General features: G+C 44.9%; 44 protein-coding genes, 4 long non-coding RNA genes, 1 other non-coding gene and 2 pseudogenes across 68 annotated transcripts in view; 31 read left to right on the forward strand and 20 right to left on the reverse strand.

Moving 5' to 3' along the window:
* LOC117839881 (transcription initiation factor TFIID subunit 12-like) overlaps window positions 1-2,994 on the reverse strand; it is a 4,212-nt pseudogene extending 1,218 nt beyond the window's left edge.
* A 5,943-nt stretch (window positions 2,995-8,937) lies between these two features.
* Window positions 8,938-9,268, forward strand: LOC140221482 (uncharacterized). Its single transcript, XR_011897285.1, has 3 exons — window positions 8,938-8,981; window positions 9,073-9,108; window positions 9,183-9,268. It is a non-coding gene; the product is annotated as an uncharacterized lncRNA (long non-coding RNA).
* A 96-nt stretch (window positions 9,269-9,364) lies between these two features.
* LOC117836551 (protein LEAD-SENSITIVE 1) lies at window positions 9,365-10,560 on the reverse strand. Its single transcript, XM_034716005.2, has 2 exons — window positions 10,258-10,560; window positions 9,365-10,164 (listed from the first exon to the last, which is right to left on the reverse strand). The coding sequence occupies exons 1-2, from the start codon at window positions 10,355-10,357 to the stop codon at window positions 9,479-9,481; spliced, it is 786 nt and encodes a 261-aa protein (XP_034571896.1). The 5' UTR covers window positions 10,358-10,560; the 3' UTR covers window positions 9,365-9,478.
* A 30-nt stretch (window positions 10,561-10,590) lies between these two features.
* On the reverse strand, window positions 10,591-11,320 carry LOC117838609 (nuclear pore complex protein NUP98A-like; the record flags this gene model as incomplete). Its single annotated transcript, XM_072291012.1, has 1 exon — window positions 10,591-11,320. A coding segment is annotated over one exon (480 nt), but the record flags the coding sequence as incomplete, so codon positions are not given.
* On the reverse strand, window positions 11,319-12,779 carry LOC117836552 (nuclear pore complex protein NUP98A). Its single transcript, XM_034716006.2, has 5 exons — window positions 12,373-12,779; window positions 12,193-12,262; window positions 12,023-12,083; window positions 11,514-11,652; window positions 11,319-11,369 (listed from the first exon to the last, which is right to left on the reverse strand). The coding sequence occupies exons 1-5, from the start codon at window positions 12,655-12,657 to the stop codon at window positions 11,325-11,327; spliced, it is 600 nt and encodes a 199-aa protein (XP_034571897.1). The 5' UTR covers window positions 12,658-12,779; the 3' UTR covers window positions 11,319-11,324.
* A 3,548-nt stretch (window positions 12,780-16,327) lies between these two features.
* On the forward strand, window positions 16,328-17,331 carry LOC140221438 (uncharacterized). Its single transcript, XR_011897219.1, has 3 exons — window positions 16,328-16,743; window positions 16,905-16,995; window positions 17,105-17,331. It is a non-coding gene; the product is annotated as an uncharacterized lncRNA (long non-coding RNA).
* Window positions 17,332-24,347: 7,016 nt separating this feature from the next.
* Window positions 24,348-30,638, forward strand: LOC117837776 (uncharacterized). Of its 2 annotated transcripts, XM_034717536.2 has the most exons (7): window positions 24,351-24,636; window positions 25,061-26,986; window positions 27,065-27,122; window positions 27,488-27,636; window positions 28,000-28,086; window positions 29,625-29,753; window positions 30,327-30,638. In XM_034717536.2, the coding sequence occupies exons 1-7, from the start codon at window positions 24,559-24,561 to the stop codon at window positions 30,408-30,410; spliced, it is 2,511 nt and encodes an 836-aa protein (XP_034573427.1). In that variant the 5' UTR covers window positions 24,351-24,558; the 3' UTR covers window positions 30,411-30,638. The 2 variants fall into 2 exon arrangements, with proteins under 2 accessions (XP_034573428.1, XP_034573427.1); XM_034717537.2 differs by lacking the exons at window positions 29,625-29,753; window positions 30,327-30,638 and adding an exon at window positions 28,677-29,409 and having other exon boundaries at window positions 24,348-24,636.
* A 314-nt stretch (window positions 30,639-30,952) lies between these two features.
* On the forward strand, window positions 30,953-35,295 carry LOC117838615 (uncharacterized). Its single transcript, XR_011897011.1, has 2 exons — window positions 30,953-31,420; window positions 34,825-35,295. It is a non-coding gene; the product is annotated as an uncharacterized lncRNA (long non-coding RNA).
* LOC140221275 (uncharacterized) lies at window positions 32,789-35,295 on the forward strand (annotated as a pseudogene).
* Window positions 35,296-51,105: 15,810 nt separating this feature from the next.
* On the forward strand, window positions 51,106-56,201 carry LOC117836173 (uncharacterized). 11 transcript variants are annotated; one of them, XR_004636030.2, is made up of 6 exons: window positions 51,106-51,265; window positions 51,651-53,826; window positions 53,905-53,959; window positions 54,680-54,785; window positions 54,924-55,117; window positions 55,803-56,201. It is a non-coding gene; the product is annotated as an uncharacterized lncRNA (long non-coding RNA). The 11 variants fall into 11 exon arrangements; XR_004636027.2 differs by having other exon boundaries at window positions 54,969-55,117; XR_004636029.2 differs by having other exon boundaries at window positions 51,651-53,438; window positions 53,888-53,959; window positions 54,969-55,117.
* A 1,186-nt stretch (window positions 56,202-57,387) lies between these two features.
* Window positions 57,388-58,545, reverse strand: LOC117836172 (NDR1/HIN1-like protein 13). The gene is made up of 2 exons (XM_034715551.2): window positions 58,252-58,545; window positions 57,388-58,146 (listed from the first exon to the last, which is right to left on the reverse strand). The coding sequence occupies exon 2, from the start codon at window positions 58,129-58,131 to the stop codon at window positions 57,505-57,507; it is 627 nt and encodes a 208-aa protein (XP_034571442.1). The 5' UTR covers window positions 58,132-58,146; window positions 58,252-58,545; the 3' UTR covers window positions 57,388-57,504.
* TRNAH-GUG (transfer RNA histidin (anticodon GUG)) lies at window positions 58,495-58,566 on the forward strand. Its single transcript has one exon. It is a non-coding gene; the product is annotated as a tRNA-His (tRNA).
* A 126-nt stretch (window positions 58,567-58,692) lies between these two features.
* On the reverse strand, window positions 58,693-62,249 carry LOC117836171 (rab GTPase-activating protein 22). The gene is made up of 11 exons (XM_034715550.2): window positions 62,049-62,249; window positions 61,871-61,966; window positions 61,675-61,778; window positions 61,329-61,576; window positions 61,121-61,243; window positions 60,935-61,023; window positions 60,748-60,853; window positions 60,550-60,647; window positions 59,461-59,721; window positions 59,110-59,193; window positions 58,693-59,013 (listed from the first exon to the last, which is right to left on the reverse strand). Exons 1-11 carry the CDS (start codon window positions 62,145-62,147, stop codon window positions 58,993-58,995), a joined length of 1,329 nt encoding a protein of 442 aa, XP_034571441.1. The 5' UTR covers window positions 62,148-62,249; the 3' UTR covers window positions 58,693-58,992.
* Window positions 62,250-63,298: 1,049 nt separating this feature from the next.
* LOC117836170 (ABC transporter G family member 48) lies at window positions 63,299-71,611 on the reverse strand. Its single transcript, XM_034715549.2, has 19 exons — window positions 71,182-71,611; window positions 70,988-71,108; window positions 69,471-69,553; window positions 68,933-69,017; window positions 68,540-68,830; window positions 68,365-68,455; window positions 67,373-68,273; window positions 67,104-67,264; window positions 66,904-67,007; window positions 66,669-66,834; window positions 66,394-66,575; window positions 65,967-66,299; window positions 65,520-65,810; window positions 65,332-65,415; window positions 65,093-65,226; window positions 64,638-64,865; window positions 64,364-64,535; window positions 63,883-64,137; window positions 63,299-63,806 (listed from the first exon to the last, which is right to left on the reverse strand). Exons 1-19 carry the CDS (start codon window positions 71,559-71,561, stop codon window positions 63,537-63,539), a joined length of 4,332 nt encoding a protein of 1,443 aa, XP_034571440.1. The 5' UTR covers window positions 71,562-71,611; the 3' UTR covers window positions 63,299-63,536.
* Window positions 71,612-76,020: 4,409 nt separating this feature from the next.
* Window positions 76,021-78,856, forward strand: LOC117839260 (glutathione S-transferase T1). Its single transcript, XM_034719558.2, has 7 exons — window positions 76,021-76,276; window positions 76,340-76,413; window positions 76,589-76,649; window positions 76,928-76,981; window positions 77,718-77,797; window positions 78,210-78,415; window positions 78,489-78,856. The coding sequence occupies exons 1-7, from the start codon at window positions 76,209-76,211 to the stop codon at window positions 78,696-78,698; spliced, it is 753 nt and encodes a 250-aa protein (XP_034575449.1). The 5' UTR covers window positions 76,021-76,208; the 3' UTR covers window positions 78,699-78,856.
* On the reverse strand, window positions 78,835-83,689 carry LOC117839257 (uncharacterized). 3 transcript variants are annotated; one of them, XM_034719552.2, is made up of 11 exons: window positions 83,292-83,689; window positions 82,972-83,064; window positions 82,541-82,861; window positions 81,906-82,456; window positions 81,488-81,576; window positions 81,193-81,296; window positions 80,989-81,088; window positions 80,842-80,917; window positions 80,644-80,758; window positions 80,044-80,575; window positions 78,835-79,497 (listed from the first exon to the last, which is right to left on the reverse strand). In XM_034719552.2, the coding sequence occupies exons 1-11, from the start codon at window positions 83,566-83,568 to the stop codon at window positions 79,002-79,004; spliced, it is 2,754 nt and encodes a 917-aa protein (XP_034575443.1). In that variant the 5' UTR covers window positions 83,569-83,689; the 3' UTR covers window positions 78,835-79,001. The 3 variants fall into 3 exon arrangements, with proteins under 3 accessions (XP_034575443.1, XP_034575444.1, XP_034575442.1); XM_034719553.2 differs by having other exon boundaries at window positions 82,550-82,861; window positions 83,292-83,688; XM_034719551.2 differs by having other exon boundaries at window positions 81,906-82,861; window positions 83,292-83,688.
* A 428-nt stretch (window positions 83,690-84,117) lies between these two features.
* LOC140220048 (uncharacterized) lies at window positions 84,118-85,620 on the forward strand. The gene has a single exon (XM_072290929.1). It carries the CDS (start codon window positions 84,118-84,120, stop codon window positions 85,618-85,620), a length of 1,503 nt encoding a protein of 500 aa, XP_072147030.1.
* A 473-nt stretch (window positions 85,621-86,093) lies between these two features.
* Window positions 86,094-88,171, forward strand: LOC117839259 (uncharacterized). Its single transcript, XM_034719556.2, has 6 exons — window positions 86,094-86,441; window positions 86,569-86,683; window positions 86,768-86,849; window positions 87,464-87,515; window positions 87,629-87,683; window positions 87,767-88,171. The coding sequence occupies exons 1-6, from the start codon at window positions 86,094-86,096 to the stop codon at window positions 87,940-87,942; spliced, it is 828 nt and encodes a 275-aa protein (XP_034575447.2). The 3' UTR covers window positions 87,943-88,171.
* Window positions 87,821-91,499, reverse strand: LOC117839258 (pentatricopeptide repeat-containing protein At5g52850, chloroplastic). The gene is made up of 2 exons (XM_034719554.2): window positions 88,623-91,499; window positions 87,821-87,955 (listed from the first exon to the last, which is right to left on the reverse strand). Exon 1 carries the CDS (start codon window positions 91,218-91,220, stop codon window positions 89,100-89,102), a length of 2,121 nt encoding a protein of 706 aa, XP_034575445.1. The 5' UTR covers window positions 91,221-91,499; the 3' UTR covers window positions 87,821-87,955; window positions 88,623-89,099.
* Window positions 91,500-93,276: 1,777 nt separating this feature from the next.
* Window positions 93,277-97,498, forward strand: LOC117837268 (rhodanese-like domain-containing protein 8, chloroplastic). The gene is made up of 8 exons (XM_034716859.2): window positions 93,277-93,655; window positions 93,917-93,970; window positions 94,296-94,445; window positions 96,081-96,255; window positions 96,366-96,454; window positions 96,532-96,629; window positions 96,756-97,037; window positions 97,118-97,498. The coding sequence occupies exons 1-8, from the start codon at window positions 93,287-93,289 to the stop codon at window positions 97,296-97,298; spliced, it is 1,398 nt and encodes a 465-aa protein (XP_034572750.1). The 5' UTR covers window positions 93,277-93,286; the 3' UTR covers window positions 97,299-97,498.
* A 276-nt stretch (window positions 97,499-97,774) lies between these two features.
* LOC117837266 (COP1-interacting protein 7) lies at window positions 97,775-106,821 on the reverse strand. Its single transcript, XM_034716856.2, has 13 exons — window positions 106,437-106,821; window positions 105,695-105,874; window positions 105,454-105,574; window positions 105,331-105,370; window positions 104,695-104,747; window positions 104,540-104,601; window positions 103,992-104,144; window positions 102,853-103,064; window positions 101,060-102,555; window positions 99,172-100,089; window positions 98,584-98,941; window positions 98,345-98,398; window positions 97,775-98,139 (listed from the first exon to the last, which is right to left on the reverse strand). The coding sequence occupies exons 1-13, from the start codon at window positions 106,493-106,495 to the stop codon at window positions 98,078-98,080; spliced, it is 3,768 nt and encodes a 1,255-aa protein (XP_034572747.1). The 5' UTR covers window positions 106,496-106,821; the 3' UTR covers window positions 97,775-98,077.
* Window positions 106,822-108,424: 1,603 nt separating this feature from the next.
* LOC117837269 (uncharacterized) lies at window positions 108,425-109,143 on the forward strand. The gene is made up of 2 exons (XM_034716860.2): window positions 108,425-108,831; window positions 108,907-109,143. The coding sequence occupies exons 1-2, from the start codon at window positions 108,660-108,662 to the stop codon at window positions 109,047-109,049; spliced, it is 315 nt and encodes a 104-aa protein (XP_034572751.1). The 5' UTR covers window positions 108,425-108,659; the 3' UTR covers window positions 109,050-109,143.
* A 50-nt stretch (window positions 109,144-109,193) lies between these two features.
* LOC117837267 (transcriptional corepressor LEUNIG_HOMOLOG) lies at window positions 109,194-114,985 on the reverse strand. Its single transcript, XM_034716858.2, has 15 exons — window positions 114,778-114,985; window positions 114,498-114,711; window positions 114,205-114,422; window positions 114,087-114,135; window positions 113,890-113,995; window positions 113,198-113,247; window positions 112,921-113,121; window positions 112,384-112,740; window positions 112,168-112,300; window positions 111,819-111,928; window positions 111,276-111,425; window positions 110,206-110,361; window positions 109,982-110,110; window positions 109,696-109,893; window positions 109,194-109,619 (listed from the first exon to the last, which is right to left on the reverse strand). Exons 1-15 carry the CDS (start codon window positions 114,807-114,809, stop codon window positions 109,476-109,478), a joined length of 2,247 nt encoding a protein of 748 aa, XP_034572749.1. The 5' UTR covers window positions 114,810-114,985; the 3' UTR covers window positions 109,194-109,475.
* A 6,072-nt stretch (window positions 114,986-121,057) lies between these two features.
* LOC117839924 (membrane protein PM19L) lies at window positions 121,058-122,124 on the reverse strand. Its single transcript, XM_034720359.2, has one exon. The coding sequence runs from the start codon at window positions 121,746-121,748 to the stop codon at window positions 121,236-121,238; it is 513 nt and encodes a 170-aa protein (XP_034576250.1). The 5' UTR covers window positions 121,749-122,124; the 3' UTR covers window positions 121,058-121,235.
* A 1,414-nt stretch (window positions 122,125-123,538) lies between these two features.
* LOC117836891 (myosin-6) lies at window positions 123,539-138,889 on the forward strand. Its single transcript, XM_034716412.2, has 38 exons — window positions 123,539-124,622; window positions 124,888-125,016; window positions 125,142-125,285; window positions 125,920-126,065; window positions 126,154-126,310; window positions 126,550-126,608; window positions 126,721-126,880; window positions 127,356-127,505; window positions 127,590-127,726; window positions 127,816-127,962; window positions 128,078-128,179; window positions 128,863-128,920; window positions 129,030-129,131; window positions 129,651-129,688; window positions 129,782-129,908; window positions 131,112-131,279; window positions 131,352-131,483; window positions 132,046-132,155; window positions 132,232-132,292; window positions 132,563-132,740; window positions 132,852-133,057; window positions 133,380-133,499; window positions 133,733-133,831; window positions 134,394-134,603; window positions 134,697-134,836; window positions 134,920-135,028; window positions 135,175-135,210; window positions 135,291-135,347; window positions 135,439-135,609; window positions 135,699-135,848; window positions 136,434-136,607; window positions 137,281-137,385; window positions 137,464-137,534; window positions 137,621-137,720; window positions 137,995-138,051; window positions 138,146-138,202; window positions 138,291-138,466; window positions 138,529-138,889. Exons 1-38 carry the CDS (start codon window positions 124,620-124,622, stop codon window positions 138,641-138,643), a joined length of 4,461 nt encoding a protein of 1,486 aa, XP_034572303.1. The 5' UTR covers window positions 123,539-124,619; the 3' UTR covers window positions 138,644-138,889.
* A 3,061-nt stretch (window positions 138,890-141,950) lies between these two features.
* On the forward strand, window positions 141,951-144,144 carry LOC117839195 (anthocyanin 5-aromatic acyltransferase). The gene has a single exon (XM_072291114.1). It carries the CDS (start codon window positions 142,113-142,115, stop codon window positions 143,514-143,516), a length of 1,404 nt encoding a protein of 467 aa, XP_072147215.1. The 5' UTR covers window positions 141,951-142,112; the 3' UTR covers window positions 143,517-144,144.
* Window positions 144,145-144,246: 102 nt separating this feature from the next.
* On the reverse strand, window positions 144,247-146,748 carry LOC117839192 (uncharacterized). Its single transcript, XM_034719469.2, has 5 exons — window positions 146,420-146,748; window positions 145,330-146,343; window positions 145,035-145,178; window positions 144,849-144,968; window positions 144,247-144,763 (listed from the first exon to the last, which is right to left on the reverse strand). Exons 1-5 carry the CDS (start codon window positions 146,522-146,524, stop codon window positions 144,443-144,445), a joined length of 1,704 nt encoding a protein of 567 aa, XP_034575360.1. The 5' UTR covers window positions 146,525-146,748; the 3' UTR covers window positions 144,247-144,442.
* Window positions 146,749-148,607: 1,859 nt separating this feature from the next.
* On the forward strand, window positions 148,608-152,124 carry LOC117839198 (OVARIAN TUMOR DOMAIN-containing deubiquitinating enzyme 12). 2 transcript variants are annotated; one of them, XM_034719474.2, is made up of 11 exons: window positions 148,608-149,066; window positions 149,216-149,630; window positions 149,720-149,883; window positions 149,963-150,036; window positions 150,302-150,356; window positions 150,458-150,532; window positions 150,704-150,777; window positions 150,873-150,921; window positions 151,445-151,529; window positions 151,620-151,679; window positions 151,755-152,124. In XM_034719474.2, the coding sequence occupies exons 2-11, from the start codon at window positions 149,276-149,278 to the stop codon at window positions 151,799-151,801; spliced, it is 1,038 nt and encodes a 345-aa protein (XP_034575365.1). In that variant the 5' UTR covers window positions 148,608-149,066; window positions 149,216-149,275; the 3' UTR covers window positions 151,802-152,124. The 2 variants fall into 2 exon arrangements, with proteins under 2 accessions (XP_034575365.1, XP_034575366.1); XM_034719475.2 differs by lacking the exon at window positions 148,608-149,066 and having other exon boundaries at window positions 149,136-149,630.
* Window positions 152,125-152,516: 392 nt separating this feature from the next.
* LOC117839191 (ruBisCO large subunit-binding protein subunit alpha) lies at window positions 152,517-155,813 on the forward strand. Its single transcript, XM_034719468.2, has 7 exons — window positions 152,517-152,821; window positions 153,289-153,410; window positions 153,518-153,725; window positions 153,816-153,961; window positions 154,074-154,380; window positions 154,799-155,250; window positions 155,339-155,813. The coding sequence occupies exons 1-7, from the start codon at window positions 152,590-152,592 to the stop codon at window positions 155,630-155,632; spliced, it is 1,761 nt and encodes a 586-aa protein (XP_034575359.1). The 5' UTR covers window positions 152,517-152,589; the 3' UTR covers window positions 155,633-155,813.
* A 613-nt stretch (window positions 155,814-156,426) lies between these two features.
* LOC117839193 (RNA polymerase sigma factor sigF, chloroplastic) lies at window positions 156,427-159,458 on the forward strand. The gene is made up of 9 exons (XM_034719470.2): window positions 156,427-156,754; window positions 156,840-156,985; window positions 157,146-157,258; window positions 157,396-157,551; window positions 157,659-157,938; window positions 158,066-158,296; window positions 158,487-158,627; window positions 158,700-158,897; window positions 159,005-159,458. The coding sequence occupies exons 1-9, from the start codon at window positions 156,646-156,648 to the stop codon at window positions 159,290-159,292; spliced, it is 1,662 nt and encodes a 553-aa protein (XP_034575361.1). The 5' UTR covers window positions 156,427-156,645; the 3' UTR covers window positions 159,293-159,458.
* Window positions 159,459-160,935: 1,477 nt separating this feature from the next.
* LOC117839190 (ABC transporter G family member 3) lies at window positions 160,936-165,494 on the forward strand. The gene is made up of 11 exons (XM_034719467.2): window positions 160,936-161,525; window positions 161,596-161,675; window positions 161,902-162,188; window positions 162,406-162,577; window positions 163,027-163,140; window positions 163,262-163,390; window positions 163,838-164,029; window positions 164,106-164,192; window positions 164,453-164,725; window positions 164,821-164,928; window positions 165,005-165,494. The coding sequence occupies exons 1-11, from the start codon at window positions 161,069-161,071 to the stop codon at window positions 165,272-165,274; spliced, it is 2,169 nt and encodes a 722-aa protein (XP_034575358.1). The 5' UTR covers window positions 160,936-161,068; the 3' UTR covers window positions 165,275-165,494.
* A 266-nt stretch (window positions 165,495-165,760) lies between these two features.
* LOC117839194 (uncharacterized) lies at window positions 165,761-170,981 on the forward strand. The gene is made up of 6 exons (XM_034719471.2): window positions 165,761-166,136; window positions 166,225-166,705; window positions 166,813-167,050; window positions 167,143-167,233; window positions 169,907-169,978; window positions 170,212-170,981. Exons 1-6 carry the CDS (start codon window positions 165,870-165,872, stop codon window positions 170,464-170,466), a joined length of 1,404 nt encoding a protein of 467 aa, XP_034575362.1. The 5' UTR covers window positions 165,761-165,869; the 3' UTR covers window positions 170,467-170,981.
* A 1,102-nt stretch (window positions 170,982-172,083) lies between these two features.
* On the forward strand, window positions 172,084-175,515 carry LOC117839196 (GDSL esterase/lipase EXL3). Its single transcript, XM_034719473.2, has 3 exons — window positions 172,084-172,509; window positions 174,400-174,530; window positions 174,656-175,515. Exons 1-3 carry the CDS (start codon window positions 172,248-172,250, stop codon window positions 175,340-175,342), a joined length of 1,080 nt encoding a protein of 359 aa, XP_034575364.1. The 5' UTR covers window positions 172,084-172,247; the 3' UTR covers window positions 175,343-175,515.
* A 4,973-nt stretch (window positions 175,516-180,488) lies between these two features.
* LOC117836393 (protein DETOXIFICATION 56) lies at window positions 180,489-182,385 on the forward strand. Its single transcript, XM_034715803.2, has one exon. It carries the CDS (start codon window positions 180,744-180,746, stop codon window positions 182,247-182,249), a length of 1,506 nt encoding a protein of 501 aa, XP_034571694.1. The 5' UTR covers window positions 180,489-180,743; the 3' UTR covers window positions 182,250-182,385.
* A 1,654-nt stretch (window positions 182,386-184,039) lies between these two features.
* Window positions 184,040-186,209, forward strand: LOC117840225 (uncharacterized). Its single transcript, XM_034720692.2, has 7 exons — window positions 184,040-184,231; window positions 184,342-184,398; window positions 184,751-184,876; window positions 185,245-185,320; window positions 185,456-185,548; window positions 185,639-185,752; window positions 185,849-186,209. Exons 1-7 carry the CDS (start codon window positions 184,101-184,103, stop codon window positions 185,900-185,902), a joined length of 651 nt encoding a protein of 216 aa, XP_034576583.1. The 5' UTR covers window positions 184,040-184,100; the 3' UTR covers window positions 185,903-186,209.
* Window positions 186,210-186,364: 155 nt separating this feature from the next.
* Window positions 186,365-189,206, forward strand: LOC117840223 (protein PSK SIMULATOR 1). Its single transcript, XM_034720690.2, has one exon. The coding sequence runs from the start codon at window positions 187,623-187,625 to the stop codon at window positions 189,060-189,062; it is 1,440 nt and encodes a 479-aa protein (XP_034576581.1). The 5' UTR covers window positions 186,365-187,622; the 3' UTR covers window positions 189,063-189,206.
* A 964-nt stretch (window positions 189,207-190,170) lies between these two features.
* On the reverse strand, window positions 190,171-194,968 carry LOC117840222 (uncharacterized). The gene is made up of 10 exons (XM_034720688.2): window positions 194,523-194,968; window positions 194,216-194,321; window positions 194,016-194,076; window positions 193,638-193,933; window positions 193,107-193,246; window positions 192,748-192,822; window positions 192,549-192,639; window positions 191,727-191,930; window positions 191,026-191,070; window positions 190,171-190,730 (listed from the first exon to the last, which is right to left on the reverse strand). The coding sequence occupies exons 1-10, from the start codon at window positions 194,754-194,756 to the stop codon at window positions 190,645-190,647; spliced, it is 1,338 nt and encodes a 445-aa protein (XP_034576579.1). The 5' UTR covers window positions 194,757-194,968; the 3' UTR covers window positions 190,171-190,644.
* A 246-nt stretch (window positions 194,969-195,214) lies between these two features.
* On the reverse strand, window positions 195,215-200,833 carry LOC117840224 (pseudouridine-5'-phosphate glycosidase). The gene is made up of 12 exons (XM_034720691.2): window positions 200,677-200,833; window positions 200,445-200,555; window positions 200,075-200,157; window positions 199,751-199,810; window positions 199,553-199,613; window positions 199,109-199,215; window positions 198,356-198,433; window positions 197,342-197,387; window positions 196,085-196,205; window positions 195,929-196,014; window positions 195,583-195,666; window positions 195,215-195,499 (listed from the first exon to the last, which is right to left on the reverse strand). The coding sequence occupies exons 1-12, from the start codon at window positions 200,762-200,764 to the stop codon at window positions 195,477-195,479; spliced, it is 948 nt and encodes a 315-aa protein (XP_034576582.1). The 5' UTR covers window positions 200,765-200,833; the 3' UTR covers window positions 195,215-195,476.
* Window positions 200,834-201,021: 188 nt separating this feature from the next.
* LOC117840226 (uncharacterized) lies at window positions 201,022-201,831 on the forward strand. Its single transcript, XM_034720694.2, has one exon. It carries the CDS (start codon window positions 201,213-201,215, stop codon window positions 201,657-201,659), a length of 447 nt encoding a protein of 148 aa, XP_034576585.1. The 5' UTR covers window positions 201,022-201,212; the 3' UTR covers window positions 201,660-201,831.
* A 3,921-nt stretch (window positions 201,832-205,752) lies between these two features.
* LOC117840896 (protein EXPORTIN 1A) lies at window positions 205,753-215,777 on the forward strand. Its single transcript, XM_034721433.2, has 32 exons — window positions 205,753-206,062; window positions 206,402-206,518; window positions 207,576-207,668; window positions 207,768-207,839; window positions 207,988-208,095; window positions 208,184-208,266; window positions 208,423-208,561; window positions 208,653-208,721; window positions 208,911-208,988; window positions 209,084-209,143; window positions 209,254-209,298; window positions 209,543-209,650; window positions 209,759-209,854; window positions 210,111-210,314; window positions 210,432-210,491; window positions 210,710-210,820; window positions 210,957-211,054; window positions 211,134-211,242; window positions 211,455-211,520; window positions 211,695-211,793; window positions 211,883-211,963; window positions 212,062-212,151; window positions 212,464-212,549; window positions 212,856-212,936; window positions 213,338-213,520; window positions 213,807-213,873; window positions 213,962-214,072; window positions 214,175-214,282; window positions 214,361-214,498; window positions 214,582-214,713; window positions 214,790-214,894; window positions 215,173-215,777. The coding sequence occupies exons 1-32, from the start codon at window positions 205,967-205,969 to the stop codon at window positions 215,293-215,295; spliced, it is 3,216 nt and encodes a 1,071-aa protein (XP_034577324.1). The 5' UTR covers window positions 205,753-205,966; the 3' UTR covers window positions 215,296-215,777.
* A 675-nt stretch (window positions 215,778-216,452) lies between these two features.
* On the reverse strand, window positions 216,453-218,036 carry LOC117840901 (probable cytokinin riboside 5'-monophosphate phosphoribohydrolase LOGL5). Its single transcript, XM_034721441.2, has 3 exons — window positions 217,523-218,036; window positions 217,062-217,290; window positions 216,453-217,001 (listed from the first exon to the last, which is right to left on the reverse strand). The coding sequence occupies exons 1-3, from the start codon at window positions 217,652-217,654 to the stop codon at window positions 216,670-216,672; spliced, it is 693 nt and encodes a 230-aa protein (XP_034577332.1). The 5' UTR covers window positions 217,655-218,036; the 3' UTR covers window positions 216,453-216,669.
* Window positions 218,037-222,564: 4,528 nt separating this feature from the next.
* On the forward strand, window positions 222,565-224,424 carry LOC117840899 (uncharacterized). 4 transcript variants are annotated; one of them, XR_004637111.2, is made up of 4 exons: window positions 222,567-222,847; window positions 222,918-223,048; window positions 223,126-223,194; window positions 223,944-224,424. XR_004637111.2 is itself a non-coding variant. In XM_034721439.2 (3 exons), exons 1-2 carry the CDS (start codon window positions 222,708-222,710, stop codon window positions 223,045-223,047), a joined length of 270 nt encoding a protein of 89 aa, XP_034577330.1. In that variant the 5' UTR covers window positions 222,565-222,707; the 3' UTR covers window position 223,048; window positions 223,944-224,424. The 4 variants fall into 4 exon arrangements, 3 of the variants coding, with proteins under 3 accessions (XP_034577330.1, XP_034577329.1, XP_034577328.1); XM_034721439.2 differs by lacking the exon at window positions 223,126-223,194 and having other exon boundaries at window positions 222,565-222,847; XM_034721437.2 differs by lacking the exon at window positions 223,944-224,424 and having other exon boundaries at window positions 222,568-222,847; window positions 223,126-223,245.
* LOC140220082 (probable carbohydrate esterase At4g34215) lies at window positions 223,089-227,609 on the forward strand. The gene is made up of 4 exons (XM_072291202.1): window positions 223,089-223,176; window positions 225,771-226,547; window positions 226,640-226,826; window positions 227,302-227,609. Exons 2-4 carry the CDS (start codon window positions 225,960-225,962, stop codon window positions 227,373-227,375), a joined length of 849 nt encoding a protein of 282 aa, XP_072147303.1. The 5' UTR covers window positions 223,089-223,176; window positions 225,771-225,959; the 3' UTR covers window positions 227,376-227,609.
* On the reverse strand, window positions 224,258-225,312 carry LOC117840898 (probable carbohydrate esterase At4g34215). The gene is made up of 2 exons (XM_034721435.2): window positions 224,713-225,312; window positions 224,258-224,629 (listed from the first exon to the last, which is right to left on the reverse strand). Exons 1-2 carry the CDS (start codon window positions 225,310-225,312, stop codon window positions 224,435-224,437), a joined length of 795 nt encoding a protein of 264 aa, XP_034577326.1. The 3' UTR covers window positions 224,258-224,434.
* A 374-nt stretch (window positions 227,610-227,983) lies between the features above and the next one.
* On the forward strand, window positions 227,984-233,725 carry LOC117840897 (PGR5-like protein 1A, chloroplastic). 2 transcript variants are annotated; one of them, XM_072291201.1, is made up of 9 exons: window positions 227,984-228,451; window positions 228,554-228,654; window positions 228,789-228,845; window positions 228,961-229,037; window positions 229,181-229,229; window positions 229,951-230,061; window positions 230,140-230,237; window positions 230,337-230,416; window positions 233,389-233,725. In XM_072291201.1, exons 1-8 carry the CDS (start codon window positions 228,085-228,087, stop codon window positions 230,401-230,403), a joined length of 927 nt encoding a protein of 308 aa, XP_072147302.1. In that variant the 5' UTR covers window positions 227,984-228,084; the 3' UTR covers window positions 230,404-230,416; window positions 233,389-233,725. The 2 variants fall into 2 exon arrangements, with proteins under 2 accessions (XP_072147302.1, XP_034577325.1); XM_034721434.2 differs by lacking the exon at window positions 233,389-233,725 and adding an exon at window positions 230,862-231,161 and having other exon boundaries at window positions 227,987-228,451.
* A 1,141-nt stretch (window positions 233,726-234,866) lies between these two features.
* On the forward strand, window positions 234,867-238,078 carry LOC117836510 (gibberellin 20 oxidase 1-D). Of its 2 annotated transcripts, none has more exons than XM_034715952.2 (3): window positions 234,867-235,401; window positions 235,481-235,551; window positions 236,744-238,078. In XM_034715952.2, the coding sequence occupies exon 3, from the start codon at window positions 236,749-236,751 to the stop codon at window positions 237,868-237,870; it is 1,122 nt and encodes a 373-aa protein (XP_034571843.1). In that variant the 5' UTR covers window positions 234,867-235,401; window positions 235,481-235,551; window positions 236,744-236,748; the 3' UTR covers window positions 237,871-238,078. The 2 variants fall into 2 exon arrangements, with proteins under 2 accessions (XP_034571843.1, XP_034571844.1); XM_034715953.2 differs by having other exon boundaries at window positions 234,867-235,372.
* An 8,890-nt stretch (window positions 238,079-246,968) lies between these two features.
* LOC117838225 (ribosome-binding factor PSRP1, chloroplastic) lies at window positions 246,969-248,399 on the reverse strand. Its single transcript, XM_034718171.2, has 2 exons — window positions 247,932-248,399; window positions 246,969-247,773 (listed from the first exon to the last, which is right to left on the reverse strand). Exons 1-2 carry the CDS (start codon window positions 248,166-248,168, stop codon window positions 247,108-247,110), a joined length of 903 nt encoding a protein of 300 aa, XP_034574062.1. The 5' UTR covers window positions 248,169-248,399; the 3' UTR covers window positions 246,969-247,107.
* Window positions 248,400-248,555: 156 nt separating this feature from the next.
* On the reverse strand, window positions 248,556-254,669 carry LOC117838224 (sucrose nonfermenting 4-like protein). Its single transcript, XM_034718169.2, has 13 exons — window positions 254,044-254,669; window positions 253,464-253,551; window positions 252,786-252,971; window positions 252,250-252,384; window positions 252,099-252,158; window positions 251,232-251,321; window positions 250,419-250,544; window positions 250,015-250,159; window positions 249,753-249,926; window positions 249,493-249,556; window positions 249,334-249,403; window positions 249,066-249,183; window positions 248,556-248,995 (listed from the first exon to the last, which is right to left on the reverse strand). The coding sequence occupies exons 1-13, from the start codon at window positions 254,175-254,177 to the stop codon at window positions 248,901-248,903; spliced, it is 1,485 nt and encodes a 494-aa protein (XP_034574060.1). The 5' UTR covers window positions 254,178-254,669; the 3' UTR covers window positions 248,556-248,900.
* Window positions 254,670-255,305: 636 nt separating this feature from the next.
* LOC117836840 (acyl carrier protein 2, chloroplastic) lies at window positions 255,306-257,738 on the forward strand. The gene is made up of 4 exons (XM_034716355.2): window positions 255,306-255,664; window positions 255,784-255,894; window positions 256,931-257,053; window positions 257,317-257,738. The coding sequence occupies exons 1-4, from the start codon at window positions 255,590-255,592 to the stop codon at window positions 257,443-257,445; spliced, it is 438 nt and encodes a 145-aa protein (XP_034572246.1). The 5' UTR covers window positions 255,306-255,589; the 3' UTR covers window positions 257,446-257,738.
* A 207-nt stretch (window positions 257,739-257,945) lies between these two features.
* On the reverse strand, window positions 257,946-264,664 carry LOC117836833 (ATP-dependent DNA helicase 2 subunit KU80). Its single transcript, XM_034716349.2, has 12 exons — window positions 264,376-264,664; window positions 263,689-263,781; window positions 263,515-263,566; window positions 262,785-262,916; window positions 261,941-262,335; window positions 261,488-261,774; window positions 259,977-260,172; window positions 259,687-259,890; window positions 259,090-259,257; window positions 258,678-259,007; window positions 258,367-258,497; window positions 257,946-258,275 (listed from the first exon to the last, which is right to left on the reverse strand). The coding sequence occupies exons 1-12, from the start codon at window positions 264,388-264,390 to the stop codon at window positions 258,215-258,217; spliced, it is 2,064 nt and encodes a 687-aa protein (XP_034572240.1). The 5' UTR covers window positions 264,391-264,664; the 3' UTR covers window positions 257,946-258,214.
* Window positions 264,665-264,768: 104 nt separating this feature from the next.
* LOC117836839 (uncharacterized) overlaps window positions 264,769-265,735 on the forward strand; it is a 2,044-nt gene continuing 1,077 nt past the window's right edge. Inside the window, exons 1-2 of the mRNA XM_034716354.2 lie at window positions 264,769-264,924; window positions 265,045-265,158. Of these exons, the coding sequence (XP_034572245.1) occupies window positions 264,872-264,924; window positions 265,045-265,158 (167 nt within the window). The 5' untranslated portion in view covers window positions 264,769-264,871. The remainder of the gene's footprint in view (window positions 264,925-265,044; window positions 265,159-265,735) is intronic.

Here is a 265,735-nt window from a genome sequence, read left to right on the forward strand (position 1 = left end):
AACATTGAAAGAAAAATGAAGATTAAGGAGCCCTTAAGCCCTGGAATGACTAAGGAGTTTTAGCATTTCAAGGAAAACTACACAGAAATATTTAGTCACTAAAAGATAAAACAAAACTAAGTTGATAATACCAAGGAAGCTGGGCATCAAAATAAATATGAATACATAGGCCAAGAAAGACAAATATCTTGAAATCAATGCACGCACCCTTAGGATGCTGGATGCATAAGATAACAGAATTTAGAAAAATGTGAGTGAGCACTTATAGTTTCAACCAAAAATAGATGTACCCCCAACTTGCTTGAGATTGAAAGGCTTTGTTGGTTTCTTCATGTTGTTGAAAATATAATACACTTCCAAAAGAAATCTTTGTTTATTATTCTTCTTGTTTAAAAGAAAATACATTTCCAAAAGTAAGCTTTGTTTAGGGGGAAAAAATCCTAAAGCAGAGCGTTGAATAACTTACAGACTCAACAAAATCTTCAGCGATGTCCATAAGAACATCTTCAACTTCAGGATCCAGCTTTTCGTTAGGATCAATCTGTCAAGTACCAACAAATGTCTATTGTTCACTATTCGCAACATTAAGATGATGAAGCAGGATATGCTGCGATAAAGTATCCTTTAAGTTTGCTCCTGTAACCATATAAATTTGAATTGTCATCTCCACATTACCAAATAAACATGCCTATTGGCTCTACTTATGAGTTTTATAGAAGGATAATTGAACTACCAAAGTGTTGGTTGCCACAACTTCGACAACAGAGCTAGCAAAAGATGGACTTGCAAGATGAATTGAGGAAAACCAGAGAGATGTAGTGGACCCTGTTACATAATTGCCATGACTTCCACAGGCACTTTACAGACCTAGCAAAACATGGATATGCGAAATAAATTGAGAGAACCCAGAGACCCACTGGACCTTACTACATGAACCTAGGTGCAAACTGATCACATGGTCGAGATTTAAGAGAGAAGAAGAGGAAAAATGCAGGACCATGTCCTTTTCAAACAACATTGAAGAAAAAGAAACATACCTGTGCAACTAATTCATGTATGCTTCTCTTGTTGAGTAGTCGAGTGCCAGTTTCACTAACATTTGCATCAGTTGCAGCTGTATCCACAGATTGCAAAACAGTAGCTTTTGCTATAGCAGGCGAATCAGGCTTCTGTGTCATTGTCACTGGAGTACGAGCAGCTTGCTGCTGAGAATGCTGTTGCTGATTTTTGGGTGTTGTATTCTGTTGAGTTTGTTGCGAGGAACTTTGCTGCTGTTGCTTTTGCTGCTGCTGCTGCAAAAGCTGATTGTGTGGTAGTTGCTGCTGCTGTGCTGAAATTACATTCTGTTGATGTGGAGTCACAGGTGCAGATTGTTGTGGTCTTGGTTGTGGAACTTGTGGCCTTTGTTGCGGTCTAAATGTTGATGAATTTTGTGGAGTTTGCTGTAACGCAGGGGAAGGAGAAGGAGAACTCACAGACATCGGCCTCATTAAAGCATGGGAGGGGGTTCTCTGCAGGAAAATAATTTTATCAAGCAGAGGTTGTGACATGAATTGGGATGAATAATGAGAGCATTCCCTTGTACATGGGACGGCAGAATAGAACTTAACCAAAAGGAACTAAGGTGCTAGTACCACTTAGGTGATACAATTAGATGAAAACAATTGCAACAAACCAAAGTCAGGTGACACATTTGTAGATTGATAACTGATAAATCCAAATTTGAAGTGAACTTCAATGGCATCCCATGACAAATAAATTGAATATGCAATTTATGCCTACATTAACTTGGATACTAAAAAATGTAACTTTTATATGACTAGAATTTAGATATATGATGGTGCATCCCATATAACTTAAACAGAATGATGAATTACCTAGAAGTACATTATTCATTGCTTTTAAACTGGAAAGGTTTCTTACCTGTGATCCGGGCATTTGGCTTCCAGATGGAATTGGAGTTGTTGATGGTGGAAGGCCAGGTCTTGGCTGCTGCGGACCAGATATTATTCCTGATCGCATCTGGGATGTGCTAAGGGATCCAACCATCCCAATATTTTGAATTCCAGGGGAAGGCTGCCTAAACTGGAGGCCATCAATAATAAGAAATCTTCAGTAAAGTCAAAAGCACAGGCAAAGGATGCAATCTACTGACAATGGAAAAGCACCAGATATTGCAGGCAGGACAAATTATAACGCAACGACGACGACAACAACAACAATAGCCTTTCAGTCCCAAGCAAGTTGGGGTAGGCTAGAGTTGAAACCCAACAAGAGTTACAAATCAAGGTTCAGGCACATGAACAGCACTAAAGCAACTCTTATCTAATCCCCACAAGTCATGGGTACTAGTGAGAGGAAACCACCAAAGCTAATAGCCTAACACTTACTAGCCATGGTTTTCCTAGAGCAAAACTACATTTCAACAATCTGTGCATAAATAGTAGCATAAAAATGAAATCGACTGGGAATGCAAACCTGTGAAGATGGCGGTGGGGGCAGGTCAAGGCCACGATGCATCGATCCAAACTGGTGGGCAAGGGAAGGCGGCGGCACGAACCCGGTGTAACCAGCGGGCGTCTGTGCGGGACACGGCGCAGGCACCCCAATAACAACCCCTCCCCTTGGCACAGGGGGTGCCAAGGAGGAAGAGGACAGAACGGAAGCCGAGGAGGAGGCAGCAGCTGTGGCAGCAGAGGAGGCTGAGGACATCGTGATTGGCGAGGCCAGGTGGGTGTAAGGAGGCCTCATTCGCGGCGGCGGCGGCCGCGCAGCAGCGGGGCTGGGAACAGGGGCCTCTAGAGTTTGAGCGGGGTTTGCTGCAGTACCCGGGTTCGGGGTATGGGTGGTGATGGTGGAGTCGGAAGAGGGTGCTGCAGAGGTGGCGGAAGTCGGTGGGTTAGGTGGTGGCGCTGGAGAGGGAGCAGAAGCTGAGGTCGAGGGCGGCGGCGCCGCTGCCGCTGCCTCCGGTTGCGAGGGCAGAGGTGCGTCCATGCTGTTCAGTGAATTGCCTGGAATGAGGATATGTGGTATTGAAAGTCGATGAAAATAAAAATACTATGTACATGCTAATAGTAATAAAAATTTAACATCATGTGGCAGCTTGAATATTCAACATGTATTTGACCATGGTATTAAATCAACAAATCAAGTCTTGTATCTTAGCTATTACCAGACAGTATAGCAATATATTAGTTATACATATTAACAGGGACAACCAGTAAGGTACTTCAACATCCAAATGGATCACAATGTCACATTGAGTAGTGTCGCATTTTCTCCTATGCTAGTTGTACCAAAATTAAGTTAAGGGAACTAACAGATATGTGCATACAATGCTAGAGTCAAAATCTTAAACCAATATTACTGAAGACCTTTGGTAACTTAGCAATAAATGGCATGTTACAGAACCAATATTCTAATCAATAACGCCATAACAGATTGCAGATTGCTGCTACCTGCTAGGGCCCTGATGAACAGCTACTTTGCCACAAGACCATCAGAGCCTGTTATGGCGTAATTGATTAGAATATTACATCAGGGAGTTCATTTCTTAAAAATTAAGTCTTGTGTCTTACCTATTACCGTACAGTATAGGGCTGGTTATAGTGATAACCATGTCTCACATATTCATACACTGGCGACTAAAGAAACAAACACGGAGACAGAGTTGACGTCAAGAAAAATTCACAGCTGCTGCTGCCGCGGTTTCCTGTATGGCCGGGAAATAAATTCAGCAAAAAACTACACGCACACGAGGCCTACCAGAAGGGTTCAAGTTGATGTTGTGTGCACTCTAAAGTTCATACCAGATAAGACTTTGGCTTGCGCGGCGACACATACAGTCCGCAAGCCAACGCGTCAGGGACAACCTCGACTATTTCGACTACTCGTCTCGATTAGAAAATTAGTCGGAGTAGACTTCACACCATCAACAGCTAGTCAGAATCGACTCCGACTAGTCGGCTTCACCAACAATCATTGGGGCTTCATCAACGACAACCTCAACTACTCGTCTCGACTAGAAAACCAGTTGATGACAATCTATTTCGACTACTCATCTCGACTACTTGGCGGACGAGCACTGCCACCCTGACATCCGGCTGCATCAAGTCGCCGACGGCTACGTCGACTCCGTCTCGACTAAAAACTAGTCGAGGGATAATCAATAACTAGTCGGAATTGAACCCGACTAGTCGGCTTCATCAAAACAACCGCCGCGATTTCATCGACGACCGCCACAGTTTCGTCGATAATCATCCACGAATCGAGCTAAGTCACTTTTCTAATTATTTTCCGGCTTATTTTCCGCATGCGCGTAACACGCGCTCTACTCGTCAGAAACTCTTGCACACAATACGCGCTCTACTCGCCGGAGGGCAGCAAACTCTTGCGCACAACACGCGCTATACTTGCCGGAGGGCGGCAAACTCCTGCGTGCAATCGCGCGCTCTTTTTATCGCAGTGCTGACTACTCATTTTTGTCTTGCCTTAAGGTCACTACTCTTCTCGAGCAGAACACGCCTTAACTCGTGAAAGCCTCGGGTGCACCTGTGACGCCAAATGCTAGCACACATACACGAGACCAAGCTCTCAGTTGTGCACACAGCAGTGCCCATACACGTACACGAGACAAAGCTCTCACACATGCAACAGCTACGGCTAAACGGGGACTGAGAGCCTAAAACGTAACAGGCTAACTACTCAGGAAGAGTATGACTGAAACAAGAGCATGACACACAATATTTATATTTATCAATGAATAAATTTCAGCAGCTTCAATATCCTACAAAAATGCTACATAATATATGCATCTTTTCTTTCAGATCAAGCTTCGGCGACGATGCTCCAGGACGCTAAGTATATCTCCAAAAGCACAGACTAGTTCTTGAACTCAGGGGCTAAGCACCAATCACTACTTGGAGTATCTCCAAAACAGCTCGGCTACCTTCCAAGCTCGGGGGCTGAACGCCGCAAAACTACCCGACATGGCTCCTACAGCTCACTTGGCGCATAAGTTCGGGGGCTTGACGCCACAAGACTACTCGGATGATGACTTGAGTGAAGATCCAAGATCATTGAGTTGATTATTCAATCCATTTAAGGCTCAGGGGCTAATAAACTACACCCAAAACTTTTTTAAGCTAAAAGAAGAAAATTAAAGATTTTGACCCTCAGCCTAATTCTACGAATCAACCTAAGGCTTGGGGGCTACTCCATATGAAGTGCGACTTTCGCCGCCCTCCATATATGAAGACTACAATATCAAGATGATCAAGGCTTTGAGCGCATCATAGCCTCATGGTAGCTTCGAGAAACTTTGAAGATTCAACCAAGCTAAAGTACTCAAAGAACACCAGAACTACTCGACGAGGATCTTAAAACTACTCGAAGACTGCTGCATTCGACTATGAAGCGTTCGGGGGCTTGTCGGGGATAGATCCCTAGTACCCATAAGGAAGGAAGAAGTCGGACTCCTACTAGGATTCCCCTGTAATCCGACTAGGACTAGTCCCGTATACTCCTACTAGGACTACTCCTTGTAATCCGACTAGTACTCTTGCCTCCTGAAGTATATAAAGGAGAGCAAGGGTACCTAGATCGGCAGGCACAACATGAGGGCAAATCCTCATACCTCAACACCCAAGCGCAGGGCGCAATATACAACACCCAAACAAGATGTAGGGATGCTACTCTAGTGGCCTGAACCTGTATAAATCCGTATCTTGTGTCCTCGCTTTTACCTTCCGGTTCCAGATCCGACGATCCCCATCGACAAATAGACTACCTCGGGTACCCCTTTGGTAGGCTGCCGGTATAAAACACCGACAGTTACTACTACAACATATCTTACTACTACAACATATCTAGAGGGGTTTTTTTTAGTAGTGTATCAGATCTACACAAAAATCAACCTAAACATGAGTGATGAGGACATCCCTTCCAATGATACAACCACGCCTACTACGCAGCAAGGACCAATGACAAGAGCCCATGCACGAGAGCTAAATTATCATGTTAACTCATTCCTCGCTGTCCATAAACCCTCATCTCAGAATTGGATGCTACTAAGTCATTGTGATGATTTTATTATTATTAGGAATGATGGAGAGGAGCCTAATGGATCAACCAATCAGTTTGGGCATCAAGATCACACAATAAGAAAGCACAAGATCGGACATCAAGTTCAGACTTCAAGTTCGTACAGCCAGGCAACATCAAATTGACATGGTAATATTTCTCAACTCCGGATGTTGTTTGAGGCATATGAGTACTCATTGGAAAGATCTTAAAGTTCACTTTCAGATGGATCCAACCTTATGACGAAATTCCACCGGAGCTGAGCAGAATTGACAAAGAGATGTTCGGCCTTCCAGTCTTGGGCTGAAACCCTTATATCTCGTGCAGCCCACTAGGGGCCCTTTCCAGCTTAGGGTTTACACCCTCCCACGCCTCCTTGTTGTTTCCCATGTATAAATACATCTAGCAGCCACCAGGATGAACTTGGGTTTTGTTTAGATGCAAGTTTAGCTACTGCTACTTCCTAGTGAACGCGTGTGTCGACTAGACCACCCGATTTGCTTGATTCAAGACCCCAACTCGTGATTCAGGTTTCATTTGGTTCAGATCCGTGGGTTTATTTGCTTGTTCATCTTGTTCTTGCTTGTTCTCGATTGCTAGCAGGTTCAAGGGTGTTCTTGGCCCGGCAAGAACAGCCAACGTCGGAATCGGTGTACCTGTTGCTAAGGCGCAGCATACTGTGATTGTTGTAGTCGGACAGCCAACGTTGATTCCACCCCCAAATCGAAGTTACCCCTCCTCTCATCGAAAGATTGGGAACAACCCCTGCCATATCAATGAGTCCTAACCATCAGGCCCAAAAGTGTGGAGCATGCATGCTTAGTAGCAGCAACAGCAGAATATGCAAATCATGAGAACAACCTCAACTACGGACAGCCCAAAAGCACCACTGCAATTCCTAGATCTAGGACCTGTAATCCCCCACAAATCGCACGAGCACCGCAATCTAAGCAGCAGAACCTATCAGATCTACACAAAATTCAACCTAAGCATGAGTCCTAACCATCGAGATCCGGGACCTAGAATCCCCCACAAATCGCACGACCACAATCTAAGAAGCAGAACGAACCTATCAGATCTACACAAAATCCAATCTAAGCATGAGCCTTGCCGTGTTCTTGGAGAGCTCGGCAGCCGGGTTCGCATATGATTCGTCCTACTTCTTGGAGAGCTCGGACCACCGCCACCGGTCGTGTAGGAGACCGGGATTGGCGTGGGTGATGCGTGGAGGCGGCCGTGGACGAGGGGTGGGGTGGGGTGGTGTGGGCGAGGCAAAGGCGTGGCGGCGGGGGAAAGGAGGTCAGGGCTGGGAGAAGATCAGAAGATGAGGGGGGAGACGGGAGTCTAGGGGCGTGTTTGTTTCAGCTTCTCTGTGAATTGATTTCCAAGAAGCTTGTGGCGCTGCCTCAAGAATCACTAGTAGGAGAAGCAAAGCGTTTGGTGTTGTCGATTTTTTTCACAAAGCCTCTCCCGATGCTTCAGCCTCGTCCCCAACACCGACAATTTTCCACATGTGGTGCTTCAGCGAGGGAGTTGGGGGGTGCGCCGACGACGCCGGAGCTAGGGGCCGCGCGAGGGAGCGGCAGCCGGATCTGGGGGGCGCGCGAGGGAGCTGGGGGCCGCATGAGGGAGCGGTGTCTGGAGTGGGGAGCGACGGCCGGAGCTGAGGGCCGCTTGAGGGAGCAGCGGTTGAAGCTGGGGGCGCGCGAGGGAGCTGGGGGCTGGAGCTGGGGCCGAAGGCGGGTTGCGGGAGGGAGGGGAGGGGTGCGGAATCGTGGGATTTTCGCCGAAGCAACAGGAGGGACGATTCTCTCGCGCAGTTATTTCGCTCGCTGGTGGGGGAATCGATTCGCATGGAATCGAACCAGAATCATAGCGTTTGTGTGGTTTGCTCGATTAAAATGACTAGAATCGCCCATAGAATCCTATCCAAACACGCCCTAGGGCGCTAGGCGGTGCGGCCGTGTGAGGGGGGAGAAGAAGAAGATGAGGGGAGGGAGGGGAAGAGAAGGAGACGACGATTCGGGAGTCGGGGGATTCGGGAGAGGAAGCTGCGGCGGAGGGCGGACTGGGAGTCGCGCTAGGGTTTGGTGGCCGTCTGGGGCCGGCTGAATATTAATGTTATTTTGGTGGGTTTGGGCCAGTCGAATTACTCAGGATTGGTACTTGATGCATGAGGAACAGTTATTTTTAGCCTGCTATGCATAGAGAAGACTAACAATTACACTCTTTTGCAGTGCGATCCATATTTCAATCGAGTTGGTTGCAATCATCCTAGATGCGAACTTGCTTATCCTACACCAGTATGTGAATAGAAATGCAAGGTGCATAACCAAGTTTGGGATGAAAAGAAGCATTTCAGTGTCAATGCGTACAGAATAAATTCTGATCCAGATGACATAATGTCAGAGGTCTACCTAAATGGTTTCGTAGAAGTTGGTTTCACAGTTTATGCGGTAATGTCCAGTTTCTTATCTTAAGTTTTCCTTACATTGTACCGATGTTCTCAACAGATTTTTTTTTAGCAGTAGTTACCGAGGACTATGGGGGGTATTACTTTGGAAGGACAAACACAAAATACTAAATCTTAGAAAGGCTGTCTAAATAAAAGCTGAGGAAGAACGGGACAAAAGCAGAGCCAGGGAAAGAGTACGAACCAAACAAACGAATCAAGTATAGACAGTACTGTGATTTGAGATCATTTTTAGTCTTTGAAAATATATCATCGATCGAAAAAGTGGCTCGGATTCACTTCTGTTTTTCGGATTTGACAATGCAAAAATCTCTCAGGACTTCACCCACTACAAATCTGGAGTATACAAGCACGTTACCGGTGGCATGATGGGCGGCCATGCCGTCAAGTTGATTGGATGGGGAATGATTCTGGAGAAGATTACTGGGTATGCTGTTGGATCACCATATTATTATGTGCATTGTCAAACAATGAGGCCAGCCCCTAAGTTGTTTTGTTTCATCCTCTCTGCTTTTCAGCTTCTTGCAAATCAGTGGAACAGAGGCTGGGGTGATGTAAGTTTCTGGCTTATCAAAATGACTCTTTGAAATGCAGTATCATGTGTTGAGCAATCGGTAATGCTTTGCAGGATGGCTACTTCAAGATCATACGAGGCGTCAACGAATGTGGCATCGAAGAGGATGTGCTGCTGGAATGCCATCGAGAAAGAACATGGTTAGAAACTACGGCGGCTCCTTTGGAACAGCTGTAGTTTGATTTGTATTTTTATAGCTGATGAAATTGGTAAACTAGCCTTGATGGCAACTCATATGTAGTTGTGAATCCAACATCAATTGATATAATGTAGCACATCATACTGAATAACAAGGCTGTGTAATTGATCGACAAACAGACATAATAAGAAGCCTGCTGAATAATTTGACATTACAGTGGATGGTTTCTCAGCGAGCAGGCTGCCTCCTCCGTAGCAGCAGGAGTGGTCAGCGCAACGAGTGTCTGGACAGGGACCTTGATCACATCCCGGCGAACGCCCATGTCCGAGACATACCGGCCGGCGCAGTACATGCCGGTGGTGACAATGGCGAGGCCGGGGGCGCTGGTGGTGAGGAAACGCAGCGGCGACAAGGCGACGGCGCTGAAGGCGGCGGTGAGGGATGCGAGCTGGCCGCTGCGGCCAACGCTGAAGGCGGTTTCGACGAGCAGCCCCGTCTTGCAGTAGATGGCGAAGTCCTCACAGTTGTTCTTGAAGAGGGAGTAGGCGCCGAAGCCCTTGTCGAGGAGGTAGCGGGCGCGGTGGACGACGACGTGGCCGGGGTCGGAGGCGGCCAGGGTGCAGGTCCCTCCGCGCGCCTTGGCGAGGAACAAGGCCGGCGAGACGGCGTAGTGGAAGAGGTAGAGGCCGCCGCCGTGCAAGAAGCAGTCGAGGCAGGACATGACGACTCCGTCGTCAGGCCTGACCAGGTGGCCACATCGCTGGCACTGGCCCCCTGCCGCCGCCGACGACGAGGCGGAGGAGCTGAAGAGGAAGGAATCCAAGAAGGTGCCCGTGCCAATCTCGTGGCCGGCAGCTCTGGTGAAATGGATGACCATCTCGTCCCCAACATAGATCCCTGGTGGTGGAGGATTGGCCGCCGGAACACCGTCAGATCCCTCAAGCAGCAGCAGCAGAGGCGGTTTGAAGGAAAGGAGGCAGGCATGATTACCGTGGTGGGCGTAGAGGTAGGCGGCCCGCCATGAGTAGATGTGATCCCCGGCGGCGAGGTCCTCCCGATCCACGCGTTTGGACAGCAACCCCGCCGCCATCGAAACTCTGAGCTGAATCTGAATGCAAGCAATCTGATTGTGACTGGCCAAAGAAAGCAATCTGAATCTGAATGCAACCCAAAGAAAGCAATCGCTTGCGTGCTCTTGCTTAGCGGCGAAGGCGGAATCACTGATGGGTGCCAAGCAAGGTAAAGGGGTCAACCCGGCCAAGACCCACCCCCAAGGAAGGGCCTCAAGTTTGGTTTTCCCTCTCAATTCCAACTGAAGATTACTTTGCATTCGTTTTTGAATTCATGTAAAAAAAATTGAAAGCGTTTTTCCCTTTTTAGGGGGGAATTGGCAAGCATTCTTGTTTTTTTCATCAGGGTAAAGCATTCTACAGCACCGACAGCATGAACAAAAAACAAGCATAACAAAACCCCATGCACAGCGTGCAAGTTTGTTCCTACACCTCCAAACGTTACAAAAATAGTAACCAGAAAATCATTTCATCGTCCATCTATCCAAAGCATCAGGAGGATTTCACCAGAGCCCGTAGGCGCTGAAGTGCTTCACCCTGAACTTCCACTCTCCCTTGGCTGCGTCAAAGGACACGAACTCCGCGCCCTGCTCCTCCGCCTTCATCATCAGCATGTCCCTGTACCTCTCCACCCGCGGGCCCGCTCGGTACTGCTCCCTGGTCTTCTTGTTCATGCATTTGATGTTCAGAAGAGTCACCTCCGCAGCCTTGTTCAGCCCCTCACCCAAGCCCCTCACGTCTGTCTCCCCCAGGAACTTGATGCTGCCATAGCCATGGCGCCCCACAACAAAGTCTTTCACCCGACTGCAGTAGCCTGGCTCACCAGCAGCAAGCTCCTCCAGACTAGGCTCCGTGAAGTAATCTTCCCGCGGGAGCTTAGGCAACAGCCTCTCAACTGAAGTACCCTTCCCATTCCCATGATGACTGGGTTCATGCTGCTGGCCATTTTCCACCAGATAACTGCTGCTTGGTGACTTGACAGTCTTATCAGCCAATGGACAATGTTCTAGTCGGAAGAGGCTTCTCAGCAACCTGCAAACCACCAAAATGTTGCAATCACACAAACTCATAGCACCCTTAGTACCAAACATTCCCAATGCACAACAACCATCTTGCTACTGTAGCTTCCATCCGCTCTACAAAAACAATTATAAAAGCTGGGGGGCGGTGACTAACCGGCAGACTTGATATTCCATATTGAACTGAAGGAGAAGATCCGCCATTCCCAATGGACATCTGAGGCATTGCTGGAAGTGTCCCAAATGGATTTGAAACAGGAGCAGGCTGCATGACCATATTGGACTGGCTAGGAGATCTGTTTCAAAATGCAACAGGATACACTGAGTTAAAATAAATAATGTATTACGTCAGGCGAAAAACAGTAATTTGTGTTGCGGAAACTCATTTGCAAATTCTGAGGGTAATTATGTCCAAGTTAAAACCATGTTCCTAGACTACAGATAAAATAACAATATAGCAGTTCCAAGTAATCACATATAAGCTAGTTGCTCAAAGAACCATTCAAGAACTTTTCTTCTTTGCCTACGCCGTCCATCTCCACATTAGACTGATCGCAACATAATTCCTTCCCCTTCTTGTATGTAATAAGTGTTTTCAACCATCAAGACGAAATTATTAAAAAAGGAAAAAGATCATGCACATTGAGAAGTAGCAAAAGATCATACTGTTGTCCAATGAGGGCCTGATTAGCAGTGTTGGAAAAACCAGGGAAACCACCTGTAGAAGCTGCAGTATCCATGAAGGCATGCATTTCCGCAAAATTAAGAAGCCAAGATTGGTTTTTGAAGATATGGATTATAAACAGAAGTGAACAATTTGCATACAAAATACTGACCTGGTTGAGTTGGAGGTTGGAAGGAGAATGTGTTTGGCGTTTGAACAGGGGCAGATGTCTGAAATGTTGGCTTGATAAGAAGCAAAAATGAACTTGTTAGACATTAAAAAGAACTAAATATGATAAAAAAATTATATAGTCAATAATATGGAAAAAGAAAAAAAATCAAGAGATGCTCACCGTTGAAAAAGGTGAAGGTCCGCTGCCAAACAGACTGCCAGGTGGTGTGCTAAATAGGTTTCCAGAGGAGAAAGCTGGTGTACTTGATGGTTGTGCAAATGTTGGGGCAGGTTGAAATAGTGGGGCCGATTGCGTGTTAGCCAATGACGAGACGGTGCCGAATGGATTTGGATTATTCGTAGTTGATGTGCCAAACAACGTTGATGAAGCAAAAGGAGTGGTATTTGCAAACAAAGATGGTGAGCTACTTGCTTGAAATGGGGAAACACCTGTCTGTCCGAACATTGTGGTACTAGTGGACGATGTGAATGGGCTCGAACTTGCAACTGTACTGTTAAACGAGTTGAATGGTGAAGCACTAGTTGAAACAGGCTTAGGAGAAAATGGATTGTTTGTTGGAATTGTACTTGGGGGTAGACTGGTTAAATACATTGCTTGTTGGAGAAATACATTGCTTAGTTGATTCTTCTTGGAAGAAAACAAACCACAACTTTGTACCAAAGAAAAGGGAAGAGTTGAAATCATCAGATTACTAAGGGTATTGTATGATATTAAGAGCCGGAAACAGAACAATAGCCAATTGAGGGAATCAAGAGAATTGGTTTTCTTGCTTTTGTCTATTTATGATGCAACTCTTAGTGAAACAGATTTGGAGATACTTCATCTCATGAATGAGATAGAATCAACTGAGTGCAGAACCATTACTGAAGAGGACCACCTGTGGGGATCTGCAGCTCTGAAATTCAGAGAAGAACTGAAACTTGATGTTTCAAAATCAGATACACAGAACATAGAGAATGCAGAAATTACTGAAAGAAGAAGGGCACTCTTTCGGGAGAACATACCCGTTCATTCCAAGCTCTGTGCAAAGACAGCTTTGCTATATTGCTATAAAAGGTCTTCAAGGGCTTCTGCTTTCTCCCTGGAACAACTTCAACTGGAGAACTTTACTGATAGCTTCGAGGTAATTTTGTAAAATAATAGTGTCAAATGAACTTTGGGCGTCATTCTAGATTTTGTGCTTTCACAATAATGTTATTTGAATCTGGTTCATTTGCCTTCCTCAATCTAATTCTGGTTGGCAGGAAACGTCTCAAAGAATGGATGCAGTTCAGATTTATGATCCCATTTCATACCCTTCTTATTGGTTACATTGAGCCTGCCGAATTTGCTCGATTAGGGCTGCTTGCAATAACACTTGTTAGTATAGCATCTCCTGATCAAGAATTGAGGATGTTGGGCTATGAATGCCTAGGAGCATTTAAAAAATCCCTTGAGGTACATGCTATTTCATTAACCTCGAAATTTTACATGTTGTCTTGATTGGTTTATTTGCTTATTAATTATTCCTATCTGCTTGTGTTAGATTTTGCATGTGACAAATTAGCTTCACGCAGTGAACATATTATTGTCTAATCTACATGCTTGTATCTGTATGTTTCAAATTCTAGCATTCGTAATAACGGTCACATGCTTGCATCAGTATTGTTAAAATTCCATTCAGACTTTACATTTTCTTTGTTGGTTAATGTTGTTCACATGTAATTGCTTTTATGCTTATTTGATTTGTATGATGTCAAAACATTTATTCTTATTAACATTCTAGGAGCAGTTTGAGTGCAAAGGGCACTTGTATAGTATTTTGTATCTGTTATCCTTACATGAAAAATATATTTAAAGCTATTTTCATATATTTACGGACTTCTCAGAGAAGCAAGGAAACGTGGCAGCTTCAACTCCTTTTGACATATCTTCAAAATGGAATATCCGAACAGTGGCAGAGGATACCTTCTATTATTACTGTTTTTGCTGCAGAAGCATCTTTGACGCTACTGGATAGCTCACATGCTCAATTCACTGCCATTAGCAATTTTTTAACGCATTCCACCTCGGCCAGTCTACAGGTGACTCTTCTTTTATTTATTTGCATATATGAACTATCTTGGAGTGTGTATTGAACAGTATGGTATTTTAGTATATGATTTTTTTCTTTCTTTTTGCAGAGCATTCTTTTATTTCCAACCTTGTTGTAGAGTAATTTAGTTCATTTTAAAGCTGAACGTTTGTGGATGCTTCAGTTACTATCTGCTGGATCAAACCTAGCTGATGATGCCAAAATATACAAGAGAGGAAGAGTCTTATAGGTTGCTCTTGCGTTCTGTTCTTCACCTGTTTCAGATTCTGAATCGAAGGTTTTAGTCCTTAAGGTAAATTCTGTAGTTTTTTAGTGCATTTGAATTTGAGTTCCTGGGATCTAGTATCTGCATAGATATTCGAACATATATGTCCATTTGATATGCTTGCTTTGCATTGTAGATGTTGAAGAGGTGTGTCAAGCTGCCAGTTCTAGCTCATCATCTAGCGAAAGAGTCTGGCCTTCTGTTGTGGTTATCCTCTGTTATTTCAATTGAAGGATCCGATGGTGCTGAAAGCTCCTGTTCTAGAGTAACTGAGTTAACGTTGGAGGTAAAATACTGGTAATAAATTATTTTCTGCTCTACTGCAAGCCCCTTCAGAAAAGGGGGGGGGGATAAAACACATGATCTGTCATCTTTTTGCATGAGTCTTCACTGCAACTGGCAATCCTTAATTGTTCCATGAAAGTTCTGTTGATGAACATGAGGATTATACTATCATTTTATTTATGCAGAACACTGCTTTAGTACTGTTTGATATATCATATAGGATATATTGATCTGTTATTTTGGTAAATTTTCTGCATTTAGTCAAACTCACTATGCTATTGTTATATAAACACCCTTGTGGGTAATTCATCATATTAGAGTTGGAACAGATGGAATATTAGCAACCTCCTTATTAATTGGTTTATGGACGTTAATCTTTTTTTACCAAATTTATGGATTCATCATTTCAGCTCCATATTAGGTTTCTTTTTTGTTTGTTATGCTTTTGTCTTTTGAGACAGTTAGCTACGCTGCAATCAAACTATTCTAGTAAAATTCTGAGCAGTTTTGATATAGCAAACAGTTGCTGAAACCCACATTTTCTTTGATTATTCTTTTTATGAAGGGATAGGTTTGGCACAACTGTGTTATTGTTGTCAATTGTTGTGTTTTTCATCTGAATGCTAGAATTACCTTGGATAAAAATGATCGAGTCACTTGTTCTTGTGTATGGCTTTTCTGCAACATCATGACTTCCTAGGTGTGTCATAAATCTTCCATCTGTTGTCAGACATCTTATTGTGGTCCGGAGACATTACTTGTGTATAAATTAAGTTTTTCTAGCTTTGAAGGTATTTGGTTTGGGGCAGATTTGCGAAGCAATTTTAAAATCATTAATCTGTAACTTGATTTGCTTTCTTTAGGTAGTCAATGATTTGATATCATCAAGACTAATTACAGATTGGCTCCAAGAATCTGCCCTTGAGCAACTCTCTGGTGATATCAGCAGACCTTTGTGTCCTTCTAATTAACAATGCTAAATTATTGAAAGGAAATGTTCCCTTATTGACTTCAGTGTTTAGTGTGATTACATCAACAATGAGGTTGTTTATGAAAAGGAAGATATACTAACTGCATTTTATCTTGTCCCTCCATGGTGTATTTAATCTGTGCCAAGCTACCGTTGGCAGCTCAAGAAGTGCAGAGCATAAGTTTACAATGGAACTTGGTATCGATGCCATTCTTATGAATGGTCCTATGCCAATTTTATCTGAAATGGTAGTTTATTCATGTACTGCCTGTAATCACTAGCCACTAAAAGCACATTTTTAGCAATGTTAATTTATTTTGATTATCTAAAATTGTGTAATCCTTATGTTCCTTTTTTGTAATATTGATCTGCTTGAAATTTCGTGGATTTATAATTATTTGTATACATATCATGAATGTTTAAGTTTTATATAGATAATGATTAGCATCATGAAAAATGTAATCTTATCTATGCGTACAAATTACCGAGCAGTTGTTTTTCTGCCCAAGGATATATGGAATGTTATGTAAATCTTTATTTTGTTTGACAGGATAAGTCAAGAATATAATGGTTGTTTCTTGGGCAACTTCAAACATCTTCTGGTTGTACTCTAACCAAAGGTCTATGTTGGAAATATCCTCAAAAGAGTCAAGCTTTTGCGCTTATTAGTGGCTTCTGTAATACTTGGGAGGATATCCAGCATCTCTCATGGAAAGAGTGGAGATCTTGCACGGAGCACCAGCAGTCTTGGAACTCTTCATTCTTTCTTGAACGATGCGTATGAAAGGGTTGAAACGGTAGAAAGTTGCAGTGCGAATGATACGCTACCTGTCATTATATTATACCTTCAAGACCATGTGCAAAAGAACAGTGATTCTTTGCCATCAGTTGTGATGGCTCTTTGCTTGTTGCTTCTTGACAGATCCAGTAAGCAAGGTACACTTCTGACTTTGCTGCATTCTAATGCTGATCATAAAGAGATTGGATGAACCTAAATTAGTCTATAAACTGTAGGTTGTCTTTGTGCTTTTGTTGTCTCCTTGCTGGAGTAACGAGGCATCTCATTCAATTTTTTTCCTTTTACCTTGTTGAAGCAGTGAACAAGCACCTGGCCGACAACCATGGAAAGATTGAAATGCTTTGCTCAAAGATACGGTGTCCTGCTGAATCTAATCCTTCATGGAGATGGTATGGGCTCTGAATGTAGACTGTTCAATTTTTATACGCTTCTCTGATGATGACACAAGCGCTGGACGTCTGTATGTTGCAGAATTTTTTAATGTTTATTCATCTTCAGGCATTACTATCAACCCTGGAAGGATCCTGCTGCGCCGCGAGATGGAGCGCTTGGAAGAGGAGCAGGCGTGCCGAAGCCTCCTGATCCTATTTTCTAATGCCTTCAGTGCCTCCCTGCCGGAATTTTCGGTACTGTCACTAGATGATGTTGAAAAATCTAGCCTGTTCCAGTGGGAAAGGGAGTCCATGGTTAAGCAGAAACATTGCGATTAGTTTGCTGAGGCAGTAATTTGACAAGTCATAGAACTGTTGGTGTGTAAAGGAATGCTTGGTCCTCAGTTGGATCAAGTAGAGCTCCGTGCACAGTTGGATCCACAGATGCCTCAATTAAAAAAAAATGTGGCCACAAGTTTAGTTGCTTCAGGCATGCGTTTTTTTTCTTTTGCCCAGGGGAATAGTGCACGAGGGGAATAGTGCTCGGGCCAGCCCAGCACGACGATAGTGCCGGGCCTGGGCCGCATTCCCGGCACGCTGGGCCAGCACGGCCCGGCACGATTTTTGGGCCGGCACGATGCCGGCCCGACACCCCCGCGCCCCTCGCCTCCCGACCGTTGATCTCCCTCGTCCCGTCGCCTCCCGACCGTTGGATCGAGCCGTTGGGGAGGGGGTATATAAGCCCCGACGCGCCGGTCGCCCACTCGCCCCGCAAACCCTAGCTCATTTCTTCCCCTCCGCCCGCCGCTCTCTCGCTCTGGTCTCTCAGATCTGGATCTCGCTCTCCTCGTCCTCTCCGCTCTCGCTCTCCTCTGGCTCTCCGCCTCCCGCACGCCTCGCCGGCTCGCCGGTCGCCGCCTCTGGCTCTCCTCCTCTCCGCCTCCGCTCTCTCGTCTCCTCCCTCGCCGGCGACCGCTGGCCCCCCTCGCCTCCCGACCGTTGTGGTGTTGTCTGTTGGTGTTCTACTGATTCGTTCTTGTTTCATCTTCTTCCTCCCCCAACCCCCTCCTCCTCTCGCCGGCGTCGGCCGCCTACCGGCGCCGCTAGCCCCCCTCGCCTCCCAACCGTTGTCTGTTGGTGTTCTTCTACTGATTCGTTGGTGTTCTTCTTCCCCCAACCCCCACCTCCTCTCGCTCCTCCCTGGCTCCGGTGTTCAGATCCGTTGTTAGTTCACCTAGCCGTGCGCTCTGGTGATCCGGATTCGTTGGTAAGCCGTTGCGTTGTTGTCTTCTTCCCCCACCTCTCGCTCTCGCCCACTCCTCTATCCACTGTCCTGTTGCCTCCTCTCGCTCCTCCCTGGCTCTGTGCTCCAGATCCGTTGTTCGTTGACCATCGCCGTGCACTCTGGTGCTCCGGATTCGTTGGTAAGCCGTTGCGTTGTTGTCTGCTGGTGTTCTTCTACTAATTTGTTGGTGTTCCTCTCGACCACTCCTGACTCGTTCTTGTTCCCTGTGTTTGAGGTTGATCCGTTGAGGGACCAGAGCGTTGGCGATGGACGGCGGCGACGATTTCCAGGAGCACACCATCAACGACGAGCTTCGGATGATGGGCCAGCGAGGTGATGATGAGAGTGACATGGAGGCAGAGCGGGACGAGCTCTTCGGTCGTAGCGCTGTCGATCCAATCGACATAGCTGCGACTGAAGCACCACCTGCTGGTCAAGAAGCACCTGATGCTGATCCAGACATGGTGAGCAGTGGCACCAAGAGGTCCCGTTCCACCACCTCTGAGTGCTGGAAGGACTTTGAAAAGATCTTCCAGGACATCAATGGGAAGAAGGTAAGGGTCTCTGCCAAGTGTAATCATTGTGGCATTATATATGCTGCAAGATCTTCCATTGGCACTGGCCATCTCAAGAGGCATGTTGAGAAATGCCCAAACAGGAGGGCTAAGGTTCGTAATTCCCAGTCTCTGATCCATTTCAACCCTGACGGTTCTGTCCGTCAATGGGATTACTCTGCTGAGGTAGCTCGTACTCAATTATGTCGTTTGATTGCTAGACTAGATCTTCCTCTGTGTTTCGGTGCATCTCCTGCTTTTGAAGAGTATATTAAACTTGCTCATAATCCTAGGTTTTCTGCTGTTTCTACGCAATCAACCACTAGAGATATGTGCAAGTACTTTACTGATTGCCGTGCTAAGCTTATTGAATCATTTGTTGTCGTTTCATCTGTGTCTATCACTTCTGATATCTGGTCTGGTAATGCTAAGGAAGATTACCTTAGTGTGGTTGCTCATTATGTTAATGCTGATTGGCAATTAGAGAAGAGGTTAATTGGTTTAAGGCTTATTGATGAATCTCACTCTGGCCAGAACATTTCTGATCGTGTGACTAGTGTGCTAGAGGAGTATGGTTTGATTTCAAAGGTGTTTTCTGTTACTTTGGATAATACCTCTGCTAATACTACTGCTATGGAGAAACTTAGTCCTAAATTAGCTGCTTATGTTGGAACATTGTTCTTACATCAGCATTGTGCTTGTCATATCATCAATCTCATGGTTAAATCTGCCATTAGTCTGATTGAGCCATATCTAGATGCATTTAGATCTGCAATATCTTTCATCAATGCTTCTAACCAGCGCATTGCTGCATTTAAGAGATTTTGTCTAGCTGTGAATGTTCGTCCTAGAAAGTTTGGTTTGGACATGGAGGTAAGGTGGAACTCCACTTATCTCATGCTCAAGCACTCCCTTACAGACAGACATTTAATGTTTTCATTGAGACTAACTATCCTAGGGGTGAAAGAGATCCTTTACTGTTGACAGAGGATCATTGGACTGTTGCACAGAGTATGTTATCCTTCTTTGAACTCTTTGATAATTGTACTGTTGCACTATCTGGTGTTTATTATCCTACCTCTCCACTTATGTTGCATCAGCTCATTTTGATTGCTAAGCATCTTAGACATTATGAAAATGATGAATTGCTTAGGCATGTTGTTGTTCCTATGAAAGATTACTATCTTAAGTACTGGAGAGACATTCCTATGCTTTATTCTGTTGCATTCATATTGGACCCTAGAGCTAAATTGAAAGGTTTTCAAAATGTGCTCAGGTTGTTATCTAGTCTTACTGGTACTGATTATTCTGCTTACTTCACTGATGTTAGAGCTGAACTGTCTACTGCATTTAAACTGTATGATGACAAGTTTGGTGCAGTAAAATTGCAAACTCCTCCACCTCCATCCACTTCTGGTAAGAAAACTAGTGCTTGGGATGACATTTTTTCCACTAGTTCAGATTGTGGTGTATCTGCCTTTGGAATTAATGATCTCCCTGGTACTTCTTTCTCCACCCCTCCTCCCTCTTTGCCTCTTGCTTTGTCTAGAAGGTCATCTGCAAGTGCTTTGCTGCAAGCAGCAAGCACTTCTGCAACTGCCAGTGGTATGGCTATTGGCAATGAACTCTCTACCTACTTGGACAGTGACACTGTCACCCATTTTGATGATAACTTCAGCATCTTATCTTGGTGGCATGAGCATAAAAGAACTTATCCTGTTCTGTCCATCTTAGCTAGAGATGTTCTTTCTGTTCCTGTTTCCACAGTTTCATCAGAATCTGTTTTCAGCACTACTGGCAGGATCATTGAGGAGAGGCGGCGTCGATTGAAACCGGAGACGGTCGAGATGCTTTCTTGTGTCAAGGATTGGGAGGCTGCAGAAGCAAGACTTCAGAACTTAATAGAGGATGAAGAACTTGAGGAGAGTTTTGCTAATTTGTACCTAGATGTCGATGAGAATTTAGAAGTGTAACACTGGCCTGTAATAACTTAAGTTTTAGAACTATTATTTGATTGAGCTGGGCTGTACTCTTTTTTCCTATCCAGGGTTTTTTCTCACGAGGTGTGAGTTTTACCTGGATAGGTTTTTAATGAGGCAGCCATTGCACCAGCTCAAACTTAAAATTTATAATCTCTTGTCTCTCTGTGATGTTGATCTGTGATGTGTTGATTTGTGAATTGTGATTTGTGAAGTTTGATAAGATCATTTTATTCTGTTGAAGTTAAAAGCTGATGTTCTTTTATATATGACTTGTGTAATGTGTATGTTGTGTTAGCAAGTATGAGTGGTCGTGAGACCTTAGTGCCTGGCCCGGCACTAGCACGTTAGTGCCTACCGTGCCACCGTGCCGGCCCGGCCCTAAAAAAAGGTCGTAGTGCCGGGCCTGGGCTGCCTGTTGGGCACGACAGCACGGCACGACAGAGGGGTCGGGCCATTTCGTGCCGGGCCTTTTCGTGCTAGGGCCGGGCTAGGGCCAGGCAGCCCATATGGAAATCTATAGAGCCAACCTACTTTTGTGGGTTTGGATCGGAGGGATGGGTTGGACCCAGTCTTTTTGTTTGGTTGAAGAGGTTGAGAGGGTTGGAATGGATGTCCTTTTAACACTGTTAGTTGTGGGCCCCACCTGTCAGCTGCGGGGCTCACCTGTCATCCTCCTCTCTCTGTTTTTTTTCTTCCCGCATCTATCTTCTTCTTCCCCGGCCACGGCTCCTCACTGGCCCGTTCCTCCCCTCGCCAGCACCCCGTTCCTCCCCGGCCGCTCTCTCCTCCCTGTCGCCCTCCTCTCGGCGGGTCGAGCTCCCCTGACTGGCTCCCGCTCTGTCCTCCCCGGCACCGCTCCTCACCGGCCCCACACCTCCCTAGCCCTGGCTCCTCCCGTGCCCCTGCCTCGCCGTGCCGGCCAGCGAGCCCCTGCCGTGCCGCTCCTCGCCAGCCCGCGCTCGTCGGCCCACGCTCCTCCCCACCAGCGAGGCCCCGCCGTGCCACTAGCAAGCCCCCGCACGCTGGCCTGCGCCCCGCCGCCAAGCACGCCTGCGCCTCCCACCGCGCCCACCAGCAAGCCTCCGCCGTTGGCCTGCGCCCCGCCGCCACGCCCGCCTGCGCCCCCACCGCGCCTGCTTCTCCCCGATGGTGTCAAAGCCGAGCGACTGGGTTGGAATGGTCCGCTCGTTTTGAGAGGATTATTCCAACCCGCATCTATGTGGCATATTCCCTACATGGGTCGAATCCAACCCACCTCACTTTCAACCAGACGCGGGACGAGGGGGTCCGACCCGTTCCAACCCACTAACCAAACACATGGTAACTTACCACACATGCTGCATCTTTTAGTTGGTGTGACAGTCTTAGCTTTTTGTATGACTAGAATATGAAACTATATTATTTTTGAAAGAAATATAATAGTGTATTGTACTAATTATAACACAGAACTGGCCATCAAAAGATGTCATGGAACTGAACAAACCTCAAAAAAATACGTACAGGACCGAAGCTCTGTCGATACTTACAGGCAACGTTGTTACTCCATCCAAATGTTAATCATCCAAATGTTAATCCTCAAGAAAACCGATGAACGAAAAAGGAGCCCTTTAAGAAGATATTGAAATATAAATGTTGCTTAAATTGCCATAAATGGGATGAACCAAATTAAGAAGCCATCGTCGATCACCCTGCAGTGCAGGGTGCATGCGCTCGGTGATGTGACCGGAGATGTTGCTGTGACGGATGCGCTCGCATGGTCACGGTAGGAGCCGCAGCATCACCACTGCCCACACCGCCGTGGTCATCATCATGGCCAGGAAGTACACCACGACCCGTGCCGCCGACGCCACCCACCCGTCGTCACCCGCCACAAGGTACGCGGCCTCGGGGCAGCAGCGACAGCGTCCATAGCGCCAAAAGAACGGTGGAGCTAGAGCAGAAAGGAGAGGAGCCTTTCTAAGATTTAGCATTTTGTATTTGTCCTTTCAAAGTAATTCACCCCATAGTAACTATTGCTAAACAAAATTTGTTGAGAACATTGGTACAATGCACGGAAAACTTGAGACAAGAAACTAGACATTACCTCATAAATTGTGAGAGCAACTTCTACACGGACATTTAGGTAGACCTCTGACATTATGTCATCTGGATCAAAATTTATTGGGTACGTATTGACGCTGAAAGGTTTCTTTTCATCCCAAACTTGATTATGCACCTTGCATTTCTTTTCACGTACTGGTGTAGGATAAGCAGGTTCGCATCCAGGACGATTGCAAACGACCCAATCGAAATATGGATCGCACTGCAAAAGAGGGTAACTGTTGGTCTTCTCTGTGTATAGCAGCTAAAAGTAGCTAAAAGTAACTGTTCCTCATGCATCAAGAGATCCTGCAACAAGTGCCAGCCCTAAATAACTCGGCTGGCCCAAGCCTACCAAAACAACATCAAGGGTACATTTGGTTGGGCTGTGGTTTTTGAAAAAATTGCTGTGAGCTGTGGGCTGTGAAAAAGCAGCTGTAAGAAAGCAGCCGTGGGAAAAGCAGAAAGCCATTTGGTTAGAGCAACTGTAAAACTGTAAGCTGTGTAAGAAAATACTTGTAACACCTAAAGATACGTAGGTGTGTTTATATGCAAATTGCTTGTAACAAAATAATATTTACTGATTCGGATGTAAATGACTATTTTAGAATGTACATTATGCTGAGCTAGTCCAAATAATAATTCCCATTTTATTTAACCTTGGCCCGTTCATCTCTTTCTCCCTCTTTCTGCAGTATTTACTTATTAACATCGGCCCTGTTTGTATACGCTTCTCCTAGCCACGCTTAGATTATAATCTAAGCGAAGATTTTCTCGCTTCTCGCTTTTCGCTTCTCGTAGTTCAAATTTCTGAAGCGACTTACCACATAAGTGAGAATCGGTGGAAATAAGCAAAGCGTTTGGCGGGATTCTCACTTATTTCCACCGATAAGCCGCTTATAAGCGGAAACAAACAGGGCCATCGTATATTTACTTTACATGTGCGGTAACACTTGAATTGCAATCATCATCACACGAACGAATTCGCTGCTAATATGAACAGCAACAGGACAATCAAGAAGAAGAAAAATAAGTAACACCAGGTGAAATGCTCCGTTGATCAGGCTTAAAAGACAGTAATAATTCGCAGCGATGAACTGTTTCTTCTTGAGTGAATGGATTAGCACCAGTTGCTCAGGCCATGGACGTCGAAGTGCACAGCGACGTCGTCCTTGCCGCTCCCGGCCTGCAGGGCGCTTTGCTGGCTCGCGGCGGCCTGGAAGGCGGCGTCAAAGTCTACCAGTCCCCCAAACCCTAGCGGACTCCAGTCCACCCTCCGCCGCAGCTTCCTCTCCCGAATCCCCCGACTCCCGAATCGTCGTCTCCTTCAGTCCTCCCGGCCGCCGCTTCCCCTCCCTCCCCTCATCTTCTTCTTCGCCCCCCCCCCCCCCCCCCCCCCCCCCCGGCCGCACCGCCTAGCGCCCTAGACTCCCCCCTCGTCTTCTGATCCTCTCCCGGCCCTCACCTCCCTTCCCCCGCCGCCACGCCTTCGCCTCGCCCACGCCACCCCACCCCACCCCTCGTCCACGGCCGCCTCCACGCATCACCCACGCCGCCGCCACGCCAATCCCAGCCTCCTACACGACCGGTGGCGGCGGTCCGAGCTCTCCAAGAAGCAGGACGAATCATATGCGAACCCGGCGGCCGAGCTCTCCAAGAATACGGCGGTGTCGGCGCCGACATGGGCGCCCTATCGGCGTCGACTTCGTCGGTGAACTGGCTAGTCGAGGACGACATCCTCCTCAAGAACGCTGTCGAGGTAACCCCCCGCCTCCACACCTTGTACCCCCAATCTCAGTTTTCGGACTCCATACTGTTCGTCTCGAGGTCAATGTTTGGCATTGCGTAGGAGTGAACCAACAGCTTAATCTAATCAAAATGGTTGCTTTCCTAATTCATACATCATGTTGTCTCAAACAGTCAAACTTTCACTTATTTGCCTTGCAGCTATATTTTATTCTTAGCAAATTTTCCCTCAAAATATATTCTGAGCAATTCTTGTTGTTTTATCTTTAGTAGCATACTGACCTTGTAATCCTAAAAACTGGGCTTGTAATTCTGTGAAGCCGATTCTGTATACCAAACCTCAGTGTAGAAAGCTTCTCCAACAGTTGGATCTACATGACTTTACTGCTAATGCTCTATTTTGTGCAAGTGCTAACTGGTCTTTGTGATACTTGCAGACTGGTGCCTCATTGGAGTCCTTAGCAAAAGGAGCTGTATGTTTTTCCCGTAAATTCACACTTCAAGAAATACAGGATCGATGGAATTCATTGCTATATGACCCAGAGGTCTCAACACAAGCTTCTTTCCGGATGGCTGAGTATGAAAATGAACTCTCCACATCTGACCCAGCCAAGGCACATAAACTTTTCAATTCAAAAGCAAAGGATTTTTCGTTTCAGAAACGGAAAATTGACAATGTGAAGAACCTATATTATGCAATGAGAAAGAGAGTATGCAACGATCCATGCAACACTGCAGACCTTGGATTTCTTGTTGCCCCCTGTTCATGTGTAGCAAATGGTAGTGAGTGTGTCTGTGGAGGCTTACCTAATAATATTGAGCTAGGGCTGAGTTCAGTGAGCCGCTATGGGCAAGTGGGTGCAAGCTACAATGGTGGACATACATATCCTGGAATGAATGGGCATTCTTTTCACACAAAGCATGCTGAGAGCATGGTAAGAGATGGGGATGACACCAATAACGTTGCGTATGGCTACTCAGATGTAGGTCAAATGTATGAGCATCATGCCTACACTGCCAATAATCATGGGAGTGGTGGCAGGAATAATGTTTCTCTAAAGAGTATCACGGATTTTCAGGATTCTATGCAGTTCCAGCGATTGGACAGCAATCAATGTGGTAATGGAGTGGTAGACTCCAAGGCATTGTTGATCCCTAACCATTTCAGTGGAAATGTGCAGGAACCTATCCCACTCCAAGTGATTGGTCAACCTGAGGGTTCTGAGGCACCTGGTGGTGCAATTTGGAGCGGGGTTCAGCGAAGAGGCACGCTCACTCTTGCTGATGATAAGAATGTAAAGTTAGAAAACAGGGACCCTCACCCATTTGAAGCAAATTTAGATGGTGGGATTTGCACATCTGGTTTAGAACACGAGGCAGATTTCATGGACTTCCCATTTTTCAGTAATAGTGAAGAATTTGATATCCTGAATGGTGAAAACTTTTTGAATTCTCCGAGCGAGGGAAACCAGGAGGATTTAGATGATCCTGCCTTCAAGGTTGTTCCTGGGGTTAGATCAACCATGCAAAGTCTGGCGCATTCCAATGAAGCCAATACGTCATGTGATCAAGTAGATCCTGGCCATGTGGAAAGTAATGTAGACGTTTCTGGTATAATGTTGGTTCCTACTTCATTAGTCGTGCCATGTCCTGGCGTGTATGTTGAGTGCAAATTGAACACAGAAGATCCTGAAATCCCTTGCAATGATGATGTTGCTACACCTCCTGAGTATCCTCTTGAATGCTGTACCTTGGGCCAGAAATCGGAGAACACTATCTATCCAGTCTCCCCTGCAACCAGCCCTGCATCGAATGCTGAACATTCCAAAGCAAATGACTTGGCCCTGATAAAGGTGGAGGATATGGCAAATGCCCAACCTTTACAAACAGTGAAGATTGACCCATCCACTTCAGAACAAAAAGAAGATTCAGTGGCACATGATAAAGGTGGTGTCCTAGGAGCTAAGCTGTTAGAAGGTCCTTCAACAACTGGAGGCCTTTTGACTACTGCTAATATTGTCACAAATGATGCAAACACATGCATGCTAGCTCTGCCCTCGTTCAGCGCTGCTGGATTTGGCGAAGGATCTCCTTGTAGTTTAGGACAACACGAGAATTTTATTAACTCTCATGGCTTGACTGTACAAAATTCAGTTCAAGCTCCTGATCAGATGCAACACAGCTCATTTGATGGTCAACCAGAATTAGGTGATGAGGCTGCTCTACAGAACTGTATGCCATCAAATGCACTATCGGATTTGGGTATTCAAGACCCTATTTCAACAGTGCCAACACCAGCTCAAGCAGAAGAATGCCCTGACAATGAAAACGATGTTCCAAATTACTATGATATAGAAGCTTTGGTAGCTATCTTTTAGCCCAGCTACTAGGATCTCTTTACCATGAAATTGCTGACTAGTCATGTACCGTGTTCATTGCAGATTCTTGACCAGGATCTCATCCCGTGGGATCAGGACTCTGATTTGATGCATCCTGAAGGTAAATGTGTATGCGTTACACAATTTGCTTGCTGTTCAAGATACTGTATAGAGATGCTCACTTTTTTGTTTTTAGTTAGCATCGGTGTTCTGTGATGACAGACTTGGCTTAAGAAGTATTGTGCTGTTGAGTGTAGAGTCATTAAAGGCAAAATTATCCATTTACATCAATTGGTTGACTGAGGGTTTAAGAAATGATCTAATTCATAGGCTCTAAACATATGAAGAATTAATAATCTAGGTGAAATCACTGTGAACCGTACCGCTAATTGTCTTCTTAGGATATGTAGCCGGTATGTCGTAAAAACTATGTACAATGGAAGATAATATGTTCTTATTTTCTTCTTTTTTTGTTGATTTCTTCAGTTACCAGATTTCATCACCCGGAAAGCAGGAAGGCATTGATAAGATTAGAACAGGGTGCTCGGTCTTATATGAACAGAGCTATCATGTCACATGGTGCCTTTGCAGTTATCTATGGATTGCACTTGAAATACTACATAAAGGATCCTGAGGTCAGCATCTTTTTTAGCTAAATCGGTTATAGGATGTGAGGGGGGATAACTACGTGTACAATTTTGATATCTATACCTTGTGGTGGACAGTTTCAGTGGTATCGCATTAACATCCAGTCACTCAGAGATACAGATGCATATGATTTTTGTTTCTAGAACTTGAGATATATCTGTCAATTTCTGAATAACACAAGGGTCACCATTTTGTTTCCATTTTGGAATTTTGTATTCTGATCCGAGAGTGATCCTGATTAGGAGCCGTGAGATTCAACTGTCTTGCTTTTGTGCATTTCTGGAGTATGCAGTGAATATTTGTGTAATATCTTGCTACCATCTTCTAATTTTTTTTCTTTGCTCATGCAGGTTACTCTTGGAAGAGAGACAGAAGATGTTAAAGTTGACATTGATTTGGGAAAAGAAGGGAGGGCAAATAAAATATCTCGCCGACAGGTAATTCCTTGAAAGTTTCAGTGTGCGTTAAGAAATGTCACTTATATTTCCTTATGAAATGGCTAATGCTCAATTATAGTGAACTTAACTGCATTAATGTTTTTTAAAAGATGACAAACATATATGCCCTGTAGTATGAGAGGTTAAATTTATTATCTCTTGTTTTTCACTTGCACACATCATTTGCATTGTCCTAACTGTGCTGTGTTGAAGGCAAAAGATTATTTTAGTACCTCAGTGGGTCTTTATCTGATCTGCAGCCACAGTTGGTCTATGCCGCCTTCATGGCTTTGATAGACGTTGTACTACTACATGTGTCTTGTTGCTCCGATGCTTTCCAAGCACATTTTGGCATGCAGGCTGTTAGGTTTGCTTTGAATTAGCAAGCCAATGCTTGCTGGAAATGCTTCCAGTCAATGAATTGTGTTTCAGCTAGGTTCCATTTTGTTAATATAATGAATTTGTGTTTCAGTTGGGGAATTTGAAGCATTAACACTGTTGTTTGATGTTTTGAATGCGTACTAGTGTATTTTTTTCCAGCTGTGTAAATTGACCACAAGTTTGTTTTGGAAATTGTCATGGTTTTAAAGGTGTCGCCTAGGCGACGCCAAGGCATCCAGGCGCTCAAATGATTCTGGGTGTCCCCGTCGCCTAGTAAAAAACAGCAAGAGACAGGGAGGAGGAAGAATCGAAGGGAAATCAAACAAAAAGGCCCAGCAGCTGCCGCTGCTCCATCCCCGCTAGCTCCGGCGCCGGCGTCTGATGCAGAACCCACTCCAGTCAGCTGCTGCACGGTCGATCTGAGAGGGTGCAGGCGCACAACTTCGTGGGGGTGCAGAGAAGCGATACTGAAGATGGTTGGAGGAGCTGTGGGCAGCAGGGGTGCAAGGAGAAACAGAGGGAGAGGGGGAAGCGAGCGGCGGTGCAAGGAGAAAGAGGGAGAAGCGAGCGGCGCGCGGAGAATTGACGAGCGGTGCACGGCACTTTGCCGACCGAACAGGGAAGGGGAGAAGGGTCGGGGAGTCTTATCCACAAGCCAGGGGAGGATTTTATGGGCTGTCTGGTGGGCTGGGCCGGCCTCTTGCATCCCCTTCCCCCTTCTCCTTTTTTTTTTCTTTTTCTTCCCCCTTCCTCCTGCTGTCTTGCTGTTTCTCTGATTTGTAAGGCATCGCCTTGCTCGCCTTGTTAGGGCCTAGGCGTCGCCTAGGCGGTTAGAATGTGGTCCAACGCCTCGCCTTACCGCCTTAAGAACTATGGAAATTGGAATTGCTGAAAGTGTGGCACTGGATGGTCATAATACCATTTGCAATAACTTTTGCATCACATCTTTTGATCATGTCATTCTGAACCATTTTCAAAAGCAATTAATTTTGTGGTCCCCCTTTAGTTTCATCCTGCTGACTGCATTACATACTATTCCCCTTTAGTATGCACACTGCCCTAAAAGATGATAATTCCTTGTTTTACTAATTCAGTTTCTTCAGTACACTTTTCGCACCATTATATTTAATATATGTATGTATTGGTCTGACAATCAGGCTGTTATCAAGATGGATGAAGCTGGGTCTTTTCATATCAAGAACATTGGGAAATGTCCAATCTTTGTTAATAGCAAGGAAATACCAAGCTGCAAACGCATCAACTTAAGCTCTGACTCATTAATTGAGGTACCAATACTTTCTCTTTCTATGATTTTAATTAAAACCTTCATATGTTCTTTTTTTACATTCTTTGTGTCCTTGATGTCTAGTCTTGGACTGTGCTAGCGTATATGCTTCCTACTAATATGAAACTATGAAAGGCAGAGAACCTGCCATGGTCCTAAAAAAATTGAAACCTTCACATTTTAATACATTTGTGACTTGGTGATTTATCAATTGACCTTTTTTTGGTAAGTATTCCGACCCTGTCATATCCTTTTGTGATATAACTATTAGAGTGCTGCACACCTGCATAGTAATCCTTATTCAAAAGCTATTCCTATTGATCACTGTATAATTTATAATTTTACTGATAAGACGTAACTAAAACTTTACTTCTTGCCATTCTGTTATTATGGACTTTATGTAGCATTTAAAAATAACATGACTCAATGTGGTAGGCATTTTATAAGCACATGTGTAACAATTGCTTTCCCTATTAACTGCTGTGCTAGGTTGCTGTCCTTGATTTTTGGTGGGAAAATGTATTTCATTAAGTATCCCATGCCATACTTATTTAGCTTCTGATTTTTGTTGCAGGTAAAGGATATGAGGTTTATTTTCCATGTAAACCAGGATGCTGTGAGACAGTACATCGATCGTGACCTGAAGCCAGAACGCTAATTTCGTTTCGTTTGCACGCTGCGAGTGCATTAACTAGGATAGTAGCAGTAAATGTTGTTCATTTAGGATGTTCTCCATGTGACCATGTAAGTTAGTCTCACTTGTGTCCAACCTGGGTCAGTTGTCTGTAAATGGTTGTAGTTTCATGCGTTTTTTGTCGTTCTGTGCTGTTGGACGAGCGAGCTCAAATCCTTCATGCCCTGCACCGTTTCTCGCAGTTTGTGCTTACACTCCCAGGCATAATTTCATTCGGAAACTGGCTCCCAAGATTGTGGTTGGTGCCAACCACTGCAACCGTGAAAAGAATCAAAAGAGGGGAAGATTTTTGTGTAGAACAAGAGTTAGCACATGCACTTGTGCAAGAAACCGTTGGATTATTGCATCAAAATACCTCTGATTCAGTTCTTGACGGTGGGTTTGCGTGTTGGCCAGGTGGGAAGCAATGTGCGTGCCACACAACCCAAAACAAAGCCTTGAGATGGAATGTGTGGGTGGGTCGTGGGCATTTCCTCAGCTGGGTGGGCGCCTCCAGTCTTGTGGGCTAGATCAATAGGTCCACTTCGAGTATACGATCCTGGGCTGGCGGTGATTCGCGCAAAAAGAAGTGAGAGGAGAGAAAAAAGATTTTCCCAATTTACCCCCTCCAGTTATCCATCCGACACCGCCGCAGCGGCAGACGGAGTGAAGCCGTCCCTCCCTGCCCCCTTCCGTGCCTGTACACGCTCCGCTTCCCATGGCGCTCGCCACCTTCAGGTCCAGAGGAGCCCCGCCGCCACCTCCTCCAGGAGCCCCTTCCTGCTCTCCTCCTCTCCGGTACCGCCGGTGAGGGTCCCGAGGAGGCCGCCCGCCACCTTCAGGTGCAACTACTACTACGGCGACGGCGGCGGGTTCCGCAAGAACTACGACCACATCCCCAAGCAGTTCCGCGAGGAGAATCTCAAGGATGGTCGTGAGTGCTCTCTCGCTTCCAGCCAGCTCTCCCCACCGCCCGTGATGTCTATTCCTACATGGTAGTTATCTATTTTCACATCTTCGTTCAACTTTAGTGACTAGTATCGCTGTTTTCGAGCCTATAGCATACGTTTTTATAGCTGAACACGCGTCCAGAAGCAATTTTCACGTCTTCTGTCCATCCTCACATTTTTTATCCCGGTGGCCGGTATTCCTGTTTTCGGGCTTCCACGACATATAACATAGATTTTCATGGTCGAAAACGCGTCTGGAGGCCATTTTCACCTGTTCAGTCCAACCCCTACATTCTCGTCCTCAGTGGCCGATGCGGCGTTTTCGGACTCCCATGACCTATTTCACACGTTTTCATGGTAAAAAACACGTCCGAAGGCCATTTCACTTGTTTGGTCTATCCCCTACATTTTCGTCATCGGTGGCCAATGTGGCCATTTTCGGGTTCCTGTGACCTATAGCACACGTTTTCATGGCCGAAAACGCGTTCGAATGTTATTTTCACATCTTTGGTCCATTCTTACATTTTCGTCATTGGTGACCGGTACGGTCATTTTCGGGCTCCTGTGACCTATAGCACACGTTTTCATGGCCGAAAACGCGTCCGAAGGTCATTTTCACATCTTTGGTCCATCCTTACATTTTCGACCCCGGTGGTCGATGTCGTTGTTTTTGACTCCCGTGACCTTATAACACAGGTTATCATGGCCGAAAACGCGTCCGGAGATCATTTTCACTTGTTCGGTCTAGCCCCTACATTTTCGTCCTCAGTGGCCGGTGTGGCAGTTTTCGGGCTCCCGTGACCTATAGCACACGTTTTCATGGTCGAAAACGCGTCTGGAGGCCATTTTCACCTGTTCGGTCCAACCCCTACATTTTCGTCCTCAGTGGCCGGTGCGGCCATTTTCGGACTCCCATGACCTATTTCACATGTTTTCATGGCAAAAAACACGTCCGGAGGCCATTTTCACTTGTTTGGTCTATCCCCCTACATTTTCATCATCAGTGGCTGGTGTGGCCGTTTTCGGGCTCCTGTGACCTATAGCACATGTTTTCAAGGCCGAAAACGCGTCCGAAGGTCATTTTCACATCTTTGGTCCATCCTTACATTTTCGACCCCGGTGGCCGATGTCGTTATTTTCGGGCTCCCGTGACCTATAACACAGGTTATCATGGCCGAAAACGCGTCCGGAGGTCATTTTCACTTGTTCGGTCCAGCCCCTACATTTTCGTCCTCAATGGCCAGTGTGGCAGTTTTCGGGCTCCCGTGACCTATAGCACACATTTTCATGGTCGAAAACGTGTCTGGATGCCATTTTCACATTTTCGGTCCATTCCCCACGTTTTCGACTCCAGTGGCCGTTGTCCACATGCTTCCATGCCTTCGAGTTAGCAGGGTGACGCATTTTGCCATCATGGACCAATTCTTCCTTGTGCCATCGCATTTGTGATGATGTGCTCTCTATCATATATAATCTTTGTAGCCGAGGAATAGCATTGTCGTCTACTGTTTGATGTTTGATCAGTCTGAAGTTGGCTTTTACTTTTAAATTGCAATGTCCAACTTTTTAACCATTGTTGTTGCAGGATATATTGTGCCATATACTTTCCCTTCTGCCACTATCAGATGCTGCCCGTGCTGCCTGTGTCTCATAGATGTCTACGCTCTTGGAGATGCTTCCCTAATCTCACATTTAATCGGAAAACTTTTGGCTTGAAATTGAATGAGGGTACATCATATGCAAGGGCGAAGAAACTACTTGACAGAATTGACCACATTATTCAAAACCACTAAAGCATTGGGGTGAAGAGACTTAAGCTTGACGTTCGCTGTTGCGCCGAAGTCATCACGGCTGGCCATCTTGACATTTGGCTCCAAGCTACCATTAGATCTGGAATTTTAGATATTTCTGTGGAGCTTCCTCAACATCTCATGCTAGACTACAACCCCGCATGTTCACTTTTATCTTGTGCTGCAAGCTCACTTCAGTCTATCTCCCTCTTCTCTTGTGCTTTTCACCGGACATTAAGAATTGGTTGTTTGAAAAGCTTGAAAAGCGTGTGTCTGAACCTTGTCCACACTACTGGGGAGGAAATACGATGCCTTTTCTCCAGTGCAATTTCATTGGAATATATTGACCTTACCAATTGCAATGAGACCACTTTCTTGAGCATACCTTCTCATCTGCAGGAGCTTAGTATTCTGAAGGTGTATATGTGCACAAGGCTACAAACTATAGAAATTTATGCTCCAAATCTTACCACTTTCTTGTTCAGTGGCCCACCCATGGAAATATTAATCAGCAACTCATCGCGACTGAGGTCTGGTTTGGTTTCTTTGCTTATTTTTAGCACATGTGTTTAGATACTAATTAAGAGTATTAATCGTAGACTATTTACAAAACCATTACATAAGTGGAGGCTAAACAGCGAGACGAATCTATTAAGCCTAATTAGTCCATGATTTGACAATGTGTTGCTACAGAAAATATTTGCTAATGATGGATTAATTAGGCTTAATAGATTCGTCTCGCCGTTTAGCCTCCACTTATGTAATGAGTTTTGAAAATAGTCTATGTTTAATACTCCTAATTAGTATCTAAACATTCGATGTGACACGTGCTAAAAATAAGTAAAAGTAACCAAACGGGTCCTGAAATACATGACTATGCATGGTGTATATTACTCTGGCATGATCCAATATGCTCATATCAAACTCCAATCCATCGCGTCGAAACTTCAAACCCTTACCTTGTCATCATCAAAAGAGGTCTCTGAATCTAAATTGTTAACTTATTCCATGTATACAATACAACTTGGAATATTTATTGTTTTCTTGAACAACTTGAAGCATCTATTAACCTTGGCATATCTTTCTTCGGACTTTCAATACGCTAGTGTTGCCTGGCAAATTCCTCCACCTCAAGGGCTTGAAGATTTATTTTTGTGGCACTGGATTCGAAAGCTACGGTTATTTTTCTTTGGTTTCTTTTCTTGAAACTTGTCCAACCTTGGAAACTTTCTTCTTGTCGGTAAGTACGTTAATTTCTTAGAGACGTACATGCTACAAAATTAACTTTGAGTATCTCAGTACATCTTCTACATAATCATTTGGCTAAGTTTGTCTTTCATATGATACTTATTTGGCCATGACATAAGCTTATATTTCTCATGAGTTGAGAACTACTCATGCTTAGTATTCTGTAGACATTATTATTTATTAGGTGCCATGGATGATATTCATTACCATGCCAAACACACAACCTTTTACTTGTTCTAGGACTTAAATCTCCTTCTGTGCAGGGCAACTTGTTGGTGACATTTTCATTCTGTAATTCTTTTATTCTGCTAGCTAATAGATCTGCAATGAATATTTATCGTAATGTCCGTGTACTTTAAAGCATTTGGTCATTGGAGGATAGTGGCATCAATATTGATTTTGTGCGGACAGGAGCATATGATCTTGCACGACAGGACACAATACCTCAAGATTTCAATGCAGATTCATTACATATTAGGAGGATTCCAGAATTCCACCATGCCAGCCTCAAGAAAGTATCAATCAATCAATTCTTCTCCTCAAAGAGCTTGATTGAGCTAACATGTCAAATTGTTGAGAATACCTCATCACTACGATACCTTGTGCTCGATACAACCAGCAGTTTTTACCCTAGAAGCACATGTAAAGGAATGTATATGCATGCTATCAGAAAAGCCCGCTGTGCTGTTGAGGCTGTCGAAAGATATATTGTGGGGAAAGTTCCCTCAAGTGTTAAATTTAAGGTTTTGGAGCCCTGCAGCCAGTGCCATGTTGCCAATCTTTAGGTTCTTCTAGCTACGTTGTGCATGCTGTGTTCGATGTTAAATTTTGAGGGATTGTTTGTGGACCCTATCTATTCGATTTGTTCGAATTTATTAGTTTGATGTATTTTTTTTCTACACCAGCTTGTCAATCTACTTGCTATCTGTGGTGTTATAAAATTATAATCTGGTCTCCCTCATGATTCTGTCATCTGTCATTTTTAAATTTCAAATTGGTGGAACTGAACTCTGCAAGCAGAAGCTAGACATCCTTAATACAATCTGAAATTTAAAATGGCAGATGACACTTGACTCGTACTTAATGAATAAAATGTGGTTAAGTTTGCAAGACGACTGACCTTTTTGTAAGATGACTGAACCGAAGGCATGTAGTATTTGTTCTGTTGTCGACAGATAATGCTATCTGAATGCATATGTGAGCGCAGTTTCTAGTTTTCAGAGTGCGCATTTGCAAGCTGCAGGTTTTCCGGATTCAGAAAACACTGTAGGAAATGTGACAGGTGTGTGTGGATGGATTTGGTCATCATTGCTGGGTGCCTTTGTGGCACTGTGCTAGTGTACTACTTGTCATTTTGGATAGCTTAGGGTGCGATTGGTTTCCTTCTCTGCCGAGCCTGGCTCGCACCACTCATTCAGGCTCCCGTCGACCAAGCTCGCTAGATGCAACCTCCTTTTGATTGGTTGATGTTTGCATGCAGCCTGGCTCACGTGGGAAGTTGATTGGTTGTCTGCTCCGCTGCGTTTTTTTGCCCGCGTGCTGCATCCATGCATCCGCCGCTGCATCTCAGGAGCCTGGCTCTGGAGATATGAAGGATTTGGTCGCATCATGGGAGCCAGACTCCAGACGTCCTTTTACATCCTGTGAGCCAGGCCCAGCAAGCAGCGCAGACAACCAATCGTATGGAGGTCGCACGGGGAGAGCTCACCCTAACATTTCATTTTGGATAGTGATACCGTACATATGGGCTGCCAGTTGGCGGCGGCTTTCATCCGGAGCCGTTAAGTGGTGTCAGATCGAACGGCTGTGGCGGCCTCCACCGACCTACCTGTATTATCTGTATAAAAGGGAGGGAAACGAAACAAACCCCCCAAACCCAAAGCACCCCCTCCACTTCGAAAATCGAAAGCAGAGGCTAACCAATCCTCAAAATCCACCCCGTCCGGCCCCAAATTCGATCAATACCTCCGTGTGAGCTGCCGGGGTTGGGCGGCGACGGGGGGCTGCCGTGGAATGAGGACGGCGAGGAGTTTGACGCTGACGAGGAGGAGGAGGATCATCCCGTCCCCATCCGCAACCTCGACGCCCTTGCGTCCGTCATCGACCGCCCCGACGACTTCCCAAACCGCTACCACGTCTGCGTCGTCGGGGTCCTCTTCCGCGACACGCCGATGATGCTGAAGCGCCTGAAGGAGGCCGCCGCGGCGGACATCGGGATTTCGTTCGTGGGAAACTTGGACCGCCTCCGGCAGGCCGGCGACCTCCACGACGGCCTCACTCGCCTCTCCGAGTCCCTCCGGAGCCTCCGCGCCACGCTGGGCACCGACGGCGCCATCGACTGGCCCGTGGTCCGCCGCGCCCTCGAGGACGAAACGCCTCTGCTCGCCGGGCTCTGCAAGGCGCAGCCGGAGAGCCTCCGCGACCGCGTCCTCCCACTCCTCGAACGCGTGAAGGCCATACTCCACGCGCTCCCTGACGGGCGCGCCGCCGACCTCGACAACGCGAGCGGCGATGCGGACGCCCGCCCAACTACTCCGCCGCGCTCGTCACCAACGCCGCCGACCTCGGCAACGCGAGCGGCGATGCGGACGCCCGCCCCAACTACTCCGCCGCGCTCGTCACCAACGCCGCCGACCTCGACAACGCAATCGGCATTCGGCAATGCGGACGCCCACCCCAACTACTCCGCCGTGCTCGTGACCAACGCCGCCGACCTCGGCAACGCGAGCAGCGATGCGGACGCCCGCCCCAACTACTCCGCCGCGCTCGTCACCAACGCCGCCGACCTCGGCAACGCGAGCGGCGATGCCGACGCCCGCCCCAACTCCGCCGCCGCGCTCGTCACCAACGCCGCCGACCTCGACAACGCAAGCGGCGATGCCGACGCCCGCCCCAACTCCGCCGCCGCGCTCGTCACCAACGCCGCCGACCTCGACAACGCGATCGGCGATGCGGACGCCTGCCCCAACTACTCCGCCGCGCTCGTGACCAAGGTCGCTCAGCTCCTGGAAGATATGGAGGCGCTTGTGCTTGGAGGCGTGCTCCTCAAGTACCCGGGCCCCGGAGCCGCCACCTTCCTTGCCATGGAAAAGGAGGGCGCCCAGGAGCAGGCTGCGGAGCAGCAGCAGCGGCACGTTGTCTGCATCGAGGGGCGGCAATACCTCACCACTATCCTCGAGGAACCGCACCGCTACTTCCTGCAATCCGACTTCTCCATCGTCAAGTTTCAGATGGCTGACGCACAGACCATGTTCAGAGACATTGTGAAGGCAGTCAAGGAAGACGGGTGGTGGGTCGGAAACACGGACCGGCTCGAGCAGGTTTCCAAGCTCCATCGTAACCTATGTGGCATTTCTCAATCTCTCGAGTACGTGACAATGATGCTGAAGAATGAAGAGATGGACTGGTGGGAGCTTGACAACATCAGGAGGACCACACGGAAGCTCCCCCCTCTATGCGAGCTCCAGCCAGACAACCTCAGCGCCTGCATCCTTTCACTCGTCCCACGGATTGAGACAATACTTAAAGCGCTCCCCGACAAGCCTGACAATGTAGAAGATGAACCAGAATACCCAGCTGACCTCTTCGCCACTCTCATCCCTCAAGTGGCACAGTTGGAGGAAGACATTGAGGGCCTCTGAGGCATTGTCGTCCAGTACCTTGATGCAGAGGTGCTGCCGGCGTCACCCCCACCGCAACCCCACACACACTACTAGTTGATCCTATTGACAAAATCATGCTTACTGTCCAGTTTCAGAATACACTGTTATAATTTTACTGTCCGGTTTCAGAATACACACTAGCAGATCCTATTGACAAAATCATTCTTACTGTCCATTTTCAGAATACACTGTTATGCTTTACCTATCGGCCATCACTGTCCAGAGTCAGTGCAGCCAGATTTTTTGTTTGTTGGTAATACAACTTCTCGGCATGTAGGAACTTCCTTTGTTGTTTCCTTTAACAGGTGGAATGGCAGCAATTCACTTCGTGTTTAATGCGTGATTGTCTGATGAAATGCTTGTGAGGAGACTTAAGAACTGCTAGAACACTGAACGCTCCTGATAATTCAAGGTCACCCACAGGTCTCAGAGTTAAAACCTGAATCATGGATCTCAAATTATCAGGAAAGCATAAAAGAAAACCTGAATCATGAATCTCGGTCTGTAAATTATGGATTTATGAACCTCGGTTTGATGGTTACAGAATTGAGTTTCGAAGCACATGATTTAGATTGGCCACAAAGCACAGGACACAATATAGATCAAGAAGTGCCAACCCGTAACAAGTTGGGAAAAACATGTTGCATATCAGATTGCATCCTTCCAAAGTTACAATTCCACTATTATTTTTTCTTTATCAACAAAGGTATCACTATACATAATATTGTGTCACTCACTGGAATGATATCTCTGAAGCTGAAATTTCGCAGCAGTCTGACTAAATATTTAGGCCCCGTTTGGTAGAGCTTCAGCTTCTCATAAAACGGCTTCGGCTTCGGCTTTTTCGGTGGAGTGGCTTTTTTAGTGAAGCTGAAGCCGTTTTGCAAAACATTTGGTAAAACGGCTTCTCAATGGCAATATATGTAATTTTATGATCACTTAATGCTTGGAGAGGGAGGAGAAGCCGGTGAAGCCACTTTTTTCGGCTTCTCCTCTCTAGTGTAAGCCGTTTTGCGGCTTCTCCCCGGCTTTGGTGGTGAAGCCGTTTTGAAATTGACCCTTTGGTAGGGCTTCACCAAAAGCCGGTGGAGAAGCACTTTGAGAAGCCCTACCAAACGGGGCCTTACTAATCACGACTGATGAAATATGTCAATGTGCAGGAGGCTAGTACCAGTAGTGTCGAAGCTTATGAATGGAAAGATGGCGCAGAAATCCCCTCTCTTGCCTATCTTCCTGACCCTGCCTGACTTTAGTTCAACAGTGAAGATTCCGTCATTTGTGTTTATGAAAATGGAACCAGCACCTTCTGCAAAGCCAACTATATCAAGCTTGGTTGAGGGATCACCAATGGCAATGGAGTTCATCATATCAAGCTTGATAACACTGCCCTGCGCTCATTCCCCAATGCCGTCAGGGCCAATCCGCCACGACCATAGGTGCAGGCTGTATCCCTTCACACCGGCGGTTCCCAGCCCTCCGTCCTCAGCCGTCACGAGGACCATGTTTCCTCCATGGAGGGGCGGTGGTTTGATCACCGAAAGGACACGCCCAACCAAGTCGTACTTGAGGATTCTTTGTCCTTCCTCAAGGGTGAAATAAAGTTTATATACCGTTGTCAATGTGCTCAGTGATTTCATCAGATACTGCAAAGTCCCATATGTTATTTATTCCCAGACAATGCCATCAAACCAGGGATGCTTCTTCACAGCTTCAGCACCACTGGTTCCGGGCTCGCACTTTCCTCTACCGCAAGTAGCTGTCGAGATGACATAGAAGAAATTAAGAAGTGCTAGTGTATGAAATCCGAATAAGCTAAAAATAAATGGATTGCAAATTTGCAATTGTGGGGATTGGATATAACCTTGGTTATGAGGTCAATAACTTCCACGCTGAATGTCGATGGAATAACAAGGTTGGCCTTTGGCAACTTTTGTAACAGGTTCCAGCATGGTCAAAGGTTGTCTCACGAATGCGAAGTGGAAGATTGGTTGCTCACCTCTTGCTTGGTCACGTTGATGCCGGGGACAGGAACTTCAACTTTGGTTGTCATGCATTCATATTGGTAGATCATGCGCCCTTCGTCATCTTCCGTCTCAATTTCACCAACATCGCCATCGCATGTGGCATCCTCCTCCTGTGGCCTTCTCTACCTCAGGTCTCGCTTCATTTTGCAAAAAGTTCAGAGGCAAGAAAGGTAAGGTACTGAACATTTGGTCTCTGTGTTCTGTCAGACGTGGAAACCAAAGAGTTCTGTTCTCTGTACCTTTTACTGACTTTGGTATTAAAGAGCTGGTGAGAGCACAAGATAGATGATTTTTTGGGTGACACCGTACTGATCAGGACCTCCAGATTTGGGGAAAAGCTTTCTGATAGTAGGAGGAGGTGTGGAAAGATTCCTGGTATTACTTTGTTTTTGAAAACTGATTCCTGGTACTACTTGGGTTCTCAAAGGCACAAGTTAACACGTTGAAGGCTGGACACCTTCCTCGAACACGGGACGATCCCGGCTGATGAACATGCTTCTCGTGCACTGAGATTAATGCGGGTGTTTGTTATTTTGGTTTCCGAAAACACAGAGATAGTTAGTGGTATTTTTTTTAGAAAGGGCTTCCACTCAGATGCTGTTTTTAGTCACCCTGTAGTCCTTTTACCAAACCTTAATGGTCAGCATGTGTTAGTGCTCATTCATGCGAATGGTATAATAGTTCTGATTAAAATGCTGAAACCTAAATTTCAATACTGGACTCATTCGGATGCTCACGGAAGGATTTAAAGGTCCCATGCATGTAAGCAGAACTAAATAAACACTATATGGTCAGCATGTGTTAGTGCTCATTCATGCAAATGGTATAATAGTTCTGATTAAAATGCTGAAACTTAAATTTGAATACTGGACTCATTCGAATGCTCACCGAAAGATTTAAAGGTCCCATGCATGTAAGCAGAACGAAATAAAGCAAGAGTAGCAATAAACATGGAGAAATAAAGACTATCTTATGAATACAATTTTGGGACTATCAGACCTTAAGTCTCCCTCTTCCTGCTATACTAATACAAAGACTCATGTATCTGCTGCACGCAGTTGTTTCGTTTAAACAAGAACTATGAATAAAAAGATCTTTTTGCAACCAAATACTGGAAGTGAAACTGAACCAAATTCACAAGTAGGTGGAAAGTGATTTCCACAAAAATATTAGAGGATGATTTGACAGACTTACATTCACAGATGGAGGTGCTCTACCCTTGAGGATCGCAAGCTTTCTCTGGTATGAACTGCCATGCGCCTTGCAACAAAAATTCAAAAGTGGTAAGATGCCTTTAATTACCAAAACGAAATTATCAGGTATACTTAGGTGTTAAACTCTTGGAATAGATATGGTCATAATTCACAATAAGCAGGTGCAACACACATGAACTACCTACCAAATATTTTGTTGAGTCCCAGTTGAAGAACCTAGTAAAAAACAATGGCTCATAGATTTTGGTGTTTCTCGTGAAAGTTTTTTCATAAGGAAATCAAGAACAAGAAATTTCTGGCAGTTACAGTGAGAAAGAAAGTAAGAAACGAAATAAAAGAAATCATGATTCCTCAATTGGCAAAAATAGTATGCAGTATATTGATAGCATGTTTATTAACAGAACTAATGACTGGCTGAATAGCATTTAACACGTGAAGGCAGTGTTCAACAGTAGCTGTAAATTTGCAAACAAATGGAGTTCTTCATTTATAGGTACTTCAAATTTCCCCAAATCCTTTATATATAGAATAGATGCACGTGCTCATACATTTCAGTACAGATACTTTATACTTTGCTCAACTATCAAATATATGATCCACTGAAAATGCTTATATATTCTATTGTACACGAAAAGGCTAGCAAATCATAAGAAAATAAGAAAGCTTCACTCCAGAATCAACAAAAGGTACGCTTGATGACATGAATCAGTCAGCAAGGCCAAAGATTAATCAGGCTTACCTGCTGGTCACAGAAACGTTTGCAGGCAGCCGTACTAAGAGAAGTGTGTAACCTTTCTGAAATGCAAATGCTGGCATATCGTCCTTGCCCTCATATTGCTAAAAGTTTGTTGATCCAAGAACTAAAATAGAAGCCTTGATAGTGGCTTCACTATCAAGTGGTAGTACCATTTAATAATCTGCAAAAATGAAAAGATGAAACTTTCAGGTGACATGACAGTGTAAGCAACTTGCAAAGAACCCAAGATTGCATCTTGGCGAAATAGTGATTGTGAAACCAGTAGAAAAACTCCACATTAACAGGACATACTTATTGATATTTGACAGCTAGATATTCAAATTGTGTCAGCTCTCAGTCCCACAAGTGCTTGTGATTCTTTCCTCCACATGCTCTAAGCAGCTATCAGTGCATATATTCCAAGAACAATAACTTAATAGGGATCGAGGAGCGAGAAGAATCCATCTTTACACACTGAAATTTCAGAAAACTATTTATTTTTAGACAATCATGCATTACTATTTGTTGACGCCTTTTCTGGCCAACACACGAATGCGCTAGATCACGCGGGTCGCGAACGGACCAAATAGCAGAGATGTTGCGCAGGCCGGTCAGACCGGTTTCCTAGGGTTTAGCTCAAGTCGGTCGTTCTAGGGGGTAAGAACCACACTTACGTGGTGGAGGATGGCTAGGTTTACGAGTAAACCAGCAAAGAGATAACTAACGCACTTACGTGGCGAAGAACGACTAATTTACGAGCAAACTAGTATAGAGGTTGGAAAAGTTTTAGGGTTGAGAAGATAAAAGTAAATTGTATATTGATTCGATTGGGATGCCCTCAATCGGCCATGACCCTTTATATTTATAGGGTAGGGAGGTCTTGCCCCAGTAGGAGTCAAATATTACATAAATCCCGTGTCAAAATACAACTTCTAACTTGGATTTGGCTGGTCAGACCGGTCAAACTGCCCATCCAAACCGGTCAGACCGGTCAGCCCGGGGCTGAATCTTGTCGAAGCCATAACTCTCTCATCCAGACTTCAAATGAGATGATCCACATATACATTTCGATCGCCTCGATGAGCTCTACGTAATGGTGAAGTCCAATCTGCATTTTGAGCACTTTTGTTCAGACCGGTCTGACCGGTTTGGTGACCGGTTTGGTTTGCCAGATCGGCTGCAGGACCAATAACCGGTCAGATCGCTTCAGTAGGCTGGTCAAACTGGATGGCTCTATCATATCAGCCATGTCTGCTACTTTTGGTGTCGTTCCAGGTGCTGATTCGTCCTTTTTAGCACAATTACGTCCAAAGCATCCAAAACGACCCTTTTGACCTGCACAATTCATATTCAAGCTAAACTTGCAAAATATCAAGAGTTAGAGCCAAGCAATTCTGATCTTAACCTCACATATCTCGGGTCGTGCCACTGTTGGGCGTCAACACTATTTATATGGAAACCCATCATTACAAATACTATACATCTCATGTGTCATGTTTTCTGAGCTTATGTGCCTTTGAAATAGTTTCCCCTGTGATCACTGAATTTAAGAACAGTAATGTAATTTAGGGGACAAAGAAGGAACAGATGTGCCATAGCAAGAATCCGTGCAATGTTGATAACTAGGGTGGAACATTCAGATAATGAGGGAATATGGACAACGTGGTGGAGTCTTTCAAATGAAAAATCATTTTTTTCCCAAAGGTAAATATACCACTTCACAAGTCGCCATTCGTATAGAGAGATATAGAACATGTTGTGCTGCCATACCCTGCTTCAGATACAGTCGGTCATGATGCTATGCACTTTTTGCACAAAGACATCCTTCTACTCCTAGTGTGGTGTTTATCAAACTTTGGAAACTGGATGGTTAACGTTAACGTCTATTGATGTTACAGCAACTGGGATGTTTTTCTTTACTGCTGCTAGCTATCTCCACTCCAAAATCTGAAGAATATATATGCTTGAGAAGGCCGGTGAAGAGACTGGTAGGCCACAAAGAGACGTGGCTGATCCACAGTGGGTATGCCTGTGTTAATATATCTTGTAAATTGCACACACCATATAACAACTTATAAGTAATGATACATTATTTGCTGCCGGTTTAAAATGACCAGCTGTTATGCCTATTTCTGCTATATTGCTTGATCAAATTTGTTTGTTTTTGCTTGCTGATCAGTAAGCTTATAAGTTCATTTTATGAAAGTATAAGCTGAGAAGCAAGACACAAGCCAATCACAGATACATAAAATAAAACAAGTTGTACAAACAACCAACACATTATTAAATAATAACGATAGACTGGCACCCACTATTTACATGAAAGGATTAACCATCCAAGAGGCGAGAGAGCGCTAAAAAGGGCACATTATTGTAATTCTACCTACCATCTAAGCTGCTACGACTTTGTTCCTGTAGCTCCTTGCTTCCCATAGGCGCAAACAAGGCAGACCCAGAAGGCAAGGATGGCAGCAATGAGGATGCTTTGAAGGCAAGCCCAGGTGATGAGCACCCACGACTGGTCATTAAATAACATCGAGAAGCTAGAGGTCAAGGCAACAGCAAGGACAATCCCCTTGTAACCGACATTGAAGAGAGTTTCCCGCGCTGCTAAGGGTGCCTCCGGCAAGAAGAGGGTGATGTAACCCGTCGCCAAAAAGACCACTGCTGGGTAGACACCGGCCAACATGATAACGGGCAGCCACCGTGGGAAGTCGCTCCAGAAGGATTTGCTATACACGATGTTGGCTGCTCATGCTGAACTGAAGATGAAAACAGGTGGCATGCAGACAACCATTATCCACTGAGCACCGGGAGACATGTTTAGCTATTTGTTCCTTTCCCCAATCATTAATGCTGATGATGCTGGTGACGCTATTACCCACTGAAAAGCACCGGGTATGTTCTTGTCCATCTTCAACTTCAATTCCTGACCGGTGGTTATGTTGTTGTCCATCTCCAACTTCAATTCCTGACCAGTGGTTATGTTGTTACCCATCTTCAACTTTAATTCCTGACCGGTGGACATGATTCCAGTTAGCAAGTGCCTCTCTCGTCAGCACAAAGCAACTCTTGAAAAATAAGATGTGATGTCCTAAAAAATAGAAGCATTTCCTATCACAAGTCTTCCAAAAAAAACCATAAAGACTATCGTAACCAAAACTGCTACACTCTTCCCTTTCTGAAAGATGTTGTCCGTCACCAAACAAGAACACTACAACCGTCTCATCAGCGGTGGTAAATCCTCCACCACGATCCCGACCTCGCCCAGCTGGCTGCCCTCGGCGACCCATCCCGACCTCGCCCAGCCGCCTCTGCTCTCAGCCACCCAACATCTAGAGCTCTTCACCACCACCACCCAACACTAGGTCAGCCGTTGCCGGTGCCCCGTACCGGAACCCTAACCCTAACTCTAACCTCAGGCTTACCTCTGCTAGAACATGGTAGGGGAGGAGGATGCACCTTATGTGTTGGCCGACATGTTTTCTTCAGACCGGTAGGCTGTATATTTATTTGGTATGTCATTTGGAGCAGCTTATTGCCATATCTTTCTCCGGTATGCATGAGATTATTTTTGGGACTCGTCAATAACTTACTTCTCCTTGATCCACATCTCCAGGAAGCCACTAGAATTTAGAAATCCAACCACTAGATCTGAATACTTACTTTGCTTCCCCTTGTAATGTATCCCCCCCGGTTATTACTCTAAGCCTGGTCTGATTGGGTTAAGAAAGCGCTGGTATGCTATATGATGCATGATTCCTGATATGCAATGTTTGCTTTGATACTCTGATGACCCAATGATTGGGTTAAGCTGCGGCAGCTGCTGCTTGTGCTCTTTTGCTTTTACTTGTGCTTGTGCTGCTCCTGCTGCTGCGGCAGCTACTGCTTGTGCTTCTGCTTGACGCCTGCTCTTATTAAAGATGGGGGTTGATTAAAATTTTACCTATTAATGAAACTTTAATTAAGCCGAGAGCTTGTCATGATCTATTGAATGAGCACATATTTAGGCCCTGTTTGGTTTGAGTTGCTTATGCATAAGCAACTAAAAATAAGCAACTTATTTGCTTATGAAACCAATCAGTTGCTTATTTGCTTATGAAACCAATCACCCTTGCTTATTGGGTTGCTTATGGGGCTGCTTATTTTTAGCCCATAAGCAACCCTTGTGTTGCTTATGAGGACTAAAAGGTGGTCTTTACCCCCTGCCCTCATTTATAGCTGGGTGACTCCCCCTTTCTCTCTCCCCCCATCCCCACTCTCTCTCCCCCACCGATCCCCTTTCTCTCTCGGTCTCTCCCCCAGATCTCTCTCCCCTGCGTCCCGTGTGCCATCCCTGGCGGCGGCGCCCCTGCGCCATCCCCCCGCCGCCGCATGCCGCTCCCCCCGGATCCCGGCCGTCGGAAGCCCCTGAACTCGCCGCCGCCGGTGAAGCCCCTGCCACGTCGCCCTAGAAGGTGAGCCCGCCGATGTCCCACGGCTCCTCGAGCCTTCCCAGCACTACCTTGCCCCTGAGCCCCGGGAGCACATCCGCCTCATCCCCCGCGGCTGCAGCCGCCGCGACGACCCGCAGCACGCGCCGGAGCCGCCTAGCCGGCCGCGGGAGCCGGAGGAGGGAGGATGAGGGGAGTAGCCGCCTGGAGGTGGGGGATAGGGCTTCTGGTAGCGGTGGGGGATGGGCTTCCAGCGGCGGCAGGGCTTCCGGCGGCCATCGTGCTCGGGGCCATCAAGACAAGGAGGAGGGAGGGGCCCCGCGAGGCCGCGCGCGGGGAGGCGTGAGGTGCCGAAGGCCATGAATTTGGAGCTCTGCCATGGAGGAGTGGGACTGTGGGAGGAGGAAAAAGGGCAGGGGCAGCAATAATTAGGGGCAAGTACGTCAATGTCCACCTCATTCAATGCTGTTTAGCCCAAGCAACCAAACAGCTAGGACTAAAAATAAGCAACTCCAAATAAGCAACTTTTAGCTACTTATAATAAGCAACTCAAACCAAACAGGACCTTAGACACTTCTTATTCTTATGATGGTCAATCTTAGCACATTGATGCACTGTCTTGTTTTATTATATTCAGATGCTTAACCCCTACGTTGTGATCCAGGTCATCGAGAACTCCATCCTGACTGCAGCAGCTGCACTTCCTGTTTTCTTGGCATTGGCGCCACTGGCTGTATGGGTTATGACGAGGTCTGTGGATAGGTAACCTGTTCGCTTCAGCTTATTCAGTCGGCTTATCAGCCACCAAACAGTATTTTTCTCTCACAACAAATCAGCCGTTTCAGCTTTTCAGCCGGCTTATAAGCTGAAGCGAACAGGCCCAGGACTCTTCGGCTTCTGCGCCAAGCATCCCTTTGGGCTGCAGTCATGAACAGCGTGACATGGGTTCTGTTCGCTTTCATAGCTGCCAAGTGGGTTGAGTGCATGGAACTGGTCTTGGCATACCCCATCCTTCTCACCCTAAATTTCACCTACCTGCTTATGGTGTACGGTTACCGCAAGAACCTGTGGATGGTATACAACAACCTCTATGTGTACATTAGTGTTTTATTCTGCCACTATGTCTTCCCTAACGTATCTTTCTCTTTTATATTTTGATTGAAGGCTGCAATTCTGAGCTTGCTGGTTCTACCTTGTCTGGGCTATGTGTTCTACGCCATAAAGTTCGAATCATTCCTACCAATGTCTTGAGAAACCATACTAGGAATTGTTGGCCTCCTCGTCCTTTTGTTTTCACATGGCTGCTTCATGGATGACATTATGGCAAGTACCTTCTGGATCCCGCATTCCTGCTTATCACGCTGCCTTGATTGAATTGTAGCATTGTCCTATACCTTCAATTGAATGAATTGTACATTGCGGTAAAATATTGAATGAATTGTCCTATACCTTCGAGCAACAGTACATTGTGGTAAAATATTTGTCCTATACCTTCAATTGAATGAATTGTAGCATTGTCAACAAATGACTTCAAATTTAAATTGCAGTACTCTACTTTGCTTGGATTCATCAATGCCATAATAGAGTTTATGCTTCTGATCCACAAGGCAATACTTGACAAGTTTTTAGGAGGCAACAACGGTAAGGAATTTCTTGCAAACATAGCCTGTTTGGACTAAAGCAATGATATCTGTTTGTTGTTCTTTCAGTATATGTTAGTTCTTCGGAGGCTATGTTTGCTTTAGTCCAAACAGATATCATTGCTTTAGTCCAAACAGGCTATGTTTGCAAGAAATTCCTTACCGTTGTTGCCTCCTAAAAACTTGTCAAGTATTGCCTTGTGGATCAGAAGCATAAACTCTATTATGGCATTGATGAATCCAAGCAAAGTAGAGTACTGCAATTTAAATTTGAAGTCATTTGTTGACAATGCTACAATTCATTCAATTGAAGGTATAGGACAAATATTTTACCACAATGTACTGTTGCTCGAAGGTATAGGACAATTCATTCAATATTTTACCGCAATGTACAATTCATTCAATTGAAGGTATAGGACAATGCTACAATTCAATCAAGGCAGCGTGATAAGCAGGAATGCGGGATCCAGAAGGTACTTGCCATAATGTCATCCATGAAGCAGCCATGTGAAAACAAAAGGACGAGGAGGCCAACAATTCCTAGTATGGTTTCTCAAGACATTGGTAGGAATGATTCGAACTTTATGGCGTAGAACACATAGCCCAGACAAGGTAGAACCAGCAAGCTCAGAATTGCAGCCTTCAATCAAAATATAAAAGAGAAAGATACGTTAGGGAAGACATAGTGGCAGAATAAAACACTAATGTACACATAGAGGTTGTTGTATACCATCCACAGGTTCTTGCGGTAACCGTACACCATAAGCAGGTAGGTGAAATTTAGGGTGAGAAGGATGGGGTATGCCAAGACCAGTTCCATGCACTCAACCCACTTGGCAGCTATGAAAGCGAACAGAACCCATGTCACGCTGTTCATGACTGCAGCCCAAAGGGATGCTTGGCGCAGAAGCCGAAGAGTCCTGGGCCTGTTCGCTTCAGCTTATAAGCCGGCTGAAAAGCTGAAACGGCTGATTTGTTGTGAGAGGAAAATACTGTTTGGTGGCTGATAAGCCGACTGAATAAGCTGAAGCGAACAGGTTACCTATCCACAGACCTCGTCATAACCCATACAGCCAGTGGCGCCAATGCCAAGAAAACAGGAAGTGCAGCTGCTGCAGTCAGGATGGAGTTCTCGATGACCTGGATCACAACGTAGGGGTTAAGCATCTGAATATAATAAAACAAGACAGTGCATCAATGTGCTAAGATTGACCATCATAAGAATAAGAAGTGTCTAAGGTCCTGTTTGGTTTGAGTTGCTTATTATAAGTAGCTAAAAGTTGCTTATTTGGAGTTGCTTATTTTTAGTCCTAGCTGTTTGGTTGCTTGGGCTAAACAGCATTGAATGAGGTGGACATTGACGTACTTGCCCCTAATTATTGCTGCCCCTGCCCTTTTTCCTCCTCCCACAGTCCCACTCCTCCATGGCAGAGCTCCAAATTCATGGCCTTCGGCACCTCACGCCTCCCCGCGCGCGGCCTCGCGGGGCCCCTCCCTCCTCCTTGTCTTGATGGCCCCGAGCACGATGGCCGCCGGAAGCCCCGCCGCCGCTGGAAGCCCATCCCCCACCGCTACCAGAAGCCCTATCCCCCACCTCCAGGCGGCTACTCCCCTCATCCTCCCTCCTCCGGCTCCCGCGGCCGGCTAGGCGGCTCCGGCGCGTGCTGCGGGTCGTCGCGGCGGCTGCAGCCGCGGGGGATGAGGCGGATGTGCTCCCGGGGCTCAGGGGCAAGGTAGTGCTGGGAAGGCTCGAGGAGCCGTGGGACATCGGCGGGCTCACCTTCCAGGGCGACGTGGCAGGGGCTTCACCGGCGGCGGCGAGTTCAGGGGCTTCCGACGGCCGGGATCCGGGGGGAGCGGCATGCGGCGGCGGGGGGATGGCGCAGGGGCGCCGCCGCCAGGGATGGCACACGGGACGCAGGGGAGAGAGATCTGGGGGAGAGACCGAGAGAGAAAGGGGATCGGTGGGGGAGAGAGAGTGGGGATGGGGGGAGAGAGAAAGGGGGAGTCACCCAGCTATAAATGAGGGCAGGGGGTAAAGACCACCTTTTAGTCCTCATAAGCAACACAAGGGTTGCTTATGGGCTAAAAATAAGCAGCCCCATAAGCAACCCAATAAGCAAGGGTGATTGGTTTCATAAGCAAATAAGCAACTGATTGGTTTCATAAGCAAATAAGTTGCTTATTTTTAGTTGCTTATGCATAAGCAACTCAAACCAAACAGGGCCTAAATATGTGCTCATTCAATAGATCATGACAAGCTCTCGGCTTAATTAAAGTTTCATTAATAGGTAAAATTTTAATCAACCCCCATCTTTAATAAGAGCAGGCGTCAAGCAGAAGCACAAGCAGTAGCTGCCGCAGCAGCAGGAGCAGCACAAGCACAAGTAAAAGCAAAAGAGCACAAGCAGCAGCTGCCGCAGCTTAACCCAATCATTGGGTCATCAGAGTATCAAAGCAAACATTGCATATCAGGAATCATGCATCATATAGCATACCAGCGCTTTCTTAACCCAATCAGACCAGGCTTAGAGTAATAACCGGGGGGGATACATTACAAGGGGAAGCAAAGTAAGTATTCAGATCTAGTGGTTGGATTTCTAAATTCTAGTGGCTTCCTGGAGATGTGGATCAAGGAGAAGTAAGTTATTGACGAGTCCCAAAAATAATCTCATGCATACTGAAGAAAGATATGGCAATAAGCTGCTCCAAATGACATACCAAATAAATATACAGCCTACCGCTCTGAAGAAAACATCGCAATTATTAGTGCAACTGCAAGATTAGATGGGAAAAGATGAAGAGTTTTCTTTTTATGAAGCAGCAGACAAGACAAAATGTCGACGGAAACATTAACTGGACCAAGACAAAAGCCCAACCAACAGTCCTGCCCATCATCGATTGTAGCCCATGAGAGGTACTATTGGGTCAAAACCAGCCCAACCAACAATCCTTTTGCCTTCCGGGCCATCTCTCTTCTTGCCTCTCCTCCATAAATAGGGATCCCTTTAGCCTTCCGATCCATCCTGTTTCGACTCGCGACTCGCCCCAACTCTCCGCCGTAGCACCACCGCCTCCGCCTCCTGATCTGGTGATCCCCTTCCTCGATTCTCCTCGACGCGGCGAGTCGGCCAACACATAAGGTCCGTCCTCCTCCGCTACCATGTTCTAGCAGAGCGCGTCCAACACATAAGGTGCGTCCTCCTCCCCTACCATGTTGTAGCAGAGGTAAGCCAGGGTTAGAGTTGGGGTTAGGGTTCCGGTGCGGGGCACCGGCAACGGCTGACCCAGCGTTGGGTGGTGGTGGTGAAGAGCTGTAGATGTTGGGTGGCTGAGAGCAGAGGCGGCTGGGCGAGGTCGGGATCGTGGTGGAGGATTTACCACCGCCGACGAGAGGGCTGTAGCGTTCTTGTTGGTGATGGAAAACATCTTCAGAAAGTTTTGGTTACGATAGTCTTTATGGTTTTGTTTGGAAGACCATTCTTATGTGATAGTAACTGATATTAGACTATGCTTCTATTTTTTCAGGACATATCTCATCTTATTTTTGAAGAGTTGCTTTGTGCCGACGAGAGAGGCACCTGCTAACTGGAATCATGTCCACCGGTCAGGAATTGAAGTTGAAGATGGACAACAACATAACCACCGGTCAGGAATTGAAGTTGAAGATGGACAACAGCATACCCCGTGCTTTTCAGTGGGTAATAGCGTCATCAGCGTCGTCAGCATTGACGATTGGGGAAAGGAACAAGAAGATGAACATGTCTCCTGGTGCTGAGTGGATAACGGTTGTCTGCATGCCACCTGTTTTCATCTTCGGTTCAGCATGTTTAGCCAACATCGTGTTTAGCAAATCCTTCTGGAGCGGCATCCCATGGTGGCTGCCCGTTATCATGTTGGCCAGCGTCTACCAAGCAGTGGTCTTTTTGGCGACGGGGCACATCACCCTCTTCTTGCCGGAGGCACCCTTCGCAGCACGGGAAGCTCTCTTCAATGTCGGTTACAAGGGGATTGGCCTTGCTGTTGCCTTGACCTCTTGCTTCTCGGTGTTATTTAATGACCAGCCGTGGGTGCTCATCACCTGGGCTTGCCTTCAAAGCGCCCTCATTGCTGCCATCCTTGCCTTCTGGGTCTGCCTTGTTCGCGCCTATGGGAAGCAAGGAGCTACGGGAACAAAATCGTAGCGGCTTAGATGGTAGGTAGAATTACAATAATGCACCCTTTTTGGCGCCCTCTCGCTTCTTGGATGGTTAATCCTTTCCTGTAAACAGTGGGTGCCAGTCTATCGTTATTATTTAATAATGTGTTGTTTGCTTGTACAACTTGTTTTATGTATCTGTGATTGGCTTGTGTCTTGCTTCTCAGCTTATACTTTCATAAAACGAACTTATAAGCTTACTGATCAGCAAGCAAAAACAAACAAATTTGATCAAGCAATACAGCAGAAATAGGCATAACAGCTGGTCATTTTAAACCGGCAGCAAATAGTGTATCTGGTAGATTTGTTAGTTGTTAGTTGTTACTTTTCAGTACCGGTAGATTTTAGTGGAATTGATAGCAGAGGGAAGTTACTTCGGAGCTTAGATAGTACTTGGGATGTTGAAGATTGCTGCTGTGGAAGCGTGGTCCTGGGATAATGGCATGTGAGTATGTGTAACAAGTTGATGACCTTTGAGAGCCATTTGTGCTAGGAGAGCAATCAGCAATGTCAGGTCCAACCATCCAAGTGCAAGGATGCAAATCCTGGTAGGGCTTGAACCTGTGTTATTTTATAATCTGGCTCAATTTGGTTATTGAAAATTGCAGCCTGTGCTTATTCGTATTTTCATACGACTTCATTGATTTGGGAAGGGAGTTAGCTTCAGATAAGTTGAGATTGAGAGAAGGACTGCAGAATTGGATGTACTATTGGGTCTAAGTTTCTCATATAATAGTTGGAAATTAAGGTGACAAGATTACTGCAGGGCTGAGGGAATATTTTTAATTTAAATTTAGAATTCTCTTTAAGTTTTGTTTCCATTAATTTAGGATTTTCCTGAATAGAAACTCCTATTTCTCTTAGTTGTGAAGTTGATCTTCAGAGTCCAGACCAATGTTTGGAAGATGTAAAAACAATTTTTTTAGTGGTTGCCTTATCTTTATACAAACAACTTCCCTGCAAGAACTGATTGAGAAGTTAAAGATGCCATCCCCTGCTGTGTTGATGAAGATTGCTATTGCTTACTTAAATGATTCCTCTATATCACTGGAGGACCACTACCATGCACTGCAGGAGCTTTTAGTTCTCGTTGAGTGCATCGCTCAACAATGCTAATGGTAAGTATGTGCTTGTTTGCTAATATAGGCGAATGCTCTAAACCTCATCCTTAGCAAGCCAACCCATGTATGAGCATGTAGTTACAGATGCAGATGTCCCTTTTCTTTACTTTTGTCCATAACGGAGAATATGTGCAGGTCGTTATTTACTTGTAATTGATTCATGTTTAGATGATCCATGTACCTGTTACATAGTTAATTGTTTTGAAGGTTAGAAGTATGTTTTGCAGTGTTTTTATGTTTGTTTATTATAGTATATGTAAATGCAAACTTGGATGACTTCCTTTTCTTGATTCAAGAACTTAACTATGTCAGCATGGGTGCTGGGTAAAACCTGTCTGTCAGCATGGGTGCTAGGAAAGCCAGTCAGAACTATGTTTTATTCATGGTGATTTTTTCTTATTCAGTTCTACATATCCTTACAGCTTCTGTTCTTGCTTTATTAACAGTATGCCCATTTCGGTAGGTGGATGTCGCAACGTTGTCGTCTCACATGATGGAACACACAACAATTTGGTCAGGTGAACATGGCTATATATTTGCCTTGCTTTTAAACAAAATATCACTCAATGCACAACAATTTGGTCAGGTGAAGGTAGCGCTAGGATACTGATTGCCAACATTGATGACCTGACCCATCCGAGATCATTTTTTGCTTCTGTTCTTTTATTCAGAAACTTTTTTGCTAATAATATTCAGAAGATGCTTGTGATATTCATCTTAGTACTTGAGCCGCCTATAGTCGAGTACATTCTAATCATGCTGTGTGGTGAAACTCCAGTTTGCCAGCCTGAAACTTGAAGCGATCATCCTCAAAACAACAATATATAGTGCACTATTTATTCTTCACTTATCTGGTTGGGATACAAGCATTTTTTCTGCCATTAATATTATATGATGCCATGTCAACATACTAGGTGAATTCAACCTATCTCTATCGTTTAATCCTGAATTAGCAAAGATGCATTCTTAGGGACTACTATTCAGTGGCGGCTTTGACATGCATGGGTAAACTGCATGAGCTATCTTTTTTTGGCTACCTATTGCTAGAATATGAATGCAGAACAATTATTCTATCTGCAGGTCATGCTCTAATTCAGTTCAACGAAACACATGAGTCTATGATTACACCTTTTTTAACTGCAGTTATGATAGCTTCAAAGGGACAGAGATTGTATATTGCATTTTTCAATTTATAACCATCTTGATAAAAAGAAACTCACTATACTTCATCTTTGTAGATTAAATTCTAGGTGTCTTGTCAACCTGGTTGATTCCTCAGTACTACCAACTGAGGAAGATGCTGGGTCGCATTGAAAGGGAGTCCACGCGCTACTCCTGCAAGAAGTGAGTTCCTTTATCCATTGCTCCAATGCAATTCTTTGCTATGAATACACTAGCCTCTGGCGTTATACTGATCCTGAGGCACTCTTCCTGCACCCTTCTTTCCAAAATTTATTCTGTTGCCAATTGCATCTTCTCAAGATCAATGGATGGTCATACTGTCTGGCATCTGGATTCTTAATCCAGGATTGACTGCTTCAATGCGGGTGCTCTTTGGACACTGCCTGGGGCTTTGCATATTTGGCAGCGCACTGTTGGCTCTTGGGTACAACTTCTTCACGATGTGGATCTCCACCTTCGAGACATTCTAGCAGAAGAGGGACGCAACAGTTCAGGTACCGCTGCTGTTAACCATGCCTTCCAACAAAATTGAGTAAGATGGTATGTAGGGCACAATCAATGGAATCTGCACCTAGACCATGATAGCATTCCAACTTTAATTTAGAGGCTTTGCAGAAACTTCCTTTGCCATCAGCAATCATCTCCGGTTGTCGGACAATTAATAGCTCCTTGCTAAAGACTTCCTTTTCATGCTAGAAGAAATTGGAAATTTTAAGTTGTCTCTTATTGGAAATAAATACAGGAAAGTCACAATAAGCTCATCGATTATTTTTTGTTTAACCAATGCCTCTGGGTGATTTCATTGGCATTGTATGAAAGCAACGATCTATAATAAACTTGTCTTTAATTGGTGGAAGAAATGCTTTAGTGTCATGTGCCTCAAACCATGTTAACATGCCGGTTTTTAAGATCAGTTAGGTTAGTGTCATTATGTATCACATACTGACACATTCTGAAGTTAATTTGCTAGCTTAAAAGAAAATGTTGGGCGGAATGTTACACTTGGCAGGAAGCATGTTCTAGGTTTGGAATTTTGTGTCTAAACTTGCACTTCTATTTTTCAGTTGAAATTCAGAGGGTGTTAAGGGGACCATGAACTTTGAACTAGAAAATAATCTTGTACTTTTTTCAAGCCCTTTCCTGTGCTTAGTGTCTCATGAAGTGTTTTTTCTTGTATAGGATGGTTCAGTTTCAGATGTCATTGGCCTTAGAGGCCATTTAAAGCAAGTCTGAGTGATGCCCTCTCAAATTTGCGTGTATGCAATATTTGTCCTTTGCTGGCTGTAGTGTGCAAATAAAAAACTGATGGAAATAAGACGACAGGCTGAACGAGCATGTTCCAAATGCGAAATGCTATACAAATCAAGAAAAGGTTTTGCCCTTGCATGGGTTCATATTGAATTTACCAGACCATTTTTATATTGAATAAGTCAAATACTTTTAGTAGATTGATCGTGGCCAGATCCCAACTTACAGACTAGATTTACTTGACCATGTACGTTGATGGCAGTGCATCTTAGATTGCCTCGTATATTGTATTATTTTGAAGGTGAATCTTAAAGGTTTGTAGTTCACAAAGGTCATATCTCTAAACAACCTTAGGTGTTGATGGTAGATTTTTAATCATGGGCTTCTAAGGAGGTGCTCAGTAAAGTGAATTACAAGTTGTACTTGCAAGACATTTGACAATAATACAAAGTGAAGGTTACCATAACACTACTTAATCGGAACTATAATGCACATAAGATATTTCTTTCATATATATTAGCTAGAAAATACATTTTCCATTTGTCTCAAAAAGAATGTGAATTGTATTGTATTTTTTTGGACTGAGGGACCAGAATCGTTGGATTTTGAAACCCGTAGCAATGCATGGGCACGGGCACGAAATCGTTGGATTTTTGGCGAGATGTTCCGACGTGCTGACCTCAATAAAACTGTGGGTATCTTCTAACATAGGCATTTGTACACATTTTATATTTTAGAAAGGCTAATTGATTCATTCTATTATGAATAAATAGCGAGTTGGATTGCGGAAAGAGATCTACATCGATTTCTTTAGGAATCGAGGATCTTTTAACAATTCCCTTTAAAGAATGATTAGGGGTGTTTGGATATCTCGGACTAAACTTTAGTCCCTGTCACATTGGATGTTTACACACTAATTAATAGTATTAAATATAATCTAATGATAAAACTAATTGTATAAATGAGGGTTAATTCGCGAGACGAATCTATTAAGCCTAATTAGTGGGCTAATCATGGACTAATTAGGCTTAATAGATTCGTCTCGTGAATTAGCCTCAATTAGCTTTATAACTAGTTCACATTTAATCCAATTAGGCTAATCATGGACTAATTAAGCTTAATAGATTCGTCTCGTGAATTAGCCTCAATTAGCTTTATAACCAGTTCACATTTAATCCTTCTAATTGGTATCAAATATCCCATGCGATTTGAAATAAAATTAGTCCAAGACACTATTCCATGCGATTTGAAATAAAATTAGTCCAAGACACTATTCGGCACGAACACTAGCTGCTGCACGTACAGTGCTACACATAGGCACAAGCTTTAGTGCTTTACTGCACATGCACCGAACGCGCCCATTGCAGTCGGTCCTTGGTCAGTCTACACACTCATCGGGTTGTTATTCTTTTTAACCGTGCGTATTATTGACTTGTTTTGGCGCGGTGGTAGGTCATTATTAATTAACATGCTGGCTGAAGGTTTGCAGCGTGCCCAATTGTATGTGAATGAAACAAGAGGCCGATAAACATCATTAGTTTACTGTGAGAGAATCAAGAAATCTCATAATAATATTTCCACAGCATATAATATAATTGTGATTTCGTGTATTCTTGATGAGGGGAAAAGCCGATCACAAGTATCTGTCGCAGGCGGCCCCGACGGAGTCCGGCAGCAGGTCGCCGTCGGCGGCGACGACCAGGTCGCAGCTGACGTGCATCCTCTGGCTGCCGGAGTGGAAGGCGTTGGTGACCCTGAAGCGGATGGCGGTGGTGAGCTGCAGGCGCAGCGGGACGCGGCCGGCCCGGACGGCGGCGGAGAAGGTGGGCCATGAGGCGTCGGTGGTGTCGGGGCCTCGGACGTCGAGGCGGCCCGTGATGGAGGTGGTGGTCTTGTTGGGCTGGTACCAGCCGGCGGCGAAGGCCGGGCCGGAGGCGACGAGCGCGTCGTAGAAGTGGACGGAGGCGTGCATTGCGTCGTAGTAGATGCCGATGTGGCGGTTGGGGTTGCGGTCCGTGACGTTGAAGGCGAGGCTGGCGCCGGCGGGGCTGGAGTCCGGGTCGAGGCCGCCGGCAACGGAGAAGGAGGCGATGTTGAAGCGCGGGCGGTGCGGGCGCAGGCCGAGCCAGAGGACGAAGAGGACGACGCCGGCGACGAGGAGGAGGCCCAGGAGGAGGGAGCAGAGGGTGTTGGCGAGGGCGGCGGCGCAGCTGTCCCGGGTGCGGCGGGCGCGGCTGCCGCCTCCTCCTCCTTGGTGCATGCTAATAATAACCAGCTGCTAGCCAGCCGATTGAATTGATGGAGTATTAACCAGCTGTTAGCACGCGGGTGACAGTTAATTAACCAAGGGCGAGAGGATACTTGAAGGAAGGAAGCTCACTCATGGCGGCATTCCCTTCCCCTGACGGCGCGGCGCGGTTTCCTCTTTCGGCAAGCTTGGAATCGCCCCAAAGCACGGCAATGCAAGCAAGTTCCATCCCATGGCCATGGCATCCATCGCTGCTGGCCTCGGCTGGGCGTGGCCGGCAACCACCAACACAAGCACGCCGTATTCCTGATAGATTGAGAATCAAGGACCAAAGCATTCTATAACAAAGGTCACGAAAGAGAATACATCACCAAAGTGGCTGTAGTTTAGTGGTGAGAATTCCACGTTGTGGCCGTGGAGACCTGGGCTCGAATCCCAGCAGCCACATCATGTGTTTTTTTTATCTCTATCCTAAGTTCCATGTGTGCCGGACCCATTTGGAGTCAACTTTTTTTTTGGCAACATGTGCAGTCACTATTAGAAAAATATTCAACGCCGGGCTAGTAGAGAATATAAGGGGCAAAATAATGTATTTTTTACAATTCATTACCACAAGTCAACAATTTTCGTCTGTTCGTTCGAGTGTGGGCAAGTAATACATTTCAACTTCCATCGTTGAACAGAATACTAACCTACAGTGGACGATTACCTTATTCTGTCTTCATTCACTCGATACATGGAAGGAAGCCGGGAACAATCATGGGGTCAATACTCTTTACACATAACAACTACCACTCTCTTGCTCTTTACAACCCCCGGCCTGTGGTTGTGGGCTTGTGGCAAGTCCCATATACAGCCTCTCACCACCTGATGTTAGGTTTTCTTTCCCTGCAACTGACGAAGAGAACAAATGTTGCGTAAGATTAGAAGCCAACTAGCTGTGCACATCTGCGGCTGAAAAACAAGAAATTTTTTTCCACAGCTAATTACCTTTTTGAGGTACTTCTTGTGAAGCTTCAGTGCAACAGCACAAGCCCTTTGTGCATCCAAGTCCCCGTTAATATTGTTCAATATCTGAGTTACACAAAAAAAAAAAGAAAGCAAGAGTTACATGATGCTAAATCCACATACAAAACTTTAAATGTTTTCTCCTTTTTTCAGGTCTGGGAACAATTCCCTTGCAATGTCCAGTGTTCCCCTTTTCCTGCTCATATGAGTCTTTGCATATGTCATTCTACTCCTTCACAGTGTGAAATAGTGATGCAGCCTTATGTGTTTCTTTTGTAAAGCAAGAACGGAAAAGAGAGATTCTAAGGAAAGGAATGGCTTGATCCAGCTTACCCTGATAACGTCATCGATCCCTCGAGCTTCTTGCAGCAGCTTTGGACCGTTCTCTTTCAGAACACTAGCAACCAGGAAAACCGAAATAGGGACAGGTCCATCACCATCATTTGCCCCATTCTTCATATTCTCCCTCTCGTACTTGCCAAACTGACGTATTGATTTTACCTTTGGTTTAAATCCTTCAATTTTGTGGGTTGCCACCCCAGCTTCGTCATAAGTAGAGAAGATGTCAGGATCGTATTCTAGAGCCCACATCATCTGCAGATAGGATGTGGAATAATATGGCCATTAGTCATCGACCAATTTATTCACAAGCCACGTACTAAATATGGTTGGCTAACTTCCTAAGGTCACTGAACAGTTACCAATGGTAGACCACAACACACTTTTTGAAAACAATTAGATGGTAAGTACATTGCGCACTCCACGGTTCTTCACAATTATCAAAGTTTTGGCTTCTTTTCTTTTGGTGCAGAAAAGCCAGAGTTAAATGCAACTGAAGATAGAACATATATCTTTGTTTTTTTGGACAAAGTGTGCTGGCCTGCAGGATGCACCAGACTCAGCACGGATCCATGTGGATTGATAATTTAACCAAAGTTCAGATAGTGTTTTTAGTGCCACCATGTATTCTAGTCCCTAATCCCCAACTAGATAGTGTTCAGAACTGTTGTTGATTGATCTTGCATTAAAATTCTTACATTTTACATGCTGTAAGAAATTCTAAGATAATTTTGAGAGAAAAACGAGAGATGACTAGTAACCACCACCAGCTGTGGTCACATAATTTTCTGAAGTAGGCATTTTAAAACCTCACACCATGCATTTTGCGAGTGGACACATTGTGTAAAATGAAAGAAGCCATCCACCATGTTGGATGGCATCAGTGACCAAACTTATTCTCGATATATTTGTAGAGGAGAAGTAGTAAATAACAGAGCAAAAGACTATGACAAGGAAAAAGTTCCATTCCTTGACAATTTGAGGCCTAAATAAAATCCAATGGTCCTAGTTTAAATATTGTACTTCATACGGGTAGATCAATTGTTTTTTATTTAAAACCACATGTCAAGATGTAACATTTACCTCCCAAAGGTACAAGGAGTCCCCAAATGACAGTTCTCGCCGGAACAGTACCATGAACATGCGAAATGCAAAGAGATAGTCACCCCCACCAAGTGTTTCTGTGTTCAGGAGTCAACATGAACCAGTTACAGAATGCAAAACCAGCAAATGGTGACACGGGTTGAATGTCTCACAGCTCTACAAGTCTCTGTTCAGTACCTAGGTGGTCATGTAACTTTGGGTCGAGCACCTGAATAATAGAAGCAAGATGTTGAAGCTGGTTTTCCACTCCAACAGACTGCTGTGTGCATCTGAAATTCCCTCGCTTGAAAATTTCAAGCAGACGGCGATTAAAAGAGATGAAAGAATCATGTCAACCAAAAACTGATGGAGAAGCAGTATGTACCAGCCTACGCATCAACCTCTCAAAGCACCAAAATGCATCTGCTTCATCATTGAGCAGTACTATCATGGGTGAACATAAATCACTCATTCCTAATCAAGATGAGGAAAAGAAAAAAAAAACAGAAACTTATGTAAGATACCGTGGAGACAATAAACAAAAGCTACTGTCAAAGAGCGAGGTACCCACCTTGACAATAACCAACTTCTTTGTCAATCCATGCATAGACAGCTAGAATATCCCACAACTTTGAAAGATTTTCTTTGTTCTCATAAAATACCATGGAGCGGTCAGTGCGTAGAACATCAAGGCCTATGATGCAGCTTCATTAGGAAAGAAGAAAGCAATGGAACAATGGCAGGCAAGAGTATTGAAAGAATCGCAGGTTAGGCCTTACCAATCTGATGCAGCGTAAGTTTCCATTCAATGATTTTCTTATCCATGACACGGTTCGGGGAGTCGCTGACCTCAGCTCCACTGCTGCTGGTGGAAGTAGCTTGTGTGTCCGAAGCAGCCTCGAGTAAAACCAATGGATCCTTAATAGGGACTCCATCCTCAGTGATGATTGGGGCGGTGACAATTTTACCACTGCCAACGTGAGAATCCATCTCTCTGCATTCTTCCTTCCATCTAGCATACTGCATCCTGGGATAGTTGTTGTTTACGGCAGCATTCAGTTCATCAAATTCCGCAGGGAACGTCAAAAGGGGAAGTACTAGTTCACAGTATGAGAGAGTGGTCACCTTCTCCTGTGCCTAATCTGTTCCCGCTCATCGAAGGTGCTCTCGGGGTCATAGCAGCCAAGCAAGAACTCCCAAACCTCTCCCCTGATGGCAGGGTGGACACCCTAGGAAAGCAAGCAGATACAGAGACGGTTGAGGTCCAGATGAATTTATTATATTGGGTATGAGCAAGGAACATCCTAGCAGCGTAGCGTACCCCTCTCTGTATGCGGCTTAGAACCGAAGCGATATCCAGGCAGCCTTCACGCGTGAACGCAGCGTGCCATTTCCGAACGCTCAGTGTCTTGCCGACCTGAAACCAAAGCAGCTGGGGCTTGGATCTCGAACCAATCGGGGACGGGGAGGAAAGAATTAAGAAGTATGAGCTCACTCACCTTGATCTTGAACCTGGTGCTGGGGACGTTTTGGCTGCAATCGGGGCGGACCTGGTAGAAGGAATCCGCGGCCTGCCCGCTGCTCCCCCATCTCATCATGTGACCCGACTCCCCTTCCTCTTAGCAGCAGATCGATCCTCCCAAGTACGGGTGAGCAGATCAAGAAGAGCACAGGGCGACGAGAGCTGAGCTGGATCCGGGGGGGGGGGGGGGGGGGGGGGGGGGGGGGGGGGAGGAGGAAGAGTGGAAGACGACCAGCGGAGCAGCGGTGGTTGATTAGTTGGCTGGGTTAGAGAGGAGCCCCAACTGCAGCAAGTCCAACCCCCTTTTTCCTTTTTGTTTTATTTTTTTATTTAAAAGTTGGTTCAGAATTACTTATAAAAAGAGAAAATTAGAATTGGTTCAGAGTTCCCCAGGTCACAATTGAAATTGGAAATCTTTGGGAGGAAATCCATATACATTCACCGCAATCTAGACACTGAGGATGAGACCAAGTGGCGCTGGACAGAAAATGAAAAATACTTAAAAGTGCATAGCTCATCCAGTTCCACGGCCGGACAAAGAAAATCAACGTCACCCCGATATGGAAGGCGAAAGCAGAGCCGAAATGCAGCTACTACATAGGAAAATTCTAATGGCAGGTAATTTGGCAAAAAGGGGTTGGCCAAATGATCCGATCTACAAGCTATGCAACGTGTAACCAGAGATGTCGACACATTTATGCAAGGAACTGCACATACACCGCTACGGTGTGGAACCGTTGGGCTACATGGTTTGATCTACATCACGTGCCGCAGCGAATGGGACATCCTCAATTCACAAACTGGTGCAAGTGAGGTAGGATACTGATTGGGATGCAGAACCGACCGCTCTTCGATGGGTTTGTCATCTATTTTTGTTGGAATGTCTGGAAAGAACGAAACAGAAGAAATTTTAATCAGGGTAGTAAGCTTTTTGAGGATGTGGCATTCCTTATTAGGGAAGATTTCCAGCAGTATCAGTTGTCATCAACCAACACCTCCACCCAAACGTTTAGTTCTTGCGCAGGGAGTTGTTAGCTGTAATCGTGCAGTGGTGGTTCTTTTGGTTTGTTTTTTTCTCCTATACAGTTGGGCGCCCTTTGGCGCCACCGGTTGTAATTCCTTTTAAAACTTTTCTTTCTCTTCTTTCTAATAAAAATTCAGCAAAGTTTTTGCTGTCTGTTCAAAAAAATTGGAAAATTGGGCATCTTTCGTTAGAAATTATATATATATATATATATATATATTTCAATTTACATATAGTCCCTTCCGAAGCAGGGATAGCTACTGCAGTAAAATCCTACACGGCTTTCCACTTACGATAACTATACACAAGTACAAAAGCTTGGGACTGCATATTGGCTTCAACTATGAATTAAGAGAAGAGATTGAGATGATGTCTACAGTCTACTGCCTGCCTGTAGATATGATGGAATCTGGTAGTTTACCGGACTCCGGAGCTAATTAATTAACGTTTCTGGAAGTTGAAGAACTTGATGGAATAACCAAAGACGAAGAAGAAGGCGATGATGTAGGCGAAATGGACGAGCACGACATAGCCTAGGAAGTCATGCCGGATGCCGAGATTATCCTTCAAAAACTCATTCACCGCCACGGGCGCCCCTCCGGGAACTGAAATCGAACGACCATTCTCGCCAAACTGTGATGCCACGACACCGTAGATGGTCCAGGAGACTGGGTTGGCCCAATAGTACCACCTCCACCAAATTGGTATTGCCTGCAATGCAGCAATTAATATGATGGCGTCATTATTAATAAGGTCACAGATAGTCAGATTGCATTGCTTTGCTCACCGGTCTGACGACGAGGAATCCAGCAAAGAGGTTCCATAGGGGTAGCGCAAACGTGATGAGGATGTTTGCCAGCAATGCAGAGGGAGTGCATGCCACCAGCATCATACCGAACGTCGTGAAGTAGTTGAAGCTCGCAGTGATGAAGAACAGGAAATAGAAGAATTTATCAGCTTTCCAATCATATCCAATCATCGCATATATCAGGACCGTGTACAGAATCCCCTGAAAGATGTTGTAGATGACCTCCACACATGCCTGCCAAAATTTCTCTAATTATATACTACTAGTATATAAGGAAACTGAGAAAACATCATAGCTCAAATAATGAGAAATTTTAACAAATTAAGCTCATAATTTCAAAGAATAAATATGAACAAGTAGTATATCATTATAAATATACTACATGGACAAGTAATATATTAATTTCAAATGGGCTCAAACATTAATTTATATTAATACCAACAAGGTTAAGGATTATTACCTGCGCAAACGCGTAGGATAATGGAGAGTACATCCCCGCTGCCTTTTCGCGATAGAAAACTGCTCGCTCAATTGACACAACAGGCTGAACAGTGATGCAATTGGAAGCCCCAAGAAAGAAGGTAGCAGCATACGTGGCTCCAAGTAGGTTGTATAAATCTTGTTGTGAATCTCTGTAAAAAAATATATAAGCATTATTAGTGCCACCACAGAAGCTAATATAGAATTATTTAAACAATTTTTGTTTCAACTACAGCATCGAAGAAGGGTCATACATGTTCTTTCCTTTTTGCCAAAATACTGTACCAAATGCAAGGCCAAAGAGCAGTGTCATCAGATAGCGCATGGCATTGTAGGGTGGATTCTTCCAGTAAGAACGATATTGCTTCCAGAAGTTTGCAACAAATTGACCATAGAAATTCTGCGAATATTTTGTAGGAAATGACAGATCCTGGTAGTCTGGTGAGGGAATGCTCAACTCCTTGATTAGTTCTTGGTTTTTCCTGATCATAGTTATGAAGTAAGTGTGAAGAGTCAAATATTGCATTAATCATAGTTTTAATTCCTCAATGTACAAGAATTGTGAAACCATGCTACCCAAGAAAATAGACAACAGGATGAATGTGACAGCTGCTGCCATTTTTCACTCTCCGCTTTCAGGGATTTTTTTTCTTCGAAAAAACAAGGATTTGTACGTAGAACAAGTCAGTGATAAGGTGAGGCTAGTTACCTATAAAGCACAGAGTTAGCATAAATTTCAGCAAAATTCATGTTCAGGCGAGCCTCAGATAGAGGAGAGCTAACTTCCAGCACCCACGTCGCAGGATTATATCCTTGCGTGATCTTTGGTACACCTGGAATCGCCTGCAGGAAATGAGATTATTCACTTGTCATATGTGTTAGCAAGTTACGGAATCAACTAAACCTTTGTCATCCCCAAACTGAAACACATAAGAAAAGAGGACTGACCTCAAAATACTCGACTAGTTTGTGAGAGTGGCGACCAAGTTCACCAGCATAAATAACCTGCCCTCCTCGTTTCAAAAGCAGAAGCTGGAAAAGAAACCAATTGCCTTGCATTGTGAGCAAAAAAAAATAAAAATAAAAAAACAGTTTTGAGATTGGGGGGGTTATAGCTAGAGAGATGAGCTGAGAACCTCATCAAAAGACTCAAATATGTCAATGCTGGGCTGATGGATTGTGCAAACCACAGTACGCCCCGTGTTAACTGTATTTCTCACTGTACGCATGACAATTGCTGCAGCTCGAGCGTCAAGACCAGAAGTTGGCTCGTCCATGAAGATGATTGAAGGGTTTGCTACCAGCTCCACGGCAATCGTCAGCCTTTTTCTTTGTTCAGTTGATAACCCACTCACTCCAGGGAGACCCACCAGCGCGTTGCGCAACACATCAAGCTCTACAAGGGCCATCACTTCCTCCACAAACATCTAACAGTGCAATATATAAGTCAGAAACGAACGATTAGTTGCTGTTTATTTTCAAGTAAGTACTCCCTCTGTTCTGATTTACATGACGCTGGTTAGCTCAAATTTGAGCTAGGCAACGTCAAATAAAAAAAGAACGGAACGAACTGCTGCTAGTACCTTTTTCGTAACGTCGTCAACATCTGAGGGAAGGCGCAGCCACGCAGAGTAGGCTATGGATTCATACACGGTAACATTCGGGGAATGGATATCAGTCTGTTCGCAATAGCCACTGATCCGGGCAAAAGTTTCTTGTTTTTTGGGGTAACCGGACAGGGTAACATCTCCTTCAACAGCTCCGCTAGTTTTCCTTCCTGCCAGGACATCCATCAAAGTGGTCTTTCCAGCTCCACTCACACCAACTAATGCTGTCAGAACCCCTGGCCTGAAACTACCACTGATATCGGAGAGCAGCTGTAGACGGCTTTCTGTGAATCCTTGTTCCTTCATTTCCTGAAAAAAACAAGATAAGGAACTTGTGTCATGAATCATATGATGATGATGTGTGTGCATGAGAACTCATCAGGAAGAACGTAGCTAGGCTTACTGCAGGCATGTCCACATAATAGTTTATATGGTTAAAGCAAAGTGAAAGAGGCTGGAAAGGCAAAGTGACGCGTGACTCTGCTGCTCTCTCTGTTACTCCTGCATCTTTGTTTCTTCCTTGTTCTACCATTTCACTTTCATTGTCTTCACCTTCTGAAACTTGTGCATTGGAGCCACTACTTGCTGGACGGAACAAAACATATCAAGTGATGTAAGTCCCCCTCACCAAAGTGTCCACAGTAAGTAAATACAAGAAGAAAAAACAATAGTGCTTACGACTCAAGTATGTCAGGGCCCAAAGGTAGAGGGCGTTGAACAAAATAATGAATCCTATAAGGGCTCCGATGGAAAGCCAAAATCCCCATTCTCCGGTAAACAACCCTTTGGATTTAAGAATAGCTTTGCCTACTGTTGGTGCGTCAATAGTCGTGTCATTGTTTGGCTGTATTAAAATGGATGTCGTTAATTCAAAATCACAACCACCACCTTTACTAGAAGAAGAAAAACTTACAATAGCCCATCTACTGGCAAGGAACTCATTGATAGATATTGCATTTTGGCTATACATCATAGGAGATGCCCAGTAACCCCAGATCCACCATGGTTTGATGTCATCTGTCCATATATCATATTCAGGAATCAAAAGGTTTTACTTCCATCCAATTGAATGAAAAGATGTAAATGAATTTTATTACACGGCAGCATACTTACTTCTACGGATGACAAATCCTCCAAAGATGAAAATCATAAGCAGCACGAACATTCCAAAAGTATTGGCCACGACCATTGTTTTCAAAATTGCTCCAAGAAATCGGAACAAAGCCATTGCCATTTGATGTGTGGCAAAGAAAGCTATAAACTGACGAAAGAACCTATATATTTCCGACACACAGATGAACTCATCATGAAGCTGCTACATGATATGATCAAATGACGAAATCCGAATGGTGAAAGTTGGTACAAGCTAGGATTATGCATACCTTCCTGCAGCAGGTGCAAAGCCCATCACATAGTACGTGAGAACAACCCATACTGCTGCTTCCACGAGCGAGACAGGGACCTTCAAGATTATGTTTGCCAGCCCAAAGGTCCACGCAGGGAAGAACAAGAAATCCCTATGCTTGTAGAAAACTGGAAGCTTCTTTATGGTCAATTGTAGCTCAGCGAACCCATTGAACATGACCGTTATCAAACTGAAAGTCAGAGCCCCAAAGAACTTGGTGCCATCAGAAATCTGGCCATGCGGCATCTTTGTTCTGAGGAACACAGTCATGGACATGAGCGCAAGGATGATCAACTGGGTGACCTTGAAAATGTAGATGAAGGAGTTGCGCTTCATCAGCAGCTGCTCTCTCGACATCACCGCCTTGAACGATTCCCAGCTGGAAAGCCCATACTTTCTGGTGGTCAGCGCAGCAGGATGGGTTTTGGACTTGTCGAAAGGAGTTTGCAGCTCCTTGTGCATCAGCTGGCCTACATGGGAAGACCTGAAACGTTCTGCAAACTCTGCTACGGATACATAACGATACTGATCCTGATCAAGGTACCAGTATTGCTGCTGGTCTTTCTTGGAGGTGACCTCTTGAAGAAAGTCGGCGACACCTTTCCTTTCAGGGCAGCGGAAGCCAGCAGACTCAAAGAACTCCAAGATGTTCTCCCGTGGCCCATGGTACACTATGTATCCTTCTGATAGTAGGATTATGTCATCAAAAAGATTGTAGGTCTCTGGTGGTGGCTGGAGCAGAGAGATCATGACAGTCTCGTTCATCACATGGACCAGCTGACTCATAAACTTTACGATCTGGAATGTGCTCGAGCTATCCAGACCAGTGGATATTTCGTCCATAAACAAAGCCATTGCCGGTCCCGTTAGCATCTCCCCTACACACAAGGGAAAAAGAAATAGACAGATAATCCTGGTGGGTTAATTTGCATAGAAAATGAATTGGCCTGGTATGATTTGTATCCATACCGGTTGTCACACGTTTCTTTTGCCCACCAGAAATTCCTCTGATCATCTCATCGCCGATGGTGATATCAGCACAGATGTCCAGCCCAAGCACCTGATGAGAAGACAAGTTTTTGGTAAACGCAATCCTGAAGTTTTTTGACCATCTATCAGTAAACTCGATCAGAACCTCACTCACCTTGAGAGTGACGTCTGTTACAATATTAGTCTCCTGTCCTTGTACTGCAGTAGCTTTCATGAAAGCGTCGATCTCAGGGTCTGGCTTAATGCCTGCGTCCCGCTCCCTTCTCGCAAGTTCTGCGAGCATCTCATATCTGGCACCGATGCCTAGGCACCTCCTGGAGAAATCCAACGTCTCTCTTACAGTCATCTCTGCATTGTGGAGATCATACTGACCAACATATGCGCTCGTCCTCTCAGGATAGAACTCTGAAAGTGGATGGCCACAATATGTGATGCTGCCAGAGACCTGGTTTTGCAATAGAACGACACAGCAGCATGTGACATATATAAACGGATATAGGCGAAACTGACAGAATGGCACAAGGTGATGGATGGATCCATGCTAAACCTTGAGATTTTTGTCAAGCTTTCCCGTGAGTGCTCGCATGAACGTGCTCTTTCCTGAGGATGGAGGCCCAAGAAGAAGCGTCATCCTGAAAACAGATAGCTCAGTAGTTGCTTTCATTTATTTCTAGTGGTTTTTTACAGTGCTCAATACTATCAGGTAGTAGTATAGAGTAGGGCAAGCGGGAGCATATATGATGCAAAGAAACAAAACTCATAGCTGGAATTTCTTCTAGCTAGGAAGATTGATTGGCACATACGTACTTCTGACTGAAACAGAGTACGTGAAAGTATGATATATAGAAAAAGGAAGAAAATTAAAACACCTTATTATTTGACTTCATCATAAAAGGGTAAAAAAAAGTAACGTATTCCTCTTAAGAAAATGATGCTGCTAGTGCTAGCTAGACCAACTACTTTCGGTTAGCTGAAGGAGAGGACACGGAAAGCATCAGATGATCAGGTTGAGTTGGGTTGAAAGATCCAGGGAGCAGTTGGATTTGGATGGCGACACAGCACTAAGCAAATAGGTGCATGTGTACCTGGATGGCTTAAGGACACCATTGACATTCTTAAGTATGGTGATGTTCCTCTTGTTTGAAGAACCAAACCGTCCAATGAGGCCCTGCAATGCAGCATATATCGGTGAGTTGCGTGCTCTGTTAGCTCAGATCATACACAGCAACAAGTCATATTGATTGAAGTTGAAAGGAGACAGCTTCTAGAACATGCTAAACTAACTGCGGTCAACATTCTTTCTCGGAACGAAAAATAAAGAAAGAAAAGGAAAGCAGTTGCCGGCCTCTCTTCATAATTACGGTACCATATCATCACAGATGCTGATGTGTCACTATATTTAATGTGCATAAAACTGGATGGGTTGTTAAATATTGAAAATTGAACTATGGACAGGCTATAATAAGTAGAGTTTGTTTGCAACTGATAGAGGTTTTCTTTTTAGCAGCCTTTTATAAAAATTTAAACAGGGCATGTATATACTTAGGTTACTTCCTCTATCCCCAAATATAAGCATTTTTAGATTTTTTTTCAGAAGTCAAAGGTTTTAAACTTTGACCGTTAATAGCGAAAAAAATTATAAAGGTTGCCAACGTATAAATGATGTTTCTAGATTAACCATGAAACAAACTAGCATAATATGCAATTCTTTCTATTTCAAGTAATTTATTTTTATAGATATCATCGGTTAAAGTAACGTATCGAAGATCGTGTCAATGTCCTAGAATGCTTAAACACAAGGAAAATAATTTGGTTAGTCATTTTTTGTGCTAAAAGGGATTTTATCAAGCCGTTGCCGTCTCAGACTTGATTGGTGCTGGTACGATATATGGAGGTCGTACTCCCCGTTGAATATAATTGAAAGCAAAACAGGGGCACAGAACATGTGCAGGCGAGCGATCATCCATGCCTATTTCAAGGGAACTAGTCGGTCAATTTGAATCGGTTGTCTTTTCAACTTTAATTTTGTGTGCCTTTTGCCATCTCTCAAATAAACAATTGTTCTTGCTTGCTTGACTAGTAGCTAGTACGTAGGTAATTTCTTAACCACATACGATTACTACTACTTTCTAGCGTGCGCGCTGATGATGTCATAAACAACCTAAATATTTTTTTTGAAAAAAATAGAAATACGTGCACGTGCCGTGCCTAAAGTCAGGTTAACGGTACGGGCCTGTGCACGTGGCATGCATGCCCCAACAGAATGAAGCTTGCATATATGCATGGAGGCACGTCATAATCACAGTGCATGCTATCTATCTATACCTATGTACTGTATCTATCTATCTATCTATCTATCTACATGCAGATTATTAGTTAATTTGATTGATTAAATAGTGAATGAAGTTGATGAATACTCCCTCCATTCTTAAATATACGACTTTTTACTTCCAACTTTGACCATGAGTTAGTTAACTAAAATAAATATAACTTGTAAGTTTATTTATTTGCAAAATAATTTGTAGGAAAGATGAATAGGAAAACAAATAAAAATGAAAAAAGTTAATGGTGTCAAGAACGGAGGGAGTAATTAACAATGAACCTGGAGAAAATTGGTGGCGGCGTTCGAGAGCGTGGGGAGTTCGCGGCCGGCGGCGACGACGTCCGCCTCCACCGTCAGCTGCTCGTAGCGGACCTCGATGGTCGGGAGCTCGATGCCCACCCTGCAATGAATGGTCATCAGCCGGCGATCGATATATGGCATATCGAGCTAGAAATCGATGCATGATTACATACATGTCGATGCGATCCCTGAGCCGGCGCAGGAATCGCTCGCTGTCGTCCTGGAAGAGGCGCTCCAAGAGGGCGCGGCCCCCGTCGCCGCCGGCGAGCTTCTGGATGTCGACGACCTCGACGCCGCCGCCGCCTTCTTGTTGGTCGAGCGCCCTCCTGAGGATGCCCTGCCGCATGCGGTCGTAGGTGGGCAGCTTCTCGAGCGCCGCCCAGCGCAGGTTCTCCTCGTCGTCGACGCGGTGGTCGTGCTCCGACTGCGCCCGCCCGAAGGGGTCCTCTGTCTCCATCTGCCGGAACGACTGCGAGATGGAGGAGCCCCAGCTGAGGCTCCGGCGGCTCGACGACGCCAGCGCTGGCGCCGCATGCTGCTGATGCTCGGCCATCACGAGACTTGGATGATGATCGAGTTAGCTAGCAGCCATGAGCTAGCTGTATGTTTGAGCATGTATGTGTGTATATATAGTGTTTAGGATGGAGAGAAGCACATACACACTGTGCATATATGGGCCGGGTATGAATTGTATTGCTGCAGCCGGCCTGCTCCGCTCCGCGGGAATTAATAATCGATTGTTGGAAAGAAGAAAATCCGATGGATATGATATCATGATATGGTGGACGTACGACGTATGCATCCACCACTCATTCTAATTATGTATATGTATATGCAGCACAGCGCACATGTACAGCATGTGGCCGGACTGATGTCAGCAGATGCGTCGCCGAACCATTCCATAATGTACTGTACTAGCTAGGACTCCATTGCTTTGTTGACCAAATTAAAGATCTGGTCCATCGGCCAAACTAAAATTCATCTTGCTTCAAGGTTGCTTGCCGCTGACTCCAAGTAATCCCAGAATGCAGTTAGATTTTTTTCAAAGTCAAACTTTTTCATTTTTGAGCGAAATAATCATGAAGACTAAAAATAATGTTATTAGATTTATTGTGAAGCCAACTATTATAATATGTAATCTTTTTTATTTGAAGTAAATTATTTTTAGAGATATTGTTGATCAAAGTTGAAAAGTTTGGCTTTGGAAAAACCTAAACGTAGCTATATTTTGGGACGGAGGGGTAACATTTTCTCTGTTGCAAATTAAAAGGTCTATTTAATTTTACGATTCCAAACAATTAACTAGCTTTAATTTGTGCTGGATCGGAGCCAGTAATATATACAATCAAAGCGACATATAACATGTTTATTTATTTGTGGGAAGAAGTTAATTAAAGAGTTGCTTGGTTCGTGCGAGATTCATATATATCACAAGCATGCATGATGAATGTGATGGTCGTTTTTCACTAAATATTGTACAGGTCTATCTATACTATAATGTGTACAACTTTGAACGACGACGTTTTATTTCCATGTGTAGACCGACCGCATCAAACTGATGCATAGACATACGAAAAACCGGGAAATTAAAGCTGCGACCGGCCCGGTGGAAGTCCAAGCTAGCTGTGTTGATTGGATTTTTTTAAAAAGAAAAAAAAAGCACAAATGCATGCTGTTTTCATGAATGATAGGGTTAGCTGTGCATGGAGCATGCATATATATTAAGTAATTAATTAATTAGGTAGGTTTTGAATTGACCGTGGAATGAATCGGAACATTATATTATACGTCAGGGCTGGGCTGGGCGGCGACGGCTGCGCAGCCGGCGGCCAAGCCAAGCTAGTGTTGTTATACATTTTGCTGGGTCTTGCATCAGCTGAATCCTATATATCTATCATTCTGTTCATCCATATCTCTGCCTGCGTACGTAGTCCATGATGATTCCGATCAATCCGGCCATCGGAAAATTCAACCACCACATGCGTATGCTGCAGTACCAGGTAGTAGCCTAACATGTATAATGGTCGGTGTTAGAAAATTAATTTCATAGGTACCTAAATATACACTAGTATCTATCTAGATATATAATAAAATCTATAAATATAAAATATGAAAATGACCTACAACTTAGAATGAATTGCCCATGAGATGTCATATATATATGTACATCGAATCGAATCGAATCGAAGAATTATAAATTAGGGAGTTGTATGCGCCATAAACATGTGCACACATGTGTTCGCGTGCGATATTATAGGCATTTATGGATACATATATGACAAATTACATGTATATATATAAATCATATTGAAGGACTGAATAAAACTTGTCAAATCCATCAACGGTAGGAGATGACATTATCCATGACGCAAATGAGAGCACCTAACCTATAAGCTAATATCTTAAACTAATTAATTAATTAATGATCCGAGCATCATGCAATCGCCATATGAACCCCGGCCCATGCATATATCACAAGATCACCTAACCCACCGTCTCATAAGAACTGCAATTTCAACATTTGAAAAAAAATAATCTCATAAAAAATTGCAATCTTAGAAATTAGACCACAAGCCGTGCCCGCTTAATTACCTTACATACCTAGTCAAGTGCCCAAAACATATTTGCCAGCCTTAATTATTATCCTGCGTGTTGTGATTTATGCCAGAAAAAAGAAAGCCATAAATTGATGGATTTGACTAATTAATAAGGGTACTTGACAATAATACTAATATGTTGAAAAATACCATAGACTAGCTATATAGAAATATATTAAATTAAATATATCATAAGTATACAAATTTGGTGGAAACGACTACTTGGCAGGCGGGTATGACATGTATGCCATGTTAGCAGCTAACGTGTCCACAACGGCGAACCCAAGTGTTTCTAGGAGTCTGGGCAATTTATTTAGCTGAGCAAGGAATTAGACCTCTCACCATATATATGCACGTGGTACTTGATGATTGGTCCAATGGACATGAGAACTAAAGATCTCGGGCGGGCGCCTAGGGTTGCTGAGCCCTGGGTCCGCCACTTGTGTCCATAAATAAATGTGTGGTATTGTTGCAGATAGCTCCTAGTTTAGTTTAATGTGTCACTATTAGCGATTCGTCCACATCACTTATGGAACTTAGGTGGGCATGTTCCAACACAAGTAGCTTGTTTTGTTGTTGCCGCAGCACTATCAAACCCTAGACGCTCAAAATCCAACATCTGGAATTGATGCCTGAGCTAGGCAGGTCTCTCAACAACTTGAAACAAACAAACTTGAAACAAACAAGTCCAAGGAATCTTAACACCCGACATCCAAAATCTACTTACAGCCCACCACGTACACATAGCACCTCTCTATTTTTATCCTTGCTTCGAGGAAAAGATCGTAGGTGCTATGTTTGGAATGGTAAGGATTATAAGTTAGCCCTTGTCCTTAAACTTTCAAAATGGTACCACCGCACCACAACCACAAATGGGTTATATGGGTGAAAGAAAACGGTACTCGTATAGCCTAATAAGACAGGAAGGGAGTGAATTAGTTAACTTAAAAACTTAATTAAACCTATGACTTCCACTAATTACATGAAAAAAACTAGTTCATACTATTTAGATGTGCATCTAAGCCAGGTTGATCACTTCCCACGCCCACAAAGAGTTTGTACCATAAAGCTAATCTTAGGAAGAACTACTCTAAAAACGTAAAGGCACTTAAATGGCAAGTATGAAATGCGGAAACGTGAAGGAATGGTTTATAAAAGATGCAAACTCAGCACAAAGATTTATCACGTGGTATCAATATAAGCAATGTTACCCCTAGTCCGGAGCTCCACCAAGAATATGCTCTCGGTCAAGGTCTTAGGCTTGACATAGGGGCTCTTGCTAAAACGGATGAGAAGCTTACCACAAAGATAAGGCTCACCATTCCCTCTCTTCTGGTCATCTTACTGCCGACTCCACTATGGAGCTTCTCCATGAAGTAATTAAGGGGTCTCTCTCCTCCCTCGAACATGGTCGTCCTCGCAGCTCCAAACCAAGTTGGAGGATCGAAAACTTGTTGGTGAGCTACCAAGGTCCGCGAAAGTGTCGGCACACCAAACTTAAAAGATTGGTTCACTCCAAGAACCACACAGGGGGTAGAGACACCTAACTCTCTATCACTTTAGGCATAATCTAGCACTAATAATCACTATATAAGCTTGTGCTAATTGCCTAAGATGATCAATCTTAGCACTTTAGTGGCATGAATGTTTTCTTGATGTGTCTTGTATTCAGCACACTACAATCACTTCAAAGGATGAATAGAGGAGTTATAAATAGCTTAATAATTCAAAAGAGTCGTTGCTTCAACGGTTAGTAAAAGCCAGTGAGTATTGATCCCATGGTCACTTTGGATAGGCATTGGATCGTCATCCGGTCCACATAAATGCTCTTTATGCCTCCTTCACAATCCAACACAATCCTAATTAATATTACTTCAAAAGCAAATAGTATTTTAGTTCGTCCTTATTGAGCCAAATTCTTAAAATAGTTAGGCCAAATCATTAGGCCCTTTTACCACCTCTAGGTGTATACTTTTTGACACAGCCATTGTAGTCTCCGTACCAATTTGTCCAACACTTTATCTGATGTTGTCGGGGATAGATCCCCAATAACCACAAGGAAGGAAGAAGACGGATTACTACGAGAATTCCCTATACTCCTACTATTAGGACTCATACATTGTAATCCTAATATGACTCATATCCTGTAATCCTATTAGGACTCATATCCTGTAATCCTACTAGGACTCATATCTTGTAATCCTACTAGGACTTTGACCTTGTAACCGATTAGTAATCATGTCTCCTAGAGTATATAGGACTCATGCCTATAATTCTACTGGGACTCATACCCTGTAATCCTACTAGAACTCATATCCTGTACTATAATCCTACTAGGACTTTAACCTTGTAACCGATTAGTAATCCTGCGTCCTAGAGTATATAAAGGAAGGCAGGGTCCTAAATCTCCAACCAGGATACCCCTCAGGAGATTTTGCCTATTTCGTTTGCGGAGTTAATCCGAGACGTTAATCTGGGCCCTGCAGCCTCTTTCCTTTCTGCGGCTGCGCTTTTGCCCTCTTCCGCGTTCTCCACCAAGCAAGCAGCAGCAGCAGGAGAAGAGCAGATCAGCAAGAGCCGGAGAAGCCTCCCCTAGCTTCGCTATGCAGCCCATCAAGGTGTACGCCGACCGGCGGTCGCAGCCCTCCCGAGCCGTCATCATCTTCTGCAGGTATTCCGTTCTGTTTCCCTAGTCATCCGGCCGCCGATTCTTGATGTCCACCACCGGTTGCAGGGTGAATCAGATCGATTTCGAGGAGGTCACGGTGGATTTGTTCAAGTCCCAGCACCTCACCCCACAATTCAGAAGTACCATCCTCAGACCAGTCCTGATTTTCTTCATTTTCTGTTTTTGAGATGGGGAGTTGCGAGAATGTTGCAATTATTCCAACTTCTCAAATTGAGCGGGAATTCTATGCGATAATAATGTTTCATATTAGCAGTTCTGCTCGATGTACGCTGATTGCTTCTTTTGTCTCTCCAGAAATAAACCCACTGGGGCAAGTGCCTGCAATTGTTGATGGAAGATTCAAACTATTTGAGAGGTATTGTTTACCTTCTACGTATTGTTTACGAGCTGATGTATTTTTATTCTTACAAGCGCGAATAGGAACTGGGGAGGTATCTGATACCTAAAAGAAAATGTTCTGGACTTCCCAATAAAGTTATTTAATTACTTTATGATATAACTAGGATTGCCTGGTTACATTACTATTTCATTACATGTAATTGTTTTTGACATGCTTAAACTATGCTACTAGTAGTATCAGTATGATACATCTATACTTGATCTTTCATGACAAAACTTGTCCTTTTGTGGCAGTCATGCTATTTTGAGGTATCTTGCGTCCGTGTTCCCTGGAGTTGCAGATCACTGGTGCGTTACATTTAGTAGTGACACTCAATTAGTGCTGCTTATTTTTATTTTTTATAAAGTGCTCCTTTGTTTGTTGATTGGTGTTGTGTTGCATACTAGTAATGACACCATTTAATTATGACTATTGTGTGCCACAAGTTCTTTAGTCTTTGTTGGAGTCTTTCAACCGTCAGATTGTTCAAATTGAAATGCGAGTACATTCTATTGGATTTTCCATCGAATAGCTCCGGTTTACTTCTATGCCACTGAATCGTGCCTTTTGTTTCTTATATCCCATCAGCACCATTAGAGCTATGTTAGTTGCTGTAAAAAGATACTTTTGCCCCTGCATATGGGTTCTTGAATCTGCTCGTGCTGCTTTTTGGTGTGCAGCTCTTGCATCCGCTGCTGCAGCTTCTAGTTAGGCCTGGTGGTGCATGCACTGCCAATGCAGTTCACAAGTCCAAATGAAACCGAAATAACATATACAAGAATCATGTCCAAAAAAGCAGATGAGAGCAAATTTTCACATACAAGTAACATGTCCATCTCCCAAATGAGAGCAAATTTACACATCCAAGTAGCATTTCCACCTCCCAAATGAGACTGAGATAACACATTGAAGTATTTTGAGAGTCAGTATTTTGAGAAATTCATTGGAGCTTGATTAACGCTTATTGACGGTGATGGCGTATGAGGATTAAGGAATAAAACATGCTATTCAGTGACTGTTTGATTTCGTTTTCTTTTCATATAGGTATCCAGCTGACTTGTTCACCCGAGCTAAAATTGAGTCAATCTTGGATTGGCATCACTCAAATTTGCGTCGTGGTGCAGGTGAGAGCCAAGGTTACTCTTACTCATGGGGCTGGTTCTACCAGGCTCTTGTGGAGTTATCATTTACCATGTAGGATGCTTGCTTTGCATCCAATCATAGTTCATCATAAAATCGTCCCATAACTTTGATAGGATGATTCAATTCCTTATTTTTGTACCAGCCTTGTGCTTATAACTTTATAAGAGACGAAATGATGATGGAACAACCCACTCTGTTCCACAAGCTGAACAAGTGGTTTATGTTTAGAGTTGGCACCTTAGCTGTGTTCACTAGAGATTATGCCAATTGAGTTTATCTTTTGATGAAAATTGGTACTGCTTCAAAACAGTAATGAGCATCTACAGTTCCAGTAGCCACATGATCACATAAATTTGTCTCAAACTGAGCCCTTTTGATTGTTTGTACTTGCAGCAACACTTGTAATGCACACAGCATTGGCTCCCTTTCTTGGTCTTACGACAAGTCCTGATGCTGTGAAGCAAGCAGAGAAACTTCTATCGCAGTCACTGGAAAGGATTGAATCAGTGTGGCTGAAAGGTGGTGCAAAGTTCTTGCTAGGTAGTCCCCAGCCATCGATTGCAGATCTGAGCCTTGTTTGTGAGATAATGCAATTGGAGGTAAGTGTGTTTCCTGTAGCTATCTAGAGTGCTGTTGTGAGATTGTGCTTAACTGCAATATGTGGCTTTGCAGATCCTTGGCGATGACGTGCGTGACCGATTTCTGGGAGCTCATGAGAAGATCCTCGTCTGGATGGATAACGTGAAGAAAGCCACGAGTCCTCATTTTGAGGAAGTCCATGAGCTCCTCTTCCAAGTGAAGGCACGCATGCTAAGCAAGGCTGCAGCAGCAAACCAGACTTCTGAGCCAAGCACAAAGCACAAAATTGCATCAAAGCTCTGACCGACTGCACCAAAAGAAATAAGAAACTGTTGCAAGTATGAAACAAGCGTCGGCAAGAGTCTATGACTCTATGTTGCCCATGATGAAAATAAAACGAAACTGGACTTGTATGAAATTGGTTATTTACGCTGAACAATGATTGAAAGGACTTTCCTCAATGTCTGAATCATTATTTACTGTGCACAACATGGTCATGCTTTCATGTACCCCAAATTTATTCAAAGGGAATTACAATTGTTCTTCCTCATCCAGCGGCACAGCTCCTACCGCTCCACTATTCTTGGTAAAGAGATGACACAGCTTCTAGTCCGTCTTGAATCTATGCGAAAACTTCTCTAGGCCCTCCTTGCAGTCTTCCATTACCCTCTTCGACTTGTCACCCATGGTTGAACCAAATGTGTATACACTATCCTGCACTTCTGCTGATACCTTGTTTGCCTTCGAAGCAGCAGCAGTCCCAAACTCAGTACACCAGTGCCTTGCATCTGCCGCTTGCTGCTTTAGGCTTGCAATAAAGGACCTCACGTGTTGCATCACTCTCTCCAGTGCACCATGAGACCGCACTTTCATCTCAGCAGACATTGACTTTAGCTTCTCCAGCAAAGATTCTGCCCGGTTGATAGCTTCATCAACTGGATGTTCTTTGCCAGCGTTAGCCCATGTGACTCCAGCTGAAGCATCCTCCTCAAGTCCTTCTTCAACAACAACTTTGATTCCTTGACGTTCCCATTGGTTCCGGGCCTCCTCAAGGGCCCGTGCGTGCTCCCGAGCTTTTTTCGCTTCCTCTTCCGCCCAAGCCCTGGTTAAAGAGGGTGTGTCAATTGATATGGATTACTGATATATATAACATCAGAAGAGCATTGTGGCAGCCTATTAGCTATCATGCAGTATGAAAATGCAGACCATGATACAGATGGCCATCCTGCAATTAAGGAGTTATCTTGCATACAAAAGCTAGAAATCTTTAATAAGATAGTTCTCGTATGAACTTTAGACCGTGAGTATTTTTTTAAGTTCCAAAATCAGGCATATCTAAGAGTATAGCAATCACCAGCAGAATTTTATAATATTCTTAGTAATTTATGTGATATCCAGGATGTTGCAAGTCCCCAGATGAAAGTTGAGCATCCAAACTCAAATTATTAGCGATCAGGAGTTGAACATTAAATACATGATGTCCAGAATAACAAAAACTTTATATCAGCGCTCAGCAAGATAAGAAACCAGTAAACCACCTTGTCTGCACTAGAATGCAGAGACAATATAGAACCTAAAGAAGGGTTGGGGTTCAGGGTCGAAAAACAAATTTAGTGTAGAGGAAATCTCAAGTGTCAAGAATTCTTGCCTGGCCATAGATAATGCCTTCCTCTCCACTTCAAGCTCATATTGAAGTTGCACAACAGCCAAGTTTTCATTCTCTATTTCCTTTTGGAGTTTTTCAATCCTACTCTTCTCAAATGAGATCTCCACCTTCTTGCTCAGTACACTCTGCAGCTGTTCCTCTACTTCACTCCTCAACTTTGATAGAACTTCCATTTCAGATTCAATAGCAGCTCTGCCCCTGAACAGAATGTTCTTTTCCTCTTCTCTTTCTGCTCTCAATCTATCAAGTTCAATCCTTGCTTCTTCAGCTAATCTTTCAAGGGTCTCTACCTTTTCTCTTTCCTTTTTAAGATCCATTTCAAAACTTGCATTAAGATCTTTCTCAACTTGAGCAACCAATGCAGCATGTGCATTTACAGCTGCTTCAGCTATTTTCTCAGCCTCAATACGAGCAACCTCCTCCAGAACCACCTCAGCGGAATCACCAGTTGAAATTGCTAGGGCAGCTTGTCCTTTTGTGACAGGTTTGCCCGGTTGGAAAAGTCTTGTAAAACCTTCAAGAGAAGAGGTTTAGAAATGACCCTGAATCTACAGAGGAACATCAATTATATAAAGAGCTTACCAAAGGCAAGAGCTGTAATGCTCTGGTCTCCAGCACCCAAGTCAGCTACCAAAGCAGGCCAGGCAGCTGTGTGTATCTTATCAATGTCTATATAACCAGATGCTTTGAACAACGACTGAGAGAGAGAGCATTAACGTAAGCATAGGCAGCTGGTTTCAAGAGAGGATTATGAATGATAAGATATTTTTCATTTCTTACATTTCTGTCAACTTCAGGTAGTTGCCTCTTATCCAGGGCCATTTTCCAACTCACAAGGTCTTGACGTGACAGAGGACTGCAAGGAAGATTAGGGGTTTGATTAGAGCAAACGAGAGAGCGACCAGCATGCAACTGAATGACCATCACCTCTCGGGACAAAACAAGTTATGATTATCCTGAAGATCTTCTAGAGTATTCATATCAGATCTCGAAAGCTTGCTAGAAATCAATCCAGCTTCTGCTAAGCCTACATGTATATTGAAATCAATAAGAATGACATAACATTCCACAATGATGATTCACAAATCAAACTATGTGATTTTTTCCTGACAAAATACTTCCATGCCTCACCTTGTATAAAAGGAAAATCAGGATCTTCAGGTGTCACATCATCAAATGCAAGTTCAGTGACATTATCAATATACATTGCTGGATACACTTTTGAGAAAGTGGCCCTGTTTGGAATCCAGAAGAATACACTGGTTAGTGGAATAATCACCTATGAGAGCAGAAAATCTAACAGCAAGAATCTTAAATAGATCAAGAAAGTGAAGGCATCTGGTTTAATAGGACAAAAGAAAAATGGAAACATACTGCATATCTCCCTGCTTGGGAGGCTAATTGATGCAAAAGGAAAGATATGCACCTTGAAAGGCAATTGCTTGCAACTACCAGCCATCGAGCATACTCACGTCGGGTACACAGGTCACCAGCGCCAATACTGGGTTCAATCACCTTAAAAGAGGGTAAATTATCAGGCAAAGAGTTCCATAAAATTCTTAACATGGGCAGTCTCACAAACAACTCCATTCTGCAGTTTACATCATGCAAATGAGATGATGCAACATATAAGGTAATACTTATCCACAATGGCAACAGAAGTCCAGGTTAAGGTCCAAGCCTCGGCACAACAAACAATATTGGTTCAGTGCTAAATAGAGGGTTTTTTCCGTATCCTCAGAGCACCCCAAGTTTACCGACATAGTAAAGAAATAATTTGCCATTCAGAGATGAAAACTGATATAACAAGAATCTTCATCAAACGGTGGACTCATGAAATGTACCTTTAGAATTTGCAGTGCAGCTACTGCATTTTCCTGGGTTGGGTCAACAGAAGCTGGAACCACAATTTGCCCAGCAGGCCCCTTTGAAGCAGTGGATACTAGAGACGGAGCAGGAACTCCAGCAGAAGAAAAAGATTGCTCAGCAGGTGTGGCCTTGAATTGTTTGTTTTGGTTTTCTAATTCACTTTCCCTTCTATATAGATCCTTTGCTAAAATTTCCTCCCCGTCTCCTGGCTCGCTACTCCCCATGCGTAAATCATCCGAGCCAGGTGGAAGCATTCCATCGGCACTTACATGTTCCATATAATCAGGCAATATGGATGGATAAGCTTCATCTTTGTTATGAATTTCTGGATTCTGCTCGATGCCTTTGTCGTCTGGCTGAGATGCAACCACAGCGGCACCGCTAGAGATTTCTTGGATGGGCACAGCATCATCTGAATCTAGAACCATCACATCTGAAGTCAAAGTTTCATCCAGATGCTGGTTTTCTGGCAAAGTGATTTTGGGATCTGATGTTGCTTCTAGATTAGGAATTCCCTCCGAGAGGCCTGCATCATCAAGTTTTGTAGATGATACATAAGCATCCTGAGCATATTCAGCTGAGATGGGCAAAGGAGGAGGTGATGTCGGACTTTGAGTACCATCTGAAGCAACGAGATTGTCAAACTGATGCGCTTCTTCACCGACAATGTGGCTGCCATTAGTAGCATGCTCAGTGTTTTGCAGTGGGAGCTCCATTTCACATTCAGCTGGCTCCCCCGTTATCTCGTTTGATTCTAGAGGCGTCAGTAACTCATCTGTACCATTTCCCTTGTCGAGGCCTTCGTTGTCATCCTTGCAATCAGTTGGTAAGGAAGCCTGGGCACCTTCCCTGATAGAATTGTCATCGCGGGAATCATAATCCGAGTAAGATTCCGTGGTAGCGCTATCCGAAGACAAGTTTTGCATTTTCCCTGCATAGAGAACCGAAAGACAGCAACTGGGAACTTGCCTTGTTGGAGATGGAATGGAAAAGCACATGGCATTGCATGATAGGAGCTAGGTAAGAGAATGAGATGCGTACCCGCTGCGGAGTTGGTGCTGCTTCTGATGGAGACTGCAGCAAAGGTAAGACCAGCAAGGAAGAAAAAGGCAGCAAGCCCAGGTCCTAGAAGCCCTGTGAAGGAGCTACCATCCAAGTGTCATTACCAGCATTCTCGCAGGAACAGTAACTTGAAATTCGATTGATTCGTGTGCGTGTGCTGCCTAGATGGGATGGGATATTGGGATTGGTGCTCGTGATTAGCTATAGCTAGGGTCCGTCGGTGACTGATCATCAATAAAGTGTGTGGAGAGGAGCAGATGGATCATCAGTAGTAAGAAGATGAATGGAGTGAGTCTAACCTCCTGCTTTCCCGAACCCTAAAGGAGATTGGTCGCCGCCGTCGCCGTCCGCGCCGTCGGAGGACCAGCCAGCGAAGGAGTTGGGCGAGGGCGAGCCGGGAGACGCTCGGACGGGACGGAGGCGCGGGGGCGGGAGGAGGAGGAGGATACGAGGTGGGGGTGGGGCAGGGGCAGGGCGGCGGAGGAGGCGGAGCTGGAGGCAGCAGGCCATCTTGGCCGGGTAGGCAGCCACAGCGGGCATCTTGCTCGATCCTGTGGATGGGTCCAGGGAAGGCATGGCAGCTAGGTGCTGCTGCTGCTGCTTGGGCTCCTTTCCTCGGCTCAGCTGCCTCGCCGTCGCCGGAGCAGGAGGTGGACTGGAGATAGAGAGATAGGGAGGGTGAGGCGGTGAGCTAAGCTGAGCACCCCACCAAACATACCTTTTCTGATGAGGAGGGAGGGGATGAGAATTGATGAAGAAGGTCCAGCCCATTTCACTTTCGGCCCAGCTACGCATCTCACTCACTTCTAGGCCCAGCTACGTTAATAAGGCAGCTTGGTTGTTGGTGCATGGCCCCCGGTTTGGCCGCTCGCCCGCTGGCTCGCATCTCTCTCGTTCCTCCTCCCTCCCTCCTGCCATCAAGAACAGAACATCGAATCAGAACGCAATCCAGTTCATCAGATCGAGGAGACGAGGACGCATTGGCAACATGCATGCAGATACTTGAAGCAGCAGGACGGCGGGGAGAAGGTGATCGTGCATGCATCCCCAGCTCGCTAAGCCAATTGCTGTTCTGAATGGAATCTTCATCAGAACAAAAAATAAAAAGAGGGCAATTCTGAATGAATGAATTATTCATCTCCTCCTCCTCCTCAGCTAGCAACAATGGCCGCAGCAGCGCACTGGCGACGCCACCGATGGACGGCCCTGCGGTCCCTGCTCCTCGTGGCTCTGCTCCACCGCCTCCACTGCCTGGCCTTCCTCGCCGCCTCGTCGCCCGTGTGGCTGCTCGCCGCCTTCCTCCTCGGCGTCGTCCTCGTCCACAGCGAGCCCAACGTCCCGCTAGCGGCAGCATCAGAGGATGAAGACCGCCACCTCTACAAGAAGATCCGCCACCTCTCCTCCGCCGGCTCCTCCTCCGCGGAGGACGACAGCGCAGACGACGGGTCCTCGGCCACCAGCTCGGAGGACCATCTCGTCGGCGGCGAGAAAGAGGAGGAGGAGGAGGTGGTCAAGGCGGCCGTGGCCTGGACGGCGGACGACGAGCACAGCATCCAGAGCATCGGCTCGCTGGAGCTGGAGAGGGACGCCAGGCTGGAGAAGCTCATGTCCAGGCGCAGCATCCACCGGAACCTCATCGACCTCGACGTCCACATCCCCGCCGTGCTGACCAAGAACCCCTTCGACCTCCACCATCATCATCATCATTGCGACGACACCGGCTCGGCCCCTTCGTTCCTGCTCGGCCAGCACAGCAACCCCTTCGATTTCCCCGAGATGCAGATGAGACGGCACGAGAGTTTCACTGCCGGCGCCGCCGCCAGGCCATCGCGCTTCAGGCCCTACTTTGTCGCCGACGTGCCGGAGGGAGGAGGCGGGGACGCAACCGGCAGAGACAACTCCAACTCCTCCTCGAGCACGTCGTCCTCGGCGGCCAGCGACCACCACCTGCAGGCTCAACAACAAGCCGCAGCAGTCAAAGTAGAAGACGAAGCACCGGCAGCACCGCCGCCGGAAGCAGCAGCGACGTCGCCGCGCAAGTGGGGCGAGAACGGGATGGTGGCGGCGGTAGACGTCGAGCTCATCAGCGACTCCTCTGACGACGACATGTCGCTGCCGGGTGATGGTGCCGCCGCCGGCAGCCTGAGCAACCCCCCGGATGAGGACGAGGAGGACTCCTTCGAGGTAGAGAGCATCACGCAGCAAGTAGCTGCTGCAGGTAACCCCCATGCGAGTGCCGTGGAGATGTCGTCGTCGGTGCCGTCTCCGTCTCCGTCAGTGCTAAGGCGGCACGCGACCATCAGCAGCAAGGAGTGGGTGGCACCCACTACGCTGGCGTCGGTGGAGGAGAACGAGAGGAGGGAGAGGGAGCACCACATCTTGGGCCCTGTTCCAGTGGTCATTGACGACTCCCCCGCCACCGTCACCAGAGATGGATCAGCTGCAGGCGCAGTGGTCGCAGCAGCGGCGGCAGCAAAACCACCACCGCCAGCAGCAGCACCGCCGCCGCCAGCAGCGCCATCACCGTCACCGTCACCACCAGCACCATCAGCAGCACCAGCACCGAAGCCGAGCAGCAAGTCTAAGGCCACCTCCAAGAAGGCTGTCTTCGGCTTCTTCCGAAAATAATGATGCTTTTCTTTTCCTTTATTGATTGATTGACAGTCTCTCAAGCTTGTACTGTACACAGACAAGAGCAGTTTAAAGCCAGCCCAAGAAACAAATTAATTATAAATAGCAAACGATTCTCAAAAAGAAAGCAATCCACGATTCAGATTCTTACGACTAAGCAGTTAGTTGGATTTCCTCTTTATCAATGAAATAGGCACATTCTTGTGCTGCTTTCATTCAAAAAAAAAGCAGTTAGTTGGATTACATCCAAAGAAAGCAATCCCTTACTTCACATAGTAGGCAATGGATGGTGCAATGGACATCACGTTCCATTCATTCCATGCCACACTCAGGAGTCCATCTTATTCTTAAACCACCAACCAAGCAAATCTGTCCAGCTGAAAGCTCTACATCACATATCTAGCACCCCTTCAGGCGACCTCTTTCATCAAGCCAGCCCGCCCCTTCCCTTTGCTCACACACCCAACACCATGAACTCCACCTTGGCATCTATCTCCTTCCAATCCCCCTGTTTCAAGCTTCAACCAGCTTCTCAACTGCGCCTCTGGCCTCCTCGACAACAGGAGACAAGCGGCGCTCACACAAGGAAACAAGGACTTCCCCTAAAGCCTCTACACGCAGTACTAGGAGCAGACAGAAACCGCAGACTCAAAAATGCTAACCTCAGAGGTTCCACCTTACCATCTTCGCCCCTGTCAGATGTTGTTCAGGAGTTTTACTCCTCCCTCAATGAAAAGAACAGCAAAAGGCTGGATAAGTTGATTGCACCTGATTGCATCGTCGAGGATACCGCATATTATAAGCCACTGGATGTCAAGGTCATTTTCTCATCTGCTTCAGCATTTCACAGTCCGATTACCTCTGCATGTTAGATTGGAGCATAAGCTATTAGGGCCAGGTTCCTATACTTAAGTTCACAAAAAGAAAAAAAAATATCACATGCAGTGTACCCGTATCTACTTCAAAAGACTGATGGAATCCATGGGAGAGAACGTCAAATTTGCCATCGATGAGGTTTGTCAAGGTGCAGAGCACACCGCTGCAGTAATGTGGCACCTTGGTAAGATTCTCCATTGGGAATCCAAATTACAAAGTGATGGGAAAATCTGATAGGGTAATGATTTCGCCATATTGCTTATTACAGAATGGAATGGATACATTATCCCCTTTACCAAGGGCTGCAGCTTCTACATAGGTTCTGAAAATGGAGCAGTGCTTCTTATCAGGTCCTACTCTCCCCCCCTCTCTCTCTGTCTCTCTCTTTCATTTTGTACCATTTGCATGAAGCAAGTGGCTTTATTATTCTTTTTTAAAAGGCAAAATTTGCCACAGGACTCTGAACTTTGCTGGTGTTTGCTATTTCACACCGAACATTCAATAATTGTCTAGGAACCATACAAACCAATCATTAGAATAATAGTTCTGTGATTTCAGTGAGAGAACTCTGTAGACGACACCCATGCCCTTGCAATACTATGGAGCGCGCAAAAGCTGAAGCCACTTTACAATCCTCCTGTATACACGCAAATCAATGACATCATTTCATCCTGTGACAAATACTATGATCCAGCTAGGGAAAAAAAAACATGCTACCTAAAATGAAGGGCAAAATAGTCTATTCACTATCTCACATAAAATCAAAGGAAATGTTATTCTAATGGTCGCGGTGTATTGTGGCAAAGATCCATAAATTCGTAATAGTATGTAGCCAATTATTGAAAGTTCGGTGTGAAATAGCTACTGCCAACAAAGTTCAATATGGTGTGACAAATTTTGCCTTTAGAAAAAATAAGCATGCTTCCCTTTACCTGAGATATCAATGATTTCACATACACTGCAGGAAAGTTCACATCTTTGATGAGTCACCACTGAAACCAGGAAAGTGGGCATTGGTAGGGCACACTAATGAGTCTCGTGTTTTTACTGTTGTATGCTGTATCATTCCGATTGAACGAAGCCATAGCTTGCACTAATCATCTCCCATGAAAAATTCCAATGCCTGCAGGAAATACTCAATATTGTCACCAGCTTACTCAACATGTTCCCCAAAATAGCTGAAGGTATGTGCTTCATAAGATCAACAAAGGTTCGGTATAAACTGTTATTACCTAAAATCTAGCTAAGCATGCCAGTATGCCCGCAGGTTTCCTCAAGGATCCAGAAGCAGTAGTTCAACCTTTCGTAAAGCTCTACAAATTTTATGTGGAGCCTTTTATCCTCCCTTTTCTAGCATACTACACCCACTTTTGGACATATGTGGCTCGAGGATTGACTGTGGTGCTCCATATCTTGTATAACTTATTTAAAAGGCTCATATAAAGAGCTAAAGTGACTGAAATTCAGAAAAATAAATTTGCAAAGAATCATCTATATTAGTATAGTATTAGCAGTAACATCAGGAACGAGTGGAGAAGCAACCAGCCCATGAGAACCAGCTGTACTATGGGAAGAATTAATGACCCAGAACTTTTTCATATGATGCTATTCTGGTTATCATATCCATGTCTCTGTGAAACAGAAATTGGCAAAAATTCACTTTTGAAGGAAATGACTACCAGCATAAAGATGCAGATATTTACATGAAATGGTTGCAAGGAATACAGAGTATTTACTTTTGCTACATCAGTTTTATTAAAAACATCGAGAAAAATGTATCCTGAAAGTGCCACCTGTAAATCTCCCAATGGTTGATTGTCAGTTCTATTGGTACATAATATATGCCAGTTTTGTGATAAAGGAGACAATGGACTACATTAGGCAGTACAGTACTACAGTTCACAAGTTTACAGGAAAGATCAAACAAAAAAAAATCAAACCACGTTTCTGTATTACAGCTTCAAATAGTAAAAAGATATGGTACTAACTTTCTATCTCTAGTATTATGTATCATAATTTGAGCTTGAAAATTGACTGCATTGAGCAGAATAGTTTTTCTTTTGTGACAAGAAGCAACTATTCAGAGCATCTGCTATCTGAGTATGTTAGCACAGGATGCTTACCAGAATTGAAATAAGCGCTGTTGTACAAGACAATTGATTAATTTCTGCTGGTTAACTGAGTAAGTGAAGGTGGTGGATGCCATGTATTGTATGTAGTTTCTGTGCAATTAAATCTCTATAAAATCTTGAAGGTGGGAAGTGTCTCCACACGAACAAATAAGCAGACTCTGAATTAACCTTCTTTTCATCACAAGCTTGATACGGAGTCGTTTTTCTTATATTGAAGAAATTTCCCAGAAATAATACTTCCGTTTTCTTGGGAATACATAATAACAAGAACCCAAGCTCGGTGTACAGAAATGGATTGGCAGCCCATAGCTTGGATACCTGCACCCCTCATCATCCCGCAAACCTGTCTGCTCATTGTGATCTTGTATCCGAGGAGCACCATGATGCCTGAAATACATATTCCGTATTACTGAATCTGATGGATCCAACTCCAGTGCCTTGTTTGCGATATATTTGCCAACCACCGGATCATTGTGGAGCTTGTAAAATGCCAGCTGGGTCCTGTAAATTGACAAAATCTAGCTGAACTGGCATTGCCTCGATGGTGTGTGCCACCTCTGCAAGACGGCCTGCTTGTCTTAGCATATCTAGAAACCATGTGCAGTGGCTCTTTTGTGGGGGAACACCGAACAGATTCATCATAGAGTAGAAATGTTTGATTCCAGTGTCAACTAAGCCACCATGACTGCAGGCGGAAAGCACAACTGAGAAAGTGACCCCATCAGGCTGAGCTCCAGTCAAAATCATGTCTTCAAAAGCCGACAAAGCTTCAGCGTAACAGCCATTAGATGCCAGCCCGGATATAATAGCATTCCAGGACACAACACTGGGTTCCCTGATTGACCGGAAAGCACTCTTAGCATCCTCCAAACACTTGCACCTGCTGTACATGTCAATAAGGCTGTTGGAGACAGATACCTCATCACTCAATCCCAATTTGACGGCGCAGCTGTGCAGCTGCTTCCCAGCCTCTATGGATGCCAAGGTTGCAGCAGCGGAAAGGAAGCAAGCTAGGCTGAAACCGTCAATATCAACCTCCTCGTGGAACATATGAAGTATCATCTCGAGGGCCCTGTGGTGAAGCCCCATCTGATTCAGCCCTTTGGCTAGGCTAGTGTATGTGAATCTGTCCCTCACGAAAGACATTGTGGTAGCCACATTCCACGCATCGTCCATTCTAGCAGACCTTGCATATACATTGACCAACGAGTTCCCAACAGTCGCGTCCAATGACTCAAAGCTGGTCTTAAGCACATAGGCATGGATTTTTGCAGCGAGTAGACATGCATGTGCGGAGGTTGAGCCTTTCAGAAGAGTGGACAGGGTGAAGGAGTTGGGCTGCACCCCGGTAGCCCGCATGCGAGCAAATGCTGCAAAAGCCTCTTGGTCCCTGCCATGGCGCACGAGTCCAGCGATGAATATAGTCCAGGACACCACGTTGGGTGTGTCGACGGCACGGAAAGCATGCAGCAGGTCGAGGAAACGTGTGGAGGACTTGCTGTAGAAATCCAGGAGCGCGTTGCAAGCAGAGGTGTCGTGCTCCAGATGAAACTTGAAGAGGCGGGCATGGAGCAGCCGCCCAATGTGCAGCGAGTGGGCCGCGGCGCAGGCAGCGATGAGCGCTGCATAGGTGAAGGCGTTGGGTGGCACCGCGGCGCGTTCCATGTCACGGAACGCCCGCAAAGCATGCTGGAGCTGGCCACCCCGCGAGTAGGCGGTGATGATGGCCGTCCAGAGCACGACGTCGGTCTCGGGCGTGGCGTGGAGCACGGTGCGCGCGGAGGCCATGGCACCGCAGGCGGCGTACATGTGGAGGAGCGCGGTCTTGAGGACGAGACTGAGGTGGGGACCCCAGCAGCCCCAGCGGAGGAGCTGGGCGTGGAGCTGGGTGCCGTAGCGGCGCAGGCGCGTGGAGGTGCAGGCGGCGAGCAGCTTGGAGAAGGTGTGCTGGGTGGGCGCGCAGAGCGGGAGCATGCGCGGGTAGAGCGCGAGCGCCCGGTGGCGGTCCCCGGCGCGGAGGAGGGCGGAGATCATGGCGGTGTAGGACACGGCGTCCGGGTGCAGCATTTCGTCGAACACCCTGGTGGCGCTGGCCATGTCGTCGCAGTCGGAGTAGAAGGTGAGGAGGGAGCATGCGAGGACGGGGTTGAAGGCGGCCAGGCCACGACGGCAGGCTTGGGCGTGTATCTGGTAGGCCAGGCGGCGGTCGCGGCAGCGGAGCAGTGCGGCATAGGCGAGCTGGTCGGAGGTGGCGACGGCGGGGTGGGCTCGGAGGACGCGGCGGAAGACGGTGAGTGCGGCGTCGTGGCGGCCGGAGCGCGCGTGGTCAGCAACGGCGGCGGCCCAGGAGGAGGCGGAGCGCTGGTGGCGGAAGACGGCCATGGCTGCCATGCGCGACTCCTGGCTTGGGGGTGGCGGCTGCTTGGTTTTTTTGGATTTGCATGCGGTGATGATTGCCAAGAACAGAACCACAGCATATCTTTCCTTCCTTTCCCAATCATCACCACCACTACCATCATCATCATCATCTGAAGCAGCAAAGCAGCCGTGGTATGTAATGTAAGTATGAATGAATCGAGAATTATCCATCTGTTTCTGAATCCTCCCGAGGAGCTCAATCTTCACCACCCCAGCGATGCATACAACAGCGTGTGGAAGCTTAAAGGATTGTGAAACATTTTCCTGCCAACGGAGTTACAGAATGCAAACCGCAAACACTAAGCCTATAAACACCCTTTGCCAATCTTTCAGAGAGCACTCTTGATCTATATTAATCAAAAATTGTTACTAATTAATATTACCGCACAAAATCACGCTCAAGAGCAAACATGAAAAGGAACAAGATACCAGCAGTCAGCTGACCTTCCTCCGATCCTCATCGGAGTTGCAAATTAAAGAATAATATGACGCAACTAGCATAGCATAATATGACGCAAACACAGGAGTTGCAAAGAATTTGGGATATAAAAGAGACTCAGGGGCATCGACAAGGGGGATGAGCAACAAGGTGAACCACAAGCATTTCTCACCGTGTACCAAACTACAAGACCACAAGCAGCTCTCACGTGCCCTTAGATTCATAATTAAAAATATTTCCCTTCATTTCAAACTACAAGACCTAATTTTAACTTAACATGGTCTTAAAAGATCATACTTCTATTGCTAATTCCCTTGTAATATGTTGTTCTTAGCAACAAGGTTTCATCATTAGAAAGTATTTCTAAATATAGATCCGACGTAACTACTTTAATCTGTAGCATAAACTTTTATAGTGTTGGACTAATAATTGTTAAAGATTACCATGTTTGAATCTTGAAATGTGGCATGCCTTTTATTTTAATAAGGTGGAGGGAGTATTATTTATGGTTATAGTTTTGTTTTTAACAAAATTATACTATATAAGAGGAATTATATGTCGAAAAGCATAACTGTTGACGGAAAAGCATAACTGTTGGCACGTTAACAACACATTTCAGTGTTATTTTAGTGATATTATTGGATTAATTCTTACACTAACACATCACTTGGTATCTAAAATAACTCCATACTTACATGCGTATTGTATTTTGAATTATATTACAAATTGATAGGAAATATGATATAAATATATAGTTTTTGCATGAGTTTGATTTGGACCTGGACATTGAATGGTGCAAGGAACCCACACGAAAGAGGGAAGGACACGAAGGCCATAGGACATGCTGGGTTGATCGGCCTAGAGCCCATTGACATATCAACCTAGCCCATTATACCCTCTAAATACGTCCACACTTGATTGACCTTCATTCCAAAAGAATTTGACACGAAGGTCACAGAACATGGTGGGGCTGATCAGCCTAGAGCCCTTTGACCTATCGGTCTAGCTCATTATGCCCTCTAAATACGTCCACACTTGATCGACCTTCATTCAAAAAGAGTACGGCGGCAAAACATTTGATGTTTTGGCAAATTAATCTCATGGTTAAGCGAAAGAAAAACAGATCAACTTGAAAAGATTTATTCGCTTCAGCTTATTCAGTCGGCTTATCAACCACCAAACAGTATTTTCCTCTCACAACAAATCAGCCGTTTCAACTTTTCAGCCGGCTTATAAGCTGAAGCGAACAGGCCATTACATTTTCATATGAAAGTCGGCAAGACCTAAATCAATTGGCCATGACGTATTTCCTTTTCTCGCAAAATGCCCTCTAAATACGTCCACACTTGATCGACCTTCGTTCCAAAAGAGTAAGTGGCAAAACATTTGACGTTTTGGCAAATTAATCTTGTGGTTAAGCGAAAGAAAAACAAATCAACTTGAAAAGATTTACATCTTCATATGAAAGTCGGCAAGACCTAAATTAATTGGCCATGACGTATTTTCTTTTCTCGACTTTGCATCTTTCGTCCCATGGCATCTTCAGACAATTTATGAAGAGAGGGGTGGAAAGATTTTCATTGAGGCTCTGAAAGTTACCGACGAGTATCATCAGAACGAAACTTTATATACTTATTTCCGAAACTATAAAATCTAATGAAACTGGACTTGAGGCTAGAGACCGTCTTGCAAATAAATACTACAACCAGCCTATAAAACTAGCAAAATAAAACTCTCCATTACCATTCCTTGTTTCATTCGTTAACACGAACCTATTTCGGCCAATCTAAACTGCGAAATGGAACTCTCCGGTGGGAGCGGAATTTTGCTTCTGTGGGGATACCGATATCGCCGTTCTCAGGATAGCGTGAAAGCCATGGCGTCCGCCGTCCACCACCTCCTCGCGCTCCTCCTCCGACCTCTCCCTCCCCCGGCTTGCCATCCCCGCCACTCCTTCTCGCCACGCCCTGCCCGCCTCCATTCCTTCTTCCCGGCTCCCGGTTGCCGCCTCGGCACACATGCCGTTGCGCTTGCAGAGCCAGACTTGGTGCCCCCGGATGAGGAGGAGGACGACGACGACGCCCGGTTCGTCGTGGTGACCTTCTACAAATTCGTGCCCCTCGAGGATCCCCGCGCCGAGGTCGCCAGCCACCTCCACTTCCTCCAGGTTCTCTTCCTTCCTGCTTTGCCTCCGTCTCATACTACTGTGTGCCTGTGTCTGTGTCTGTTCTCCACCCAATTTGCCGCACTGCGAAATGAACTCGTCATATTGATTTTGACGCCAGCTCCATTCTGGATTTTTAGAACCACATTGCCACATGTCTCCTCTAGTTCTTTTCAATTTTGTATCTTTGGTCATCCGAAAGACTGAAACGATGTAATTTTCCATATACTCATGCGTTGCGTTATTCTTCGTCTTATGTATCAGGGACGCGATATACATGGTCGCATTTACTTGAATGAGCAGGGAATCAATGCTCAGGTAACACAAGCTTCTGCTTCCCCGAGTATTTCTCATGATTCCAGTTATGCGGGCATGGACGCCTAACCTATGTTCTCAGCAAATGCCTTTGCATCCTGTCTACTCTTTTTTCAAACAACTGTAGGCACAAGCAATTTTCCACTTGGGACAATATTGAAGTAACACTTATTATATGATGTGGAAATTTAGAAAGTAGCTTGCTAACTGTTTTAAGTGGTTATATTAATGCATGTGAATGCGCTAGGTCCTATATTTACATGATCTAAAAATGCCGCAGCGGTGATATTTTTTCTAAGTTTTATTCTAAATTTTTCTATTGCCGCAGTACAGTGGTCCACGCAAAGATGCAGTGGCATATGCAGACTGGGTTAAAAAAGATCATCGGTTTTGTGATATGCTTGTTCAAACCTCGCCAGCTTTAACTGGGCATGCCTTTCCTCGACTGAAACTGCGGTACAAGCCATCACTTGTTCAGGTAAGCAAGCCCTGTTTTCTGTTGCAAAGGAAATACAAGGTTCTGTAGCATCGTATTGGCTCCACGGGTAGCTTACATAATCAAGGGTCAAGGAAATAAAGTTTGAGCAAATGTGTGTGCTTCAGTAGGAGAAATTGTTAGCTGACTGTTTCAGGGTTCAATCCCCGAGCTTGTATGTCTAAAGCTTAGTTACTTCGTTACAGACCCAAAAGATTATACGTTGACGACAAACTTCCACAGTTGTGCCCCTATCTCCTCTCTCTCGTCATCTCGTGTTGCTACTGTTTCACTGATGAGGAATTACCTTGGATACCTTAGGGCCTGTTTGTTTGAGCTGCAGCTTTTGGCTTTTGGTTCTGAAAAGCCAACAATAGCTTTTAGAAGATGTTTTTAGCTTTCTGGGCTCAGCTGAGCTTTTCATATAAACTCAGCTTTTCTAGTTTTCTGGCTTTCCGGAAGATTGGTTTTTCACGCTGAGAAGCTGCCTAGAAGTTCAAACAAACAGGCCGTTACTGATTTATGTTGGAACTAGCCTGAGCTGTTCCTTCTTCTGATGTATCCCTAACTTGCTTTCTGATGGAACTGGCTGAAGGCCTTCCGTCTAGAAAACAAATTTATGGGTCACAAAATTACCTCTTAGTTCAGTATTGACCAGCAATGTACAGTTTGTTCATTGAATGTTAGTTCAGACAAGAAATTTGGTGCCTGTACAAGTTTACATGCTAGCAGTTGTTAGGTGACAACTGCTCCCGCTCTTTTGTAGATCTGGAGTTGAAAGTGCAGCGTTATATGCTAAACACGTGAAAGAGCAGCATTTCAGTATTTGGAGCTTTCCATGCCATCATTGTCATCTTTAGCCGATATTTGAGCTACCTACCTTCAGCTTCACCGCTCCCTCTAGGCTGCACACTTGGTGATTGGTTCTTTTAGCCAAGAGTTTCCAATCAAGCTGCATTGCTTGTGGTAGTTGTTGTAGGTTCGTCCTGAGGAGTTCCAGGCCAGTTGAGACTTTGAGAGGCCCTTGAGTAGGGAAATAGTGTCATTTGCAGATGTCAGCCAGGGGCGCATTTCAACCCTTGAAGAGGCCTTAAGGTTCTTCTCGTAGTTTATTCATTTCTGAGGACAAAGCAGGCTTATTATTGGTACCACTTTGGAGGGGATCAGCTTCAGGTTAGGTGCTTCTCCTGCGTGCCATCCACCGTCACTGTTGAGCTGAGGGGCTATCTCCGATTGTTCGCTATCCTAGCCGTGTCTTGCTCGTCATGGTTTTTCCCTTGCCAGGCTGTGGCTCACTTTGCTATTGCTACTCTTCTCTGTCAAGCTTTGTGCAACGGTGATCCTCTCCTCCTCATCAGGACTTTATTTAGTTCAACGTGTCAGAGGGTTGAGTGCTTGGTTTTATCCTTCTGTTGTTCATGCCGTGTTTGATCCACAGTTGTGCTGGCTGTGTTGCTAGTGGGCATTTTGCTTTCAGCCTGGGGTTTGAGTTGTGGGTTCTTCTCGAAGTCTCCATTTAGATCTGGGGTTGTATCTCTTTTTCCCTTTGTTTTCTGCTACCCTATTAATATAAATCGGCAGTTTCCTTGTCTAGTATTATTTTGTCCCAAGACATCTTATTTCAAACGATATTTCCAGTTAGAAGGAGGGAGTTTGCATCTTCCATTGCTGGACCCTAGCATGCGCGCGACGCCATTGACTCCATCAAAGTGGAAGGAAAGACTTAAAGCTAAGGCATGCCTTGATGTGCCCTCAAGTGAAACGCCTGGAGATACATCTGGGAGGAGGCTTCTGCTGCTTGATGTCAGAAATGGTGAAGTACTTTTACACTGCACATAGATACAAGCACTTGGGTTCGGGATCAATACTCGCACCTTATTCCTTCTTTGAATGGCAAATCAGTGTGTTCTTATCTTGGATCAGGCTATGAATGGGATGTTGGGCATTTTGAAGGTGCTGAGCGCCCTAACGTGGACTGCTTCAGAAGCACTTCCTTTGGGCTCTCCGAAGAGGTAACACGTACTGCCCTGGCTCTGATGGATCGTCTGTTTGCGACTGTTGGTTAAACATAGTACTTGGTGGTGTACAGATGTCGGATCCTCTGAATGGCCTAGACAAAGAGAAGACGGATATACTGATGTACTGCACCGGCGGGATAAGATGCGACGTATATTCAACAATTCTCAGGTAATATTATGCTGAACATGAGCGTGTCTGTAATATGCGTGTGTTCTTGAGGACGACGTACAGTTAGAGCTTGATGATCAACTCCGACAGCCGACAGGGCTATCTGCTGATTATATTGTTGTGCAGGAAGAAGGGCTTTCGGAATCTGTACACACTGGAGGGAGGAGTGTCCAACTATCTCAAGGCGGAGGGGCCTGCCGGGTGGGTGGGGAATCTGTTCGTCTTCGATGGCCGGCTATCGCTGCCGCCGGCGACGTTCAGGCGGCAACTATCTCAAGAGGAAGAAGCTGCTGGTGCTGCTGCTGTTGAGAAGGAGAGGTGGGTGGGGCGCTGCTACTCGTGCGGATCGGAGGTGGTGGAGCTGCGCCACCGCAACTGCGCCAACATCGACTGCAACCGCCTTTACCTGTGCGTCAAGTTATCGTCTCCATCTCATCTCTCGTCTCTCCCATCATCTCTGACTGAGCAATGCCAATGCATGCGTGCAGTTGCTGCGGCTGGTGTGCGGAGGAGCTGGCCGGCTGCTGCTGCTCCGACTGCAAGGCCGCCCCTCGGCTGCGGCCGCTCCTGCCGGGCCACCAGAGATATTTGAAATGGCATGTCTACCGTGATGGATTGCTGACGGCCCACGGAGAGGACGACGATGCTGCTGATCGAGGGTTTTATTAGTTGATTGATTGAATTGAACACAACACATGCATGATGAACATGAACCAGGTGGGTGGGTATTCAGATTTCAGGCTGACAGTTTGTCCACACCACACCACACCACACAGATGGATCCATCTACCTATGATGAATGTAAATATTTGTGTGGAAATGAAATGAAATGAAATGAAACGCCATATATAAAATGGAGTGATGCATCATGTCCCGAACCTCCAACAATGCAATAACAAAACAATTATATCGCAAGTTAAAGTGTTATATTAAAGGTGTGTCGATGTCCTAAATGAATTACATTTGGAATTAAAGGGAGTAATCGACCGCAAGCATCATAAAACAAAATTATTAATAAAGTGCACCTAGATCCTTAAAAAAATTTCAAGGTCCAGTTAGCACCTGTCTCCTTAAAATTTTTAGGAGGTCCACATTAGACCTAGAATAATCTCAATAGTGAACCATTTGTACTTGGGATTTTGGAATCAATAAATCTGCTGACAGGCTGTATTATATTCCTTCCACAACCATACAAGAACTGTAGTACAGCTGGAGTATCAGCACACAAAACAAAACAAATAGTTTGGGTACGAAACAAGGGAATGTACAACAAACCAATCATCCATCCATCATACATGAACTTCACATACGCTGTTTACAGACGATGACGCCATATAGTATGTACGTATACATATATATACTAGAAAGAAAACCAAAGCTGTTCCAAACTCATCCCAAGAAGTATGTACTGTACTGTGCTATTCCTCCCAATTGCCGTTGATCCATGTTCACAGTACAATCACCTTGTGCTTGCTGCGGAATGGTGACAGCAGGGAAAACGACCGAGAAGCTGCAGCAGCAAACAAGCATAGTGAGTATTTCACAAACAAGTTCTGGAAATAAATTCAGATAGTGCTCCCGCTTGAGCATTGGGACCAAGAAAAGGAGTTTTCGCTTCACAAAATAGTATTTTACTGGTGACAATATTCAATTAATGCATATGAATATGAAAATACATTCAAAAGACAAATTGTGCTTGTGCTATTAATAGTAACCTTTAGAAGAAGCACTAGAATCCTCTTGTGAAATAAGATTCTTCAGCATCGACCCTGAAATATTAAACACGGCAATGTGGTGAGCATTCTTGACAAAAGCATGGGCATATTTAAGCGCTGAAAGATATTTTCTACTGTTCCCTCTTCTTAAACAATATTAGCAGAATCCCCTTGGTATATAATGGTCTTATGCAAACAACATTATTTAATAAGTCAACTATTTGGGACGGACTACATACCCTCTCCCGCTGGGGCATCATCAACTGAAGACGCGTCGGAATCCATTGCACCCTCACTCAAGGCTGATGCCTGGCTTTTCCTGCCAAATTTCAAAAGTTTCCTGAAGCCTTTTGGCTCTTTGCTTCGAGGTTTTTCATTTACCTCATTGCCCTCAACTGAAACTGAGTACACAGGCTCAGGTACTCGAGCCTTAATGCTATCCACATGCACAAGCGATCCAGATTCTTGCACAGGTAATTGACTGTAGTCAGAAGCATTCTCCAGGGATGTCACCCTAGCAAAAGGGGCCTGGTAGGGTTTCTCCATGGCAGCCAAGGTTGGCCTCTCAGGTTCATCTTTTCGACACTCAGTCACCACCTAGTCACAACAGGCATTCTTTTAAAACTCTAGCTTATGGGATCCGTAATCAAATAATAATTCCATCATAAAAGGATGCATTCAAGTTAATAGTAAAGGAGCAAATTTGGCCATTGAATTGAAGACCGCATACATACCAAATCAGAAATACTATGCAGAGAAATGATGAGACAGATCACGACGAACAAAGGCTTGAATGAGAACTGAAAAGAACAGCATAAAGACCATACCTCATATGAGTTCCCCTGGTCATCAGGTCCATTGGTGACAGGGCTCTCAGCGTCCGGAAGAATAAGTGGAGAAGGTGGACCCCTGATGGCAGCATACTCCAATTCTGGGCTGGGCTTCTCTGTCCTGTCATCACTAGAAGTTTCCTTTGCTGCATTTCTTCCAGAATGTGGAATGACTAGAGGTGTTGAAACCACCTCATTTTCAAGCATCACAACGGTCTTCTCAACCACCAAACTATCATCACTGCTGTTCATCCTTGAGATGTTACCATCAGTTTTCTTTACACCAGCAGTTTCTGTTGTAGGAGCTTTAGCTCCATGTGAAACCTCTTTCTTTTCTTTGGCAGCTACTGCATTTTTCACAACAGCAGGAGCTTGTGGGGATTTTACTTTCAGTTCTGGTAGTGTTGCTGATTTACTCTGGTCAAGTTGCATTATAGCTGAAATTTTCTTTGTCTGGGTATCCTGTGGCATGCTTCTTCTCCGTGGGTGGTCCACACTTGCTGACTTGGAATTCGAAGGATGGTCAGTCAAACCGTTGTTTTTAGGTTCAGCAAGCTTTTTCAATCGCTCACTGGATGATTCAGCTCTCCCACCTTTCTCCTTCTTCACATCTGTCAACGATGAGGTTGACTTACTAACTGCATTTGTATTATCATTTAGTTTGCTTGCTTTTACTGTTTTTCGGGGATCAGTCCCTGTGGTAGTTTTGGCAGGAAGTTTTCTGAGAGGTGAAGAGGATGCAGGTTCTGCATCGCTGAACTTTGAGCTCTTGTAGGTACTGGGAGAAACCTTGGGAGAAGGTTTCACTTTTGGCTGCTGTGGTGCAGTTGACGCACTGGAAGTGCTACTTCTTGCAGCAATTCTCTTTTGCCTCTCCAGCTTAAGCCTTTCTAGCCGTTTGATCTGTTCCTCTTCCTGGAAATGCAAAAATTCACCAATTCAATGTTGCAAAGTATTAGAAATCTAGCAGCAGCAACCAAAGTTGTCCGGTTATACTAATTTATCAATAAATAAACCTCCATTATAAGAAAAGACAGGACAACAAGGATCACTACCCCAATTCGAGTTATTCTTCATGTTAAATCACTTGTATTTGTATGCCTAAACAGCGGTTTAGCCCGTTTAAACACTGCACAGTGGCCAGTTGTCCCCAATTAAACATCTGTTTATCCCGATTAAACAGACATTTTTCCTCAATAACATCGTTGGAGGCTGACCCAGCTGCAAGTTGCACCACCTGCTGGTTTTGGTAAGAACCTGTAAGGCTGTAAGCACTTGGTAAGAGCTTGCGTGTGAGTGCCTTCAAATTTCCCACTTTTTTACATCCTAGTAGTTGGTAGGCACACATAATCTTGCTGTATTTTTTTTGTTGTTTTCTGCTAACAATGGCAGGTGAGCAAGGTGTATTTTTTTTGTTGTTTTCTGCTAACAATGGCAGGTGAGCAAGGTGAGGAAGATGAACCTCTCACACCAAAGACACAAGCAACCAGGGATTACTTGGCACGCTTACTGAATGAACACACACTGAACATCACAGCAGCGGTGAATGAGACCAGAGAGGCCTTGAACAACAACACCACCGAAAGGTTGGGACACTAAAGCGGTGCATCATGATAGGTCAGACTGGAGGGCAGAGGCAGTATTTAGACATTCTGGTTGTTTTAAAAATAAAGCTCACAATCATATTTCGCATCAAAACTACAGGATTCTTGACAAGCTAATAAGAGAACATCGTATGTGAAAATGTAAACTGTGTAAAACACTAACTAGGTCAAAAGGACAAATGCTGAGGGGCAAGGAGCATCATACATTGTTATGCAGAAGCATGTACGATAGAATTCGCAGAAAAGGATCGATGGGTATAAAAAAATCAATGCACCAATACCTGCTCTTTCTTTGCCTTTTGAAGATCCGCTTTATATGCTCGCAAGTTTTGTGCACGTTTCTGTGCATCAGTCATTGGGCCTTTTGATGATGATAATCGCCTCACTAAAGCATCTTTCCTTCGTTTATCCAAACTCTCCTGTGAACTTCTTAGCCGCTTATCTTTCTCTGGCTTTACTTCATCCACATTGCTCAATGCTGCCTCTTCCACAGGTGCATCTACAACCATGGCAGCAGGTTGGCTCTGCATCTGACTGTTATAATCCAGTGCCGGATCATATCCAAATGAAATGTCTTCACATCCACGCTCTGGCATCAACTCATCTGGCTCATAGAAAAGCTGATCACCAGCTTTAGCATCTGATACCTTTTGAACAGTTGAGGGAAGCTCAACATCTATGTCAATTGCAGTACGGCTTTCTGGTCCAAGATTATCCTCTGAGGTGAACCTAAGAGGTATCATAAAGGACTCATCTGCCATGCTGTGCGCATTTTTTTCCACCAGGGTGGGGTTCTTGTACTGTGCTTCTGCAAGAGGGTCCAAAGAACTCCCTCTGTGCATTGACTTTTCCTGTCCATAAATCATGAAGTCATCACTTGCACCTCTTCTGTATCTCCCATCTCCAGCTTCAATCTCCTTTATGCAATCACTAGCAACACCACTACCTTCCCCCGACATCATAAGTTCATCACCAGACAGCATCTGCTGTGGCCTAATCCTCCCATTTTCTATATTGAAACCTACTGTACTACGTTCATTGGCACCAGCAGAATCTCGCTCTGCCAAGAGAATAGAATCATCAATGCCTGTGCTCTCCTTCCTCCTTGCTGGGGGTGGTTCTTTTTCACTGGCGAATAGGTCGGTATCATTATCTCTTGTCTTCTCATCAGATCTTAGCAGGAAACTCTGGAAGACATTCCAGTTCCCTGGGTCTCCATCTTGCCCATACGACATTTCATCCTTATTATATTCATCTGCAGACTCAAGAATGATCTTTCTAGCATCTTTCTTCTTTGAAATTGAGCTCTTATTCTTTTTCTTTCTAGACTTGGTGTTCAGATCATCGCTGTCCTCAGATGCTACATCTGAACCTGTTTGTGATTCACTGTCTGATGATCCATGCCTTTTTGATGTTACATTTATGTTTCGTATGACAACCACACTGGGCTTCTTCTTGCCTGTCCTTTTATCCTTTTTATGGGACCTGTGACCATAAGAAGTCTCCCTCTCTGAACCGCTCTGGTCACTTCCATCATCTGAAGTTTCTGAGTCCTTGCTATCTGAGGAGTGTTTCTTTGATGCTCTCCTTTCTGAGTGGTGGTGCCTAGTATCGTCCATTGAGGGGTAGGGGGAAGGGTAATATGGGTTCATTCCAGGATAGTAAGGCATGCCTTGCATAGAGTAAGGCGGATGCATTGCCCACGGTGGATATGCTGACTGATATGGACCATGGAAGAACTCATGGGGTGCTCCAGAGTGCTGAGATGTCCTCTGATCTGTCAAGCAACACAAGTTATTGCTGAGATCCAAGGACATTTTTATTCAGTCATTAATGGGAAAACAACTCTAAAATCAAGCATGGGACAAATAGCTTCAAGGAGTTGAATCAACAGTTGTGCAAATAATGAATGAATAGGAAATCCAGCATCCATCAAAAGAAAATGTTCCTGGATAGTAATTATCCAAACTCATGGAAAAATAAGTTGCTATGAGCTTTTTAGAATGTAAGTTGGTCATTGCACCAAACAGCATGAGTCTATTAGCTTGGAGGGTGTTAAGACATCAAAATATACCTGCTTTAGAAGCATCTTCTCCATTTGCATCTCCATTGGAAACAGACATGGTTTCCATAGTTTGCTTCATGTTGTCCCCCATAAACATAATGCCAGAAGGATTAAAGGGAGCAAATTCCGAGCGTGCAGACATTGCTTCAGGTTCAACTTCAATCCATTGTCCGGTTTCATGCTTTTGCTTCCACAACCCAATGAAATGTGTACATGCCTTCCTATTTGTTGAAAGTACACCAAAGCGGTTAGCATGAAAGGATTTAATGTTAACGCTGTGAAAATTTGCTTTCAGGCAACTGTTTGTAACTTAGTCAAGGAGGTCAAACAGCAGTAAGTTTATGCGCTTGTATGGGCGTGAGTCCTAGGTACCCAATCTATTAATTTGTAGTTTCATGTCCCTGAACTTGCGAAGTGGTTCACTAGAGGTCCAAACCTCCCTAAGTCACTAATTACTGTTGATCCACCTGTTTGCCATCTCCATGCCATCCAGGTCACCCTAATTTTGCCAACCCATCATTCATATCACAACTAGCCCCCACATGACAGCCAATAAACAAACAAAGATTCTGATGGTACCCACGGCAGAGAGATGAGGGAGAGATGACCCACACCACTGACTTGTGGGTGCAGCATTTAGTGTCCAAGATGGCACATAGTCAGCATGCCATGTAAACGATCAGGTATCAACTGAGAAGGTTTGGACCTCGGGCAAAACACAAACACTTAAAAACTTTAGGTGCATGGAACTCAAATTAATAGTTCAGGACCCCAGATAATGCCCCATAACAAGTTTAGGGACTGCAGTGCACTTTACTCAGTCTATGAAAGAACCATCCACAGCATGGCTCAACAATGATATGTGATCAACTGATAAAGCCATATAGTTGAAGCTATTTGCATATTGCAACAACTTCCGATATTTGGATTCTCTCAACAATTTCAACATTTGGAAAATAGCCTCCTGGCTCCCACATTATACTGTCGCCAGAGTAGAATCCAAGAAAACAGCACATAGATATGCTACAGAGTCAGGTGCAGATAAATTAGCAGTCCTATCGTCATGAGACAGATGTACAGGATACTCAAAATGAGATATCCAACCTATCAGGCAAATTATTTATTAGACATAAGAAGGCTATACTTACATCAAGCGAGAAGCACCAAAACGCTCTGCAAATGTGATCAAATACACCAAGTTGTCAATATCAAACCCTGCTGCTACAGCACGTGCAAAGGCCATAGCCTGCTCTTTACGCAAGACTGTTTTGCGAGTCTCCAACACTCTGAGCAATTGAGCTCTACAAAATACGAAGTGTGTAATAAGATGATTGTATTAACAGCATCCTGTAACGCGGTTAAATTCAGCATGCAAAAAAAAAGATGAACGCTCCAGAAACAAAAACAACTCATCCAAAAATTAAACAGATCCCGGCCATATACACTGGTGTGTCTCCCTTATCTAAGAAAAAAATAAGCATAGTAAAAGAATCAAATGATGATGATGCTAGAAGTATATACATTTCTTCATTAAATGGAGCATATGTTACTCAACAAATGAAGATTAGTTCTATTTTAAACATTATGTATTATCCATGAAGATTCCATTTCAAAAAAAAAGTTTTGTTGCCATACATGAAAAACCTTAAAGTACCACATTACAGAAAACAGAAAGGGATGTTTTAGACATAAGTACTTTGAATTCTCCTCCTGAGTAGCACCGTTATTCTGCACTGGTAGAGTTGGCTGTGTGCCAGCCTGCCAACAATATGGAATCTCAGAATTAGATAACACATTTATACCCTGACTCTTTTGCAGAAAGAAAAGGCGAGTTTATCCATACAACTTTACCTTATATGGAACAAGCGCCATATCTGCATCAGGATCGAAAATTGTCTTACTACCTGTAAGCAGATGGATCAAGGACATTCAGCAACAAGGCAAGAAAAAAAAATACAAGAGCCATCTCCAAATCAAGTTGCAGCTCATATCCATCCTTATTGAAACATGTAACTAATTTTTAAAGCAGAAGAGAACGATCTCTTCTTAAAAATGCACAACGCGATAATTAGCCCCCATCTCAAAATGTACAGCTTCCAGTGAGCTAGCTAAAACTAAAACAATTAATTTCACAATTGATAAGCACTACTGAAGGTTGCTCATGCATAAACCAATATATATGTTGGCATTTTCCTTGTGCAGCCTAGTGTATTGAAAATTAAAGCTATCTATCTGTACCAAATTCAACATATGTGCCTGATGCTACATCTCAATTTGCAGCAAACCCTAATAACGAATAAATTCTAAAAGTACATCCTGCATTGCAATTTGCCAAGTTTTTGTTCAAGGAAATACAAAAAGTATTTTTTTCTCAGTAATAAGTAAGCATTGCTGAGTACTTAGGTGATAAAACAAAGAGCTTCAAGATATGCTGTTTTTTCTACGGATCATGATGAAAGAAACAAGAAATGCACATCGGTGTTTGACCTTCCATGCAATCCACCGATTTCCCATTATGGTCTTCCACCTAACAAAGTGCAAATAAGAACATCTCATCTTTCTGATATTACTATGTTAATCACAAGTTATCCAGCACAGATGTCTACTTACAGATCTCAAACCAAGGCTGTCGTTGCCCTGGACAGCAATGGCATCCTCAATCTGCAATATCTCAGACTCTATTGTTGTGACCCGCTCCAGGACCTCCGGTGTACTCACAAAACGAACAAACCTGCCAAGGCCAACCATGCAAATCACCACCCCGATAATCTAAACAAAAAGATGCAAATCGCCACCCCTGACGCTGTGAAATGCAATTGGGTGGCAAGATGAAGAGAAACCGAGCACCAACCTCTCCACTGTGCCCCTGGTAAACCATGGCGCATCAATCTCTGGACCCGGCTCAAGTGTGATTGAATAGCCTCCCTTGGCAATCTGCTCTTGTGCAACCTTAAGATGCGCGACGAATGGGTTCAGCAAACCAGAGGCTATCTTCTCCTTCCATCCATTTGCCACCACAACTAAGTCACACCTACAAAAGATGGGGAGAAGAGAGAAATAAACTATTATGATGTGCTTGCTACTGCACCACAATGGCAGAAGCATTGGCCATTACAAACGATGGTAAGCCCCCCTGTCTGTTTCAGTTGGGATTGTGAATTATAGCTTTTACAATCGCAAGCTGAAACAAACAAACAAGCAGCCTTTCATATACAAATAGGACCTAGGTTGTGTCCCTAGTATCCGATCAGAAAACAATTTAGAGCATGAGCACATCAGATCTATAGCACCGCAGTTATGCGCGCCACACACAGCATTGAGATAGTGAAGCCTACATATGAGGCAAAGGCGAAAGCTTTTGCCATTTCACGGAGAAATAACCATCGGCGGCTTCCAGGTGGAACAAAGATGGCGGCTTTGCCATATATATGCCAGAGCATCCAGAGGTCGCCCCATTTTTGGCAACACGCCACACAACAGAGGACCGACACGGTATTAACCAGTCAGACGACACAAAAAAGAAGAGCAAGCAGTTCTTGAGATGAAACCGAGAAATATCGCTGCGAGTTTCTTGAGCAGATCCGGTAGCTCACCTGGTGCGGGTCGGGGTGAGCTGGAACACCGCCGATTCAAGCCGCGTCTCCGGCCTCATTGCAGAACAGTTGTAGTCGATCCCCCTTGGGTATCAGATCTTGCAGGAATGGATCAGAAGACTAAGGGGATGCTAGAGTGCAAGGAAGATTACTGATTTTGGAGGAGGAAAATGCTGAGAATTACGATAGAAAACGAAAGGGAACCGAAGAACATGAGCAATTAAAGAATCAAAGAAGAGATAAATAGCAATCGGGAAAATAAATAATGAAATATGGGGAGGCAGAGAAAGAGGTAGAGAGTGTGGGTGGTTGTTGAGTGCAGTGCAGACTGCAGACATACAACCAGACAAGGGTGGAGAGAGCTCTGCTGCTGCTGCTGCTTGCTTTTGCTTTTATTTATATTATGCCACACGAAATAAAAAGTTCATAATTTTCCAAAAAAAAATAAAACGTTCATGTCACGGGGGTTACTACTCTCCCATTTTGGCTAGCAAGGCTGAATAGGCTGATGAATAGATTGTTGAAGAGGAAAACAAGAGAGATTCTTTAGTTTGAAAAAAAACTAGAGAGATTCATTATTTATATAACAGAAGATTGTACATAAACACAAGCAGAAATTGGCATGAACAAGTAGAAAGGTGGAAAAGAGGATACGTCAGCCTTTTTCGCTTAGTTGGTGGCTGCAGCAGATTAGACGAGAGAGGGGCACGCAGCAGATTCGTTTCTAAGGGATCATGACGTCTCAATTTCATTTGGAAAGTGAAAGCTGTGCTTGTAACTTCGAATCATCTTTATATTTTTTTTCCAAAAAAATTGAGAGCAAATATATATAAAACGCACAAACCTACCACCGTGCATCATATCAAAATGGGACTGTCTACACAGTAGTATATCAATATAAATTGACTTAATTTTTAATAATAATTGTGTGGGTGTGTGCATGTAGCAGCACAATTAGGGAAAGCTTATTAGAAAAACTGAGGTCCATGGTGTTTCGTTTGTTGTGCTGCCAACATCACAGTCTGTGACATACACAAGGCCATCTTGATTAGGTCGGCCTTTTTTGTCATCTAGAGTATTGTGTAGGGACATTCCTGGTTGTTTTGTTTTGTACCTAGAAAGCAGAGAACAAAAGGAAACATAAACTAAATAACCTTACATTTATATATCAAGTAATTACCAGAATACTCCCGACAATTTGGAACATTTTAACTTTTTTGTTAGATTTATCTAGATATAGTGTATCTATGAATCTAGAAAAGTTATAGTGACATACGATTTGGAACGGAGGGAGCAGATGCACATTAATTAAGAAGCCTACGGCTACTATGCATTATGCTTTGTACTAATTAATTAGTTCCGATCCAGTGACTGTGTGTAACTACGCCTGCAATATACGTACATTTTTAAGTATGCTATGAATATGTATCTGGGATGGATGATGAGGTGGTTGACAAATATTAGGTTGGTAGGTACTTAGTCTATTCTATATATGCGCATCTCTTTTGATTGATTGAGGGAGTACGTAGTACCTGCTGCATCCATCATCTCCTCCCAACCTCCTCATCGATCAAGCTGTTATAGTCGCAGTTTGTTGTTTAAGTGACATTACCATATACCATAATCCGGTCATCATTATGTCTCCCCTCCAATGCATGAAAATACATGTAAATTGTAATAGTGTAGAATGATGCAGCTGCATACTCCCTCCGTCCTAATTTTGGCTTTTCTAAATATATTGATTTTGTTATATTAGAAAAGACAAGACGTCCTGCTGCAATTTGCAATGGATGCTATCGTCAATGTGTAGCAATAACAAGCTAGTACTGGTGGCCAGCAGTTTTGTACATACACAGCCGAGCACGGTCTTCCTTATATGAAATAATTTTTTTTTAAAAAAATAGACACACACACGAGAAGCACAAGCACACCCGAGGGTGCAGCTCCACCGTTGCCGTCCCGTCTGTTTTAGTTTGTGGCTGCATGCATAACATGCCGTACAGTTATTATTTTCTTTTTAGTTTGTGGCTGCATGCATCGAGTCTGCATGTATATAAAGCAGGGGAGATGGATGCCATAGGGCGTCGTCCTTCTCCTCCTCCGATCTTGTCAACGTCGTCATCTCTCTCTCTCTCTCTCCGCGCGCGTACCTGCAAGAAGCAAGTGCGTGAGGCCGCGTGGAGAGAGAAGAGAAGAGAATAAGCTAGCATCAGATCGTCGGAGATGGCGACCAAGACACCGGCGGCGGCGGCGGCGCTGCTGCTGTGGTTGGTGGTGGTGGCGTCGTCCCCGCGGGCGGCGCTGGGCAACTGCCGCGACGAGTGCGAAGCCGCCTGCATTGGATGGCCCATCGTCTGCAAGCTCTCCTGCGCCAGCGCATGCATGGGACAAGCCGGTCAGTAGTATTGTTCAGTGAATGGAGATGAACATTCGATCTATTTCAAAAACAATGAACTTTATATATGATCAGGGATTGCAACAATGAGCACGACGGCGTCGGCGGCGGCGGCGGCACCACCAAAGCACCCAGCAGCATCTGCACCAGCACCTTCACCTTCAGGTGGCGGCGTGTTGGTGCTCAGGAAGGGCCTCAAGCCATCATCAGCAAACTAAACCACCACCTTCTTCTTCTACTTACTAACTGGAGTAAATAGATAAGAGTACATGATATGAATATGATGGTGGCCCGCCCATCACTTTCCTTTCCTGCTGCTGTGTGCCCAGGCCGGCCCATTTATCCTATCAATTATATTCTCATGAGAAATGAAATTCTGTATTCATTGTCCTTCTCTGCTACATACAGTTACACCAGCACAGTAGCACAAATTATAGCCTATCAGCCCAATATAATCATTCATGTACAGCCCTCAAAACTCAAAAGTGTATAGCTAATCAAGTCACCAAAGGAATGAACAGGCGCTATGTAACACAAGTAAACTGATCATCATAAGTACATTTTATAATTATTAGGAGGACTAGATAGACGACTAGTGAGTGTATAATCAATCAATCAATCCATCCATCACCTTTAGTTTCTAGCTACTTCCAGAGCTTCACGTATCTGTCATGACTGGCAGAGGCAATCATCCCCGTGAACGGGGAGTGTGCCAGAGCAGCTACCAGCCCCTCGTGCGCCTGGATTGGGTTCCTCTGGTTATCCGATAAGCTCCATAGCTCCAGCGTCTGCATGCAGATCAAACAATCAGCGCACGCATCGTCTGCTGGCATGGCATGTCGTTACAGGCAGCATTTCATTTACCTGATAACCACCAACAATCAACACTTTTGGGTATCTCGGGTGGAACACGCATGACTGATATTGGTTCCCATGAGATCTTCGCTCATGAATGCACGCTCCTGACGATACTGACCACACTTTCACAGTGTCTTGACTTACAGAAGCCAGATATTCACCACTTTCATCCCAGCACACACAGTTTACCTCACTGTTGTGAACCTAAATCAGATTATAGAAAAAGGAACACTCAGCTACTTTTGCATTGCAAATTCTGCATAACATTAACCATCTCAGACATATTGATTACCTTTGCTGGAGAGGGTAAGTTTGCCTGCTTTTCAACATCAAAAATGTTCACCATGCTTCCACCTGCCACAGCTAGGAGCTGCCCACTTCGTGGCTGAAACCTGACTCTTCCGGTACCACCCTGCTTCGCCTGTACCACATTGTCAAAAAAAGTACATCCCTATTATTGAACTACAGCAAGGGTCAATGGTTTGTGAAGATGGGAGGCATGCGTCAAGGACCAACCCTTAAAACATGGGTCGATGTAGTTTGACCAACTTTCCAGAAGCGAATTTCTCCATTGTCATCACAAGAGCAAAGGACCTCTGTCAATCTTGGGTGAAAATCTACTGACGTTACATGAGAGGTATGCCCATGAAAAGTTTGTAAAGTGCCACTTTCCTACAAAAGCGGAATAGTCATGAACTTAGGGTACCACTACAGTATTAATCACGCTATATGACAGTTGAGCCAACAATGTTGTGAAGCAAACATAGATCAACAAGAACTAAAAATAATATCAAGGTCTTTCTATCGCCACATAAAAATGAATTCAAACAGTGTGGCCAGCAGCTATGTCCAGTAAAAATAAAGCCGTGTCCTTTACTCCTCGTCCATATGCAGCAAGTGGTCAGGCGGTGAGAAGGACCAGGAAATGGTGGCCAGTAGCTACGTCCAGTAAAAATAAAGCAGTGTCCCTCACTCCTCCTATTCCATATGCAGTAAGTGGTCACTGATCAGGTGTGCATAATCTCGTGAAAAGGACCAGTTTATATTGATATCTAGCAATTCTACCCTTAGGCCTTAACAAATATCTCATATTCAGCTGTAATTTTTTTAGGATATTTTAAAAAAAGAGGCTGCAGAGACAGGGCCAGAGGGATTTGAAGACATGAAGTAACTAGAATAATCTAAGGAAGCTGCCAGATTCAAACTCGTCAGTGGCCTGTTTGGATGGTGTCCACTACTTGTCACGACACAGGTTAGGTGCGCCACAGTTTCTTAGGCAAGTGTTAGGTTCTCCGCTACAATTGTTGCATGCCATACTTTCTCAACTCTATAGCCCACCCGTTATGGATTCGTATCTTAGCCAAACCTCGCAGACAAATTGTTAGCCACACCTTAGGCAAAGTTTGGCAAAAAGGTGTTGCACCACATGGACACCATCCAAAAACGCTAACATTTATTTCCTACATAGTACCTTCAGCTTGACATATTTGGTTTATTTCTTGGTTTCAAATAGGCATCCACCTAGCAATTAAATAAAATATAGTCGTAACTGATCTTGCAGATATATGACAGTAAGAATGGCTCACATCAGCAGCATTCCAAAGTCGAACAGTTCCATCAGAAGATGATGTAGCCAACTGAGTGGAATTAGTTTTGAACCTTATGTCTGTGATAAAGTTTGTGTGGTCTTCTATTTTGGTATCCATCTTAAAATTATCCATATTCCAGAGGAAGACCTATAACATCATCAAAACATCAATACATAAAGAGTTGAGAAAAATAATTTCATAAATTACAGAAATACTTCACCAACCGAGACTCAAAAAGAAAAAGGCAGCCTTCCTCAAACTAAGGCAGAAAAAAAATTGTTCGGCTTCAAAAATAAACTGACGAAAAATGTGTACAGAAGATATGACATGTAAACAATTTTCTTACTGGGACGTGAAAACATAATTGTGAATATAGTCAGCAGTGACAACTTTGATGAAACTAAATGCTAAATTGAAATGCATCATCGTAATTTAAAAATAAAGTTTGCATTACAAAGATAACGTTCGAACCACCTGAAACTTACCGGCAACTTGCTGCAAGAGAAACTATCAGGTATATCCAAAGTTAGAACATTTTACCTTCTTCTCATGGCCAGCACTAGCTAATAACTTTCCATCTGTAGAGAAGTGACAGCAAACAACCTTGTTGTTGCTTGTGCGGTTGTTACCTACCTCACTCAAGGAGAGACCTACACACAAAAAAAAAAGAACAGGAGCATTCAACTTTATGCCATTATGATGCAGGTGCAATTACCCTCTCGCTGACATGTAGGGTTATCTGACTCACTGATAGTGGTCCAGGATAGCAAATTGTATGCTACTCACCCCCCTCATAATAGCAAATGGTTAAATTACCCCGATGTACAGCTTCTGAACTATGTTTTTTTCTTTTCAGAGCACATTATAGCTCCAAGGTTAAAATACTTACCCTTTAAGGACTCTGAATTGTGCTCTGAAGACCCTTTTTTCAATGCTGCAAACATGTCTCTTCCGTCTCCATCATCATTCGACAAGAATGAATCAACATTTTCATCAAAATCAACAAAACTATCCAAAGTATCCTGTCAGTAACAGAACTCACTTAATCACAAACAGAGCTGTAGAGATTGAAAGCATCGGCACAAAAGCATCAACAGAATCATACCATCTGATTTGAGGACGAGGCAAGTCCACTGGTTCCATCCGTGCCGCAAATCATTGAACTCTTCTGTAAAATATTAGCATTGCTAGTCACTGGTACCCCACCACCTGGAGTATGAGTGGATGGAGTTGATGGAGGAGAAGGCCCAACAGTATTTCCTGTGCCAGTACTATTAGCTGCTCCAGAAGAAGTTGGCTTCCGCTTTCTAGTGTTCTGGATGACAAGAAAATAGGTAAACTCGTTTAGTATCTGCCACAAGAGGCTACAAAGAAACTTGATGTTCTTCACCACCTGTTGTTGCGGCTGTTGCAATTCCATAGGCCGGTAGCCTGAGGGCTGCTGCATCTGGGCCATCTTCAACTAAAACATTGCAAATATGTACAGTCAATGGCAGCACAGAAAAAAAAAAGCAGTGAAAGGGGCGAATTTCTCAGGAAAAACAAAATCAACAGAGAATATAATATTTGATGGCAAAACCAAACATCATACATTTTGTTTGACTCAGTTTACCAAGTTAAACTAAACTGATTACGCACTGACCTTCATCAAATAATCCGGATCATCTGATCGAACATTCGGTGAAGCAGATGGTGCTGGAGAACTCATTCTAGTAAGGTCATTCGGTGTTTGTGCCTGAGCAATCAACTGTTGTTGTGGTGACAAAAGTTGGAACTGGTTTGAAGATGGCACCAACTGCTTCTGCGCACCAAAATTGGACCGGAGTTGGTCGATACCTGTGACCTTTAGCAAACAACAAACATATGTAAGCATCCAAAAGCAGACAGATATGCAAACATAGACAGAATTATGAACTCACCGTTAGAGGCCAGCCTTTGAGCGGCACACTTCCTCCAGCTTGATTTAGTCCTAATTGGAGGGTAATGAATTGCAAGAAAATTAGTATCAAGCAGGTCAACAGTATTATGACTGCCAACTCAGACAGAGACACCAAATCATTAATGTTATAGGCCTAGGGGGCTTCTGAATTATCCATCTATACCTACTGCAGTACTTCCTACTTTAATCGAACCTACACTTTGATTTCAGGTGAACAGAACAGCAGTGCCAGGTCTTTGAGGCCCCCTGCCATTTTTAAATGCGAATATGGTTTACTAATTTCCGTGATTCTTCTGGCAATGAACCCGTATATTTATGTGCATACTAGGAGGAAGTTTCAACTCAATTGTATGAAAACCATTCTAGCCTGCCGATTTTCCACAAGAGGTTAGTAGTACTAGCCATTAGGAAGGTTGGTTTGTTTTTGTGACACAGTTATTGGCAAATTGGTCTTCATGCCACAGATTAAGTTGCATTAGGTTGCTCTTATCAAAATCCTAACCACGACATATTGGTGCCTCTCGCACCTACAAGGAAGGAAAAAAGCATGAAAGGTGCCCGTTTTTGACATGTTAGGAACTGGGAGGATTGAGTTTACAATTGGTTTACATGAGCAGAAGCAGAAACAGATGCAACGGTAATTCAATTGCTGGGAGTTGGTAAGTTACGAACCAGCGGCGAGTAATGGAGGTTTTGGGTGCATCATCCCTGATGCATATAATGAAGAATGGTCCGCTGGCACTGTTCTCTGTGGCATAGCAACATCGGGCTTGATGTCCTTGAAGATTGATGGATAGAGTATAAGGGGTATTTAACAAGTTTGCTTGCAATGAGAGGAGATTAGATAAAAGGTGGAAGGGGTATGTTACAAGTTGCTGGTTTCTTGGGTGAATCTGCTGCTGCTGCATAGGGGGTGGCCTGAAAGGAATCATATGTGTTACATTTATATGATGATACATAGGATAGGATGATGAGAGTGTTTGTTACCCAGTTTGGTTAGGTGGTGACTTGAGAAGTGCGATCCTATTTGCGTCTAGGAGATGCTGTGATGCGTCAGAGTCGGCCGGGTTGGGGTTCCTGATGCGGTCCTCCATCATTTTGGAAGCGAGGACGGCGGAGACGTCAGGTCCTCTGGTGTGGAGTTGGGCGGCGTTGTGTTGGTGCAGTAGCTGGAGCCTCATCTGGTGCTCCCTCGACTTGTTGATCTAGCAAGCAGCAGTAGTTAATTAGTTGAGAAGGTGTGGTGGGGCATGGGCGATGACAAAGAAGGCCGTACGTACATCGTGAAGGGGAGGACCGGAGGCGGAGGAGGAGGCTGGTTTTGCGGTGGAGGAGTGGAAGATGTCCCAGAAGATGGACCACCACTCAAAGAGGAAGCCGCCGGGGGCGTCGATGGCGACGGGGTCGGTGGCGACCTTGCCCTCGGCGATGAAGGCCTTGGCGGTGGCCTGAAGGTTGCGCTTGACCAGGTAGTCGTAGATGTAGACGTCGAGCCTACAGACGGTGGATGGTGGATGGGATCAGCAGCAGCAGATCGAACAAGCAAGCAAGGATACTCACATCTTATCGGCCTCCCAGTTGGTCCGCGCCATGGATGGATTCGTCGGTCGATCCGAAAATCCAAATCCTATCCGCCGCAAACGGAGGAGGCGAATCGGAAGAGGAACGCCAGGAAGACGATCGCTAGAAAGCTTTAGATGGGAGGGGGGCAGACGAGAGAGAGAGAGGGGTAGCAGGCTAGCAGCAGGAAGGAGATGAGTCCCCCCCCCCCGCCCCGCTGGAGCTGCACTCGCACGCAACGAGGAACAGAAAGAGAGGCCCATCCCAGCCCAACCTGCTGGAGCTGCCATTCTGGGCCGTAGTATTTCGAGCTGTCCTCTTGCCGGCGATGCTTCTTTCACAGGATCAGCGATATCTTCAGCTCCAAACTCGTTTACCTTCCACAGCTCCAGGCGAATCATCGATGGTGGTCTGCTCCTTGATGACAATCTGTAACAACCCTACCTTAATTAGGTGTGGTTAAACTTAAGAAAGTCATTAGTCACTAAGTAGAGGAAGTGAAATGTCCAAATTGCCCCTAAAAAGCTCATTTTTGGAGTTAAATAGGAAACTTGAGTTTTTATATACAAACTTAAATTTTTTTATCCAAATAGAATTTATTAATAGCACTTTGTCTAATTTGGAGTGGGAGAAGGTCAAAAACACGAATTAAATCAGGAGTACATCAAAGTCCTGCAAATGACCTAAGTCCTGAAATTCATGTTTTTCCTCAACTTTGCAACATGTTATCTTACAATTCTATATCTAAACTCGAGTCAAACCCCTAATAGAAGTTGTAGTGCGGCGAGTGTATTACAACTTTGTTATACTGACCAAAGTCTAATCCACAACCAAACCTGTTCAAAAGCTCGGTCAAAGTCACTCAAAATAGTCAAACCAGCACAAATACATTTCTGCTATAAGTCTGGAAGAACGACCAGAGTGCGCATCTTGGCAGACCCGATCCTCCTAAAAGTTGAACTGAACTCAAGAAAAGTCCCAAATATAAGTTGAAGTCCTAAGATCAAAGAACAATTCTTTCAATAACACCCTTTCCTAATTCAAATCCTAAACCCCTCAAAAGTTGCATCGAAACCGGCCAAAATTCCTCAAAATCAGCCAAATTGCTGAAACGCCTAAGTCTGAGAGGAGCGCGTTCCCACCGACTTTGGAGCCTCGTAACTTCAAATCTGTTTCGTTTTTGAGAAAACTCTTTTTTGTAAATTTTGAGTTGGACAATAGGGCTACATGTTTTATTTTTGAGTTTCACGAGTTCTTTTGAAAATTTTTGAGCAAAAGACTCCCAAACCTGGCCCTTTTGGCCTGCCCCGAGGCACACCCCGCCCAGAATGCGCCCACACGTTCGCTCGTGCACCGCCCGCCGCGTGGCCTCTACTCACCGGCGTCTCGCCGCCAACCAACCCCCGTCTCGGACTCGACAGGACGACGAGCCCTGGCTACCCAATCAAGCGGCGTGCCTACCTCTTCCCCTCCCCGCGATCTCCCTTGCCCAACCGCGCGCCAAGCTCTGCCCCTCCACTTGCACCACGCCACCGCCGCCCGCTAGCTCCACACCTCCGCCCAATGCGCCACCCCGACAGCGACTCGACGGCGCCCGACTCGCCAATCCCTCCGCCCGGCAAAGCCGCTACTCCACACCCCAAATCGCCCGCGTCCAGTGAGCCGAAGATCCTATCTCGGAGCTTCCGTGCCCGTCTCCAATGGAGCCCCTCTGCCAATGGCTTGCCCGCAACCCCACCGCACCCTCCGGTCTTATCCGTTGAGCCACGCCGACGCCTTGCCTCACTCCCCCGCTCCCTCCCGGCGCTATAAATAGCACCAATGCGCCGCCCGAAGCTCCCCGCACCCGAGCTCACCTCTGCTCTGCTTTCTGCTTCGCGCCGTCGCGCACCCCGTCGTGGAGACCCCCTTTCCGCTTAGCGCCCTCACTCGCCACCATCCCCAATCGCCTCCGCACCACCCCGCGAAGCTCTCCGCGCCGCCCGTTGCCCGCCAGGGAGCCCGCCGGTACCGGAACACCGGAGCTCCCCGCCGTCGCACCCGCCTTTCGTTCCCACGGCCGTTCGCCGTCGTTTCGCCTTCGCCACTGCCCGAGACCTGCCCTAAGCCCCTCACGATGAGCACACCCGCACCCCTGACCCCTTGTTCCCACGAGTCGAGCCCTAGATCACCGGGATTCTACCCGCCCGCCGCCGTGGACACCGTAGGGACCACATTACATCGGTTGCATTTTATCCAGGGGCCTTAGCGCAAGAACTAGGGACCCATGCGCAATTAAACCATAGGCGTAAGGGTTAGATTGTAAGTTTGTTTAGGTTAATTGTTTTAAACTGGTAGAAAATAGATTAAACTTTGTAAATGCACCATAAATCGTAGAAAAGTCAGAAAAATGCCAAATAAATTTTGTTGGACTCAGTGAATTGTCTAGTTTCATATAAAAATGATCTTGCACATGTTACTGTTAGAAATATTGTTTTATGATTTATTTCTTATCTAGGTCATTTAAATCATAGTAAATCGAAGAAAAATGATAAAAAGGTAAATCCAACTCTCAGATGTATGTTTCAGAGAGTAGGAACTTAGAAAAATATTTAGGAGTCTAGCATAGACTTTTAAGTCACTGTTTTAGTTGGTAATTGAAATCTGTAGGTAGACCTTTCTTTTTGCATAGGTTTTAATCCAGAGATGATAAAAATGTGAAACCAATTGGAATAGGTCAGTGGTGAAGCGTAGTTTGTAGGAAAAATATAGAACCTAGTCAAAACAGAAAGAAACCCACTTTTCTTTTTACAGAAAGAGAAATTGGACTAATATGTGGGAAATAGTTGTCCTTCACTAAAAACCATGAAAAATTCACCAAAGTTTCTGTAACACGCCTTCAACCCACTGTTAAAGTTTCTCCCCCAGAATCATTGTAGGTTTTGAGATAAAAATGGTGAAGTACATGCTACCCTTGGATAATAAAATAATTTTAATTATTTTTTACTAATCTAATGGATCCCAAATTTTTACAGTAACTCATTGATGACATGAGTGAGGTACTGCTATTTGTCAATACCATATGTTACTGTTTGAGTGTGAAAACAAATTTTGGATAAGGAATCAGTTTAAATGAATAAAGAAAATGTTAAGTCCTAGTAAGCTTAATTGGTACTTTTTGGAAGAGGTACATCAAAACATTCAGAAATAAATGACTTTTCAAATGAACCTCGAACAATCCTAAAAGTGACCCCCCCTTCCTTGTGAAGATCTAAGTTGTAAGAACCTTAAATGTGTACACAATCACCATCAAAGTCAACCCCGAGTTTTAAACCACAAACACCTTACTTCATGAAGATAATGAAAGTTTAGAACCTTGTTTAGGTGAATGGGGTCGAAATGCAACCTTTACTTCAATAAAAATTCATGTCTTGCATCCTTCATATAAAAGCATGGAGAATTTGAACTTTCTGCATATGCATGTCGTGTAGAAGTTAATATCGCCGACGGAACCTACGAGCTCCACCCTGCGCTGGAAGAGGAACCCGTCGCAGAACTACATCACACGGAAGTTGAGCCCGAGCTAGATCAAGACCCTGAAGACTCACTAACTTTTTCTGAACCTGAAGGTAAGCCCCGGTGCATGCTTCCCTATTTTTAAATTATGCAATATGTTGATGCTTATGATTATGCATTTACGTTTATAGGAGTTGATTGAAACCTTATATGCATGAACTTAGTACCTTGATTTGAACACTAGTTGTTGAAGTCGAGTAGTTACTGTGCTAAATTAGGACTCAGTAAAAGTCGAGTGATTGCCTGTCACTCGCGAGTTACAGGAGTTGTTTGTTTACTCAAGCTACAACCATAAGGATGACGGACGGGATCGGGAATGGTTCCAATATGGTGGTTTGCCCCGTCTGTCTAGATGAACTTGCTAAAGTCGAAACATGTTGGCGTTCGTGATCAAGTGTTTGAAAGTACTAATCTCATACCTAGTATGGGATGGGGAAGCATAGTACCTGATTGAACTGGGGCGTGACTTATATTCCTGCTGTCCTTAGAACGTCGTTTCCATGGTGCATCATGTGGGTGCAAGTGCGGTCACAGTACGGCAGAGGGCGGAACTATGGAGCATTGCATACCAAAGGAAGTTTGGACCTGACACGTGCCTAAGGGATCGATGGGGACGGCTGACAAGTGAAGCGACCCTTCGTGATGCGCGGATGTTGTGGGATTATGTTCGCTATGCATGGTTAATAAATTCGAATCGATTCGTTTGCCTCTCACAGTTTGGAACTGCTTGATTGCTATTCCGCACTGAGTAAAGATGGAACATGATGATGATATTAATCTTGATGCTTATCTTTAATTATTTGGAAACTATGCTTGCTTAGTGTAATTTGCTAATTTAGACTGGTTAATGAACTTAAAACTTGAGCTAAAATGTTGAAAGTAAGGAGCAACTTTAGTCGCTTTTGGCAAAAACAAACGCACAGCCAAAAAGCTTTGCATGTCTAGGAGTTGGTGAAGTAGCTATCACCTGCCGGTTCAGTCTTGCTAAGTATTAGTTGCTCAGCCTTGCTTGTGGCATAACTTTTTAGATAATATCTTGTCGCATAACTTTTTAGATAATATCAATAGTTTGGCTGCTAGCGTCACTTGGCCTACTCAGCTCCCTCCGGGTTGGAAAGTCGAGTGAGATCCCTCCTCAAACGGCGAGGACAGGGTCATTGATATCATGATCGGCTTCGCTATGGTATTGTGTATCGTCGTGTAGCTTCTGTTTGTTTTATTTCTTTATTGTTTACAACCTTGCAAACTCTGTCTGAATTTCAAAAACTCTGAATTTCGAAAACTTTGATGTAATAAATTGTTGAACTATGTTAATGTGATGAGAATGTTGTAATCTCTGTACCCGCTCACCTTCGTACGAGCAATGTTTCTCGATCCTGAGTAAGTGGTTTATCGGATGAAATCCGACGAACAGCAGATGACTTAAGTGCATTTTAGTCAGGTTAATTTGAGTGGTTCCGCCGCACAATTCCCCCCGGCTTGTCCCCGAGCCGGAGCCGCCGGGAAATGTTGTCCAAGAGTAGTGCCGGGAAATGTTGTCCAAGTGTAGTTTTATTCTGTCCATCGGCGTAGGGATGATAAGTGTAGTTTTATTCTGTCCATCGGCTTAGGGATGATAAGCTGAGCTCATTTTTAGATCAGTGCCGGATAATTTGAATAGCTCTTGCCAAAAGCTTGTCCCCGAGCTGGAGCCGCCAGGAAATGTTGTCCAAGTGTAGTTTCATTCTGTCCATAGGAAATGTTGAATAGCTCTTGCCAAAAGCTTGTCCCCGAGCTGGAGCCGCCTGGAAATGTTGTCCAAGTGTAGTTTCATTCTGTCCATATTCTGTCCATCGGCTTAGGGATGATAAGCCGAGCTCATTTTCAGATCAGTGCCTGACAATTTGAATAGCTCTTGCAAAAAAGTGCTTGTAAAGATTAGAAATAATGCTCTGTCCCTATCAGACCCGTGCAACTTGTACATATTATCCACGTAGAATATGGCAACTTTCATAGCAGTGAATGGATGAGATAATGGAATAAAGCGAGCATATTTAGAAAACTTATCTACTACCACAAGGATGCAATTAAAGTGCTTAGAAGTTGGCAACCCATTGAAGTCCAGAGATACAATTTGCCAGGCATAATCAGGGACAGGGAGGGGCTGCAGCAAGTTTGGCTTGTTGACAGATAGAACATTGAGTGACAAATGCTTGCACCATCTTCTTGAGACCAGGCCAGGCAAACAGGTTCTTAATTTTAACATATGTTGCATGTGTCCCAGAATGCCCTCCAACAGGACCGGCATGAAGAGCTTGTATTACATTCTGTTGTGCTGTTGTGTTATGTGCTAACCAAATTCTGTTTTTATATCTGATCAACCCTTGCTTTAGAGAAAAGTGTCCAATAGGGGTGCTGACAGATAAAGCAGCCAGTAATTCCTCGAGTTCTGGTACAGTACTATAACCCTCTATGATACGCTGCAGCCAAACTGGTTGGAGTTGTGAGAGTGCCAAAACCTCTTGCTGCTCGGGTACAGTAACTCTGGGTAATGCACCTGCTGCTTTGTTTTCATAGCCCTTTTTTAACATATCTTGTATTGTAAACCCAATATTTTGGTTAAAGCTTTATGTTGCCAAGGTGTGTTCAGCCTCTATTCTTTTGATCAGTGAGTAATAAACTCTCCTTGTATTGCCTCCATGATCTATAGCCATTAAAATTGCTTCAGGCTTTGCTTGGGAGCGGATGGGATACAAATGCATTCGCGTTATAAAGCAGCAGCATTACAGAGACAGACCCACACAAACCTTGACGACGGAGCATTACATTTTTATTACGTACCATGCACAACGACAGAGCAAAGCTATGTAGGATGATGATGCACATCCTCCATACTTATCCTCCATACTCATATATACATACATTCAGACCCTTGCCGTGGGCTTGTCTGCTGCGTAGTGATCTGCCGCCGGCGGGTATCCATGATGGGCCGGGAACTGGTTGCCGAAGAGTCCGGCGTGGAGCGCGAGGACGTAGAGCAGCTGGGTGAAGGCGAGGATGATGACGAAGGCCTCGAGCACCCGGAGGCGCCACCCGCGGTGGCCGCCGATGTGGATCTCCTTGCAGGCGAGGCCGAAGGCGAGGGCGGTGATGGCCCAGGCGATGAGGGCGGAGGCGGCGCTGGTGGCCAGGCTGTCCCCGCGCCAGGAGCGCACGTGGTGGATGCCGGCCAGCTTGGAGGCGGCGCCCACCACCCCGGCAAGGATGGCGAACACCAGGAAGTAGAAGGTGGCGCCGTTGCCGGCAACGCCGGGGTAGTTGGTCTCCCCGTTGATGAAGTGGTTCAGGTTCCAGCTCGCGAACCCGATTACCACCACGTACATGATCAGGTTCAGAACCAGAAGCGGAGCGATCATGCCGCGGCCCATGCCGGCCATGGTTGCTTTTGTTGGTGGTGTGTTCTGATGATGAACCAGCTATCAGATCAGCAATGGCGATGCGAGGAGGAAGATGATCTGCTGGTTGCCAGCGGGGGTGGAGCAGCATAAATAGAGAGGAGTGGATCGGCATCGGAGCTGATGAATGAGATCGACGACACGTGTGCTCCGCGGCCTACAGGTGGTGGGACACGTGCCGCCCCGCCTCTCCACCTAGCCTCCCTTCTGGGACCTTCCTCCTCCTTCCACCATCTCCCAGGCATCTCCCCTGCTACTGCTAGCTTGCCACCGCCAGCCATGGCTGAAGCGCAACGCGTAAAGGTCGATCTCTCCCTCGATCGCCTCTCTTCGATCGATCTTCTGCCTACTCCGATCCGTATGCATATAAAAAGAAAAAAGCAAAGGCGCGCGTAAAGGTAAAGCTAGCAGCAGCACTGCCACCGTACCGGCTGCTGCTCTTCTTTTTTACGGTGCTTGCCACGGATGCTTCCTGTTGCTTCTCTCTCAATTTGCGTGGCGCAGTTACCGCACCCTCCTCGGCCCATGCAAATTACACAAACAAATGGCGCTACTGCTGCCAGTGACGCGGGGTTCGTCATGGAGAAAGAAAAATACTGAGAGGTTGCGTATACTCCCTCCGTCCCGGTCAGTGGCGGATCCAGACCAGCGGTGGGTCGCGAGGGGCCCTCAAGCCCCTACTCATCCAAAAACAATGGAGCCCCCCTCCATTTTTTAGGAGAAAGGAGAAAGAAGAAGAGGGAGCGGGCCGGGAACACTGTTCGACTGCCTGAAGCGCGCGTCGGCGGCGTCAGCGCACCACCGCCAGCACGTGGCGGAGCGGGCGCGGTGGAGCGGCGGCCCGGCACGGGCGCACGACGGCGGCCGCCGCGCCTTGCGCGGGTGGAGCGAACGGCGGCGGCCTTGTGCGGGAGGGACGGCGACGGGGCCCTGCGTGGGAGGAGCGGAGCATACGGCGGCGGCTCGGCGCGGGCAGTCGGCGGCAGCAGCGGCCACGTGGAGAGGAGACGACGGCGGAGAGAGAGAGGGAGGTAGAAGGCACGTCAACGTACGGTCAGCGTGCCACGTATGCAGTTTAACGCGGGGTCGCGGAGATTTGGACTAGGGATTTGTTCCTTAAAAAAAACAAGTTTAGGGAAATTTCAATGTGCATTTTAGAAGTTCAGGATCTAGATGATACACGCGGTTAAGTTCATGTACCGTCGCGGTTAAGTTCATGTACCGTCGGTGCATTTTACTCGTATTGCTGTAAGGATTTTTTTTCCTCTTACCGCGTGTATATTTTTTTCCTCTTGCCACGTGTCCATCCACGTGTGGGTGACGGATGCTCGACCTCCAGACAACTACTTCTTTGGTCACCTTCATGGTCTGGGTCGGCCCCTGCGTTGTCCGTGCCTGCTCATTATTTCTATATTTTTTTCCTCTTGCCACGTGTCCACCCACCCATCACCCATCCACACGTGGGTGACGGATGCTCGACCTCCAAACAACTACTTCTTTGGGTCACATTCACGGTCCCTGCGTTGTTCGTGTCTGCTCATTATTTCGAATTTATCCCTACCGTTGCAGCCCATAATAGTCTAATCCATAGCACGTGGGAAAAGTAGGTCCACGAGAACCTCAGTGCCATTCCCACGAGTGTTCATGTGCCTCGCGGGTGCCTGACGTTGTCCCACTCCTGTTTCGTGTGATCTGACCCTCAAGGATCACCGGCCTCTGAAGGTATTGAGTTACTATGTGCGCGTGCTAAAAAATTTACTGTTTTCAACAATGATATCTTGTTGCGTATACACTGCATGTCGCTAATTTAAGTTGTGTTCCATAGGCAGTAGACCCCCAACTCAGTGCTTGCTTAGGGGGCGTGGCCTCGACCTTACCGGTCGCATTCATCCTACGCGGAGGGTTCCAAGCATCATCCTTACCTTGCGATTGTTTCGGCGCGCTCTTGCTCGCCGCCCCTTCCATCTCCGCCTACGGATCTCACCCCCGATGCTCGCATGCACCATCGCCGCCGCTGTCACCCGCACTAGCCCCCTCCTTTTATCCATTGCTGCCCGCACTGAACCCGTCGTTGTTGCAACTCAACAAACTCGATCTCCCCTAAGCTATTCACTCCTAACGCCCATCCCTTTATCCCTCCCGTCGTGGTGTTCCCCACCCCCAATTTGTGTCCGGTCCGCGTCACGACCGCTTCCTTGGTTTCCAACACGAGCAACATCCTCTTTTTGTCCCCCTACCTATTGTTGCGACCATCCTGGAGGCATATGTGAACACGCACAGTGCTCTGCGCCCGCGTATGATGACCGCTGCGAGGTCAATGATGAGCACTTGGATGCCGTCATCAACCACGACAGTGCCATCTTCTCCACCAGGTACAAGTTTTTTAACGCTCCTAAGGATGCCTTTCTATGCGCCACCAATGTCACAGTGTCACGTAGAACAACCATCCATCCTAACTTTTGTTGAGTTCAGTTCTCTGCCTGAGTACCCGTATACCCTACATCAGAGAACATCCTTATGTACATTTTATCTTTTCATCACCAATTATGCTGGAGCTCATCCTCCACATGTGCGGCGTAACGCGCCAATCTTGCTAGTTATTATGTATGGACAAGATGAGACGCTCTCTTGGCTTGTGCCTCCGATCCTCTCCAGCATCGCTGCTAAAAATAGTAAAGGGACATGCAAACAAACACAACCAGCGCTCGCGACGACGATCCCCTGGGAAATGCTCGGGCCAGTGATTCTACCAGTTTGATCCCCTCCTCCGTCTCGCGACCCCGGCGGTGCTGCTGCCGCTGCATCCCATCGCGGGCTTGATGTTGCCGATCTCCATCTGATTCTTCCGTCGCAATGGTATTGACTCTTTCCCTTTTGCTCTAGCTAGATCAAATTAAATCTCTTTCTTTTTTTTTCCAATCCATTTTTCCTGCTGCATTGCCTCATGATCGAGCCTCACCCCCTTCAAATGTTCGCTGAAATGGCCAAATGCAATGCTCGCTCGTTCTTCTCTTCTCCTGCACCCGTTGTTGTCAGTTTTTGTTATCGCAGCCTCTTGGGACATTTCCATCGAAATCGAGTGATCGGGCAATGAAGGTGTTTGATGTCTGTTCCATTGCAGGCGTCCAAAAGCCGCTTTGTCGTGGGCTCTCATGTCTGGGTTGAGGACCCAGACGAGGCCTGGATGGATGGCTTAGTGGAAGAGATCAATGGGGATGAACTTGTCATAAACTGCACCTCTGGAAAGAAGGTAATTATCTGTCTTGTTTGCGATGCTCCATAATTTTCTCATTAAACGACGTCTGTCGTTTTATTCGTTTATGCAATACTCTAAATAACCAGTGTGTTTAATTTGATGGCACAATCCTCCTATAGGTGACTGCTAATGTTTCAAGTGCCTATCCCAAGGATACAGAGTCTCCACGCGGTGGTGTGGAGGATATGACAAGGCTAGCATATTTACATGAACCAGGAGTGCTTCAGAACCTGAAGTCTAGATATGGACTAAATGAAATATACGTAAGTTGTGTCTCTCAACACATCATCGCTAATGCAACAGAAGCATCTAATTTGCACCTCTATGATGTCCCATTCTTATCGTCACATTTGATCATGTTATGCTTATTTTGAACAACAGATGATATGATGTTTAGATACTTTCGTTAACTATTGTTTCCTCTCGAGAGCAGATGCCCATCTTATACTTCCTACATTGTTTCACTCTGTTGTGCTCATTTTTCCCTTGCCAGGGGTTTACCTGTCAGGTCTTATCTAATTCACCCCTTAATAAATACTATGCTAAATACTACATGCAGATCTTAATTTCCTACTCCCTCCGTCCCAAATTGTAGGTCGTTTTAGCTTTTTTAGGTGGATAGATTTTGCTATGCACCTAAATATAGTGTATGTCTAGATGTATACAAACATCTATGAACCTAGAAAAGTCAAAACGACCTACAATTTGGAACGGAGGGAGTACCTTTTTATTTTGAACAAACATACGGCTTAGTCATTTTTCTTTAAACAATGGTCTCCTCCAGCACTGAAACACGATTTTAGGTTCTGTTGGAGTTCATATTTGGTAGGAGTTTGCAGTTTTGCGACCTTATTCATGCTTTTGCAGATTCTCTAATGGATTGAATTGTTCTTCCAGACTTATACTGGGAATATCTTGATAGCTGTTAATCCATTTCAAAGACTTCCTCATCTATACAACAACCATATGATGGGAATTTACAAAGGAGCAGAATTTGGTGAGCTGAGCCCCCATCCATTTGCTATCGCTGACCGTTCATATAGGTGAGTTTTCCTCTTGCATGAATCGTTAGGCATGTCACATTCTCACGTTTGAATCCCTTGTGATGTGCCCTACATTTCCTCTATCCAGACTTATGATCAATGATCGTATAAGCCAAGCAATATTGGTGAGCGGAGAGAGTGGAGCTGGCAAGACTGAAAGCACTAAAATGCTTATGCAATATCTTGCTTTTATGGGTGGTAAAGCTCAAGCTGAAGGAAGGTCAGTGCAACAGCAGATCCTGGAGGTGTGTTTTTCACAGGCACTTTCTATGTTGGGATTCTTTCTTTTTGCTGCTAGCACAAGTACTACAGTTTACCTAAGAACAAGGAAATTAAGATGACGTGTCTGGGTTGGAATGAAATCATTTTGATTGGCTGTCAACTCATGCACCTCCTTTTTAAAGAATATTTATTACAGAATTATCAAACAAGTTATCTTCTTAGGATTACAAGTTATCTTCTAATTCGCCTACTTTTTTGACAGTCTAACCCAGTTCTTGAGGCATTTGGCAATGCAAAAACTGTCAGGAACAATAATTCAAGGTAATGGACTTGATGTGCTGGATCGATGCTCCTTCACATTTTGGGTGGTTGTGAAACTACTTATGGAACTTCCTGATTTGGTTTTAAAACTTATCTATTATTTTTTTGACAGTCGTTTTGGAAAATTTGTTGAGATTCAGTTTGATGAGAACGGAAAGATATCAGGAGCTGCTATAAGAACCTATCTTCTAGAAAGATCACGTGTGTGTCAAATATCTGATCCAGAAAGAAACTACCACTGCTTTTACATGCTATGTGCTGCACCACCAGAAGTAAGACCATGTCATCTATAACTGCTTCTATGAAATCTTGTAATACCATTTTTCATACTACTAAGTTTGTCTAGTTAGACTTCTAAAACAGTATTGCAGTGACAGTCTGGTAGCTGATACTATTCCGCATTGTAAAAGTGTTAAGGAACTGTAAAAGTAATCTCAAACCAATTCAAGAAAGAGAGAATGCGTGACACATTCATGGGAAGCACATATATCTACTTGATTTGCCATATTAAAAGATTAGTTGTTTTTTTGCAATAAAAAGATCATTTTTCTGCTGGAAATCCACAGGTAGGTAGCTGCAGAGATAATGTTAAGAAAATCTAAATTGTTAATATCATCATTTTTTCTGTAACCTCTGGCACACCTTTTCTCAACTGAATGTTCCTTCATAAGTTTATTTTCCCTCTTGATAATATATGTAAATCTATTTGTCCATATCATTATATGTAGTTTTGAATATGTCTATCAGGATTGCAAGAAATATAAATTGGGAGATGCCAAATCATTTCACTATCTAAACCAGTCTAATTGTATTGCGCTTGATGGGATGGATGACTCCAAAGAATACATGGAAACCCGACGAGCTATGGGTATTGTGGGTATCAGTTCTGATGAACAGGTAAAACTAAGGTTTTGTAAGCTATCTATTTAGGACATCACTAGCAGAGGAACAATCTTCTACATGCAAATTTCTGTCCTGCAGGATGCAATATTTAGAGTTGTGGCCGCTATTCTTCATTTGGGCAACGTGGAATTTGCAGAAGGAAGTGAAGCAGATTCTTCAGTACCCAAAGATGAGAAATCCCAATTCCATCTTAAGACAGCAGCTGAGCTCTTCATGTACAGTATTTTTGTAGCACTTTTGTTTAGGAAATTTACCTTAAATTCCTTTTGTGTTCCTTATATGCATATATTTTGGCACTCTGCAGGTGCGATGAAAAAGGTCTTGAGGAATCTTTGTGTAAGCGTGTTATGGCAACACGTGGGGAGAGTATTACTAAAAATTTGGACCCACGAGCTGCAGCTCTGAGTAGAGATGCATTGGCTAGGATAGTTTACTCACGTTTGTTTGATTGGTATGTTTGAAAAAAAGCATCATTTTGAAATGTTTCTCATATACTGCTCTGTATTGTACTATAACTGGAGTAGGAATAGTAACAATTAAAATAATCGCATCTTTGACCTTTTCAGGCTTGTAAATAAAATCAATAGTTCAATTGGTCAAGATCCTGATTCAAAGATTTTGATTGGTGTCCTGGACATTTATGGTTTCGAGAGTTTCTTGACAAACAGGTGCTTAACTGGTATGCCTTTGCATTTAATCTGCCACTTATGTTCACATACTTATAGAAGTCACATATATAAGTTTAGATTGAGTTTACCATTCATGTATGATACACCTAAGCACTTAAGCTTTGGGCACAAGCTCTGCTCATCTTGCATGGCTCAAGTATAGACGTGAAAACCAACAAAATTCCCTGGGAAAAATCAAGAATTATCACAAAATCAACCTGGATCTAGAGTTCCATAAACAAGAGTTATCACAAAATCAACAAATGCAATACTATTTTGGGTAAACCCCTCTTTCAAGGCAAAGCATTGCATATGAATTTAAAATCCTTCATACCTGCTGATCTGGATCATTTATATATATGTAATGCACAACTACAGCTAATGAAAAGAACTATATATAATAGGGAGCACAACGTTACTTAATTCCAGATGTCACCATCTCCTGTTCTTTTATGAATACCGTCTCCTTCTGTGGAGTCAATAAAAAGGTTTCATCCTCTGTTTCGAGATGGGAAGGGGCGGTAGCCACCCCCCCTCCCCCCCAGTCTATAACAAATAGCAAAACTATATGATTTGCTCTAGAATTGGATGAGAGTTAGTAACTACTGCATGAATAATCATCTGCTTATGTCACATTTAAAAGAATGGTAGTTCTTATATGTTGACATTTTGATGTTCTGCAGCTTTGAGCAATTTTGTATCAATCTGACTAATGAGAAGCTCCAACAACACTTTAATCAGGTTACAGAAAGAAAATACCCTATGCTGATAACTCTTAATCTTGTTTGATTTAGGTTATTTAACTATATTAGCCTGAGTCCTTTCTAACCATCATATGTCCCATGAACAGCATGTTTTTAAGATGGAGCAGGAAGAATACACGAAAGAAGAAATTGACTGGAGTTACATCCAGTTTGTGGATAACCAAGAAATTCTAGATCTAATTGAGAAGGTGAAGAATTTGGATTCTTGATGCATTGTCGTCTAACCAATAGGCATATACTAAAAAGTGACGGCATTTATTAAGCAGGATAGTCTACACTTAAAATCTGAGCTAACTGCCAACTACATTAAGCAATCTCTTGCATCCACATTCCTGTTTTAGGGTCATTTACCATCACAAAGAGGATCAGTTCTGTCTTCCAGCATCAGTGATTAGCTAGTAAATCTTTATACAAGCTTGTACACTGTGATGCTAATAATATCCATCACAAATTTTCTACATGTCATATATGCATTTTAGTTTAGCTGTCCATCTTATTTCTTGCCTCCTTTTTTCTCCATATGTATACTGAAGCAGAAATTTATTCTCACATGACATGTTTGTGTGCCTGCTGCTTACTTGATTTTTGTTCGTGCATTCTTAACATCTATGAACTGTTTAGCTATAGATTCTATTGTGATGCTTGGTCCATTATGGATTTGCTCGTGCTGTGAAACCTTATTTCTTTTTCTGATTTATTTCATGTAGAAACCTGGGGGGATAATTGCGCTTTTGGATGAGACATGGTATGTGCAAATAAATTTTACACGTATATGTGTATCCTTTTATTTCGCCAGAATCCAAGGTCTTTCTAACAATTTCTTTCTTGTATGCTCCAGCATGCTGCGAAATTCAACCCACGAGACATTTGCTGAGAAGCTATACCAAAAGTTTAAAGACAACCCTCACTTCAGTAAACCAAAATTTTCACGGTCCGACTTCACTATTCACCACTATGCTGGCAATGTAGGTAACATTTCCTTGATGTACATTTGAATATTAAGGTTGTTTGGAGGGATTTATTTTGACTCTAGTTATTATGTAGTCTGTCTACACTCAAAATCATCATTGTTTGTATGCCATATATGGGACTTGTTGTGGTATATAATACTTCCTCTAATCAAGTGCCAGTTTTTGAAATTGACATGATCTCTATAGACATCTTTGAAAAGTAATTTCTATAGCAAAATATTTGTAATACCTCATAAGTTTATTAATACAAATCTACTTCTAACATTTTGTATGACCAATATAAATATTCACGTAGACATTAAAAAAAATCTCAACCTACGGGGGGTAAGACAGCCCCCGGGCATTTGCTAAGAGAAGACCTTCTCACGCAGGTCGAGAAAACCCCTGAACCCCTACTTTACCCTTACACAGCGGCACCATAGTCCGTGTGAGATAAGCAACGACCTGGGCTGGACCTTAGACCTGTGCTTTGGCGTGGGACACACGAGGGGATTTTTTTTAACCCTAGCTTGAAATTTGCTCCCACAAGGAGTCGAACCAGGACCTGAGGAGTGCTACTGAAGCCACCTATCCAACTCAGGTAGAGGCTCGTTCACGCATAGACGTTATTGATCATAGTTGAAATAGTTGACTTCATGCAGTCAGAGATGACTTCAATTTAGGGTTGGAGGGGGAGGGTGCAGCAAGGCTGTTCTAGTTTGGGTAAAATGCAACCAAAGCACACTTGCTTTATCCAAAATAAAAACTAAGCTCTCTTGCCGGTTTGAGGGGAAAAAACATATCATTAAAAGGCTATCATTTTTAAAAGATTCAATGTGGCCTACTAATCGACAAATAGGTCTTGCTTAAATTAGTATCAGAATAAATAACTCAGCTTGGGCGTTGGGGCATGTACCAGAAGGATCAACATGGACATGGCTTCAACTGAGTCAACATTTGTGCATAACTGCATATGTGTGTGTTGCAGGAACAACTTACCTTAAAATATACTTTGGTCTTCATAACTCTAAAGCATGCTACCCGTATTTTCTCATACCACAATTCTTATAAAGATAGAATACAGTATCCATCAATTTGGTATTTGATTCAAGAGAGTCACTGGTTCATTGTGCTGGCTATTTTGTTGGTGCTTCACTCATACTGATTATTTACAAAGTTAAAGTGTTGCAACGAATTGTATACCTCTTTATTTTGCAGGTCACTTATCAAACGGACCATTTTTTAGATAAAAACATCGATTATGCTGTGAATGAACATCAAGTCTTGTTAAATGCCTCAAAATGTTCATTTGTTTCAAGTCTTTTTCCACCCTGTGAAGAATCAACAAAATCAACAAAGTTTACTTCAATCGGCTCAAGTTTCAAGGTAAAAAGAAATTCTTTCATTACTCCATCTATTTTTTTTGTATTGACTCTTATTTTTTGTATGATATTGCAGCAACAATTACAGTCTCTGCTAGAAACTCTGAGTGCAACAGAACCACACTATATCCGGTGCGTAAAACCAAACAATGTTCTCAAGCCAGCAATATTTGAGAACATTAATGTTCTCCAGCAGCTTCGTTGTGGGGTAAGTTGTGCTTTCTTTGTATATTCATTAAACATGCAACATTTTGACTGAAAAGATGTCTAGAGACACTGTTGGTACTATGTTTAATATTTCTATGGATAACAGAATGGACCATTTTATTTATTAATTGAAAATGCATCTTCATGTGACACAGGACCAGCTGAAACATCTTGTAATTCTTTATGTGTCAATTGGTTTACATAAGAAAGAGATGGTTACTGGATTTCAAATTTGTACCAGGATACCTATTTATTACATAAAAAACTTTATATGTTGTTCCTAAGTCAACTTTTTTTTGCTTTAATCCTCCAAAAGGCAGGAAAATGTTACAATTCACTGGTTTATTTTAAGTTTGTTATTAATATATTAAGCAATGAAGCCTACGAGTATAATATACAAAGATGTCATGATTCAATTCTATTATCAAGGGATTGCTAAATTTACGTTAGAATCAGAAAAAAAGAAAGAAATAATACGAATAAGTGTCACTCCACACATCCTAAACCCTAGAAAGAAAGAGTTGTTCATTTGAATTGTGAGATTTATCGTTCTTTTTTTACAGGGAGTTTTAGAGGCAATAAGGATAAGCTGTTTGGGATACCCAACTAGGAGAACATTTTATGAATTTGTTAATCGATTTGGTATTCTGCAACCCAAAGTTCTGGGTCGAAGGTAAATTTGTGATTTACTTAACTGATTAAGTTTTTTTTTTCAATGCGTTGCATATCTTTTTGTGTTTCCTTGGCAGCCACAATGAAATTACTGCTGCGAAGATGCTTCTTGACAAAGCCAATCTTACAGGCTATCAGGTAACAATTAGAACAAGTAGTAGTTGTTTGATATTATTAATTTGTTCCAGCTCTTGAACCTTTCAAGAACCTTTCATGAGAAGTTAACATTCAACAGATGGCGGTGTATTCCCCCATAAATTGTTTATTTACAGGCATTCCTTAACACATAATAATCCCAAACAGAATTTCAGAACCCAAATGGCAACCGCAAAGTCATAATGTCAAAAAATTAATATGCCATTGCATTACTTGTTTTATGCGCCTCACTTTCTGATTTCAAATGCACAGATAGGAAAAACAAAAGTATTTCTTCGTGCTGGTCAAATGGCAGAGTTAGATGCTTTAAGAACTGAAGTTTTGGGACATTCAGCTAAAAAAATACAAAGCAAAGTTCGGTCATTTCTGGCTCGGAAAAAATACATCCAGCTTCAACTATGTGCTACACAACTCCAGGCAGTATGTAGGGGTATATATTCTTGTTTAAAAATTGAAATGAGAACTTCCATTCTCCTATTCGTTGTTTCCTAGGAAACATGCTTTCAGTAGTGAGAGTGACTTCTACACTGTGTTTCCAAAGGAACAATTGCAAGAAGGTGTTATGAAAACCTTCGTAAGGAAGCAGCTTCATTGAAAATTCAGACCTGCTACCGTATGCACCATTCAAGGAAATACTATGTAGATATCTATTCTGCATCAACTACAATCCAGTCCGGTCTACGTGGTATGGCTGCTCGCATCATACTCCACTATAAGCGGCAAACAAAAGCTGCAGTCATTATTCAGGTACTTCAATAACGTGGTTTTTGTTCCATAGGTAGCTACTACTTCTCTTTAAAGAAATTGAGTAGGAGATAAACCCTAGGGTCATAAAACAAAATCTTTGACGCATTATCTGCATCAGATGATATCTGACTCCAAAATGCAAATATCTCTATATGTTTTTCTTTCTCAAACGCGCAGGAGAATTCACATTGTTATATTAAGAAGAAAAAAAATGTCTCTATATCAAACTTGATCTCTATATCAAGTGATTCTTTCACCTGCAATCAGTCATAAATCCATGTTTGTTAATTACCCTACCTTTTTATGCCCGTGTTCCTTGCAGAGTCGTTGTCGCTGTTATTTAGCACGCTCACAATATGTTAGAATGATGAAGGCCACAATCACGGCTCAGTGTGGTTGGAGAAGAAGAGTGGCCAGAAGGGAACTCCGAAACCTCAAAATGGTAAGAGACCCTTTGTTTAAACATTACTGTACTTCTTTTTTATCCTATTTGTCCCTTTTGCCCTTAGTGTCTAGCTGCACCAATGGTTACTGAAGTTTCTCAGATCAACAAATTTCAGTTATATGAGTAAAAGAACAAACATATAATTGGATTTACCAAAATCATAGTTATTTCAAATATCAAGTCCCCCTTCTTGACCTCTTTTTGCCTGGCCACTTCGTTCTTACTTTCAGGCTGCAAAAGAAACTGGTGCTCTACAGGCTGCCAAAAGCAAACTAGAGAAGGAAGTCGAGGAGCTTACTTGGCGACTGCAGCTGGAGAAACGTATTAGGGTATCTTTTATCATTCAATTTACAATCTCTTTGGTTTTACTTGGTACAAATTTCCTAGGGGAGGGACATCATACTGCAATTTTAACTGCATTATCTCTAGGAGTCTAGTGCATCCTTTTTTATTAGTTGACCTCAAGAGAAATATATCCCAGGTAAACATTTTGGTGGGCATAAAACCATTCTTTGTTATCAGATGAGTTTATTATATTCGTATGAGCTATGGACAATGTTTTTCTCTTAGTGTGGGATATCTCCACTGCAAAAAGAGTACTGTATTTTAATAATGAAGATAGCATCTCAAACCTGCATTTGAGTTTTTAAGCAAATACATATGTTCATTCTTCCTACTTTCTAGAACCTGGTACCTCACTCCTGGGGCCTGATAAGCTTCTCTAATGTGTCATGTACATTAAACCTATCTTGTAATAATCAATAGAAGAGGGTGTTCGTATTTGCAAGGTTGTTAATGCTACTAGGGTAGCAGATACCAGTCCTATGATAACATTACATAAAAGAAAATAAATTGATCATCACTGAGCTTTGCATGTTTTGGTATTTGCAGGCTGATATGGAAGAAGCCAAGACACAAGAAAATAAAAAGCTCCAATTACAATTGCAGGAACTGCAATTGCAGCTCAAGGATACAAAGGACCTGTTGAAAAGGGAACATGAAGCTGCCAAAGAAGCATCAGAGAAAGCTTCTGCAGTACCAGAGATCCTTGCTGATACAGCTCGAGTCGATGAGCTTACTTCTGAAAACGAGAAGCTCAAGGTATCAACATAACAGATTTTAAACGGTTGGTGTATGTGCTGTCCAGGTAATGCCTCAATTTAGCTAATGATATGCTCCTCTTTTTATTTCCAGATATTGGTGGCCTCTTTTGAGGAAAAACTTCAGAAAACAGAGCAGAAGTTCGAAGAAACAGAGAAAGCTAGGGAAGAATTACTCAATAAAGCCACAGATGCAGAGTCAAAGATAAATGAACTGAAGAACACAATGCAAAGGTTCTTATGAAAGTTACATGAAATTGTTGATTCTATCAGTCAAGTTATCAGGCGTTACATGTTGTAAATTTTGCCATGATTAGCCTTCAAGAAAAGCTGACTAATACGGAAGCAGAAAACCATGTTCTTCGGCAGCAGGCTATGAAATCAAGACCTGATAATATGCCTTTGCTTAACATGCATCGGAAATCAGTACTCTCTCTCTCCCTTTACATTATCTTGTGTGCGTGTGTGCGTGCGTGCGTGTGTGGGGGGGGGGGGGGGGGGTTGGGTTCTTAATATTATGGAAGTTTGTCCTATAGATGTTCTCATGCTTCTCTGTATTTGCAACTCTGCAGAATTTGGCTAACGGAAGCGTACAATCTGATGAACAGGTGGGTGGAGCATCAACCTTATAGGTGTTTATAGCTCACCTTTTTTTTCGTTTTATAATCTAATATAGTAATTTCTCCAGACACCTCACGGCACTCCTATGGAATTTGGAAGGAGATCCCTCGTTGAGAGACATAGTGTATATTTACTTGGCTAATACTTAATATCTAGAAGCATTTAATAAAAGAGAAAAATAAATAAATTATGGTTTCATCTAACCTTCCTTTCAGGAGAGTGTTGACACACTGATAAATTGTGTTGTTGAAAATATCGGATTCAGTGAAGGAAAGCCAGTTGCTGCAATAACCATATATAAATGCCTTCTTCATTGGAGAATTTTTGAGACGGACAAAACAAATGTTTTTGATCGATTGATTCAGATTTTTGGTTCTGCGATGCAGGTATTCCTTTCTAGTATTCCAAGCCTAAATGCTTCGTTTGCCTTTTATCTCAATATACTTACCTTCCTAAAATGTTATATATTTCTCAGAAACAAGATAACAATGCTGATCTTGCATACTGGTTGTCAAATTCATCATCTTTATTGATTATACTACAGAAGAGCCTCAAACCTCCTGGCTCATCTGGAACAACTCCCATGAAAAGACCACAGACTCAGACATCATTCCTTGGAAGGATGGTATGTCGGAACTATCTGTCATTGCATGGTATATTTTGCATTTTAGCTCATTGGAACCATTGATCCCGTGTTTAGACGAAGTTTGTACTGTTTACTATGTTATGGGCATATGGCAGCAGTTGTAATAGTAACTTTCTTAGGCTCGATCCATTGGGCTCGAGTATGAAAGTGTTGAATATAACAGGCTGTTACCACATGTATTCAGGATTTTGTGGATTATGCTTATCTGCCCATTGCTGTATGTAAGGTCTGTCAGTTGTTAGTTTGAAAAACACATGGGGATTACTTCGCCCAATCCATATTTTTTTATGTTTTGAACTTTTCATGGTATCCAAGGTGCATCTTTAACCACTGGTTTCTCTCACTTCTTTTTTCAAGGGTATAGAGTATAACATTGTAAAGAGTTAAACTGTTCAAAAACAAGAAAGATATGATAATTTTTTAACCACATATACTAAGTTAATTTACAATAAAAACAAATTAGGATTCTCTGACTCCAATCTAGCTGCAGTAATTTGATAAAATTTTGGGATAGTTACAAAAGGTTATCTTGATTTTTTCCTTTGGTGTTAATATGGTCCTCAGGTATTTCGTGCTTCAAATATTACTGTTGATATGGATCTCGTGCGCCAAGTTGAGGCCAAGTATCCTGCTCTCCTTTTCAAGCAGCAACTAACAGCTTTTGTGGAAGGCTTATATGGAATGATCCGAGACAATGTGAAGAAAGAAATATCATCAGTAGTCTCACTAGTCATTCAGGTTACCCCATCTATCGAAAGTCATCCTCAGGTTAAATATCAATTCATATTTTTGACTGTTCCAGCAGGATTAGTACAATTTTCAAAACAAGCACAACCTATATTGGCAATCTAGATTCACCAAGTTCTAATTGCAAGTACTACATCTGATCAAAAATAATTGATGCTTTTGACTTTTGTGGTCTTCAAGGTGCAACTTTGACCAGTATTTTTCTTGGAGAATATAGTTATAGTATCTAATAGACGTATGATATTATGGAAAGTGTTTTTCAAGGCAACATGATTTTTACATATTCATATTAAATATTTTGAAAGCTATTGACGGTGAAAAGTTTGACCGGATTTTGGTCAGAGTGTCTTGTGACTAAAGGAAGTGGCATGATTAGAATAGTGCTGATTTTAACTTACCTAGACCAACTCTCACTATTAGCGTTCATTCAGTAACTTGCCGTTACCACTGGCATGCTGAACACCCCGTGAGTGATCTGTGAAGACATTAGGATATTCCTTCTACCATGCATATCTTCTTGCTGTTATGAGGTTCTGCTAGCTGTTGATTAGGCTGTCATTTTTTAACTTGTGTGTTACTTCTATACCCGTGCTCTATTTCCGGCCATTATTTGTTGTTGCTAGTCTAGTCCCAATTCTTATATATATCCTTATTGATTCTCAAGGCACCAAGAAGTGCAAAAGCGGGTTTGATTACAGATCAAGGTAGCTATTGGCAGATGATAGTCAACCATTTGAATGACCTCTTGAAAGTTTTGCAAGAAAATTGTGTAAGTTTTATCTGTGTTACTTGCATTGCATTAGGTTACATGGTGTTCTGACTTCTAATCATTATGCTGAAATTCTAGGTACCGACAATTTTTGCACGGAAGATCTTTACACAGATCTTCTCGTTTATTAACGCTCAACTCTTGAATAGGTAGGGTTTGTGGATCTATAATTCAGCCTGGCATAGTTTTTCTGTTTCCAGCACTAATGTTTTCTTCTCCTGTAACTACGTTCTAGTCTTCTCGTGCGGCGAGAGTGCTGTTCTTTTAGCAATGGGGAATATGTGAAACAAGGGCTGGATGAACTCGAGTCATGGTGCACACAGGCCAAGCCAGAGGTAAATGAAATTCTATGCCTTGAAATTCTAAAGGTGGAGCAAATGGACCCCTGTCTTTTTCTTCCTGTCATGTACTTCGTGAAATGTTTACAAGCCAACATAAACAGTTTTTATTTTGTAGTAGTACTTGCTAGGTTTTTAGATACTTTGGTTTTTCATAATAAAGGCAGAATAGTGTTTCGTTACAAATTAAAGGCATTAAAATGATAGTGCAGTTGCAGTATTATTATCTCCCATTTATTTTTCTTTTTCACTAACTCGCAAGCACTAACAGTATGCAGGATCTGCATGGGATGAACTTAAGCACATATGCCAAGCTGTTGGTTTCTTGGTATGTAGCTTCGGCCACACAGCTTTTGTTTTTATTTATATGCCTTATCATGGAGATAATTACTATACCTTTTTTTCTGTTGGCTCGCACGCAGGTCATTTTCAAAAAGTTCAGGATCTCATATGATGAGATCATCAATGATCTGTGCCCAGTAAGCCTCCAACACACAGAAATTGAACGCATACTGGCTAGGGGAAAAATGGTGTGCTTAATCATATATTTGCATTGCGTTGATGCAGGTATTGAGTGTTCAGCAGATTTACAAAATATGCACGCAGTACTGGGATGACAAATACAATACGGAGAGTGTATCTGAGGAGGTCCTTGATGAGATGAGAAAAGTGGTGAACGAGGGAAGTGGCCAGCAGGGCGCTCCGCCGGACTCTAGTACATTCTTACTAGATGAGGAAATAAGGTATTATTCTTTTTCTTTTTGGGTATTAGTACTTAGTTGATCATTAATTTGGGTATGTACAGCATGCCTCTATCGCTGGAGGAGATCGCAAGCTCTATGGACGCCAAGGAATTTCAGAACGTGAGCCCACCGCAACAACTCCTTGAGAACGCGGCTTTCCAGTTCTTGAGAAGCTGAGAATGAAGGAAGGCCTCCCTACAAAGCATACATACATAGGTAGTTAACTTTTCTAGAAGGAAAGAAATTGAAAAGGAAATGGCCTTAATTATTAGGTGGTGTAGATTATATTATTACAGTATCAGATAGTAGGTAGATGCATGTAGCCACTAGCTAGCTTTGGAATCTGCTGGCTTTGTTTCTGATCTTGCTTGCATTGCTTCCCTCCTTGTAATTATTAGTTGCTTATTCATTCTTCATTATTCACTTGATGGTGATGATGATGATTAGGTGTTGTTGTAGTAGCTGCTTAGCTCGAAATACTAGCAAGATACATTACATTTTTTTTTTTGCGGGGGAGCAAGATATACATTACATGGATCATGGCAGACTGACTATGAGAGACAGCAGGCAGCAGCAGGCTGAAGCGCAGATGGGCCGTGGAGGCCCTTGTCGTTGTAGTGGCCCAAGGTACTCTGAATCCTGCAAGGTCACGCGTACCAGGAGGAGTCAAGCAAGGAGCTAGCTCCTCATCATCAGAAAAAAAAAAGCAAGAAGAGTCGTGCCATTTCAATTTTCAGGGCACGAGCTACAAAAAATTAAACTAACTTTTCCGTACGTATTGGTACGGTAGGCTAGTCATTATTTAATTTCAAAAAAAATGCTAGGGGTGGTGGTTTTCGGAACACGACACGTGTGCGAATTAGTGGATGCAGAAGCATACTTGTAAAGCTAATAAAATCTCATTTAAGTAATTTGTCCCTGCATTGCCATTTTGTAATTTGTCCCTGCATTGCCATTTCGGAACACGACACGTGTGCGAATAACTAACTTTTAGAATGGCACCTACATATTTGCCACCGGAGAGAAGTTTTACCAACACATTTGCCATTTTGTCCGACGTGGCATGCCAAATCACCCATCCACGCTGGAATAGCGACGCGAAATGACTCCCGTGCCCCTGGCCTCATCCTTCTATCCCCGCACCGCGTCCCGACCCGAGCCAGGCCAACCATTCCCTTCCCCACCCCCTCTCGAACCCTAGCTGGACCCCGAGGTAGCGGCGGCGACTATGACGGCGGCGCCCGTGTCAGATCAAAGGTAAGTGCTCCATGCTTCCTCCAAGAATGGTTCTGGATTGCCTTGGGCTCCCCTAATTTGCATTCTTTCACTGTTGTAGGCTGGTGTTCAAGTAGATGCTTGGTTCTTGTTGTTCTTAAACATGGAGCCTAGTGATTGCCCTCCATGGTAAGCTCAGTTGAACTCATTGCACCGCATATGCATGTCTATGGGGTTAGGCATTTCTAACTTCAAAATTGTTTTATTATTTATGATTATGTCAGGATTGATCCTGGCAATGCTTTTAGAATAGTGGTTAAATTTGAAAAATTTAAGGCAATTCTGGAGTACTCTGGAGTTTAGATATGGGTGAGCAATGGCATGATCTGTGGATTGATAGATGCAGTGGGTACAATCTTAATTCATTTGTTACTGACATGGTAGGTAAGATTATTTGGGGTCCTTCTCAGACACTTGCTGTGTGGGTAGTTGATACTGACGGTGGTGCTGAATGGAAGATCAGAAGGAATGAGCACTTTGAGAAGATGATTAGGTCCAGATTTCATGATAGGTTGGCTAATGTTGTAGTGGAAGTAGTTGAAAAGGGCTATCGATAGGATGAAGAGTAACAAGCTTGGGAAACTAGAGGTGGATCTATGGCCCGTTCTGGTGTCACCAGCCAAGCACAACCTGTACCTACTTTTGCTGAAAGCGTAGGAGAGACATTTAGTTCTAATGCAGGGGCAGATCAGACAGTTCAGGAAGTTTCGGTAACCAAGATTCTTGATTGGGACTCTCTGATTCTCCCTGAGCCTGGTTGATGAGGAAAGAGTGCTTGAGGCTATGGGTTTCAAAGATGCAGATGAGAGAGCAGAACAAGCAGCAAGAACAGAATATCCCATTTCAGTCACTCCAGAAGAAACGCAACAGGACATGACAGATGTAGGCTGTAGTGTGGATGATAGTGATCCTACTGAACCTGTTATGGATTCAGATATGGATAATCCAGAAATGTATGTTAGCACAAGCTATCCTTCTATGGTTGATTTCAGACTAGCAAAGTAGAAATTAGGTAGCATGCCATTGTCAATGAATTTGAGTTAGGCACTAAGAAGTCTGACAAGTCCAGATTCAGGGGCTTTTGCAAGGCTACTGGATGCCCCTGGGTTATTAGGGCTAAGACATAAAAAGATGGTTGCGTGAGGGAGCAGTGCGCGGTCGGTCGGAGCGGGGCGGCGGCCGACGAGCGTGGTGCAGCTTTTTTTTATTTGTTTTCAAAAAATTTTAGTCTAATGGACCCCTTTTATCTTGAAAAATTAATTTTGTTGTGTTGATCAGGTAAGAATCCTTCAGGGTCGGGTTCACTTTTCAAGGACTTGTTGGCCCTTTCTCCATAACATTCTGATAGATTTCTTCTTTCCCCGTAAGTGACTATCTCTAACACCCTGAACCACTACTTCATTTTTTTTCTTTTTGGTCTTTCTAGGATGGCACTTGGAGGGCATGTTACTGTTTTGTATGCATGCCTTGGTTCGAAGTTCACCATACTAGACAATGTTGGATACTATTGAACTCTAGGACGCTTTTAACTGTGAATGAGGATTTGAAGATCCTGTCTGATTCAGTTGGGGTACCCTGCACTAAAATGTTGGCTCCAGACATTTTAAATCCATCTGTACGGCCTACTAGGTATTAGAAATATTATAATCTTGTTAGATTACATGATTTATAGTTACGGCCTCGCTCGTGACCCTCCCCGTGGTCGTCCCTCCAATGGATTACGGCCCTCCGATCAATAGTATGATTTTGATTTGGTATTGCAATCATGCTCCAAAAGTCTCTAGCTAACCTTATTCTTTTGGACCTTGTCAGACTCGTCCTGTATCCTGCACTTGTCTCGATGATAAGTTCAGAAAGCAAAGTTTTTTAGATGGATTAGTTTTTCTATTACAACATGCTGGAATTCATTTCAAATTCAGATGTGCTTAGGAAAACAGCTACTTAAATATAACAAAAGCAATTCTAGCACTCTTCATGTCTTTTTGAACAATCCAAGTGTATTTATTTCTTGATCTTCAAAAGTCTTATCATTAATTGTACTTGGTATTTTGAGATGTACCATCCGTAGCAACACATGGGCACGATCGAGTGCTACGAATCCACTAATGAATCACCTCCCTCCTAACCTGTCAACAACAGTTGAAAATGCCCGCCGGAGTAGACGACCTCCAATTGGGATTACGATGGATGGGTGACCATCAAGGGAAGGGAATGCAACAAATAGTCAAACAGCAGGACCAAGCTAACCGCAGCACGTGCGGGCGGGTTGGGTAGCTACTACCTAATTTCATCAACATGATCCCAATATATATATGGAATACTCCATAGACTGCATGTAGCAGCAGCTACCCATCATCGATCCTTACGAACAATGGCGGCGGCGCCTGATGATGATGCCGCCGGCGGCAGCAGCAGCCGCCTCCGCCTCCGCGTGGTGGACACCACCCTGGTGACGCCCGCTGGTCCCGCACTGCCGCCGCTCTCCCTCCCGCTAACCTTCTTTGACGTCAAGTGGCTCCACCTCCCCCCCGTCGAGCGCGTCTTCTTCTACCGCCTCTCCTCCCCGGAGGCGGCCAACGTCGACACCATCCTCGCCGCCTTCAAGGACTCTCTGTCCCAGGCTCTCCGCGTCTTCTACCCGCTGGCCGGGCACATCGTCCTCCCGGTGGCGAGCCGCCACGAGCTCGTGTACCGCCCGGGCGACGCCGTCCCCTTCACCACTGCCGAATACGACCTGGACATGGATGACCTCGTCTCCTACGACGACCCCGTCAGCGTGAGGAGGTTGGCCCCGCTCGTGCCGCAGCTGCCCAAGGGCCGCGCCGTGCTCGCCGTGCAGGCCACTCTCTTGCTCCGCCGCCGGAGCCTCGCCCTTGGCGTCACCGTCCACCACTCCGCCTGCGACGGCGCCAGCTCCACGCACTTCCTCCACACCTGGGCCGCAGCGGCGCGCGCCGGAGCGCCACCGCCGCCGCCCCCGGTCATCGTCGACCGCATCCCGGACTCCAGGGGCCTCTACGACATCTACCTCAAAAGCCTGCCGCCGATCATCTCCGACGACGCCTTCGAGTTCGTCAGCAAGCCGCCCAGCTCCTTCGAGGACAGGCTCCTGGCAACGTTCACGCTGCCCCGGAGCCTGCAGGAGAGCATCAAGGGCGTCGTCGCCAGCGAGGCGGCGCGACGCGGCATCACGCCGCCACGGTGCTCGTCCATGCTCGCCACCTACGCCTTCATCTGGTCCTGCTACTGCCGAAGCCGCAGCGGCAGTGGCAGCAAAACCACCAGCTACTTCCTCTTCTCCGTGGATCATCGCGCTCGGCTGATGAAGTCGGCCGTCCCAGCCACCTACTTTGGCAACTGCCTCTGCCCGGCCATCGCCGCCGCGCCGGAGGAGGAAGTGGCGGCCGCGGGCATTGCCGGCCTGCTGGCGGCCTGCGCGGCGGTGGCGGCGGCGTTGGAGGAGGAGGTGCGCGAGGGGGCGCAGGACACGTGGCACGCCTGCGTGGACCGAGTCAAACAGGCCGTGGCCAGCGGGTCCCTCCTGTCCGTGGCCGGCTCGCCCAGGTTCCGACTCTACGACGTCGACTTTGGCTTGGGCCGGCCGGCCAAGGTGGAGATGGTGTCGGCGGCCAAGAGCGGCGCCATGCCGATCGCCGAGGCACGCGTCGGCGGCGGCGTCGAGGTGGGCGTCTCTCTGCCGGCGGCCGACGGTGCCATGGAGCGGTTCCAAAAGAGTTTCGCCGACGGCATCGCCTGCCTCTCTCTCTGCGACTAGTAGTAATTAATAATCACTGATTTCCCAGGCGTTCCGTTTCCAAATCCAAATGAAATAAAAAAATGCAGTTTCCAAATAATCACTGATTCCCCGGGCGTTCCGTTTGCCTGATGATTTGCATCTAATCGTTCATCATACTACTCGTTCCTAGATTTTAATTTCTCCCCCACCATCACCACCACCTCGTTGCATTTTTTAGCAGGAAATAGCCAAATTCCATTCTTAATACAAGGCCGCAGGTTAAGGATAAGGGAATCTGATTTATGATACATGCCTGGAGCTATTGTGATACAACCCAGATTACTTTTCTTTATTTACTGATGAGTGTTCATCAACGGAGAGAGATCCTACTCAAACCCTACTCAGTACAGGTTTAGGGATGCAAACTTTTTCACACTCAAACACAGACCACGACTTCTTGAAAATGAGCTTAGGCAACTTCTCACCTAGTTGACTAGTCACATCTTTATCTGCTGGCTTCCCTCTCTCCATTCCTCCTTCGGCTTTGAAGTAGACATTGAAACCGTTTTAAGCCTAATTAATCCATGTTAGCACACATTTACTGTAGCATCACATTGTCAAATTATGGATTAATTAGTCTTCTGTGCAATTAATTTTGTATACTCCTAATTATCTAAACATTCGATGTGACATGGACTAAACTTTAGTCCGTGGAACCAAACACAGGTACATTGGCACGAGAGCTACTATGCAGCTACACAAATAATCATAATCCTTTTAACCTTTTAATCATTCATTCATTCATTCCTTATCAATCATCCATCACTTAACTTATACTCCACTAGTCAGTACACATCTATCGCGCTTCCGCGGCGCAACAAATAAGGCGAGAATTAAAGGAAAACACACACAAGAACAACAACAAGAAAAATTAAAATTGAAATGTGTGTATACTTGTTGTCGCATCACATGGGCAGCAGGTACTGAAATTCGTAGTCGAATGGAATGACATCCACCACCTCCTCCATGTTGATGAGATGGTGGGTGTGCCCCCTCAGGCTCAGGCACTCCACCATGGATTTCCTCAGCGACCACGACGTCGGCAGCTGCTCGCAGATCCACCGGAGCAGCGACTCCATGTCCTTTGCAAAGTCATGCATGCTAGAGTGTATCAGGCTCGGGATCAGCAGCCGCCTCGTCGACGTCACCACCAGCGATGCCTGCAGGTACTCCAGCTTCGCCTTCTCGAGATCCATGGCGACGCGATCGGCTTTGTAGATCCGGAGCTGCTCATCATCAATTTTTATATTAAAATTGCAGGAGGCATTTGCAGCATGGCTAATTCGTACTAGCTAGTATACAATCACTTACTGCTGGAGATGATCTGATGCCGCAGCACAGTGCAAACAGAATGTTAGGCTCTGAGCTCTTGAGTCCATAGAGCTCCCTCACCTGCTGCTCTTCCACGTCCACATCGCATTTCCAGAATTCCTGTTCATCAGGTCAGATGTTACTGTACTGTTTGCATCATTGCAGGTGCCTCTGATGATGACTCACTTCTTTCACACTTGACGGCTGCCTCAAGATGAAATTCTCGATCACCAGGGCGTTGAACTTCTGGCCTGACACGTTGATCGTGGCCTTGTTCTTGAGTGCAAGCAACTTTTCCGAGTTTGAGGGCAAGCCATGCTGCAGGATGCCCTGTAACGACACAATATTTATACAGTAGTAATAATTAAAATGGATATAACATGGATGGTGAGGTACCGAGGTAGCAGCAGCTAGCCCATACAAGTCGAACAGTAGTATAAAGTAGTATTGAGTACCGTAAAAGACCTCGGAAATTACGTACGTGCATGATGCAGGTGTTGTAGGCGTTGAGCCAGAATGCCAGCTTCTGCTGGTGGTTGAGGAACCGTAGATCCACCTGCTGCAGCGCCTCTAGCATCCCCCTGAGCTTGGTGAGCAGGGGGGAGCTGGAGAATCCTCTGAGGTCCAAGGAGGAGCTGGAGGTGAACCTGACGAGATTCTTGTAAGGGCCAATGTCCCTGACAATGGCGTCCTGGATGGCAAAGATGCCGTAGTGGTCCTGCTGCCCCCTGTCCTTGTCCTTGTCCTTGGCGGCGGCGGCGGCGGCGACGTTGAGGCCGGTGTCGATCCTGAAGCTGAAGCTGGTGGCGAGGTTGCCGGACTTGTCCATGTCGGCTACCCGTGATGACCTGAGCAGCCTGATGAAGATGCAGATGAGGCACTTGACGATCCTCTCGGACAGCTTGTTGGGATTGACGCTCTGCTTGCTGCTTATGGGCAGCTCGTGGAGGATCGTCGTCTTTGCTGGCTGCTGCTGCTTGTCAAGCGAATGCCTGCTTCTGGTTGGCGGCGGCGGCAGGGCGAAGTTGATGCTGTTCTGCTTGGGGCTGCTGCCCATTGGGGTGGCCACATGCTTGTCCATGGCCGCCATGGCCTGGCTGATGAAGAACATGGACTTGTTGAGGTGGTTGTTGTTGCCGGCGGCGGAGGGACGAGGGGATTTGCTGTTGGTTGTCGGCGGCGGCGCGTCCGGTTCCGGTGGTGGCATGGTCATGCCGCCTCTGCCTCCCTGCTTCATGGTCTTGATCTGGTCCTCGAGCCTGGCGATCTCTTCCTCCACCAGCAGCAGCTCGGCGAGCAGCTCCTTGGCCTTGGCGGGGATGAAGGCCGGGATGCTCAGGACGGCGGACCGCGCCGAGCTGGGCTGCAGAGCACGCTCCAGGATCTGGTGCACCGTCTGCTCGTCGGAGAGCTGCTTCTGCAGGTCGGCGACCTCCTGCTCCAGAGCCTGCCGCCGGCGGTGCTGCGTCATGGCGCTGCCCCGAGTCCGCTGCGACTGCAAATTAACAAAATGTTATCCATGCTACCTGCTAATTGATCCATTATAAAGCAGGCAGGCAAATGGAGTTCACCACAGGCGGAGGGCGGTGGTCGGCGACGGCGACGGCGACAGACTCTTGAGGTTGAGCGTTGTAAGCAGCAGCGTGCTGCGACACCCGGGCGACCATGTACTCCATCGCCGCCGGCCCTAGCGACGCAATCTGCCGCCGATCGATCAGCTCGGAGAATATGAAGGAGCAGGATGCTGATCGAGACTGAAAGATGGAGGAGTATGTAGGATAGGAAAGGTTGGGAGGGAGCTGTCGGCGATGCTGCTGCTGCTGGTAGAGGATCGGAGGACCAGCAGCAAGCTACTAAGCAGGTAAGGAAGGTAACCGCCGGCCCATCATATCGTATCATATATATACCCACCGACGACGACGTCGATCGCCATTACTGAGCTTTCGCGTGGTGCGTGCAACAAGTGATCGAGCTAGTGCCTTGGTTGGTCGCTCGCTCCATGTCCATGCCACGTCACACACGCAGAGAGAGAGAGAGAGAGATGGAGGATTACATCGAGTAACCGTTACGCACGTTAGGTCGTTGGTTGCCAAAGCAAAGCACCGTCAGGTAAGCTCGCTTCAGACCCAATATAATGGATCAAGTGACCCGTCAGGTATGGTCCGCCTACCGCCACCACTACCACAGCAGTGGTTACCTGCTCTCTCTTTCTTTTTGTCTTGCCTTGTAATCTAGGCAAATTAATAATTAGCACCACACACCTATCCATCTAGACAAACTATTAATCGTCAGGACATGAATCAGGTGATGCGTCTAATGTACTCCCTCGCTCCATCCCAGACTATACTATACTATGTATGTACCGATACAACTTATGATTTTGAGACCGATGGATTATACTACTCCTATATCCATCTTGAGTGCAACCCAATTAAGGACCTTAGCTAGCTGCTTGTTGGCAATCCATAAGAAAAACTACTTCTTCATTACTTAAAGAAAAATAGTACTTGAGTTATGTGTATACCTGGAAGCACTACATTGATGTGAAAAAGGGAGGGACAAATTGAATTCCTTCATTATCTCCTATTCAACTCGTGTCTTTCAACTACAGTTCGAGGGATGGTTAACCAAGTTTCCAACTCTTAACAAAGCTTCTCCCTTTTCCTTAACAGAACAGAAAGCAAAGCAGGCTACTACACTAGGTACAAACGGAACAGCAGGCCAATGAAGCACTGCAAAATGAATCGGGCTTCTTTTTTCAGCCCGGCCCACAATGCTCAGCTCTAGCCCTAGATATGCCCTCTGAAGTTAGAAGAATGTTTTGGTGTTCACTTCTTCTAAACAAAAGTAGGGAATGGATGAATGTTTTGACTCCATTTTGTCACAGTAAATGCTAAACCTCCTGCTCATGTAGAGCGTTCAACTCCGTGGTTCACGGTTTGCTACAAGAAGTTGTTTGCCTAAATCACAGATACAGACATAGTCTAGCAGTGGCAGATTATTCACCCTAATCAGATCGTGTATTGGAACCCTTGCACGGTTTTCTCTGGTTTGGTAGCTGTTCAGCGCAATAAAAAACCGCTCCTTTCATCGGTAAAACAGTGATTTTGATATTTTTCTTTCAACTATTTACTTGCAGGAGTGTTCTTTACTCATAAAAGAGAGCATCGGCTTGCTGTTCTAATAACTTGGAGTAATAAAAATGGGGCTCCATTTATCTGGGGAAAAAGCTTATAGTGTGTAGTATATTTGACTATTTGTACTCACTGGATCATTGCTTGCAATATCAAGCCCTCTAAAAGAAGAGAAGTTGTTACCATGTTATTTAGCACAAATATAAATGGTCATTTTACATTGATTTCTATTTTAAAACTACAGTACTCCCTTCGTTTCAAGTCGTTTTGATCTTTTTAGATACATAGTGTATCTAGGCATCATTTGTATCTAAGTACATTAAAAAAATTAAAAAGTTAAAATAACTTACAATTTGAAACTGAGGGAGTAGTACTTAATTGGTCAGCTGTATACTATGGATAAATATGTATTGTATGAGCACCTATGTTTTTGTTCGTCACAAAATCAATCCATGTGGCCATGAGTGTTGGTAATTGAGGGTCCATCCATTTGGTACGGCTCCGGACCCTCCTGTGAATCAGTTTTTTTTTTCTCTGAACGTTTGCAAAACAGTTTTTTTTCCCCTTCGCGATTGCTGTGAGCCCTACCGAAGGGTCAGGCCCCTGAAGACGAGGAAATAAAGAAGAGACGGCCGCGGCGGGCGAGGGGTTCAAGAAAGTCGGCTTGGGGGCGGGGTCCGGTCGCCGCCGGCCAGTCGGCCACAACCGCCCCACCCCCTAGAACCCAGAAGGAAGGCGTCAATCCACCCGGCGCGCCTGGATTGGACAGACCGGCCGTCAAAAAGTCCCTTGGACGGCCACCGTGGAAGACGCCGACGTGTCAACGGGTGGATATCTGAGGTGAGGGAAGGGGATTCGATTCGATTCGATTCCGCCGCGAGGCTATTCCCCTTCCCCTTCCCCTTCCCCTTCCTCTTCCCTCCTGCATGATAGCGAATCAGCGATAGCAATCCTCTACACGGCATTTGGCTTTGATTCGAGTTGAAGGCTGCTCCTTGAGGGAGGCGGCGGCGGAGGTCAGGTCGGCAGGTCCCCCATCACCTTCCCGTCGCATCGCATCAGATCAGTTTGAAGGCGACATCCGGTACTTTCCTTGCTTATCCCACAAGCAAGTAAATCATCTTGTTCCGATTCCAACACCATCCCCGTCCGTTCCATTGATTTCCGTTTCAAACTCTATCTGTTTTTCATCTCGGATTTGTTATTTATTTACATATTTCTACTGTTCTGTAGGAAACAATCGCAATTCCTTGTTATCTCCACCAGAAGAAGAACACCAACAAGGGAGGAACCATGGTTTTCTACGACCATGACCCGGATATCACCCGATGGGGCCTTCACCTCCTCCTCCCCGCTGCACATGGATGCTCTGCCCATCATCACACCCAAACCACCGCCACTACACCTTATACCGCCTACACTCCGCAGCATCCCAGCTCCAGCTCCGCTGAGATCAAGGTTGAGCATGTCCCTCACTGCAGCGATGATGCCGTTGACAACGACGAGATCATCGCGCAGGCCCTGCAGGAGGAGCTGTCCCACGTCGCCCTTGCAGAAGCATCCGGAGCGTCATCCTCCCATGACGACAACCATTCCGCTGTTCTCACGCAACACTGGTTCCGCCCACGCACCATCCATGTAGCATCAGGTACACATCTCATTCGTCGTCCCCAAAATCGATGCATCAGAATACATGTAGCTGTCTTCTGTCTTACTGTTCGCTATTTCTATCTGCAGCTTCTCAAGAGGCGGAGACCAGGGAGGAACCTTTTAGTTCATGCTCAAGCCCTGGGGATGACAATGTCCAACATGGCGAGGCTTGCTTGATAGACCTCATGGATGACTTCTCTGTCATTGATGGTGAAGTTGGCAAAAGATTGAATGACATGGTTCCTGTTCCTGTAAGTTCACTTCCTCGTACGCAATGTTACATCTACTAATATCAGCGTTCTTAACGGCTTGTTCCTTTTCCTATCGCAGCATGTCCCCAAGACAAATGGAGAGATTCCTTCTGTTGATGAAGCTGTTTCAGATCATCAAAGACTCCTTGACAGGTAAACCACACTTTTGTGTATGTGTCGCCAGTAATCACCATGCAAATAAGCCATACTCCAGCAGACAAACTTGAAAAATGTTCCCAGTACAACTTGTTTTTTTTTTAAATTTCACTCTTGTATTTTTTTGGCCTCTGTATGTGGACATAACTGTTTACCTCATAAATAACCTATTCATTACAAATGACCTACGCTACATCAGTACTATGATAGTTTGCTGTTTGACTCAAATGCAATTTCATCATCTTCTTTTTTTTAAAAAAAGATTGGTGCTGTATGGCTTGGTTGAGCTGAAGGTTAACGGAGATGGGAATTGTCAGGTTTGTGTACATGATCCATCTTTCCCCTTTTGCATGATGGCATATCATGATATTGAACTATTGATTTATTTGTATGGTCTGGTCTCTGTTCTCTATGGCAGTTTCGAGCATTGTCAGATCAATTTTACCGCACTCCTGAACATCACAGATTTGTTCGCCAGCAAGTGCTGAAGCAGGTTGGTATTGTGAAAATGACTTGTTAACTGTCATGGGCAATTTAGTTGCATTTCAGCCACCCCTGACATGCATTTCATGGGCAAATGCTTACACATTCACTTGTTAACTGTCATTCTTCAATGTTGGGATTTCCATGTATTCCCTCTGAGCCCCTTGTACTCTCTTGGCAGCTTGAATTGCATCCTGAGTTTTATGCGGGATATGTCCCTATGGATTACAGGGAATATCTCAAAAAGATGTCAAAGTGGGTATTTTCTCTGCTCTCTATTTATAACAAGATGTTTAGTTTGTACTTTAAATACATGTCCTCATTTCGTCATGCGTAAACAATGCAACCAGGAGTGGAGAGTGGGGTGACCACGTTACATTGCAGGCTGCTGCAGACTCGGTAAACTTCATGTATCTTGAACTTTCGATGTTCTACTAGTGAATGCCGACCCTGTATAAGCAATATAATAACTCCTGATTTTAGCAATGTTATGAGTGGCTAATGAATGTTGCTGTAGCGGAAGGATATCCCAAAAAACATATATTTTCGATGCATTCACAATTGGCAATAGGTCCTGCCAAACAAATGATGATCCACAGCTCCTGCTTCTGTGCTTGGTTGGGCTTTATGTCCAACGTTCCAGTCTTATGTAATCTCTAGTGTTCTTTTATGATTTGGTTTCTTCTGTTAGCATGCTGTTTCAGCTTAAGGTTTTTGAGCTGATCGGTTGGACACTGTTAGAAATTGCATTGCATTTCTATGGTTAAAAACTGGGAGTGCTGCTTTTCTTTTTCTTTCAATCGGACTACAAATCTATTTTGAGATGAGTGCGTGCGTGTGCCCTTTCTTTCTTTTTTATGTTTTACCAGACCTTTTTTTTGGATCGTTTGAAACTCAAAAGTGCTGCGTTGCCTATTTGCAGTATGGTGTGAAGGTTTTCATCCTGACATCATTTAAAGATACATGCTACATTGAAATCCTTCCTGTTGTCGAGAAGTCAAGAAGAGGTAGCTAGTGTTTCCTCGTCGATTCAAAGATACATGATAGTACATTATTATTAGGATTCTAAAGTCTGCTGTGTGTTACGAATTGTGCAGTGATATGCTTGAGTTTTTGGGCTGAGGTGCACTACAATTCGATATACCCGGAAGGAGAAGGTACTTGATATTTTGGGTCATGCATGCTTATTTATTTGGTGCGGCCTTTGATTCCATTGCCACCTGTTGGTGCAGAGTTGCCCATTACGGAGAAGAAGAGGAGGAGTTGGTGGCCCTTCTAGCAGCATATATAGAAGAGTTGCCAGGAAGAAGATTATATGGAGCAGCTAACCATCATACATTGGTTTTCCCTCGTCGGATTTTGTGGTCTTGACTGACGACGATGGATCGATGGGGTGGTTTCCCGATAGGGCATGTAGATACATACATACATACTACTACCACCAGTATCTGTACAGACATAGGGTTGATTAGCACAACAGACATTATTCATTCATTCTTCTGTTCTTTGTGGATACTAGATCAGACTGTAGTTACTTGGTTGGATCTCCAGCACTGACTGTCATGTTAGGAGAAGAAAAGGAAAATTGAGACTTGAGCTCCAGCGTCGTGTCCACAGACTAAATAGGAGGATTAAACTAATTATAAAACTACATGAAGGTCAATTTGTAATTAGTCCATGATTTGAGAATGTAAAGCTACAGTAAATATGTGCTAATCATGAATTAATGCTGCGAGGGAGCATTGGAGGAAGAAATTTGCTCAATTGTCATTGAGAAAAAATCTATATTGTACTAATTACATATATCTATAAAGATATAAATCGATGATGCCAATTTGTAATTTGGTATTTTTCGAATGCAAACAGTTTTAGTCAATTAATTAATCTAGAAACAACAGTGCTGGCCTGTTGCAAAGAAAAGGGGCTGGAACGTTCTAGAAAGAAACCGGCCTCTCGCCCGCCTTCTTTTCTACGCCAACGCCGCCTGCTACCAACCCAACCCAACCCAACCCACCCCCCACCTTTCGCTGCCGCCGCCGCAAAACCCTAGCTAGACCCCAGGCAGGCATGGCCACCATCCCCACCACCGATTCCGCCCTCCTCCTCGGCTCATCCGCTCTCCACAGGGCCTCCAGGACCAGGAGGGCCTCGGCGGCCAGGCTGCCCGCCCGCCGTCGCCCGCAGGCCGTGGTCCGCGCCTCCGCCAAGGAGATCGCCTTCGACCAGAACTCCAGAGCCTCCCTCCAGGCCGGCGTCGAGAAGCTCGCCGCCGCAGTCGGCGTCACCCTCGGCCCAAGAGGTCTCTCCCTTCTCCTCTCTCTGCGTTCCATCTATCTACCTTACCTCCGATTTTTTGATTCGTGGACCGGAATGGATTACTTCTTAGGTCGCCTAGTTATCCTATGACCCATGCCTTGAATTCTAGTTTCATGCTTTGGTAAATGTCTGATTTACCACATGCTCTGCTATGCTAGTTGGGCGACTGTGTGTCGCGTGTTGCTGCCTGCAGCCAAACTAAGCCATGTTTACACAGGCCCTCTTTATAAATAAATCTATACTACTACCAGCATATAGTAACAAATGGGAATAACCCTACCAGATTTAGCCGCGACACGCGGATGTGACACTATCCCTTTACCTGCGACTCGGGATGTTCGCTTTTTTGGATATGTGTATATAGGTTTCTATTTCTATAACCGGCGTCGTTGTGCGCCAAAAATCCTTGGCTGATGTTGACTTTCTTTATGTACCCTTCTATGTCTGCAGGAAGGAATGTTGTCTTGGATGAGTTTGGAACACCAAAAGTGGTCAATGATGGAGTTACCATTGCTCGTGCTATTGAGCTCGCTGATCCCATGGAGAATGCTGGTGCCGCATTGATCCGTGAAGTAAGCATCATTCTCTCTAAATGCATTTTGCTTTATCTTGTTTGTTTCCTGCATTTGAGTAACTCGTTCACCACATACTTCTTATGCATTTATCTACCAAATCAAAGGTTGCTAGCAAGACAAATGACTCGGCTGGTGATGGGACCACAACTGCATCCGTTCTCGCCAGGGAGATCATAAGATTGGGCATGTTGAGCGTTACTTCTGGGGCAAACCCGGTGTCTGTTAAGAAGGGCATTGATAAGACTGTTCAAAAACTGGTGGAGGAACTTGAGAAGAAGTCCAGGCCCGTGAAGGGTGGCGGGGATATTAAAGGTTACGTCTTGGCTCTTCTGTTAGTAATGGGTCTGATATCTCTGCAAAAAGGCATGCTTCGTATAACATTGATGCTCTTTTTTTTTTCAGCTGTTGCTGCTATATCAGCTGGAAATGATGAATTTGTTGGGACCATGATCGCCGAAGCTATTGACAAGGTTGGTCCTGATGGTGTGCTCTCAATCGAGTCTTCGTCATCTTTCGAGACCACAGTTGAAGTTGAAGAAGGGATGGAGGTATCAAGGCTGGCTATGATTGCTCCTCTGCTGATACCATTCTCTGTTTTGTGATATGTACAGCTGTCATTCTTGATTCTGAATTACTTCCCCGCTTCTCCCATATGTGCAGCTTGACAGAGGATATATCTCCCCTCAGTTTGTCACCAACCCTGAGAAATCAACTGTGGAGTTTGAAAATGCTCGAATTCTCGTCACTGACCAGAAGATATCATCGATAAAGGAAATCCTTCCTTTGTTGGAGCAAACTACACAGTTAAGAGCACCACTTCTTATAATTGCAGAGGATGTAAGTGGTGAGGCATTGGCAACTTTAGTTGTCAACAAGCTTAGAGGAATCCTAAATGTGGCTGCAATCAAAGCTCCTGGTTTTGGTGAGAGGCGCAAAGCACTTCTTCAAGATATTGCTATTGTTACAGGTAACGTACTACTTTTCTTCTAAGTGTACTTGGACCATGGTTGGTTTTCACATGGTGTTTGTCTTTGTTAACCAAAATCCCAGCCCTATGTGTTGATTACTCATACTACCTTGATACATTGTTTACATTCATATATTTGTGCTTGTTTAGTCGACGTGAGATGAGGCCTGCCTTATGTTTCCTGCTTCAATTTATATGCACCTTCCTTCTGTACCAGAATATGGTAATGTTCAATGTATTCGTTGCCCTCTAGCTGGCCAAAGATGAAATATCTAATGCATTCTTTTTGGTTGTAAAATGAACTGATTGGAGCTAGCGAAATACCACATACATATAATTTCTAACTTGACCCTGGAAGATCAATACTATGGCTGGCTGATGTGTTGCTGCCTTTTTGTCTTTTCCTGTCTTTGTTCAGGTGCTGAATATCAATCCAAAGATCTTGGCTTACTAGTTGAGAATACAACAGTGGAGCAGCTGGGCATAGCCCGGAAAGTGACAATCTCCAGCTCATCGACGACAATTATAGCAGATGCTGCAAGCAAAGATGATATCCAGGCCAGAATTGCGCAGCTGAAGAGAGAGCTTTCTCAGACGGATTCGACATATGATTCTGAGAAGCTGGCGGAGAGAATTGCAAAGCTTTCTGGTGGAGTTGCTGTGATAAAGGTTGGAGCTTCGACTGAGGCAGAGCTTGAGGACCGCAAGCTCCGTATAGAGGATGCGAAGAATGCAACTTTTGCAGCCATAGAGGAAGGTATTGTACCTGGAGGGGGTGCAGCCTATGTTCATCTATCAACATTTGTACCGGCAATCAAGGAGACGTTGGATGATCCTGAAGAGCGCCTTGGTGCTGATATCATCCAGAAGGTATTGTTCTACTTGGCTGATAGCTGAAGTTTGGTTTCTTTTTTCTGATGTTTGTTGATTTTGATACAAATCACCTGTGATTTTTCAGGCCCTTGTGGCACCTGCAGCACTGATAGCGCACAATGCTGGGGTTGAAGGCGAAGTGATTGTAGATAAAATCAAGGAGAGCGAATGGGAGTATGGCTACAACGCTATGGCTGACAAGCACGAGAACCTGGTAGAGGCTGGTGTGATCGATCCTGCCAAGGTCACGAGATGCGCTCTGCAGAATGCCGCTTCGGTGGCTGGAATGGTGCTGACCACTCAGGCTATTGTTGTGGAGAAGCCAAAGAAGAAGGCTCCTGCTGCTGCCGGGGCACCTGAGGGTTCATTCGGCATGTAATGCTACTAAAAAACTTTGCTAGGCTAGGGGCATGGGCGTGCATCATTTTAGCAAAGATAGAACCGGAGTGTGTGTGTCGATCTGTCGCCGAAGCTGATAAACTCTTTTGTCACCTTGAATTGTTTAGCTGGCGAAGTGGGCAAAGAATAAATTTTAATCCAAGTGAGATCCCTTTGGTTCATGTGCTACGGTTTGGTTCACTGTCGTTGCAAAAATGTTGAAAGCAACTTGATCACCTTGTGGGATGCTTCCTGTTATTGTTGGGGATGCTGGTCTAGTACCAGCAAGCAAGCAGAAGAGAGCCATGGATGGCTGCAAGTAACAAATCGGGCTAGGATGACGATGAGATGCATGTTACATACACAAATCGTCGGCAGGTCGTCGTGCTAGTGCTACTGGTGGCGGCCATCGTCGTCTTTCTTGCCACCGGAGCCGGCCGCCGGGCTGCAAGCCATTGCCATGGCGTCTGCCTCCATGGCTGATGGCTCGCCCGTCCTCAGCACCGGCGAGGAGGTGAGAGGTTGGTTTTTACTCTTCTCCTGCGGATTTTCGTTGCGATGGTGGTTGGTGCAAAAAGTTTACATGGAGTAATCCATGTCCTGACCCTTGTCTTTTGTCATGTTGTAGCATCATCGTCCATCAGTCATCATCTCGTCGGTGGCGTGGCATATAGTTGATATTATATGGGGATAGATGGATGATTGCGTGGCAGCCGGTGGCCCCCACCTGGCAGCAAGTTCATGGTGCTCCTTGCGCGCCTTATCCTCACCTGGGCTGCACTGCACACATCTTCTTCTCAACCGCAACGCGCAAGCTGCCACCAGCTAGCTGCAGCAGCTGGTAAAAACGCTGCTGAATTGCTGATCAACGATCTCCTCCCCTCCCTCCCAGCGTCAAACCTTGAAAACGGATAGGAAGCAAAGGGCAGGGAACCAAACAACCTCTCTCGGTCCTGCTCTGTCCTCTCTCTCTCTCTCTCTCTCTCTCTCTCTCCAGCCTTCTCCCCTCCCTCCATGAATTCCAGCCGGAGCCTCCTCTCGTCGCCTCTCTTTGCTAGCTCATCTCCAAACTTCAGGAGCAATACTTCTATACCTTCCTCCCCTTCCCCGTCACGAACCTCAGGTCTGTACTTGGTGTATTCTTTTGTTTTGCTTTCTGATAGTGCCATCAATGGAAATCCTGTTGGCTGACCCGGTTTGGTCTGCAGTTCCGATGATACATGACAACACCGGCAGAGCATCCACCGCGTGCCACTACTCACCCTCGCTTGTGGCAGAAGACCAGCTTCATGGTTCCAAGGATACCTTAACCTTGAAGGGAGAAAAGGCTTTGCTTGAGTTGCTGCTCGACATGGTGTGTCGTGCCACCTTGCTTCATCAGTATTCTACTACTTCATATCGTCACCACTTCATTTCACGATAGCTAAAAGCGGATTGTCTTCACCAATTTGGATCGATTTCTTTTATGTTTTAGTGCTCAGTGTTAATTTCGCATTTCTGATGAGTTCTCCCAGGCTCTGGACCAGCATGTCGACGGGAAGAAGCTCATTGGTCAGGAGACGGAAGATAGTGATTTCGAGAGCTATTTGAGAGAAGCAACAAACCTGCTTTACCAGCCAGCATTCACGTACGGTGGTTTCTGTTTACTCTTTAAACTTATTTTGCAGTTTCATGAGTAGTTATCAATCCTTCCACCCCTTCTTTTATTATGACCAATGCTACGCGAATCCCTTTTATGGCAGTTCTGACCTAAATCTATTGCAGTGAAGAGGGTGATTCTACTTCACAGAGCTCTTCAGCGTCAGCTTATGAGCCAGTTGGTTGTTTGGATCTTGTCACACCTTCAATAGAGAAGGTGACATCGCCAGAAGAAGAATCAGGCACTTCAGCCACCCAGTTGGATGTGCCACACTTTCACCGGTTTGTTTCTTTGTGCTTCAAACAGTCTAGTGGTAGGATCAGTGTAGGAATGCAACAAGCATGACATGCTTTTGATTCTAACACTTAACCATTGTGCTCACAACCAGTGTGGACCCAGACCACTCATATGAGGAACTGCTCAGCAAAGGTCAAGTGTTCGTTAGGTCCAAAAGGTTACTTGAGAGGAGATCAAAGAAACGTAAGGTTCCCAGAGCATTGAGTAATGACGTTCTGTGCAGTGTTGTCAACTCAAAGAAGAAAGAGAAGCCAAAGAAATTTGGCAGAGTTCTTGACCCAGACGAGCCTTTTAAGTTGTTTTTACGGGATCGTGAGACGACAGAATTCTTGACAGCAAAAGAGGAGAAGCAAATGTTCAGTCAAATACAGGCATGTCTTATTTTTCGTCCTTAATGCCCGGATGCACTTTTCTGCCCGGCATATATTAATAGAGAAGATGATTAATGCCCAGATGCACTTTGAGGTTACTAATTCAAAAGTATGGTAACCTGTACAGAATCTTATGAAACTAGAGGAGGCTCAGCGCAAATTAGAAGTTCAATGCGGTCGTGAGCCAACAGTTGCAGAGTGGGCTGCAGCTGTAGGAATGAGCTGCAGGGAGCTGCAGTCTTCTATTCGTATTGGAAGACGATGCCGAGAGAAGATGGCTCGCTCCAACTTCCGCCTTGTGATACATGTAGCTAGGAAATACGAGGGATATGGTCTTGACATTCAGGACCTAGTTCAGGTTTGGCTCTTTTACATTATTATTAGGACTCCTCTGATTAGAGGCCATGGCATCATTATTTTTTTTTTGAAAGGAATGGCAAGAGATTTGCCACAACTTTTATTAGAAGAAAGAATAAAACAAACAACAACAGACAACAAAAACGGCATCATGTTTCTTGTTGTAAACTGTTTCTTGCCTGTAATGCCAGGACGGATGCTGTGGGTTGATGAAGACCTTTGAGAAATTCAATCCAAGCAAGGGGTGTAGATTCCCGACCTACGCATATTGGTGGATACGCCAATCAATTAAAAAGTCCATATTCAAGAACTCAAGGCTAATCCGATTGCCGGTATGTATGATTGCAGATTTCTGTTGGTGCAAACTTTGTTTGCTGTGCGGCTGTATGAATAATTCGTTGCAGGAGAGTGTGTTTGCGCTTTTGAGGAAAGTTGGGAAAGCAAGGCTGGAGTGCATAATGGAAGGGGAACAGCCCACAAATGAGAACGTGGCAAGGCGTGCTGGCATCACAATTGAGAAGCTGGCGAGGCTGAGAGCAAAGACCAGAAAACCACGGTCGATGCAAGACCGGGTTTGGTCAGATGACGGTGTCACGTACCAGGTACCGTTGAATTTCATTCTTTCGGTATTTCTTTCACCTGAGAATCATCACGCCGAGAATGCTAAGTATTGTTATCGTTGATTGACATGGACTGGACGACACGGCAGGAGATCACAGAGGACCCAAACTTTGAGCCCCCAGAGCTGAGCGTGGACAGGCTGATGATGAGGCAGCAGGTCCGCAACTTCCTGGCGATCCTGAGCCCCAGGGAGAAGGAGATCATCGAGCACCGGTTCGGGATCCACGACGGGGAGCCCAAGACACTTCATGTGATCGGCGACATGTATGGGCTGTCAAAGGAGAGGATCCGGCAGGTGCAGAACAAAGCACTGGACAAGCTCAAAAGGAGCGTATCGGCACAGGGCTTTGACGTTTACTTTGATTTGCTAACGTGAAGAGGCCAATAAGTTGGTTTTGATACCCCCCCACCCCCCACCCCCAAAGAAAAACAAAGGGATTTTAGCAGCTAGACACGTCCCCAAAGCCAGTGAATGACCATGTATAGAACTGAAGCAACAAAAAAAATGCAGCATAATTGTGTATAAAGGAGATTCAGTGTCATGATTTTTTTGTTGATGCAAGTGTGCATTCCCAGGAAAGTGTTGGTGCATACTGATGCTGCACTTCATTCTGATTAGGTTATGGATCAGGTGGTGGTGATTAAATTAGCTTCTTCTTCTTCTTCTTTGTTTTTTATATAGTATATTGTACTCCTGGATGAGTATCCATCCAATTGGATTACTGCATTCGGAGCTGGAAGTGGGCCATGCAAATGCTAGGCAGGGATTGTTTGCAACTCATCCCCTGATCAGACATCATTTCAGACAGTGGATCTGCTGCACTTTGACTGACCCTTGTTATCTGATGACAATGGATCTTAGGATTCCTTTTCCATGTTGGCTGCTGCTGGCAGTCAGGCAGTGGCAAACAAATGGAATGGATTGCATGTTTGCATTGCACCCATGTGGATGTGAAACATTGTGAATTGCTGGCTGGCACTGGCATGGAGATCTGTGACAAGTGGACTGGCAGGCTAGTACCACATATACATAATCACATACATTAGACTTGAGCATTGTCTGGACGTGGCGTCAGTGAAATAAAGATACATGATTATGTGCTCATGCTGCTACTGGCAGCATAGAATAGAATTATATTCCATCCATTACACTAGCTAGGAGGTAAATAGATTGATTCTGCAGCTGACTAAAGAAAGGTATCAACGGCCAACTGATGAATTGACGCAGTCTCAAATGATAAGTTAGCAGTTGATACCTCATTGCAAAGGAAAAGGCACAAGAAGGATCCTTTTATTTGCATCTCGCTCTTTCGGCAAGATAGGCATGTAGAGTATACTGCATGTATATATTTGATCGATCCACTTTTAGTTTTTATTTCCTCCTGTTTCATCAGGTACGTTGTACGTAGTCCAGGACGGCAGAACAGCAGCCTGCTTGCCTGCCTGAGATGGTGAGTTTGAGGCTCGACTCCCTAGTCTCAACTAACACAACACTCCAAGCACTACTGGTCATATAATAATTAAGTTAAAAAAAGGTTACAAAGTAACAAAGAAAAGGAAAAGAGTATTTTGGAAAACATTTCTTTTTCGCCCTATTGTTACATGGGAAACATTTCTTGTTTTTTTTAAGGCTACTGGTCAATATATTATATTAATAAAAGGAAAGGAAAGGAAAACATTTCTTGTTGTCGAGATGCTCCAAAACATCAGGATAATGAAAATTTCATGAACAAAGGTTTTTGCTAGAAACCTAAGAGGACTGGAAATGTTAATAAATGATCAAGTTTAGCAAGGTCTAGCATTGCTGAGCAAATGCACATATGGATTTGAGTTTCAACTCAACACAATTACTCTTATCTTTGACTAATTGTTCTTCAACGACAACATATGTATCGACGCCATGGGCGTATATGGTGAAGAAAAAAAGGGTAAGGGAGCTTATTAAGCCTTTTATCAATATTTTGTCGTTGGGAAAAGAAAAGGAAAAAAAAATCAAAAGCGGCGGAAAGCAAAAGCAGAGCAGAGCAAAGCAGTAAAGACGAGTGAAAGAGGTTGCCGTCTTGCCGAGCAGGAGTGGCAATGGCGTTCCTCCTTCCGCCATCCTAGCTTCGGAATCGGAGCTTCCTCCTCCTCCTGGGAGAAGTCGCGCGCAATGGAGGTGTCGGCGGCCTCCTCTGACCAGTACCGCTCCTCGTCCTCCTCCGCCAGCAGCCCCGCGCGCCGCTACTACTTGCCCAAGCCCGGCGCGCTCCGCCGCCCCATCTCCTTCGAGGACTCGCCCGACTGGGACGACATCCACCTCGACGACAGCATCCACCTCGCCACGGCAGCCTCCGCCTCCGCATCCATCAACAGCAGCGCCTACCCGTCCCCGTCGCCCTCCCTCCCCGTCACCACCTCCGCCTCCGGTGCCGCATGCCGGGAGCGCAAGGTGGCCGGGGCAACCCTCGTCTGGAAGGACCTCACCGTCTCCTCCCTCAGCGCAAGCACGAACCGCTTCTCCGACCGCCTCGTCAAGAGCTCCAACGGCTACGCGCTGCCGGCCACGCTCACCGTCATCATGGGACCCGCCCGCTCCGGCAAATCCACCCTGCTCCGAGCAATTGCAGGTCTCCACTACTTACTTGCTTGCTACGAGTAGCCCAATTCCACTAAATTAATTAGTCCTCACTCCACCAGGGAGGCTCGGTGCCACCGAGAGGATGTACGGCGAGGTCTTTGTCAACGGTGCCAAGTCTCGCTTGCCCTACGGCTCATATGTAAGCAGAAGCACCTCCTCCTTAGTTGCTCCATCTGATGATGAGACGCTCTCAGAGCTTTCTATATATGGGTAACATTTTACAGTTCCCAGCGCTCTTTTCAGATGGAACAAGAATTCAAAGTTGGAGTTTTTCATCACAACTTCCAACAGCTACTACACTGATTAGCTATATAGCTGAAGTTATCATAGATGATTTATGGCTGCTGTTCTTGGAACACTTGTAGGGCTATGTTGATCGAGATGATGTACTCATTGACTCTCTCACAGTACGCGAGATGCTATACTTCTCGGCACTCCTCCAACTTCCCGGTTTCTTATCTTCGAAGAAGTCCATAGTGGAAGATGCCATCGCTGCCATGTCATTGGGTGACCATGCTGACAAACTCATCGGTGGACACTGTTTTATGAAGAAGCTTCCTAATGGAGAAAGAAGACGGGTCAGCATCGCGAGAGAGCTTGTGATGAGACCACACGTATTATTCATTGATGAGCCTTTGTATAATCTTGACAGGTCCGTTTCATCACCAATACTCTGCATGATTACCTTTCCCCACCTTTGGTTTCGAAAGAAAATCTAAACTTGACATCACCATATTTGTTACATGCATGCTTATTTTGAATAGCTTAGTACCCTTCAACATTCTGCTATTCGAATGGGGAGTATGATTGTGGATCAAATAAGGTGCAAATTTGTTTAAATAACTTCTCTTTTCTCTGTCTTGTTGCAGTGTTTCTGCACTGCTCTTAATGGTAACGTTGAAGAAACTTGCAAGCACTGGATGCACCATCATCTTCACAATGTATCAGAGCAGCACAGAGGTTTTTGGGCTTTTTGATCGCATTTGCTTGCTTTCGAATGGGAACACGCTCTTCTTTGGAGAAACATTGGCTTGCCTACAGGTGAAACAGTTGTTTTTGTGTAGTGTGAAATCCTTGCTCTACTCATGTACATTTCAACTGTACTACCTATCCACCACTTGAATGGATCGATGGTGCCTGAGTTGGGTATAGTGTTCTGCTGATGCCAGGAGTAGTTGGACAGAATTGTTTTCTGGGTTCGCTGAATCATACAACCAATTCAGTTGAACAATGCATTGCGAGAAACAAAAGGTCACTTAAAGCAGCAGTTGGTTGCACAATAGCTTCCGAAAAAAGGATTAATCCCTGAGATAGCAGTCTCTTGCACGATTCTTACTACTCTTAGCTGCTTGCTTGTCCTATTGTTGCTTTCTTGATTCCTATTGTAGAGCATGCTATTTTTCTATTTCAGATGTGTTGCTCTTATCGCTGTGACATATGTTATCTGAATTTCTGATTTATTCCTTGTCACGCCTACCCTCCTACTGTAGCACTTCTCAAATGCTGGATTTCCATGTCCAATCATGCAAAGTCCATCCGACCACTTCTTGCGGGCAATCAATACTGACTTTGACAGGATCATAGCCATGTGCAAGAATTTACAGGTTTCTGCTAAATTCATTTTGATACCATTTTTGCTTTTTATCTTCAATAGTGCCAGTCAACTCAATGGAGAAGTTAGACTTGGCCGTAAGAGATAAAAAACCCTTTAGTTATTGATAACAGGATGATCAAGGGGATTTTTCGTCGGTGAGCATGGATACAGCAGTGGCTATTCGAACACTTGAAGCAACATACAAACAATCAGCTGACTCTGTTGCAGTTGAATCAATGATTGCAAAGCTGACAGAGAAGGTAACTCTTGACGCTTCGTGCTTGTATTTGTAAAGAACATGAGGCGTACCATCACCCTGCAGTCAGACATACTTGTTTATGTTTGATCACATTTTACATTGCTGAATAGGACTCTCCAAGATGCATAGCATTGAAATAATGCCTTTATCCACTCCTGTATGCTGACTTGTTTGAAGTTGCTTCAATGGCAAATAGTGTATTGAGTAACTATAATGCACGATAATTGTTGAAAATTTGTCTCCTAGTTTCCTTAGAATTATCTACAATCTACTACTTCTGTTTCCAATGACATTTGGTTCCAATCCAGATAGTGACGTGGAACTTGGCATTTGGTGTGGCCTGGAGTAATCTCAACCATGCTCTTTATTGTAGGATAGTTGAAGTATCCTGAATTGTTGTACGCATACCATGCTCTTAAGTTTTTTTTCCCAACATGGTGTAATGCAGGAAGGTCCCTACTTAAAAAGTAAAGGCAGGGCCAGTGATGCAACAAGAATTGTGGTTCTTACCTGGAGATCCTTACTAATTATGTCAAGAGATTGGAAGTACTACTGGAGCAGGCTTGCCTTGTATATGTTTATTGCTCTGTCAATCGGGACAATATTTTCCGACATTGGTCATTCACTATCATCTGTAGTGGTCAGTATTATTAGACTGTTATGTTTTGATTCGTTGAATTCATGCTTGGTGACATGAGCTCATTTTGTTTTCACAGGTAAGGGTTTCTGCAATATTTGCATTTGTATCATTTGTCATCCTTCTAAGTGTTTCTGGAGTACCCGCTCATATCGATGATGTCAAGGTTAGTTCTCTACCTCTAAATGGTGCATTTGCTGCTTGCATATTGAAACTTTGGCAGTGGCCTGTCGTTGTACAAATCTACTTCTACTTCCTGGATTTCTTGGTGGTAGCTGTCCTTCTTGAGAGAGAGAGAGGGGGGGGGGGGGGGGGGGGGGTTATAGATTCATGGATGCAAGAGATGATCTGTTCTAGTACCTCCAGACAGAAACCAGGATAGGAATGTTTGAATGTTGCAAGGTGACTGTTGTCTATACTGTGCAGATTTATTGTCACGAAGAAACCAACCGGCATTCTGGGGCAATGGTCTTCCTGTTGGGGCACTTCCTATCAAGCTTTCCTTTCCTATTCCTGGTTTCCATTTCATCGTCATTGGTTTTCTACTACCTGATAGGGCTCAGGAATGAGTTCAGCTTCCTGATGTACTTTGTAGTCACCCTGTTTATGTGCCTACTAGCTAATGAAGCACTCATGATGATTGTCGCATATATCTGGCTGGAGACATACAAATGCACCTTAACTCTCAATTGCCTATACGTAAGTGTTCCTGGCGCTCCTTTTCTGTATGCATGTTGAGTTCGATTAATAAAAGGTTGAAGAAGCAAGGGGGGTTTTCTTGTTTTCATTTTCAGGTTATCATGATGCTTGTGGCGGGGTATTTTCGAATACGAGAAAGTTTACCTTATGCTGTATGGACTTACCCATTGTCCTTCATTTCGTTTCACACATACGCGGTGCAGGTAATCTAGCTAAAGGTTGTTTTTTTTTTGGATTGTGATGAACTAGTTATATATGACTTGATAAACAAATTTGCAGGGCTTGGTGGAAAACGAGTATGTGGGCACATCCTTTGCTGTTGGACAGATAAGGAGTATACCTGGCGTCCAAGCCGTCCGAGGTTCATATGACATCTCATCTTCTGCAAATGCAAAGTGGGTGAACCTCCTGGTGTTGCTTCTGATGGCCATCGGATACCGGATTGTTCTGTACATGTTGCTCCGGCTAAATGTGAGGAAACACGCGAGGCGGCTTGGCAGCTGGAGGTCTTGCTGGTTTAGTATCCACGGTAGTGCTAGTGCAAAATGAGTGTGGTTTTTGTTAATTGTGAATTGTAGGCGAGAGTTGGTTCATATTCCTTTACGATGTGTATTGGTTGGCGGCAGCACATACATCTGACGCGTGCAACAACAGAGTCTCACGTAGGCGCATTCCATTACTGTATTTATGTAGCATCATATCAGTCGTGGTTTGACATACAGATACATACACTGGAATGTAGCTATCTTCTTTGGGGTTGGTCGGTTGACTTTCTTGTGTACAAATACTATCACCTTGGTTTGGTGTGGTGTGGTGTTTCCAATACTATCACCTTGGGCCGTAGAAGAGCTGCGTATCAAATATTGTATTAACAGGAGAAGGAGAAGAAAGAGTTTAAAGCCCAGGACCAATGCAGCAAGCCATTCCAAAGCCCATGACCGGAACTTGGGCCTGGCCCAGTGCGCAGCGCAGGCAGCTTTGTGGGCTCCCCCATTCCTTTTCCTCTCACTACTCTCTCACTCACTGCGCAACACAGCAGACACGAGAGGGAGCAGTAGGCAGGGCAGGCACCCCGGATCACCGCCGCCGCCGCCGCCGCCGCCGCAACCCCCCTCTCCCTAAACCCTAGCCCCCCCTCGCCGCCATGGAACCACCTGCCGCCGCCTCCTCGCCCGATCCGACGCCCCAGGACCAGGCTCCCTCCCCCTCCCCGGCCAAGCGCTCCGCCTGGAAGCAACCCGCCCCAAACGGCGTCGTCGACACGCCCGCGCCAGGCCCCGCCGTCATGGACGCCAACCACTGGCCCGCGCTCTCCGAGGCCGCCGCCAAGAACACCAAGCTCGCGCCCGCCCCGGCCCCCGACTCCTCCAGGCCTCCCGAATCTTCGTCCCCGTCGCCCGCGCCCTCATCGGTGAGTCAGATCTCTTGTTTACTCTCCCCGCTCAGCTATCTGATTTCTACTACTCCGTCCCGCGATTCACCGTTTTTCTACTTTCTAGGCCATGGCCAACTCATCCAATTCGCACAAGCACGGCTCGGGGACGCACCATGGTCGCCACAAGCCTGCCAGGCGCGGCGGCGGCGGCGGTGGAGAGCACTCCCCGCGAGACCATCCTGATCGGAGCACCGGTGGGTGGGACCATGCCACTGGTGGTACCAGTAGCGGTGGCGGGGGAAGGGGCGCTCACAGAAACCACAATAATGGCGGCGGTAGGAGGGGCAATGGCGTCACTGGCTCTGGCAGTGGGGTTTCTCACCATGGTGGTGCTGCTGGTGGTGGCGGAAGCTTTAGTGGCAGGCGAAGAGGAGGATACGAGCCCTTCTACCGTGGTGGTGGTCCTCCTCCCATGGGCATGGGTCCATACATGAGAGGTGCACCACCCCCTCCTCCGCCGATGACAGTTCCTCCACCGTTCATGGGCCCTCCGCCGCCGTCGGTCTCGCCCATGCGTGCATTTGCTGGACCAATGATGTTCCAAGGTAAGGTTGCCCTGCAATTCATACACTCTGCACCTTTGCTGCTGCTGCTGTGTATTCACCTCATGACATGGTACTGATTGCTTGTCACCATCATTTCCTGTGCCCAGATATGCCATCTCCAGTGCCTCCTGTATCCCCGATATACTTCTATGGGCCTCCCCCACCACCAGAGGCTCTCAGGGGACTGGCTCTTGCACCTCCTATGGTTGGTCCACCTGCTTACCCTTACTTCCAGACCCTGTCTGAGCCACAGCCTGAGCCTGAGCCTGAGCCCGAGCCTGAGCCCGAGCCTGATGTGGAAGAGGAACGTGCCAAGCTGCTGAACCAGATAGAGTTCTACTTCAGGTGGCTGCATTGACCTCTTCTTGCACTACTGAATTCATCACTTGGTTAAAAGTGTGCTTCTGTTGATCATCATCATGTTCTGTGATCCACAGCAAGGAGAACTTATGCTCAGATGTATACCTGAGGCAGCAGATGGATGGGCAGGGCTGGGTTGATATATCTCTTATAGCTGGCTTTAAAAAGGTAATCATAACTACTTCATCTCACTGCTTGATGCATCGTCAAACATTGAACTTTTGGGTTGTTGGTTCGTTGTCGGTACTTGTTTGTCTATCTACTAACGCATAGAGACACTCTTGCATTGTTTGATCATGAAATTTTAATGAGTCTCTACTTAATCCATCTCCCACCTATGTAAAAGTAATTCTGTGCAGTTATTTTGCTCCTGAGATTAATAATAGTTTGCTGTTGAATATATTGGTTTATCATTGTAAGCTGCACCTTTGTTCTTTCATTATACGAAGAATGCATGCGTAATTCGTGTTATGGAGCATTGTTTCATGTTTTTCAACTAGCAATTTCACTATTTGTGTGTTAGTGTTAAACTGCTAATATCAACTATCTAATTTCCCTAGTGCCTTGAACTCTGTTGCATATAATTTTGTTTCAACTCTACTCCAAATATGCTTTCGGTAGCATGGTAGTACTTTATTATAGGTACTGGTTTATGTATAAAGAGGAAAATAATCAATTGAAACTGATTTTTGGGTGTTGGCATCTATGCTTCAATATGTTCCGCTATGCCTATATGTGATCTGGATGGTTCAATCAATGAGCAAGTGATTCAAAACATATACATCCATATGACACTGGAATCCAATCATCATTCAGAAGGCCTGTGTTGAGTTCATGTGTTGGTTCGATTCAGTACTTCTCTGTGGTAATCGCTATATATTTTGTGCTGGATTTTATACTATCAAATTAGATTCCCCAAAAATGCGTTTTTTTTTGTATCTTTAATCTTTGGTGCATGAAGGCTCCACTGCTACGTCACTAAATTCTGTGATCCTAGTCATTGTTGGGTTGTTTGGCTGTAATCCTATTTTCTTGGGGCGGTTGCTGTTATTCTAAATTTTGCTCATGCTCCTTTAAAATGATTGTTTCGTTTGATATTGGCCTGGTGGTTATAGTGTAGTGGAGACTTGCATCTGGTTCTAAAAGAAAGTATCTTTTTTGTTATTTGGTATATTTTGACTTTTCATGTCCGTTGTGGATCATGTTTAAAGCCTTAACGACAGTGTTGCATAGAATATCACTTTTCTGTTTTTTATAAGGTGGTCAATATCTGCAGGTATAGAAGCTGCATTTACACACGACGGTCGTGTTGTCAATCTTTATTCTTACTGTTTCTGTTGGATTTGCATGTATGAAAAGGTTTAATTAATGATGATGCCTTTGACCCATAGTGAAGCAGAGGAAACTAATTTCCACATCATTCCTGAAACTTCTGCATACAAAATTAAAAATATCGCCTCTCTCTACTTACTTTTTTTTAACTTAATTTTTGGGTGGGATGGGGGTGCCATTGAGTTTGATGAGGAGAATTGCTCGCATGCTATGATGTTTCATGTATTGCTGATTGTGTGATAAACTGCAGATTTCTTCATATGGCCGCTCTGTACGTTTAATGAGGTTCTGTATCCTAAGCACACAACTCAGCTTCATTTGGCCACTCCCTTTGCATGTTAGGATACTGGTTGTTACTTCTTTCTATAAAGGGAGGCAATAGTTAGCTGATTGGATTGGAGTGCAGGAATAAAATATGAGAAAGAGAATCATGAGATCGATATGTCTGAAGTTATGTATTCCATATTCATACCTTTTTGTATGCAAGAATGCAGATGATCTGTATTAGCTTCTCTTAGAATAACATGCTTTTTGTTGATTTAAGCTAACATCTGTAAAAAGTGCATTATTATGCTATAATTATGAATATGTAAAGGTGCAGCAAATGATTGTGTACAGGTAATGTTGGACTTCAAGTTTTGTTGGTTTGTTTGATGTCTATGCATACAGCTGCAATCTCTCCACTTGAGTTTGTAGTTGTGTAAGTAACTGACTAGATTATGGGAAGTGCCATTTGCATCCAATCGTAGTGGCAACAGGTAGGGGTTTGAGGGTTTTTTTTGTTTCTTTAGATGTTGAAAATAGTGGCAACTGCAGAATTGAGTATTTGGTACGGATTATAGTTTGGCAGATATTATGTGCTGCAAGACCTTTTGCACTTGATGTTTTAACATACTTTGTGCAACTTGCATATTTTGTTATTTTGAATTATTTTCCATTCATAAACATTATTTAATCATCTATTGTAGTAAAATGGTTGATTTTAGGCTAAGGAAGCAAGATGACCCGGTTTTCCTTGAAAGTTTCTGTGCATGGTTTGCTGCGAGTCTAAGGCCATCATAGCCTACGACATAGAGTGAGTGTTTGTGGGTTGGATTTTGTTGTAGTGTTAGTTTGGTGTTCTTGGGTTTACTAGTCAACAGCAGGAACTGTTGCTGCTTGCGCTCCTGTATAAATCTGCTGTTTGGGTATTACAGTGCTACCACTGATTTTGAGTGTTGCATAGTTATCACAACATTGCCTGCGCATCCAGTTGGCTGTGACCTGTGGGCTGACGCCATGATCATCACCTTGCACCGGATCTTGTTTGTTTGCACCCTGTTCAATGTTGTGTCTCTGCGCTGTTGTGTTTGCGTGCCTTATCCACAGGGCCTACCCCCACCTTTCCACAAGTCTACAACCTTCTGTACAAAGCGATAAAGGAAAATTAGGGTGCTATATAAAACACGATATGTTTCATGAGCATATTTTGAGTGGTGTTTTAACTGCACTGAGCAATGTTTTCTGCAGGTCCTAGAGCTGACGAATGACCTGCAATATGTAAAAGAGACAGTGAAGTCCTCGTCGATACTTGAAATGCAGGTATTTCCTGTTTTCTGGCTTTAGTTTCAGCAAAATATGGCGTTCTATGGATGCTCACATATAATCTTTTTACAAACAACGTCTCCATCTCTTTGGGAGGTGCGCTAGTGTAATTAATTGCCCTTGGTCTGTGCCTTCAAATTTGTGCCATCCTAAAAGGGTGAATTCTAAGGGTTTAGACCTTTTGAGAAGGGAGATGGCTCTTGTACTTATATAGGGTGCTGCTAATGCAGGGCGACAAAATTAGGAAGCAAAACGATTGGGAAAAATGGGTGATCCCTCGCGAGAGCAATCCTGACATACCGTCAAGCTCAGCATCTGTACCAAGGCCTAATGTCAATCATCTGGCAGCACGTCTTGGAGGCATGGGTCTGCATGAATCTGCTGCTAGCTCGAGTAGCACAACCCATGGTGATGTCGTCCAGAACGGACCACCTTCTGGTGACAATGAGGCTCCAGTAGTTGAAGACAACTCTGGCCACCAGTAGTAGTTACAATAAGGCGGTCCGATTCACACCATGACTGCAGGGGTTTTGTCCGTGCGCGAGTGACAGTACAAGTGATATGTTGTTTTGCAATTTTTGGAGGGGAGGTATGGCGGCACGTTACGTTAGACTGACAAGCGAATGCGTTTTGTGGCAATGAGGTAAGATTTTTGCTTGACCTTGTTATTGAGGTGTAGCGTGGAAGGTTTTCAGGCCGTTGGTGAAAAGTTTGAAAGAGAAGACAGGCAAACGAAGGTGGTATGCGGGAGTCATCGGAGACGAGGAGAAAACAAAGACATGAAAACCGAGAGTGCTAAGTTGTTATTGTCCCTGGGTGGGGCTAATTGCTTGTTTGATATCCTTGTTTGATGGTTTTCCTCGGCAGTAGGATGGATGATGGTGTAAAAAAGAAAACCTCCGATTTTTTATGGAGGAGCTCAACTTTGACGCACGGAGAGTCAGGGTGCATGTTTAATGTTTTCTGGTGGTGGTGTTGTACTGAAGTGAAGTTGCTGTCACAGGTGGGTGGTGTCGCGGTGGATTGGATTGGGTTTCTCTGGTGTTGTGACATGCTTGGGGGTGGTGGCAATGATGAGATGCAGTTGGCCTGACAGGGACTCAGGCTGACTAGTGGAGTATTCCCTTTGTCTCTGGTCCATCCATTCCATACGCAGCAGTGCTTGGTTTGTCAGGCCAGCCAGCCAGCCAATGGGTAGCTGCTTGGTGAATGTAGTCGGATAGGTGTCCCTGTCAGGCAGCAGCCGTCCTCCCGACCCTAATCCATGGATTACTGTTTCCTCTTTTGCTTGCTTGCTTGCTTGCTTGCTTTGTGGAATAAATGAACAGTTGCTAACTAATTAAAAGGAAAGGCATGACTACCCAAACTCCATTATAGGTACTCCATTTCCATTAGCAGGAGAGAGGAATTGAATTGAAGGAGCAGAGTAGTAACATGATATGATGTTGATGCAGTGCCCGCCATGCATGTGTATACCCTAGCTCTAGCCAGCTCATCAATTGATTAAAACTAATCACTAACTGTAGTCTGTGTCTGTCTGTGTAATCATCATCAATGCGTAACCCAACGCTGCGGGCATTACTTGGTGCACTGCTTCAGTTAAGTTAATAAGGGAGCTAGCTATTATATGTACTGTAGCTTAGTATAGTTCCAGTGCATCATGCATATACAGTTACACGTAATAATAATATAATAAATCAAACCATCCAGTTGGCTACCTGCATCCGTTACGTACGTGTCAGCATCTCAATGGGCTCTTTTCCTTGTTTCTTCGATCTAAAAGAATGGATTGCTAGAGAGCAGTATGATAATTATTAATCAAGTGCTGGAGATGAGCCAAAGCGGCCGGCCGGATTAATTGTGGCAGCTAGCTTGCAAGCTCAAGAGCGCAACCGTACGTACAGCGCGACCTGTCACTCGGACCTCGCAACAGTGCACACCAACACCTACCAATTCAATGTTCAATTTCAACCATCATCATACCACTAACCTGCTCGATCATCTTCTTCATCGATCGATCGATCTAATTAATTGACACATCACACATGCATGCATGCATGCTGCAGAGAGAGAGAGAGAGAGAGAGAGAGAGAGAGAGAGAGAGAGAGAGAGAGAGAGAGAGAGAGAGATCCGTCGTCGTCAGTACTACCATAGTAGCTATATATATACTATACTAGTAGCAGCTAGCTACCTAGCATCCCTGTGCAAGTGCAAGCGGAGAGCAAGCAGCTAGTAGCAGAGATCGATCGACGACAGCCGGCCGGCCATGGCGCCGCCGCCGCCGCTCCTGCTGCTGCTGCTTGCAGTTGCGGCGAGCTCGTCGGCCTGCCATGGGTACCAGTACGACCCTTCTCGTGGCCCGCTGGTGACGGCGGTGATCGTGTTCGGCGACTCCATCGTCGACCCCGGCAACAACAACGGCCTGCTCACGCTCATCAAGGCCAACCATCCGCCCTACGGCAAGGACTTCTTCAACCACGAGGCCACCGGACGCTACTCCAACGGCCTCATACCCACAGACCTCATCGGTATCCTCATACCTTGTTGCTTGCTTGCTTCACGTATAGTAACACCATGCATCATATTAATTCATATTCGTATTCAGAACCCCATTATATTATATTTTGCAACATATATGTGCATGTGTTAGTTCACGGGTCGATCGATATATTAAATGCATGCATATCTCATATGCACATGTATGCTGTTGCTTGCACCGCCAGCAGATCTAGCTAGCACTTGTCACACATGCACCAGATCGATATGATAAAGCCGTTTTAATTTGGAGCAAACCAATCCTTAAATTAATTGGCAATTTAATCACTCACAAAAATGAAATAAGCTAGTATCATCATGCATCTCGCGTGCATGCCAACTTAACAAATAAAGTAGCTTATACACGTTTTCTCCATCACTTAAGTTGTTGCGTACTACTATACGACGTTTCTTCTAGCTAGCGCGGGCCGGGACAACATGCATGCATGCATGTAACAGACTATCTGTTATACATGCTCATCAGCCTTACGTATGTGAGTGTGATGGTCAGTCTGTCAGTTGTGAAAAAAAGTAAGGTCCATCTATCCATGGGAACTGCTGCTGCAGACGTACATATATAGTATACAACTTGTTCATGTATGGGAACTGTACGGTACCGCATTAATAAAATAGCTACACTGCAGTAAGCAAACGACTAATAACTGCAGAATGCATGCAGAGAGTTGAGTAGTATATGTGCCGTACCTAGCTTGCTTGCTTACCTACCTGGGCCGGCCGGTGCACTACTAGCTACCACGTACTGGTCTGTACAGCTAGCATATATATAAAACGAAACCTAAAAATACTCAAAAGTAATTGAAAAGGTGGCCAATCTCTAGCTAGCTACTTCTTGTTCATCAGCGAGGAGGTTATTAGGTTGTAGATAGGAACCATTAATTATATTGGCATGCCACACCTGCCTGCAGATACTAGATATTGAGAGAAAGCGAGAACACGTACGTACTCCATCGTCTTACTGTATTAATTAGTTGCATGCATGCGCTAGCTGGTGGTGTCACGAGCTGAGGGTACTATACCACCGTATATCACTTCCTCATCTACTACTTACTCGATCATCCAATATAATGTATTGTACGTACGTATAGATACTACGTACGTCGTAGCAGGCCAGCAGGAAATTAAGGCAGCAGCTGCTAATTAATAAGAGCAGCAGCCGGCAGTGAAATGCAAGAGGGGGAGTCGATCGATCTCCATGTGTAGACGGATGGGTCGGACCACAAGTAGAAGGAATCCAAGAGAAGAGGCAATTAAGCTGGCTGCTGGTTGCGTGCCGCCTGTCTGGCAAATACTGTGCCCTTTTGATTGTATTTCCTGCACGAATTGAACGTCGTCGTCCTGCCAGTTGTTGGTGCACCAACAACTCCGCTCTTGTTATTTATTTACCATGTCCAAACTAGTCTCTGCGCTGTGCATCAAGTAATGTGTGCACAGCAGTATGTACGTGCTCAATTAAGTAACCCGTATACTCCGATCCATCATCAACGACTGCACATTCTAGCTATGTCGTACTGGCTCCCTCCGTCCCAAATTAAGTCCCGAATGAAACAGAGGAAGCAGTAAAAGGTAGAACAGCTTATATTTAAGTAAGGTACAACAATAAAGACGGTTGGAACGGCTTACTTACACTCGGATAGGGACACGTATAGGAAAACGATGTGCTAGCTACCGCAAAAGCCATGTGTGTCAATTTCTTTTTTATGGTTTTCTCAATTAATATATCATCCATTCATGAATATATATGTAGCTATCACCAGCTAAATAATATTACGTTCCATCAATTCAGTAGTTTTTTTTTCAAAAAATAAAGAAATAGTTCAACAATATCATACCGCAAAAAGTTACATGATTGTCGATGATTTCAGCGCAGGGGCTTGGAGTGAAGCAGCTGCTGCCGGGCTACCTGGGCGTGGATCTGAGCCCGGAGGATCTCCTCACCGGCGTCAGCTTCGCGTCGGGAGCCACGGGATTCGACCCGCTCACGCCCGTCGTCGTGGTACGCAACGCATGTACAGTAGTAGCATATGTATATTTATATCTGATTACATATACATATATGTATATATGCATATATATACATATATATAATAATAATAAATTGGATCCTGCAATGCAATGCAGAGCGTGATCTCGCTGGAGCAGCAACTTGCCTACTTCGACGAGTACCGTGAGAAGCTGGTGGCGATCGCCGGCGAGGAGGAGACGGAGAAGATCATCAGCGGCGCGCTGTTCGTCGTGTGCGCGGGCACCGACGACGTGGCCAACACCTACTTCACGACGCCGTTCCGGAGCGTGGAGTACGACATCCCCAGCTACGTGGAGCTGCTGGTCGCCGGCGCGGAGTCCTTCCTCCGGAACGTCAGCGCCAGGGGCGCCGCCAAGATCGGCTTCGTGGGGATGCCGCCGGTGGGTTGCGTGCCGTCGCAGAGGACCCTCGGCGGCGGGCTGCGGCGGGAGTGCGAGCCCCGGCGCAACGAGGCGGCGCAGCTCTACAACGCCAGGATCCAGGAGATGATCGCCGGCCTCAACGCCGAGCCGGGCTTCCCGACGCTGGTCGTCTACCTGGACATCTACCGCATCCTGGACGATCTCATGGAGCGCGGCGAGAAGTACGGCTTCACGGAGACCACCCGGGGTTGCTGCGGCACCGGCACCATCGAGGTCACCGGCCTCTGCGACTCCCGCTTCGTCTCCGTCTGCGACGACGTCTCCAACCACGTCTTCTTCGACAGCTACCACCCCACCGAGCGAGCCTACAGGATCATCGTCAACGACATCTTCGACAACTACATCCAAGTCCTCACTTGATGATCGAATCTGCTGCTGAGAATTACTATTCCTATTATTCCTATATATATATATATATATATATATATATATATATATATTGAACTGTATTAATTCATCAGGCCTCTAGCTTGCCTATGTCAAAACACAGACTACAGTGTTGTTAATCAATCGACGATGCATCATTATATTCATTCATTAAGTCGGTGCTGCTACGTTGTGCACCACCAAATGACCGAATGAGTAGCGACTAGCGATCGAGTGCCAAATAAAATGATACTATTGATATTATATTGGGCCGAAAGTAACTAAAGCCCATTCTGATATGCAGCAGTATTCCTTTTCCTTTTATAAATGAGAGAGAGAGAGAATTATATTGAACAACTCCAGCAGGCATATATATAAGTTGTGCTCCAACAAAAGAATAGCAAGCAACACTGCCTTCATCTTGTTCAAATTGTACCCCTACTCCACAGAAACCCATCACCGTCGGCTCCAAACCCCCCTTCACTGCCGGTTTCAGATCCATCATCTGCAATTCGGCAGTGATGGGGTACTGGCAGTGATGGTTATTTTGAAACTGGCGTTGGATCCAGCCGGCCACACCCCGCGCGGAGTCCCTCGTGCTGCCAACCCCCTCGCGACGCCGCGACACCCACTGCCGGTCGTCGTGGACCAAAGAGGGAGGGAGGGAGGCGCACATGGACTGCCGCCGCCACCCCTGCGCTGGAAATCCACTCGCGCCTCCGCGACGCCCATTGCTGGTCGCCAGAGATCCACGCGCGCCCGCCGCCCCTACCACCATAGATCCACACCTGTCGTCGTAGCTCCGGCGCGCCACCGCATCCCATTGCAGCCCCTACCGCCGCCGCTCCTCACTGCCCCCATGAGCTGTGACGGGCACGCGGAGGGGGGAGGAGAGAGGTGGCAAGACCTTGAGGAGATGGAGAAAGGAGGAGGGAGCTGAGGAGGAGGGGAGGCGGCTGGTGAAGAGAGGGAGGGGAAGGGGCGGCGGCCGCAGGAGGGAGGGAGCCATAGAGGAGAGGGAGGGAGGACGGTGGAGAAGGAGAGGTGGACGGGGAAGTGAAGTGAGGGAGGGAAGGGGATGGGGGCAGACACGAGGGAGAAAGAAGTTAACTGTCGGCTGGTATTTGGAGCCAGTGGTGAAAGTTTTCACCGCCAGATCATTATTGGAACTGGCGGTGATACCCCTTTCATCGATGGTTCTAACGTCCACAGGCCCTGGATGCTGCAATGATACCCTATCACCGTCGGTACACCAAAAACCGGCGGTGATAGGGTGTCTGGGATGGTAAAATCTGTAGTAGTGCCCCTTAATAAGCTAGCTAACTAAAATCAGCAGCTAGAACTGGAGCTTGATTGAAGATACTACATACCAAATTGAACTGCATCAACTGACACCTCCTCCACTCGTTTATGATCTGCACTAGGAATATATATATATATATATATATATATATATATATATATATATAATAAAACAGATGCTTCAATAAGAGTTGAAACACTACCTTTCTTCTTAAAGAAAGTTGTACTCCTCCAGCTAATTAAGATGAGCAAGCATTGGGGCAGCTCAGAAGAGGCAGAGAAGTGGGAAAGCTATTGCTCAACTCGAACAAGAATCCAACCAATCGGTTACCCCGCTTGTGGTGCTTTCTGACTTTGAGAAGAAACTGCTAGAATTCAGTAAAGATACAAATCTGACAGTAGCACAACTTCAAGGGGAGGATGACATCCAAACGCTCCCTGTGCCTGTCAAATGAAAATATGAGTATGGTAAAGAGCTCGTGTTTCCGTGGTTGGTGAAATATCACCCAACGAAGATGTACAAGCTGCACCAATGGTACATGGAGGCTACAACAAATGGTTTGATCGTGATGGAAGTTCGGGTTGGTGATGAACATTACTTCCATGGTGATGACATCATAATGGTGGAACTGTCGGAACTGTATATGCTATTCAATCAAGACGGACTAGACAAGTCACTGATAAGTTGCTGGGTACTGTAAGTCTTTAGTATATTCCTCTAACTTCAAAATCCCCGCTCTAGTCACTTTGCGATGTCTTAACTCCTATTTGATTTTGTATCGTGCGGGATGGAGATGCAATATTGTCGCGGGATGGGATACCATGACGTAGGCTTCATGGACCCCTCAATTATACACTAGAATACTCTAAGGGATAAGCCAGATGAGACTACGAAGAATATATTTAAATTCCTCGACAAGCATTAGGACAAGAAGTGCATATTACTACCGTGGAACTTTGAGTGAGCGTTTTTCCTATCTCTTTCTTTTCCGAACTAGCACTTCATAATACTAACTAGCTTCACTTTGGATGTACATATACCATTGGGTACTCATTGTTATTGTGCCCTATTGGAGCATTGTGTATGTCTTCAACTCTTAGAGGAAACCAAAAGCAAAATACCCTGACATCATGGACGCTGTGAACAAAGCCTGGGCTCAATTCCATCAAACTCACAAGGGTGACTTCAAGGAGCACTTCAAGGAGCACCTTGATTGGAAAACAGATTTCCTAATATGTGTTGAATTTTCACATCTCGTGACACTTCCTTTAACACAACAAATATTACATAACTTTTTTTTCCATATATACAGTTTTTGAGACAGCCGAATGGTACTAATTTATGCGGATACTACGTTTGTGACTGCATCCACACCTTGATCGGTCCGGCCGGCCATATCAGCAAAACACCAATTAACCGTACGTATATTCTTCAAAAATAAATTAGTTCATGTGTATATTCTTCAAAAATCAATCCATGTGTATATACTTAGAAAAATTAGATTAAGTATTTCGATTCATATACTTATACTTGAAAAAACCAATCCACATGTATATACTTAGAAAATTAGATTAAGTATTTCAATTCATATGATTATACTTCGAAAACCATTCCATGTGTATATACTTAGAGAAATTAGATCAAGTATTTCAGTTCATATGCTTATACTTCGAAAACCATTCCATGTGTATATACTCAGAAAAATTCGATTAAGTATTTCAATTCATATGCTTGTACTTCGAAAACCATTCCATGTGTATATACTTAGAAAAAATAGATTAAGTATTTCAATTCATATACTTATACTTAAAAAAACTTTGTGTATATACTTAGAAAAATTAGATTAAGTAGTTCAATTCATATGCTTATACTTGAAAAAACCAATACATGTGTATATACTTAGAAAAATTAGATTAAGTATTTCAATTCATATGATTATATTTCAAAAACCATTCCATGTGTATATACTTAGAGAAATTAGATTAAGTATTTCTAATTCATTTGCCAATGACACAGATGATGACCAGGAAGGAAAGACTCGTCGATACCGAAGTTTTCAGGGCAATATAAGAACAATTAAGTGGATTTCTCCTGGAGGAGATCACAAATCTTGCGGGGGAGTTTCATAATGACGGATCTCAGCTAGTGCACAAATCGGACCATCAGAATAGTAAATACGATATGTGTATGCACAATATGTATGTGTGTATATATATATAATATTATCTCAAATGTTATATTAAAGATAAATAGAACTTTACATATATTAGCGTATTAGAACTAGTATACGTAAAGGAAATAAATACGAAATACGATTATAGAATAAAGGAACATAAAATAAGAAAAGAAAGGAAAAAATATTAGTACCAAGGATACCAACCGGTACTAATGAGGGCGCCGCCCCGCGCGGTGTGGGAAGCTCTTTAGTACCGTTTATTTGAACCGGTACTAAAGGTCCCCTCTAGTACCGGATTGCCAGTACCGGTTGCGCAACCGGTACCAGAGAGGGGTTATGAATCAGTGCTACAGGCGATTTTTGCAGTAGTGCACGCAACAACGTAAGTAGTGAAGAAGAGCATATTCGATCCGATCAGATATTCTGAAACCGTAGTGCTCAATGTGTGTATACGTCAACTAACCGTGTAGGGACAACTGATCGATCTCTGCTAGCTACTGCTTTAGATACCCTGATTGCTATAGCTTTTGGAGTGCTGTTGATGTTGGATGCCACGACAGATAGATTGATGGATAGATTAGGACTCTCTCTCCCTTTTCTCCCCGGCCCCTTAATAAAGTTGGCAGCTTATTCATCCACTTGTACTTGTAATGATCATATATACAATGCATCACTAGCTAGTGCGCCAACGTTTACAGCCTTATGCAAAAGCCCGATGCACGTATCGATCATCAGGGGAGACATGGCACATGACAGTTTCAGTACTGACGTAGTACGTGCTTTTATTTGTGATGTTGCGATGGGTCGAGGAAGCCTCTTTCTTCCCTGATTTGGTTGGGATCATGCATGTGATCGAGTGCAGATGTGTATGGATTGTGAAGGCCAACACCAAACAAACTAGCTACCGCGCTTTGGATCGGAGTGAGTCGGCTTCTTGGTTGGCGATCGATCCACCATGGAAACAGAAAGGGAAAGGAAAGAAAGCTGGATATCAATCATATACTATACTGCTGGTAGTGATTGAAAGCGCCTAATGATTAAGCAGCATAAATAAATTTAATTTGCCAACAACAACATAAATATAATCATGTGAATCTGATGCTCTGAATCTGCAAAGAAACCTGGTACGTACGTACGTACGTGCATGCATGCATGCACATACATACATACATACATACATACATACACACACACATACATACATACATACATACATACATGTGCAGCGAGTATTCGTTCGTTACCCCACTAATTAACTAGCTAGTATCATGTAGCTAGCTAGTACATTCCAAAGCTAAGCTGCTCATTATATTCTCTTATGATCGATGGAATGGTACGTAGTAGCATGCACATATAACTCCTTTTGGGACTGGTAGTACCGCACTGATCATCACTAGGATTGGATTGGATTGGATTGGATTCCATTGTGCAACTCAGATTTAATCTCCAACTAACTAATAAGATATGTAACTGGTGTTGTATGGTGTGGTGCCATCCAGGTCAGACGAGACAGGCACGTACCAAAGTTAGCAGCTTTTCCTTTCCATTGTGGCAAACCGTCACAAAAGCATGCACTCTTCTTGGATTGAAGCACAAACAAGCAAGCATGCAAGCACAGTGGTGTACTACGCGTATACCAGTACTAGACCAAAGCAAAGCCAAAAAAAAAAAGAAAGAAAAGAAAAGAAAACAAAGGTGGTGCAAACAAACCAAGTGTTGCTGTGTCTTATTCGAGGAACGTGGCAGGCCAGGGTGGTGCTGAACGTTACCATACCTGATGGCTGCATGCATCAGGCCGGCCGTTACACACAGCTCGATCCCTGCACTGCACTCCACACCGCCCATATAACGAACTCTGCCCACACGCATCGCTCGCATTTCATTTCCTCCCCAAATCGATCCATCGATCGATTGCCATGACGCCGCCGCCGCCACCACCAGCAGAGCCTGAGGCTCCTCCGTCGCCGCCACACCACAAGCACAAGCACAAGCACAAGCAGGAGCAGGAGCGGTGGCTCGCCGAGTTGCGCGCCCAGCGCGGCATCGCCCTCCCTCTGGTCGGCATGAACCTCACGTGGTTCGCCAAGCTCGCCGTCACCACCGCATTCCTGGGCCGCCTCGGCGAGATGGAGCTCGCCGCCGGCACGCTGGGCTACAGCTTCGCCAACGTCACGGGCTTCGCCGTCCTCAGCGGCCTCTGCGGCGCCATGGAGCCCATCTGCGGCCAGGCGCACGGCGCCAGGAACTTCGGCCTCCTGCGCCGGACGCTGCTCATGGCCACGGTCATGCTCCTCGCCGCCTCCGTCCCCATCGCGCTCCTCTGGCTGCGCGTCGACGCCGTCCTCCTGCGCTTCGGCCAGCAGCCCGACATCGCCGCCACGGCCAGGACCTACGTCCTCTGCCTCCTCCCGGACCTCGCCGTCACCTCCTTCCTCAACCCGCTCAAGGCCTACCTCAGCTCCCAGGAGGTGACGCTCCCCCCGCTCTTCGCCGCCGCCCTCGGCCTCGCCCTCCACATCCCCCTCACCCTCTGCCTCTCCAGAACGATGGGCATCCGGGGCGTCGCCGCCGCAGTCTGCCTCAGCGACCTCGCCGTCGCCGCCATGATCGCCGCCTACGTTCTCGCCCACGAGCTCCAAGCAGGCCGCCGTAGGAGCACCACCACCACCACCTGCAGCAGCACGCTGACCTGGCTTGGGCTGCTCCGGCTGGCGCTCCCCTGCTGCCTCAACACATGCCTCGAGTGGTGGTCCTACGAGATCCTCGTGCTCCTCACGGGCCGCCTCCCCGACGCGCGCCGCATGGTCGCCGTCATCGCCGTCACCCTCAACTTCGACTACCTACTCTTCGCCGGCATGCTCTCGCTCTCCGTCAGCGCCTCCGTGCGCGTCTCCAACGAGCTGGGCGCCGGGGACGCGACCCTCGCGCGCCGCGCCGCCAGGGTCTCCATTGCCGGCGGCGCGATCGCCGGCGTGGCGGGCGGGCTTGTCATGCTGGCGGCGCGGCGTCCCTGGGCGCGCATGTACACCCGCAGCCCGGAGGTCCGCGACGGCGTGGCGAGGGCCATGAAGGTGATGGCGCTCCTGGAGGTGGTCAACTTCCCGCTGAACGTGTGCGGCGGCATCGTGCGGGCTACGGCGCGACCGCTGCTCGGCATGTACGCCGTCGTCGCCGGCTTCTACCTCGTCGCGCTGCCGGTGGGCGTCGCGCTGGGCTTCAAGGCCCGCCTCGGCCTCGAGGGGCTCCTGGCGGGCTTCCTCGTCGGCGCCGCGGCGAGCCTGGCGGTGCTGGTGACGGTGATCGTGTGCATGGACTGGGTGGCCGAGGCGGACAAGGCACAAAAGCGAGCCGGCGCCGACGATCAGGATACTCAGGAGGACAACAGCAAGGACTGCAACTGCAATGCCGTCACCACCCCATGATGTTGCTTCACATGTTTCGTCTAGTAGTTAGTTTATAATTATATATAGGGGGGAAAACAATATAATGATGCATTAATTCAGCGTAGCACATTATTCTCTCTTTTATGCGATAATTTGCAGGCTGCTGTTTTGCACACGATGCAACGGTTCCCTTACGATTCACGTCACATCAACACAAAAATAATCTACTTCCACAAAGATATCCTCTATGTTGACATGAATCCTCTATGGTCGACAGACAATATTATGTCTAGACAGGGCCGAGCACAGGGGGAGTGCGGCCTGTGCCATGGCCTCCAATTTTTAGGAGCCCACCAGACTGGCCATCCTCCGTCGTGATCCATCCACAGGCTTGTCCATCCCTCGTTCAGCGGTTCAGCCCATCCGTCAGCACTCAGCAGCAGGCTTTTGATCCTTCAAGCTTCAACGGTTCAGCCCAGTACACGGCAACGCCGCAACGGGATCGAGGCGTCATGGGCTCACCACGTCAAGCATGCGCACGCGCCCTTGAGGCTTCAGCCCTTGACGTGGCACAGGGATTGAGGCGATGAGCGGACGAGGCGTCACCACAACACTGCGTCAGACGTCAGGCGCAGCCCCGGCCGATTGCGCCGACTTGCTTTTCGGTTTTCGCCAGCCGATTGCGCAGCCCCGACGGCATTGAGGCGTTGGTGCAGGGTGAGAGGGAACCGATCTGGCAATCTGGAAGACTAGAACGTGCCGGATTTAATACTTCGTAAATTGTGATCGATCGTCGATCGAGTCTCCAGGTATACTGATTAAGCCCAGTTAATTTTCAATATTTTAATCAATTTTGATGGGTGATGACTAATATAATCAGGCCTCATTTTAGAGTTTGGCACAGGGTCTCGATTTTTGCCGGCTCGGCCCTGTGTCTAGATGATGCACAACAAAAATTATAGGGAAAAGCTATATCCTACGCGAGTGTTTTTTCTCCGCTCAGCACTCGATTTTTGGTTCTACTGCCGCTTTCCAATCCAGAGGTCACCGGAATTTTTTCTCCAGCGAGGTTAGTGGTGGGGATTAGGGTGGTTCGGGGTTAGGGTTGGGACTGTTGGAGTTTGCAGGGCCTAGAGAGAAGGCCAAGGGTGGCAGGCCAGCCCAGCGGAGGTGGCGGGCGCGGGGGCGGTGGCACCATCGGCCTGGGCGGTGGAGGAGGCCAGTTGGGCCAGGTAGGGGCGAGGGCGATGACGCCAGCGATGGCAGGGGTGGAAGGGGTGGGAGGTAGCTATCGTAGGAGGGTTAGGGTCTTGCCGGAGCTCCGCGCAGGGCGGCAGCGGGACAGGTACATGTGGAAGAACTCACTGGAGGACTCGAGAAATACTCAGGTGTCGGGCAGACACTCACAAACTATATCCAAACTATATCTAAATCTAGAAAATTTAAAACGACTACTAATTTGGGACGGAGGCGGTACAAACTAAATTCCACGACAAAAACTCGATCCAAAGTGTTTGACGAAACATAAAGGAAAACCGGAGAAATAAATGAAAATATAAATGAGCACACTGACAGAATCAGAGTGTGCAACTATAAATGTTGTATATATCAGCCTGATCGATTATGCTTGAGGAATGGTGTTGATACGATTATTTGCCGTACACTAAACACGCAACATGTGCCCTCAATGGTAAGCACAATGCATAAGACAGACACATTACGATTGATGTTGTTGGATCAGGATGGAGTGGTAGCCCAACTATGCCGACCGGGCCGACCCGGGTGAAATTAGCTTAATTGGGCCCAGGTTGCTCCACGCGATTCTTCTTCTTCCTCGCCTCGCCCTCGCAGTCTTCCTCCACACCACACCGTTGCCCCCCAGCAGAGCAGATGGCCGCGCACGTGGTGTCCTGCTGCCTCCTGGTCCCCTCCTCTGGCGCCAAGGCCGCCGCGGCCTCCTCTTCCTCGCCGCCTAACTTGAAGGCGACCAAGAGCAGGGAGCACACAAGAATCGGCCGAAGGTATCCGATCCCAATCCCATCCCAAATTCCCAATCTTGGGCGCATTCTGTCAATTCGTCGTGACTAACTGTTCCCTCTTGCCTTGCTTGCTTGCTTTCCCCGGACGGAAGAGACTTTGTGCTCAGGAGCAGTGAGCTCGCCACGCTCGCCGCCATCTTCCACTTCAGGTAAAGCTAACCTGTCTTGCTGCCCCTGCCTTGTTTCTTTTCCTTCCTTCAACACCCGTCTTGCCAGCTCAATTGTTTGCACCTGTGCTGACCACCTTACCAATTCATAAATTTGTTTTGATTCCATTCGATTATGTTCCTGAAACCTTACTCGCATGACATCTGGATGCAGTTAAACTGTACTGTTCTGTCCCTCTTTCACAGAACATAACTCACTCTGCCTTCATGTCTGGCTTAATTGATCATCAAAGCAACACCACTAACTAGAGGAACGCAATGCAATTGTTGAAATGTTGATTTGCTCTGCTGTGACAATTGCATGTGTTTCCCTTCACAAATCCCATGGCTCCAGTGGCACCAAACCAAGCTACCTTGGCGTTCAGAAGAATCCTCCATCCCTTGCTTTGTGCCCTGCAACCAACAACTGCGTATCAACATCAGAGGAAATAAGTGATTCAAATCACTATGCCCCTCCATGGTAAGCTGTTATTATCGTAAGTTTCTCAGAGTGTACTGCTGCTTCACTCTGTTATTATGCATTAAAAGCTGATGACGAGTGTAGAAATATGCTACAACTCACTCCATATGTCCAACCTCTGATTGCATCAACTCCTTGTTTCTGTCAATGTAACAACCAAGCAACTATTTTTAACTGTTTTCTTGCAAAAGGACGACTCTTGTCTCAGATCTTCATATAGTTTTTGCTGCACTACACCTAATAATATGTTTACATTGCTCTCACCAAGTGCCCCTGCAAAAAAAAAAAAGGGAATCTCATAATGGACTGGCAACAAATGTCAGAGATGCACTCGCATTGTGGAGTAGATGAACATGATTTTTGTTCAGGAACTACAATCCCAAGGATGGCCGCAGGGGTAAACCCATAAGCAAAGAAGAGGCCATGAAAGAGCTCATTGAAGTGGTAAGTGCAGTCCTGATGGCACAAAAATTCCGAAACAAAGTGATGTTTTTTTTTCCACTGCTGCCTAGGAATTTGATACTTTATGCAGCATCTTGTATGTGGTTGGAAATTTAGAGCTGTTGTGATGATTGTAAGGTCACGAAAACAAAGCCGGACAACTTCACTCCTCGCATCGTGGACAAAACAGACGATTATGTTCGTGTTGAATATGAGAGTCCAATATTTGGGGTAGCGTCTTGTTTCCCCTTGTATGCTAATCTAAATTCTTATATGTGCTCAAAATTCTTTACTCTTTTTTTTCATTGCTTCATGCTGCAGTTTGTAGATGATGTGGAGTTCTGGTTCCCTCCTGGCAACAAACCAATCGTCCAGTATCGATCAGCGTCTCGATCAGGATTCATCGACTTCGATGCCAATAAGAAGAGAGTAAAGGTGAGGGTGCTGCTACCAATGATTTTGGTGTGGTTTAGCTTTGTGGGTCAAAATGAACTGCTAGTTGATGAGATGATCATCCCTGTTGCACGCCAGGAGCTGAGATTGGCGTTGGAAAAGAAGGGTTGGGCTTCAGAAAGCAGCTTCTGAAGGATGGAAGTGGCACTGTCTGCTGCAGGCTGGGGTTGATTATTGGTGTGGCACTCATGCTGATCTTATCACCAAAAACAGAAGCCATGCATGATAATGCCGCATTTGTCACATGTGCCTGGCTCTGGCTCTGGCTCTGGATCAGTAGAGTACTAGGTAATAATCCCATGCCCTCTGTGTGTGTGTGTTTTTCTTTCCCTTTAACATGCCACTTGACATGAGATGAATAAGCTGAGGAGGGGTATACGATGCAAACTGTAAGCAAGGGAATAAGGTTATGATGCAAACACATTACATATTGCCGGTACGGTAGTGAGGGCTTATTAAATACGAGATGAGACGATGTACGTACGAGGTTTGCTTGGCACGTACGGGTTGGTGGCTGGAATGCATCAGTAGTATACCATCCATGCATACCACAATGGAACATGCTTTGGACCCTGTCACTGGCCTGCTGCTTGCTGCTCTTCTTCTTTGGCGTGCCGGGGGTGTACTGTACTGTGTGTTTACAGCTAGTGAACTCAACTGTGGATTGAGATGCATGGGTGACCGTCTCCATCCATTGCAAGTGTGATGATCGCGTTGCCTTGCATTGCAGCCCGTTAATGCGGCGGTCATCATGATGATCGATGGTGGCCGCCGCACTAGCTACCTAGTCATCACACTAACTATATGCGTATGATAAAAGGCTTTCAAGCAAGAAAAGAAAGAAAGAAGCGGTTGGGTGGGTGGGTCAAAGGCTACTATGTCTATTCTATGTATATGTATATGGTTGACGAAAAAGAGATGGATCGGATCGGATCTCCTTATAGCTTGTGATCGATGCTACATATATTCGATACCATATGTATGGCTAAGCTATCGACTTGTATTTAGTATGTTTGTTCGTTTCATTATGATGAAATTTCTCAATTGTAGTACTTACCAGCTGGATGGTTGACTTTCCATGCATGGATAGATCGTGGCTGAAGCAAGATCTGGGATGGATTCAGGTGTTCTCCATCTCCATCCATGTGTGGTGTCCTTTCCTTTTGGATGGATGGATGGATGCGTCGACAAAGAAAGAAAGTTTACCACCACCCGGCCCACCAAGATGCAGATACCACCAGCTAACCTCACCTCACTAGATTCTTTTTTAAAAAAAAAAAAAAACATGTATTAGAGAACCGTCTAGTGATGCAAATAAATCCCTTTGGGGTATAATCTTATGGAACATATATAAATCATCTCTTAATTTAAATTGGCCAGGATCGAGTTGGTTCCTCATTAGCAACCAACGCTCGCTTTTAAGAAAAAAAGATTGCCCTTGTCTTGGTTGGTCCCATTGCTCCACTCTCTCTAGCTACTCTACCACTCTTACATGATATAGTTATCCTGTAGCGGGCCATAAAGAAATAGTTATTAAACTAAACAAATGAAGTGAAATCAAGTCCAGCGATTAAACGCCTTCCATTCTTCTTGTCTGTCTTGACGTACACCTCCTGCTGCCTCCTCAGTCAGACCACTTGTGTGTTGTGTACAGGCACTATAAAATCATTGCAACCAGTTGCCCCTTGCTTTCTTCTTCCTCTTCTTCTTCTTCTTCTTTCCTGCAGAGGCAGACTGCCAGTCGTCTTGCTACTGGCTGCTTCTTGCTTCCATTGACATCGATCATACTCGTAGCACCTACAGAGGCTGCTTAATAATTAGAATATATTAGATAGAGATCCGGCCGGTCGACATGCCCATGGCTCTCGAGTCATGGCTCACCAAGGTCCGCTCGGCCATGTCCTCCGCCAAGTCTTCAGGGGCGCCTCCGGGCCCTGGCCCCAGGAACAAGAGCACCGTCGGCATCCTCGCCTTCGAGGTCGCCAGCCTCATGTCCAGGCTCCTCCACATCTGGCGCGCCGTCGGTGACGCCGCCGTCGCGCGCCTCCGCCACGAGATCATCAACCTCGACGGCGTCCGCAAGCTCGTCTCCGACGACGACGACTACCTCCTCGGCCTCGCCTGCGCCGAGCTCGTCGACGCGCTCAGGGCCGCTTCCGACTCCGTCGCCGCGCTCGCCGCCCGCTGCGCGGACCCCGCCCTCCGTGACTTCAGGGACGCCTTCCTGGAGTTGGCCGACACCGGCCGCGACCGGCACCGGTGGGCGGCGCCCACCTGGAAGGAGATGGAGGCGAGGGCGCACAAGATGGACAAGCAGGTGGCCAGCACCACCGCGCTCCGCCGGGCCATGGAGGAGCTAGCAGAGGCCGAGCACGGCCTCCGGAAGCTCCTCCAGCTCCAGTGCGGCGGTGGCGGCAACGGAAAAGGTCTGTCGGCGAGCAAGATCTCGGTGGCGGCGGAGCAGCAGCAGCTGGTGTTCTCCAAGAAGCAGGAGGTGAAGCACCTGAAGCAGACGTCGCTCTGGGGCTGCACCTTCGACACCGTCGTGGCGTCGCTGGCGAGGGCGGCGTTCAGCACCCTCGCGCGCATCAAGCTCGTCTTCGGCGCCGCCGGGCAGCAAGAGCGCCATCCGCCGCTGTACCGCAGCCTGACGCTCTCCTCGGCGGTCCACCCGTCCGTCGACGCGCCGCCGCCGCTGTCGCGCAAGTCCATGTCAATGGAGGAAATGCTGTTCGTCGACCTGGAGGCGCCGAAACGGGGCGGTGGATTCTTGGAGGACAGCTCGGCGGCGCTGACGCCGCCGCCGGGGACGCTGGGCGCTGCCGCGCTGGCGCCGCGTTACGCTGGGCTGGTGATCTCGATCGAGCGGATGGTGAGGTCGCCGCGGCTGGTTGGCCCCGAGGAGCGGGACGAGCTGTACGGCATGCTGACGGCGAGCGTGCGCGCGCAGCTCCGGGCGCGGCTGCGCGGCGCGGTGGCGGCGGCGGACCCGGGGCTGGCCGTGCAGTGGCGTGCGGCGCTGGTGGGGATCCTGGCGTGGCTGTCGCCGATGGCGCACGCGACGATGCGGTGGCAGGCGGAGCGGAGCTTCGAGCGGCGGAACGCGGCGGCGACGGCGGACGTGCTGGTGGTGCAGACGCTGCAGATGGCGGAGCGCGACAAGGTGGACGCGGCGGTGGTGGAGCTGCTGGTGGGGCTCAACTACGTCTGGCGGTTCGACAAGGAGATGAGCTTCTTCGCGGTGCACCGGCAGCAGCTCACGCCGGCGGCGGAAATGGCAATGCAACAGTAAGACACGACGATCGTGTTTGCTGTTTGGATTTTCTTTCTTTCTTGGTTTCGTTCTTTCTTTTTGGCTACTAATTAAACTCTCTCAGGTTTGCTGTACAAATTATTATTAAATTAAAGAAAGAAAGAAAGAAAGATTATGGGTGGATGATGAATTGTCTCTCTCAAATATAATGATGGATGTTGGTTGGGGATGGGATCATCGGAGTGGTGGTAGCGGAACCGAAAGCTAGCCAAGCTCCATGATCGAGCATGATGACAGCACGCAGCTTGTGCTCTTGCTCTCAAAGTAACCCTTGACTTGTAGCAATGGCAGCTGCAACTCTCAAAGGAAGAGAGGCTGGTAGCGAGCCGACAAGGAAGCACAGTGCTGATCTGATGACGCATAGAGATTAGAGAATTGTTGGGGCACATGGGATGGGAGCAGGGTTGGTTGAGGAGGATTCCATGGCCACATGCTGCGTGAAGCTGCTACGACTGAGACTTTGCTCTGCTCCATCTCTGCATCTGTCATCGATGCATAGCCCATTGTTTTCTTCAGTACTGACTACTGAGAGCAGCTGGTGTGCATGTTGTCGTTCTTTCAACTACTATGAATCTGCGATGCACTTGCCATTTTATCATCTGGTTCATGCATCGAGACTTTGCTTGTTTCGGAATCTTTTTTTTTTTTGGAGCAAATTGTTTAAGAACCTTATGCAGTTTGTTTCCCTTTTAACGCCATGACCCTCTTATCTTACTGAAAAGCGCATCATCATCCAGGCAGCACGCACATATAATAACTATGTAATTAAGAGAAAAGGCTCACCTCTTTATTAAAACATGCACGAGATATGGATATAGTAAGCAGGGGAATGAAAAAAAAACTTTATGGAAAGATAAAGAAAAACGAGGTAGCCACTTTAATGATATAGTATCATGATAAGGGAGCAGCTAGACATGTACTCCATAGCATTACACATATACTGATCGATCACTAGCTAGCAATCTCTTGGATAATTATTAACATTCTCCTTTTCTAGAAAGAACAACATGTACCATATAGATATAACTGTATGCGTACTGCTCCAGATGATGGTGATGATAGAAAATAAAATAAACAAAAGCTAGCATTGCAAACAGAATTTGATCGCTCTCATGGTTGATTGGTCTCCGAGCTGAGGGACCCTTGACTCGGAAGCACTTAACAGACCATATTGTTTGTTTTACAAAAGATTTGCACCTTCAATTCGATCTCAGAGTATTTTTCTTCATAATATAACCATATTGGCATTCAAGGCACATGTCGGTCCATTCCCAGTAAAAAGAAAAAAAGAAAATTGCAGACAGCATTTAGTTTATTTCAAAAACCTGGCACAATCGATAGTGAAAACTACTGCCTCTCTGGGACGTGCGCACTCTCCATGCTACACACTCCAATCAGCCACAGGCCTCAGTACTCTCAAGCTCAAGGAGCAAAACTATTCTTCAGTACAAATCAAGGCCTTCCCTTGTTTTCAGATTATTTTTGTTTCCTTTCTTTCCGTGCCTTTGGTTAGGAAATGCTGTGTCGCATAGAGGATGACCATCATTCAGTCCTCCATCACTCATGTTGAACCAGCCTCTGGAGCTAACCAAAGTTTCACCTTCTTGTCCACACCAGCACTCCCCAAAATAAACGCAGGCACGCCACCTGAAGACATCAACAGTAATGTGATATAAGATCATAAAAACGCATGTTTCCTCTTATGAATGGTATTTTTCAAGTTAGAATCCTTCCAACTAAAGGCTGCATGACGTAAGAGTTTGTTTATCAGACAACTGCAATGCGCACTACCATGGCCATGATTCTTACACATCCAGTACAACATACAGCAATCTACATATAAACCTAACAAGTTTACAAATGGTCAGGTTAAAAATAAATAGAAGCAACTCCTTTGTAATTCCTACGCAAGGATTGTAAGGGATTACAGACATCTCCTTACCATTGAGAATTGTTCGCGGAGCCCAAGCAATGCCAGTTATATCACCTGAACACATGTCAAAAAAGAATGTCATTCCAAGCTACCATATGGCAGGTGCAGTCTATTGCACAGTATACTAGCACTACACAACCATATCAATTAGAAAAATTCTACAGCGCAGCATGTCTAGACATGTAACCTGCAAGGTTGGTTGCATTCTTCTTGTTTTGTAGCCATCTTTTACAGGACTGCAACTAGGCTGCAGGACCAGACGATAGGAAAATATGTAGGCTTTGGCAGTTTAACCCATATAGTAGGATGAGTTGGAAACAGTCACAATTAGTACCCCACCAATACGTGCCTTTGCCAGAAGGATGTATCACTACACAAAAGTAAAAGGTCCCACCATCCCATGCATTATCTGAACTAATTCAGGTCTTTCAAGTACCTAAGACTTAACATCTGTCTCAAGAGTGCTGTCCTTCTCCTACCTGCCACACCAGTGATAATTTATTTACTGCAAAAAAATGGCCTAAACTCGACCAAGCAAGCACCTCTAAAATACTTAGTAGAACGAGCAATAAACCACAGAGTAACATTAGTTAAAAAGACTAATCTTATCCACACTGCCCACACAGATTTGGAGGCATCATTACTTATTTACTTCCAAGAGAAATGAAGATGGTTCGCCCTAGCAGACAGTGAGATCTGAGATTACAAACCTTCATGAGCTTTCTCAGCTGTATCCAAAACTGCACCAGTTTCCACACACAACCATTGCAACGTCGATCCGCTTGTTACAGCCAAAATTTTACCATCAGGAGAGATGCTCATGTGATCATATTGGCAAACTGAACCTTTTGAGTCATGCAGTGGAATTGATAGCACTCTTAAGGTTTTTGGATCCTCATCAAGGTGATACCTTACTAAAAATGTAAGAAATGTTAGCATCAGAAAACAAGAAAGAAGTAGCAAAGCATTACGCTTGAAAAAATTACTAGATGGCCATGTCTAGAACAGTGACATCAGCCAAATATATGTTGTCGTCAGGGATGACTATAAACTGGAAATTTGTATCTGACTAGCATCTGACTATAAACAAAAGTATCGACGGTCACATCTAACTAGCAAGGAATAACAAGGAAACAATTGAAAAGTAGCCTGAATTTTAGAAAAAACTAATAAAACCAGGGAAATGATAACTTTGGCCACTAGTATACTAGCCTATATATTTAATGTTTCCATTGGGATGTTTGACTAATGGCTAAGTGAAGCACTGAAGGTTTCTAAAAGGAAAGATCTTCCAAGGTCCAAACTTTGTGAAGAAAAGCATAATGAAAGCCATAGATTTATTATGATCCTTCATTCATTCCATGCATATAGAGAATTCACCATGATGAAGAGTGGACACAGGATATATAAAAAAGACATAAAAAATGGTGGCATGGTGACTTCCAGAAAAGAAGCCAAGTTATTATGCTATGAACTGAAATAACATATGACTTCAAGGCCGTAGGGGTCGGATGTAAGAAGATATAGCATACCATTAATGTTCCATACTCGAATGGAACCATCTTTGGATGCAGTGATAATTTGCTCAGAATTTGGGGCAAAGCACAAGCTAGTAACAGCGCTCTGAATTAAAAAAAATCATTCAGTTTCTCATAAGATTCAGTCCATGCAAATGGAACTCTTGAGAAAAAAAAAAAGAGGGTTGCACTGGAGGGCGTTATTAGTTCATACCTTGTGACCCATGAGTTGCATGACTTTATTAACCTCTTTCACTGAACTGTCCTTTGAGTAAACTATCTCCCACACCTAAAGAATAAGTAAATATCACCATAACTGAGGGAATAAATTGGCAAAATGGAAACAGTGTCCGCAGCACAAAATTTATCTGATTTGCCTTGCAACAAACTCCGCAACTAATATCGCAAGAATGCCACGAACAGACTTTCAAAGGAGAGCAATACCGGTGCATTGAGAACTCAAATAAAGCAGAAAGTTCAACTAAAGAGAATATCCATCTTAGGACTTCAATCCTTAAAAAGTTCGTTACAAAAAGATAAAGGAAGAATAAGAAGAATAGAGACAGAACTAACCTTGACATCAGCAGTAAAAGCTGCAGCGGCTATGAAGCGGCCATTTGGGGATATGTCAGCCATATTATTTTTTAGCTGATTGGTGTCAACAGTACCCAACTCCTTTCCACTCTTCCCATGCCAAACTTTGATATCGGTTGCTGCAAAATAGTCTAGGGTAAGTAACCTTAACAGGAAATAACATACCTTGCATGCCTAACAAAAAGAGACAAGAAACCTTACGATATTGAGATGGATCCAACAGATGTTATAAGCCACTTTTTGTGGAATGCTCGCATTTAAAAATAAGAGCCGCTCAACCAAGTGGATAGCGCACATATGTGACAAATGAAGAAATGTATGTTTGGTCAAACTTATTGTATGTTCACTAAATTTATAAATAAGAATTTAAACATGAACCCATTGACATAGTGATTGCTTATGTTGGCAGACCATTCTAAATCCAATTATGGAAAAAGACTTCCAGATGCACAATCATAAAATCTACTGCATTAACTACCAAACATTCTAAAGAGCAACAAAAAGCGGCACCTTCTGAGCACGAAATAATTATAGTGCTCCCATCTCCGGGCCCATGAGTTGCACGGGCTGCTGCAAGGTTGAGCACTGATTCCTTTCCATGAATCTTTTGGTGACTCCACTTGATCTCGGGTGGAGACAGCTTGCCCTGCTGCTTGTTTTGGGCCGTTGGAGGAGCACTGACATCCGCATACATATAGAGAGATGAGCCCAGAAGAGCCTGTGCTGCCACAACAACAGATGAAGAGCCCTCTGAGAAAGCAACACCAGTAGGATGTGCTCCAGCAGGCAAGTTTATCCTCAGAATCCTGCAAGCATGCCCATAAATTTGTGACACTGAATACTTACGATAAAAGGAAATTGCTTCTGTAGAATATAGTAATATCTTACTTGAAGCTCTTGCTTGAGGTATCATCGATCCTGAATACCCTTACAGCTCCATCCGCACACACTGCAACAAGAAGCACCAGAGATATAAGTATTCACCTTTTGGTGCAACAGACGCACTTGACTGCGAAATTATAAAACTGTGATGCCATATGGTGGAAAGGCAGCACAGGAAACAAGAATAGGGCCGTGAATGATCTCACCGGTGGCTAGGTTGGCACCATCGTTGGAGAAGTGAAGTGCAGTGACTGAGTCAGTGTGCCCCCTCAAGGTGTTGACATCAAGATGGTGGTGCTTCTTGGCAGCATCCTAGAGAGCATATTAAGATCAACGAAATGTTGGTGTTCATATCCATGGCAGTAGGAATGATTTGGATGAACACACGTGGAGAATATTGTACATCTGAACAGGACTGCATCTGAATGCTGAATTTTGGATCGTGGGTATGGAACCTAATACTATATATAACGTGCTGAGAGAGGAGAGGGATGGGGAGGAGAAGGAGATGACCTTATCGGCGGCGTTGTGATGCGGGCGGGCATGGCCCTTCTTGTGGTGTGCCTGGTTGGAGGGGCGGACGTGCTTCGGCTGGTCGGGGGCGGCGGCGGTGGCGGAGGGAGGGATGTGGGCGATGGCGGCGCGCTTGCGGCGGAGGTAGCCGGCGAGGAAGACGAGGGCGATGGCGCCACCAAGGACCGCGGAGATGAGGGGCGCCGTAAGCAAGGACACAAGTGACGCCGCCATCTCTGGCGCGGTGTGTCGCCGGCGGGCGGTGGCGGATCGGGAAGCCTTTGCTTTTGCTTTGCTTCTCTTCTCTCTGTCTCTCTCTCTCTCGTCTCCCACTGATAAGCTGAAGGGAACAAGGCTTCCACGAGGCCAGTGGCGGTGTCTTGTTGCTTGCTGTGTGGGCCTTGCAGGATAGGAGGCCCGATTGGCCTTTCTGTATGCCTTGTTTGCTAAAAGCCAGCCCATCATAGCTCGTCCGGATATGCTATGCCAAACCGTTCCATCAACTAAATTTCAGGATTTCAGACCACCAAATTCATACGTACATATAGTAAATCAAAGAAAATCTTTTTTTTCCGAACGACGCAGGAGAGCTGCGTGTCATTTCACTGAGAGAGAAAACGAAAGTACAAAAGAGAAGGGGAGCTGACCTAACGACCCTTGCCCACCATGTTGAGGATGCATCAGCCGGCACATAAGCAAAGAACACTCTGGAGAGTATTGCACACGCATTGTCTCAGCTCTTCATCTTATTACACTAGTACAAGATCTCGCAACCAACACAAGAAAGCCTATAAAATTTCTCCGCGATCAGTACACTTCCAAGAAGCAGCAGCTAAGCCTGTGATCAGAAACATCATCCAGTTTTGAACCACCGGGTAGGCATGTCCCATTCTGGTAAATGCTCGGCGTATACACAACCGAGTGGCGGCAGGGCCTCTATCCGCAAGGGCACCTCTACAGTGAAGATCTCCCAATTTCTGTTACATATGTATATAGCAGGTTCAAAACACTCAGACTTCCGCAAAATGCAAGTCTTGTAACAAAGGCGGTAGCAGCTTACTGTTTCTTTCTCTCTGCTGAAGATTAGAAAGGGCAACAGCAACTTCCGCACCAAGACGAGCATTGTTCTTAACAAGTGCGATATCTGAGCACCACTAAGGAGAATTTCTTCGAGGAAGGGAACAAAAAAAAGGGGGGGCTCGAAATGCAGATGAATTAGATTTTTTTCCCTTGCAGAATCCAATACGATGTTCTCTAACTCCTAATTTCAATTTGGAAAGGAATTGCTTTGTAAAATCTGTGGAATGCAGCAACTAACCTAAAACTCAATATAGGAACATGCACATGGATTATGCAATCATCCTAAAAAATATGCCATGGATTATGCAACTAAAATTGTAGGATACTGGCTTCCAAGGAAGATCCTCCAGTTAGTTCTTTTACTCTTTCAAGCATGAAGGGAGTGATCGCATTTCCTGTTATCCTTTTTTCTCTGAAAAGATAGCAAAAACTATTAGGCACCATTTCTATATCATTATCAGAAGCGCAGGTGTTGACTGTACTCTGCCTCCTTTAGAGCTTTCTGTATTGCAGATTCTATAATGTTCCCTGAAGCTGCATGCTGCGTGGGAACCGGCACTGCAATAAGGATCCCAGAACCTAGATGTAGGTTACTGTTTGCATCTGCACATTGATAGAATCGAATCAATTATGCTGCAGAAAACTCTAGAGCCTAGATCCACTGACAACCCAGAATCTAATCATCGTGGCGAGCACATTGAATTCACTGGCGGACCCAGTATCGTGGCGAGCACATTTTTACCAAACAATGAAGTATATATGCGTGAGTAGTTTACTTGGATCACTTACTTTGTTTCTTAGCATGTATTATCAGCCAAAAAGCTCGAAAGACCCACCTGATGACCTGATCCCAGCAAACTAATTTGGCCTGACCACCCCCTCGGCACGACGGCACCTGTTGCAGGGCAGCTGGGCAGGTGTGGAGCCATTTGCATCGCGTGCCTCTCCCGCCCCTCTCTCCCGTCTCAATCCCTCCCCAGATCGTCTAAATTGATTGATCCCTAGCCACACGTAGACAGGGCTTCACTGGCCGTGGCGAAGGCCGAAGAGTGCCGGCCTGCCAGGCCAGAACAGAAGGGAGGAGGCCACACAATTTACCGGCAGCAAGCGGCGGGGAGGATGGCAGTAACCAGTAGGGGATGAGAATTCTCAATTCGTCTTCTGCAATTTCTAAAATGCTAATGTCCTTGCACATATAATACTGTTAATTAGATATGAGGTATTGTGATGTGTGTGTTTTCATGTAGGCAGTAGCTTTGAAAATACAGAGGAAATCTCACTTCCACATTAAACACCATAGCCGACTACTTTCCAGGATCATGTTCATGTAGCTCTGGATCAAAGCACATGGTTGGGTTGAGCCGGTTGCCTTTTAGCTCAGGAATACCCAACTCTAAAATCCTGGGTCCGCCACTGATTGAATTACACAAGATCAAAAGGTTCAAAGAATTGAATGTGTGGTTTGCCCATTGGAGTTATGTAATGTGATCAAGTTATCCCAATCATTCTGCATGAACCTTTTTCTTTTATAGTTTATGCCGCATACACTTAGCACAATCTTATTGATTCTATCTTAACACCAGTAAATATCTCTCTGAAATCAAGAAAATAAAATAACTCAGGGAATAGGAGGCCATTGATGGATCCGGTCGTTACCAACAGTTCATGTGAGATTGATAATGTCTCTAAGAAAATGTGAGTATGAAGACAAAGAAAACATGCCATAATTAACTACTCACGTATTATTTTGGCGCACTCTTCTGGAGAATCAACACGACATGGCACCTGCATTATGTAACAATTATATTTTTTAGGTCAATGTAACGAGTATATGTATCAACATATATTAAAAATAGGAGTGACCCATTTAAAACCTGCTTCGAGCATTATGTGAAATTTCTGAAAAGTTCTTGCATAATGCAGGTGCACTGGAAAAGCACCCCATGTTCCAAACAGAGCTTAAGTGCATATGCAGGCATTTCTGTGTTGTAAAATGAAAGGATAGTGCCAGATAGTTACCGACAATATATTATTCAGCTGTTTGCAACTTGCAAGAGGTCATGTTGAATAGCTAAGAAAAATTCTGAAATGAGGAAAATTCCCCTTCAGACCAACAAAGGCGTAGAAGCGCCAGAAAATCCTGCTAATCTTTTTTTTTCTCAAACGATGCAGGAGAGCTGCATGTCATTTCATTAAGAGATGAAAGAGAGTACAACAAATCCTGCTAATCTTAGTTAAATATAAAAGAGAATCCAGGCTTAATAGTTGGCTTAGCACTTTACTGATAGGATATATGGCATGAGCTTTATTTATCAATGCAGCTCAAGGAGAAAAGACAAATACGGGAAATGTTTAAAAGGTTGTGCGTTAAAAGCTTCAAGCTAGCTCAAAGCAGAAAAAATCTTTTTCCTCGAACACGCAGGAGAGCTGCATATCATTATATTAAGAAGAAGAAAGCAGAAAAAATCTGTAAAGCAGTCAGTAGCTCTCAAAGGTACAGTCCATGGTGAAACCACAACATCTAGGCATTTATTTATTTATTATTTTGGAATGATGAACAATTACATTTTTTTCTCGAATATGCACACTTACAATTACAGTTTTTGGAAAATCTAGAGTGAGTTGAATCATGTGTTTTAAACTAATCTAATATATCATTGATTCAGATGAAAGCATTTGGGTCTTTCAACTGTCCAGCGAAAGTTACATACCAACCAAAGAAATATCTTACAAATGAAAAAAAAATATTTTACCTGGCATCCACTAATCTCCGTGAAGAAAGCAGGAAATTCATTGGTTCTGTAAGCAGCAACAGTGACTCCTTGAGTTTCCTGTCATGCCATCAGTGAAGAAGATCAAACGACTGAACATGAAAACAATATTGTACCATGAACAGTATCTTGTGAAAAACACACACGAGTTTTCCAATATATAGCTGTCACATTAAGCACCACCTAACTGGCTAGCTGCTCGAGTGCCGAGCAACACAAGGGAGCATTTCTGTGAAACTTTGATCAGAAAAAACATGATCTCAGGTTATTAAGTATAAACATGAAATAAAGGGTCCTTCCGAAATACCAAACGCAAATAAGTTCTGAATCCTGTCGTTTGGTTACTTCTCAATTGAGTTATTAAGTACTAAACAAAGAAAAGAGGAAAATGGTTCCAAGGCAATAATGTTTTTTTTCCTTGAACTAAGATACTGGTGTGGTGACAAAAGTTGCATATGAACTCATCTAATTTTTGCAGCAAGTCATTCTCAGTTCTTGTCTTCCTACTTTCTTATCCTGCTAGTTTGCAAAGTGATGAGCTAGTTTGCAAAGTGATGATTTTATTTAATTATTCAAGAACTGCTACGTGCACAGTCATCAACGAGGTCTGATCCTACTCAGCCCATCTTTGTGCACATATAGCATCTTAACAACTAAAGAGGAAAACAATTCTACATATAAGCACATACACAGATCAATCGGTTATTCATCGAAGAGTGCAAAGTGCAACTGTACCAGGTATTCAAGTGTCCTAGGTATGTCTAAAATGGACTTCACGCCCGCTGATATAACAGCCACAGGAGTCTTTCCAAGTTCAGTCAAGTCTGAGGAGATGTCCATAGCTGCATCAAAATGGTGAGCGTATCAATCAGTGCGCAACTTTTAATAGCTTTTCCAAAACCATCAATAAAAATAATATGCTTGGCAAGTCCATATGCTGATGAAGTTAAAGTGTATTCTCCATAATATGCTTCAGAAATCCGAAAAGAACAAGATAGTAATTGATAAACTTGCAGTTTCAGAGTTTAAATGCATCAATCTACAGATTAAAAGCATCAATATCCTAAATGACCTAGAAGAGACTGAAAGAATTAGAGCATACATCCAGTGATATACTTCCTGCCGAGTGTCAATGCATACAGCAAATAAAGACTCCTTACACAAGTGGAAAATGCTTACTTTGTTCGCCATGTCTATGCACGCCTCCTATTCCCCCAGTTACAAAAATTGGTATGCCAACCTGAATTGGTAAAGAGCTACATTTATATGGACATAAATAGTTGGTACTAACTAAAGGGAATGAATGTGGAATTGCTATTAGACAAGCCGAGATTAACAAGATGAGCATGATGGTTTTGCAAAAGTTTTTCAAGGGACCTTGTGAGCAAAGAACATAGTGGCAGAAACTGTCGTTGCACCATTGCCACCAGATGCAACCTGTCAAGAAGGAAACAAGAAATTATGGAGAGTGGCAATGACAGATACAGGGCTATCTGATTCGAAGACGCTTCAACAGAGAACCCAGGTTTGGCTGCCGTAACTCAGCTGTCTTGCGTTAAGGATCTCCATTGCTGCTATATTGGCAACGAGCTGACAGACTACTGAGGCACGAGGCGTTTGAGTTATCGCAGTGTCCTTTATTGTGATTAGGACACGAGGTCACCAAACAGAGTGACCTGGGAATGGAAAAGGTGTACTCACCACATGCGCAATATCCCTTCTAGCTGTCTTCTGAAATTGTCTTCCACTAATGGCCAGCCTCTTTAATTGCTCACTGCTAAGGCCTATTATCATGCAAACAATGTATGGTTGGTTCTGATTACTGATGAAGGGGCCAAGATGTCAATTTTCGGAGCAGTCAAATGAAGCAACATTGGCAGCAAATTGGTTTTAGGAACAAGAGGGAGGAGCATGCCATGAGGCATATGTATTGAGCTCTAGAATTCGCTAGTCAGAAAATTTGGTGCCTGCTATGATGCAATGAAGTCCGGGATTAACTAAAGAGATGAGGTTAGCAAGGTAGGCAGGAGGAGCAGCAGTAAGTGAAGCAGCAGGAAAGCAGAGAACTGACCAACATGTGGGACTCCATCTAGGATGGCTATGGTGGCAGGGATAGCACCGGCGTCCCTGACGACGGCCTCCACCTCGAAGGCGGTCTGGAGATTCTTGGGGTACGGCATACCTGAAACATGTGATGGCGTAAGCAGTCAGAGTCAGTGAAGGGGAATCGAATCGCAGTTTTGTGCGGCAAGCCTGAAGCGGGCGGCGAGGGGGGGGGGACAAGGTAGAAGAAGGAAGGTTACCGTGGCAGATGATGGTGGACTCGAGGGCGACTACAGCGCCGCCGCGCGCGAGGGCGGCTGCGACCTCCGGCGCCACCGCGATCGACATTTGCGGCGGTGGAGCTGAATGCTGGTTGGGTGGAGAGAGAGACGAAGAGGAGGAATAGACTTACTCAGCTGGGCTAAAACTGCGTGCAATCTGGGCCTCCACACGAATCAGCAATTTGGGCTTCGAAGAGGGCTTGCAGCAACAACTGCTGGGTGGTGGCCCAAGGTAAACCACGGAGCTTCTTTTTTTATTAATTACTGTATTTCAATAAGTATAAGTTCGGCCCCTCCACTCCAGCTGATAGCATATATTCTCTCTCCATCCACCACTACTACGTCTCAGCTTTATTTGAGTCTTTTCTGCCAAATAAAAGGAAGGCATCAATCCGATCCTTCCACCACCTCTTCTTCCTTGAGTCCCCCTGCTTTGATGCTTCGTAGCTACTAGCTGCTCTAGCAGCGATCGACGAGCTGCATCGATCCCCCAATCAATCATATCCAACCAAACCATGTCGTCGTCGTGGCTGCACTCCTCCGACCGCCGCTGGAAGCGCAGCAGCTGGACGGCGCGGGCGCTCTCCTCCTGCTCGCTCCCGCCTCCCGGCCTGCTCGCCTTCTTCGCCATCGTCGTCTTCTTCCTCGCAGTCTCCGGCTACGTCGACTACAAGGCCATCGAGCGCCGCGCGGAGATCGGCGCCCGCGTCTTCGCCGCGCCGCTCGCCCTCGCCGCCGCCTTCCTCCTCTTCGCCGCCATCAGCTGGCGCCGCAGGTACTGGGCCACCAGGAGGAGGGGGAGGAGGCCCCTGGTAGTGGTCGACAACCCACCAGCTGCCTCGACGGCGGCCGCGCCCTGGGGCGTCGCGCTGGCGGTGGCCATACTGCTGCTCATGATGTCGTTCCAGCCAGCCGTCCACTCCATGTGGTTCAGGCCTCTCTGGGACTCCGACGACTACTAGCTAGCTTTCTACCTTGTTCTTCTCTTGTTCGACATATAGTAACACCATGCATGCTCCTACTAGTGTACTAGTAGTATGTGCTGCTTTTGTTCGACGATCGATATGCATGTTTCCAGCACAATTGTTTTGAGAAAACAATTGTTTTGCAAGGGAACAACCAGTTTCCAACTAACGATCTCCACATCAAAGGCATCGTCATGTTTTGTGGACACAAAAATGAATTGAAAGTTACTAAATATAAGTCAAATTGAAACACATTTCAAAAATCTTTGATAACTTATGAGCGGGTGGGACCAATAAATGGGCCCTCTACTTAAATAATTCACGTTCAAACATACTGGCCATAGATTGTTCGTTCTCTTCCCTTTTAGATATCACGAAAACAACCAAACATGATCTGCTGCGCATATTCATTACTGTTCTCCTCATCGAGGCGTGCAAGCCCTTGGGTGATGCTTTTGTTGCGTAATCCAATAAACAAAAGACAGATACAACGGCAAAGAAAACAAAGATATACTTTGATTCAATTTCTATAGAGAGTAGGTTTTTGCAAAAGTTTGTGGATTACCCTTAGGAAGAGTAGTTTAATGTGCTCCGAAATTGAATTGTCAAACTTATATATTGAACCGAAGGCAAAATTGAATCGTCGTTAGTATTTTATTTGAGAAAAAAAAAAGAGATGATGAACTGAACATTGTAGCCATGCAGGGGATGGGGAGATACGGAGTGTGGGCCCTAAAAGTAGTAACCCCCCCCCCCCAAATCAGACCGATGGCGATTTTGTTTAATTTTTAAAACTATGATGAAAATATAGATCCATCTGTCAGTGTTTAGACCCGGCAACCTACCGAGGGGTGCTCCAGGTAGTGTTTTTGTTAGTGGAGCTCGCCGAGATTAGGAACTCGAAGTTAAACGCAGACACACGATTTAGACAGGTTCGGGCCACTATATTGCGTAATACCCTACGTTATGTGTGCTCGTTGGATTGAATTGCTTTGGAGGGAGTCCCTACCTCACCTTATATAGTCGAGGGCAGGGTTACAGGTTGGTTGGTCACAAGAATATTATTCAGATACGACTAGATGAGTTCTACTCTTATTACAACGAGTACTTCCTAATCATCGATGTAGACTACGTCGTTCTGCGCCATGATCTCCATGTCAGATGCGTCTCGGTGTCCAGCCCTATATTTAGGACTGTCCAAACCTTGTGATGGGCCCATAGATGTATGCACGATGGGAAAATTCACTGAATTTCTCGACAAGATTCTCCAAAGTTTAGCGCTGGAGCTTCATGGCTTGTTGCTCCTTCTTCGAGGCCGACGCAATGTGGCGGTGGAAGTTTTCAGTGCTATCTGCGACGCAAACCTAGGAGCCGAAGATGAACATCGCGCCCGCTTCAAACGCAACAATTGGCTTGATGATGACTTGGGCCATCGAGTTCGCTAGAGAATTCTCATCGAAATGTCCTACTTGGCGCGCCAGCTGTCGGTGTTTAGGCCCGGCAACCTACCAAAGGGGGTACCCAAGGTAGTGTTTGGTTAGTGTGGCTCGCCGAGATCAGGAACTCAAAGGTGAACACAGACGCACGATTTAGACAGGTTCGGACCGCTAGATTGCGTAATACCCTACGTCCTGTGTGTTGGTTTGATTGAATTGCTTTGGAGGGGGTCCCTGCCTCACCTTATATTGCCCGGGGCAGGGTTACAAGTTGGTTGTTTACAAGAATACTAGTAGGATTCAACTAGACGAGTCCTACTCTAATTGCTACGGGTAGTTTTCCTAACCCTCGACTAGTTCCTGTCTTACAACGTAGACTACGCCATCCTGCACCATAGCCTCCATGTCAAACACGTCTAGATTATGGTACGAGCATCGCGGTTGGCGTTGATCTTGTTGTGGAGGTCTCCTACTGGGCGTTAAGGCTCTGGGTTAGCCCCACGGTGGCCACGGCCTCCCGAGGGTCCTGCCCGACTACCTTCAGCTCCAGCTTGGCTTGGTCTGGCGCCTCCGGGTTGACTTGGTCTAGACGGAGGGCCTCTGCTGCTATGTTGACTTCGCTGGGATGCGAAGCGTTGAACTGACTGTATCGGATTTTGTTGATCGAGTTGTTCATACGTGAGTTCCGCCAGTTCAACGACTATTTAGTGTACTTGTTCTAGGGCATCGTACGGGTGATGAGATCAATAGACGCGACGGTAGATAGGGGAGTATGATGGTGACACGTTTGAACTGTTCAAAGGCATTATACAGGTTCTGGTTTAGTAGATCCACTGCCAGACGGCGGCGGCGTTATGCTCTTGCGGCGTTTCTTTTCTTGCTTGTCGTCGAGTTTTTTGAGCTTCGGTCTCTTCTCTAACAATGTTGGCAGTGAGCTCATCCTGCGAGGCGTCATCTGGGTGTCGCTCATGTCGCAGGTTTCTGTCCCATTGCTCTTCTTCTTCGTCCTTTTGTCCAACAATGACGTCGAAGAGTTCTCTCTCTGGAGAGTAGCTTCCCAAGCTTGAAGTGATGACATCCGTGGTGCTGCCTTCCTCAATAGATGAGCGACAGAGAAGCTCACTCATGGTACGGGGGAGTGTCAAGGTAGGCGATAAGGCGCGAATCGTCGTTCTTGGTAAGAGCAGATGGCTTTATGTTGGGCTAATAGACGAATCTATCTGAGTTGATGTGATTACCTGGGCCTGTTGCGGACCTGATAAAGGAGTATCCTCATCTGGATCCGAGTAGTAGTCGAGGTCCTCGATCGTATCCATATCGGGTTGTAATCTGGACAAAGCAGCCTGATAAACAGTGGTCGTGTTGCGGAGTCCGAACGGGAATCAACTCTGGTGGTAATCCAACTCACATGATTGCTTATGCGCTGGCTCATGAAAGTCAATCTGGCTTATGAAAGTCAATCCGATCGGCGGAAGAAGTCGAGTTGAACTCGGACTCGTCCCCTAGCCTCTAACTAGGTCAGAATTTGAAAATTTGCCGAAATTCTCGACGAAATCCTCTAGAGCTCAGTGCTGAAGCTTCATGGTTTGCTGCTTCTTCTCCGGGGTCGACGCAATGTGGCGACGGAATTTTTCAGCGCCGTCTGCGATGCAGATCCAGGAGCCAAACACGAACATCGCACCTGCTTCAAACGCGACGAATGGCTTGATGATGACTTGTGCCATCAAGTTTGCTAGTGGATTCTCGGTGAGGTCCCCTACCTAGCGCGCCGGCTGTCGGTGTTTAGGCTCGGCAACCTTCCGAGGAGGGTGCCCGAGATAGTGTTTTGGTTAGTGGGGCTTGTCGAGATCAGGAACTCGAAGATAAATGCGGACACACGATTTAGACAGGTTCGAGCCGCTATATTTTGTAATACCCTACGTCCTGTGTGCTGGTTGGATTGAATTGCTTTGGAGGAGGTCTCTGCCTCGCCTTATATAGTTGGGGGCAGGGTTACAGGTCGGTTGATTACAAGAAGTTAGATATGACCAGAGGAGTTCTACTCTTATTACAATGAGTACTTCAATGAGTACTTTATTAGTTCCCGTTTTTTCACGTAGACTACGCCATACTACGTCATGGTCTCTATGTCGGATGCGTCTCGATGTCCAGCTCTATATTTAGGTCTGTTCAAACCTTCTAGTGGGCTCATGGACGATATCATAAGTGTTTATCGCATGTTTTATTTATGTATCTTATGACTTGAAAATGACAAACCTCATATCGCCATCCTAGATGCTAGGATATGGAATTTGTTTCTACTTCCAACTATATTAGGAGAGAATGGGTGGCAATGTCGTACCTGAAACTGTTAATTATTTTTAAATGTTCTAATCCCTGCACGTACATCTGAGTTAAACTAACAAAATAAATGAATAATTATCCACATGTGCCTACGTGGCTTTATGTTTAAGGATCAATTTTGAATATTTGGACATCTTATATTTATATTTTAGAGATGGAAATGAGTACATTTTGAACATTGTTAGCGCACACAAGCACAAGCACAAGCAGGGACGTATGTGTAAATTGTACAAGTGACGGGGGGAGGTGCGTGCATTTGGCGCCGAACCATCGCGTACTTTGGCAGCAACTCTCCCCGCGTCCCAACTCTCTTAAACCCCAAAATAAAAATCCCCCTTTCTTCCTCTTCTCGCTCGCCTCACCCCCGATAAGAATCCCTCCCCCTCGCCGCCGCCGCCGCGCCGCCGCCGCCGCCGCCACTTTTAGGACTCCGCCCTCTCGCGCCTTCCGGAAACTCCTCCGGTCCTCTCGATCCCCGGTGCGTCCCACAAGCTCCCGCCCCTGCTCACTCCACGCGCCGCCGCCATGGCGGAGAAGCTCAGGGATCTGAGCCAGCCTATAGACGTGACGCTGCTCGACGCCACCGTCGCCGCCTTCTATGGCACCGGATCTAAGGAGGAGGTAATCTCTTTTGCCCACCCACTCGCGGATTGCCAGCGCTATCTTGGCCCGCCGCGGTCTACACTTAGGGTTTACTTGCTTTGCTCAACGTCCTGGTCTTCACAGTCTATCTGAGCTCCACGTGCTAAATGCTAATGCTGCTTGTTTTGCTAAACTAGAGAATAGGATACTTTGGGCGGTTAGGGTTTCTGTCGGTGAACAACAGCGATAAGGTTTAGCGTCAACTGCTGATTATCTGCTTTATACATTGACGCTAATCTAGGTCTTTAGAACGCCTAAGCGTTAGTTTAAATGTAAGCAGTTGCTGCTAATAACTGTATCTGCCGCTTTCAATTTCAGAGGAGTGCTGCTGATCAGATACTTCGCGATCTACAAAACAATCCAGACATGTGGCTGCAAGTAGTGCACATTCTGCAGAATTCTCTGAATTTGAACACCAAGTTCTTTGCCCTGCAAGTAAGTTTATCCACCCCACTGCCTGTCTTTATAAAATGTGAGGGTAGCTTGTGACCAAAAGGAAGATTGAAGCCTGTGTCATGATGCAAAAAATGTTGTCCGTTCAGCCCTCAAGTCTAAGTACTTGATTGTACACTTGTCTTTGGAGAATGTCATCTAACATTTTCTTTTTAGAACACATAGCCAACCTAAACTGACCACAAGTTTGAAACGTATCCATTTTTTTTTTGACATATTGGAGCATATAATTGGGTCGACCCTAGATGAAAACTTATCGGTTACCAGTGTGTTGCTGATAGTTTCGCACGTGCAGTAACTGCACCTGATCCCCATCCGATACGGACAGAGTTCCTGTACATATGAAACTACCTTTTTACTAAAAAAATGATCACCCCCTCTTTCCATTACTTCCAAATATGGTTGCAACTAGGTCCAGCTGCAAATGAAAAATACCTAATCAAGGTTTTCTATCAAGATAAGTTTCTTTGTTTATCGTCATTTGTATTCTTACTCCATGAATAGATAGTTTAGAGGTTTTGCTTTGCATGATTAGTAAGAAGATTGGTTACGCTGCAGTTCATATTATAGTATCTATCTCCACCAAAACAATTCAAGTCACGCATAATTTTTTGGCAACCATATTCCAATAAAGGACAAATTAGTTACTTTCCGTTCTTGGCACACTGCGAGTAGGAAGTGGAATTCAGTTCTTGTCCATGGTCGCAAGTAACGTGTGACGATAATTGGGCACATGAATCATGCAAGGATGTAAGATTCTTCTAAAGTAGGAGAACGAACCAAAATTAAACAGTACCAAGGATGTAAATAGAACTTAGCTGTTAGCAAGTGGGTCAACAGCCTCGACATGCAAAGTGGAAAAGTTGGTGGTCCCTCCAAAGCTTTTAGGGGGGCTCATGTAGTGGTGGCTATTTTGAACATTAAGCAACATTTTTTGAGTCTCTACTCAGTATGCACGTGCACATGTAAATTACAGATGCCCATATAAGTGTGTGTAATATTAAATAACATGTTGATTTTGTTACTGACATTAATGTAGGTACTTGAAAGTGTTATCAAGTACAGATGGAACGCACTGCCTGTTGAACAACGTGATGGCATAAAGAATTACATATCCGATGTTATTGTGCAGGCAAGGATGGGTATCTGGCTTTTTATGAAAATTATGATGGTACCTTTTAATTGATAAATCTGATCCTTTTTTGCACTGCCCTTTTTGCACTATCAACAGCTTTCCAGCAATGAAGTTACCTTCCGACAGGAGAGGCTTTATGTTAATAAACTCAATATTATATTGGTGCAGGTATGCTGTAAATTTAGCCTTTTTTATCGCCTTAACATGTAGTTTACCAGGTCATCTAACTCATGTTCTGAATTTAATGTTCTTCTTTTTTACCAACTGTGGTGCTTTGTGTTTTTTTCCCTCATGGAGCATCCTTGCATTGTAATAGGTCCTAAAACACGAGTGGCCTGCCAGGTGGGCATCCTTCATCCCTGATCTTGTTGCAGCTGCAAAGAGTAGTGAAACAATATGTGAAAATTGTATGGCTATATTAAAGGCAAGTCAAGATTCTCTACTTTTATCATTTTTCACATTTTCTCGAATGTTTAATTTACATGTTGACTGTTCAATTCAACAACCTGCAGCTTCTAAGTGAAGAAATTTTTGACTTCTCAAGAGGTGAAATGACACAACAAAAGATTAAAGAACTGAAGTCTTCGCTTAATAGGTTGGATTTGTTCTCAGCTTCTATATTTTCTTGGCTACCTTGGAGGTTCTGCTTTATAGATAGTTATTCATGAAGAATTTTTACTTGACATTTTGTATGCTTTCAGCAGGAATGCTTCTGTTTTAACTTAGTAACCAAGTTTTCTTTGTTGTTCAGTGAGTTCCGGCTCATTCATGAGCTATGCTTGTATGTCCTATCTGCAACACAAAGATCAGAGCTCATCCGTGCTACATTGGCGACACTCCATGCTTTCTTATCATGGATCCCTGTTGGATTCATCTTTGAGTCACCATTGGTATGTGGATGATTGTTGAACTTTTCAGTTATTGAATGTCAAATATCTATGAAAAGCTGGGCCTTACCTTTTTCTTACCTTTTTAATTTAGCTGGAAACATTGCTGAAGTTCTTCCCTGTGGCTGCTTATCGGAACCTTACACTTCAATGCCTAACAGAGGTAAAGGAAACCTAGTGTTTCTGTGTCTACAGCGATAGTTCATAGTTTGAGTGGAGAAATGGGGAGATAAATTTTTGTTCATTATTTGGGAGCTGAATATTATGAATGATAAACTAGCCCGGTGCTTCTGCATTGATCTGTTTCATTGCTTTTTTAATTCCTTCTCTGATATGTCGTGCTACCTTGCAGGTTGCTGCTCTTCAGTTTGGTGATTTTTATAACATGCAGTATGTGAAGATGTATACAATTTTCATGATGCAGTTGCAGGTAAAAATTTGAAGACAATACTATTTTTTTCTGTGCAATAAATTCATTTGCCTCAATATTTCATGCATTGAAGTTTTCGTCCCTTGCGCATATAGGCTATTCTTCCTCCTGAAACAATACCAGATGCCTATGCTAATGGTTCCAGCGAAGAACAGGTATACTCAAAAAGTATTTAGCCATTGTAGTGGTATATTCTAGGATTCCATATGCCCCTCTATTTGTATATAAATATATTTATATACCTCCTTTATGCTATTTGGTGCAGGCGTTTATACAAAATCTCGCACTCTTCTTCACATCTTTTTTTAAGGTAAGGCCCTTTTGGATCCTGAATACTAGTGACTAAGTGTAAGAATTTAGGGTAATGGATTCATAGATTGTTCTCCAAGATGCTGTAACTAATATACCATATTTGAGGTTGCTCTTTATCAAAGTTGCTTGCCACTTTAAACACTAGGAAGAAACAAATAGAGAAATGCTAATTTGTATTTGAAGATACTCAATAAAAAAGAGTCTCCAATTGGTCTAACCCTTCGCTTTCATGGTAAATGCAGAATCACATGCGCATACTGGAAATAACTGCAGATAATAAAACTGCTTTACATCTGGGTCTCGAGTACCTTATTGGAATTTCATATGTTGATGATACAGAGGTTTTCAAGGTAGGGATGCTTGCTGAAATATATTTGTCATACAAATATGGTGCAAGTAGGACCATCTTATGCCACCAGACAATTTACTGGTCTGCATTTTCTTATGAAACTTTACAGGTCTGCTTGGATTACTGGAATGTGTTTGTCTTAGAGTTATTTGAAGCTCATAATCAAATGGAACCTGCAGCAGCTGTAAGCATGATGGGACTTCAGGTGCTTGTATTTATTTTTTGTCTATCTTTTGGAATATTACCTGAATAAATGAATAACTCCTCTACTTTTTTGTCATCCATTGCTGTGCCATTTCTTCAGTGTCTTTTAAACCCTTTGGGTTTTATAATAGTTTTAGTTGCTCCAACATGTAGACCACCTTTCTTGGTGCTCTGTTTTGTTGTTGTTTCATCCTTTTATTTATGCTTTCTACGCAACGTTTCATGCTTCTAAATTCTGAATTACAACTACACCGTAGGCACAGATGGTTCCTGGGATAGTAGATGGGACGGGCACAGCAGTTCAGCAGAGGAGACAACTTTACTCTGGTCCACTCTCAAAACTACGGATGCTGATGATTTGCCGGATGGCAAAGCCTGAGGAAGTATTGATTGTTGAAGATGAAAATGGCAATATTGTACGTGAGACAATGAAAGACAATGATGTTCTTGTTCAGTATAAGGTCAGTAACAGGTTGCCTAATAATCTCGCACCCTGCAAGTCATATGCTCTGTGCTTTATAGACTTTGTAACCTCCAACTGACGTGAAAAATGCTTCTGTTTCGGTGAATAATATCAGATCATGAGGGAAACACTGATCTATTTGTCTCATCTTGACCATGAGGATACAGAGCAGCAGGTGTGCCTTACTCATGGATATTTATTTATATGCAAGAACAAATAGAATTAACACTGCACTATACTTATGCTCAGAGTAAATATCCATGTTAAGATGACATAAGCTTAGCTGAAACATGAGTGAAGGCCATGGGCCCATGGCAAATTGTTGGTCTCGTTCTATTTTCCATTTGTGAATTTTAACCCAGCACTCAGGGTAATTTTATTATGAAATTTCAGATGTTAAAGAAATTGAGCAAGCAATTAAATGGTGAAGATTGGAGTTGGAATAACCTTAATACTCTATGTTGGGCTATTGGATCAATATCAGGCTCTATGGTAGAGGAGCAGGTTTGTATGCTGTTCTGTCCCTTTTTCCTTGCCTCCAGGGAATGCTTCTGGAAGTATCAATCCTTCACTAATGTTATTATTGCTGTGCGAGGCGATGTACTTAAATTCTATTTTTTTTCTCTTGGTTCTCTTGCAGGAGAATAGATTTCTGGTTATGGTTATTCGCGATTTGCTAAACCTCTGTGAAATCACCAAGGGGAAAGACAATAAAGCTGTGATTGCAAGTAACATCATGTAATAAAGCGTTTCTCTGCCTTTTATCTCGTGTATAATTATGAACTATGGATATACTGATTTATGACTTCATTATTAGGTATGTTGTCGGTCAGTATCCAAGATTTCTCAGGGCTCATTGGAAGTTTTTGAAAACTGTGGTCAACAAATTGTTTGAGTTCATGCACGAGATGCACCCTGGAGTTCAGGTTGGTGCAAAGGACATTTTTTTTATTTGTCAAGTAGTTTGTGGTCGAGCATGTGGTTAAACTTGTGTATTATGCTTCTCTTTGTATCTTCTCTCGTTCTTATATTTTTTGGCATCCGTTTGCATATGCTGATATGCACATAATTTGTAGTCCTTCCAATAGTATGTCTTTAATAAGTACCATATGTGATATGTGCTGTATGGCTTTTGCAGGATATGGCATGTGATACCTTCCTGAAAATTGTCCAAAAATGCAAGCGCAAATTTGTCACACAACAGGTAAATTCAAGATTTTCCCCAACAGTTAAAATTTATGGGGTTCGTTCAATTTGCTCATGAAGACCTCTAAACGCTACTCATTATTCTTCAAGTTGGTTCACTAATCTTAAATTCGTGCATAGATGCTGTAACTCTTTGCCATGTGCTGATTTTCATGTTTGGCATTTTCTCCAGGTGGGCGAGAATGAACCATTTGTTTCTGAACTTCTGTCCAACCTTGCTACAACAATTGCCGATCTTGAGCCGCATCAGATTCATACGTTTTACGAATCAGTACGTTGAACCAAATGAACACAGTTTGGTCCAATAAATTTATATCTATTATTAATACTTAAAACACATTTTCTGCACTCACCGGTCAGGTTGGCCATATGATTCAAGCTGAATCTGATAATGCTAAGAGGGATGAGTACCTCAAGAGATTGATGAGCCTCCCTAATCAGGTTTCGTGTTTTGTATTCTAGCATGCACTTTGGCTTTGCCTCTGGCTTGTTCTTGAATATGATTTAACATGGTATGCTTTGGTTTTATGATTTTACAGAAATGGGCAGAAATAATTGGACAGGCAAGCCAAAGTATTGATATCCTGAAGAACCAAGATGTTATCAGATCAGTTCTCAACATCTTACAGGTAACAAAATGGATGCTGAAGGAATCCCATTTTACTGTGTTTAGAGCACAAGTATTGATTGTTTTTTAGCAGTAGCTTGACACCTGAACCCATGATTCACAAGTGTTTTTCAAGTCTACCATAACGGTTTAACACGACGTTTTCACCAAACACTTTCACGCACTATCGACAACTATACATTATTCATCGTGGCATGAGCTCTGTAATTTGTGCTTAGTTGAAACAATGCCCTTTGATTGTTTAGGTTTCCTTTCGTCTGTTGTCTATGTGTCTTCTGGGGTACTGACATTACACTATTATCCGTGCTTGCAGACAAACACAAGTGTTGCCAGCTCCCTCGGGCCACACTTTTTCCCACAGATTTCACTAATATTCTTGGACATGCTAACAGTCTACAGGTATTTATATTTACTGCATTGTACACTATTATCATTTTTATGGACTGATGCTGCCTTGTGCCACCATGCCCTAACATTTAGGCTTGCTAGGCATTATGTAGTTATGTGAAAGCTCTGCTCACTGCATTCTGGCCCAAACGTTTTTCTTTTCCAGTCCAGGCTTAAATTTGCTGGAAGATAAAAGTTTGCCATGTATTTTATTCACCATGCCTCCTCCCCTTTGTGTTGTGATAGCACTGGTGCCTTAATCTCTGTATTTCTTCAAATCTAAGGGTCCACTAGCTAATGATATTTTCTTCATAACAGAATGTACAGCGAGCTTGTGTCAAGCACAATTGCCGAAGGAGGGCCCTTTGCCTCAAGGACATCATTTGTAAAACTCTTGCGGTATGAACTATTGATTACTCTACTTTTTGATTTTATTTTATCTCTATGAGGTAATCTACCAGCTTCATGGAAAGGAAGATTTGATTATATGAGCACTGCCATGGGTGTCGAGCATAGGGTACTTATGGTGCTGTTCATGTGTACTGCAGCACGTGAGCAGTGCTTGTTATACTGTAGCAAGGCCTGCTGGGATTGCGCTGGTTAGTTTGTGTAATGGCTAGTTAAGACGGCATGTAGAAGTTAAGAGATAAGAGATATGTGAAGAAGTCATCCATTTTTACAAAGCATCATTAGGATGAGAACTGTCACCAATTTGTTTTTGACATAAATGTCCCTGAAATGAAAACATGAATTTGATTTCATTTTGTTTTTTTAACTAAATGAATTTGTATTTGTGACAGATCTGTCAAGAGGGAAACCCTGAAATTGATCGAGACTTTTGTGGACAAGGCAGAAGACTTACCACACATAGGGAAACAGTTTGTTCCTCCGATGATGGATCCTGTCCTTGGTGATTATGCTAGAAATGTACCTGATGCAAGGGAGTCTGAAGTTCTGTCATTGTTCGCGACAATCATTAACAAGTATGTCTGCTCTTTGCTGTTCATTTTGTGTCATTTCGTTGTACGGATCAATTTTCTTTGAACTAAATTGCACCTGACAAATTAAAATGATTTCGTTATTGTGATTGCCAGGAATTTTATTTTGTTAAAAAATTGATTAATTTCTGAGGATATCCTTCTTTTAAAAAGTTACTGTGGAGTTCTATTGCTGCAATCTAATCTACCTATTTCCATTCTTGGCTATTTCTTGTTAATATTCTGATTGTATCTTTGATGCAATTCTAACGGTTAAATTTTTTTCCTGCAGGTACAAAGGGGAAATGCTTGAGGATGTGCCTCGTATATTTGAGGCTGTTTTTCAGTGCACTCTTGAGGTAGGAATGCTATTCCTAAGTTGCTTTTGTTACTGATTTTGTTCAAGCGCGCCTTGACGTAGCTTTGGTTATTTTCCGTCTCTATCAGATGATTACCAAGAATTTTGAAGACTATCCTGAGCACCGCCTCAAATTTTTTTCATTGCTTCGTGCAATTGGCACCCATTGCTTCCAAGCATTGATCCAGCTTTCAAGTCAGGTTTGTAGTAACCTCTTTATTTTGTGGTGTTGAGGTTAATCTATTGATTTGCAATATGTCAATTTTAGATTCTTATGTTTTGTCTGATTATTGGTGTTTCAGCAATTGAAGCTTGTGATTGACTCGATTAATTGGGCGTTCAGACATACAGAGAGAAATATTGCAGAGACTGGCCTTAGTCTATTGTTGGAAATATTGAAGAATTTTCAGGTGGGAAAATACATTCCGTCCAGTGTTGTCAGCATATAGCTATATGAAGGCTAAGTATCCGATATGATCTCGTTGCAGGCTTCAGGATTCCATAATCAATTCTACAAAACCTATTTTTTGACAATCGAGCAAGAGATTTTTGCTGTTCTCACGGACACATTCCACAAACCTGGTTTCAAGCTTCATGTTTTGGTGCTACAACACTTGTTTTGTGTGGTATGATTATATTCATTCCTGCTTCCCCCCTGTAGCCTATTGTTTTATTTGTTCATGTAATTACCAGATTTGCTAATATTTAGGTGGATGGTCTAACTGAGCCTCTATGGGATGCCACCTCAGTACCATATCAATATACGGATAATGCTATGTTTGTTAGAGATTACACCATAAAACTCTTGGGGACATCATTTCCTAACATGACGGCAACCGAGGTATATGATCGATTGATTGCAGTTATACCGTGCTTGGGTTGTGTCATAGTCAATCCTAACAAGTTTCCCTGGACAGGTGACCAAGTTTGTTGATGGTCTTCTTAGTTCGAAACATGATCTTCCAAGCTTCAAAAATCATATTAGAGACTTCCTGGTGCAGTCAAAGGAGTTCTCAGCTCAGGTAATTTCCTCTGGTTTCCTGAGCCATCACCATTACCCTTATTATCATGTGGGGGCAAACCAAAAGAGAAGTGGGAGCTCAGTGGAATGCCAGTCCACCAGAGTTATACTTATTGCTTATCATATACTGTGGTTTGTACGCACTTGTGGAGCAAATGGGCCCTTAATGCCACCAGGAGATTGGCGATGGATTTCGCTCCTGTTTGCTTTGTTTTCAAGTGATTTTTGTGCGAATTGTCTTCTGATGGACATTTTCTGTGGCTTGTTTTGTGCTTCCAGGATAACAAGGATCTATATGCCGAAGAGGCTGCAGCCCAAAGAGAGAGGGAGCGCCAACGGATGCTTGCCATTCCGGGGCTCATTGCCCCTAGTGAATTGCAAGATGACATGGTAGATTCGTAGTGTTCCTTGTTGTTGATTCAGGTTTCTCTAATCTAGCTTGTTCCTGGTTTGTTGGTCCGGCCTGTGGAATACCTCTGGAGCCCTCGACTGCCAAGTGCCGAGTATTCTTCCAGGGTGGTGAAAGAAGGTGCCTGCTGTAATTTTAATTTTTGGTTACCTCTGCTTGATGCTGATTCCAAGATTTGTGGTAGTAGCAAGAGCCGGAAAAGGACAAGTCAGTTTTGCCACTAGAGCAGTCTGGGACTGGTACTGGTTCTGTAGTTGCGTTGGGTGGCTGATGTGTTACCAGCAGCTCTTGTGCCCGGTGTATTTGCTAACATTGGTGCGTGTGATCTGTCCATGATATAGTATGATTGTGGCACAACATTGTATTTCTTATCTTTAGTTGGAGTTTATAGATATCAGGACATTGATCAGGCTGGTAGGAAAACCGCCATGTTTGTAGTGTACTATCCTGTGAGATATCGCATACCCATTCTCCAGCTCCCCCACCCTTTTTTATGTGGTGCACTTCCAAGTGTATGATTCGGCTGCCCTTATGTACCATGCAAGAGTTGGTTAGGCCGTTGTACCCAGAAACTAACATTATTTCAAAAGTTGCCTCCTTGCCAGTTGGCTGAAGCGGCTGGTTATTCGAGTACCAGTGGATGGTGTTATTATTCACGTGCGGTACTCGGTCGTTTTATCTTTTCTAGATGTATAGATGTTATTATATATTTAGACATGGGGTATATCTATGAATCTAATAAAATCAAAATGGCATAATTTGGAGCAGAGGATGGTGAGTTTGCGGGGTGCTGTATGCAAATGCAAGTGTTTTTATGTATATATAATATGAGGAATCAGCGGGGGGTGGATGGTGATGTTGTAAGGAGGAACCTTTTGCTTGATGCCATTATACCTGTGACTCAGTGGGTGGGTCCCTGTGGTGTTGACTGGACAAGCTTGAATGAAGAGGATATGAGATGTTGCTTGCTTTCCGGGCAAAGAAGAGTAGCTGACCAAACCAAGTTGCCTCCAAGTCCTTGGTGAAGAAGATGGATGATGTATGAATGGGCGCTGTTGGTCAAAGTAACGATATGATGGACTGCAACGAGCAGCCGGATGGATGGAGACAGCACTAGCTAGTAGCTAGCGCTAAAGAAAGAGCGCCATCATCCACGGTAGACTATCATATTATTTTGGAGAATTGACCACATATACATTGCTAGGTTGGCGATCTTCTTGTAATCATACCATTGTGAATTTGTGATAGATGATGATGTTGAGGACGAACAAATCATCATATATAGTTAATAAGTCGGTCATTGTGAATATTATATTGAATATGTATATGGTCGATGGAGTAGTAAGTAGTAAATGGTAGGTAGGTAGCTAGCGTGAGAAGAGTAGTGAGGTGTGGTGGTCGTCGGACGATGAGGACTTGATGATGTGCTCGGCCATCTCCCAGCTGAGCTTGGGCTCGTCGGCGTCGTGGACGGGGACGTAGTCCTCGAGCATGGCGAGCAGGTCGTGGGGCGTGTGGGCGGCGACGACGATGTGGCGCGCGGCGGGGGTGACGAAGCCTTCCTCGACGGCCCTGTCGACGAAGGAGAGCAGCGAGTCGTAGTAGCCGTCGACGTTGAGGAGGCCCACCGGCTTGCTGTGGATGCCAAGCTGGGCCCAGGTGATGACCTCAAGGAGCTCCTCCAGGGTGCCATACCCACCTGTTGGATCATTAGCAGTCAGGCAACTGCACAAGAGATCCAAATCAATCGGCTACTCACCGGGGAGCGCGATGAATGCGTCGGCGTTTCGCGCCATCTCGGCCTTCCGCTGGTGCATCCCGGGCACGTCCTTGAGCTCCCCCGGCGTGTCGCCGATGAGCTCCCGCGGCAGCACCGCCTTGGGCGCGATCCCCAGCACGTGCCCGCCGGCGTTGTGGACGGCGCGGGAGACGAGACCCATCAGACCAACGCTGCCGCCGCCGTACACAAGGTCGATGCCGCGCTCCACCTGCGGACGCACCCCAATTAAAAAGGAAAAAAGCAAACAGGATCGGAGGAGAAGCTAGCTACTCTCTAGATAGACAGTCTATCCAATCGTATCTGCGATTTGGCCCTTTTCTAGCTCTTTCGTCCTCCTTGCCTAGCTAGCTTTTATTGCTTTGCTTTGGCCTTTAATTTGGCAGCAGCAAATACTTGTCAATAATCAAGGAACAACGACAACAAATAAAGAAGAAGAATACCAGCTGGCGGCCGAGCTGGACGGCGGCGAGCTGGTAGGCCGCCTTCTTCCCGGGGCTGCTGCCGCAGAACACGCACACCCGCCGGAACCGAGATGATGCCTTGCTCTTCTTCGCCGCCGGCACCACCTCCATGGATGATCTAATTCAAGCAAGTGCAGCTTGCTAGCTAGTCCCTCCCTTCCTCATGTATGTTGCTTGGTTATATATATAGACACGTGCGGTGCTTACTGTCCTAGCTACTGCCTACTGGGAAGGAACAGGATCGCCCAGCTGCTGCCTGCCTGGCCTGGCCTGTGTTTATTCTTGGCTCTGCTGCTCATCCCTTCATCCATTCAGCTGGAACGAACGCAGAGAAAACGAACCAACATTGCGCACGACAGCATCATCAATAATCAAGTGTACATGCATGCATTGGGATACCATACAACCTACATACGCACGGGATGACGTCGGAGCCGATACACGGATGACTTCAGTTGGGGTTGCAATGCCCGCTAGCTACACGGTATGGTGGGGTGACACGCGGCGGCAGCCAAGCCATCCCGTCCCGATACCCACGGATATGATAGAGGATAGGATGGTGGAGTCAGAGTCGGAGTCTGAGAGTCAGGCCAAAACTGGTAACGCGGTTTCCATGCTATTTCGCTTCTTTTTTTTATCACCATCATTCGTTCATCAAAGCAAAGGAACCAGGAGTAGTAGCTACAGCTACCACCATGCATGACAAATCGCCATTTTTAACACGTTTTTCGTCAAGAGTTGAGACAAATCGCCATGAGATACGTATGTAATTAAGGCAAATATAATTAAGGTTTTTATTTATGGCTACAAGATTAATTAATGTGGCCTTGAAATATGAATATGTATTGCACACTAAATTAAACATACATATAGAGAGTACATCTTATCAAATATACAGGCTTGCACTGTCAAAACTGTTATTCATACATGTTATGTTAACAACAAAAATTTACTGCGAATATTGTAGTAGATTTGGATGATGCAAGCCGAATGTCCTATTGTATCGGAAAACCAGCTAGGCTCATCCGCAGCTGGCAGGCATTATACATAGTGGTGGTTATCTATCTAGCTATTTTAATATCTGTACGCATGTCATCAGTATACACACACACAATAATCCTCAGCTACCTATCCATATTATTCCTTAAACACAAAATCTAAAATTGCTGCTACGGATCATGCATGGATCTGCTTAATTATTTGTTTATTAAACAGGTTATGTTGTTGATTGATTGCCATCCAGCTAGTATTGTCGCGAGTCAAAAAATTTTTTGACGCGCGACGATACATTTCTTTTGCAGAATGAATGATTGTGGCTGCACCGAACCGAATTCAATTAGCGTAGTCTTAATTTGGTCAAAGCATGCCAGCCGAGTAGTAGAAGAGAGGCCGGCCGGTACGGTCGCTGTTGGAGATGAGGAAGCCATCCAGCATGCAGTCGTTTTCCTACCTTGCGGGGCGCACATGATCTGTTTTTAATTAATTATATGTACCCGCCAATGCTCCCTGCCGCCTGTACTCCCTAGAAGATTATTATAATATTTGTACGTTAGATGCTAAATTCATTCTTCTGCCTGGATAACCCGTCATCAAATTAGATTCTCATTCCTTCCATTGGTATAATTACTTTGGAATCCATTTGTTTTTATAACCTGAAGTAGTTTTTTTTGTCTTCATGAAGACAACGATTGGAGGCAAAACCAACAAGCATGTAGTCGAGTTGCTGATAAACACACACTAGTAAAATCGTGTTTAAAAAAACAAAAATATGATTTACATTTTACTTTTATAAAACAGACTACTGATATATTTATTCAATCAGCATAAATAGCAAAGTCACAGAAATTATCTAAACATATTATTAAATCAAGGTTTAAACCACTTAAATTGCCTAGGTACTGTTTCAACAGGCTGAAAGTACCATGATCGCTTTTTTAAAACAAAGTGTAGACAAAAAACATGTGAATGGCTTCTTACTTTAGTTTTCTCTTTACTCCTCTCCACCTCCTTCCCTGCTTCTACCTCTTAAACTTGTCATTCCATTCTGATCATTTCTCACTACTCAATTTATTTATTGAGATTGAACATGCATCCATTAACTTAAGCTGACAACAAATCGGCTGCCACCAAGTTAATTACATCACCAGGTAGCACGTCAGGCCATAACTGGACATCACCCGGCATCAAACTCACACCCAAACCAGCTAAATAATGTGCTATAGAATTACAAGCAAGGAGAATTACAACCAAGTGCAAAACAGGCATCATTTGTCATCTGGTACCAGCACACCGTGTAAACTCAATTAAGAAAAGACATTTCCTTCATTGGATACTTCCGCCTTCCATGACCAAGAATATCATCTCTATTCACAACACATGCCACATAATTCACTAGAAAATATAAGAATAAGGGTTTAGAGGAAGACATATCTGTGCCCCATCCCCAAGCCAGGACATTTGAATATGGAATGAGTAAAATGGAGTGAACATGAGAAGGACTGCAGGTCAGGCTTACATCTGAGAAACCCATCGTAACACTCGAGTTCCAATCCTGGTTCAGGTTTGGTGGCTTACTTGTTTTTGCTCGACATGCTTGCAATAGATCATCAATTATGGCTACCAACTTTATCCTCCTTGTTTTTTCTCGACATGCTTGCAAGAGACCATCAATTATGGCTACCAACCTTATCCTCCTGGCCTACCATGTCATGGGAAAAATAGATTCTGTCTATCAAACAAATCTAATGAAAGATGAACATCACAAAAATGATGGTGCAAAATGGAGAAAATGTATTTAATTGTATTGGGCAGAATCAAGCACCTGCACCACATTCCTTCGTACCACTAATCAGATGAACACCTTGATAGAGATGAGTGCAGAAGATGCAACTTGATGGCTCCAGTCAGGGATACTTGCTCGTGTTGCCAACTAACACTAATATTAGCAGAATCTAAGAAACATTAAAAGGAATAGGTTATAGGTTTTTTTAATCACTCAAGCAACACAGCCAGCTACACTTGGTAAAATGACATAGGTACAAACATAGCTTAACTTAATCATTACAATGCCCATCTATGATCTCACTGTCTACAACTAAAGTAATCCAATGCATTAAGCAAAACAAATGAACCTACCTGTTTGATCAGAAGTAAAATATATGGATGATACATCTAAGTATTTGCATTAATAAGCATGCATTATTCCGATCAACAAGCTAAGAAAATACTGAATATATTCGAACAGGCAATAATTTATCAATATACTCCTGCCTAATATATCAGGTCTATTTATTTTGGAACTCATACGGTGCATCCATGGTTGATAAATAGTTTTAGAAGCAGATTTGAAGGTAGTTTATTTGCTCCATTCGTGACACTTAAAGACATGTTCATATAACTACAGAGTATATCCTAATGAAAGTACAACAATTTTAGTAGACATACCTCAGGATGCATCCCATTCAATGGACCAAAACTATTTCCACAGAAATTAAGCATCCGGGGCCATGAATGCATATGATTTGGACTTGCAAGGTGTTCAAGTATGCTTGATATTCTTCTTATTTCTACGATATCTATTATTTTCCAGAATGCAAATAATTCCATCATGTATAGAGATACAGGAATATGAAAGTTCTACTTAGTCATCCAATGTGCCTAAAGACAGCTCTTTTTATAAAGTTGGCTCCTATACGAGAAGAGAGCAAATGAATTAGTGAATCTGAGCAAGACTGGTAATATGAAACCGAATTATTAGTTACCTTGATTCAACATCCTGCTTTAGATAGGGAGCATCAGCTGCAGGACAGGCCCAAGCTACTGTTTCTCCTGCAGAAACTCCTCCAGAAGCTGACACAAATGATGATCCAAGAACACCAAGAACAGGGGAACATGACTACAACAATAACACGAGTAAATTTCATGAATCCAATCTGGGTGCCGTCTTACCTGATGTCATCCTGTGGTGCAAGGGACCTCAAAATCAGCATTGGACATCGCCCTGGGGAAGCATCCATGGCGGCGGGCTGCACAGAGGTCAGATTAAGCTGCTACCAAGGCGATAGTGGTGGACGAAGACCTGGAGGAGGAAGCAGAGGCAGATAGATAGGGTTTGGTTCCACGAGCCCCTTCCACCTCTGCGTCACCTCATCCTCATCCTGTGGGCCGCCGCCGCCATCGTCGAGGTGCCGCAGATGGAGGGGGATCAAGGAGCAGATGCAAAGTGGAGGCGGCATTGATGCATGATTGAGAGGACTGACAGACAAGTCATGCAGGCGAGCGCGCAAGGTGCGACAGTGTGAAGGAGGCCAAGTCGGTGGAGGATGAACGAGCGCGGGGCAAAGGCAGCGAGGAGCTCCGCCGTGCAATGTCTTGGTCAGGGTGTGGGGTGGCGTTCATAGAGGGGGTTCGAGGAAGGCTGGATTGGTCAGGAAGTGCAGGAGAAAGGAGAGGCGGCGCAGACGAATGGGGAGGCGATGGCCGATGGGATGGGCTCGACAGGGAAGGAAAGGGTGAGGAGAGAGGAGCCACGATCGGCGGGTGGGATTGACGGGCGGGACAAGTGTGGGTAACAAAATCGCCGGTGCAGCTTTGATGGATCACAAATGGAAACCTTCTACCGCTGATTGATGATTGATTTGTGATTTGCTTGGATCCCGATGTGATCTATTTGGTAGGGATCTCGGTGTTTACAAATTTGGAAAGAGTGCATTATTAAGGCTGGTGATTGATTGATGATTTATTCATGGTGAAAAATTTGAGGGCGAGATTGCGGTGGGTACGTCGGACAGGTCGGAGAGAGTGCAGTGTAAAAAAAATTTGATTTTGGCAGAATCATTTTCCTTTGGTCGTTTTTTCCATCTCCCCTTCCTGTCACACCCCTTTGACTTGCTGTGGGTCTATGAGAGGTACAAGGGAAATTATTTGGGTAAAAAAATATTTTCAATTGTTGTGGATCTTTATAGCGTGGGTATATACAGAGAGAGAGAAAAGAAAAAAAAGGGAGGGAGTGACTCGTGAGAAACCAATGGGCCCGGTTTTGGTTTAGCCCACAGAGCAGAGCAAAACCACCAGGTACCAGCAAAACCAATCCGATACGCTTCCTCTCCCCCTCGCAGCGCAGCAGGCCAGCAGAGAGACGAAAAGGAATCTAATTCGCCCGGCCATGGATTCCGGCGTGACGCCGGCGGCCGAGAAGTTGTGCCGGCGGTGCAAGGGGAGCTACGATCCGTCGGCCAACACGCGCCTCTCCTGCAGGTTCCACCCTTCCTTCTTCGTCTGCCGCCGCCACGACGACCAGAAGAGGTACTCCTCCGTCTCGCGCTCTTCACCATCCATCTCATCGTATCCTCTTCTTCACCAAATTAAATTGAAGGTACTACGAGCTCCGCGACGGCGATCCCCCCTACGCCGCCAAGTTCTACGACTGCTGCGGCGCCGAGGACCCCGACGCTCCCGGATGCACCACCGACTTCCACCGCTCCTACGACGACGCCCAAGACTAGAGTAAGAGTAGCAGCCTCTTCTTTCTTTCTTTTTTTGTTTTGTTTTTTGAGAGATGCAGCCTCTTCTTTCTCCTGTAGAGAGCAGAGAGGAACTGCTCCTGCCCGTCACTCCATCAGGCATCAGAGCATGTATGTACAATAAATAAGGTGAACTTGCTTGACTCCAATCAGTAATAATCCACCATAATCAACCGCAAATTGGAATCCCTGTACTGTGACTAGTGTCTGATAATCTGCTCTTGCACAACCTGATTGGTTACATTCACAGTAACAGTATGATAGAGAGTGCAGATATATGCTTCATCATCAGTTCATAGTTTTCTGCATCGAGTGAAGGCTCTGATTTTGTATGAGTGGACCAAATAGATTAGATCCTCTTACAAACCAACAATGGCGCCAGTGATTATAATTCGGGTTGCAAATTCTCTTGTTATCTTGACGAGCACGTGGTGGTCCAAGTGTAGCCAAATGCTGACGCTTAGGTTGCCACTACTAGGAAGGAAATGATGCTTATTGTGCTCATCAAGTTGTGCCCCAGCAGCTGCCTGGGACAACGATTGCAGTGCGCACAAACATAAGACTCGACTCTTGCTGGATGTGGTCGAACCAACCACTTGTTTCCTCATAATTTCTAGGTTAGCTTTAGCAGCGAGCACTACTATTGCTGGATGTGGTGTTGTCGGAGGGAAAGGGGCTCCTCTTGACACGGATAACTTAATTGTCGGCACTGTCTCATGGGAATTAGGTATCTTAAGGGGGTGTTCGGTTTGGAGACTTTGCAATGTATGTCTGCCTGGTGTACAATCTTCTAGTGCTTAGGGATATATCTTCGTCAAACTTCCCGGTCTTTTTTTCCTTTTTCTGTTCATTAAAAAAAGAAACTTGCTTTTTTCCAGATCAACTGGGAATCTATTCCAACAAAGTTGAATGAACGGTCACTGCTGTGAGTGAAAGCCAACATGACCAGGAATTATTAGACTAGGCAAGAGAATCTCCATGCCAATCAACACATGACAGTCCTGCATTATGAAAAGTGCCTGAAAAGTTGCAGCCCAGCTTCTTTTGAGGCATTATTAGCAGAGCAATCACCCAGCAGGCATTCTGAGGTGCACCTTTGATAGCAGCTGGCTGGTTACTGATGAACAGCGTAATGGGTTTGGTTGTCATGGAGATGTATACTGGGCAGGAAGCTGAGGAGCAGACAGCAGAGTGACAGGAAATTTAGGAGCTCCTAAAGAACCAAACGGGATCTAAAAGTAGTGATGAATGAGGAGCTACAATGCCATTTGTAAGAATGTTGCTTGCTCTGATTCATCCCGGCAAGCAAACAGAACAGAAGAGATAGAGCAGATGCAAGAATTATTTGCAATGTGCCAATAGATCTCATCTATAACAGCGTGGCCAGGTAGGCGTTGGCTAGCATCTTGCCGAGCTGCACTTGTGCCGGGGTCGTAAGATGCGTGTAGTCGCTGGCGATGGGGAGGCCCTTGGCGTCCACGTACTTGACGTCGGGCAGCTTGACTCGTCGCTGAGCCTCCCGGACGAGCTCGATGAACTTGCCCTGACCGGTGGCAAGCCCGACCTGTCGTCGTGCATTTCATCCAAGATCATCGTCATGGTAGAGATCGATACGAGACGGGATTTCAGAATGCGATTGGTTACTACCTGGATGACTAGCAGGTGTGGCATGTTGAGGTCCCGCCGGACGTCGCGGACGAAGGCCTCCATTCTCGCCGTGTAGAGGTCGGCGTCGCGGCGGGTGATGGTGTCGGCCTCCCCCTGGTACCACAGCAGCGCCGCGAGCTCCCTGTCGCCGCCGGGCAGGGAGAGCGCCGCCCTGGCGCGCGCGAGCATCCGTTCGTACAGCTCCGTCCCCCGGGACCAGCTGGTGATGGGCGTGGCTCCCTGCGCGCAGGGGACGAGGCCGACGGCGGCGTGCGGCGGGAGGCGGCGCGAGCGCAGGACGGCGTGCGCGAAGGGCATCCCGGGGCCGACGCCGAGGACGTTGTGCAGGTCGATGCCCTGGTGGAGCGGCTCGCGCGCCTCCTCCCAGTGGAGGTCCGGCGAGAGGCGGAGGATGCGCGGGGAGGGAGCGCACTCAGGCGGCACCACGCGGTCCCAGGTGCCGTTGGTGGCGCCGCCGCGGCCGCCCATGTTGGACTGCCCCGCAAGCAGGAACACCACCGTCCGCCTTCCTCCTCCGGCGGCGAGGAAGGAGGCGGCGAGGAAGCAGACGAGGAGGAGGAGCAGTGTCGCTGTCGCCATTGGGTGGCGTCAGAGAGGCACGCGGTACGGGCAGTGTTTGTTGCAGTGGTAGCTTTTATTTATAAAAGATTTATTAGCAGCACAGCTTTTACACACGCGGTACGGTAGATCGTCGGATAAATGCACACGGCTACCGACTCCGATGCATAAATGCTGTTCGTTTTGGTTCGTAACTTTTTTTTCTATGCATGCGTATCGGTTTTTCTAGGTACATAACTTCTGCTTGCATACGTATCTGTACATGACATATCTCTAGGCGTATAATGATTTTTCTAATTATATAATTTTTGCTTACGTATCCCTACGTAATATATCTCTACATGCATAAGTAAAAGTTATGTATTTAGAAAAACTAAAATAAATAATAATTCAGTTGAGATTGAGAAAGAGAAATAAAGAAGCACCGTCACCGGCACCGCGCATGGATCACGGATATCATTTTGCCTGCCATACTCCAGTGTATGCAGCTGCAGTGTGAGAGTGGTGGGTCAGGCTTGCATTGGGTGGCGTCGGCGCATCCAAATGCAGAGGGTGGCCTGGAAAGACGAGCCGACCAACCAACCATCCAAAAGACCTCTGCTGCTTTTTTTTGAACGAGACAAGGAAGACAGGAGAGCAAGGCACGAAGCTTAGTGCGAATTCAAACAATGGAGATGCTCCTCCTCCTCCTCCTCCTCGCCTCCTCCCCGGCCGCCCTCGCCGACGTGCCCCCGTCCGACAAGCTCATCTTCATCCTGGCGGGCCAGTCCAACATGGCCGGCCGCGGCGGAGTCGTCGCCAACCGCTGGGACGGCGTCGTCCCCTCCGACTGCGCGCCCTCCCCCGCCGTCCTCCGCCTCTCCCCGGACCTCCGCTGGGAGCAGGCGCGCGAGCCGCTCCACCAGGGCATCGACGCCTCCAACAACCACGCCGTCGGGGTGGGGCCCGGGATGCCGTTCGCCAACGCGCTGCTCCGCTCCGGCCGCGCGGGGGCACCCGTCGTCGCCCTCGTGCCCTGCGCCGTCGGAGGCACGCGGATGGCCGACTGGGCCAGGGGCACCGACCTCTACGCCCAGATGCTGCGCCGGGCGCGCGTCGCCCTCGAGACCGGCGGCCGGATCGGGGCCCTGCTCTGGTACCAGGGGGAGAGCGACACCGTGAGGTGGTCCGACGCCAACGAGTACGGGCGCAGGATGGGGATGTTCGTCCGAGACATCCGCGCAGATCTCGGCATCCCGCACCTCCTAGTCATCCAGGTACCTACCTTTGCTTGTCGCTTGGGCATGGTTGTTGCTACCTACACTCAACTGGTAAGCAAAGCAAAGCAATTCATTTGGTTTCATTTCAGGTTGGGTTAGCATCGGGCCTCGGACACTACACTCAGCTGGTAAGGGAAGCACAGAAAGGGATCAAACTCCGGAACGTCAGATTTGTGGATGCGATGGGGTTGCCATTGCAAGACGGCCACCTGCATCTTAGCACCCAAGCTCAAGTCCAGCTTGGCCATATGTTGGCCCAATCCTATTTGAATTATGGTACATCCCGACCCTAGCTAGCATCTCTATCTATCTGCTTGCTTCATTATTTCTTTATTTGGATGATTCATTAGGAAGGAACGTACCCATTCTTATAATCATTGTATTACTAAATGACTCTATATATACAGACATTCTTATAATTTCCCTTTATTGCTTCATACGTAATGATATCATAGTATGCCATTACTATATATTGCGCACTGGAAACGTACGGTACGGTACGCCAAACAAAATACTCTAGCTCATCATGGAACGGGAAACGTACGGTTCTGTTCAGGTTAAGTAGGCATATCATTGTTATTGGCTCCAGGAATTGGAAAACCCTGGTAAATATGTCAACTTGGTGAGAGTAAAACAGGACTATGACAGACTGCGTTGGTGCATGCACACAAGCTAGTCTGTTACAGTCTCTTGTATGATTAATCGAATTGAAATCATATTTATTCCTCCTTTTTTTTCCCTGGGGTGATAGGACATGCACATTCTCAAACCCCAAAACCATGGTGGCTGCAAATCATGTTACTCTGTTGCTTCGTCTTTATTTGAAGAGGGACATGTACATCAGCACATGTACCTGTTCCTATATCAAACAGGTGAGGTGAAAAAAGAAATCCACATAACTTTCTGCACATAGAGGGCGATACATACAAGATATGGTATACAGAAATCATACCACCTTGTAAACCCTTTGATCTTATTTAGTAGATCCTGAGTGTTGTGCGGAACAAAAATCACTTGAATTTTCTGGCAGTGACTGCTTCGATGCGCTCGGCCCATGAATTTTCCGGCTCACATGGTGCAGGCCGAAATGCTGCCCTGACCTAACATGGGCCCCTCTGTATTCAGCAGGATACTGATTGAGTGTAGGTTACGATTTCCTCTAAAAAAAGAGTGTAGATTACGATTTCCTCTAAAAAAAGAGTGTAGGTTACGATTTGGAAAATGGGCAAAGGAGGAGGGCAGCAGTCAAATGAAAACAAATTAAATTTGAGAGGATAGCAAACAATGTCGTGCCAAATCTTCAAACTAGTACACATTCTCTACCAGAAGAAGAAAAAAAGAGAGAAGAAAAATCTCTCTATCCCTGTCAGCAGAGCAGCAGTGAGTGGGCAGGTGTCAGTCCCCCGAGCTACCACCACATGCTGTCATTCCAAATGCCAAGGGAGGAACCGCCACACATCCCGATTCCCATATCCCTCTCCCGCCGCTCCCCCCCACCTGCTCTCTTCTCCATCTGCTAGCTCGATCGGTGTCCATGGCGTCCAAGGTGTGGCTATCTCCGGCGGCGTCCCGCCTCCCCTCCCTCGCCACCGCACCACCTCGCTTCCGCCCTGTCCGTGCCCTGCCCGTCGTGCTGCGCCGCCGCCGCTGGCGTCTTCTCCGCGCCACCGAGCAGCAGCAAGGCCAGCAGGTCCAGGAGCAGGACGAGGTGGTGGACAGCAACGTCCTCCCCTACTGCAGCATCGACAGGAAGCAGAAGAAGACGATGGGAGAGATGGAGCAGGAGTTCCTACAAGCTCTCCAGTCCTTCTACTACGACCAGAAGGCCATCATGTCCAACGAGGAGTTCGACAACCTCAAGGAGGAGCTCATGTGGGAAGGAAGCAGCGTCGTCATGCTAAGTACTATACCTTTAAACATGGAGTACATTACTTGATCACTTGATTTATTTATGCACAAATCAATTAAATGCTACAGTAACTAACTATTGCAAATATCGCCAGGCCCTGATGAGCAAAAGCTTTTGGAGGCTTCCATGGCCTATGCGTCTGGCAACCCCATCATGTCTGATGCTGAATTTGACGAGTTGAAACTCAAATTGAAGGTTCTCCTTCGCCTCTGCTTCCATTAATCTCTTTTTCTCTGCCACACATATACTGTAATTCTCCGATGACTTTTAAAAAGAAACAAGAAGAAAAACTGAAATTCATTTCCTGTCGATCTGCTTACCGTTGATAGAAAGACGGGAGTGTCATTGTGACGGAAGGTCCCAGGTGCAGTCTCAGGAGTCGTAAGGTAAATAATCATATATACTTCGTCCATCTGCACGTATTATCGAATTTTATTCTGATAATGGCTCTCATTACTTCTGCTCTGAGCCACTATGCATGCGTGTTATAATATGGTGCAGGTGTACAGTGACTTGAGTGTTGACTACTTAAAGATGTTCCTGCTAAATGTTCCAGCCACCACAGTTGCTCTGGGACTGTGAGTCCAACCTCAGTTTCTTACTTTTAGTATATTCTGACTGGTCAAGTCAGTTCATCTTTTACTTGTTTAAGCAGGGTTAACTGTGTTTGTTCACCCCTTGTAATGAATATCTGACAATGGTTTCCATACATTATACTTAGGTTCTTCTTCATCGATGAACTGACTGGCTTTGAGATCAATGTGTTCCAGGTCAGGATGATCTTTTCAAGTACCTCCTTCATTCCTTATCTAAGGCCATGTTTAGTTACTCCCCAACTCCCAATTTTGACACTATGCAAAAAGAAGATTCCCCATCACATCAAACTTGCGGTACATGCATGTAATACTAAATGTAGATGAAATTAAAAACTAATTGCACAGTTTTGTTGTACTTTGCGAGACGAATCTTTTGAGCCTAATTAGTCAATGTTTGGACAATAATTCACAAATACAAACGAAACGCTACAGTGTGCTACAGTGCTGGAACAGGAATTTTGCATCTCCCAAATTGGCCAACTAAACAAGGCCTAAATCCCTCGCTAACCACTAACCAAATAAGCAATTCATATATAGTTTAACAAGGAATGTAATTTGTACTGAAACTTCTGTTCTTCTTATAAGATGCGGCAGAGCTCCTGCCATTTACGTTTCAAAAAAAAAATTCATATATAGTTAGATAAATTAGAATGGAGAATTATCAATTCCATCATCCCTATACTACAGCTGCTAAATAATCAAATGAAGCGACAAGTTTTGTTGCTTAAACTTAATTATTGCTATAGATTCCAAGTCCAGATACATTTATATTCTCCTTTCAGAAAATAGTTCTGAAGAATTATCAAAATGAGCTTTATCAATATGCATGCTTTCATCATTGCTTTGAGGTCACCATTTTCCTTTGTTAACTCTGCGATCTTCTTGGATGGTGCAGCTGCCAGAGCCTTTTGGTTTCATTTTCACATGGTTTGCTGCTCTGCCACTAATATTGTTCTTAGCACAATTGTTGACTAAAGCCATAGTCCAGGACTTTCTAATCCTGAAGGTACTTTTCCTTCGTGCTATCTATTATTCTTCATGGCATAAATGTATTGCAGTACTGATGAATTTTCTGGGTGCCTAGGGTCCATGTCCGAATTGTGGTACTGAAAATCAATCCTTCTTTGGGACTATACTGTCGGTCTCTAGTGGCGGTACAACAAACAATGTGAAATGTGCAAAGTATGCCCCGTTATCTGGTTCATATTACCTCCATTCGTGATCTAGACTCTTTGATGGCTTATTTCTAAGGAACACCTTTGCAATGTTCTCCTTTTGCAGTTGCAGTACTGAGTTGGTATATGACTCAAAATCTCGGGTGATCACATTTCCAGAACCGTCAAATTGAAAGCATAAGCAAGGTAAGAGTTGCTCTTCCAGTCTGACTCAGCAGTAGCACATCTGGCACGTGCAGTAATGTATAAATCTGAGCAAAACTTTAGTGACTTGGTATCTGCTTTCTAAGATAGGGTTAACAACAGCAAAGGTAGTAATAACTAGGATTTGCTTTTTCACTTGAAAACTAAAAACAACTAGGATTTGTCCCACATTTTGCTTCGAAATTTTTTGTTTTGTATATGAAAAAATCGTACCATCAATGATGTTTATGCGATGCATTATAGCCTATTAAGGGGAATGAAAATCGCTTGTAAAAGAGAGAGCTTCAGATAGATTACCGCATCGACGATGATGGATCAAGTGATACAAGCAATTTGGTCAAGTGGCATATGTGAAATATATTGTGCAGCTTGTTCAAAGCCTGAAAGGTGATGGTGCTGACGATACAAGTTTATTTTTGGTTGCTAGGAACAAAGAGCTCCAGCATTGTCTATTCTTTCGAACGAGGTGGCCGTCCGCAGTCCACTCAAGAAACTGCAAAGCCTGCAACCACTAGTAGAGTTGGTTAAAAGAATCCGATCATCCAGAGCAGGATCAGAGTGTCATGCATGGTCTGGGATGAGAGCTGTAGAGTGTGTATAGAAAAGCTTAGGTATAGCTGCCGATGGTACAGTGACTATTAACAGTCCACTACATACGCTAGCGCTGTGCGATCGTAAGTCTCAACTTTGATTTAAAGTACTAATTATTACTAAGTTACATGCATCATATCGATCAGTTACACTTAAAAGTTTAAGGTGGCCGGAAAACGACAGACAATTCACTGACACTTAACACTTCTCGTTCACTTCCATGTCCCGCCAATTCACTGCGGGACATGCTGGCTGGGATGGTCTGACAAAACTAGTTTGGGTCCATGCACTTTGGATTCTCTATTCGTCGCCCAGTATGAAAAATTCTCCTTTTATGAAAATACCAGCAACTCAAACATACTATATATAGTATGGAGAGCATTTCAATGATCTGATTCAACATTAACTTGCTTGCCATGCACATTTCAAAAATCCAGACAAAAATATTGAACTGATTCTTTCAAAATTGATGAAGGATTTGATAGATTGTCGAATCGAGTACTCTAATAATAGTATAATCAAAATAACACACTAATTAATTGTGTGTCCAGAATATATATAACAAGACCCACATACGTATGTAATACCAGATGTTGGTTTGGTTACATACATCGATCGCATTGCTTTCCTCCACCAAACTAATGAAATTCGGTTGCCTAAACGTACATTAGGTGGTTGCATACAGCTTTTGCAAACTTTGGACCCAGTGATGCGCTTGAAACGAAACATGCATGTTTTGTTCTCCAATGATCCGATCCTGTAGCATACATAGCATCCATCGGGTAGGTATAGGTAATGTCATTCTTTCTCCGGAAACACACGCATTATGCGTGCACATACATTTATCCCAGTTGCCGACCTGCTTGCTGAGTTAGTTTTTTCTCTCCCTTTTTTGTTCTTTAAAAAAAAAAGACTGTGCACTGATGCTGCCATATCGCATCTGAATTTTCATGAACAGATTTTCTTTTTTTTTTGAAATGTTCTTGAGCACGTGTTCATGAAGAAGAAGACGATTATTACAACAACAACCAATAAATTACAAAGAGTACAAATCACCACACACCACACCACACTCCAACCCATCTAAACGACCTAAGACACTACTCATACCACAGAAGAGACCCATACCGCATCCCAACTCAACTAAAATGGCCTAAGACACCACAGCCCTGCATAGACAAAGATGAGCCCTGTAGTCACCCCCCTAAGATTGCCAAATAAAGCGACCAAAACAACAACAGGCAAACAAGGAGGAGATTAATTTTTTTTTTCGGGAAAGATTAAATATTTTCCCTCAAAAAAAAATAGAGTCATAGGGGTGGTGAGAATGGGTTCCATGCATGCATGTAAACATCTGCCGCCTATATATGTTTTGGAAAAAAGAGAAAAAAATAGAGTCATGCATACGCAAGCATCAACGATGATCGATGCATGTGTACTTGTTATTAGGTAGTAGCTAGGTTAGGTATGATCATCATATCGATGGAACCATGTTTCACAATTACTCGATCGGTTGTTTAATTTTGACGCCGTAATAACTAGATGATCCATCGATCGGCTTTGCACGTCACATCTGTCATCGTCGTCGATCCGCTCTGCTGGTGTGGTTGGTAACTAGCTCATCATCCATCGGTTAACTCGATCTGAAGGCCATTCAATTTCATTGCCGACAGCGAAAACCTTTGCATGCATTGGGTTAATATCTATCTATATATATATAGTTGGCATTAATTATGTTCTCAAGTTATCAGCGACGATAACCTTGGAAATATGACTCAATTGCTTGTCGGAATGGTCATCAAGTAGGCCGGGATAGATCGATGCTGCAAGTCCCATCAAGTAGGTTTAGTATTTTGTTGTGCATGCATGGATGGATGGCCAATGTATGTGTATGCTCATACAAGGAGGAAGAAGAAGCAAACAAAGTGTCTCTGTCCTAGGAGTATATGTGTGCACTAGCTAGCTGCTACAATTAAGCAATTATTAGCAATTATTATCCAAATTAAACATAAGATCGATGATGCATCCCGAGCAATTAAGCAATGCATCTGCTGTTTGTCCCATCCTTTGCAATTATTAGCGGGGGATCGGATTCGGATGGATGGAAGATCCAACAGAGTCCAGTGGAAGATGAGATGGAACGTACCTCTAGGCACCAAACAACCAACTCTAGGCCTCATGTGCATGCATGCGTTAGACACTAATTAAACTAGTAACAACCAGCACCGGATCCTTCGAGTATCCCTTGTCTTATTCGCTCTTGTCTTGCATGCCTCCATACATTAATTCATATATAAGAGAGCATGCAGTTCCTCAAGAAATCGAAGAGCCACGCATCATACTTATATATGTTCGTTCATCAGACAAATCATGGATATGATGATCATGCATGCAACACAACACAATTGGTGGTTTATTAGCTATATATTCTAGCTAGCTAGCTGGGACTAGTGTTGTTCATCATCATCATCAAGCTAAGCGGATCGGATCGGAGGCCAGTGGACGGAACATGAGATGTGATCAGGTGCGTGCTGCCTACTAGCTAGGATGTGCACTGTTGATTACATGTGTATGCCCAGACGGACAGCCTGTTCGATCAATTACTAGATAGCTAGCTAGGGATCGGACAAATTAAACTAATATGTATGTATACAAAGGTTGTTGAAACTAAAGTTGATGTAATCAGCCAGCTTGCTTGCATTGGTGTGTGCTAATAATGTGGTATGTACAGGCAACGGCGTGTACTACGCCTGCTGCCATATGCATGCCTAGCTACTAAATGTAGTAAGTAACCTTACTTTAATTTCTGCAGCCTAGCTAGCTAACTACTATATATATACATATGTCTGTGTGTGTGTGACAAATATTGGGTGCTCTCTAGCTGGTTACGTTCATCATTGGATCAATCAGCGCGCGCTTGAATATGAGCTTGAGTATGTAGGACATATTAAATTGGACCGCACAGCATGCATGCATAGCCTCGCTCCCAGCAGCTATTGTGCAATCATCCATCCATCCATCAATATGCATGCTAGCTTAATCAACACAGATACATACACAAGGCTGCAGCTAATTAAGACAACAGATCCACCCAATGCATGCAAGTACTCTTTCAATTCATAGTATAGGAGAATTGAAGGAGATACACCACCCAGATGCTCCTAGCTTCTTTTTTTTTTTTGAATCACACGGACGTAGTCGCTCGCATACAGTCACGCAATCCTACCCCTACGAGCATCTCTAAAATACTGAGCTGGCATATCCTCGAGATTGACAAAGTCACCACTAACGCCTCGCCGTTGATGGGCACGTCGCCTACCACTGAAAGAATAGTGCCGGTTAAATTCTTGAATAAATCCAGAAAAATGTGAACACCAATACCGAGTCCTTGGACTCGAACCTTGATGAGTAAGTTTCACCACAAGGAATCTTAATAGCTCAGTTCGCAGCTGCTCCTAGCTTCTAGTGCTAAAGGAATCCAAAGAAGAGCTAGCCGAACTAGGCGACAAACAAACAGACAAGACAGGAGAAAGGAAGTAAATATCTAGCTAGTTTTTTTTTTAAAAAAACATTAGGCAGGCGAGGAGAGAAATGATGTACTTTTTTTCTTGGAGCGAGCAACCTTAGCTAGAGTAGTTGCCAATTCTGTTGTCGTATTATTAGGGCATGTAAATTAAAGGTATCACATGCATGCAATCCATAAATCACGTGTAACCGTGGGGCGTCGCCACGTACAGTAGTTGCTGGAATTGGCATGCGCCGAAAGGGGCGACAGCAAATGCTTATATAGATCGATGATCTAGATAGGTAGGCAGCGATGAAAAGCAAGGAGGAGGCATCTCTAAAAATGAAGCCGATCGAGCGAGTTGGCTGCTGGCTTGAAAAAAGAGGCGCAGTTTGTTGCCCGTTGGTTCAAAAAGAAAAAAGAGGCATGCACGAGATATCGATGATGATCGGGGCTTGCATTGCTTGCTCGATGGCGACACTCATATATAGAGAGGCAGCTAGCTAGCGCAACATTAGACGTAAGTAATGCATGCCTAAACAATGGGCGTGCATGGTTCGCGTGTAACAACTACCACCGTACCGTATATATTCTGGTCGGTAGAGCTAGCATGCAATCTTTGGATGATCATCATCATCATATATGTCCCGGCCCTAGCTAATAACCTGCTACCACTGAAACCAGCCACAGTATCAACATACATACATACATCTTGGATATATGAGCTAGGATCTTCTTCTTCCAAAATAATACATGCATGAATGTCTTTTCGCCAACACCTACAGAACCGGATCGGATGATGGCCAACAAGCCTGTCGTCTCTTGTCGTTTTTGCTGTTCCAGTACACCCTCTCACATGCCGATGAACCAAGTGCTCTCTACTCTGTTCGTTCTTGGGTGATTATTTGTGCATGCACTGCATATTGATTTGATCTCAATAATCCATCTAGGTACCTTTCGCTGGTGACATGTAAAGCTACAAAGAACCATATCCCTCCCCCGGCACTGGACTGACAAGCAGGTATAAGCTTCCAAAACCCCGAACCCCCAAATCCTAACCCAAACTCTCTTCCCCATTCATTTTTTTAGTACAAATTTGTGTGACTGATGGATAAGCTTTCAGTCGACTCAAGTGGAGTAAAACTCTATATATACTTACACAATGATAACCGAGAGTAAAGTTAGAGTCGGATAATGTTGGTATACATCTTAGGTGACCGAATGAACATGACTGATGTGCTATATATTTGTGTAGGGACACAAAAGATTAGTTAGTTACATGCCACCATCTAATTAAACTCTTATCTCATCAATTGATGTTAGTAACCTCTTGATGATTGTGGGGTACAGCTACATGTCCACCTGTTTTAGTTAGTTAGGTAAGCCTAGAGCACCACAATTTTGCTCAATCCAAATTAAAGCTGTCGGACTTGTTGCTTCCCTACGTGCCCACGTCGCCTCAATGCAAGTAACCTGGGCCGTAGATCCCCTGGCGAGCGCATGTCGACAGTTATTTTTACTTACCACAAGTATCAACTAAGTATCTTGCCTTAAGAAATGAAAGGGCTTAGGTCAGTTTCACTGCACGGTTACTAAAATTAGGAAGTAACTATGTCCGTTGAGTGTCATGAGGATGAAACTTCTTCTTCTCTCCTCATAAATACCTTGCTATGTTAGCAAAATTGGTGATGTGACGTGTAAATTAATGCTCATGGACTCACCACTCAGATTGGCCTTAGTATACACGACTCCATCCTACAGTTGAATATAATCTCACGAATCCAACTGTCTGAAAATGTTGCTCTAAAAAAACTGTCTGAAAGCGTAAAGAGAGGAGGGGCACACACTTTCCTACGAATCCACGAGAAAAGAACAATGATCATATTTTTTGTGTTGGTGAAGGGCGCAAGCAGCATGGCGCCGTTTCGCAGATAGTCTCTCTCTGAGAAAAAGGGCCCCCCGGCGTCCTCTCCTCCTCTCCAGCAGTCATACACTCACATACCGTGTGAGGGCAGGGAGCCAGGGAGTAGGCCCCCCCACCCCTGTCCTCCTCCTCCTACTCCCGGTGTTGTCTTGTATAAAAGGGCAGGCAGGCAGAGAGGGAGGTGGGGTGAGAGATTAAAAATTGTTCTGAGAGCAGAGCAGCGGCGAGCGGAGCAGAGTCCCTCTTCTCATCTCTCCCACAACATCATACTCTGCTTCTGCCTTTGCAGCCACCATGGTGCAGGCTGCGCTTGATGACACCAAGCAGCAGCAGCAGCAGCAGCCTCTTGTGTTCGACGCCGCCCGGCTGAGCGGCCAGGCCGACATCCCCGAGCAGTTTTTATGGCCGGCGGACGAGAGCCCCACCCCGGACGCTGTCGAGGAGCTGCCCGTGCCTCTCATCGACCTCTCCGGCGGCGCCGCCAACGCCGAGGTGGTGCGCCAGGTGGGCGACGCCTGCGGGCTCCACGGCTTCTTCCAGGTGGTGAACCACGGCATCGACCCGGCGCTGCTCGCCGAGGCCCACCGCTGCATGGACACCTTCTTCACGCTGCCCCTCGCCGACAAGCAGCGCGCGCAGCGCCGCCCGGGCGAGAGCTGCGGCTACGCCAGCAGCTTCACGGGGCGGTTCGCCTCCAAGCTGCCATGGAAGGAGACGCTGTCGTTCCGCTACTCTCCTTCCGACGACGTCGCCGGCGAGCAGCTCGTCAGCAGCTACTTCGTGGAGAAGCTGGGCGAGGCGTATCGCCACCACGGCGAGGTGTACGGTCGCTACTGCTCGGAGATGAGCCGGCTGTCGCTGGAGATCATGGAGGTGCTGGGGGAGAGCCTGGGCGTGGGGCCCTCCCACTTCCGGCGATTCTTCGAGGGTAACGACTCCATCATGCGCCTCAACTACTATCCGCCATGCCAGCGGCCCTACGACACGCTCGGCACCGGGCCGCATTGCGACCCCACCTCCCTCACCATCCTCCACCAGGACGACGTCGGCGGCCTCCAGGTCTTCGCCGGCGGGCGGTGGCGCTCCATCCGCCCCCACGCCGGAGCCTTCGTCGTCAACATCGGCGACACCTTCATGGCGCTCTCCAACGGCCGGTACCGGAGCTGCCTCCACCGCGCCGTCGTCAACAGCCGCGTGCCGCGCCGCTCGCTCGCCTTCTTCCTCTGCCCGGAGATGGACAAGGTGGTGCGGCCGCCGGGGGAGCTCGTCGACGACCGCAACCCGAGGGCGTACCCGGACTTCACGTGGCGGGCGCTGCTGGACTTCACCATGAGGCACTACAGGGCGGACATGAGGACGCTCGAGGCATTCTCAAACTGGCTCCTCATCCATGGCAACAACAACCACCAACTCTGAAGTGAACGCTTTGTTTGCCGGCCTCTGCTGGATCTGCTCCGATCCGCTCCCGTACGTAGTTGAAGGAATTATATTATATTGAAGGTGTAGGCGATGGCTGCTTTATACTGAAATGAAATCGAGTTATATGATTGTTAGTTGTTAAGCAACAAGCACGCATACTAATAAGCTATAGCTAGTAAAAAGCTCCCTGGCTTTATTGTTTTGATGATTGCCTTTTTATCCTTTGGTAGCTCTGCTTTTAATTTCTTGGGAACCAACGGCTCATAACTAGTATATACTCAGCTCGTATCGTAGTATAGTATAGAGCTAGCTATCTAGTCCGTGTTTCTATTTTGGCGTTTGCTCTGTTTTTGTTTTCGACTTCTCCGTTGGAACCGATGGATGGAATTGGACTGAGTCGCTAAGCTAGTACTCCAGGCACCGCACCAGCATGACATGTACCCTCTCCCTCTAGCTAGCTACACAATTGTTTACCAAAGTGAGATTACTAATACCATACCTGCGTACATCACTCACTAGCTAGTACGTATACGAGTGACGATGGCAACGATGGTGACTGATGAGCATCAGGCACGCGGCCGAGTAAGCTAACAAGGGAACAAAGAGAGAGACGAGACGCCGCCAGAGGGGCAGGGGCAGGGACAGGAACAAATTGAAGATTTGGGGATCTAAATATGCAACAACAAGCAAGGATGCATAATATTGCACTGCATATATCGACGACGACGATCAGTAGCAGTAGAATAAAAGCGACGGAAAGGGACGGGGGAAAGCGACGAAACCAAAACGAATAGAGGCACCAGCATTGCATATCACTTTCATCATCATATCATATCATGTATATGTATATGTGCATCATCTTGATCACCTAGCTATATATTCATCCCAAATATTATTATTATTATTATTATTATTATCCGATCCGATCGATCCTATCCGATATCGAGGCAATGCATGATGCAAATACTAGCTAGAGTCGATCGGCACACGAAGCAAGCTAAGCTAAGCGACATAGAAACATGGAACCAAAGAAATTAAGGCCAAGGTGGCAATTCGTGCAGTGCTGTGTGCTTGTGCATGCATGCGCGCGCCCACAGGCCACAAGAGGATGACATGAGATGCTCCGCCCACATACCTACAAATCCTTTCTTTCTTTCTAATTTCTTTTTTTCCTCAGTATCCATCGGATTTTATATTTTTTCCCATCCATCCATCGAGAGGCATGCATATACAGACAAAGCATCTCCATACAACATGGATGGATTTTGTTAGATGAATGCCCCCAGCATTAATTATATTAGCAATTGCATGTACTAGTAGGTACAGGACAAAGGGAGGAGGAATTCTCCCCGCTCCCTCCTTTTTTCCATGATATATTCTTTGATTTCCAGTATAATATCGTGCCGGCTAATCTAATGCTGCAGAACCACGGATAGCTAAAAAATTTATATATGCATTAGGATACCAAGGAACAACTCAAGTCTGATTTTAGGAGTACACCTTTCCAAATTATAATTCATTTTTAACATTGTCGTCCTAAGTCAAAATTCTTTAGCTTTATTTGACAAAAATTATAGAGAAATATATGCATAATACCTACAATATCAAACCAGCTTCACTAGATAGATAGACCGCATTTTCATGGTGCATTATTTGACATTGCAGGTGTTAATGTATTTCTCTATAAATTTATATTAGTAAAAGGTAGACAAATTTGGCTTAATGTATTTCTTAATGGTTGTTTGTTTTGATGAGTAGCTTGAAGTCTTGCGCATCTGCCCCATTATTTTTTTTCTCTAATCAAACCGATAATGGTTGAGAAAATGTCATCTACAAGCACATGAGAATATAAAATGCAAGTCAACCACATCACTAATAATAGGCAAACCGTTTGTATATAAGCACCGTACCGTACATACCTCTGAACTGGAACCTCAATTGATGAGAACCTTGTGCAGTAGACAGAGCATTCAAACAGTGTATTACGATGTAAGGTTACAAAACTATAGAGACCTAATTACACATATATTCTGTGTTGCATTGGGAATATATGAATCAAACCCCGGCTCAAATGAAGAAAGGTGAAGATTGCATCAATTTGATTGAGTCACCTGTTTTTGTCGGATAATATCTGGGTGCTTTTTCCCTCTCCATGGGAGGGAGACTGACCTTGTTAAATGGATGTCTTAGTAGTATCCCAATTTATTGTATGTCACTTTACTTGCTTCCAAAAACAATTATAAAAACGTTGGATGTGATTAGAAAAAGATTTTCCTGGCAAGGAAGTTGCAATAAAAAGAAATACCATTTGGTGAAGTGGACAAAAATAGCTAGACCAAAAAGGAAAGGGGGTTTAGGTATACAAGACCTGAGGAGAATGAACCTTTGCCTACTGTGTAGGTGGTGGTGGAAACTGGAATCAGGAGAGGGTCTGTGGCCAAAAAATGTTAAAAGAAATATGTGAAACAAAACACTATATCACAATTGAGATGGAAAAGCACCAACTCCCCTTTGTGGAATGGTTTGCTGAAGATGAAAGATTTATATATGAGCGGAGGGACCATGAGAGTAGGAGATGGAGAAGACACTGATTTTTGGAGGGATTCCTGGTGTGGGCCTTTGCCGCTCAAAGATAAATTCCCAGAGCTGTTTGAAATTTGCAATGAGCAACATGGAAAGGCAGCAAATGTAGCAGCAAGAGGGTGGATATTTACTTTCAGAAGATGGCTTGATGAGCACAACCAAATACAATTCAGAAGATTCAGAGATATCCTAACAAGCTGTGCATTGTCAAATGAAAAAGATTCCCCGAAGTGGCTCTGAGAGAAATCTGGTACTTTTTCTGTGAAATCCTTATATAAACAAATCTGGAAGTGCTAAAGTACCTTTGAAAATCAAATTTTTTATGTGGCTAATCCAACACAATGCTATTCTAACCAAAGATAATTTGCTGAAGAGAAAATGGCAAGGAGACAAAAGATGTTGTTTCCATTCTGGAGATGAGAATATAAATAATCTCTTCTTTGATTGTTCTCTAGCCAAATATGTATGGAGTTTAGTTGCCATGGTACTAGGAGCTGACTGTAGGCCATCCTCTCATGATCAATTTTGGGTTTGGGTGACGAGTACTATACCTCGATTCCAACATTTCCATATGGTTGGTTTGTTAGCCATCTGTTGGGCTTTGTGGAATGCAAGAAATAGAGTTTGCTTCAAAGGAAAAATGACTAGATCTCCTACAGAGATTATTTGTTCAGCATCTTCTTTCTTGACTTATTGGGCAGGTTTGCAAAAAAATAGAAGACAAGGAGAATCTGGAAGCAGGAGCTGAAGCTTTAAAGGAAGCGGCGCTTCACTTTCATCCTACGGAGGCCACAGCTGAAGATACGGGGATGGTGTTGATCCAGTGGCTACTAAGACGGACATTATCTGTTGGAAAATCGCCATGAATTTATCAATTGCAAGCAATTGTAGTAGTGTTGGCTTTTTAATATTTTCTGTCTTTTGGATTTTGGTATCAATTAGTCTTTGGTGATCGTTGGGGTAGCTTTTGTGGCACAGGTGATGGGCCCTGCGTGCCAAGTTTGCCTGGAGCCTCTTTGTGGTTTGGTGTAGTTCTGAACTGTGTGGTCTACTGAACAAACTCTATAATTTCGTTGCTTCATGGAGTAATGAAATTCGGGCGTGGCCCTTAGTGGGAAAAAAAAAGTATCTGGGTGCTTTATTTAGTTGATTTTACCAGAGAAATTAACAGTAACAAGCTATAAATATTAATAAAAAGTAGTATATATGTGTAGTTTCCTGCATATACATGCCCTTGTTTCGGTACATAATTAAAATGGATACTAGCTACTTAAAGTTGGTTTATTTGAACAGGTCAATATATAGATGTTGAGAGCAGTACTGCAGGCAGCTTTGATTCAGTGATGCAGGCAGGGCCAGAATTAAAGCATGGAAGCTGGTAGGAGGAGGAAGCAGCTAAAGGGAACCCTATGCTCTGCTCTGCTATGGTATGCGGGAGGTGATGACGAGTTGTGTGTATATATTCCTATGCGATGGTGGGACACACGCACGCACGCATGTACACCGGGCGATCGACACATGGACATGCGCGCGCGCATGCACGGGTCCAGACAGATGGTGACCTTGAGCAACTTGCATGCAGCAATGCATGCTTCAATTCGATCCCTATACTATCTAGCCTGGATCATCGATGATCAGTACTCGATCAGGTACACTTGATGCGCATGCCGTTGTTGCATTGCCTTCCGATAGACGATCGATAATGCTGCTCGCTTTCATAACACGTACGTTGTCCAAGCTAGCCGGCCACTGAGGTGACAATGCATGTGTCACCGTCAAGTGACCAATTAATATTGCACGCTTATCTTGTTCACCATCAATCTGATTAGCAGCATGCATGCATATGCATGTATTTGTATATACATCGATCGTGTGGAAGAGTACACCAAGTGGCCTGCCCATACGTACGCGTGTTCATCATCGATGGATCGTCCGGCCGACCGGACCCGCTGGGATCCGATGTCGACCTGGCCAGGCGCAAGACGATGCATGGCCAATGGGGCAAGCTGCACTACGTACAGTGCAGGTACACGTAGGCCAGGGAGGCAGTAGACAGACACGGCTTTGCACTGGTCGTGTCGTGTCGTCATCCGACACCCAGCACTGCCGGCTACCATCCATACTTCATGATTATATTCATGGACTGCTGGCGACCATCGACGACAGTCGGTGGCGTCCATGGCGAGGCGAGGGAGTCTAAATTATAGACCGTTTTATGTTTTTATGTATACATTTTTTATCTAAAAAAAATTTAGATATATGCTACATTTAAATATATGCTTGGCGCCTGTCGGCAAGATTTCGGAGGTAGTTTTTTGTGGCTGCTGCGATCGGTGGTGGGCTAGGCGGCAGCCGGTGCAGATGCTATGGTGAGGCTTGCGCACGACGACCGCGCTTCGAGGGCCATGGGAGGCGGCGGCTCGAGGCCTATCTGGAGCTTGCTGCTCGGCGGCGTGCGGCATTGCCGGCTCATGGCCTGGGTGCGGTAGCGGTTGCGGCACCAGGACGGCCTCCTGAGGCAGCCCGCTGCCTGACGGCGCGGGGCCCAGCTGTTGCAGCGGCCAGGCGTGCTAACCGTGGCAACGTCGGGTCCTGGTTGTGGCACACGGGACCCTGCGTGGCAACGGCGCGAAGGCGGCTCCTTGTGTTTGTATAGTGCGCAGGATGGGGACACTCGTTTGCGTGCGCAACATTGTTTTTTGCGAACGCTCCCTTGAGGGTGAGTCAGTTGAGGTCCAGATGAAAGCTTAGATAACAAAATTTGTGAACGCTGCATTTTTTTGGAGGCATCCCTTGTGCACCTCTCTCTCCGTCGTACCTTGTATATACCGTTTGTGTGATCTACCATTATGTTTTACTAAAGGATCCCTTTAATATCGACTTAGCAATACTGGTTGCACATTTGGACCCGACATTAAAGGCGCCTTTCCAGCCGCGAAAATTATATATCTCAAAAACTATCTCTATAATTTAAAGCAAATGGAGAAGCAGACAAAGAGGCAGCGGCGCTAGATAGGTCCATAGCAAGGTGGACGATATGATGTCCGAATCACGTGGCGGGTCGCGACGTCCACAGCAGCTAGCATGTTTGTTGCGTCCGGTAGTGCAAGCTAAGAATGCAGGCACGCACGAGGGCATTGCTTGTCGCCTTCGATAACGCCGTCGATCACCATGCGTTGCGTTGCGTCGTCGTGTAGCTAGTCACTACTCCCAGCTGCGTCCGATCCATCGAGAGTTGAGCAGTTTTAATATTTGCTCCCGGCCCGTCTATGCATGCAGGTCGATCGATCGATCAGTTTATTTGTACGTAACGTATACGTATACCCTGGCAGGCAGGCCAGGCCAGGTCAGGTCAGGTCAGGTCAGGGCTCATGCGCACAACCTGTACATCTTTCCGAAGAAATTTTCTCCTCATCTTCCATTATTTAAGTTTATTACGCGTGCAACTGTCTTGTTGGAAAGAAGTTGGACACATCAATATCCCGTGGGTGCTATGAAGGAGTGACGGGATGGGTTTTAATTTCTTTGGATTTCAAACTTTGATTTCATTCTGCTCTCAAACCATAACTCCGTTTTGATTCTGATTGCACCATCGTGTTATTTAGAATTAATGCAATAAAATGAGATCCAACCGACTATATTTTATTATATATTTTTTAAAAATCGACATTTTAGGTGCACTATCTTATTATTTTATACATAAAAAAGTTGGTGAATGTTAAAAACATGTTGAGAAAAAAATGTTGGCGAGTGAAAAAAAGTTAGTGCATGCAAAAATATTGTTGAGCAAAAATGTTGGTAACAATTAAATCAGGCTTTTTTAAAAAAATATGGATGAATTTCAACATGACTTTAACATGGATTTTAAAAACAAGTTGTATACATATATATATATGTATATGTATTCGCGAAGACGTACATGTAGGAGCCTCGGGCCTAGGACCAAACAGCCGCTCAATACTCCACATACCGGTAGAGAGTCGAGAGAGCTGGTCCCGTGACGACACTAGTGACGGGACGCCTCGTACAGGATCGGACAAGATCCGCAGCTGATTGCATGCCTTGCTATGATGGTTTATTGGTTTTGGTACCACCACCCCGATGTGATCCATCACTACTACTAATAGCACAGACATACATCCGTCTTGACACGACAGCGATTATATGATGCACATATACTACAGCATGCATTCGATCACATTGTTGGAGGAATCCATGTATACTGGGACTCTCTCCGGCAACAACCAACAAGCCCCCAACAACTCAAGATTTGGGACATGCATGATGTGTGTGCGTCGAGGTCGAGCGAGGTTGGGTCAAAAAAGTGCTCGAGTAGCTAAAGCGAGTGGTGCAAGCAGCGAATAACGTACCTAGTAATTGCTAGGTACGTACGGTACTACATGCATGCAAATGGCAATTGGCAAATGGGAACTCGACACCTAACAAGCTCCTAGCTACTAGCTTGCTTTGCATTGGGCCGGGCGGTGCATGCGTACGTACGTCTCCACTAGTCAGTCAGTCAGTCGTCCTGCTTGGGCTTGTTCTTCAGTGCTAGCTTGGATATATCGATCGATCGGTCGGCCAGCAGATTCCCTACCTCCGGACGCATGCATAATCAATGAATAGCGATGCACACACAGTACAGTGGTTTGATTGATGATGTACGACACGTACAGCAGCCCAACAACTGCACGCACAAAGACATGCATATGCTGTGCTGCTTTTCTTTCCTTTTCCTTTCTTTCTTTTCTTTTTCCTTCCTTTCGTACTGCATGTACACTAAGCTACTCCCTCCATTTTAAATTGTATGTTCCTTTAATTTTTCTAGACTCGTAGAGGTATTTATATGCATATAGACATATATTATATTTAGATGCATACAAACATCTATGCACTGGAAAAGGCAAAACGACAGACGGACGGAGGGAGTAGTTGAGTACTCGTATCGTATGGTGCAACAAATTTAAGGACGACGAGAGATTAAAGCCACCATGCATGCAGTCGTACCCATGGCTGAATTCGATCGGACCAGTCTATCTATGTAGCTCACGCGATCGACAATCATCGTCACACCGGTACACTGCACGTCCACTCTAGCTTTATATATGATTGTCGTCCTTGCATTCCGCTCTCCCTCTCTCTCTTTCTCTTAAACGTTCTTGTCGTTTTCTTCCATCTGTACGTTTATTCGGGGCCATGTCTTCCAGCTTCACTCCACCAACCTCACTGCGTTTGTGGTACTTCTTTTTTTCAAATAAAGTTGTGGTAGTTATGTCGTAGCAGCATATATTTTTGTGTGTTTTACGCCTATGATAGTTGATGGACCCACGCCTTAGTCTCTGAAGCACACACCCCAGGTCAGATATGATGCACACGAAGGTGTAAGCGTGCAGTAGCAGCAGCTGGTCAGACGCATGAAAATTATTAGACCGGTGCATGCATTAGATATATAGGATGCATGATAGATATGATGGTCTTGTCAAGCACATATGTCGATTGATTGTCGTCCAACAACGTACACAGATGCATGGCATGATGCCGGAGACTTTTCTTTGCCGTGTGTCTGCGTGTGCAATGAGCGACGACGACGACAGCCGACAGGACAGGCGTCAGCGCTTGGTGCCAATAAGATCGGTTATCTTGTTTGTATTAATTCGATGGATGATACATCAGCCTCACGATACATCTATCCTATATCGAGAACAAATTAAAGGGGGTCTCTCTACGTCTTTTTCTCGGATTAGAGAAGCCAAAACGAATAGTAATTTTAGGATATGATGGTGGAATCTTGGCACGTGAAATCCCAGCACGTACGTCCCTCCTAATATCCATTCATTATATTCTTGTTGGTCGACGATGCTCTATCTTCATACACAGAGATGCTGCCTGCTGGGCCAGTATAGTGTAACAATAAAGCTAGCTCGATCGGAAGACCAATGAACGAGGCAGAAGCATCTGGAGAGGAGCTAGCGATATATGCATTGCATGCATCGGCGGATCGCACGTACGGTGTCACGTCGCCGGCCGATTCGTTCCATTTCCATGGATTCATCCATCTCATGATCGGATATGTATGATGGCCGTAGACGACGGCCGGCCGGCAAAGTAAAGTTGACACCACCACCATCATCATGATCGTCATGGCCGGCCACTGGCCACTGCTGTCGTCGTCGTCGTCGTTGCTCACCGATCGATCACTCCGGTCTCCGGCCGCCGCGATCTCTCTGGTCATCAACGACACTGCAATACTACCACCTGATACGGTACTGAATCAAATAGCTAGGCTGATTCAACGTTTCATGGGGAGGTGCCCGGAAATTCTTTCAAGGAATGCGCGTGCCTTTGCTAGTTATTAGGTGGACCATATGGCCGCGGTCATGAAGGGCCATGGCCCATGGGCTTCTTCGATCTCCTGTCAGATTGGACAGCAAAAGTTTTTCTTTTATTTGTCGCGATCAAAATTGGCAGATGTGGTCAGATATGCGTGAACAAGTGAAGATCGAGTGAAGATATGCGCGTGTCAATTGCGTACTGCATCATTCAAGGAGATCGACAACAGAGATGACGGTGTCGAGGAGTTGTTGGTTCTTCCAACCCGGGCCGGGCCCCTCAGCTTACATGCAAATGCAAATGTGCAATGCAGGTGGCTAGCTAGTTGTTGTCGCCTGCGCGGCGCACGGCGGCGTAGGACGGCTCTGCAATGACGGTCTCCTTCTCGACGTGCCCGTCCTCCTTGGGTATGATGAGGCCGTATCCGCCCTCCTTCCTCTTGTAGAGGATGTTGACCTCGCCGGTGTCCTCGTTCCTGAAGGCGTAGAAGTCGTGGTCCACGTTCTGGAGCTGCTCCAGCGCCTCGTCCACGCCCAGCGGCGGCATCTCGAACACCTTGGTGCGCACGACCTTGGTGAGCACCGTGTCCTCGTCCTCGGCGCCGACGGCGGCCGTCAGGTCCTGCTCGGCGGCGGCTTGTTCTTGGTCGTCCTGCTCGGTATCCTCGAGGAGGAGCCCCCCGGCATCGACCCAGTCCTTGACGTGGCTCACCTCCGTCTCCTTCTCCTTGATCTTGCGGAGCTTGCGCTTGACGATGGAGGCGGCGAGGTCGATGCTGGCGTAGGTGGAGTCGGCGTCCTCCTCGGCGCGGAGGACGCCGTGGCGCTTGGTGAAGAGGGTGATCTCGCAGCGGGAGGTCTTGGGGCCCCTCCCCAGGTCGCCGCCGCGGGCGGAGAGGCGGACGTCCACCTCGCGGACAAGGTGGCAGTGCTTCGACACGGCACGCCCAACCTTGTCCTCGATGTGCTCCTTCACATTCTCACCCAGCTGCATAAACATTAATTGCATTTAATAATACTTTTTTTATTTATTCTATTCTCACATATATGTTAATTGAATATGCAAATTAATACACATAAATACTAGATAAGATGATGCAAGCAGCCGGGCAGATTAATCTCAACGAAATAGACAAGATGGCAGACCTTGACGTTCCTGCCCTGCATGATGAGGCGCACCGAGGAGAGCGGCCCGTCCCACGCCATCCGCACTGCGCAGGCGCGGCGGCCCACCTGCGCCACCGGCGGCCGTGGCTGGGCGGCCAGCGCGCGGCCCAGGAAGCCCGAGCGGCGGGGAGCGAGGAGGGAGATGCGGTGGTAGTTGTGGCGGCTGATGGCTGCAGCCGGCGGAGCGGGGGCCATCGCAGCTGCCGCGGCCGCCATGCCTGCTTCTTGCTTTTCTTCTCTCTTTCTCTCTCTTTCTCTTGTAGTGAGGTTGATTGGAGTTGGAGATGCAGCAGCGCAAGAATCTGGATGAACACAGCACAACACAACACCAGAGGGAGCTCCTTGTGCAGAGAGACAGAGAGAGATGGGGATTGGTCCTATCCTATCCTACCCACTCCGCTCTAGATTTTTCTAGCTACGGGACAAGCCAACAAAACATGCCCACGCGCCCGCCGCGTAATCCGCCACGGTCACGGCATTCCGACAGCAACAGCGCCCGATCACCCCTAGATTTCATTCGTTCCCACGTCTCAACACAACGCTACGCTACCTTCTACATGCCAAGAAACCAGATCCACGAGCAGCACCAACTGCACAATCGAATAATGCAACCACCTAGTATGATAGCACGGTCGGTCTCTCAGCGGCCGAGCAACCATCAAGAGTAAACAATCCAATAAATAAAAATCACCACATTTTGTGTAACAGGGGGCACAAAATTAAAAAAAAAAACAAGGAACTTTACAGACAGACCCTGAACTGAATAATGCCCATTATCTGCGAAGACAGGCAGCCACCTTTAATCCTGGCCTTACTTATCCAAAGGCCACGGACAGACAGAGAGAGACCCGTTCGTCCATGGCATACGGCAGCTTGCTTCACATCTGCTGTTTGCTACAGTTAAAACTCCGGCACTTGTCACAACAAACCATCTATGCCATGCTCTTCTCACAAGCTCAGCAAGAACTTGAAAATATCACTCAGCGATATTATGCCTTCCACACGCTTGCTCCCAGCTTCCACAATGAACACCCGCCGCACCCCTATATATACAACCAAGGTCAACAAAAACATCATTCTTCTCAAGGCAGCAGCAACCTTACACGGACTCACCAGGATTAGACAGTCGCTCCATCACTTTCAGCAAAGGATCAGACCGGAGGCACATCTGGCACCTCTGCCCGTTGAAATAACCAAAAGGTGTATTGGCATCTTGTCCAAGTTGCAAAGCCTGAAGTTCCAAACAAACATGTTCAGGCCCAAACCATAGCATAATTCACGAGACAGCCCTGCTTTTGAATTACATAGCATAACCGCTTGGTTCTGAGAGTGCATGCCAATGGCACGCTCAATCTGACTATCATGCACAGGACTCGCATACCTGCTGAATGGCCATCTCCTCCAGGCGAACATGTGTGTAGACCTTGTCTTTTGCTAGAGCTGTGATGTCACTACAAGATGCAATGAACTCGATGATCAATGCATGGACTCATAAAAACAGCCAAAAAAATGGGGGCATCTACTTGTTAAAATGGTGTACCTTCTGGAATAAGTGTCAACCAGCGAATCATTATCATCCACAATTGGTATTGAGCTGACTCCAGCTGCATCCAATAATGAGGACAAGCGCAAAGATTAGTTTCGCAACATAATAGAGCCCATAGTTTCAAATGATATCCAGTTTTCAGTGGAATTGGTGTTGAACTTCAGCAAACAAGAGTTGCCATGGGAAATGCAAGCAGGAGCACCATAATGATCTCTTGTCGTCTACAGCTCCAGGAAAATGAACACAGAACATACCTTGAATCAACATGTTAAGGGCAGAGCTAAGTGATGCAGTACGCCGCAACATAGCCAATGGACGACTATTTGGATCACCAATTTTTGGAACCCAGGAACCCAGTGGAATCGTGCACACCGGTTGGTTTAGAATAGGCAAATTGCCAGTTGAGTTTTTGAAATATCTACAGATACCTGAAAAGGTACACCATATTAAGGTAACTTGCAACAAGTTGCTTATTGCGTAAATAAGTTCCACATTTCTACAGGGGGGCAAACTTACATTTCAAAATTCCGGAAAGGGATGCAAGATGCAACAGCTGTGGGAATGACCCATCTGACGATGATGAATAAATAATTGGCACTGTAGAAATGCCATTTTGCAATATCTTCAGAGCAATGTCCCTCAAGGACTCATAAGGGGTGGCCTAGACAACAGATCAATAGACTATGAGCAAATTGCCACGTAAAACAACAGTAAGCTTCGCAAAGTGAATAAGCGAGGGGATATAGGTTGGATTGCCAATTTCATGACAATATAAATCACGAGAAATATAATTTCATCCTGATAGCGAAGGTTGGATTGCCATTTTCATGTCAATATAATCCTTCAAGAATAAAATTGCCTATTCAAATTGCATAGAGATTACATATTCAATTTTCAATCATAAACAGGCACCAACTTACATGCACTAGAGGCTGATGCGGTCGCCCCTCGTATCTTCCGTAAGTTTGCCGCTTAGCCTCTTTCCATGCAGATATAGTGTGTGTTTCAAGCTGTTCCTCTGTCAAGTTCGAGCCATGAGTTTCTAGCTGCAGCAAAAGCATGATGATTTTATAAACAATTCAATCAAAGCAGCATCCAAAGATAAGACCACATACAACTCTTACCATATATGTTTATGGATACACTTTTTCTTTTACGTACTATATTACTTTGCTGTCAAAAGGTTTGACAATACATACCCAGAATATGACAGTGACACCGGTTAATACACTAGCCATCCATATCAATGGTGTGGCAGCATGTTCATTCCAATTATCCCTTCTAACAACGGTTCCAACAATTTTCACTATTTTCTTTCCAGATTTTAGGTCTGCTACCAAGCATTTTGGATGTAAAAAGTTTTGGCTATGTATCAGTGTGATGAAAGCCCAGCCGAATTTATTAAGTTTAGAAGTGCATGACACAGAATAGAAATTGAGTATTCCAGCATCTCATAAATGAAAAACACATATTCAAGTTCCCAGCATCTAAAGAAAAGACACCGATACTTGTATAATTCATTTGAGTTCCTATAAAGTGGGCCACACTTTTGTTCATTGCCCAAGCTAAGTTTAACTGAGAGTGCTAACAAAGTCCTCTGAGCAGAGCTACGAAATCTTCTCTGCTCTATAAATCGACATCTACCTGAGTGCAAGGATGGTAGAAGAAAACCACTGACCAACGTAACAAGAATTTGAAGAAATAAGAGCAAAGAATCAACCAAAATAACGTACCTCTTTCAATATGAGTATGAAATCCAATGGGCTCAGAAGGCCAACAAACTGACTTCTGAACGAATCCCACAGAGGAGCTACAGGAATTCCCTGCAAATTTCACCATGAAATGAACATCTTCCCAACTTAGACAACTATTGATGGTGAATGTGATATATAACAAGATCAACAACGACATCACCACTAACAAGAAGCCATAAAATGGTAATAAACTCTTTGCATTAAAATGAAATATAAAAAAAGGCATTGCAAGTTTGCTGTGCCTTTTGATAAGATACCTACAAGAAAATGCTGGAATGCAAAAATGGTAGAGTGATCCTGTATGTCCTACCATTAGGGTCACAGCACAGTTCTCACCAAGGAAAACACAAAGCAGCATGAAATAAAGAAACCAATAGTTGAGATCGCGCGGTCTGCAATCATGTTCATCGAATTGACTTGTACTAGTGCATAGGATAGCTGTACATCTACAAATTTACTAGTGCAAATTGAGATTTCATTCAATTGCATGGCGAATCAGATTAGATGAATTAATGCTGCCTGTGAAAAGAAGTACTACAACTATATGTCACTAAATGCTACTACGAATCCAACAGTATAAATTTTGTGATAATTCTGAATAATTGTTGATCAAAGCATGAACTTGAGCAGTCAAACTATGCCTTGTAAAAATGAACGGAGGGAGTAAAATGTATGTGTCTAGCCAAAAGACATCTAAGAAGTAAAAACAGAATATAAAATGCAGGTTAAGAATTGTAAGTTTATGAATGTTGAATGTAAGGCACAGATAGAAGAAACAATGGAAGTATGGCATGCCACTACCAAAGATAAAGAACTGGAAGTGACAGATCAGGCAACATTTAATACCTGTTCATGCAGGATATGGAAAGATTGTTTCACAGGTAAATTAATGTCCAGAGCAATAACCTGAAATAGAAAATAATATTAATACTAATTTTATAAGGAAAAACTGTATATTAAAAGCAAAACCATAATAAGAGCAGTTGATTTTCCATACCTTGCCCGAATCTGGAAGCAAATCATAGCCCGTATGCAAACTCAGATATTCAATAACACGGCACCTAGAGATTTGTATAGCAGCCTCTGAAACTCTAAGAGGACCTTCTTGATTATTACCATCCGACACCGTAACCTGATTATAAAGACAAGGAAGGTCATCATCTGCATTCTATCCTTTATCAAGAACACACCATTGGCAGATTGCTAATAAGAGATTCAACATATTGGCATTACGCCAAGCACTCATGTGCTCTTCTTGAACAAGTAATGTGATTCTCCAGCAAGACATGGAGACTGTTTATTTCTTGCATAGAAACACAGGAAATAAACAACCATCCTCCCATCCCCACAACAATATCATTTCTCGAGAGAGCAAAACACCGAGATGGCTATGATGTCGAGCATATGCTTTTAAACATGTAAATCAACCAGCCACTACTCACCACAGCTATGATGTGGTCTGTCAACCGAGAGTCAATCAAAGGTTAGCAGCTAAGTATTATGGAATTTCTAAGAAAGATGGGTGACCCTTACCGTACGTTGAAAAGTTTCATTATCCACATCCATGTTCATCCTGGTTCCAGGTGTGCTTGGGCTCAATACTGAGTTTATTTGATTAATTTCCCTTGTCAAGTATAGAGTGTTAACTATGCCATACTCTCCTGATACAGTAGGTTGGCGCTCATCGTGCCGCCACTCCCCGTCCACAAAGAACTTGTACTGCATATCAAATCAATAATCAAGTTAGGAAGTTTTTACACTAAAGAAAATGACAGGTCACATGTATGTATGCACACTTTATTCAAAGGAAAATATATAATAACTTTAAACATGAGAGCACAATTATAAGTTATAAGTTGGCATGGTATTCAAATGCAGGAAGGAAAGGTTTACTCTAGAAAATGCAATGTCACATGTATGGCATGCACACTTCATTGGAAACTATTAGACTTTAGACATGAGAGAGTCTCATACTATAACCAAACCTTGTAATATATCAAGTCCCAACACAAAAGAAAAAGGACATGTGAAATCCACGAGGTGAAAGTACGCGCTAATAAAAAACTGATAGTAAACTTACAAGCACAGATGGTGAAATTTGACAGCAGAACATAAAGCCATAAACCAAACAGAAACATGATACAGAATAATTTAAATAGCCTGGTGGGTACAGGATGACTTTTAAATAGCTAGGGAGATAAAGAAGGGCACCTGGTACATTCCCGGAGACAGGCTGCAAGTAGCCTGAAATACGGAGGGGCAGCCTTCAACAGGAGACATTTGCAAATGCTCTGACCACCTACGACAAATGAATGGCTGTTAGGCGTGGAATAACGACAATTCAGGGGCGTTACGAGTTAGTTACTGGTGGGAAGATGGAAAGTCAAACATTCCACCTTTACCGCATGCGAACAAATAACTGCATTGATTGACCAGTGCCCTATCATGCATGACATGGGGTAGATCACAGATATCGACACCCTGATACAGCTCCCAGAAAGGGAGCAGAAAGATTCAAATGCATGGAACCTATCCTATTATGACACCATAATGCAAATATACAAAGTGGTGGTGAGATTCACCCATCAAACTAGTTTTGCACAGCAGGAGGCAGGGGTGAGCAGACTGGCGCTACCAGTGAGGCGGTGCAATGGCGATAACATACAGCTACAGCAGGCCAGGCAATGATAGTGAGGGAGGAGATGAGACAGGATAAGAGATACCATAGTTACGACCGCATATATAAATATAAATAAAACAAAACGAAGAGATAAGTAAATGAATGAGCAACCTGGTAAAGGAGCCTGATACGAAGACCCTCTTGCCACCGTAGGGCCAAACAAAGCGGGCGGGGACGGTGGCTCCGGCGGTGCTGACGCCGACGCCCCCGGCGTCGTGTGCGGAATCAGCGCCGTGCGAGAACATGGCGGGCGGGCGGGCGGGGGAGAGACAGAGCAGCGGGAGGGGAGGAGATCGAATCCGCTATCCGCTAGCTCAGAAGGAGGAAACCCTAAGTCGCGAGCGCGCGCGCAGACACAGAGAGATGGAGAGGAACAAGGCGGAGGAGAGGGGCACCAGCCGGGACGGGATCCTCCGCGTGGTGCGAGAGAGGGCTCCCCGCGCGAGGAGAGATCACCCGCGCCGGCCCGAGCAGCCCCCGCCCCAAGCCATCTCCTCCTACCCAGGCGAGACTTAGACGAATCGGGGCGCGGGGAATCGAGGCGAGATCGAGGCGGGGGGGTGGGTCGCGAGGGCGGAATGGGGCGGCGCGAATGGCGAGGGGAAGGCGGCGGCGAGGCGGGCGGCGGGGATCCGGAGATGCGAATGCGGCGTGGCGTGGCGGGGAGAGGGAAGAAGGCGGAGGAGGAGATGGAGAGAGACGGAGACGGAGAGGAAAGGAGGAGGAAAGAAAGGGGCCCGGCCCGGCTCTCTTCCAAGGGTTGAAAACGAGGCCTCTACCCTCTCTCTCCCTCCTCCCCCTTGGGATCTTCTGCGCCGCCACACTCCTCCACTGCTTGCTTTGCTCTGCCTCTCGCCTCTCTCCCGGCAGCCATGCCAATTGCATCCATCTCAACGCAAATGAGCTAGCAACCACGGTTCGAATCCCCATTTGCACAGATATTAAGCTATCAAATATGGACCCCTACAGTCGTTTTTAAAAATATAGCAAAACCATTTTTAAAGTAATTCACCTATTTGTAGTGTCAATTTAAGTTTTACATAGAGATCGATGAGAATATAGTACACTATAGCATATTTTGAGCCAATTAGTTAAGCAATATTTCACCCAATATTAATATGGCAAGTGTAAATATCTTAACTGAAGATATTATTATGACAACGTAAATCTCATACAAAACTATTATAAATATCAAACCTTAGGTTCATTTGCGATCTTTGTTTTTATTATTACGATGAGGACATGTTATAGGTTTTATCGATGGTCTAATAAAAACTAATTTGCAAAGTAAAATTGTTTGATTTGGTCCAAATTCAACTTTTTTTTTAAAGGGCATGACAAGAAAAGCCCTCCTCGTTTGCGTCCCATGATACGGCAAATGGGGACAGAAGGAAATGGTCGTCCCAAAGACGCATCGGCATAGCACACTCCCCCGCGTCTCCCTCGGTCGTGCTCGCTGCAACATCGGAGTGGATTCCATCGACGGTGGTCGATACTCACGAGGCAACGCCGCCTCCCCCAGCAATAAAGCACCCGCACCTCAGCTCCCACTCATTCCTCTCTCTTGCACTCATCGCTACTGGAGCAGCTGTAGCAGGGTCTTCTCGCTCTTTCCGCTGATCCCCCGGTCGGCCCCGTGTTCGCCCTTCTTGCAGCCATGGCTGCTCCCATCACCGCCGCCGCCGCCGCAAGGTCGTCCGTCCTCGTCTACTCCCCTGCGCTGCGGGTACAGGTCCGCAGTTTTCTTGGATCGTCGTCGTTGCGTTTCCTGTCTCTTTCCCCCCAATTTACTGGTGCAGAGCTTGGATCTTGATTCGGCGAAGCGGGAGCTTTGCTTTCCTGTCACTGTAGGGAATGGATGCAGTGTCATTTCGAGTATCGGCATCTTTCCCCAGGCAAAGAACAAGCTTTCCATCTTTTCGAGTGCAGCGGATTCCAAAGCGCTTTCAGGTGTCATGTTCGGTAAGTATCGGTAGCATCTTTGCGTTATTCCGTCCACTGCACTGTGCAATTTCACGTCATCGAGACGGTCTATGCATTGTATGATTCTAGACACCCCACGGCCTTCCAACTTGCTGTGCTTAAAATGTGCCTTGAAGTGAAACGCTGAATGTTCTTCCTACAAGCATGCGTGCTGAACACAGCTCTTTTGCTTGCTGCATTTTTCCAGATCACTGCAACGAACTCAGTGCTGTTCTGTGTATGTGCTTGTTTGTATTATGTTTGCTACTGAGGATGTCAGCTATGCATTAATGTGTCACACTCACACCAAGCATTTTGACATCGCCTCAATAGATTTGCTTATATTATACCCAGATACACTACTGAATAATCCCTTTGTCTACAAGTTACAATTGAACTCAAGCATATCATTACATCATACATTCATACTGTACAATCTCAGTGCTGATGAGTGTCAGTAAATCAAACATTCTGTCATGACGTGATGAATGCCTTCAGTCATTCACACATCAAGAAATTAGGAAGATAAAAGATTTTCTTGTGCCGGTCTCGTGATACCTTCTCTTCGAGTGAACATGAGAGCTTCTCTTGATCTGCACAAATTTAATTTTGGGCTATTTGAAGAATGTAGACAGCTAGTTTTTTTTTTCCCACTCCAACCACCTACAGATTTCCTTTTCAGGGAAGCTACCCGTAAAATTTCATAATGTTATTTCTGCTACTGAGTACCGGCATTCTTTGTTTCCAAACATTGTACTTATATCTTGTACCTACATTTCAAAGACATCGCTCCCGTAGCTTCAGCATGCTGTTCTGATGTTAAAATAAACTACCATATCATTGTTTGTAGTTTTGCATCTTTAAGCAATTTGCTTGATGCCGCGAACTTATTTTGTGAGAATGTGTATGTTTAGATAGCCACTACAGAAGTGCAGTAGGTAGCAGAGAGTACATTGTGAAATGCCTAACATATTTGTGCCCCACTGGAACTCTTTTGTGAAGGTTCCTGACACTTGTGGTTTTGATTCTTGAATAGGCTAAACAAGAAACCATTGAGAAGGTTTGTGAAATAGTGAAGGGTCAGTTAGCTCTACCCGAAGACAGCACTGTAACAGGAGAGACAAAGTTTGTGGACCTTGGAGCTGATTCACTCGATACTGTAATTCCTTAAACTCCTGTGATTATCTGACATCATATAACCATGTTCCTTACTCGAAATTGAGGGTCGCCTATGTTAATTGTTATTTTTGTACGCACTGCTAATCTACACCAATTGTAATATTTTTCTGGGATTTGGGGACAAAGTACCTTTATTGCCATTAGATGGAGCTGCATTGCTCTAATGGAATTATGAATTACTATTCCATAACTTCTTGGTCTGAGTGCCTCCTAATGTTGCATACCGTCCTGAATGTGGCGCAGGTCGAAATTGTGATGGGGCTTGAGGAAGCATTCCAAATCAACGTGGACGAATCGAGCGCTCAAGAGATCCAGACGGTGGGGGATGCTGCCGCTCTCATTGACAAGCTTATTGCAGAGAAGGATGCTTGAAATGACAGAATTTCCTGAATGAATTGTTTTGCGAGCTCCTAGATTGCTCTCTGCATGGTGGCGGGCTGGTGGCTATGCTTCTTAGTTAGTGCCTGTTGGGATTAATAAAGGAGGGAAATCGTCTTAGAGACGAGTCCTTTTTGCCCCTTGAATCTTGTGAGAGACAGCATTGCGTCAATGTAGCTGAAAAGGGTATTGCAATCTATTGCGAAGAATTTGAACTTTTTTCACCCATAATTTCCAAGCCAGGGAGATTATGAGTTTGGATTAAATATGTTGCATCTTTCTTGGAATTGTTAAATTTGTTCGTGCACCAATTGTAGATTCGGCTAAGCTGGACCACCCTAAGCAGCAAACGAAGGAAAGGAGGATAGTTCAGCAAAGCAAAGGTCCAGTCATTCCTTTCATCGATTCAGGCGTGCAGCCCCTGAGTCCATCCCGGTGAATTCCTATTCCTTTCTGCAACCAAACAGCCCCCAGTACACCGCACAACGGTCAAGGAAAAACAAATGCCAACGGTGCAGCAGAGTCTACTCGAAGCACAGTAGAATCTCTAAATACTACTAGCATAAAGAACTCCAATAGATTGTGCAGCAAGACGGTAAACCCAGAGAGTGCCACATTAGCCCCAGTTCCATCCATGAAGAAAGCCTCAAAACATGCCAGACACATGCAACGGGCTAGGCTATGCTACCGTTAGGATGAAAGTTCCACAATCCGATTTGAGGATCCCCAAGCCCACAAATGCGCTTCCAGTTTCTTTCAGGTGCTACTCAGACGCCGCTTCTTGTTTTAGATAGAAACTTCTTGCCATCTCTTCAGTCACATCACTGCACACAGACCGAGAGGATCAATGGAAAATGTTGAGAAACGAAAACCATGTTAACCGCAATGGACGCAGAGGAGAAGAAAGCTTGCAACCTATCAGGTGCTTCCCCTTTGCTGATAAGTGAAATATTTTTCGAGGACAGAAGCTGAAAGAAATTGGCAACATCACCCTTCTTCAATCTTTCGTAAGTCTTTGTAAGGAACTGGTTGAATTCCTCTGGTTCCTGATCACAAACAATACCCACCGTAAACAGAGATGACAAAGCTATCAAATCTTACAAATGACAAGACACAACACAACTGAGCAAGCATGCTAAACTACCCTTGCAGCCTCACCATGTATCTTAGGACATTGGTTCGCGTAACTACTACGTGTTCATGAAAATAACCTGTGGAGTGATTACCTGTTCAATAATGCAGGCTTTCCGCAGAGCAGCGAAACATTCAAGTGCCTTTGAGTAATTATCCCCATCACGGGAATTTTCTAACAAAGCTGTTGTGTACTTCTGCATCTCTTCAATTGCCTTTTGAACCCACGTTGAGCTAGATCTCTTTGCCAGCATGGCTTCAAAATCTTGAACAGGATGTAAATCTCTGATCTCCCCGATATTCTCTGTTGGAGGATATAAAACCACCAAAACCCCATCCTTTTCTGCAGAGGGCTCTGCTACTGATTTAGCTTGATCACCAGCACCAGTATATGCCAGTCTGTCCTGTGTTCGTGCTTTCTTCTTCTGTAATCAATTAGACAAATCAAACGGTTGAACCGTCAGTCAAATTGGACCAAAGTCAGTATATCAAATGTTTGCATCTAACCTTGGGGTTCTCCTTCAGCTCAAAGGCTTTGCCTAAATTTTGGATTAATGGCGTTTGTTGGTCAATGACATCAGGATCAGGTTCAGTTATCCTCCTTAGACATCTTTCAAGTGGTGGCACATTTGCATCTGGCTGCTTCGCCTTTAGATCAAGGTAACTGTAAAATCTCTGAAAACAGACAACGTACCATAATTAACAAAACAAGAAACATACAAAAAGGTAAAAAATAAGAGGCGCAGCAAGAGACGGGGATAGCAACCCAGGCGATGTAGAATCAAGCAGTGCAACTATTTAGGGAATCAAACAGCTGACTTATAAACACAGCTTGACCTCACAAACAAGATTCAACGGTATTGCAAAATTGTTTGAATATCGCTTAAAATTTGAACTTTAAGTTCTTTTGTTTGGCGTATAACGTATAACACTCCATCCTTCCCATACTCCCTCTAGTGCACAGCTTGTTGATCTTAGCATGATTTTTGCTGGATGGGACATCAATGAATGGAATAAATGGAAATAAGATGACAAATAGGATCTTGTGCATTCCACATGATGTTATACCACGTCGAGATGTTCCGCCACAAAAAGAAATAGTACCTCCAACATGGGATTTGGTGTGAACTCAGGCTTGAGGACTTCTCTTCCAGGTGGTGCTAGGTCTAACATCTTCACTAGGTTATCTGCAGCTTCTTGTTGTTCTTCAGTGGGCTGAGACGATGATGGCAGGCTGCTAAAGGATCGGAACTGAAACTCTCTGATGTCCTCAGCAAATGGGAGCACATTGAAGTAGAAGGAATCTTGCTGCAGCACATAGTAAAGAATTGATTGCGCGGAAGCATTCATCTGTCAAAAATTTCAAATATAAACCACAGAAACATAATACTTACGATATTGTTCACTGATGAAATGTTTGGCGTCAATACACCAAAAGCAACATTCCCTTGACCTTGCCTCCACACACATCGAACAATAGCAACCTTGTTCATTTGATGCATTGCTCTTGCTATGGCGGAAACTGCAAGAGTTGCTTTCGTGTTACCTGGTTCAGGTATAAACAAGCATACATCTTTCATAAAGTGGTGCCTGTCAAAGTAGGAAAAGAGGAAGCATTAGATATATGCAGCCATGAAGGTTGCAGAACCATAAAACGTCAGAGATATTTAATGTGTGGGTTTACAAAAACAATTAGGAATATACTTTACCATATACTCCATCCAGGCACAAATTAGTGATGGTTTGGGTGGTCTTAAACTCCTCAGTCAACCATTCAAAAGTTTCGTTACTAAATACTCTACCCCCCAAGGGGTACTAAGCTGTCAACCAAAAATGCACCAGGATCATTTCCACAATATTTTTTCTTTCTTAATTAAAAATCCATTACGGCCAAGGATAAAATCAAGTAGATAGGTTTCATCTGTCCAAATAACCATTAACAATTCTGCTTCACTGATGTCGGTAGGACTGGGTGAGGAAGGGTTCTTGGCTACAATCAAGCCAGATCACTTCATATGGCTATGTTCACTTTATAGCTCGGTTCCCTGGTTCTCACCACACCCTAATCGAAATTTTATTCTTACAACGTATGCATTGAAATAATTGCACAACATACTTATGCTTGTGCGAACAGGCCTCTAGCTGAGTTGGTTAGATGGTCTCAGTAGCACTCCTCAGGTCCTTGTCACCATAACCAAAGCACAGGTCAAGGCCCGGCCAAGGTCGTAGCTGTGGTTGGTTTGAGCCCTCCTACCTGGGGTAGTTGCAGTGGTCGCTAGCCCAGTGGTAGTCTCACAAGGGTTACGGGCCCCTGTGTAAGGGTGGGGCAGAGGTTTGGGGGTTTTCTCGACCTGCGTGAGAATGTCTTCTCTCTTAGCAAAAAGCCCGGGGGCTGTCTTACCCCCCGCAGGTCGACTTTTTTTTTTTATTTATGTTTGCACGGTTTCCAAATATCAGCCCTTAAGTCTCCAAATAGACATAATATGCAGGAGCAATGTACAAGTTTTGTCCCCATAGTCCTCACAACAATAGTTAAAATGGAATAGGAAACAGAACATACAGAGTAACTTTTAAGAATATACAATACTTGGTCTTGATATTTATCCAAACACACACTAAAGCAATAAGAAACAAAAACTATCACCAATGATGCATGTGGTAGTAAGAGAAGATGTTTTTCTAGCAAATAAGTATAACATGGTTTATTTTTACTCCAACTATTATTTTACAAAGAGAAAAAGGGAAAGGTTTCCAGATCATTAGCTCCCAGCAGGATTAAATGACGATGTCTAGCAGTGTGCCAAAAACTAATGATAATGCAGAAAGTGCAACAACAACAAAACAAAAAAAAAAGCCAACGAACAACATTTATTACTCAGATGCCAACTTGAAGGTTATACTATACCGTAATATGCTGGATCTATCTGTAAATCCTAGAAGCTTCACACCTTTCTCTGGCTTGAACTTGACCGCCTCCCATTCAGCAGATGATATAGGGACAACTTGAGGACCATAAAGGTATCCCTTAATCCTCTGATCTGGTGGAACAACTTTGTCTGGTTCGACAACGCTTTTGTACTCATAATCCACTTTGACTTCATGAGAGGCAAATTTATCACTTGGAGGAGCCTTGTCTGAATACTTCTTCAAAGTGGGGAATTTCTCCTCAGCTGTTTTCTTATAGACCCACACCTATTCACAAGGACATCCAAATCAACCATGCCTGTGAGTAATGTAGGCGTGCTAATGCAATCACCTCAAATCTAATAGTCTCAAAACAACTTGCAAATTAAATCAGAAGCGTTGAATTAGAATAAACTTCTGTAACTGATGGAAATGATAAAAGAACTGGGCCTACCTTGATTTTAAAATTGGAGCTCACTTCCAGGTCTCCCCTGAAGACGGTAACTGGAAGCACATTTCTTGTCTTCAGAGCACCCAACAGAGATGTTGGGCTGTCAACCTGGACCACCTTTGCTACTGATCTATTCCTGAACTGATACAACAACCAGTCATTTTCATCCATTACAGCATTATGATGGATTCCCGGTTCTCTGAAGACAATGCACTCCATCTTGATATCATGTCTTTTCATCTGGTCTGCAATGGTGTCCACCTGATCTTCTTTAGTCCCTTCAGGCGGATCTCTTAACCGATGCTGTGCACTGGTGATTAGACAGAGACGCCGCTTTCCTTTGGTATTACCATATTTCCTAATCAGCATATCCAAGCCAACAACAACAGCGTCCAGAACTTTGCCTTAGTCAAGGAATTTCTATACTGTTTTGGTCAAATTCCATCAGAACAAAACAAGACCATATTTGAAACATCAAAAAAAACCATAAACTAAACAAACCATAGATGTATAGTTCTATACATATTAACGAGTTAACAACATGACAAAATTCAATGAAGAAGCACATGAGAAACCAGTACATAAAGGAGCAAAAAAGTTAAATCACTGGTGTCATAAAACTAACAAAGGGCACTACACAAAATGCAAATATTCAAAGATGGTCAACCTAAGAAATGTTACTTTAATTCTAACTGTCAACACATGATTTAATCTATCTATCACATATATATTAAGGTAATATTAAGAAAAGCGGAACCAGAGACAGTTTTTGTAGCACACAAGTACTTATCAAGTATAATATTAGAATAAAATCAAACACTAGAGCCTGCTGCTATGTCATGGATACAATCACCAGGGACAGATCCTGCTGGGAGGTTTTGGAGAGCCTGTGAAGTCCCTTCATCTACAACTTTAATATCATGTGCAACTGTCACATGCTTATAGCCCCCAAGCTCCTTCGCAAGCTCATTGCATGTTTCTGAATAGGTCAGGGAAGGTAGTCCATAAATTTTCAACTTCTGGAAACAATAAATGCAAAATGCTGTGTTCTTGACTGATGTACAAGCAATGTAATTTTGAATATCGATGTCTAACAAGAAAAGGGTGTTCCATTGACTTCATTAGAAAACTCCCCCACATTGATGCATAGCCCAAAAAAACATAAAAACTGCATTAAAGCCATATCGTACCAAAAAGAAGTTTATTAATTTAATGGGAGATGACTACAGAGCATTAAGTTCATCTTGAAATGCTTATATCAACATGATTCCTGTTAAGTCAAAGTAAATGTCTCAACACATGAATCAAGCGCAGAAACAACCAGGCTATTGTATTTTATTTGACGCGGTTTCAGTGCCTTCTATTTGTACTGAAAAGGGAGGGTTCCCAATCAGAGAATGTAAAATTTGTATCTAATTCGTACCAAATGGTTATAAAGTACTTACAAGAAGCAACTGGTTGGAACCTCAAGACAGAATACAATTGCTATATTGATAGTTTACAAAATCTAATCGGAGGACCAACACATTAGGTTTGAAGTAGAAATAGAATAATTGATCCAACTATAGATAACTAACCTTTAGTTCCAAAGAGGACAATACCGACCTCATCGCTCCTATTATAAACTAACTGCAGAAAACAGAGGTGCGCAGGAAATTAGCTTGATCGGAGGTGGTTTGACCATCAAACTACAGGCAGTAGCACTTAAATTGAGGAAACTGGATCACAAGAATGGAAGAAGACGTGCTTGCCTTCTTATGCACCAGAGTTGAACATATGTTCTTGACCTCCTGCAGCACCCCATGCATTGAAGGACCAACATCCAGTAGCAAAACCAACGCTTCCTGAGAAATATTATATATGTAAAAGCACAGGCATTATGAAGAGAAAGAATAAGCCCATTCGTGCATTGTTGAAGAGTAAAGACTCTTTGGTTCATCCAATTTTGCCTCCTGCAGGGAATCTAGCATCCAAATTGATAAAAATATCACAGGTATGAATGGAATGCATCACATCTCCTTGGATCATAAGCTATGTAATGTTATCCGGATTTGCAGAGCATGCGGATGGTCAATTTTACACATTACTTAGAATCTCTAGTTCAACTCACAGCAGCAGTTGGGCAATCATGTATCCAGTGCGAACAGACAGCATTTATCTTTCACGACAAAAATTCAGACTAGTAACTAGGAGAAAATGAAATGTACAGTCCGGTGAAACAAGCATCGTCGACCAGGGTACTTAACTAACTTTGGTGGACTAAATTCTAACGGTCCCAGAATCATATGCATTTCTTCCCGCTCGATCGAACCCTAGAACAGGTGAGGGGATATATGGCACTATCTGAAGCCAAATGGCTCGCGCATTATTTGGAAAGTGCGATTGGCCGAACCACCAAAATACAGTCTGCGTAGGATCGATGGGGGTAAGACGCGCACCTTGTTGCGAGCCATGGCGAAGGCAGGGGAGGGGCTTGCCGCGCGGCAGAGAGAGAGAGAGAGAGAGAGAGAGAGAGAGAGAGAGAGAGAGAGACTGGGCTTGCCGAGGGTTTAAGCTGCCTCCATGAAAACCCGCCCGATACCTGGGGCAAGGTGCAAGAGTTGACTGGCTGCCGACTAGCTCAACTCAAGCCCTCGGGTCGGGTCGGGTCTCCGGTCTCGGGTGGGAAAGGAGGAGGAGGAGAGGAGACGAGAGGAAGACGGAGGAGGCGAGGGAGGGAGACGAAGACGACTGCGGCGTGCGGCGGAGTGGAAAGGAAAGAAGAAAGTGAAAAAAAAAAAGGGGAATGGGCCGGGCCATCGCAGCCCACAATGATGGCCCAAATTCCTTGACGTTTCGCCTCCTCCCTTCCCTTCGCTGCTCTCCGCCTCCCGCACCAAACACGAGACCGTCGACGAGGAGGCCGGAGAGAGAGTGGGCGAGCGCGGAGAGAAGATGATACTGGCCGTGCTCTTCGCCAACTCCGACGGCAACATCCTCATCGAGCGGTACTTTCCCTTGCCCTCCCCCCTCCCCTCGCCGCAGAGATCTCTCTCGTCTCCACCTCGCTGCCTGATGAGATCTATCGATCCGGCGCTGCGTCTCTGATGGGTTGTTGGGGTTCGCAGGTTCCATGGGGTCCCCGCGGAGGAGAGGCTCCACTGGCGCTCCTTCCTGGTGAAGCTCGGATCCGAGAACCTCAAAGGCTCCAAGAACGAGGAGCTCCACGTTGCTTCCCACAAGTAAATTTCATAACCATCCCCCCGCATCACCTGATTTCGTTATGTTATTATTGTTCCCTGGCCCTGGAGTAGAGAGGATCGTGTCGTTTCGCTGTTGCTAATTACTAATTAGTGGAACTGCGAAAAGCGTGTTGCTCTGATGCTTATGGCCCATATCGTTCAATGAATTATTATCTTATCTTTGATGGAATTAACACCAGAACGAAAATATGATTCTGTCCTCAACAACTGGTTACTTTAAATTCATTGCTGTGATTATTTGATTATAAGATGCAGCAAAGAAAACATGTCATTGATCTCTACAACTTATCAGCTGTGGTACTGCCCATTCACCAGTTGATCTGTCGTGGTACAAGCCATGGCATAATTTTCTAGGATTAGCCTGCACCAGTCCTCAAAATCAACCATGTGCTAGAATCTTAGAGGCAGTTGAAGCTTGCTATATGACACTCTGCAATCATGATAATTGCTATAGGACACTGGAGTGGATTACATTTTCTGCAGAACACTAGAAATGAACTAGCCAATTTCGGTGTCCCGTGGAAATTACCATGATTGTAGAATGTCCTCTAGCAAA

The sequence above is a fragment of the Setaria viridis genome, chromosome 9, assembly GCF_005286985.2.
Source record: "Setaria viridis chromosome 9, Setaria_viridis_v4.0, whole genome shotgun sequence".
In the NCBI taxonomy this organism is placed as follows: Eukaryota; Viridiplantae; Streptophyta; class Magnoliopsida; order Poales; family Poaceae; genus Setaria; species Setaria viridis.

What these genes read in the sequence shown, in the direction of transcription:
- LOC140220048 (XM_072290929.1), top strand. Translation starts at nt 84,118, where the DNA reads ATGAATTATTCATCTCCTCCTCCTCCTCAGCTAGCAACAATGGCCGCA.
- LOC117839196 (XM_034719473.2), top strand. Translation starts at nt 172,248, where the DNA reads ATGGCGCCGCCGCCGCCGCTCCTGCTGCTGCTGCTTGCAGTTGCGGCG. An exon ending in CATACCCACAGACCTCATCG is followed by an intron (nt 172,510 to 174,399) that starts GTATCCTCATAC and finishes CGATGATTTCAG; the next exon opens with CGCAGGGGCTTGGAGTGAAG. An exon ending in CGCTCACGCCCGTCGTCGTG is followed by an intron (nt 174,531 to 174,655) that starts GTACGCAACGCA and finishes AATGCAATGCAG; the next exon opens with AGCGTGATCTCGCTGGAGCA.
- LOC117840901 (XM_034721441.2), bottom strand. Translation starts at nt 217,654, where the DNA reads ATGGAGGTGGTGCCGGCGGCGAAGAAGAGCAAGGCATCATCTCGGTTC. An exon ending in TCCAGCTCGGCCGCCAGCTG is followed by an intron (nt 217,291 to 217,522) that starts GTATTCTTCTTC and finishes GTGCGTCCGCAG; the next exon opens with GTGGAGCGCGGCATCGACCT. An exon ending in CGCATTCATCGCGCTCCCCG is followed by an intron (nt 217,002 to 217,061) that starts GTGAGTAGCCGA and finishes ATGATCCAACAG; the next exon opens with GTGGGTATGGCACCCTGGAG.
- LOC117837266 (XM_034716856.2), bottom strand. Translation starts at nt 106,495, where the DNA reads ATGAGGCCGGAGACGCGGCTTGAATCGGCGGTGTTCCAGCTCACCCCG. An exon ending in ACTCAGGAGGAGAATTCAAA is followed by an intron (nt 104,145 to 104,539) that starts GTACTTATGTCT and finishes CGTATTTTGTAG; the next exon opens with AGCTCAATTGCTCAGAGTGT. An exon ending in ACCAGGGGAACTCATATGAG is followed by an intron (nt 98,942 to 99,171) that starts GTATGGTCTTTA and finishes TGTTGTGACTAG; the next exon opens with GTGGTGACTGAGTGTCGAAA.
- LOC117836833 (XM_034716349.2), bottom strand. An exon ending in TGTCCTCTTTGGAACTAAAG is followed by an intron (nt 262,917 to 263,514) that starts GTTAGTTATCTA and finishes TGACCTATTCAG; the next exon opens with AAACATGCAATGAGCTTGCG. An exon ending in AGGATCTGTCCCTGGTGATT is followed by an intron (nt 262,336 to 262,784) that starts GTATCCATGACA and finishes ACTAAGGCAAAG; the next exon opens with TTCTGGACGCTGTTGTTGTT.
- LOC117839190 (XM_034719467.2), top strand. Translation starts at nt 161,069, where the DNA reads ATGGAGGTGTCGGCGGCCTCCTCTGACCAGTACCGCTCCTCGTCCTCC. An exon ending in CCTGCTCCGAGCAATTGCAG is followed by an intron (nt 161,526 to 161,595) that starts GTCTCCACTACT and finishes TCACTCCACCAG; the next exon opens with GGAGGCTCGGTGCCACCGAG. An exon ending in TTGCAAAGCTGACAGAGAAG is followed by an intron (nt 163,391 to 163,837) that starts GTAACTCTTGAC and finishes GGTGTAATGCAG; the next exon opens with GAAGGTCCCTACTTAAAAAG.
- LOC117840899 (XM_034721439.2), top strand. Translation starts at nt 222,708, where the DNA reads ATGGATTCCGGCGTGACGCCGGCGGCCGAGAAGTTGTGCCGGCGGTGC. An exon ending in CGCCACGACGACCAGAAGAG is followed by an intron (nt 222,848 to 222,917) that starts GTACTCCTCCGT and finishes ATTAAATTGAAG; the next exon opens with GTACTACGAGCTCCGCGACG.
- LOC140220082 (XM_072291202.1), top strand. Translation starts at nt 225,960, where the DNA reads ATGGAGATGCTCCTCCTCCTCCTCCTCCTCGCCTCCTCCCCGGCCGCC. An exon ending in CGCACCTCCTAGTCATCCAG is followed by an intron (nt 226,548 to 226,639) that starts GTACCTACCTTT and finishes GTTTCATTTCAG; the next exon opens with GTTGGGTTAGCATCGGGCCT. An exon ending in CCAATCCTATTTGAATTATG is followed by an intron (nt 226,827 to 227,301) that starts GTACATCCCGAC and finishes CTGGGGTGATAG; the next exon opens with GACATGCACATTCTCAAACC.
- LOC117836510 (XM_034715952.2), top strand. Translation starts at nt 236,749, where the DNA reads ATGGTGCAGGCTGCGCTTGATGACACCAAGCAGCAGCAGCAGCAGCAG.
- LOC117840226 (XM_034720694.2), top strand. Translation starts at nt 201,213, where the DNA reads ATGTCGTCGTCGTGGCTGCACTCCTCCGACCGCCGCTGGAAGCGCAGC.
- LOC117839259 (XM_034719556.2), top strand. Translation starts at nt 86,094, where the DNA reads ATGAACTCCACCTTGGCATCTATCTCCTTCCAATCCCCCTGTTTCAAG. An exon ending in ATAAGCCACTGGATGTCAAG is followed by an intron (nt 86,442 to 86,568) that starts GTCATTTTCTCA and finishes TATCACATGCAG; the next exon opens with TGTACCCGTATCTACTTCAA. An exon ending in AACCAGGAAAGTGGGCATTG is followed by an intron (nt 87,516 to 87,628) that starts GTAGGGCACACT and finishes CAATGCCTGCAG; the next exon opens with GAAATACTCAATATTGTCAC.
- LOC117839192 (XM_034719469.2), bottom strand. Translation starts at nt 146,524, where the DNA reads ATGGAGTACATGGTCGCCCGGGTGTCGCAGCACGCTGCTGCTTACAAC. An exon ending in ACCACCGCCCTCCGCCTGTG is followed by an intron (nt 146,344 to 146,419) that starts GTGAACTCCATT and finishes GTTAATTTGCAG; the next exon opens with TCGCAGCGGACTCGGGGCAG. An exon ending in ACAACACCTGCATCATGCAC is followed by an intron (nt 145,179 to 145,329) that starts GTACGTAATTTC and finishes GTGTCGTTACAG; the next exon opens with GGCATCCTGCAGCATGGCTT.
- LOC117836170 (XM_034715549.2), bottom strand. Translation starts at nt 71,561, where the DNA reads ATGGCCGAGCATCAGCAGCATGCGGCGCCAGCGCTGGCGTCGTCGAGC. An exon ending in AGGATTTGTCATCCGTAGAA is followed by an intron (nt 67,008 to 67,103) that starts GTAAGTATGCTG and finishes ATATATGGACAG; the next exon opens with ATGACATCAAACCATGGTGG. An exon ending in GCTAACTCTGTGCTTTATAG is followed by an intron (nt 64,866 to 65,092) that starts GTAACTAGCCTC and finishes AACTATGATCAG; the next exon opens with GAAAAACCAAGAACTAATCA.
- LOC117840897 (XM_072291201.1), top strand. Translation starts at nt 228,085, where the DNA reads ATGGCGTCCAAGGTGTGGCTATCTCCGGCGGCGTCCCGCCTCCCCTCC. An exon ending in AAGCAGCGTCGTCATGCTAA is followed by an intron (nt 228,452 to 228,553) that starts GTACTATACCTT and finishes AAATATCGCCAG; the next exon opens with GCCCTGATGAGCAAAAGCTT. An exon ending in ACCACAGTTGCTCTGGGACT is followed by an intron (nt 229,038 to 229,180) that starts GTGAGTCCAACC and finishes CATTATACTTAG; the next exon opens with GTTCTTCTTCATCGATGAAC.
- LOC117837269 (XM_034716860.2), top strand. Translation starts at nt 108,660, where the DNA reads ATGGCGACCAAGACACCGGCGGCGGCGGCGGCGCTGCTGCTGTGGTTG. An exon ending in CGCATGCATGGGACAAGCCG is followed by an intron (nt 108,832 to 108,906) that starts GTCAGTAGTATT and finishes ATATATGATCAG; the next exon opens with GGATTGCAACAATGAGCACG.
- LOC117837776 (XM_034717536.2), top strand. Translation starts at nt 24,559, where the DNA reads ATGGGCGCCCTATCGGCGTCGACTTCGTCGGTGAACTGGCTAGTCGAG. An exon ending in TGATTTGATGCATCCTGAAG is followed by an intron (nt 27,123 to 27,487) that starts GTAAATGTGTAT and finishes TGATTTCTTCAG; the next exon opens with TTACCAGATTTCATCACCCG. An exon ending in ACTACATAAAGGATCCTGAG is followed by an intron (nt 27,637 to 27,999) that starts GTCAGCATCTTT and finishes TTGCTCATGCAG; the next exon opens with GTTACTCTTGGAAGAGAGAC.
- LOC117839195 (XM_072291114.1), top strand. Translation starts at nt 142,113, where the DNA reads ATGGCGGCGGCGCCTGATGATGATGCCGCCGGCGGCAGCAGCAGCCGC.
- LOC117836891 (XM_034716412.2), top strand. An exon ending in TGCAACAGCAGATCCTGGAG is followed by an intron (nt 126,311 to 126,549) that starts GTGTGTTTTTCA and finishes CTTTTTTGACAG; the next exon opens with TCTAACCCAGTTCTTGAGGC. An exon ending in AAGCTGCAGTCATTATTCAG is followed by an intron (nt 133,058 to 133,379) that starts GTACTTCAATAA and finishes TGTTCCTTGCAG; the next exon opens with AGTCGTTGTCGCTGTTATTT.
- LOC117839198 (XM_034719474.2), top strand. Translation starts at nt 149,276, where the DNA reads ATGGTTTTCTACGACCATGACCCGGATATCACCCGATGGGGCCTTCAC. An exon ending in TGCAGGCTGCTGCAGACTCG is followed by an intron (nt 150,922 to 151,444) that starts GTAAACTTCATG and finishes GCCTATTTGCAG; the next exon opens with TATGGTGTGAAGGTTTTCAT. An exon ending in GATATACCCGGAAGGAGAAG is followed by an intron (nt 151,680 to 151,754) that starts GTACTTGATATT and finishes CTGTTGGTGCAG; the next exon opens with AGTTGCCCATTACGGAGAAG.
- LOC117837267 (XM_034716858.2), bottom strand. Translation starts at nt 114,809, where the DNA reads ATGGCGCGGACCAACTGGGAGGCCGATAAGAT. An exon ending in ACCTCCATTACTCGCCGCTG is followed by an intron (nt 113,248 to 113,889) that starts GTTCGTAACTTA and finishes CCCTCCAATTAG; the next exon opens with GACTAAATCAAGCTGGAGGA. An exon ending in ATCCGGATTATTTGATGAAG is followed by an intron (nt 112,741 to 112,920) that starts GTCAGTGCGTAA and finishes GCAATGTTTTAG; the next exon opens with TTGAAGATGGCCCAGATGCA.
- LOC117840896 (XM_034721433.2), top strand. Translation starts at nt 205,967, where the DNA reads ATGGCGGAGAAGCTCAGGGATCTGAGCCAGCCTATAGACGTGACGCTG. An exon ending in TTTTCATGATGCAGTTGCAG is followed by an intron (nt 208,989 to 209,083) that starts GTAAAAATTTGA and finishes TTGCGCATATAG; the next exon opens with GCTATTCTTCCTCCTGAAAC. An exon ending in GCAAATTTGTCACACAACAG is followed by an intron (nt 211,521 to 211,694) that starts GTAAATTCAAGA and finishes CATTTTCTCCAG; the next exon opens with GTGGGCGAGAATGAACCATT.
- LOC117839191 (XM_034719468.2), top strand. Translation starts at nt 152,590, where the DNA reads ATGGCCACCATCCCCACCACCGATTCCGCCCTCCTCCTCGGCTCATCC. An exon ending in CGTCACCCTCGGCCCAAGAG is followed by an intron (nt 152,822 to 153,288) that starts GTCTCTCCCTTC and finishes CTATGTCTGCAG; the next exon opens with GAAGGAATGTTGTCTTGGAT. An exon ending in AGATATTGCTATTGTTACAG is followed by an intron (nt 154,381 to 154,798) that starts GTAACGTACTAC and finishes GTCTTTGTTCAG; the next exon opens with GTGCTGAATATCAATCCAAA.
- LOC117836840 (XM_034716355.2), top strand. Translation starts at nt 255,590, where the DNA reads ATGGCTGCTCCCATCACCGCCGCCGCCGCCGCAAGGTCGTCCGTCCTC. An exon ending in GCTTTCAGGTGTCATGTTCG is followed by an intron (nt 255,895 to 256,930) that starts GTAAGTATCGGT and finishes ATTCTTGAATAG; the next exon opens with GCTAAACAAGAAACCATTGA. An exon ending in GAGCTGATTCACTCGATACT is followed by an intron (nt 257,054 to 257,316) that starts GTAATTCCTTAA and finishes AATGTGGCGCAG; the next exon opens with GTCGAAATTGTGATGGGGCT.
- LOC117839924 (XM_034720359.2), bottom strand. Translation starts at nt 121,748, where the DNA reads ATGGCCGGCATGGGCCGCGGCATGATCGCTCCGCTTCTGGTTCTGAAC.
- LOC117839257 (XM_034719551.2), bottom strand. Translation starts at nt 83,568, where the DNA reads ATGCCTTCCCTGGACCCATCCACAGGATCGAGCAAGATGCCCGCTGTG. An exon ending in AGGGTTCGGGAAAGCAGGAG is followed by an intron (nt 83,065 to 83,291) that starts GTTAGACTCACT and finishes GCTCCTTCACAG; the next exon opens with GGCTTCTAGGACCTGGGCTT. An exon ending in CTGCACTGCAAATTCTAAAG is followed by an intron (nt 81,577 to 81,905) that starts GTACATTTCATG and finishes CCCTCTTTTAAG; the next exon opens with GTGATTGAACCCAGTATTGG.
- LOC117838225 (XM_034718171.2), bottom strand. Translation starts at nt 248,168, where the DNA reads ATGGCGGCCGCGGCAGCTGCGATGGCCCCCGCTCCGCCGGCTGCAGCC. An exon ending in TGCAGGGCAGGAACGTCAAG is followed by an intron (nt 247,774 to 247,931) that starts GTCTGCCATCTT and finishes ATGTTTATGCAG; the next exon opens with CTGGGTGAGAATGTGAAGGA.
- LOC117836393 (XM_034715803.2), top strand. Translation starts at nt 180,744, where the DNA reads ATGACGCCGCCGCCGCCACCACCAGCAGAGCCTGAGGCTCCTCCGTCG.
- LOC117839258 (XM_034719554.2), bottom strand. Translation starts at nt 91,220, where the DNA reads ATGGATAATTCTCGATTCATTCATACTTACATTACATACCACGGCTGC.
- LOC117840222 (XM_034720688.2), bottom strand. Translation starts at nt 194,756, where the DNA reads ATGGCGGCGTCACTTGTGTCCTTGCTTACGGCGCCCCTCATCTCCGCG. An exon ending in ACCTCAAGCAAGAGCTTCAA is followed by an intron (nt 193,934 to 194,015) that starts GTAAGATATTAC and finishes GCATGCTTGCAG; the next exon opens with GATTCTGAGGATAAACTTGC. An exon ending in TGCAACTCATGGGTCACAAG is followed by an intron (nt 192,640 to 192,747) that starts GTATGAACTAAT and finishes TTTTTAATTCAG; the next exon opens with AGCGCTGTTACTAGCTTGTG.
- LOC117839193 (XM_034719470.2), top strand. Translation starts at nt 156,646, where the DNA reads ATGAATTCCAGCCGGAGCCTCCTCTCGTCGCCTCTCTTTGCTAGCTCA. An exon ending in CTTTACCAGCCAGCATTCAC is followed by an intron (nt 157,259 to 157,395) that starts GTACGGTGGTTT and finishes AATCTATTGCAG; the next exon opens with TGAAGAGGGTGATTCTACTT. An exon ending in ACATTCAGGACCTAGTTCAG is followed by an intron (nt 158,297 to 158,486) that starts GTTTGGCTCTTT and finishes CTGTAATGCCAG; the next exon opens with GACGGATGCTGTGGGTTGAT.
- LOC117840898 (XM_034721435.2), bottom strand. Translation starts at nt 225,312, where the DNA reads ATGGCGACAGCGACACTGCTCCTCCTCCTCGTCTGCTTCCTCGCCGCC. An exon ending in CACACCTGCTAGTCATCCAG is followed by an intron (nt 224,630 to 224,712) that starts GTAGTAACCAAT and finishes GCACGACGACAG; the next exon opens with GTCGGGCTTGCCACCGGTCA.
- LOC117840225 (XM_034720692.2), top strand. Translation starts at nt 184,101, where the DNA reads ATGGCCGCGCACGTGGTGTCCTGCTGCCTCCTGGTCCCCTCCTCTGGC. An exon ending in CACACAAGAATCGGCCGAAG is followed by an intron (nt 184,232 to 184,341) that starts GTATCCGATCCC and finishes CCCGGACGGAAG; the next exon opens with AGACTTTGTGCTCAGGAGCA. An exon ending in AATCACTATGCCCCTCCATG is followed by an intron (nt 184,877 to 185,244) that starts GTAAGCTGTTAT and finishes ATTTTTGTTCAG; the next exon opens with GAACTACAATCCCAAGGATG.
- LOC117836552 (XM_034716006.2), bottom strand. Translation starts at nt 12,657, where the DNA reads ATGTTCGGACAGACAGGTGTTTCCCCATTTCAAGCAAGTAGCTCACCA. An exon ending in GACCTTCACCTTTTTCAACG is followed by an intron (nt 12,263 to 12,372) that starts GTGAGCATCTCT and finishes CTTCTTATCAAG; the next exon opens with CCAACATTTCAGACATCTGC. An exon ending in CCAACCTCCAACTCAACCAG is followed by an intron (nt 12,084 to 12,192) that starts GTCAGTATTTTG and finishes TGGATACTGCAG; the next exon opens with CTTCTACAGGTGGTTTCCCT.
- LOC117837268 (XM_034716859.2), top strand. Translation starts at nt 93,287, where the DNA reads ATGGAACTCTCCGGTGGGAGCGGAATTTTGCTTCTGTGGGGATACCGA. An exon ending in GCCACCTCCACTTCCTCCAG is followed by an intron (nt 93,656 to 93,916) that starts GTTCTCTTCCTT and finishes CTTATGTATCAG; the next exon opens with GGACGCGATATACATGGTCG. An exon ending in GACTGCAACCGCCTTTACCT is followed by an intron (nt 97,038 to 97,117) that starts GTGCGTCAAGTT and finishes GCATGCGTGCAG; the next exon opens with TTGCTGCGGCTGGTGTGCGG.
- LOC117838224 (XM_034718169.2), bottom strand. Translation starts at nt 254,177, where the DNA reads ATGTTCTCGCACGGCGCTGATTCCGCACACGACGCCGGGGGCGTCGGC. An exon ending in ATGAAACTTTTCAACGTACG is followed by an intron (nt 252,385 to 252,785) that starts GTAAGGGTCACC and finishes CTTTATAATCAG; the next exon opens with GTTACGGTGTCGGATGGTAA. An exon ending in TCATACTCATATTGAAAGAG is followed by an intron (nt 250,545 to 251,231) that starts GTACGTTATTTT and finishes CTTTTGCTGCAG; the next exon opens with CTAGAAACTCATGGCTCGAA.
- LOC117840223 (XM_034720690.2), top strand. Translation starts at nt 187,623, where the DNA reads ATGCCCATGGCTCTCGAGTCATGGCTCACCAAGGTCCGCTCGGCCATG.
- LOC117836171 (XM_034715550.2), bottom strand. Translation starts at nt 62,147, where the DNA reads ATGATGAGATGGGGGAGCAGCGGGCAGGCCGCGGATTCCTTCTACCAG. An exon ending in CAGATTAGGCACAGGAGAAG is followed by an intron (nt 61,577 to 61,674) that starts GTGACCACTCTC and finishes CAACTATCCCAG; the next exon opens with GATGCAGTATGCTAGATGGA. An exon ending in AAAGTTACATGACCACCTAG is followed by an intron (nt 60,648 to 60,747) that starts GTACTGAACAGA and finishes TCCTGAACACAG; the next exon opens with AAACACTTGGTGGGGGTGAC.
- LOC117836551 (XM_034716005.2), bottom strand. Translation starts at nt 10,357, where the DNA reads ATGGCGGCGGGGTTGCTGTCCAAACGCGTGGATCGGGAGGACCTCGCC. An exon ending in CTACCTCTACGCCCACCACG is followed by an intron (nt 10,165 to 10,257) that starts GTAATCATGCCT and finishes CTCCACCACCAG; the next exon opens with GGATCTATGTTGGGGACGAG.
- LOC117840224 (XM_034720691.2), bottom strand. Translation starts at nt 200,764, where the DNA reads ATGTCGATCGCGGTGGCGCCGGAGGTCGCAGCCGCCCTCGCGCGCGGC. An exon ending in AGATGGAGTCCCACATGTTG is followed by an intron (nt 200,158 to 200,444) that starts GTCAGTTCTCTG and finishes GCATGATAATAG; the next exon opens with GCCTTAGCAGTGAGCAATTA. An exon ending in CGGAGATTAGTGGATGCCAG is followed by an intron (nt 197,388 to 198,355) that starts GTAAAATATTTT and finishes TACATAATGCAG; the next exon opens with GTGCCATGTCGTGTTGATTC.
- LOC117836172 (XM_034715551.2), bottom strand. Translation starts at nt 58,131, where the DNA reads ATGCACCAAGGAGGAGGAGGCGGCAGCCGCGCCCGCCGCACCCGGGAC.
- LOC117839260 (XM_034719558.2), top strand. Translation starts at nt 76,209, where the DNA reads ATGCAGCCCATCAAGGTGTACGCCGACCGGCGGTCGCAGCCCTCCCGA. An exon ending in CCTCACCCCACAATTCAGAA is followed by an intron (nt 76,414 to 76,588) that starts GTACCATCCTCA and finishes TTGTCTCTCCAG; the next exon opens with AAATAAACCCACTGGGGCAA. An exon ending in CCTGGAGTTGCAGATCACTG is followed by an intron (nt 76,982 to 77,717) that starts GTGCGTTACATT and finishes CTTTTCATATAG; the next exon opens with GTATCCAGCTGACTTGTTCA.
- LOC117839194 (XM_034719471.2), top strand. Translation starts at nt 165,870, where the DNA reads ATGGAACCACCTGCCGCCGCCTCCTCGCCCGATCCGACGCCCCAGGAC. An exon ending in TTATAGCTGGCTTTAAAAAG is followed by an intron (nt 167,234 to 169,906) that starts GTAATCATAACT and finishes TGTTTTCTGCAG; the next exon opens with GTCCTAGAGCTGACGAATGA. An exon ending in CGTCGATACTTGAAATGCAG is followed by an intron (nt 169,979 to 170,211) that starts GTATTTCCTGTT and finishes CTGCTAATGCAG; the next exon opens with GGCGACAAAATTAGGAAGCA.